Source organism: Coturnix japonica, chromosome 1 (genome assembly GCF_054131305.1).
Source record: "Coturnix japonica strain WE chromosome 1, WE-NBRP24, whole genome shotgun sequence".
NCBI classification, from domain to species: Eukaryota; Metazoa; Chordata; class Aves; order Galliformes; family Phasianidae; genus Coturnix; species Coturnix japonica.
This window is the reverse complement of record NC_140663.1, coordinates 80,952,962-81,212,105: the sequence shown is the minus strand read 5'-3', so window position 1 is coordinate 81,212,105 and position 259,144 is coordinate 80,952,962. Positions and strand designations below refer to the sequence as shown.

The window sequence follows — 259,144 nt, the reverse complement described above, 5'->3', positions numbered from 1 at the left end:
GCAGAAAAATTTTCTAGATACCGGGGTGCACTTGTTGTTTTCTATGGCTAGTTGTGCCCTTCCACTGTTTGCACTGAACAGATTGACAAGTTCCACTGTATAGGAAAGGAAAGAGGAAAATGCATTTTTGTCTGGCAGAAACATAGCTCCCATTCCTGTGGGAACACGGATTTTTCCGTCGATGGGAGGCCTGTACACTGTTGCTTACGTGACAAAAATAATTGCTTAACAATCCATGTTGACTTTTAAGCACCAAGCTTGGCAATGAGTTTTATCCGGCCCAAATCCAACATATAGTTTCTTACACAGATTCATACTGCACAGCACAGTCTGGAGACTCTTGAGATCACAAACTTCAGAAGGAACAGAGCAGCTAAGGCCAGTGGTTCTCCCCCCACTTAGCACTCACTTCCTTTCTTTGAAAGCTTTACGTGGAAGAGGTCAGATTTTGCTACCTTGGCTTTGTGCTAAACTGAGTTTTTGGGTGAGAACACACAGGAATCACCTCACCTTCCACAAAACTACAGTGAGCTACAGCCACTTGTAGGCAAAACCCATCCTGCTGGGATGCTCAGGGCAGCCATCAAAGTATGCCAAGTTTCTCTCACATCAAGGCATTTCTCATTGCTTTATCTTCTGAGATGTCTGAGAAAATACTCTGCAATGTGTCCATCAAAGCTTGGCACATTTTCCTGGCATATGCCTGCAGGGCATAAAGAGCACTGGCACCCTGTTGGTGAGTGCAGCAAGGAAACAAACCATACAAAGAGGATTTTGTACTTACTTTTTAATCTTCTATGCTGCCAGTAAAGGAAGGCAGAACTGTGCCAGTATGTCACCCTAAATAAAAATCAGTTAGCAGAAATCCCCAGCTGCTTGTTATTAATCAAGCTTAACATCAGTGCAATAGCTAAGAGTGCGTGCTTCCCTTTTCCTCCCCAGTGGAGCACAGGTCACAGTGCTCCATCAGGCCCACAGTTGCACATCTTCTTTTCTGTGAGTCCTGAAAGGATGCTCAAGCAGCCCAGGGTGGGGACAGTCACCTCCACTTCCACCCAGCCTGCCTGCAACCTGCCTGGCAGATGTTTCACACAATAAGAAGTGACCCGCGCTGCTTAACTCCCCTTGTAAGTCAGCAGTGGAAAATACCCATTTCCTTTTCTTAATCAGACTACCACACTGAAATACATTGTCTTCCAGAAATGATTTACTAAACTGCAATTAGCAAGGAAATCCAGCTCCTCCATTTCCTTAAGGAAACCCTGATTAGCAGTTTGGGCTGCATGACCAGGGGATCATGCTTCTTTCTCGTAGGTAGAGTTGCTGGGTGCTAAGAGACACCACAGCAACGGATACTACTCTAGAGACCTTCCAAATGTGCTGGAAAACAAGCAAAGTGAGTTTCTTCCAACACACCAGAGTATCATTACATGTTTGCCTATACAGAAAGAGCTGCAAAAGACTGTTTTTCAGCTGAACTGCATGAGATTGGAGCCTTGGAAATAGTAATTTGTCTCACTCAGAATAAAAAATGGCACAAGGTCCTTAAGAGGAGACAGCCATAGCTTGCCTGTCCATGTGCAAAAAGTGAACACTGCTCTCTACACATGATGTTAGAAATTCACATTCACATTCTTTCAGCTCAACAGCCCTTTTGAGCATTAAACACTGCTCAGTATTCACATTCTTTCCCAGTGCCAATTTTCCTACTAACTTCAGCCTATCATAAGAAAAAGAAATCCAGACACACACAAACACACACAAAAAAAAACCCCAACCATACATCCTCTTAGCTTCTATAATTATCCTGCACTTCCTCCTGTTCAGCATAACATCTTGTTACCCTTGTAGAAGGACAGCTACTAGCACACTTGCAAAGCAAGGGACATTTAAATTAATCGGCACATGGGACGACAGTACAGGGAGGAAGATGCAAGGAAGCATTTAGAACGTGTGTTTTTCAGACTTGGAAAATGGAACTATGTTAGGCAGAAGTAAAATTCACGCATCAGCGAAAGATGACGTTAGGGTACAGGCAAAATACACGTGTACAGTCACTCCTTCAGAGGCAGCCAGAGCAGCTGGCGTGACATAAAGCTGGTGGCCAGTGCAGTACAAAATGAAGAATAAAAGCCCAGTACTGTCAATAGAAGTGAGACTTTCTTTTCACAAACTCTTTTCCCAGAAGCCAAGCTCTGCCCGCTAAGGTTTTACTGTTTCCATCACAGCAATAACACACGGACATTATCTTTAGAACAGCCTGCTCCTTCCTGTCCCTTCAGTTAGCACAATTGAAGACTTAGAATAGTAGCATCGTTAAGCATTCCAGGGACAAAAACAGACAAAGAAAGGACACAGCTGTAGGAATGAAATTCATTGTGGCTTCAGAATAAAAACAAATGTCTCCACAGGTTGTGAGAAACAGGCTAACAGCCATCAAAACCAACTTCACACACAACCTTGGGGTTTACCTCGTGAATGCTGCTGTTCTGCATGTGTTAACTTTTGTGAAGGGTGGCCAGTCTAGTTTCTTTAAGGTCATTTAACCCTGCAACCCCAGTTGCTTAGTTCCTACTCCACACTATGAGCAAAGCTCAGACCAACTGGTGAGTCAAGCAACACCTGAGCAGATCCGGCAGCAGCTCCCAGTCTGTAGTGTGCAGCCTTTCTGCTGTTCCGCATGGAAACTCCGCTCCTTCCAGGAAACAGGCTGTGACCTGTCTGGCCTCAGGGACATATTACCACCCAGAAGGAGAAACTACCAACTGTCTTCACTGCATGTGAGGTATTGCAGCAGTGAAAATAGTAGCTCTGGACAGATAGCTCTTCTGAAGCCACTAGGAGCAGAAGAACAACAGAAGTGGGAATTCATATTGCATTTCCAAATCTCTGGAGATCAGTGCCTTCTTCCACTCCACCAACTGGCAGAGCTCAGACAGGTAATAAATTGCTGCCCCTCACTTCTACAGCAAAACCTGGGATTAGCCTCACAACTCTGAGTTTTTTTAGGGAGACAGGAACAAAGATTTTTCCCTACCACATCTTTAAGAGAAGAAAAAACATAACATTATGCCATGCCAGTAAAAAACTTGGCTTCACAATTCCACAACCCAAAGGTCATAGGTCTTTCACAACGGAACAAGCCACTACTGCCTTTTCCAAAGGAATTATTCACATAGTTAAAGTTCACTCATGGTGCTTCTCTCACCCTGAGCACTACTCTGGCTCTATTTACAAAGGCCCATATACACTGTAGGTACTACTTACAAATAAGAACCACGTGGCCTTACTTTCAAAATTTCTTTATTCCACTTCTCTTTGGTAAAGACAAATAAACAAAGCAGGACATCAGAAAAGAAAGCAACTTTGCATAGATAATAATTAAGCAATACACATGAGACACATAACACCACTAAAAATATGTATAGAAAAGAAAATCAGTTGATAGTCCAAAGCTATCAGCCACGGGTTGGCAATCAGAGGGAAAAAGAAAAAAAACAACTGGAGAGGCTCCAGTTCCACCTGCCATCAAAATCATGGCAAAGTAGAAAATTCAGCTTCTGTAAAACTCTCCATTGATCCCATTAAATCCATAGTGCTGTAACGTGGTTAGCTTGGGGTGTAACATCTCACGTGACAAAGTCTACGCATGGAATAATTGCATTTGGCCAACAGAGCCATTTGTCTTTGCTCAAATACAAGCAACAAGAATAGATGGAGACAAGGGATGGAGCAGTGTATCAGGTGACCACGAGGATGATCAAGAAGGCAAGACCATGCCTTTTGGCAACTAAGCAAGGAAAAGGCTGGGGTACTAACAGCACTGCATCAGAAGGCAGAGAGAGACCAACAGCAAAGCAGACAGAAAGGAGGGTATGACAGTAGTTCCACTACTGAGCTTTGTTTCAATATTCTTCTCATTTACATATTAAATAATCAAATAACTAACAAACAAACCAAAACAGGATTTGAAAGAAAGCCATATAAAATAAATTACTGAAAAGACTTCTTTCCCAATTATGGCTGCTATTACCGCTAATCTGTCACCTGACTCCTACTGACCTTTTACCAATAATTTCAGCAGATTTGGTGTGGTTTGAGACCACCAGCAGCAGATCTCTCTCTATAGGTAGCTCAGAAATACAGCTGTTGATGCTTTCAAGCAAGGAGAAGGAGCTGCATTAGCTGAATAAGAAAGAAGAAAAGGAGATGACAGAAAGAAAATGAGTCACTGAGTTGCAAAACATAACACTGCAGAAAGCTATTAGTAAGATAATCCCCCCAGCTCTTTACTGAGAGCAGTTACACACTGGAAGAGAACCCCCAGATTGCTCACAGCTTCCATGGGAAGAAGGCAAATACATTTGCAGACCAGCAGTACCAAGAATGGCATGAGCAGAGCAGATATTGTCTGGCAGCAGAAGAGAGGACTGAGCATTCCCTCTGGTCCTCTTCCTTGTGATGTAGTGTTTACATCAGAAATCAAATACTGTGCTAGTCTTTCAGCAATGAAGACGCTGTCTAGAGAGCTCAGCACTTTAGTCTTGACGTATTTTCCTTTTACTGCTGCTACTTTCCAGTTGTGCAAGTCTCTGCTTTAGTGTTGACTTCGGGATGCTAGGCTGTAATGATCCAGGAGATGAATGGAAATCTTCTGCAATCCTAGAAAACAAAGGAAAAGCTGAAAAAGGATGAACCAGAGAGGTTCAGAATAAGTATGGCTTGAGATTTATTTGCTTGCACTACCCTGAAAGTAAATGGAGAACTGCCACACCCCTTTTTGGATGGACTACCTGAATGCAAGGCTTTATTGCATGTTTAAATAGAAGACCATAAATAAGAAGGCAACTTCAAGCAAGACACGGGGAGTATAGCATGACAGATTTCCAGGACTAGTATTAATCTATTTGCATATTATAGGAACAACTTACTGGAAGAAGGAAAAAAAAAAGAATTTTCTACTTCCTATAAATATCATAGAATCACAAGGTTGGAAAGGACCTACAAGATCATCTAGTCCAACTGCCCTCCTATCACTGTTGCTACCACATGCCACTAACCCAGATCTCGTAGCTCCTCATCCAGATGCTTCTTGAACACTGCCGGGGATGGTGACTCCAGCACCTCCCTGGGCAGTCATTCAGGTGCCTGACCACTCCGAGAGAAAAAGTTCTTTCTTATATCTAATCTAAACCTCCTCTGGCACAACTTGTGGCCATTTCCTTGGGTCCTGTTTGATGCCTAGGAGAAGAGGCCAAGCCCCTCCTCATCACAGAATCCCTTCAGGAAGTTGTAGAGTGCGATGAGGTCTCCCTTGAGCCTCCTCTTCTCCAGGCTAAACAATCCCAGCTCCTTGAGCTGTTTCTTGTAAGACTTGTGCTCCAGATCCCAGTTTTGTTTCTCTTCTTTGGATATGTTCCAGGGCCTCAATGTCTTTCTTGTAGTGAGGAGACCAAAACTGAACACAGTACTTGAGATGTGGCCTCGCCAGTGTTGAGTACAGAGGGATCATTACCTCTCTGCTCCTGCTTGCCACACTATTTCTTATACAGGCCAGGACGCCGTTGGCCTTCTTGGCCACCTGAGCACACTATCGGCTCACTTTCAACTGAGCATCAACCAACACCCCAGGTTCATTTCCTCTTCACAGTCATCCAGCCACTCAACCCCAATATAATTCTCAATATAATTTTAAAGGAACAGGTTGGTTGTTAACGCATTGGGTTTACGGCTGGCCTACCATTTGCTCTCATTTCAGTGACAAATAATTTAGCCAAGTGGTAAGACAACATAGCAACCTATGTAAAAAATGACAGCTAATAAATAAATTTGGTTGAGATGTGAAATATAAAACCCCTGCCATCCTTGCTTTTTGTGTTTTTGTTTCCACCTCCTTGTCCAATAACACAGCCCACAGCTGAAGTATTTTTTTTAAAGGAAAAAACATTTAAGAATTTACAGTTCATTCCGCAAGAAGTTGAAGCAGCCAGATGACATTTCACAGAAATGCTATTTATCAGTCTTTTCAAATGCTAGCCATTCTCTGGTTACGCTCAATACACAATTGTTTGCATGAAAAGAGAAGGACGAACTGGGACATTATTTCATGGGGAAATAAAAGCAGATACTGTGCATGGAATAGACACTCTGATAGTCACACCTAGCAAAGGCCTCTGCAGAGGGAGGGCCATTTTTAGCAGCACATGCCTAAAGCACCTCTCCTCCAGTAAGGCAGGATGATTTTGAAGGATCTCCTTGCTCACTGCTGTCCATGATGGAAGGCAGCAAAAGGAACACATTGTAGGAAAGCATGATAGGAAAAGAGAGAAAGCATCAGTTCTCCTGCCCATAGTGATGAAAGCTAGGGGTATTAAAAGATGGGATGCTCTAAAAGAGCAGCTGTACTCTGCTCTCTGTATGGAGCAGACTGGAAGGTACTGCTGGTTGCGCTTTTGTAAACAGAACAATTTTAAAATGACTTTTTATAGAACAAGAGCTATGTCATGAAACCCTTTGCATCCTTTGCAAGAAGGCATCCTTTGCTTCTGCTGTAAAATATTTGTGTGTGTGGGAAACCTCCTGGGCAGCTCCAAATTACCATTCTCCTGATGAGTGTTTGTATAGGCACTTTCTGTTTTTCTCTTAACGCTATTTAAGTCTTCTTGATTACGATGTATTTTGGTTGTAATTTTTAAGCTGTGGTTTTGTGGGTTTATTTTTGTTTTATTTGTACTTTTTATTTACTGTTAAGAAGTGAAAAGGAAAGAGGCTGCAAATAGAATCCTTTACTTACAGTGAAGCCACAAGAGAGGGAACCAAGGTGACTCTGGAGTAACCTCCCACATAGAACGCCACAATAGCCAGAGACCATTCCCCTGGGCATTGCTGGCTACGCACCCTCTGAAAGGCTAATATTCAGCTTTCACTTCAGGAAAACTATTCAGAGAAGCCTCCTAAGACCAACCTGTTCCTACGTTGTTTGTAACTATCAGGTTTGCCACTCTTAAAAAAAGAAAAATATAGAGCTGTGAATCAAAGCACACGGAACAAACAAGAAGTCATACCAATCAGATGAGAAACTACGTAGCCTTAAGCCAAAAACACAGCCTTCCCAAAAATGAATAAGTACTCGAGAATACTCCAAAAATAATTCTCCTTGTTGTAAACAGAAACACGGCAAAAAAAAAATAAAATAAAATAAAATAAATAGCACATTTGTACAAGTGCTTGTGGCTGTAAAGTTTCCTGAATTACTGGAATCTACCATACAAGCACTTCCATATTTCCCAGACTTCTGGGACACCTTCAGCCCCCTAAAATTTGATTTTTTTATTGACTATGTATTATAGCTGACCAGTAAAGATATTACTTGAAGCATAACAGGGCTAAATCTGTATCATTTTCAGCAGCTCCAGAAATTAAAAAATAATCAAGGTACCTTTAGTTCCTATTCAGGGTAGCAAGTAATTTCTAGTTGGTGCTTCAGAGATATTTTCACTGTGGGTTTTCTTTTTTTTTTTTTTTTTTTTTTTAAATAGTACTCATGTAACATTCCAAGCATATCAAGCCTAAGCATCTCTTTAAAGTCTGTTAGCTGTACTCTGACAAATGTTTGTCACAGAATCATAGAATCAATTACCAAGGTTGGTACCAACCACGAACCCACTGTGCCCCCTAACCATGTCCCTCTGTGCTGCATCCACAGGTTCTGAATATCTCCAGAGACGGCAACACCACCAGCAACCTGGGCAGCCTGTGCGTATGTCTCACCACCCTTCCTGAAATGTTTCCTATTATATAGCTTGAATTTCCCCTGGCACAACTTAAGGCCATTAACTCTTGTCCTGTCACTGTTACCTGAGAGAAGAGGTCAAATCCCACCTCACCACAACCTCCTTTCAGGTAGCTGTAGTAGCCAGTGAGGTCTCCCCTGAGCATCCTCTTCTCCAGACCGAGCAATCCCAGCTCCCCCATTAGACTTGTGCTCCAGATCCCTCTTCAGCTTTACTGCACTTGTCTGGACACACTCCAGGACCTCAATGCCTGTCTTGTAGTGAGGGGACCAGTACTACTTTTAAAATCAGAACTTAATACTCAATAAAGTAGATAGCTGTATGAAATATAAGTTACATAAAATTTTCACAGAAAGGAAAACTTCAATGTTTCAATTTCTAAACCAGAGAAACTCATTGCCATGCAAAAGTTTCCTACAGAACAGGTTTTTAAATTAGATCTAGTCTCTTCTTTTATGACCATTCATGTTTTATTCTTCCAGGTCCTCTTAATCTGCTCACATCATACATTTCAATAACAAACTCCAAGAATTCTTGTCCTGTTATTATGGCTTTTTAAACACAAATACACTGCTTGACCATTCCTAAAACTCCGTACGTGGCAAAACATGCATTTGTCACCCAATGGAGCTTAAATTTTCCAACATGGATACCAGTACTAAAAGAAAAAAACAACAATTCTGGTATCCATGTGCATATGTGAAACAGACTTTCCCTCAGAAAGCCACAAATCTCCAGAGAACCCTTTGTATGGAATTTAATACACCCAGAGACTGCTGGCTCCTGAGAACTGACTGTAAAGCCTCAGCTGGCCGGACTGAAACATGAGCATCCTGCAGGTCTTGGAAAAACAAGTGGATGCTGAGGAAAGCATACAGGTCGACACATGTATGAGGTAGGTGAGCCGCAGGAATTTACTGCATCTAAGAGCCTTTATTTTGCTTCAGTCCAGTGAGCTGGTTTGTTAACTGCACTGCTTTACAGTTAACTCTACAGTGAGGTAAGTCAATTAGGAAAAGGTGCAGGTTTTTTTTTTTTGGGTTTTTTTTTTTTTTTAAACAGAGGTGTAGTAATGACAAACCATTAGTGTGAGCAAAATTCCATCTGCAGAAAGATGACTGACCGCATCCTGCTCTTTGCCCTCCATGGAGTAACAGCACATCTAGTTTGCCTCTGTGCTTAGCCAACCAATGGTGAAGATGCAAGCTTTCCAATGCTCTGGCATTGATTCTTACCACAAAGCCCCTCACTGTCTGTCAAAAAGTCATTAACTTGGAAACACAAAGGCTTTGTGAAGAGGTTTCATTTGGGTCTTTCTGCAGAGAACCAAAACACATATGCACTTTGTAAGTGGTATCTAAGGCAAGTGTCTGAGGGATGGGACAGCAGAAAGAGAAAGGAGAAACTTCGACAGAGTCCCCAGCCACACAGATAAAAAGTCAGTGTTCTAGTGAAAAGAAAAAAAAACATCTTGATAAAACTGTTTTTTAGCTAGTGCAGAATGAAAAGAAGCATTGAAGCCCCACAGAACAGTCTCAGATGCTGGCATCCTCCAGACAGGGCTACTTTAGCTCTCTGCAAGGCTATTACTAGAAGCATGTTCAGAAGTTCCTCATTCCAACACAATCTCAGGATAATAGAGGATAGAAGTTACTACCTGTAAGATGCTACTCTCTTTCACACACATCTTTGTGCTTTAAAGAACATGCACAGACCTCATAGCCCACCAGAGGAAAAAAAAAAAAAAATAAGCCTGTGCAAAAACAGACCAGGGTCTGAAGTGAGAGCCAAGGTAAGGATACCAAAGGTATTCCCTCATTACAACCTGGTAGCTGTGAGTGGTTACACTCTAAACAAAGCACAGTACATTAAAAGAACAGAAGGTATGATTTCCAACTGCACTGTCACATCCTGGCACTAGAGTTAACCAAACCCATCATAAATGAGAAGGAACACCATCAGATGTAGATCTCAAATCTTGCTGCAGCTGATAAACCCTAATACCAGCTCAGATCCATTGCTAAATGCTGCTGAAGTTTCCCCTCTGATGCACAACAGATGGTATAGGGCATTGGGAACCTATGGTGAAGTTAACCATACTGCTTACTGTAAAGGTCCCCTTATACGTCACCTCTGGAACCACAAAGGGAACTACTAATATCCAGGGGCCAAAATCCCACTAGGAGGTAAGTTAGCAACTTCAGCTTCATCAAAACACAACCAACCTGGTCCAACTAAGATATGTTTCACTGATACACTCCTGCTTCAGCCACCTGCTGTAGCCACAGCATAAGGGTGCATGTATGTAACAAGGTGGCCTTAGACGGCACACTGGTCCCTGTGCCCCATCCCTCCCTGAACCACTCCAGAGGGTGACCACAGATCTCTGTCAAGTCACCCTGACTCAGGGTGTCTCCTCCTAGGTCTGCTTGATACAAGCTCATTGGTGCTTGGAAGGGGTATTTTAGAACAGAGAAACATCTTTCCCACAACCATCCCATTTTCTCTTTTCTGATGCCTTGAAAGCAGAACCAAAATATAGAACCAACTCTTTGTCCTTTCATTTCCAGGCTGGTCAGAAAATTTTCTCTTTGTAATTGTTTATAGGAGTGACGTAGATCTCAAGCACCATGTATAACTAGGAAGTCATACCAGGGGTCTACAAAGCATTCATTTCTCTTTTTTCCTCAAAGTAGTTTTGTGTCCCTGGTAGTAGGGGATCTACTACGTCACCCCCTCCTCACTATGAGCACCATAGGTTCAGGTTCACAATACACAGGTCTGATATTCCTGGAAACACCTCTTTAACTCATATCACATTATCATCATGAAGCACATGTCTAAATGTTCCAGAATGAGCTGAGTTAATGTCTGCTGGCTTCTGAAAGCATTTCTAAGCATACTCATAGAATCTAAAGCCAAGCACAGCATTCTGATCCAGTGATGCAAAAGCGAAATTAGCAATGACCATCAAGTTCATGAGATTTTTCAAGTCTTTTCTCCCCTTTCGGTTACTTCTCCCTTGCTATCCTATTACTAGTAGTAATGCCTAGAGTTGTTTCATTGTCAGGTAATCACACCTACAGGCACAGCTGTATCTTCTTTGTTCAGCATTAGGAATCAGATTCACACACCAAGTTTGAGCATCATTCCACATTGTGTCTTAAAATGTGTCAGGGTGCTGTGACTAGAAGATGGCCATGCCTTGAGAGTACAAAACTCTTCATGAGCTGGTTTCTCATCAGTGTCCTGCCAAAAATTCTCTCAGCAGACAAGACTCAATTCTTTGTTGTCCCTCTAAAACAACGAAGAAAACTGAAACGCGTTTGAAAAGACTTCCATTAGAAAGTGAAACACAGACAGTGCATCTCACTTTGCCCATATCCTCCCCTCCTAACTTATAGTCCTGTATTGTTCCTCAGTGGCAACAGTGCCAAACAGCTCTTGAAATTACAAGCAACTGAGGCAAATTCAATTAAACAGTAAACACATCATAAAGTCTGGCAATATGACCACCCATTCTCCATAACAATAGCTCAGCAAAGTTTCAGTCTTCCCTGCTGACAGCAAGACCTTATTATGGCTTTGTGAAAAACACTGGTTTCCACACCAATAACTCACCATTTCAGCTCCTCTTACATATCTTCTTCCTCCAACACAGTGCAGTGAGAACCAGGACCAAGATGACAAGTGATAGAGTCGCTGCAATAGCCAGCCCCAAGAACCTGAATCCCTCTTCTGCAAAGAACAACAAAATAAAATAAATAAAAATTAAAAAAAAAATGCAGAAAACAAACAAGAAACAAAGCTAATTTACCCAAGAAAATGAGAAGAAAAAGGCAAGAGAAATACCTATTTCATGACAACAGTTCTCAATTAAGATTTTGCAAAGGCTGTGGCTAAACTATACTCAAGTAGCAATTGCTCAGAAGAGAGTATGTTTATCTTCAAAGAAGAATATGCTTGCCCATTGCTTTCCAGAAAACGTCAATATGATAGTTGGGATACATATACAAGTAGAATTTCATGCCCTAACACTTCCTAAAGAGTTCTTTTGCTCATCCAGAATCTGAGGCTTAGTTAGTAAAAGAAATGATATTTCTTTCACTACTGAACATAAAACACTGCTGCAAAGAATAAACTTACATTCAGACAAGAAGGCGGATGTGTTTTAATACCTGCGAGAAGTTCTAAACAACATTCTAGTGTAAACGCCCCTCTATGGTTAGGTGTCAGCCACATGATCTGATTGTCATTAATCAAAGTAATAACACACAGCCCAAATTCAGTGCTCAGTGATAACAGCGAGAAAACTTACTGAAGTTATTCCAATCAAGTGAAAAACATCAAATCTTTTAAAACAGCTAGGCTGAGCTATTCTTTTGAATATCTCCTTCTCTAAGCTGTGAAAGATTGCTAAATCAACACCCTATTGCTGGGCTTTTCACTCTCCCAGTGAGGAATAACAGCAAGATCTGTTTCCTGCTTCCAGAGGTACACATTTTTAAAAGGCCAAAACAAAATAACTGCACTCAAGACACAATGCAGAATTTATTACTGTTTTGCAATTAGCGTCACTCAGAATTAAGGACTGATGTCCTTTTGTAATTTCAGAGAGAAAGTTTTAGAAGTTATTTGTATGCTACCCCTCACTATTTTCCATATAACACTCTTATCTCAAGCATGTAATACGGGAACTAACCCACAGTCCTAGTCTGCCCTTCCTGTTTTTCTAATTTCCAAAGCAGAAAAGTGATCTTCCCTTTGAGGCTCTGGATTTAGGCATACGTGGACTTTAAAACACTTATATTCGCACTCCTCTGTGAAATGAGGCTGGCACTTAAGCTTTTCGTGTTCCTACTTGCCACCCATAGAGCTGGAGCTGAAATCTTTCCAGTAGAATGCAATGTTGGAAGAAAAGTAAACCAGTGCTACCAAGTATTCAGAAGTTGCATTGCTTCATTTAGTATTTCCCTGTAACATCACTATAAACATCTTCAACTGACCTCCTTCCAGTCTGCCTGGGAGTATCATTCCTCCTCGATCATTACTGCAATACACACATCTCTTAGCAAAAGTGTCAGAGAAGCTAAAACATAATGCACAGGTTACCCAGGTGCAGTATCAACAAAATCTGTAATAAGTTTAACTGAAACATCTGATTAATCATTGCTGATAGTGAATTTGTTATTAATTTCAGAACTTCAATGTTTATTAAGCCACCCACAGTGCAGAGTAGGGCTCCCTCCTCCTCTGGCACACAGTCATTTCACTCTCTTTCCCAGCAGACTCCTATCCAACCACACAAAACGCAGAGGCCAAGGGAATGCTAACAAAGGCCTTATCTCAGTCACCTACTTTTTTTCATACTTATGGGCAATTCCATTTCTTCATTCTCGTTGCTCACTCTGCAGGTCAAGTCCTCTTTGCTGCTGTTCTGAAAGTCATAGACCTTCACTTGACTGGTGATGGACACGACCCCATTATCATATTTGAACTTCTCCTGTGTAGGAGTATAATTGAATGCACTGTTCCAGCTGATGGTGGGTTCTGGGAGGCCGACAGCACTACAGGTGGCTATCAGATGACCTTCAGAAACATTGTAGTGGATAGATGCATTGAGACCTTCCGAGACACAAACAAGACAAACCATCACCACAAAAAGCACCTGACCAGCAGCAGTAATAGCAGATGAATCATTATCAATCAGAGCAAGGCTTGCAGGGTTCTCACACTGCCCCACGACACCGTAACACTATTGGGCCATCACCCCCAGTACTCAATGCTCCCTCTCTTACACTGAAGTGATATACCCCAATGGTTTCATCTTACCTGAAAATCCAGATTTGGAAATGATTTGTTAAGAAAAATAATTTTGCCTTTTCTGTTCTCTTGTCTGCTAATGCCCTGGGGCAGCTTGCAGTGCTGGGGATGTAACCAACACACAAAGGAAGTTGCAGTAGTATTGGCCTACTCACATCCCGGACGGGACTGCTTAGGGCTTACAAAGATTCCACTCCTCATTTTTTAAGCTGTTGCTCACAGAATAGCAAGCAAAGACAGCCTAGCATCAAAGCCACCATGACAGGCCTGAATACAACACCAGAAAGCCTTCTCACAGCAACAAAGCTTTACTTCTAAACTATTCCCCACCAAGGGATACTCCTACCACTGAGGTTTCTATGTCCTCTCAAGGAAATTCTGTGGATGAGAAAACCCCACTCCTCCTACTGGAGACATATCCTTGCAGAGAATCTCACCATAGACTCCAAGACAAGAACGTCCTGAAAAGGAGCCTAAAGGGAAGGTGTTGAACAAGCACAAGTAGCACCCTGTGTCATTTACTCTTGTGCTCCAGAAGGTGATGCTTGTGTTGTTGAGCATCAGGCTAGTGAAATTTATCCGGTCTTGATAGGGTTTCTGAATCTTTAATCCTGCTGTCTTGCTGTATGTAGCTATGTTATCTTGTGATTTTACATTGTCTTTCTGCCATGTAACTTGCACGACATCCTTGGGCTCTGTCAGGGCACAACTGAGAGTCACGCTGTCGCCCACCTTCACCACTCTTCGCTCGGTCTGCGTAACCACTGAAACAACATGAAATAGTGAAATGAGCAAACAGTTCAAGCATGCAGAAGCATGACACTATTCTAAGCCCAGGATTACCCACAGACTTAACAATGCCATCAGCTAAAGCATTATTCTCATGTGGGCTTTCTCTGCCCAGAATTCCTCCTCCTGCATCATCCCAGAGATCCAGTTATGCTGATTTACACCAGATGAAGATCAGGCTCCATCCAAACTAAATAGAAGACGTATCTATTTTTGTACCCATCCCTGTACACTCTCACCTCAGTTTTATTACACCAACTTATGCCTTCCCAGTCTCAGTGGAGTCATGAACAATTTCTACTTCCTAAAATCCAGGGGAAGATTAAATGGATAAAGGAAGTACATGCAAATCCATTCTCAAAGAACCGAAGGGCAAATCTAGCTAAAGGCAATTTCTAGACTACATATCTTCAGAGATTGTGGTGTATGTGAGAGAGACTGAAAGAAACAGATTCAAAGTTTGTTCCAGGGGAGAGGATGCAGTACGGGAAACTCTGAACTCTAGTGAACAAAGGTTCCCAACAAGTGCCATAGATATGGGACACTGCACATCCCAGTCTCCAAATGCTAATCCAGAAGACCTTGTGTTACACTTGCCAGATCCAAGCCCTTGCCTCAGCTGTCTGATGTTTGTCAAATGGCATCAGTGATCTATATTTTATGTCTTTTTGCTCTTGACTCTGACCAGTGAAGTCTTAGGAGTCAGAAACCAACTCTCCAAACATCTATAGGCAGATTTAAGGAAATTCAACTTACCTTTTGCCTTTCCAAGCACAACACAAGCCAGACTCAAAACCAGGGCTTGGAAAGTCATTTTGGAAGAAAGCATCTTCTTCGCCTGAAGAAAGATAATGAGAGATGTATGACTTAATAATAGATCAGCTTCTGGTGTGAACAGTAACCGTTGCTTTGTCATTTAAGGAAAATAAACTTACTAGGGTGGATGACAAGTTTTCCACGTCCTGTCACACAGCAGAGATAGAGCTGAAGTCAAGGTGGAAAAAAAATGCTGTGTGAAACCTATAGAGGTGTTAATTTTCTGGACTGTTCCTCAAAGGTCCACATTTACAGACAGAAATGAAAAGAGCAGTTTATTCTCTCATTTAGCATTTGCTCTCAGATGAACTGGCACATGTAAAACAAAACATTAAAAACGGATGTGCTTCTGAAAGGCTGGTGCTTGCAGCCCAGGGACTGACATGAGCAGCTAAAAGATCCACTGCATCTAATTGTGTAGAAAGGTCCGTCCCCCCCCAAAAAATATATATATATAAAAAAAATAATAATAAAAAAAATCAGTCATGGCAGAAAGTTACCAGAAGGAGAAAGTTGGCATCTCCCTTCAGACCTTCACAGGCAATGATTTTGCTGCACAAGTATGCTCACAGCTATGTTCTATCCATTAACATGTTATCTATCCAAGCATGTTGTAGCACTGTGCTGAGAGCGGAGCTTGTGAAGCATGCCCAGCAGTATGACTAAGAGCGTGACATGTCAGCTGTCCCGGACAGCTCACGAGATCAAGGCATACATTAACACCTCCAATTACATGAACCTGGGAACCCACGTGGCATATAGTACCTCCTATGCACAAACATATTTCCAAGGAGGAAGAGAGGCAAGCTTTCCTTAGCAGACAGCTTTTGACTTGCTCCTACTACCTTCCATCAGGTAATAATGCCACAATACAACTGAACTGTGGATCTGCCTGGAACTGCAGCTGGTGTCATGTAAACATAATTTCACATAAATAAATCTCTCTGCAACATGTATCATGTACACTTGCTAATGTCTGCAAAACTAGCTGATATTTCTTGGAAGTGCCTTTTATCAAGAACACAAGTTGCAACTTCTGTCAGATTTTCATAACATGCAAGAGAAACAGAAAATGCTTTACAGTTTCTATGTTATCACAGAAGTACTTGCTCTGTGTAAGCATACTTTGCATTTTAAACGCACTCTGTTAAAAAACCCAGTTTTGGTCTATAAGAATGTTTGTATGGTAATACCAAGTTGTGAAAAATCAAAAAACCAGAAACAAGACACCTACATCATCAGCAAGCTCAATGAATAATGCATCTGCCATGTGATAGAGCACTGTGATATACTTGAGCATGTCCCGAAGATGTTCAAATATACATAAAAACATGCAAAAACCATCAAAACAGAGAAAAATTATAGAATCACAGAATATCCTGAGTTAGAAGAGATCCATAACAACCAACTTATTACAGGGCAGTTGGACTAGGTGGCTTTTAGAAGTCCCTTCCAACTCTAAGGATTCTATGATCAATGAATCCAACTCGTGGTTCACACGGAAGTCACCCAAAATCAGATCAAAGATCTAAGAGTGGTATCCAAATACTCCTTGAACCCCATCAGCTTAGTGCTGTGCCTACTGCCCTGGACAGTCTGTTCCATGCCCACTGCCCTCTGGTGCAGACCCTGTCCCTAAACCCCAGATGCCCTCCCCCCCCCGACTCCATGCCTTCCCCTTAGGTCCTGTCGATGCAAGTTACAGAAGCCTTTATAAGCCCAAAAAGAAGTGCTGTGCCCACAGGAAAGCACCTCTTCAGTAACAGTCACCTGTCTCTTTGCTTTGATACCTGATAAAGTCACTAACATGTCATTGCTCCTATCCAGCATAACCACGGGATGCACAATGAGGAAGCAGCACAGTTCTTGTGGGTCACAAGAAGTCCCTTTCTGTCACATGCCCACTTGTGGGTCACAAGAAATCCCTTTCTGTCACATGCCCATCCTATCATGGAAGCTTGTGAGACAGAGCGAGCAGAGAGCAAATCTTTCTTTAAGCTGTACTCACCCCACCTGCACCTCTTTCCCCACAGCCACGTTACTAACAGCCACTCTGTCAGAGCTGTACTGCTGTCGGTCGCAACTTCCCAACCAACTTTAACAGCTATGCATCTTTCAGCCCACGAACTGCAAAAATGACGCATCACTATTCCCATGCTCTTGGCAACACCCGGAGCGCCATACCGGTCCTTAGAAGAGCAAGCGGGAGCACTCACATCTCTCAGCTCCACGTCCACTCACCGTCCATACCACCCGCACCGCACCACGCTGCGGAGCCCCCGGCATCCCCAGCCACCCCTGTTCCTCGCACACAGCCGCAGGAGATCGGCGGGTACTCACCACGAAAGCCCGAGGGCAGGGAGCGAGCTGGCCCCGCTGCACGGCACAGCGAGCGGTGGGAAGCAGCCAGCAGGGCGGTAATTCCCACCCCCGGCTGTGCTGTGTCCGGCTACGCTGCAGAACCTCTTCCTTCTCCGGATTGTAAGGATCGTATGCCAGTGCAAATCGCTTCTTGCTCAAAGCCTGCTCCCTACGGATTTCAAGTGTGATTTCAAGTCGATTTTGACACACAGGCTCTTCAGGGCTTCTTCCTTGTTGGCGATTATGAGCTCACATCGGGATGTGTCTCTGCATCATTGGAAATGGGCTTTTATCATTGCCGTTACAGCCCTGTTGGTTAATAGAAGTCGCACAAACGTAACAATCAAAATGATCAACACAATGGAATAGGTGTAACGACAAAGGGAGTCATGTAATGAAAAGATGTTACAAAGAGAAAGAAAAAGCATTCATCCACCTCTGAAGATCTAGGCTTACAGGGAAAACTATAAAGAAGGGAAGAAGGGATTCCTAACCAGAGATCCTTCCCCGGTGGCAGTCAGGTGCAGCCAGGCTCCACCCCTTCTGGTCACACAGCTGAATTGCCTTCACCTGTGCTCCCAGGGCTGTCCACTCTTTTCCCCAGCTGTTCAATCAGCGGTTCAGGCCATGACCTAACAGATCCCATACACACTACGCTCATGCTGCTGGCCTCCTGCTGTTAGAATAGAGCATTTTCCCCCAGCAAAGCTCTGCCCCAGCCTTGTCCAAAATAACTGATTTCTCAATTTAGTCAGTTAGAAACAGCACCACTTGTCACCACCTGTGTCTGCTGTTTGCCATTTCTTCTGTTGCTTTCACGCCTCACCAAGCTCACACCTCTTTTGACAGGTCATTCATACCAATTTATATATTTCTGTTAGAAGAATCTAGAAGGCTTCCTGTTTTAAAACATCATTGTTCATGGGAAAACACTGATCATTACACATTCTCACCCCTCTGCCAAAACACCTTTGCGAAGCTGCCATCAGGAGACTATCAGAGTGGTTGTGAGCCCATCTAAAACTGAACCCCTTCATTTCTTAAGACAGAGACAAACATGGTCAGACAGTGGCTCCTCCAGCAGGATGCAACTATTGAAATAGCTCCACCACAATGCTGGATTTACTGGAGTCCATGCTTTTCCATTAACAGACCATAACCCAGGCTCTACCACCAGCTTTCTTCAACATTTTTTCCGTCTCCAATGGGAAAAGCTTGAATTGCTCAGATTTCCTTCCATCATAGAATCACCAAGGTAGGGGAAGACCTCTGAGATCACGTAATCCAACCATCCACCCACCACCACTATTTTCCCCACTAACACATGTCCCTTAGTACCACATCCACACGGTTCTTGAACACCTCCAGAAACGGTGACTCCACCACCTCCCTGTGCAGCCTGTGCCGTCCTGACCACTCTTTTGGAGAAAAAAGTTTGTCCTGACATCCAACCTGAACCTCCTGTAGCACGACTTGAGATCATCCCATCAGTCACAGTTTTGGGCTCCAGCAACTAACCTGCTGCCTGTTGCTTGAATCTGATGTCCCTGTACTCTTCAGACTGATTTTTCTCATGAGAAAAACATGTTTGCCGGTCTTCTGTACCTATTACCTTCACAACTGAGGGGATTTCAGAAGGGACTCCAGAGAACTGTGGACTGTACAGCTTAAAACAAGTTTATCCAGAAGTTCCATGTGTCAACAAAGCAACAGAAGTAGGGAAGTCCCAAGGACATCCTTCTGCCTTTCATGAAGATAAAGGGGACACTCAGGGGACTTGAATATTTTTAATTAGATCATCCATTAGATCATCCATCAACTCATATCTTCTGTAGTGGAACAATTTTCTGTTTGTCTATATTTTCCTGTTCCCTCAGTGGTCTGATGGAACAAAGGGAAGAAAGAAGAAAAGATGAAAGAATATGGAAAGTAGGAGAGCTGCTTCTCTGAAAGAGAGGGCAAAGCCCAGAGCTGAGCAAGGAGAGGGTAGTTCTGAAGTAGTATGTAAAAAGCAGAGGTAACCTGAGGGCATACAGAGGCAAATAGAAATGACTCTACGCGGTCCAGCAGGTTCAGAAAATAGAAACTTTTCATATTCATAATGGAACTAAAAGACACGAAAGTCTCTTTCTGCCCTGTTCTGTGCTGTCATTTCAGCTGTTTCTTTTTGCATGCTCCCAGCTCAGTTTAGCAGTCTCCATTGCCTTTCCCAAAGCAGGTGGTAGCTGAGCCGACACCAATGCTTCAATGTGATAAAGCCTTAGAAGTTAACAAGAACAAAAGTGGTGAAGCTTCCTGTCATAAAATCTGGCAAGTTATTTGTACTGCTTATTTTTTTTTCACCTATGTTGCTACCTATGTGCTGGTGAAAGTGATCTGAAATCTCTCCTGTCGCGAATGAGTTCTAGTCTGTAGTCTTTCCTTTGCCTGCTCATTGGATGCTCTCTATTCTGAATGCCTTTCTAGGTTCTTCCCTTTATTTTTAGGCTAATGACCTCCTTTAAGAGGAACCATTTGTGCCAGTAAACAGTGAAATTTGTACAGGTTTGAGGAAGAAAAATGTGAGACAGCTGATTTATGCTGTTGTCATTCAATAGGAAGAGAAAATAAAGGGTTAGACTGAGGCTAGTGGGAGTGACAGAGATTTCAGTTATGAGAAAAGCACTGAATTGTGTAGGCTATATCAGCTGCTGGAGGTCACATCAAGACTACTGGGCTGCTGATTTGCTCTGGCTCTGCTTATGTAAATTCACATATCCCTCTTCAACATCAAATTTGGTAGTAACACTACCAAAACTCACTAATACTTGGATACCTTTGTATGTTTCAGAGCACCTGTTGCCTGTTATCATAGAATCATAAAGGTTGGAAAAGACCAGTAACATCATCAAGTCCAACCACCAAACCATTGCCACTGTGCTCACTAACCATGTCCCTAAGCATCACATTTCTTGAACACCACCAGGAATGGTGACTCCACCACCGTGGGCAGCCTGTGCCACTGCCTCACCACTCTTTTGGAGAAGTATTTTGTAATATCCAGCCTGAACCTCCCCTGGTGCAACTTAAGGCCATTACTTCTTGTCCTGTTGTTATTACCTGGGAGATGAAGCTGGCACACACCTCGCCACAACCTCCTTTCAGGTTAATTGTAGAAAGTGATGTCTCACCTGAGCCTCTTCTTCTCCAGACTGAACAGTCTTCCTGTAAAAGTTGTGCTCCAGACCCTTCACCAGCTTATTTGCCTTTCTTTGGACACACTCCAGGTTTTCAATGTCCTTCTCATAGCGTAAAATGGAAGACATGTTTAATCTTCGCTGTAAAAGGATGTTTTGTGTTAGACTTCATAGAAATGGGAGCCGTTGCACACCATTCATCTTTGATATATCTAACATAAAAGCATGTAATCACATATTCTCTTCCCTTCTCTAATTTCCCAGTGAAACACACTGATCTTTCTGCTTCAATGACTTCTCACGCTTCTCTTGCAATCTCCATATAGGAGCTTTTTCTCTAACTGGCAGCCACAGGCTGTGGACATGACTTGCTACACAGACTTGTTCAGAAGCACACTGCACATTACAGAGAAAAACAAATGTTCCTGCACCCAGACGGTGTGAATTCCAGCTTCCTAGGGACAGGTAAATGGGAGAAGATCATGGTAGTCATTGGGGAGAAAGATGTCTCAAAAGAAAGGTGAGACCACCACTGTACATTTCTAAGATAAGGTTACACTAAAAGTAAAGACAACTTGAACATTTTACCTGGGTCTCATTAGTGGGGCTGGCTTTGGTCGCAGCTACTTGGCAATGTTTTTCCTCCTGAAGGTTCTTCCCTTTGCAATTACAAAGACCAAAAGGAACAATTAATGATATTTCAGCAAAAAAAATCAAAAGGATACTTTTAAACTTCTACCTGATCGCTAGTGGGAAAACAAAACAAAACAAAACAAAAAAAAACAAACAAAAGAAACACCAAAAACAACAACAACAAAAAAAACACCCAACATGTCTATCTGTTTTGCAGACATCCAGAACCAAAGTGTTTTAAAAAAACCTGTATGTGAGACTTCCTGGAAAGGCTGAGACTACTTCTGTCCACCAGTTTTCTGAATCCTTGTTGTGCACTTCATCACATTTTCTGTTTTCCTTCTTATTCACAAGAGCTGACATTTTACTCTTAGGAAAATAACACTTCTGCACTGAGGATAAAGCCTGTACTACCTTCCAGCAGTGTATAGGGATAACCTTACAAGTCCAGCAGGCTCTGAACCAACCTGACACCATGTCAATGGTTTATGGGCCAGTTGGTTATACCAATCAGAGCTACAACTACAGAACACATATGTCCAAGATTACCACATTAATTTATCTGCTTGGTCAGAGTGCTGGGTGGATAGATAAATAAATAAATAAATAAACTTTCCATCAGGAAAAGCCAAGCTGAGGCCTCCACCTGTAATTCACGTGACTACCAATTTCAAGGCAAACAGGAGCATCCATGGCCAACAACCTACATAACAGAACTTGTCAGGTTTTTGGCACCCTAGATGCTTTCCCAGGTCCCACCAGACATCCAGAAATGATATTTCCCCTTGTGATTCCACAGCTGCCTTAGCAAACCTTCCATTCATCACAATCTCAGAACAGACTTGGGAGCATGTCCCCATTGCTTCCTGGGTACACACTTACCTTGCAAGATTTCCAGGGCTTCATGGCAGGACTGAAACCAAGTTCCCTGTTGGTTACTTTGCCTTTCAGTGACCACAGTCAGAGTTCTCTGCTGGACAGTCTCTGTTCATTCCACTGTGTGATGCTGTAGCTGCACTTCCATACTTTTCTACCTTCCACGACCCTGAGGAAGGTCATCTACTGCTGGAGAGAGAACGGCAGATGTCTAACCAGCCAGTCCTGCTGTTTACATGAGCGTAGCAGGCTGCTGTGGGAAGTCCTTTTCTGATCCCAGAAGAAGCACAAGGCCAAACACGTGAATGTGGGCCCAAAGAAGGAACCTGGAAGGCAGCAGTGCAGCACATAGGTTTTTGTCTGTGGGCCTGGATACCACTTACCTGGGAAAGGATTAACTATCTTCTTTGTATTTTGGATGTTCAAGATATCCAAGCTTTCACTTTCAGGTTGTGTAATAGGATACAGTTCTTTACCGAAAGGGCAATAAGCCCTGGAACACATTCCTCAGGGCAGTGGTCATGGCACCTATCTTGACAAACTTCAAGAAATGTTTGCACAAGACTCCCATACACCAATTCCTGATCTCTTCCACTAGAGGGTACTCTGCTACTGAAAAAAATGCACTCTGCCCTGAAGCTGCACAATCTGTCAAAAGTCTTCCCAGAGACGCTGGTAATGTTTCCTGTAATAAAATAAAGAACAGAGGAAGCTTTCCATCATAAGCTCTTAAACTTGTAACTCTTTCCCAAATATCCGTCTTAGTACACTCCCACGGGCCTTGGTGCATCTGCAGCACAGATCCTTCTGCCTGATTATTTGTGGAGCACCAAAGGAGAACCTGCAGTAACTTGTTGGCCAATATGGTAAATTCACAGCCTCCCACAACCATGACCTCTCCTCTCACAGCCTTGCTAGAAACTGGAAAAAGAATGAAGAGTTCAAATAGAGAGGAAATAGCCATAGTGCCAGAAATGGCATCACAGGGTATCTCAGTCTAAAGGAAATCTGGGATGTCACCTTGTACAGGACCATGCACAAAGCAGGAGTAGGAAGATCAGGTTGCTTCGGGCCCTGTCCAGGAGAATTTTGTCTGTGTCTGAGGTTGGGGCCTCCTCAGCGTTGCTGGGCTCTTGTTCCAATGTCTGTCCTACTTGTCAGTAAGAAAAAAACATTTATCACACTGAGTGGGAACTTCTTGTTCCCATTTCTCCTACCCTGACTGCCAGGTGCCTCTGACAGGAATACAGTGCCACTGCCTCCACAGCTGTAGGATTCAGCTAGTCCACCCTTGACTGCCAAGCCACATGTCTTCTGTTTACAAGCTGGTCCACCTCTATGCTTGCTGGCTCTTGTACCTGCACACCCACTCTCGCACAAGACGCCACATGCAGATTCGGACCCTTGCCAATCTGGTGGGTGGTTTGGTTTATGTGGGTGTTTCTAGTCCCCAGCACCATGGTCTCAGTCCAGCTCCTGGCACTAGACCCCCAGGCACACAAACACATCAAATATAGAGTTAAGGTACTAAGAAATAGAAAGTCATTTAATAAGAAAACATACACTGTCTTCCACTGCATCCCATCCCACTTCCCATACCCTCATAAAACAACATTTTATAACATTTAAAAGATGCTCCAGTAGTGGCTTATCTTGACAGTATACACTTGACTTCTGGGACTGAAGGACTGCTAAGACAGCACCAGGAGGTTCTCTATAGGCTGTCTCTTCCTCTGAGCCCTTAGCTTGAATTCCCTACCCGTGTGATGTCCTTAGTGCTCCTCTGGACTTCTAGCAACAGGGCTTTGGTGGCCTGGTTTCTCTCCTGTACTGGGCCAAGGAGTAGCCAGGGCAGGGCATAATTCAGACTCCTCACATTCCTCTGTGTCACTGTTGTTCTTCAGGAGTGCGCAGAGCGAATCATCATTGCTCAAATCAGTGAGCTCTACAAGGGGTAAGTTGTGGCTGGTACTGTCTTGGCTGCCAGCTTCCTCTGAAAACACGAGCCTCTTGTTTCTCTTCCAGGTTTCTCTTCCTTTGTTCTCTTCCAGATATCTCATTGGAGTTGGTAGCCTTTTACGAAGTGAAGATCCTGGATTCTGCCTCTGTAAAAGAGTCAGCACAATAATTAAAAATGACCATTACCATGAAGACAAAAAAACAAAAGGGCTCCTATTCACAGTGCTGGTGTGGTGTTGCACACCTAAGCCACTCTGTGATCTCTTCATAAGCCACTGGCACAGTTTTGCTTTTGCTCAAGCATAGTGTGTTGATATGCTCAGGCACTCCCTGAACATACCTGGAACGGCTGCTCCTTCAACTGTGGCCTGATCTGAGAGGTACCAAACTGTGCAACCTGGGAGCACTGGAACTGCACAACAGGGAGAAGATTCCAGGATTGCCTCATCTGCACTGTGGCCAGAATGGAATGTTTCCTGACTAAAGGCAGTTATCTCAAGGTCCTGCTGTTAAGGGTTTCCTAAGCAACACCTTGAGTTCTTGAGGAACCTCAGCTTGCTGTGATCATACCCACCAGAGTTGGAACAGATTACTTTTGAGATTCAACACTGAAGAACTAGAGTCCCTTTTGGGACAGATCTCATTATTCACAGTGAGAGGATGAATGGGATGCTAAGTAATTAAACCTCCCTGCAGAATAATCCGCATGAAAATTTCAGATGAACCTTGTCATTCTCAAACCCTTAACTAACATTGTCCACAACAAAAGAGGAGCAGTCGGCAGGATGATGAAAGTGATTATCCCCCTCCATCCTCATGAAACCCTAGCAGGACTATAGTATCCAGGTTTGGGGCCCCCCAACGCAAATAAGAGTTGAGCTTTTGGAAAGGATGAAGATTTACAGAGGGCTGCAGCACCTCTATGAAAATAGGCTGAAGAATCTGGGCTTGTTCAGTCCAGAGAAAAGAAGGCTCCAGCAATACCTCACTGAGGCCTTCCAATTTAAAGGGAGATTATAAACAAGAGGGAAATAAACTTGGTACATGTATAGATATTGACAGGACAAGAAGGAATGGTTTTAAACTAAAAGTGAATTAAATTAGATTTTAGGGGTAAATTTTTCATTGTGAAGGTGGACAGACGCTGGAACAGGTTACCCAGAGAAGCTGTGCATGTCCCATCCCTGGAATCATTCAAGGCATGGTTGGATGAGATGCTGGGCAGATTGGTCTAGTGGGTCTCCACCCATGACAGGGTGGTGTAACTGGGTGGTCATCAAGAACACTTTCAACCCAAGCCATTCTATGATTCTATTTCAGCAGATAGTTTTGCCATGTTCCTTGCAATAGTTGTCCAAGACTTCTGAAAGATTTGGAGAATTGCTGGAAGTGCTGGGCATTGGCATTACCTCATTTTGATAAGAACTGCCTTGGACATTTGGCGTTGTCAGGCTAATGGATTGCTCACATACATCCTCCTGTAAGCATTTCTCCTTTTCTGGTGTGCTATGTGCTCTAGGATTCTGCAGTCTGGAAGAAAAACAAACAAAGAAAAAAAAACAACCGCACAAATTCATCAAATAATACTTAGAAATCTGACATTTAGAGTGAATCTTGTTGCCTTAAAACTAGTGCTTCCACCTGGGTGAGTTTCCATTGCAAGTATATGAAAACACCAACAGGAAAGAGAAAGGCAAATTGCAATATGAACACAGGTAAGCCATGTTATTCACAAGATAATGAAAATCACTCTTACCTTCTCTTCCTTCTTTTGATTAGCCACGTGACGAGAAGTATGAAGGTTGCTAAGACAGCAACTATGAAGACCACCTTAAAACCTATTATCTTCTGAATACCTACAAAGAGACACAAAGCATGAAGGAGTGTCAGTATATTTCTCCTGTCCTCTTCCGGAGGTTGTGACTAAACTGAAACATTAACCATTTTAATTTTGAATACATACCAGAAATACCTCTTGTACTGGGGGAACCCACATCTAACATTTTGACTTCTGTTCTGTTTGCATTTCCACTTTCTGTAAAAGGAAGTTTTATAATTAGGGAAGTTTTTCATTATTCCTGAGAGATGTCCTATGAGACCCTCTATGAGAAAGACTGCTCCCCAGTATTCAACAGCCAGGGACTACTCGGCTAGTACACTCCAGCTGGGGATGCTGCTGGAGAACATCACCCCTAAATAAGAGATTATGTATAAATTGAAACATACAGAGAGACATGTTCACCTGTGCAACCTGATTTAGGGAGCCTCCTTAGGCATCTGGATTGATGATCACTGCATGTCTATTCCATTTATAGAATGGAAAATATTTGTCTGCCAAATAGACTGCATGTCTATTCCATTCCCTACAATTCTGTGATCCTGTCATTCCTACGTAACTAATATACACATACACAAACACACACACATAATACAGACACAGAAGTGCTATAGGAAAAAGCCTTCTGTATGTTTTCAAATCAAGAAATCTTCATCCCACATAAGGTCTGCACTTTCAGAAAAGATCTCTAACTAGATCAGACTCTTTAAGACAGGTTGCACTACTGTAACTGCACACACCACTGCTGATCTGGATAGCACACACAACATGGTGATATTTTTGTTACCTGGAAGCTGGATAGCAGGGTCACTACTGATACTGATTTCTAAAGCACTCCCTGCTTCAAGTTGCACTTCGCCATGCAAACTCAGCCTTGACTTTTGATTGTGAGCTGAAATGACTTCATTTTCCATCACAAGCCAAGGCATAGAGGTAGCTAGCACAGAAGGGGCATCTGTTTGCCACTGTCATTGTTCAATTTGGATTTCTTATGTGGTGTAACTTGGGGGGCCCGACCAGGCCTTCATCAACCAACTAGGTGATACTGAGGGAGGCTTTCCTGTTGATGAGTAGACAGCAGAGAGGAAAACTTTGGTAGCCAAACTGTAATTAAATTCCTCTGCTACCTCAGAAACCTCTCATCAGAAATCATCTCATCGTCAGAACTGATGAGAGAAGACATTTATTACACTCAGAGGTGAGTTAGTGATCAGAGCCTGACATGTCAGCCTTCTGTACTAGGGTACTTATCCAAATGCAGCCACAGGCTCAAGTATCTTCACTACCACTATGGACAGGTGAGGTCATTCTGGAGAAAATCCACCGAGCAGATGCTGCTGTGTGGCAAATTGACATAGATGGAGGGGATAACATTTCACTTGCCCGCTGACTCCATCAGACCTGTGCTGCATGCCAGAAAGTGAGAAGCTGCTAGTGGGAAACTTACTCTGGATTTTGAGGCATAGATCTGGGCTGCTGAAAGAGCCATGAGGGAACACACTGAAGATGCATCTGTAACAGGATGCATCCTCAGATGTGAGATTATGCAGAGTGATGGCTGAGGTGTTCCAGGCTGCTACAGTGAAATGTGCTCTCCACTGAAATGATTCTAGCAGTCGCAGCCCATGGGTTTGGCTGTAAGTGGCTATGTTCCAGACAGAAGATCCGTTTATCTTCTGCCAAGTTACTTGAAAGACATTCATTGGGAGCAAGAAGTCACAAGAGAAATATGCCTGTTGACCAAGAGTTGCTTCAGTAATGCTTTCACACTTCACTGCTTCCTCCAAACCTAGAAACAAACAAGAACACAGTATCAGAGAGAAAGAAAAAACATGGCATACCTGGTAAAAGCTGTAGTCACTTGAAGCATCGTGTCTTGTAGAGTGCTGAAACTCCATTGAGAGTCCAAGGAGGCTACTTGGAGATGCTCAAACACCTTTGTTTACAGGTGGCCATCACTCAACCTGTGTTGTGCATTTCCTAGCCATGAAGCAGTGCTTTGGCAAGGAGAAAGAGATAAGGGATCAACTAAAGGGAACTTCAGCATGGGTCCTGCCTTGCTGAAAGACATTTGGGGTACAGCAGCAAATTCACAAGAGTGAACAGTATGCTCTGGCAGCCAGGAAGGCCAAGTGTACCCTGGAGTGCCTCAGGCTCAGCACTGCCAGACAGGCAGGGGAAAGAACTGTCCATCTCTACACAGTACTGTGTAGCCTCACCTAGAGTACTGCACACAACTATGAATGCCACAATGTAGGAAGGACATAGAACTATTAGACAGTGTCCAAAGGAAGGCTAAAATAGAGTGAAGGGTCAGGAGGGCGAGACATATGAGGAGTGAGAGAGGTGCCCTGGTTGGTTCAGCCCAGAAGGCTGCAGGAAGACCTCATGGTGGCTGCAGCCACTCGAGAGGGGAGTGGTGGGCAGCGCTGAGCTCTGCCCTCTCTGACAGGGACAGAGCCCAAGGGAACAGCATGGAGCTGAGCCAGGGGAGGGACAGCTGCAGGTCAGGGACAGGTGCTGCAGTAGAGGGCATGGGAATGGAACAGCTGCTAAGGGCGGTGGGCACAGCCTCAAGATGGAGTTCATGAAGCATCTGGATACCACTCCCAGACATAGGGTTTGGACATGGGGAGGTCCTGTGTGGAGACAAATGTTGGACTCGCTGATCCTTATGGGCCCCTTACAACTCAGGGTATTCTATGATTCTATGCATTTGAGCTTACCCATTCATGCAGTTTGGGTAAGAAGTATTAGAATAAAACAGCCAAGAAGTTGAGACTTGGATCATCTACCCACTCCCTGTGTGTGGTCCCTATATGCAGCCCAGACACATAGGGCCACCACCCACCCCGAAGCTGAGCATGAAACAGAGGCACTATCCATCCTGCCTCAGCCACCTCCCTGCCCACATCCCACTGCTGCCAAAATACTGCCCCAAACAGCTCTGGGTTGTCCGGTAAAGCCCCACTAATGTGGCTCTTTTTCCAGAGAACATTCCTGCACCCCCTTCGTTGGCATCTATGAAGGTGCAGGGTGCCACAGCCAGTTCCAACAGAAACACACATTGCTCAGAGATGTGAACTGGAAATGCAAAGCTGTGGTGCTAAGGAGCTCAGCTTAGCCCATGAGCTGCTCAGTGTGCCCAGGAAGGCTGCATGCATTCCAGAAAGCCTCTATGGGTAAAGAACGTTCCCACTTACCCCTGGCAGCCTCCAGCCAGAAGCTTTGGCAGAGCAGCAGCAGGCAGAGCCCAGCCCAGCAGTCCTGCAGCAGCATTGTGTGGCCGAGCGTGTACCCCAAAACGTGGCACTTCTGCCACCTCCCTTGGATGGAGGCTGGCACACAGGTTTCGCGCCTTTTCCAGACGTGCCCCAAAAGACCAATCAGCATGCACTTCCTTGCACTTCTTCCCGCCTAGGCAATCATTAATCCCACCTGGGAATCATTACTTCCACCAATGCTGTTCACATTACTGGCGTAGCTATGCAGATTTGTTCCCCAGACAGCAAGGACTCTCAGGCTTAGAAATAACCAACAAACTCTAAAAAGAAAGCAGAAATGCTTGGGGTTCCTCACAGGTCTGTCAGTGCCATCCTAGAAAGCACAGCCATCACAAGAGCTCGTGCCTTGCAAGGTGTAACTGTTCTGAGTAATGCAGGTGGCTGGTGGCCAGAGAGAGAAGAAAAGAGAGTAGAGCAACACCCAGTTTTTCTCTGCTTTGGGAAGAAGTGAAGAGAGGCACTACGCAAGAGTTAATACCCAGCAGCTCACTATGCACCATGCTGAGCACCAGCCCTGCGGTCCCCAGAGAGATCCAGCAGCAAGGATTCACCAGAAAGTAGAGGAGCCGGATGCTTCTTGTACAATGACAATAACATAAAGAAAGTAGCAAATATCCAAAAGGTTATTGACAGGAAAAACTCACTCATATGGAAGGCTTCAGTCTGCTGGGAAATGCTGAGGCAATCTCAACCAAGGAACAATCTCTAAAAGATGCTGCCTTAGTGGTGGTCAGCCCTTAACAGAGGTCAAGAGGAGGTGGAGTCGATCTCCACCCCTCCCAGGAGCACAGCTCAATTACCCTCACCTGTGCTGCCACAGCTGACCCAACACTCACCTCAGCTGATTATTCACAGGTTCAGACTGCCATTACTAGTTTCCCTCCACCACGGAGACAGCCAGAAAGTCCACTGCTTTGCTCCAACCTGCAAAACAAAGCCAAGAGCACAAGCTGCATTATAAAAGGAGTCTGTAGAGGGCAGGTTTGGCTGAAGATTCCCCTCCCCGAGTCTGTCTGTGTCCAATGCAATTCCACAGACCTAAAGCCAGCAGAGTGATGTGGACTTGTGCTCAGGGATGTGCCCAAGGATTTCACTGTTCAGCCGCACAGCTCTTAGCCACAAAGTAACCCAGCAGGGAGACTATGCACCCTGCTAGTTTCTGGATGTATTTGGAGAATAGTGATCTCCGTGCTTGATGAATTTGTTCTGGACTCGTCTTTATGAAAGGGAAAAGCCTATCTCAAATGCATATCTTTCTGCAAAGCAGTTTCTATACAACATCTGTCTGTGTTCATCTCTGCTATTTAGGAATTCAATGCTTCCCACAGACAGCTGAGCACTTGCATGGGGTTTGCTTAATTCATACTTTTATGGAGAGTCTCCCAGAATCTGTTGGCAGCAGTAGATGCCAGTTGTTTATACCAATACATATGCCCAAGAATACCACATTAATTTATCTGCTTGGTCAGAGTGCTGGCTTGGATAAATTAATAATAATAATAATAATAATAATAATAATAATAAAAAGCATTAAACTCTCCAACTCACCATCACGAAAAACCAAGCTGAAGCCTCCACTTGTAACCCATGCGACTACCAAATTCAAGGCCAACAGGAGCAGCATGTGGCTTCCAAAAGGCAGGAAATAGCTGCCCTTTAATTGCAAAATTGTATGTTGCTGAAACATGACTTGAATTTTAGCTAAAGCTCCCTGAATTGAAAAACTCAGCTGCAGAAAATCCAGCTCCCTCACAAGATTATCCATGGCCGACATCACCTATAACAGAACTTGTCAGGTGTTTGGCTCCCTAGATGCTTTCCCAGGTCCATCAGACATCCAGAAATGATACTTCTCCTTGTGATTCCACATTTGCCTTAGCAAACCTTTCATTAATCAGTGTTAATTAATCAATCAGTTTTATTAATCATAAGTCAGTGTTCTCTGCTGGACCCAGCCTCTGTTCATTCCACTGTGTGATGCTGTGGCTGGACTTCCTTACTTTACTAACTTCCATGACCCTGAGGGAGATCATCCGCTGCGGGAGAGAGAACTGCAGATGTCTAACCAGCCAGTCCTGCTGTTTACATATGAGTAGCAGGCTGCTGTGGGAAGTCCTTTTGTGATCCCAGAAGGAGCGCAAGGCCAAACACGTGAACATGGGCCCAAAGCAGGAACCTGGAAGGCAGCAGTGCAGCACGTAGGTTTTTGTCTGTGGCCCCGGATATCACTTGCCTGGGGGATGATTAAATATCTTCTTTGTATTTTGGATGTTCAAGATAGCCAAACTTTCACATTCAGGTTGCATAACAGGAAAAAGTTCTTCACAAAAGGGCAATAAGCCCTGGAACACATTCTTCAGGGCAGTGGTCATGGCACCTATGTTGACAAACTTCAAGAAATATTTGGACAAAGCTCTCAGACACGTAGTCTGATTTTTGGGTGGCCCTCTGTGGAGTCAGGAGTTGGAATCAATAATCCTTATGGGTCTCTAATGACATGGGAGTTTCTATTTGCTTGACCAAGACAGATCAGAAAATAAAAACAAGCACCTTGAGTTACGAAGGCACTCCCTGGAGGCCTTTCCACCTGCGATCCATTCCACCTCCAATTCCTGATCTCTTCCACTCGAGGGTACTGTGCCATTGGAGAAAAATGCACTCTGCCCTGAAGCTGCACAAGCTTTCAAAAGTCTTCCCAGAGATGCAGGTAAAGAGTCCTGTAATAAAATAGAGAACAGAGGAAGCTTTCCATCATAAGCTCTTAAACTTGTAACTCTTTCCCAAATATCCATCTTGGTACACTCCCACGGGCCTTGGTGCATCTGCAGCACAGATCCTTCTGCCTGATTATTTGTGGAGCACCAAAGGAGAACCTGCAGTAACGTGTTGGTCAATATGGTAAATTCACAGACTTCTACAACCACGACCTCTCCTCTCACAGCCTTGCTAGAAAGTGGAAAAAGAATGAAGAGTTCAAATAGAGAGGAAATACCCATAGTGCCAGAAATGGCATCACAGGGTATCTCAGTCTAAAGGAAATCTGGGATGTCACCTTGTACAGGACCATGCACAAAGCAGGAGTAGGGAGATCAGGTAGCTCCAGGCCCTGTCCAGGAGAATTTTGTCTGTGTCTGAGGTTGGGGCCTCCTCAGCCTTGCTGGGCTCTTGTTCCAATGTCTGTCCTACATCTCAGTAAGGAAAAAAAACCAAAACATTTATCACACTGAGTGGGAACTTCTTGTTCCCATTGCTCCTACCCTGACTGCCAGGTGCCTCTGACAGGAAGACAGTGCCATCTTCTCCACAGCGGTAGGACTCAGTTAGTCCACCCATGACTACCAGGCCAAACATCTTCTACTTACAAGCTGGTCCACCTCTATGCTTGTTGGCTCTCATACCTGCACACCCACACTCACCCAAGACACCACACACAGATTCTGACCCTGGCCAGTCTGGTGGGTGGTTTGGTTTATGTGGGTGTTTCTAGTCCCCAGCACCATGGTCTCAGTCCAGCTTCTGGCACTAGACCCCCAGGCACACAAACACATCAAAATGGTACTAAGAAATAGAAAGTCATTTAATAAGAAAACATACACTGTCTCCCACTGCATCCCATCCCACTTCCCATACCCTCATAAAACAACATTTTATAACATTTAAAAGATCCTCCAGTAGTGGTTTATCTTGACAGTATACACTTGAATTCTGGGACTGAAGGACTGCTAAGACAGCACCAGGTGGGCCTCTATATGCTGGGTCTTTCTCTGAGCCCTTAGCTTGAATTCCCCACCCATGTGATGTCCTCAGTGCTCCTCTGGACTTCTAGCAAGAGGGCTTTGGTGGGCTGATTTCTCTCCTGTACTGGGCAAAGGAGTAGCCAGGGCAGGGCATAATTCAGACTCCTCACATTCCTCTGTGTCACTGTTGTTCTTCAGGAGCGTGCAGAGCAGCTCATCATTGCTCAGCTCAGTGAGTTCCCTCTGGGGTATGTTGTGGCTGGTACTGTTTTGGCTACCAGCTTCCTCTGAAAACACAAGCCTCTTGTTTCTCCTCCAGGTTTCTCTTTCTTTCTTCTCTTCCAGATATCTCATTGGAGTTGGTTGCCTTTTGCGAAGTATAGATCCTGGTGTCTGCCTCTGTAAAAGAATCAGCACAATAATTAACCATGACCATTATCATGAAAACAAGAAAACAAAAGGGCTCCTGTTCACAACGCTGGTGTGGTGTTGCACACCTAAGCCACTCTGTGATCTCCGCATAAGCCACTGGCAAAATTTTGTTTTTGCTCAAGCATAGTGTGTTGAAATGCTCAGGCACTCCCTGAACATACCTGGAACGGCTGCTCCTTCAACTGTGGCCTGATCTGAGAGGTACCAAACTGTACAACCTGGGAGCACTGGAACTGCACAACTGGGAGAAGATTGCAGGATTGCCTCATCTTCATTGTGGCCAGAATGGAAAGTTTTCTGACTAAAGGCAGTTATCTCAAGGTCCTGCTGTTAAGGGTTTCCTAAGCAACACCTTGAGTTCTTGAGGAACCTCAGCTTGCTGTGATCATACCCACCAGAGTTGGAACAGATAACTTTTGCGATTCAACACAGAAGTAGAGTCCCTTTTGGGACAGATCTCATTATTCACTGAGAGATGATGAATGGGATGCTAAGTAATTCAACCTCCCCTCAGAATAATCTGCATGAAAATTTCAGATGAACCTTGTCATTCTCAAACCCTTAACTAACATGGTCCACATAAAAAGAGGGGCAGTCAGCAGGAAGATGAAAGTGATTATACCCCTCTGCCCTCTTGAAGCCCAACCAGGAGTATAGTATCCAGGCTTGGGGCCCCCAGCGCAGGGAAGAGTTGAACTTTTGGAAAGGATGAAGATTTACAGAGGGCTGCAGCACTTTATGAAAATAGGCTGAAGAATCTGGGCTTGTTCAGTCTGGAGAAATGACAGCTCCAGCAACACCTCACTGAGGCGTTTCAATTTAAAGGGAGATTATAAACAAGAGGGAAATAAACTTTTTACATGTATAGATATTGACAGGACAAGAAGGAATGGTTTTAAACTAAAAGAGAGATTTAGATTAGATTTTAGGGGTAATTTTTTCATTGTGAAGGTGGACAGACACTGGAACAGGGTACCCAGAGAAGCTGTGCATGTCCCATCCCTGGAATCATTCAAGGCATGGTTAATGAGATGCTGGGCAGCTTGGTCTAGTGTGTCTCCACCCATGACAGGGTGGTGTAACTGAGTGGTCTTCAAGAACACTTTCAACCGAAGCCATTCTATGATTCTATCTCAACAGAAGATTTTTGTCATGTTCCTCCCAATAATTGTCCAAAACTTCTGAAAGATTTGGAGAATTGCTGGAAGTGCTGGGAACTGGCATTACCTCATTTTGATAAGCACTGCCTTGAACCTTCGGTGTTTCCAGGCTTACAGATTGCTCACTTACATCCTCCTGTAAGCCTTCCTCCTTTTCAGGTGTGCGATGCGCTCTGTGTTTCTGCAGTCTGAAAGAAAAACAAACAAACAACACAAATTCATCAAATAATACTTAGAAATCTCACATTTAGAGTGAATCTTGTTGCTTTAAAACTAGTGTTTCCACCTGGGTGAGTTTCCAGTGCAAGTATATAAAAACACCAACAGGAAAGAGAAAGGCAAATTGCAATGTGAACACAGGCAAGCCATGTTATTCACAAGATAATGAAAATCACTCTTACCTTCTCTTCCTTCTTTTGATTAGCCCCATGATGAGAAGTATCAAGGTTGCTAAGACAGCACCTATGAAGACCACCACAAAACCTATTATCTTCTGAATACCTACAAAGAAACACAAAGCATGAAGGAGTGTCAGTATATTCTTCCTGTCCTCTTCCAGAGGTCGTGACTAAACTGAAACATTAATCATTTTACTTTAAAATAAATACAGAAATACCTCTCATACTTGGGGAACCCATAACCAGCATTTTGACTTCTGGGTTGTTCGCGTTTCCACTGTCTGTAAAAGGAAGTATGATAATTAGGGAAGCATTTCATCATTCCTGAGATAAGTCCTATAAGACCCTCTATGAGAAAAACTGCTCCCCAGTATTCAACAGCAAGGGCCTACTCTACAAGCACACTCCAGCTGGGGATGCTGCTGGAGAACATCATCCCTAAATAAGTGATCACATATAAAAAGAAACACACAGAGATGCATGTTCACCTTTGCAACCTGATTTAGGGAGCCTCCTTAGACACCTGGATTGGACTTGATGATCACTGGAGGTCTATTCCAACCCCTACAATTCTGTGATCCTGTCATTCCTACGTAACTAATATACACATACACACACCATACAGCCAAGGAAGTAGTATAGGAAGGAGCCTTCTGTATGTTTTCAAATCAAGAAATATTCATCCCACATAAGCTCTGTACTCTCAGAAAAGATCTCTAATGAGACCAGACTCTTTACGACAAGTTGCACTACTATAATTGTACACACCACTGCTGATCTAGACAGCAGCCAAACAATGGGGAATCACAAACAACACGGTTATATTTTTGTTTCCTTGGACCAGGATAGCAGGATCACTACAGATACTGATTTCAAAAGTACTCCCTGCTTCAAGCTGCACTTCTCCATGCAAACTCAGCCTTGACTTTTTATTGTGAGCTGAAATGACTTCATTTTTCTTCACTGTTGGTGCTCAAGTAAACAAGCCAAGGTGTAGAGGTAGCTAGCAGAGAAGGTGCATCTGTTTGCTACTGTCGATGTTCCATTTGGATTTTGTTTATGGTGCTATCCTGGGGGGCTTGCCCACACCTTCATCAGCCAAGTAGGTGATATCAAGGGAGGCTTTCCTGCTGCTGAGCAGACAGCAGTGAGGAAACCTTAGGTAGCCAAACGGTAATCAAATTCCTCTTATAGCTCCAAAATCAATGAGAGAAGATGTTTATTACACTCAGTGGTGAGTAAGTGGTCAAAGCTGGACAGGTCAGCCTTCTGTACCAGGGTTCTTATCCAAATGCATCCCCAGGCTTATTTACCTTCACTACCACTATGTACAGGAGTGGTGATTTTGGAGAACATCCACCAAGCACATGCTGCTTTGTGTTGCAAATTGACATGGATGGAGGAGGATAATATTTCACCTGCCCTCTGACTCCATCAGACCTGTGCTGCATGCCAGAAAGTGAGAAGCTGCTAGTGGGAAACTTACTCTGGATTTTGAGGCATAGATCTGGGCTGCTGAAAGAGCCATAAGGGAACACATTGAAGATGCATCTGTAACAGGATGTATCCTCAGAAGTGAGATTTTGCAGAGTGATGGCTGAGGTGTTCAGGGCTGCTACAGTGAAACGTGTCTTCCTCTGAAATGATTCTTGCAGTCGCAGTCCATAGGTTCGGCTGTAAGTGGCTATGTTCCTGATGGAAGATCCATTTATCTTTTGCCAAGTTACTTGCAAGACATCCATATGGAGCAAGAAGTCACAAGAGAAATTTGCCTCTTTACCAAGGGTTGCTTCAGTAATGCTTTCACACTTCACTGCTTCCTCCAAACCTAGAAGCAAACCAGAACACAGAATCAGAGGGAGAGAAAAACGTGACTAACGTGGGAAAAGCTGTAGTCCCTTGGAGCACTGTGTCTTGCAGTGTGCTGAAACACTATTGAGAGTCCACAGAGGCAGCTTGGAGACGCTCAGACACCTTTGTTTACAGGTGGCCATCACTCAATTATTCTGTGCTGTGCATTTCCTAGCCATGAAGTAGTGCTTTGGTGAGGAGAAAGACATAGGGGATCAACTGATGGGAAGACGCACCAACAACGGACTTCAGCATGGGTTTCATCAGCAAATTCTCAAGAGTGATCAGTATGCCCTGGCAGGTAGGAAGGCCAACTGTACCCTGGAGTGCATCAGGCTCAGCACTGCCAGCTGGGCAGGGGAAAAGGACTGTCCATCTCTACACAGTACTGTGTAGCCTCACCTACAGCACTGCACGCAACTATGAATGCCACAATGTAGGACGGACATAGAACTATTAGACAGTGTCCAAAGGTAGGCTAAAATATAGTGAAGGGTCAGGAGGGCGAGACATGAGGAGTGAGAGAGGTCCCCTGGTTGGTTCAGCCCAGAAGGCTGCAAGGAGACCTCATGGTGGCTGCAGCCGCTCGAGAGAGCAGAGGAGGGCAGCGCTGAGCTCTGCTCTCTGTGACAGGGACAGAGCCCAAGGGAACAGCATGGAGCCAGAGGGGGGTTAGGGACAGGTGCTGCACTAGAGGACACGGGAATGGAACAGATGCTAAAGGCAGTGGGCACAGCCTCAAGATGGAATTCATGAAGGATCTGGATACCACTCCCAGACATAGGGTTTGGACTTGGGGTGGTCCTGTGTGGAAACAAATGTTGGACTCACTGATCTTTATGCAGTTTGGGTAAGGGCTATTGGAATAAAACAGCCAAGAAGTTGAGACTTGGATCTTCTACCCACTCCCTGTGTGTCATTCCTATACATGGCCCCAGACACTTAGGAACACCACCCACCCGAAGCTGGGCATGAGACAGAGGCACTATCCCTCCTGCCTCAGCCACCTCCCTGCCCACATCACACTGCTGCCAAAAGTTTGCCCCAAACAGCTCTGGGTTGTCCTGTAAGGCCGCACTAAAGTGGCTCTTTTTCCAGAGAACATCCCTGTTTCCCCCACATTTGCATCTCTAAAGGTGCAGTGTGCCACAGTCTGTTCAACAGAAACACACATTGCTCAGAGATGAGAACTAGAAATGCAACGCTGTGGTGCTAAGGAGCTCAGCTTAGCCCATGAGCTGCTCAGTGTGCCCAGGAAGGCTGCATGCATTCCAGAAAGCCTCTATGGGGAAAGAACATTCCTACTTACCCCTGGCAGCCTCCAGCCAGCAGCTTTGGCAGAGCAGCAGCAGGCAGAGCACAGCCCAGCAGTCCTGCAGCAGCATTGTGTGGCTAAGCGTGTACCTGAAAACATGGCACTTCTGCCACCTCCCTTGGATGGAGGCTGGCACACAGGTTTCGCGCCTTTTCCAGAAGTGTCCCAATCAGCAAGCACTTCCTTGCACTTCATCCCGCCTAGTCAATCATTAATCCCACCTATGAACCATTACTTCCATCCGTGATGCTCACATTACTGGCAAGGCTATGCAGATTTGTTCCCCAGACAGGAAGTGCTCTCAGGCTTAGAAATAACCAACAACCCCTAAAAAGAAAGCAGGAATGCTTGGGGTTCCTCACAGGTCTGTCAGAGCCACCCTAAGAAGTTCAGCCATCACAAGAGCTCGTGCCTTGCAAGGTGTAACCGTTCTGAGTAATGCAAGTGGCTGGTGGCCAGAGGGAGAAGAGAGTACAGCAGCTCCCAGTTTTTCTCTGCTCTGGAAAGAAGTAAATAGAGGCAAATACACAATGGTTACAACCCAGCTGCTCACCTGGCACTATGATGGGCACCAACCCTGCGGTCCCCAGAGTGATCCAGCAGCAAGGACATACCAGCAAGAAGAGGAGTTGGATGCTTGTTGTACAATGACAATAACATAACAATAGTAGTAAATAACCAAAAGATTATTTACAGGAAAAACTCACCCATATGGAAGCCTTCAGTCAGCTGGGAAATGCTGAGGCAATCTCCACCAAGGAGCAATCTCCAAGAGATGCTGCCTTAGTGGTGGTCAGCCCTTAAATGAAGTCTAGAGGAGGTGGAGTCAAGCTCCACCCCTCCCAGGAGCACAGCTCAATTACTCTCACCTGTGCTTCCACAGCTGACCCAACACTCGCCTCAGCTGATTAATTAGAGTTTCAGGCTGTGATTACCAGTTTCCCATACACTCCTCCACCACGGAGACAGCATAGAGACAGCCAGAAAGTCCATTGCTTCGCTCCAACTTGCAAACCAAAGCCAAGAACACAAGCTGCATTAAGAAAGGAGTCTGTAGAGGGCAGGTTTAACTGGAGATTCCCCTTCCCAAGTCTGTCTGTGTCCAGTGCAATTTCACAGACCTAAAGCCAGCAGAGTGATGTGGACTTGTGCTCAGGGATGGAAACAAGGATTTCACGGTTCAGCCACGCAGCTCTTTGCCACACAGTAACCCAGCAAGGAGACCATGCACCCCGCTAGTTTCTGGTTATATTTGGAGAATAGTGACCTCTGTGCTTGATGAATTTGTTCTGGACTTGTCTTTATGAAAGGGAAAAGCCTATCTCACATGCATATCTTTCTGCAAAGCGATTTCTATAAAACTTCTGTGTTCATCTCTGCTATTTAGGAATTCGGTGCTTCCAATAGACAGTTGAGCACTTGCATGGGATTTGCTTAAATTATACTTTTATGGTGAGTCTCCCAGAAGCATTTGGCAGCAGTAGATGCCATTTGGTTATACCAATCAGAGCTACAACTACAAATCACATATGTCCAAGATTACCACATTAATTTATCTGCTTGGTCACAGTGATGGTTTGGATAAATAAATAAATAAAAGCATTAAACTCTCCATCAGAAAAAGCCAAGCTGAAGCCTCCACTTGTAACCCACATGACAACCAAATTCAAGGCCAACAGGAGCAGCATGTGTCTTCCAGAAGGCAGGAAATAGCTGCCCTTTAAATGCAAAGTGGTATGTGGTTGAAACATGACTTGAAATTTTGCTAAAGCTCCCTGAATTGAAAAAAACAGCTGCAGAAAATCCAGCTCCCTCACAAGATCATCCATGGCCCTCAACAACCATAACAGAACTTGTCAGGTTTTTGGCACCCTAGATGCTTTCCCAGGTTCCAGCAGACATCCAGAAATGATACTTCTCCTTGTGATTCCACACTTGCCTTAGCAAACCTTCCATTCATCACAATCTCAGAACAGATTTAGGAGCGTGTCCTCATTGCTTCCTGGGTATACATTCTCACCTTGCAAGATTCTTTGCCAGTTTACCAGGGCTTCAAGGCAGGACTGAAACCAAGTTCCCTGTTGATTACTTTGCCTTTCAGTGACCACAGTCAGAGTCCTCTGCTGCACAGTCTCTGTTCATTACACTGTGTGATGCTGTGGCTGCACTTCCTTACTTGACTATCTTCCATGACCCTGAGGGAGGTCATCCGCTGCTGGAGAGAGAACTGCAGATGTCTAACCAGCCAGTCCTGCTGTTTACATGAGTGTAGCAGGCTGCTGTGGGAAGTCCTTTACCGATCCCAGAAGCACAAGGCCTAACACGTGAACACTGGCCCAAAGCAGGAACCTGGAAGGCAGCAGTGTAGCACGTAGGTTTTTGTCTGTGGCCCTGGATATCACTTACCTGGGGGAGGATTAACTGTCTTCTTTGTACTTTGGATGTTCAAGATAGCCAAGCTTTCACTTTCAGGTTGGATAACAGGAAAAAGTTTTTTACCAAAAGGGCAATAAGCCCTGGAACAAATTCCTCAGGGCAATGGTCATGGCACCTAACTTAACAAACTTCAAGAAATGTTTACACAAGACTCTCAGACACATGGTCTGATTTTTGGGAGGCCCTCTGTGGAGCCAGGAGTTGGAATCGATGATCCTTATGGGTCTCTAATGACATGGGAGATTCTATGATTCTTTATGCCTGACCAAGACAGATCAGAAAATAAAAACAAGCACCTCGAGTTACGAAGGCACTCTTTGGAGGCCTTTTCCACCTGCGATCCATTCCACCAACAAATTCTGATCTCCTCCACTAGAGGGTACTGAGCCACTGGAGAAAAATACACTCTGCTCTGAAGCTGCACATGCTGGCAGAAGTCTTCCTTGAGAGTAAAGTTTCCTGTAATAAAATAGAGAACAGAGGAAGCTTCCCATCCTAAGCTCTTAAACTTGTAACACTTTCCCAAATACCTGTCTTGGTACAATCCCATGGGCCTTGGAGCATCTGCAGCACAGATCCTTCTGCCTGATTATTTGTGGAGCAGCAAAGGAAAACCTGCAGTAATGTGTTGGTCAATATGGTAAATTCACAGCCTTCCACAACCACGACTTTTCCTCTCACAGCCTTGCTATAAAGGGAAAACAGAATGAAGAGTCCAAATAGAGAGGAAATACCCATAGTGCCAGAAATGGCATCACAGGGTATCTCAGTCTAAAGGAAATCTGGGATGCCACCTTGTACAGGACCATGCACAAAGCAGGAGTAGGGAGATCAGGTTGCTCCAGGCCCTGTCCAGGAGAATTTTGGCTGTGTCTGAGGATGGGGCCTCCTCAGCCTTGCTGGGCTCTTGTTCCAATGTCTGACCTACTTGTCAGTAAGAAAAAAACAGTTATCACACAGAGTGGGAACTTCTTGTTCCCATTTCTCCTACCCTGACTGCCAGGTGCCTCTGACAGGAAGACAGTGCCATCTTCTCCACAGCGGTAGGACTCAGTTAGTCCACCCATGACTACCAGGCCAAACGTCATCTACTTACAAGCTGGTCCACCTCTATGCTTGCTGGCTCTCGTACCTGCACACCCACACTCACCCAAGACACCACACACAGATTCTGACCCTGGCCAGTCTGGTGGGTGGTTTGCTTTATGTGGGTGTTTCTAGTCCCCAGCACCATGGTCTCAGCTCAGCTGCTGTCACTAGACCTCATACACAAAAGCACATCAAATATAGAGTTAAGCTACTAGGAAATAGAAAGTCATTTAATAAGAAAACATATATTGTCTCCCGCTGCATCCCATCTCATTTCCCATACCCACATAAAACAATGACCCATGCATTTAAAAGATGCTTTAGTAGATGTTTATCTTGACAGTATACACACTTGACTTCTGGGACAGAAGGACTGCTGAGACAGCTCCAGGAGGTCCTCTATAGGCTGTCTCTTCCTCTGAGCCCGTAGCTTGGATTCCTCACATGCATGAAGTCCTTGGTGATCCTCTGGACTTCTAGCAAGAGGGCTTTGGTGGGCTGATTTCTCTCCTGTACTGGGCCAAGTAGCCAGGGCAGGGCACAATTCAGACTCCTCACATTCCTCTGTGTCACTGTTGTTCTTCAGGAGAGTGCAGAGCAGCTCATCATTGCTCAACTTATATCACTCATTTTGGGGTATGTTGTGGCTGGTACTGTTGAGGCTGCCAGCTTCCTCTGAAAACACGAGCCTCTTGTTTCTCTTCCAGGTTTTTCTTTTTTTGTTCTCTTCCAGATTTCTCCTCCGATTTCGTAGCCTTTTGCGATGTGAAGATCCTGGATTCTGCCTCTGTAAGAGAGTCAGCACAATAATTAAAAATGACCATTATCATGAAGACAAGAAAACAAAAGGGCTCCTGTTCACAGCGCTGGTGTGGTGTTGCACCCCTAAGCCACTCTGTGATCTCTGCATAAGCCACTGGTAAAATTTTGCTTTTACTCAAGCATACTGTGTTGATGCTCAGGCACTCCCTGAACATACCTGGAACGGCTGCTCCTTCAACTGTGGCCTGATCTAAGAGGTACCAAACTGTGCAACCTGGGAGCACAGGAACTGGACAACTGGGAGAAGATTCCAGGATTGCCTCATCTGCATTGTGGCCAGAATGGAAAGTTTTCTGACTAAAGGCAGTTATCTCAAGGTCCTGCTGTTAAGTGCTTCCTAAGCAACACCTTGAGCTCTTGAGGAACCTCTGCTTGCTGTGATCTTTGATCTCCACCAGAGTTGGGACAGGCTACTTTAGAGATTCAACACTGAAGAAGTAGAGTCCCTTTTGGGATAGATCTCATTATTCACTGAGAGATAATGAATGGGATGCCCAGTAATTCAACCACACCTCAGAATACTCTGCATGAAAATTTCAGATGAACCTTGTCATTCTCAAACCCTTAACTAAGATGGTCCGCATCAAAAGAGGGTCAGTCAGCAGGAAGATGAAAGTGATTATCCCCCTCCATCCTCACGAAGCCCTAGCAAGAGTATAGTATCCAGGCTTGGGGCCCCCAACGCAGGTAAGAGTTGAGCTTTTGGAAAGGATGAAGATTTACAGAGGGCTGCAGCACTTTATGAAAATAGGCTGAAGAATCTGGGCTTGTTCAGTCTGGAGAAATGACAGCTCCAGCAACACCTCACTGAGGCCTTCCAATTTAAAGGAAGATTATAAACAAGATGGAAATAAACTTGGTATATGTATAGATATTGACAGGAAAAAAAGGAATGGTTTTAAACTAAAAGAGAGATTCAGATTAGATTTTAAGGGGAAAATTTTTCATTGTGAAGGTGGACAGACACTGCAACAGGTTACCCAGAGAAGCTGTGCATGTCCCATCCCTGGAATCATTCAAGGCATGGTTGGATGAGATGCTGGGCAGCTTGGTCTAGTGGGTCTCCACCCATGATAGAGTGGTGTAACTGGGTGGTCTTCAAGAACACTTTCAACACAAGACATTCTATGATTCTATCTCAACAGATAGTTTTGCCATGTTCCTCGCAATAACTATCCAAGACTTCTGAAAGATTTGGAGAATTGCTGGAAGTGCTGGCATTGGCATTACCTCATTTTGATAAGCACGGTCTTGGATATTTGGCATTGTCAGGCTAATGGACTGCTCACACACATCCTCCTGTAAGCCTTTCTCCTTTTCAGGTGTGCGATGTGCTCTGTGTTCCTGCAGTCTGAAAGAAAAACAAACAAACAACACAAATTCATCAAATAATACTTAGAAATCTCACATTTAGAGTGATTCTTGTTTCCTTAAATCTAGTGTTTCCACCTGGGTGAGTTTCCAGTGCAAGTATATAAAAACAACAACAGAAAGAGAAAGGCAAAATGCAACGAGAACACAGATAAGCCATGTTATTCACAAGACAATGAAAATCACTCTTACTTTCTCCAGTTTGTTATGATTAGCCACATAATGAGAAGTATCAAGGTTGCTAAGACAGCACCTATGAAGAACACCACAAGGTCTATTCTCTTCTGAATACCTACAAAGAGACACAAAGCATGAAGGAGTGTCAGTATATTCCTCCTGTCCTCTTCCACAGGTTGTGACTAAACTGAAACATTAATCATTTTACTTTTAAATAAATACCAGAAATACCACTTGTATTGGGGGAACCCACATCCATCTTTTTGACCTCTGGGTTGCTCGTGTTTCTGCTTTCTGTAAAAGGAAGTTTTATAATTAGGGAAGATTTTCATCATTCCTGAGTGATGTCCTATGAGACCCTCTATGAGAAAGACTGCTCCCCAGTATTCAACAGCAAGGGACTACACTGCTAGTACACTCCAGCTGGGGATGCTGCTTGATCATCATCCCTAAATAAGAGATTATGTATAAATAGAAACATACAGAGAGGTTCCCTGTGCAACCTGATTTAGGGAGCCTCCTTAGACAGGTGGATTGGACTTGATGATTTATGGAGGTCTCTTCCAACCCCTACAATTCTGTGATCCTGTCATTCCTACATAACTAATATACACATATACACACACATCATACAGCCACAGAAGTACTATAGGTAAGGAACCTTCTGTATGGTTTCAAATCAAGAAATATTCATCCCACATAATGTCATCACTCACAGAAAAGATCTCTAATGAGACCAGACTTTACGACAAGTTGCACTACTATAATTGCACACGCCACTGCTGATCTAGACAGCAACCAAACAATGGGGAAATCACACACAACATGTTGATATTTTTGTTTCCTGGGAGCTGGGTAGCAGGGTCACTACTGATACTGATTTCTAAAGCACTCCCTGCTTCAAGCTGTACTTCTCCATGCAAACTCAGCCTTGACTTTTGATTGTGAGCTGAAATTACTTCATTTTACTTCACAAGCCAAGGCATAGAAGAAGCTAGCAGAGAAGGTGCATCTGTTTGCCACTGACACTGTTCCATTTGGGTTTCATATGTGGTGTATTTTCGGGGGCTTGACCAGGACTTCATCATCCAAATGGGTGATATCAAGGGAGGCTTTCCTGTTGCTGAGCAGACAGCAGTGAGAAAATCTTTAATAGCCAAACGGTACTCAGGTTCCTCTGTTAGCACCAAAATCAATGAGAGAAGACGTTTATTACACTCAGTGGTGAGTAAGTGGTCAAAGCTGGACAGGTCAGCCTTCTGTACTAGGGTTCTTAACCAAAAGCATCCCCTGGCTTAATTACCTTCACTACAACTATGGACTGGGGAGGTCATTCTGGAGAACAGGCACCAAGCACATGCTGCTGTGTTGCAAATTTGACACGGATGGAGGAGGATAATATTTCACCTGCCCTCTGACTCCATCAGACCTGTGCTGCGTGCCAGAAAGCGAGAAGCTGCTAGTGGAAAACTTACTCTGGATTTTGAGGCATAGATATTGGCTGCTGAAAGAGCCATGAGGGAACACACTGAAGATGCATCTGTAACAGGATGCATCCTCAAAAGTGAGATTTTGCAGAGTGATGGCTGAGGTGTTCAGGGCTGCTACAGTGAGACGTGCCTTCCTCTGAAATGATTCTTGCAGTCGCAGCCCATGGGTTTGATTGTAAGTTGCTATGTTCCAGACAGAAGATCCGTTTATCTTCTGCCAAGTTACTTGAAAGACATCCAAAGGGAGCAAGAAGTCACAAGAGAAATTTGCCTCTTGACCGATGGTTGCTTCAGTAATGCTTTCACACTTCACTGCTTCCTCCAAACCTAGAAACAAACCAGAACACAGAATCAGAGGGAGAGAAGAAATGTGACTTACGTGGGAAAAGCTGTTGTCCCTTGAAGCATTGTGTCTTGTAAAGTGCTGAAACACCATTGAAAATCCACAGAGGCTGCTTGGAGACGCTAAGACACCTTTGTTTACAGGTGGCCATCACTCAATTAGTCTGTGTTGTGCATTTCCTAGCCATGAAGTAGTGCTTTGGCGAGGAGAAAGAGATAAGGGATCAACTGATGGGAATGTCAGCATGGGTCCTGCCTTGCTGAAAGACATTTGGGGTACAGCAGCAAATTCACAAGAGTGATCAGTATGCTCTGGCAGCCAGGAAGGCCAAGTGTACTCTGGAGTGCATCAGACTCAGCACAGGAAGCTGGGCAGGGGAAGGAACTGTCCTGCTCAACTCTGTGCTGTGCAGCCTCACCTAGAGCACTGCACGCAATGAATGCCACAATGTAGGAAGGACATAGAACTATTAGACAGTGTCCAAAGGTAGGCTAAAATATAGTGAAGGGTCAGGAGGGCGAGACATATGAGGAGTGAGAGAGGTCCCCTGGTTGGTTCAGCCCAGAAGGCTGAAGGGAAAGCTTCATGGCAGCTGCATCCCCTCATGAGGGAAATGGAGGGCAGCGCTGAGCTCTGCTCTCTGTGACAGGGACAGAGTCCAAGGGAAAGGCACAGAGCTGTGCCAGGGGAGGGGCAGATGGGGGTCAGGGACAGGTGCTGCAACAGAGAGCAGTGGGCACAGCCTCAAGCTGCCAGAGTTCAAGAAGCTCTCAGACATAGGGTTTGGACTTGGGGTGATCCTGTGTGGAGACAAATGTTGGAATCACTGATCATTATGAGTACTTTCCAAGTCAGGGTATTCTATGATTCTGTGCATTTATGCTTCCCCATTCACGCAGTTGGGGCAAGGTGTATTAGGGAAAAAAAAAAAAAAAAAACACACCAAGAAGTTGAGACTTGGATCATCTACCAACTCCCTGTGTGTGGTCCCTATATGTGGCCCCAGACACTTAGGGCCATCACCCACCCTGAAGCTGGGTGTGAAACAGGGACACTATCCATCCTGCCTCAGCCACCTCACTGCCCACATCCCACTGATGCCAAAATATTGCCCCAAACAGCTCTGGGTTGTCCTGTAAAGTCCCACTAAAATGGCTCTTTTTCCAGAGAACAACCCTGTGCCCCGCACGACGGCATCCATAAAGGTTCAGGGTGCCACAGCCTGTTCAAAAAGAAACACGCATTGCCCAGAGATGTGAACTGAAAACACAAAGCTGTGGTGCTAAGGAGCTCGGCTTAGCCTCTGAAATCCTCCACGCGCCCAGGAAGGCTGCTCACGCTCCAGAAAGCCTCTGTGGGGGAAAGAGCGTTCCTACTTACCCCTGGCAGTTTCCAGCCAGCAGCTTTGGCAGAGCAGCAGCAGCAGACAGAGCACAGCCCAGCAGTCCTGCAGCAGCATTGAGGGGCCAAGTGTGTACCCCAAAACGTGCCACTTCTGCCACCATCCGTTGGATGGAGGCTGGCCCACAGGTTTTGTGGCTTTTTCAAATGACTCCTATCCCAGGAGACCAGTCATCAAGCACTTCCTTGCACTTCATTCTGCTTGGTCAATCATTAATCCCACCTGTGAATCATTGCTCCCACCTGTGCTGCTCACATTACTGGCGTAGCTATGCAGATTTGTTCCCCAGACAGCAATGACTCTCAGGCATAGAAATAACCAACAACCCCTAAAAAGAAGCAGGAATGCTTGGGGTTCCTCACAGGCCTGTCAGAGACACACTAGAAAGCTCAGCCGTCACAAGAGCTCGTGCCTTGCAAGGTGTAACTGTTCTGAGTAATGCAGGTGGCTGGTGGCCAGAGAGAGTACAGCAGCTCCCAGTTTTTCACTGCTTTGGGAAGAAGTGAAGAAAGGCACTACACAAAGGTTACTGCCCAGATGCTCACTGAGCACCATGCTGGGCACCAACCCTGCAGTCCCCAGAGAGATCCAGCAGCAAGGACTTACAGGAAGAAGAGGAGTTGGATACTCCCTGCACATTGACAACAACATAAAGAAGGTAATAAACATCCAAAAGATTATTGACAAGAAAAACTCACTCATATGGAAACCTGAAGTCTGTTAGGAAACACTGAGACAATCACTACCAAAGAGCCCTCTCTAAAAGATGCTGCCTTAGTGGTGGTCAGCCCTTACATGAGGTCTAGAGGAGGTGGAGTCAAGCTCCACCCCTCCCAGGAGCACAGCTCAATTACTCTCACCTGTGCTCCCACAGCTCACACAACACTTGCCTCAGCTGATTAATCAGAGGTTCAGGCTGTGATTACCAACTTTCCATACACTCCTCCACCACGGAGGCAGCATAGAGGCAGCCAGAAAGTCCACTGCTTTGCTCCAACCTGTAAACCAAAGCCAAGAACACAAGCTGCATTATGAAAGAAGTCTGTAGAGGGCAGGTTTGGCTGAAGATTCCCCTCCCCGAGTCTGTCTGTGTCCAATGCAATTCCACAGACCTAAAGCCAGCAGTGATGTAGGCTTGTGCTCAGGGATGGAAACAAGGATTTCGCCGTTCAGCCACACAGCTCTTAGCCACACAGTAACCCAGCAGGGAGACCATGCACCCGGATGGTTTCTGGTTGTATTTGCAGGATAGTGACCTCTGTGCTTGATGAATTTGTTCTGGACTTGTCTTTATGAAAGGGAAAAGCCTATCTCACATGCATATCTTTCTGCAAAGCGATTTCTATAAAACTTCTGTGTTCATCTCTGCTATTTAGGAATTCGGTGCTTCCAATAGACAGTTGAGCACTTGCATGGGATTTGCTTAAATTATACTTTTATGGTGAGTCTCCCAGAAGCATTTGGCAGCATTAGATGCCATTTGGTTATACCAATCAGAGCTACAACTACAAATCACATATGTCCAAGATTACCACATTAATTTATCTGCTTGGTCACAGTGATGGTTTGGATAAATAAATAAATAAAAGCATTAAACTCTTCATCAGGAAAAGCCAAGCTGAAGCCTCCACTTGTAACCCACGTGACAACCAAATTCAAGGCCAACAGGAGCAGCATGTGTCTTCCAGAAGGCAGGAAATAGCTGCCCTTTAAATGCAAAGTGGTATGTGGTTGAAACATGACTTGAAATTTTGCTAAAGCTCCCTGAATTGAAAAAAACAGCTGCAGAAAATCCAGATCCCTCACAAGATCATCCATGGCCCTCAACAACCATAACAGAACTTGTCAGGTTTTTGGCACCCTAGATGCTTTCCCAGGTTCCAGCAGACATCCAGAAATGATACTTCTCCTTGTGATTCCACACTTGCCTTAGCAAACCTTCCATTCATCACAATCTCAGAACAGACTTAGGAGCATGTCCTCATTGCTTCCTGGGTATACACTCTCACCTTGCAAGATTCTTTGCAAGTTTTCCAGGGCTTCAAGGCAGGACTGAAACCAAGTTCCCTGTTGATTACTTTGCCTTTCAGTGACCAGTCAGAGTCCTCTGCTGCACAGTCTCTGTTCATTCCACTCTGTGATGCTGTGGCTGCACTTCCTTACTTGACTATCTTCCATGACCCTGAGGGAGGTCATCCGCTGCTGGAGAGAGAACTGCAGATGTCTAACCAGCCAGTCCTGCTGTTTACATGAGCGTATCAGGCTGCTGTGGGAAGTCCATTTCTGATCCCAGAAGAAGCACAAGGCCTAACACGTGAACACTGGCCCAAAGCAGGAACCTGGAAGGCAGCAGTGTAGCACGTAGGTTTTTGTCTGTGGCCCTGGATACCACTTACCTGGAAAAGGATTAACTATCTTCTTTGTACTTTGGATGTTCAAGATAGCCAAGCTTTCAGGTTGGATAACAGGAAAAAGTTTTTTACCGAAAGGGCAATAAGCCCTGGAACACATTCCTCAAGGCAATGGTCATGGCACCTAACTTGACATACTTCAAGAAATGTTTACACAAGACTCTCAGACACATGGTCTGATTTTTGGGAGGCCCTCTGTGGAGCCAGGAGTTGGAATCGATGATCCTTATGGGTCTCTTATAACATGGGAGATTCTATGATTCTATACGCCTGACCAAGTCAAATCAGAAAATAAAAACAAGCACCTCGAGTTACGAAGGCACTCCTTGGAGGCCTTTTCCACCTGCGATCCATTCCACCAACAAATTCTGATCTCCTCCACTAGAGGGTACTGAGCCACTGGAGAAAAATACACTCTGCTCTGAAGCTGCACAAGCTGGCAGAAGTCTTCCTTGAGAGTAAAGTTTCCTGTAATAAAATAGAGAACAGAGGAAGCTTCCCATCCTAAGCTCTTAAACAGGTAACACTTTCCCAAATATCTGTCTTGGTACACTCCCACGGGCCTTGGTGCATCTGCAGCACAGATCCTTCTGCCTGATTATTTGTGGAGCACCAAAGGAGAACCTGCAGTAATGTGTTGGTCAATATGGTAAATTCACAGCCTTCCACAACCATGACCTCTCCTCTCACAGCCTTGCTAGAAAGGGAAAACAGAGTGAAGAGTCCAAATAGAGAGGAAATACCCATAGTGCCAGAAATGGCATCACAGGGTATCTCAGTCTAAAGGAAATCTGGGATGTCACCTTGTACAGGACCATGCACAAAGCAGGAGTAGGGAGATCAGGTTGCTCCAGGCCCTGTCCAGGAGAATTTTGTCTGTGTCTGAGGTTGGGGCCTCCTCAGCCTTGCTGAGCTCTTGTTCCAATGTCTGTCCTACATCTCAGTAAGGAAAAAACATTTATCACACTGAGTGGGAACTTCTTGTTCCCATTGCTCCTACCCTGACTGCCAGGTGCCTCTGACAGGAAGACAGTGCCATCTTCTCCACAGTGGTAGGACTCAGCTAGTCCACCCATGCTTACCAGGCCAAACGTCTTCTACTTACTTACAAGCTGGTCCACCTCTATGCTTGCTGGCTCTCGTACCTGCACAGCCACACTCACCCAAGACACCACACACAGATGCTGACCCTGGACAGTCTGGTGGGTGGTTTGCTTTATGTGGGTGTTTCTAGTCCCCAGCACCATGTTCTCAATCCAGCTTCTGGCACTAGACCCCAAACGCACAAATATATCAAATATAGATTTAAGCTACTAAGAAATAGAAAGTTATTTAATAAGAAAATATACATTGTCTTCCACTGCATCCCATCCCACTTCCCACAACCTCATAAAACAAAGGCCCCTACATTTAAAAGATGCTCCAGTAGTGGTTTATCTTGACAGTATACACACTTGACTTCTGGGACTGAAGGATTGCTGAGACAGCACCAGGAGGGCCTCTGTAGGCTGTCTCTTCCTCTGAGCCCTTAGCTTGAATTCCCCACCCGCGTGATGTCCTTAGTCCAGAGGAGCACTTAAAGCAACAGGGCTTTGGTGGGCTGATTTCTCTCCTGTACTGGGACAAGGAGTAGCCAGGGCAGGGCATAATTCAGACTCCTCATATTCCTCTGTGTCACTGTTATTCTTCATGAGTTTGCAGCCCAGCATATCATTGCTAAAATCAGTGAGCTCTTCATGGGATATGTTCTGTATGGTACTGTCTTGGCTGCCAGCTTCCACTGAAATCGGAAGCCTCTTTTTTCTCTTCCAGGTTTCTCTTTCTTTGTTCCCTTCCAGATTTCTCCACAGATTTAGTAGCCTTTTGCGAGGTGTAGATCCTGGTGTCTGCCTCTGTAAAAGAGTCAGCACAATAATTAACCATGACCATTATCATGAAGACTAGAAAACAAAAGGGCTCCTGTTCACAGTGCTGGTGTGGCAGTGCCACCCCTAAGCCACTCTGTGATCTCTGCATAAGCCACGGGCACAATTTTGCTTTTGCTCAAGCATAGTGTGTTGAGATGCTCAGGCACTCCCTGAACATACCTGGAACGGCTGCTCCTTCAACTGTGGCCTGATCTGAGAGGTACCAAACTGTACAACCTGGGAGCACTGGAACTGCATGACTGGGAGAAAATTCCAGGATTGCCTCATCTGCATTGTGGCCAGAATGGAAGTTTCCTGACTAAAGGCAGTTATCTCAAGGTCCAGCTGTTAAGGGTTTCCTAAGCAACCCCTTGAGTCCTTGAGGAAACTCAGCTTGCTGTGATCTTTGATCTCCCCCGGAGTTGGGGGAGAAGATGCTAAGAAATTCAACCTCACCTCAGACTACTCTACAAGTAAATTTCAGATGAACCTTATTATTCTCAAACTCTTAACTAAGCCATTGTATTTTACAGTAGTAAGCACAATTGAATTGTTGTTAAAACAGGCTATGATTAAGAGAAGCTAACCCTAAATTATTGCTAAAACCAGAGCTATATCATAATCAGTCTGTGACAACGGGACTAGCAAGAGCTTGAAAGAGGAAACCCACAGGATGTCAAAGGGAATTGACTAATGGGACCAAAAAGCATCCACAGTCACACACCAGTTGTGTCTGTGGATGCCACCAGCCCTCCAGTAGACCTTGATACCTATGCGGACCAGCAGGGCAGGGCAAACATGTCTGGGAAAATATCTGTGTAAGACTGCCAGTCAGAGAGCCTGAGCTCTGCAGTGTTGCATCACCTTTGCACAGAAGGGACATCCCACCCACATGGAAAGGCATTTCCAGGACCTCATCTGCTTTCCCACTTAACTGCGGGCCAGCTTTCCTCCTTCAAGCTCCAGGCACTCACCAGCATTGCTAGAGCATAGCTGGGGAACATATCCTGCCATCTACCCTGCAGCTATCTGGAGCAGTGGAGATTTGACAGTGAGGGCTCATTCTGGTTTAACACCCAAATAGCGTGATAGCTCCTCAAACAGCCCTGCAGAAATGGACCCCAGCAGAGCAAGTCCAAGACCACCTCATGAGACTGAACATGTACATGTTTATGATGCCACATGACATGCATCCCAGGGTCCTAAGGGAGATGACTGATGTTGTTGCCAAGCCACTCTCCATCATATTAGAAAAGTCGCAGCTGTCAGTTGAAGTTCTCGGTGACTGGAAAAAGAGAAACATCACTCCCATATTCAAGAAATGTAAAAATGAAGGCTCAGCAACTACAGGCTGATGAGCCTCATGTCTTTGAAGCAGATCCTCCTGGAAATGATGTTAAGGTGCATGTGAGACATTGAGGTGATCTGAGACATCACAGCTTCACCAAGGGCAGATGATGCCTGACTAATCAGGTGGCTTTCTATGATGGAGTGACAGCATACCCAGGTTTGGGGCCCCCAATGCAGGTAAGAGTTGAGCTTTTGGAAAGGATGAAGATTTATAGAGGGCTGCATCACCTCTATGAAAATAGGCTGAAAAATCTGGGCTTGTTCAGTCTGAAGACAGCTCCAGCGATACCTCACTGAGGCCTTCCAATTTAAAGGGAGATTATAAACAAGAGGGAAATAAACTTGGTACATGTATAGATATTGACAGGACAAGAAGGGATGATTTTAAACTAAAAGAGAGATTTAGATTAAATTCTAAGAGTAAATTTTTCATTGTGAAGGTGTACAGACACTGGAACAGGTTACACAGAGAAGCTGTGGATGTCTCATCCCTGGAATCATTCAAGACATGGTTGGATGAGATGCTGGGCAGCTTGGTCTAGATGGTCTCCACCCAAGATAGAGTGATGTAACTGGGTGGTCTTCAGGAACAATTTCAACCCAAGCCATTCTACAATTCTATCTCGACAGAAGAGTTTTGTCATGTTCCTTGCAATAATTGTACAAGACTTCTGAAAGACTTGCAGAAATACTGGAAGTGCTGGTCAATGGTATTACCTCATTTTGATAAGTGCTGCCTTGGACCTTTGACATTGTCAGGCTTCCGGATTGCTCACATACATCTTCCTGCTGTAAGCCTTTCTCCTTTTCAGGTGTGCTATATGGTCTGTGCGTCTGAAGTCTGAAAGAAAAACAAACAACAAAAATTCATCAAATAATACTTAGAAATCTAGCATTTTGAGTGAATCTTGTTGCTTTAAAACTAGTGTTTCCACCTGGGTGAGTTTCCAGTGCAAGTATATAAAAACACCAACAGGAAAGAGAAAGGCAAATTGCAATTTTGCAAAAAAATAACACAGGTAAGCCATGTTATTCACAAGATAATGAAAATCACTCTTACTTTCTCCTCCTTCTTTTGATTAGCCATGTAATGAGAAGTATCAAGGTTGCTAAGACAGCACCTATGAAGAACACCACGAGGCCTATTCTCTTCTGAATACCTACAAAGAGACACAAAGCATGAAGGAGTGTCAGTATATTCCTCCTGTCCTCTTCCAGAGGTTATGACTAAACTGAAACATTAATCATTTTACTTTTCAATAAATACCAGAAATACCTCTTGTATTGGAGAAACCCATATCCAGTATTTTGTCTTCTGTTTTGTTGTTTGCATTTCCACTTTCTGTAAAGGGAAGTTTCATAATTAGGGAAGTTACTCATCATTCCTGAGAGATGTCCTTTGAGACCCTCTATGAGAAAGACTGCTCCCCAGTATTCAACAGCCAGGGACTACTCTGCTAATACACTCCAGCTGGGGATGCTGCTGGGGAACATCATCCCTAAATAAGAGATTACGTACAAATAGAAACATACAGAGATGCATGTTCACCTTTGCAACCTGATTTAGGGAGCCTCCTTAGGCAGAGGGATTGGACTTGATGATCTCTGGAGGTCTATTCCAACCCTTACAATTCTGTGATCCTGTCATTCCTACGTAACTAATATACACACACATCATACAGCCACAAAAGTACTATAGGAAGGAGCCTTCAATAGGAAGGAGCCTTCTGCATGGTTTCAAATCAAGAAATATTCATCACACATAAGGTCAGCACTCTCAGGAAAGATCTCTAACGAGACCAAACTCTTTACGACAAGTTGCACTACTATAACTGCTCACACCACTGCTGATCAGAACAGCAGCCAAACAATGGGGAAATCACACACAGCATGGTGATATTTTTGTTTCCTGTGAGCTGGATAGCAGGGTCACTACTGATACTGATTTCAAAACCACTCCCTGCTTCAAGCTGCACTTCTCCATGTAAACTCAGCCATGACTTATTATTGTGGGCTGAAATGACTTCATTTTCCTTCACAAGCCAAGGTATTGAGGTAACTAGCAGAGAAGGTACATCTGTTTGCCACTGTCACTGTTCCATTTGGGTTTTGTATGTGGTATATTTTCGGGGGGGTTTGCCCACGCCTTCATCAGCCAACTAGGTGATAACAAGGGAGGCTTTCCTGTTGCTGAGCAGACAGCAGTGAGGAAATCTATGGTAGCCAAATGGTACTCAGGGTCCTCCGTTAGCTCAGGAATCGATGAGAGAATGTGTTTACTACACTCAGTGGTGAGTAAGTGGTCAAAGCTGGACAGGTCAGCCTTCTGTACTAGGGTTCTTAACCAAATGCAACCCCAGGCTTATTTACCTTCACTACCACTACGGGGCTCGTGTGGTGATTCTGGAGAATATCCACTGAACAGATGCTGCTGTGAGGCAAATTGACATGGATGGAGCGAATAACATTTCACCTGCCCTGTGACTCCATCAGACTTGTGCTGCATGCCAGAAAGTGAGAAGCTGCTAGTGGGAAACTTACTCTGGATTTTGAGGCATAGCTCTGGGCTGCTGAAAGAGCCACGAAGTAACACATTGAAGATGCATCTGTAACAGGATGCATCTTCAGAGGTGAGATTTAGTAGAGTGATGGCTGAGGTGTTCAGGGCTGCTACAGTGAAACGTGTCTTCCTCTGAAATGATTCTTGCAGTCGCAGCCCATGGGCTTGGTTGTAAGTTGCTATGTTCCAGAAGAACGATCCATTTATCTTCTGCCAAGTCACTTGCAAGACATCCAAAGGGAGCAAGAAGTTGCAAGAGAAATTTGCCTCTTGACCGATGGTTGCTTCAGTAATGCTTTCACACTTCACTGCTTCCTCCAAACCTAGAAACAAACCAGGACACCGAATCAGAGGGAGAGAAAAAAACATGACTTATGTGGGAAAAGCTGTTGTCCCTTGAAGCATTGTGTGTTGCAGAGTGCTGAAACACCATGGAGAGTCCACAGAGGCTGCTTGGAGATGCTCAGACACCTTTGTTTACAGGTGGCCATCACTCAATTAGTCTGTGTTGTGCATTTCCTAGCCATGAAGCAGTGCTTAGGTGAGGGGAAAGAGATAAGGGATCAACTGATGGGAACTTCAGCATGAGTCTTGCCTTGTTGAAAGACATTTGGGGTTTCAGCAGCAAATTAACAAGAGTGAATAGTATGCTCCGGCAGCCCGGAAGGCCAGCTGTACCCTTGAGTGCATCAGGCTCAGCACAGCCAGACAGGCAGGGGAAGAGACTGTCTTTCTCTACTCTGCTGTGTAGCAGTTGCACTGCAGGCAACTGTGAACGCCACAATGTATGAAGAACATAGATAGTACTGCTAGACAGTGTCCAAAGGAAGGCTAAAAATATGGTGAAGGGTCGCAAGGGCAAGACGTATGAGGAGTGACTGAGGTCCCCTGGTAGGTTCATCCCAGAAGGATGCAGGGAGGCCTCATGTTGGCTGCAGCCCCTTGTGAGGGCAGTGGAGGGCAGCATTGAGCTCTGCTCTCTGTGACAGGGACAGAGTCCGATGGAACAGGGAACAACATGGAGCTGTGCCAGGGGTGGGGCAGCTGAACGTTAGGGACAGGTGCTGCACCAGAAAGCCAAGGGCATGGAATGGCTGCCCAGGGCAGTGGGCACAGCCTTAGGCTGCCGGAGTTCATGAAACTTCTGTTCACCACTCACAGACACAGGGTTTAGAGTTGGGGTGGTCCTGTGTGAAGACAAATGTTGGACTCACTGATCCTTATGGTTCCCTTCCAACTCAGGGTATTCTATGATTCTATGCATTTGAGCTTCCCCATTCATGCAGTTTGGGCAAGGTGTATTAGAAAAAAATAACCAAGAAGTTGAGACTTGGATTGTAAAAAGTTTGTAAACGTTTGTTCATTTTGTTGGATGTAAAAATTTTCTAAATGTTTGGGGGGGATGTTGCTAAGGGGGTGGGCGGGGGGCAGGGGGGGGGGGCTGGGCGGGAGCAGGGTCGAGTGAGGTTCTAGGTTTCAGCCCCCAGTAACAAAGAAGCAGCGGCACCCAGCCACAAGAAAGAATAAAGCCTAACACAGTGGTAACACAGAAGGTGCAGTCACAGAAGCACAAGACCCCAGCCACTCAGAAGAAATAAGAGACTATGAAAGCAAGTGGCCAGCCGGTGGGTGGGGTGCACGCCGCGAGAGGAGCTGTTGATTCCCCGAGTTGCCCAGTGCTGTGGTGCTGCTTGTGATTGCTTACTCAAATTAAATAAATTATTTATGATTTGGAAACAGATTTGGTCTAATTCATTACAGGATCACATACCCACTCCCTATGTGTGGTCTCTATATGTGGCCCCAGACACTTAGGGACGCCACCCACCCTGAAGCTGGGCATGACACAGAGGCGCTATCCCTCCTACCTCAGCCACCTCCCCACCCACATCCCACTGCTGCCAAAATTTGGCCCCAAACAGCTCCAGGTTGTCCTGTAAAGCCCCACTAAAATGGCTCTTTTCCCAGAGAACATCCCTGTGCCCCCAACACTGGCATCTATGAAGGTGCAGGGTACCACAGCCTGTTCAAAATAAAACATGCATTGCTCAGAGATGTGAACTAGAAACGCAAAGCTGTGGAGCTGAGGAGCTCAGCTTAGCCCCTGAGCTGCTCAGTGTGCCCAGGAAGGCTGCGTGCATTCCAGAAAGCCTGTATGGGGAAAGAACATTCCTACTTACCCCTGACAGCCTCCAGCCAGCAGCTTTGGCAGAGCAGCAGCAGGCAGAGCCCAGCCCAGCAGGACAGCAGCAGCATTGTGGGGCTAAGAGCGTACCCCAAACCCTGCCACTTCGCCTACCTCCGTAGGATGAATGATGGCCCACAGCTTTCAAGCCTTATCCAGCAGTCTCCAAGAAGACCAATCACCAAAGAATTTCTTGCACTGCGCCTCCTCCCTGGTCAATCATTAATCCCACCTGTGAATCATTGCTCCCACCCATGATGCTCACAGTACTGGCATGGCAATGCAGTTTTGTTCCCCAGACAGCAAGGGCTCTCAGGCTTAGAAATAGCCAGAAACCCCTAAAAATAGAGCAGGAATGCTTAAGGCTCCTCACAGGTTTGTCAGAGCCACCCTTGAAAGCTCAGCCATCACAAGAGCTCGTGCCTTGGTCTAGCCTTGCTAGAAAGTGGAAACAGAGTGAAGAGTTGAATTACAGAAGAAATACCCATAGTGACAGAAATGGCATCACAGCGTATCTCAGTCTAAAGGAAATCTGGGATGTCACCTTGTACAGGACTTGTACCTGCACACCCATACTCACCCCAGACACCGCATACAGATGCTGACACTGGCCAGTCTGCTGGATGGTATGTTTTATGTGGGTGTTTCTAGTCCCCAGCACCATGGTCTCAGTCCAGCTGCAGGCACAAGACCCTCATACACACAAACGCATCAAATACAGAGTTATGCTACTAGGAATTGGATAGTCATTTAATAAGAAAACATACATTGTCTCCCACTGTCTCACTCCAATTTGTAGGAGGGAGGCAAGATTCTTTGATATGCGTATATACTCGGTGTGAGATTAAGAAGCAACGGTTCAAATGTTGGTCCAACCAGTTTATTAAAGTCCTAGCCGTTTTTAGGGAGATGGGGAAGGGAAGGTAGGCGATAGGGAAAGTAGGAAATATAAGCAAGGAGTCTCTGCAGAGAGCAAAAGAGATATAGTCACCACCGTGGGTCCAGCGAGGTACACAGTAGGTCCGGTGATCTCAGGAACTCGTCTGATCACCGCGGGGGATGAGAGACAGCCAGGGAGCTCCGCAGCAAGCTGGTCCTGGGGGTTCTTCGACGAGGTTTTCCCCTCAGGGAATTCTCCGTCAAAGGTGTCTTTGGGAGTTTGTCTCCAAAGTCCCCAGTTTAGCGAGGGCCTTTTATCCCCCATTTCGGTGGGGGTTTTCCTTCTTCTTTGAAGTTTGACTCAGCATTTTTGGGAACATATCTCGAGCAAACACTGAAATTCCAAACAAGCAGGTAAACACACTTTGTAATAGGGATTTAAACCAGCTTTTGTGACATTCCTGGCCCACAGTAGCCATTTGAGAAGTGTAGATCCTGGTGTCTGCCTCTGTAAAAGAATCAGCACAATAATTTAAAATGACCATTATCATGAAGAGAAGAAAACAAAACGGCTCCTTTTCACAGCGCTGGTGTAGTGGTGCCACCCCTAAGCCACGCTGTGATCTCTGCATAAGCCACGGGCACAATTTTGCTTCTGCTCAAGCACAGTGTGTTGAGATCCTCAGGCACTCCCTGAACATACCTGGAACGGCTGCTCCTTCAACTGTGGCCTGATCTGAGAGGTACCAAACTGTACAGCATGGGAGCACTGGAACTGCATGACTGGGAGAAAATTCCAGGATTGCCTCATCTGCATTGTGGCCAGAATGGAAGTTTCCTGACTAAAGGCAGTTATCTCAAGGTCCTGCTGTTAAGGGTTTCCAAGCAACCCCTTGAGTCCTTGAGGAACCACAGCTTGCTGTGATCTTTGATCTCCCCCAGAGTTGGTACAGACTACTTTTGAGATTCAACACTGAAGAAGTAGAGTCCCTTTTGGGACAGATCTCATTATTCACTGAGAGATGATGAAAGGAATGCTAAGAAATTAAACCTCCCCTCAGAATACTCTGCAAGTAAATTTCAGATTAACCTTATTATTCTCAAACCCTTAACTAAGCCATTGTATTTGACAGTAGTAAGCACAATTGAATTGTTGTTAAAACGGCCTATGATTAAGAGAAGCTAACCCTAAATTATTACTAAAACCAGAGCTATATCATAATCAGCCTGTGACAATGGGACTAGCAAGAGCTTGAAAGAAGAAACCCGTCGGAGGTCAAAGAGAAGTGACTAATGGGACCAAAGAGCATCCACAGTCACTTATCAGTTGTGACTGTGGATGTCACCAGCCCTCCAGTAGACCTTGATACCTATGCGGACCAGCAAGGCAGGGCAAACATGTCTGGGAAAATATCTGTGTAAGACTGCCAGTCAGAGAGCCTGAGCTCTGCAGTGTTGCATCACCTTTGCACAGAAGGGACATCCCACCCACATGGAAAGGCATTTCCAGGACCTCATCTGCTTTCCCATTTAACTGCGGGCCAGCTTTCCTCCTTCAAGCTCCAGGCACTCACCAGCTTTGCTAGAGCATAGCTGGGGCATGTATCCTGCCATCTACCCTGCAGCTGACTGGAGCAGTGGAGATTTGACAGTGAGGGAACATCCTGGTTTCACACCCAAATAGCATGACAGCTCCACAAACAGCCCTGCAGAAGTGGACCCCAGCAGAGCAAGTCCAAGACCACCTCATGAGACTGAACACGTACATGTTTATGATGCCACATGACGTGCATCCCAGGGTCCTAAGGGAGATGACCAATGTGTTGCCAAGCCATTCTCCATCATATTTGATAAGTCGTAGCTGTCAGGTGAAGTTCTCGGTGACTGGAAAAAGAGAAACATCACTCCTGTATTCAAGAAACGTAAAAATGAAGGCTCAGCAACTACAGGCTGATGTCTGTGAAGCAGATCCTCCTGGAAATGATGTTAAGGTGCATGTGAGACATTGAGGTGATCTGAGACATCACAGCTTCACCAAGGGCAGATCATGCCTGACCAATCAGGTGGTTTTCTATGATGGAGTGACAGTATTGATGGACAACGGATGTCAACTGCCTGGTCTTATGCAAGGCCTTTTATATGGTTCTGCAGCACAGCCTTATCTCTAAATTGGAAAGATACGAATTTGAAAGGTGAATTAGGGGTCCTGGTAAATTAAAGACTTAACATGAGCCAACAGTGTGCACTCACATCCCTGAAGTCCAAGAATATGCTGGTCTGCATCAAAAGAGGGGTAGTCAGCAGGATGATGAAAGTGATTATCCCCCTCTACTCTGTCCTCATGAAGCCCTAGCTGGAGTGTTGTACCCAGGTTTGGGGCCCCCAACGCAGGTAAGAATTGAGCTTTTGGAAAGGATGAAGATTTACCAAGGGCTGCAGCACCTCTATGAAAATAGGCTGAAGAATATGGGCTTGTTCAGTCTGAAGAAGACAGCTCCTGCGATACCTCACTGAGGCCTTCCAATTTAAAGTGAGATTATAAAAAAGAGGGAAATAAACTTTTTATATGTATAGATATTGATAGGACAAGAAGGAAAAGTTTTAAACTAAAAGAGAGTTAGATTAAATTCTAAGAGTAAATTTTTCATTGTGAAGGTGGACAGACACTGGAACAGGTTACCCAGAGAAGCTGTGGATGTCTCATCAATCAAAATATTGCCCAAAACAGCTCCAGGCTGTCCTGTAAAGTCCCACTAAAATGGCTCTTTTTCCAGAGAACATCCCTGTACACACCTATATGGAAGCCTTCAGTCTTCTAGGGAACACTGCAGCAATTACTACCAAAGAGCACTCTCTAAGAGATGCTGCCTTAGTTGTGGTCAGCCTTACATGAGGTCTATAGGAGGTAGAAACAAACTCCACCCCTCCCAGGAGCACAGCTCAATTACTCTCACTTGTGCTCCCACAGCTGACACAAGACTTGCCTCAGCTGATTAATCAGAGGCTCAGGCTGTGATTACCAACTTTCCATACACTCCACCACCACGGAGGCAGCATAGAGATAGCCAGAAAGTCCACTGCTTCGCTCCAACCTGCAAACCAAAGCCAAGAACACAAACTGCATTATAAAAGGAGTCTGTAGAGGGCAGGTTTGGCTGAAGAGTCCCCTCCCGGAATCTGTCTGTGTCCAATGCAATTCCACAGACCTAAAGCCAGCAGAGTGATGTGGACTTGTGCTCAGGGATGTGCCCAAGGATTTCACTGTTCAGCCGCACAGCTCTTAGCCACACAGTAACCCAGCAGAGAGACCATGCACCCTGCTAGTTTCTGGCTGAATTTGCAGGATAGTGACCTCTGTGCTTGATTAATTTGTTCTGGACTTGTCTTTATGAAAGGGAAAAGCCTATCTCACATGCATATCTTTCTGCAAAGCAGTTTCTATACAACTTCTGTCTGTGTTCATCTCTGCTATTTAGGATTTCAATGCCTCCCACAGACAGCTGAGCACTTGCATGGGGTTTGCTTAATTCATACTTTTATGGAGAGTCTCCCAGAATCTGTTGGTAGTAGTAGGTGCCAGTTGGTTATACCAATCAGAGCTACAACTAGAGATCACATCTGTTCAAGATTACCACATTAACTTATCTGCTAGGTCAGAGTGCTGGTTTGGATAAATAAATAAATAAATAAATAAACTCTCCATCAGGAAAAGCCAAGCTGAAGCTGACTTGTAACTCATGTGACGACCAATTTCAAGGCAAACAGAAGCAGCACGTGGCTTTTAGAAGGCAGGAAATAGCTGCCCTTTAAATGCAAAGTTTTTTTCTGGTTGAAACGTGACTTGAAATTTTGCTAAAGCTCCCTGAATTGAAAAAAACAGCTGCAGAAAATCCAGATCCCTCACAAGATCATCCATGGCCCTCAACAACCATAACAGAACTTGTCAGGTTTTTGGCACCCTAGATGCATTCACAGGTCCCATCAGACATCCAGAAATGATACTTCTTGTGATTCCACACTTGCCTTAGCAAGCCTTCCATTCATTGCAATCTCAGAACAGACATGGGAGCATGTCCCCATTGCTTCCTGGGTATACGCTCACCTTGCAAGATTCTTTGCAAGTTTTCCAGGGCTTCAAGGCAGGACTGAAACCAAGTTCCCTGTTGGTTACTTTGGCCTTCAGTGACCACAGTCAGTGTTCTCTGCTGGACAGTCTCTGTTCATTCCACTGTGTGATGCTGTGACTGTACTTCCTTACTTGACTATCTTCCATGACTCTGAGTTATGTCATCTGCTGCTGGACAGAGAACAGCAGATGTCTAACCAGCCAGTCCTGCTGTTTACATGAGCGTAGCAGGCTGCTGTGGGAAGTCCTTTACTGATCCCAGAAGAAGCACAAGGCCAAACACGTGAATGCGGGCCCAAAGCAGGAACCTGGAAGGCAGCAGTGCAGCACATAGGTTTTTGTCTGTGGCCCTGGATATCACTTGCCTGGGAAAGGATTAACTATCTTTTTTGTATTTTGGATGTCCAAGATAGCCAAGCTTTTACTTTCAGGTTGCATAATAGGATACAGTTTTTTACTGAAAGGGCAATAAGCCCTGGAACACATTCCTCAGGGCAGTGGTCATGGCACCTATCTTGACAAACTTCAAGAAATGTTAGGACAAGACTCCCATACACCTGCGATCCATTCCACCTCCAATTCCTGATCTCTTCCACTAGAGGGTACACTGCCACTGAAAAAAAAAATGCACTCTGCCCTGAAGCTGCACAATCTGTCAAAAGTCTTCCCAGAGATGCTGGTAATGTTTCCTGTAATAAAATAAATAACAGAGAAAGCTTCCCATCCTAAGCTCTTAAACTTGTAACACTTTCCCAAATATCTGTCTTAGTACACTCCCACGGGCCTTGGTGCATCTGCAGCACAGATCCTTCTGCCTGATTATTTGTGGAGCACCAAAGGAGAACCTGCAGTAATGTGTTGGTCAATATGGTAAATTCACAGCCTTCCACAACCATGACCTCTCCTCTCACAGCCTTGCTAGAAAGTGGAAAAAGAATGAAGAGTCCAAATAGAGAGGAAATACCCATAGTGCCAGAAATGGCATCACAGGGTATCTCAGTCTAAAGGAAATCTGGGATGTCACCTTGAAAAGGACCATACACAAAGCAGGAGTAGGAAGATCAGGTTGCACCAGGCCCTGTCCAGAAGGCTTTTGGCTGTGTCTGAGGATGGGGCCTCCACAGCCTTGCTCGGCTCTTGTTCCAATGTTCGTCCTACCTCTCAGTAAGGAAAAAAAAAAATAAAATTATCACACTGAATGGGAACTTCTTGTTCCCATTGCTCCCACCCTGACCTCCAGGTGCCTCTGAGTTGAAGACGGTGCCATCTTCCCCACAGCAGTAGGATTCAGCTAGTCCACCCATGACTCCCAAGCCACAAGTCTTCTGCTTAAAAGCTGGTTCACCTCTATGCTTCTTGGCTCTCGTACCTGCACACCCACTCTCGCATAAGACACCACATGCAGATGCTGACCCTTGTCAATCTGGTGGGTGGTTTGGTTTATGTGGGTGTTTCTAGTCCCCAGCAACATGGTCACAGTCCAGCTCCTGGCACTAGACCCCATACGCACAAACATATCAAATATAGATTTAAGCGACTAAGAAATAGAAAGTCATTTAATAAGAAAACATACATTGTCTCCCACTGCTTCCCATCCCACTTCCCACACCATCATAAAACAAAGACCCCTTCATTTTAAAGATGCTCCAGTAGTGGTTTATCTTGACAGTATACACACTTGACTTCTGGGACTGAAGGATTGCTGAGACAGCACCAGGAGGGCCTCTGTAGGCTGTCTCTTCCTCTGAGCCCTTAGCTTGAATTCCCCATCCATTTGATGTCCTTAGTGATCCACTGGACTTCTAGCAACAGGGCTTTGGTGGTCTGATTTCTCTCCTGTACTGGGACAAGGAATAGCCAGGGCAGAGCATAATTCAGACTCCTCACATTCCTCTGGGTCACTGTTCTTCTTCATGAGTTTGCAGCCCAGCATATCATAGCTCAAATCAGTGAGCTCTACATGGGATACGTTCTGTATGGTACTGCCTTGGCTGCCAGCTTCCTCTGAAGTTGGAAGCCTCCTTTTTCTATTCCAGGATTCTCTTTCTTTGTTCTCTTCCCGATTTCTCCTTGGATTTAGTAGCCTTTTGCGAAGTGAAGATCCTGGTGTCTGCCTCTGTAAAAGAGTCAGCACAATAATTAACCATGACCATTATCATGAAGACAAGAAAACAAAAGGGCTCCTGTTAACAGCACTGGTGTGGTGGTGCCACACCTAGGCCACTCTGTTATCTCAGCATAAGCCACTGGCACAATTTTAATTGAGAGCTGGCACAATTTTTTCAGGAGAGAAGAAAACTCCAAGAATACTTCACTGAGGCCCCCCAATTTAAAGGGAGATTATAAACAAGAGGGAAATAAACTTTGTACATGTATAGATATTGATAGGACAAGAAGGAATGGTTTTAAACTAAAAGAGAGATTTAGATTTTAGGGGTATATTTTCAATTGTGAAGGTGGACAGACATTGGAACAGGTTACACAGAGAAGCTGTAGATGTCCCCTCCCTGGAATCATTCAAGGCATAGCTGGATGAAATCCTGGGTAGCTTTGTCTAGTGGGTGGTGAACTTGCCCATGATAGAGTGGTGTAACTGGGTGGTCTTCGAGAACACTTTCAACCCAAGCCATTGTATGATTCTATCTCAACAGAAGAGTTTTGTCATGTTCCTTGCAATACCTGTCCAAAGCTTCTGAAAGATTTGGAGAATTGCTGAAGTGCTGGGCATTGACATTACCTCATTCAGATGAGCACTGCCTTGGACCTTCGGCGTTTTCTGGCTACTGGATAGCTCACTTACATCCTGCTTCCCGGTTTCTCTTTCTGTGTTCCCTTCCAGATTTCTCCTTGGATTTAGTAGCCTTTTGTGATGTGAAGATCCTGGTGTCTGCCTCTGTAAAAGAGTCAGCACAAAAATTAACCATGACCACTATCATGAATACAAGAAAACAAAAGGGCTCCTGTTCACAGTGCTGGTGTAGTGGTGCCACCCCTAAGCCACTCTGTGATCTCACCATAAGCCACTGGCACAATTTTGCTTTTGTTCAAGTATAGTGTTTTGAAATGCTCAGGCACTCCCTGAACATACATGGAACGGCTGCTCCTTCAACTGTGGCCTGATCTGAGAGGTACCAAACTGTACAACCTGGGAGCACTGGAACTGCATAACTGGGAGAAAATTCCAGGATTGCCTCATCTGCATTGTGGCCAGAATGGAAAGTTTTCTGACTAAAGGCAGTTATCTCAAGGTCCTGCTGTTAAGGGTTTCCTAAGCAACCCCTTGCATTCTTGAGGAACCTCAGCTTGCTGTGATCTTTGATCTCCCCCAGAGTTGGTACAGACTACTTTTGAGATTCAACACTGAAGAAGTAGAGTCCCTTTTGGGACAGATCTCATTATTCACTGAGAGATGATGAAAGGAATGCTAAGAAATTAAACCTCCCCTCAGAATACTCTGCAAGTAAATTTTAAATTAACCTTATTATTCTCAAACACTTAACTAAGCCATTGTATTTGACAGTAGTAAGCACAATTGAATTGTTGTTAAAACGGCCTATGATTAAGAGAAGCTAACCCTAAATTATTGCTAAAATCAGAGCTATATCATAATCAGTCTGTGACAATGGGACTAGCAAGAGCTTGAAAGAAGAAACCCATCGGAGGTCAAAGAGATGTGACTAATGGGACCAAAGAGCATCCATAGTCACATACAAGTTGTGTCTGTGGATTGCCACCAGCTCTCCAGTAGACCTTGATACCTATGCAGACCAGTAGGGCAGGGCAAACATATCTGGGAAAATATCTGTGTAAGACTGCCAGTCAGAGAGCCTGAGCTCTGCAGTGTTGCATCACCTTTGCACAGAAGGGACATCCCACCCACATGGAAAGGTATTTCCAGGACCTCATCTGCTTTTCCATTTAACTGCGGGCCAGCTTTCCTCCTTCAAGCTCCAGGCACTCACCAGCTTTGCTAGAGCATAGCTGAGGCATGTATCCTGCCATCTACCCGGCAGCTGACTGGAGCAGTGGAGATTTGACAGTGAGGGAACATCCTGGTTTCACACCCAAACAGCATGACAGCTCCACAAACAGCCCTGCAGAAGTGGACCCAAGCAGAGCAAGTCCAAGACCACCTCATGAGACTGAATGTGTACATGTTTTTGATGCCACATGACATGCACCCCAGGGACCTAAGGGAGATGACCGATGTTGTTGCCAAACTACTCTCCATCATATTTGATAAGTTGCAGCTGTCAGGTGAAGTTCTCGGTGACTGGAAAAAGAGAAACATCACTCCCATATTCAAGAAACGTAAAAATGAAGGCTCAGCAACTACAGGCTGATGTCTGTGAAGCAGATCCTCCTGGAAATGATGTTAAGATGCATGTGAGACATGGAGGTGATCTGAGACATCACAGCTTCACCAAGGGCAGATGATGCCTGACCAATCAGGTGGCTTTCTATGATGGAGTGACAGCATTGATGGACAACGGATGTCATCTGCCTAGACTTATGCAAGGCCTTTTATATGGTTCTGCAGCACAGCCTTATCGCTAAATTGGAAAGATATGAATTTGAAGGGTGAACTAGGGGTCCTGGTAAATTAAGGACTTAACATGAGCCAACAGTGTGCACTCACATCCCTGAAGTCCAACGATATGCTGGTCTGCATCAAAAGAGATGTAGTCAGCAGGAAGATGAAAGTGATTATCCCCCTCTACTCTGTCCTCATGAAGCCCCAGCTGGAGTATCATACCTAGGTTTGGGGCCCCCAACACAAGCAAGAGTTGAGCTTTTGGAAAGGATGAAGATTTAGAGAGGGCTGCAGCAACTCTATGAAAATAGGCTGAAGAATCTGGGCTTGTTCAGTCTGAAGAAGACAGCTCCAACGATACCTCACTGAGGCCTTCCAATTTAAAGGGAGATTATAAACAAGAGGGAAATAAACTTTTTATGTGTATAGATATTGATAGGACAAGAAGGAATGGTTTTAAACTAAAAGAGAGATTCAGATTAGATTTTAGGGGTAAATTTTTCATTGTGAAGGTGGACAGACACTGGAACAGGTTACCCAGAGAAGCTGTGGATGTCTCATCCCTGGAATCATTCAAGGCATGGTTGGATGAGATGCTGGGCAGCTTGGTCTAGTTGGTCTCCACCCAAGATAGAGTGATGTAACTGAGTGGTCTTCAAGAACAATTTCAACCCAAGCCATTCTATGATTCTATCTCGACAGAAGAGTTTTGTCATGTTCCTCGCAATAATTGTACAAGATTTCTGAAAGACTTGCAGAAATACTGGAAGTGCTGGGCAATGGTATTACCTCATTTCGATAAGCGCTGCCTTGGACCTTTGGCGTTTTCAGGCTTACGGATTGCTCACATACATCCTCCTGTAAGCCCTTCTCCTTTTCAGGTGTGCTAAGTGGTCTGGGCATCTGAAGTCTGAAAGAAAAACAAACAACAAAAATTTAACAAATAATACTTAGAAATCTAGCATTTGGAGTGAATCTTGTTGCTTTAAAACTAGTGTTTCCACCTGGGTGAGTTTCCAGTGCAAGTATATAAAAACACCAACAGGAAAGAGAAAGGCAAATTGCAATGTGAACACAGGTAAGCCATGTTATTCACAAGATAATGAAAATCACTCTTACTTTCTCCTCCTTCTTTTGATTAGCCACGTGATGAGAAGTATCAAGGTTCCTAAGACAGCACCTATGAAGAACACCACAAGGTCCATTCTCTTCTGAATACCTACAAAGAGACACAAAGCATGAAGGAGTGTCAGTATATTCCTCCTGTCCTCTTCCACAGGTTGTGACTAAACTGAAACATTAATCATTTTACTTTTAAATACATACCAGAAATACCTCTTGTACTGGGGGAACTTATAACCAGCATATTGACTTCTGTTCTGTTTGCATTTCCACTTTCTGTAAAAGGAAGTTTTATAATTAGGGAAGTATTTCATTATTCCTGAGAGATGTCCTATGAGACCCTCTATGAGAAAGACTGCTCCCCAGTATTCAACAGCCAGGGACTACTCTGCTAGTACACTCCAGCTGGGGATGCTGCTGGGGAACATCATCCCTAAATAAGAGATTACGTATAAATAGAAACATACAGAGATGCATGTTCAACTTTACAACCTGATTTAGGGAGCCTCCTTTGGCCGGGGGATTGGACTTGATGATTTATGGAGGTCTCTTCCAACCCCTATAATTCTATGATCCTGTCATTCCTACGTAACTAATATACACATGCACACATCATACAGCCACGGAAGTGCTATAGGAAGGAGCCTACTATAGGAAGGAGCCTTCTGCATGGTTTCAAATCAAGAAATATTCATCGCACAAATGGTCAGCACTCTCAGAAAAGATCTCTAATGAGACCAGACTTTACGACAAGTTGCACTACTATAACTGCACACACCACTGCTGATCTGGACAGCAGCTAAACAATGGGGAAATCATACACATCATGGTGATATTTTTGTTTCCTGGGAGCTGGGTAGCAGGGTCACTACTGATACTGATTTCTAAAGTACTCCCTGTGTCAAGCTGCGCTTCTCCATGCAAACTCAGCCTTGACTTTTGATTGTGAGCTGAAATTACTTCATTTTCCTTCAAAAGCCAAGGCGTAGAAGAAGCTAGCAGAGAAGGTGCATCTGTTTGCCACTGACACTGTTCCATTTGGGCTTCGTATATGGTGCATCTTGGGGGGCCTGTCAAGGCCTTCATCAGCCAACTAGGTGATAACAAGGGAGGCTTTCCTGTTGCTGAGCAGACAGCAGTGAGGAAATCTACGGTAGCCAAATGGAACTCAGGGTCCTCTGTTAGCTCAGGAATCGATGAGAGAAGTCATTTATTACACTCAGTGGTGAGTTAGTGGTCAAAGCTGGACAGGTCAGCCTTCTGTACTAGGGTTCTTAACCAAAAGCATCCCCTGGCTTATTTACCTTCACTACCACTAAGGACAGTGAAGGTCATTCTGGAGAACATCCACCAAGCAGATGCTGCTGTGTTGCAAATTGACATGGGATAATGCTTCACCTGCCCTCTGACTCCATCAGACCTGTGCTGCATGCCAGAAAGTGAGAAGCTGCTAGAGGGAAACTTACTCTGGATTTTGAGGCATAGATCTGGGCTGCTGAAAGAGCCATGAGGGAACACATTGAAGATGCATCTGTAACAGGATGTATCCTCAGAAGTGAGATTTTGCAGAGTGATGGCTGAGGTGTTCAGGGCTGCTACAGTGAGTCGTGCCTTCCTCTGAAATGATTCTTGCAGTCGCAGTCCATGGGTTTGGCTGTAAGTGGCTATGTTCCTGATGGAAGATCCATTTATCTTCTGCCAAGTTACTTGAAAGACATTCATACGAAGCAAGAAGTCGCAAGAGAAATTTGCCTCTTGACCGATGGTTGCTTCAGTAATGCTTTCACACTTCACTGCTTCCTCCAAACCTAGAAACAAACCAGGACACTGAATCAGAGGGAGAGAAAAAGCATGATTTACCTGGTAAAAGCTGTAGTCCCTTGAAGCATCGTGTCTTGTAGAGTGCTGAAACTCCATTGAGAGTCCACAGAGGCTGGTTGGAGATGCTCAGACACCTTTGTTTACAGGTGGCCATCACTCAATTAGCCTGTGCTGTGCATTTCCTAGCCATGAAGTTGTGCTTTGGTGAGGAGAAAGAGATAAGGGATCAACTGAATGGAAGACGCACCAATGAAGGACTTCAGCATGGGTCCTGTCTTGCCAAAATACATTAGGGTTTCAGCAGCAAATTCACAAGAGTGAATAGTATGCTCTGGCAGCCGGGAAGGCCAACTGTACCCTGGAGTGCAGCAGGCTCAGCACAGCCAGCTGGGCAGGGGAAGGCACTGTCCATCTCTACCCTGTGCTGTGTAGCCTCACCTAGAACACTGCAACTATGAATACCACAATGTAGGAAGGACACAGAACTATTAGACAGTGTCCAAAGGAAGGCTAAAATATAATGAAGGGTCAGGACGGCGAGACATATGAGGAGAGTGAGGTCCCCTGCTTGGCTGAGCCCAGAAGGCTGAAGGGAGGCCTCAAGGCAGCTACAGCCCCTTGTGAGGGAAGAGGAGGGCAGCTCTGAGCTCTGCTCTCTGTGACAGGGACAGAGCCCAAGGGAACAGCATGGAGTCGTGCCAGGGGAGGGTCAGCTGGGGGATAGGGACAGGTGCTGCACCAGAGGGCCAAGGGCATGGAATGGCTGCCCAGGGCAGTGGGCACAGCCACAGACTGCCAGAGTTCATGAAGCATCTGGACACCACTCTCAGACATAGGGTTTGGACTTGGGGGGATCCTGTGTCAGACAAATGTTGGAATCACTGATCATTATGAGTACTTTCCAAGTCAGGGTATTCTATGACTCTATGCATTTGAGCTTCCCCAATCACGCAGTTTGGGCAAAGCGTATTAGAAAAAAATAACCAAGAAGTTGAGACTTGGATCATCCACCCACTCCCTGTGTGTGGTCCCTATATGCAGCCCAGACAGGGGCACCACCCACCCCGAAGCTGGGCATGAGACAGAGGCACTATCCCTCCTGCCTCAGCCACCTCCCTGCCCACATCACACTGCTGCCAAAAGTTTGCCACAAATAGCTCTCAGTTGTCCTGTAAAGTCCCACTAAACTGGATCTTTTTCCAGAGAACATCCCTGTTCCCCCCACGTTGGCATCTATGAAGGTGCAGGGTGCCACAACCAGTTCAAAAAAAAGAACCAACATGCGCTGCCCAGAGATGTGAACTGGAAATGCAAAGCTGTGGCGCTAAGGAGCTTAGCTTAGCCCCCAAGATGCTCCATGTACCCAGGAAGGCTGCTTGCACTCCAGAATGACTCTGTGGGGGAAAGAAAATACCTACTTACCCCTGGCAGCCTCCAGCCAGCAGCTTTGGCAGAGCAGCAGCAGGCAGAGCCCAGCCCAGCAGTCCTGCAGCAGCATTGAGGGGCCAAGTATGTACCCCAAAACCTGCCACTTCTGCCACCTCCCTTGGATGGAGACTAGCCCACACGTTTTGCGCCTTATTCAAATATCTCAAAAGACCAATCATCAAGCACTTCCTTGCACTTCATCCAGCCTGGTCAATCATTAATCCTACCTGTGAATGATTACTTCCCCCCCATGCAGTTCACATTACTGGCGTAGCTATGCAGATTTGTTCCCCAGACAGCAAGGACTCTCAGGCGTAGAAATAACCAACAACCCCTAAAAAGAAAGCAGGAATGCTTGGGGTTCCTCACAGGTCTGTCAGAGACACCCTAGAAAGTTCAGCCATCACAAGAGCTCGTGCCTTGCAAGGTGTAACTGTTCTGAGTAATGCAGGTGGCTGGTGGCCAGAAGGAGAGGAAAATAGAGTACAGCAGCTCCCAGTTTTTCTCTGCTCTGGAAAGAAGCGAAGAGAGGCACTACACAAAGGTTACTGCCCAGCTGCTCACTGAGAACCATGCTGGGCACCAACCCTGCAGTCCCCAGAGAGAACCAGCAGCAAGGACTTGCCAGCAAGAAGAGGAGTTGGATACTCCTTGTACCGTGACAATAATATAATGATGGTAGTAAACATCCAAAAGATTATTGACAGGAAAAACTCACCTGTAAGGAATCCTTAAGTCTGCTGGGAAACACTGAGACAATCACTACCAAGGAGCAATCACCAAGAGATGCTGCCTTAGTGGTGGTCAGCGCTTAAATGAGGTCTATAGGAGGTGGAGTCAAGCTCCACCCCTCCCAGGAGCACAGCTCAATTACTCTCACCTGTGTTCCCACAGCTGACCCAACACTCGCCTCAGCTGATTAATCAGAGGTTCAGGCTGTGATTAACAGCTTTCCAAACACTCCTCCACCACGGAGGCAGCATAGAGACAGCCTGAAAGTCCACTGCTTCAATCCAACCTGCAAACCAAAGCCAAGAACACAAGCTGCATTATGAAAGGAGTCTGTAGAGGGCAGGTTTGGCTGAAAATTCCCCTCCCCGAGTCTGTCTGTGTCCAATGCAATTCCACAGAACTAAAGCCAGCAGAGTGATGTGGACTTGTGCGCAGGGATGTGCCCAGGATTTCGCTGTTCAGCCACACAGCTCTTAGCCACACAGTAACCCAGCAGAGAGACCATGCACCCTGCAAGTTTCTGGTTATATTTGGAGAATAGTGACCTCTGCACTTGATGAATTTGTTCTGGACTCGTCTTTATGAAAGGGAAAAGCCTATCTCACATGCATATCTTGCTGTAAAGCAGTTTCTATACAACTTCTGTCTGTGTTCATCTCTGCTATTTAGGAATTCAGTGTTTCCCACTGACAGCTGAGCACTTGCATGGGGCTTTGCTTACCTCATACTTTCATGGTGAGTCTCCCAGAACCTGTTGTCAGCAGTAGGTGGTGACATATGCAGGGTCTGGGGGAGGTACATCTCCATTTTATTTCCTATGTGACAGGGGCACTTAGCACAATTCTCTTCAATCCTGCCCCCATTTCTCTACTTCTATCTCTTGTTCCCGGGAACAGAGTGGAAATTTTATTTTAGCAACAATTTCCCTGAACATCACTGTTGCACTGTTGTTTTTCCCCTGACATTGTTTTTGAGATCCCCTCCTCTCCAACTTTTATTTTACATTCTGTTCCTGAACTATGTACATACAAAGAAAGAGTCAATCTTTCCCTACCCAAGCATCGGTGGTGCTTTAAAGCAACCACCATGGAGGACTACTTCTAGGCAGACCTTGCAGCTTTCAACTTTTAGCTAAAGATAAAAAGACCCTGTCCTTAATTAATTCTTCTTAAAATAATAATAATAATAATAATAATAATAACAACAACAACAATAATAATTTGAAAGAAAGAAAAAAAGAAAAGAAAAGAAAAGAAAAGAAAAGAAAAGAAAAGAAAAGAAAAGAAAAGAAAGGAAAAGGAAAGAAAAGAAAAGAAAGGAAAAGGAAAGAAAAAAGAAAAGGAAAGGAAAGGAAAGAAAAGGAAAGGAAAGGAAAGGAAAGGAAAGGAAAGGAAAGGAAAGGAAAGGAAAGGAAAGGAAAGGAAAGGAAAGGAAAGAAAAGAAAAGAAAAGAAAAGAAAAGAAAAGAAAAGAAAAGAAAAGAAAAGAAAAGAAAAGAAAGGAAAAGAGGAAGAAAAGAAAAGAAAAGAGGAAGAAGAGAGGAAGAAAAGAGGAAGAAAGTCTGAAGAACTGCCTTGGAATTAAATTGAAAGGAACACTTGCTGGGCGTCAGTCTCATTTTCAGGCTTTAGTCTTTCTCTTTCCATTTATGCCACAAAGGAGAATTACTAGCACAGAGAAAGGCAGATGATCAGTAGGTGGCTCCTTGTATCCTGGGGTGTTGTCACAGGAACACAACATTAGAGCTTTTCCCAGCTTTGCCAACTCCTGGTAAGGTATAGAAAAAGGGGTCCCTAGGAAAAAATAGGTTCTGGAGACAAGAAAGCAGCATCTTTGAAGGTCAGATGAGTGGGGTAGCATCAGGGAGAGGGGAATCAGCCATGAACAGACTTGGGAAGACCAGCTAGAAGTTAGAGGATCCCCAGACCTTCTCACTCACCATTCAGAAGAACAGTCACTAGTGTTGACTGATGTTTTTTCCCGGTGAATTTTGGTTTTAGTTTTTTCCCCTAAGGTGGCCCCCAGATCCATCTCTGTCAGATCCGCAGCTGGGTGATACAGTCATGAACCTAAGACTGAAGAGTTACCACTACAGAATCAGCAGAAGTAACTTTTGCTGGGCCAAATCCCACCAGAGAACATAGCTTCACCCCTCCTTCAGGCTGGGACATTGTTACCTATGATCCAGGCTCAGTCCCCCTCATTCTGCATCTTACTCAGAAGGCTTCTACCCTAGAGAAGCCTGCAGAGAGCTCAGTGCTTTCTGCTGATGCTACAGTCAGGTCTTGGCTTACCCCTGCAGCCCGAGTGAAAACCTGAGAATTCCTTTCCAATGGTCTTGACATGGCCAGAAATCTTTACAGTTAAGACATCTGTTTTTTAGGAAGAACTGCTGAAGATACATGAACCACTGAGTTGAGAATGGCCACATTGCTTCCATTGACAAATTCTTTCTAGAAAGGACACAACCCATGCTTTATATCCTCAAAACGAAGTAGTTCTGAATTTGATATGCAAAGTTCTTAAAACATTATTGGATTTTCCCTTTTCTCATCTTTGTGTATGGGTTACGATATTTAAAAATAAACTTGTGGCAAACAAATGTCTTAATTTTCCTTTGTCCAATTGAAAGGTGAAAAAAACTCATTTATGAAAATAGCTGCATTTCTGTAGAACCGTAGCTTTATTTCTGTAAATTGCTCCTTGACACCTCTGAGGCAAATGTTAGTTTCTTTCAACTTAAAATATAACACTGGGTATTTACAGGATTTTTAGCATCCTGTCATAATCTGTTTAAAGGATAATACCAAATACAATATTCAAATTAAAAGAACTTTTTTTTTTTTTTAACTTTTAGTGTAAAAGTCATTTGTTTGTTGTTGGTTTTTTTTCCCCCACTAGTTTTTCCTCACCTCTTAATCTTTTGTATGCGATCTCTGGTGCACTTTTACTAGAAAAGCCACTTTTTCTTCCCCTTTCTTTGGGATGATTCATCCTAAAGATTGCAGTTCAGGAAATCATAATGATGGTTGCACTGTAGATGAGTCTTAGACTGATGATTCTCTCAGGCTTCCCAGAAATTTCACATGGATCTTTTACCCAAAGCTGAACAGACCACAGCAAAGTCTGTCTGCTTGGATAAGAGCTGAGCGCCTCTTTCACACACAGCTTTATGTAAGCAAAGATGAAAGCTGTGAAGACATGAGAAAGTCTTTTGTACGGCTTCCAAAGTTCGAGTGATTTCTGGTATCCTAAGAGTGAAAACAAAAGTATGTCTGACTTTTATCTGTCTGGTTTGATAGCCTCTTTATGAAAGAGAAAACACACTCAATTAAGGCAATTCTCTCATTTCAGCTGGTTTACTGCTGCCCAGTGCTGAAAAAGGAGTGAACTATAATAGGCTATATTTTTTTCCAAGTATGAATTCATAAGAAAATTCCCTGATGTGGTATTTAGTTGATGAATAATTCTTCTGGGCCACAGAACAATGAAATGATGAATGGTGCTTTCAGACTTCAGTCGCCAAAACAAAGTTCTCTTTCACTGCATGGATTTAGTTCATGTCTCTGCCAGTAGTGGATCTGATAGGATAATATTCTTCCTGCTTCAGCCATGACTTGCCAAATGTGTGAGGGCAGCACGTCATCTACATTTCAAAGTCACATCCTCAGTCCTTTTGTGTCACTGCCCTGGTGGAGTCAGGAACCAGCACCCAGAGAGAAGAAACACCAGCGCAGGCAGATCCTTGCAGCAATCTGCCATGTCAGTGCATGAACATGGACAAGCCACACAACCTGAGAATTCTTTTCTATATACTCATACAAATAAGTTCAAAAAGCATTTCTTGGCATCTTATTCAAGGACTGTATCTAGACATAAGTGTATAAAATGCTATGGTGATATGCAGAGTAGAACATGCGCTCTCATTTATAACGCTTTGCACTGTGTCAGCAAACTCTTGTCAGGGCTCTTGTAGTTTAAAAGTTGAACAATAACTGTTTTCCATTTATCCCCACCCCAGATATGATGAGGCATTAGCATAGGCTTCCCAGGGAGGTAGGGGGTCACTGCCCCTAGAAGTGTTCAAGAACTGCGTAGATGTGGCACTGAGAGACATGGTTACTGGGCATATGGTGGTGATGGGCCAATGGTTGCACTAGGTGATCGTAGTGGTCTTTTCCAACCTTAATAATTCTATTATTTTTATATTCCAATGAACGACCAGTACACCAATATGCCATAGGCTTTTCTCTAGTTTGACTTGACTACATTTTCCAGGTGAATAAAAAATCATATTGCACCCTTCCACAAAAATCAAAGTCCCAGAGAAAATGTCAACCCTATTCATATGGCCCAATTCACAAAAAGCAAAGGAAAACAAAACCAAATAGAAACACGCACACAAAAAACCTCCAAACCTTTGTGGGAGACATAATGCAAGATTAAGTTCTACAGGGAATACGTGCTTCAGGCTCAGTTACAGCCTATGCTGTCATCAAAGCTATGTTATAATTGTCCTTATCTTCATTTCCCCCATCTCCTCTGTAACCAAACCCATCATGAGGTCCTGCAGCAAGGGGGAATTTTGGTCAATGTATGGATGTAGGCTGTAACCATACTATTACCTAGGCTTTGGGGGATTTTGGTGGTGGTAAAACTAACCTGGGACATTCCTGTACACTATGTTTCCACTTACTTACAGAGCCAAGCTACTCCACATTGCTTGCATGGAGCAGAAGTATAGAGCAGTTCATTCTGCTTGAAGAGCTTTATTTTTGTTTCTCTGGACCTACTGAAATTTGCAGCATTTCAAACTCTACATTCTGTTTGTTAAAACAAATACTAAGCATATGAATAAACCCTTCTGAAGCACCGGAGTTTTACTACCAAATTGTTCACAGAGATAACTAACAAGATAAGGACCAGATGATCGTAAAGAAACCTCAGAACAACGGTTAGAATATTATTCACCCACAGTAAAACCCTCATCCCCTCAGTCACATGCTTGCTTGTTCTCTCAAGGGTGGTTTCTATTTTATACTCCTTTCCACATCTGACAGCTGGTTAATTGTACGTAGCCTGGATGCTTGCATTCAGTCCTTTGCCACATGAAGCCAAATACAATAGCAGCAGCATATGGTATTTTATGGTGCTGTATTTCTGCTGATGGATTTATATATTATGAAGGCAAATATGCATACTGGTTTTAAACGCTCTACCTTTGGACATCAATTTGCTGTCATTCTAATGTTGTAAAAGATAAGCAGATGAATAACATGCTTCTTATTGCACAGTATCGTTTGAATGTCCTCCCTTTTCCTTCAGCCTCTAGTTCTGTTGCACCAGTAAGCAGTAACATAAAAAAACACTTCACAGTTCAACATTCAGCTAAAGAGCAGAAGTCAGAAACACACATAAACAGGCATTTTCTTTACTTCAAACTGTTTTTCCCCACTCCAGATCAACTTGTAAAAAATAAAAACATATTTCTGCAATATCCATAGGCTTAATAAGGGTTTTGGTTTTTTTTGTTATCTTTGTGCCTTTTCATCATCCTTCTGAAAATTCTTTTCATTCCCATGTCTAAACTCCCCATTTCTGCAACAGACCTTTCTATACTTTCCTTCATTTAAAAAGAAAAAAAAAAAAAAAAAAAGAAGAAAAAATAAAAAAGCTCATTAATCAAAATATTTGTAGTACCCTCTATTAAAAACAACCTTAACAAGTTTTAGAAAAAATTAACTAATACCTGAAGGCCAAGTGCAGACCCTATCAAGCAGAGAGATCTGACACAGCACAGTCCAGGAACCCTAGAGCAGTGCTCCTTTGCTTGCATCCTATTGGATACAAAATGCTCCTGGGAAAGGCCCGGTTCCCTCCCATACAGGTGTGGAGGAAACCTCAATTGCAGTTGTGGGCAAGTTGGGAAAAAGTCAGGTTTCTTCCTTTGACAGTTACGGGGCTCAAGAGAAAAATTCCCAATTGCGAGAGCTGCTGGTCTGTAGCTGGTTCCCCTTTCCTTGCAATCATTAGATCAGCTATTACTAAGCATTAGGGATTCTATAAAAGCTTTTTGTGACAAGAAGTGGGTTTATTCATTCTCAGCTCACCCACTCTTTCATTTCACTTGACTCAGCTTTTCAGCCTCCAAATAGCCTGCTTCATCCGGGAAGTACACATGAAGTAGATATGCAAGGGAAAATCAGATAGCATACACTTGCTGCATGGAGCCAGGAGGACAGGAGTAGAGAGGAAGTTGCTCTACCTGACACCCTTCCAAACACTCCTTAAATTCCCCTGCTTCTTCCCACAGGCAGGTGTGATATGTGGAAACAGGAGGCAGCTGTATTAGATTAGGGAAATGAAAAATTGGCTGTGGAAACCGCAGAAGGAGAAGGAAACTTCCCTTTGCCTGTAAATAACTTTCTAGGAAAGGGTGGTAACTTCCTGGTGTCTGATGGCCTGGAGCCTGCCGCCAGGGTTACAAGTCTGATCCAGCTGCAGACACGCTCCATCTCCCATGCCCGCTGGTGAGAAGGTTCCTGGCAGCTCTCAGTAATGCCAGCAGAGTCCCACACTCCTTCTGCTTCCCTCCACCTGGAGCAGTACCTTTAAATCACTGTCCCACAAAATACCACACTGCCTCAGTCAGCCCTCACTCTGCTTGGAGCCTGGGATGTTGAAATGTGGGAAGAGAATAAGTGCAGCATAGAAGTTGCATTACAGACACACACAGCCAACAGTCTTAGAGTCTCAAATAAATAATTCACAGCTTTTCTTCTACAAAACGGAATGCAGTTGTCTAGGAAAATAAATAAGCATTATAAAACACTCTTTTTTTTGCCCCTCTGTAATTCCTTTGGTGTGATGTCACAGCAGGTCTACATGACAGTCCAAGATGTCCGTGTGCAGGGCATGCAGGAGATCACGTGTTGGGCACTGCAGTGGTAACCCGCTTGCCAGTAAGCATGGACCATCCACATGTTCTCTCTTTGGCACACACAGCAAGGACCTAGCAGAAGAGATGGTTTTTTTTCACTTTTTGAAAAATATATGGATGTTTTAAGAGCAGGGGTTCAGACTTGGGCTGCCTGCATTACCAAATCAGGCTTTGTGTCTGTCAGTGCTCAAGCATGGTAGGCAGAGCCTTTCCTCTCACAACCCCCTTAGCAGACCTCAGCTTGGACTTAGAAAAATAGCATCAGCGGAAGAAATGCATTGTACTTCCTGCCACTGCCTTATTTTTTCTCTGCAACATTAATTAGAGGCAAAGGTGCATGTCTCAGGAACATTCTGCAGAAAGGCTGGGATGCCTTCAACACAAAACAGGACTTAGTCATGTGGCAGCATCCGGCTGCATCTGCTCCAGTTTTGATCTTGCATCCTTCACAGAACCCAGAAGGGTCACATTTGGCTGCGTTTCCCATCCTAAGCAACGCACTGTGGCATGCTCCTCTTCAAGATCCCCCCTCCTGTTCAAGACACATCCTTGAAGGCATGGCCTAGCCATGCAGAAGAGTGATATAAGGGTATGGTTCCCATTTGAACTTTGCTGTTCCTCGGTGAGGGAACACAGACCTATCCAGCAAGGCCAGGCTGGGTTCCTCTCTGGGTCACGAAGGTGTCTCAGGCAGAAGCAAAGGAGCAATGTGAGGAGGAACATCAGAGGGACAAGCACCCCCACAACAATGGCTAGGGTTGGTGCCATGATACCGTTCTGACCTGTGGGAAAAGTAGCAAGTATTCAGGCAGGCTTGTGTATGAAGAAAAAAACACCCAAACCCATTTTGGACATCTCTTGGCTGATCTCCTGGGTCAGAGGAGCTAAAGAGGCACATGTAAGCATACATACGAGCAGTACAAGTAACAGACCTGTGTTTGGGGTCTGATCACCCAGTGACACATCACAGCATCCCAAATGGATGACAAATGTCTGCATCATTACGCAGGATGTCTGGCTGTTCCCTAGAACCTCCTTCTGTCCCTCCCCATCCCAACTGCTCTTCATGGTGTCTTTCCCACCTGCCCTCCAGCCCTTAGAGGCTAATATAGCCCAGGAGATATTTCTATGTCTTCTATTCCAGGGAAGAAGTAGGGTTGCATACTGACCTTGTGTCAGATTGTCCATGGGCAAGGACAGGGTCACATTTAGAGATGGGTGCTGGATCACACAGGCAATGGGGTACTCCTTGAGGATTTTGGAGTGGGCATGGGTGAAGTTGCTGATGACAGTGATGGTCTGGTTGCTGAGCTTGATGTGGTACTCCTTTGGTTTCTGCAGCAGGGTGCTGGGAAGGTGCCAGGTAATTTTTGGAGCTGGCTTCCCTGTTGCTGAGCAGCTCATCCCCACCACTTCCTCAGAGACTTCAGCTTTGTCAGGATGGGGTATAAGCTTGGCTTCCACTTTGGGGTCTGAGATGGCTGTAAAACACAAAGTAAAAAAATGTGTTACTTACTGCTTACATCTGAGCTAAGAACACTTGTATTTATTGTTATCTTAGAATCACAGAATACCCCAAGCTGGAAGGGGCTTGCAACTCCACGCTGCTTCCTTGGGCCCTGCTGCTGTCACACAGAGCAGAGCTCAGCGCTGCTCCTCTGCTTCCCTGGTGAGGGGCTGCAGCTGCCATCAGGCCTCCCCTCAGCTCCTCTGCTCTGGACTGAACAAACCCAGGGACCTCAGCCACTCCTCATATACAGTGCCCTCTAGACTCTTCACCATCTTTACAGCTCTCCTAAGGATCCTCTTTAATAGTTTTACATCATTTTTTATTGTGGTGCCCCAAACTGCACACAGTTCTTTATGAAAATGAAGAACTTGGCAAAAAACAAAAGGCAAGAGGGTAGAAATGCACATCTTTCAAATTCACTACTAAAAGCAGCCCTGCAGCATTTCAGAGTGGTAATGATGGACAAGTAAAAACAACAGAACTGTGCAGTATTTTCAGGAAATAAAGAAGGAGGAGAAGTGCAAGAAGCTTTCTTCAACCTGGATAGAACTCCAGGGAAGATCTAAACACCTGAGACATCTCTGGACAAGATAAGCTGTTTTCAAGAAAGCAGAAGAAAACACAGAGATGATGAGCTCTTCTCCACTGTATGGAGTAGGAAAGCCAAGGCTTTTGGTCCTGGAGGGAAATCTTTCGGAGTTTGACACTTGAAACTCATTAGCAGGCAACGGGATGATTGTCAGAGTACCCAAACCTTGCATTGTTTGGAACAACCAAATATGAGAACTGAATATCTGCTATTCACTGCTACCATCATGGATACGCTTTGTACCTGTGAAAATCAATCAGATCATAAAATCATACTATAATCTGGGTTTCAAAGGACCTCTGAAAGTCACCTCATCCAAGCTCCTCCTCAAACCAGTCTATTTAACTCGGACTATCATGCCAAGACATATAAAGGCATATAACTCCATTTGGGAGTGAGATCTCCCAATACACAAGTTTCCAGGTAACAATTCATCAGCCTGGACTCAATGTCATTGCACATGCTGGTAGTACAGGGGTCTAAATCATATTCTACTTCTGGGTGTCTGCTTCTGATAACGTTGCCTTTTAAAATCATTTAAGTGCAATGGCATTTCTGGTTTTATTCAAGATGGAGTTAATATGAATGCCTTCTCATTTAAAAAGCATCTATTAATAGATGAGAAATAGTACTATTTAATAGTACTATTTGTATATACTAGAATTTTACATAGCAAAAAAAAAAAAGTCAGAACAATATTTATGCTGAAATTGATTTTTGCCAAAATGTTAGCAAACAAATTACTATTTTTTAGTAATCCTGGGTTTAAACAGAAATATTTGTTTAGTCTTCCTGAGAAAAATGACTTCATGTTTCATTTTGGGCAGTAAAAGAAGGATTCTGTATGAACAACACATAGAGAACACCAAGTGGTCATGTTAAAGGGGGAGAAACAGCACATGCCAACTGCATAGCAGCACCTACACCCCTGGTAAAATTCTGTCTGCACCTCATGAAACTGTCTGGATCTTTAAAGCCATAACAGCCACTGAGACATCTTACATCATCATTTTTGCTTTCCTATGGCTTTGCTTCAGTATTACTATGGTTATGCTGCCTAGAAGAATAAAGTAGGTATTTCTCAACGTTTGCATCACCCACGGATAGAAACTCAGACCCTAGAAACAGAGCTGATGAAACCCTATTTGTGTTGCTCTGCGAGCTTAAAAAAAAAAGAAAAAAATAAGGCTTAGGGGGATTTCAGTTGGAATTTCTCAAAATCTCCCATCTTTGAAATGACGAGAGTCATAAACACTTTATGTTTTGATTAATAAATGATTTCTGAACTTCTTCTTTCACTCACGGGATGTATAAAAATAGCACATCCACCCACAGTGCTAACTTCAAACATTAGGTAACAATGTCCTAAAGCAGTAAAGGAAAACTGCCACGGACTTTTTTTCCCTTGAGTGTTAACAGAGAGCCTGTTTTAAAAAGCACAGAAGACAGATTGGTACCATTGCTCCAGTCTGGCAATCTCAAATCTTAACCAATTACAAAAGATGAAGGTGAATCTTGGCTTATAAAGGTACACAGAGGAGGAGAGAAAAACTGCTCAGCATCACGTCTTGGCAAACAAACATGTGTGCCAAATCTATTCTCCCCACTAGACAGTCATCTGCTTTCCCACAGTGGAATCCAGGGAATTATTTGTAGGTAAGAAAAACAGTGGATAGTTGCTCTCCACCTTTCTATATGCCTGTAGTAGATACACAGTCAAAATATGTAATCACTTTCTCTTCCCCATGCTGCTTGTTAGCATGTGCACCAAGCTGGTGTTTGATTCACGTGTTTAGAATAACTGCTGATTTTCTATTTCATCAAAAGATTTATTTCTAGTGAAAAACTACTTACAAGACATGTTGTACCTGCCTTCATAGGCCCTTCAGAGCAGCAATGCAAACAGTCCCAGACTTGAGCTGTGAAGGTGTATTGGAAAAGGTGGCATTCTAGTGAAGTGTGTGCCAGCTCTGACTGCAATTGGGCTTCTGTTATTCAAGGGCAACTTCTAGATCATGATCTGCTTTTTATGTTTCAAGGCTGAACTTTGGTCTCAGATTAACTGCTGTACATTTTTAGGAATGAGTGTGTCTCATGTGCCTTTCCAGCAGTGCGGATGCTCATCAGCAACACAGCCTCAGCTTCCTGATCTAAGACAATGATGTTGTGGCATTTCTCCATGGTGCTGGAGACTTCCATGTGGATGGGGCCATCTACCTGCAGGCAGAAGGTGTCTATAGGTCTTTAACCCAGCCAAACCTTGCCTAGACTCAAGTGACACATGCCCCTCTCTGCATACTCCAAACTCTATCCCTTTCTGGGTTTCATTCTCATCTTCTTTTCAAACAAAGTTCAACAAAACATTTATAGTGGAAAACAGAGGTGAAAGAACAGGTGCTAAAGAAACCTACAAAGCTGGTTGAAAATACTGTGCCAAGAAATCATTTGTTATGGGGTAGAAGACTGCTGCTACTGCTTCACGTTGTTATTTTTCACCTGAACAGGCCTAAGATTTCTGTCTCCCATGCCTATTTCATTTTTCCCAGCATCATATCTTGTTCTTATCAAGTTTTCACTTCCCCACACTACGCAGCACTGTGTCCATTCTGGAAGAGCCTCTTCTGATTAAGGCTGTTGCAACTGGGCAATAACCAGCCTGTAAACTCCCTGGCTGTTCCTGTCAGATGGCAGACACATGCCAGCAGCTCATTTGCTGCATGTGCTGCCATTAGTCAGCTTGCTTGCCTTGCCTGGCATTCCCTCACCCCTGATCCTTTCTGCCATCTTTTCCCTTCCAGCCTGCTGAAAAGCTTGGCTGGGAAATCAAGGAAATTAAGACCATCTCAAATGTGTTATTGCAGCTATGCTAAAATGAACCCTTTCTGCAAGCACTTAGTTGGGTATGTGCTCACTCTTGCACTGGGGCAGCCAGCTGCCTGCTGCCAGGGAAGTGAAACCCCCAGCTGATGTGCCTTTGAGAGGAGCAGGTAGAGCAGATGATAGGAGTACATCTAGCAGGAAAAAAAAAAACAACAAAAAACCAAAAACCTAATTAAAAAAAAACCAGCTTTTGTTGCTTTTTGTTTTCATGCCTTGAGCTCTGCTAAGAGGTGGATCATAGCCACAAAGCTGGTAATTTTGTGAAACATTTGCCACACTTGGATAAAAAAAACAGACAGAATAAATCAAAGCCAATTTAACTCCACATTTAGATTCACATAGTAAGCAAGAATGAAATCTCTCTGCTAAGCTCTGCCATATATTCCTGTAATTCCTCAGCATTTACCCTCTGCATGACTCAGCATCAAGTGATCTGCTCTAGGAGCTTTATCAGAAGAGAGAAAAAAAAAGACCTCTGCTTCAGATCTGTTTTTCCCCCCATGTTTCCCCTTTTCTTTCCACTGTTGCTTATGTCATCATTCCTCATAAACCAAGGTTGTTTCTTCCCCCAGCACAGGGCTCATTGTGTGTGAGGATACTTGTGGATGCGTGCTTTGGCTCTCTCTGTGAAACAAGCTGATGCTGACCTGTACAAGCTACAGGACAGCAAGTCAGGGGGACATGTGGGGACAGCTGCCAACCCAGTGTTGGGCCAGAGGAACTCTAGGGCACCCGTCAGCTGCTGTTGACTTAAAAGGGAAGAAAACTAGAGAAGTGTTCAACAGTGCCTTCCCATCTGAAGTAAAAACGGCAAGGAAGGCAAGGCCAGGGAGGAAACAGAGACACCTTTCTCACAGATTTAGTAATGAGCACTGACCAGGGAAGGTATTTCCCCAGAGGGAATGGCTTGATCCTCAGAAAGATGTCATACCCTTTCTGCAATTACAGTGTCTTACCGTAAACCTTAAGGCACATCCTGCCAGTGACAGCTCCCGAAGGAAAGGTGTTGAAGATGCACTTGTAGCATCCTTCATCTTGCAGGGTGACTCGGTGAAGGGAGATGGCTGAGGCCTGCAGCTCACTGTGGGCAAAGCTCACGTGGCCATCGTAGCCCTTTGCTATCTTTTGTCCATTCATTGTGCTGTAAGTTGCAATGTTGTCTTCAGCCCCATCCATCTCCTTCTGCCAGGTCACTTGTATTATGTCTTCTTTTGTGACTGACTGGCATGAGAAAGTAATATTTCCACCTGCCTGGACCGACTGCACCTTTCTGTGCATCACCTGCACAGAGCCTGGTGAAGAAGCAGGAACCACATTTAGCATCTTCCACTATCCCACTGCAGCCCACCCCAGCACATGCTTTGCACCCCAGACAGGGGAAAACTAAAAGCACAGCTTAAATGATTTTCCACTGAAGTTTGGCTGAAGGTGGCACCTCTCACATCACTTCCTGTGAAACACTTCAGCAGCTCAGTACCTGTGCTGTGATTAGGGATCTTCGGGGTGAAGGGAAAAAATAATCAGTCCTCTTCCAATTCAGTACCACATAGGGAAAAAATACAAAGAGACAGGCAAGTGGCTGAATGCTCCCAGGTTTAACACTCCAGCCCCAAAGTTCTTTGGTTCATTGGATAATAGCTCTTAAATTTTATCTGCACACATCTCTCTGTGGTGCATGGGAAGGGAGATAACATCAGAAATGGTTACAGCACTGAAAACTTATTCAGTTTTCAGGAACCTGATGTATTGTTTTTAAAGAGGAGTGAGGCTGTCTGCAGTGTCTTGAGGCTTACTCATCCACCTTGAGCATAACTAACTCCCCTGGCATGGCTTTTCTAGGCAGAGATGTGCAGAACACCCAGTAGCCAGCTATGAAGCCAGCAAGCATTTTGCAGTTCAGACCTCAGCAGAGCAGAATAGGGCAGAATACACACCATGGCCATGGAAGCTGTTTGGGGACAAATTCAGGCTTTGATAAGTATGAAAACAAAACTAACATGCCCACAGTTCTAATGATCTGAACTTGTAATTGTCTAAAAGTATCATGTCCATCCTTACAGATAATTCTGTCCCAGCTAAAGAAAATCAGTGCTACACCTAAAGAAAATCAGTGCTACACCCTGGCTCAAGTCTTTTCTGAATCAGGAGCTGAAATCCAGTTTTAGTCATGTGGGTCACTGGTTTATGATGCGGAAACTGTAAATAAAGCCATACATTTGCCTGCAGCTTCCAAACACACAGACAACAATTCAAGGAGCAGATGCTGCCTTTGTCCCCTGAAGCCTCCTGCACAGTGACAGAGAAAAGAGAATGGGAGATTACCTGAGGTGAGGGCCCAGAGGCCAGAGAGGAGCAGGCAAGTGGTCATCATCCCAGCTTCGTACCCAAGACCAACAAGCAAGCGACTGATCTATCGCACCACGGCTTCCCCTTTTTTATATGCCTTGCTCTCTCTCTGGGGACATTCCATTCTGTGTATACGGTAAGAAGTGTCTCGTAAACTCTTTCTGCCTGACGTGCATTCAGCTGAATAACAAAAATTCTGACAAGCATCAGAGCTGGAAACCTAGGTTTCCCAGTCAGGCCACCAGAGAGACAGGGTTTACAAGGCTGGGTTTTTCAGAAGCACCTTTCTTGTGAGGTTTTGTCAAGGAATTAAACTAAAATCCACATCTCTACCCTGACTATGTCTCTGGGTGACAGCTGGGTGGTCCTGGAGCCAGAACCAAGTTCAGAGTAGGAGGAATGGCCATTTAAGAGGAATGGCTACCACAGCTCAGAGTCTGCAAATGCACTGTAGCACCAGGAGCTGCTGCTGCCTCAAGGCCTCAGCCAGAACAGGAGCCCAGGGAGAGATGGACACAGGTTGAGGTGGCTCACTGGGCTGCTCTGAGTCACTGTGTTTGTGTCGTTTTTGCTTTGTCATGTCTACCTCTGTGCTTCTCTTTTTCTGACAGCTGGGATCACGTTGCTGAAACCAATACAAATCTTGTCCCGTGGGTCACATCTTCACCCTTCATCAAGTCAGTCAGTGAGACCTCATTTGATAATCAAAATGTTACTGGCACACTCGGTCTTATGTTTCTGTTTTCTGATTAGGTGGGTTATGTTTTTGCAAATGATGATGGCACTGTCAACTGTGATCATGTTAGAAAAGTTTTTGTTTATCATTTACTGAATTGCCACACAGGCTAACCTTTGAGCATGTGAGTGGCTTGGGGAAAACCAACAGGCCCAAGCCACAATAAAACGAAAACTTCTTAGGTGTGTTCACACTCATAGTTCCTCCTTTCAGCCTTCAAGTGGTCATCAATTATCTTAAAAAAATAGAAATAAAATAAATTGATGGAGTTTTGATATTCCTATTACCCTTTAGAAACATTCTGATCACACTTTTGAGTAGGCACAGTGATTCACTCTTCAAACTGGGACTGCCTCACACTATAATCTTCCCCCTTTGAGGTATTTCATTGTGTTTTCCTTTCCTAGTGTTATTTCCATTGTCTTATTCTCCCTTAGTATTTCTGGAAGGGCATTCTGATCTATCAAAAGAAGCAAGAACATGAAATCTGTGAAATATGCTTCCTGTGAGGCTTTCCAAACCATTCTACAGCTATTGCATAGGAAATAGCTCCAGTAAGATATGAAGCAAGACCTTGGACGATGTCAGAGGGGTCTGACAGCTTTAAAATGGACACCTCTGATTGACAAGCAAATACTTATTTCTGATCTTCACCCTCAGAACCTTCAAAACTGAAAAACATTGAAGATTTACTGGAACTATATCCTTTTGCATCAAAGCCTCCTGGCAGGGTGAGAGTGGTCTCTATAGGGATGTGGAGATGCTCTCCAGACTTTGCTGGTGTGTGTGTGTGTGTGTTAGCTCTATCATGATTTTGAAACAAAACATCGACAGAAGAACTTCAAGAAACTTGCAGATCTTTACAATGAAATCTTCATGGTTGAACCTCACCCCTTAGTTATCACCAAAGGAACTGCACTTTGCATGAAAGAACAGCATGCCCAATTTACGTAACCTTCATAGGGATAGAACCACATTCCTTTTTATTTCTTGTCAAAAACATTCTACTCCTCCCTAAGTCTTTCCAAACCATACTGAAGACTTGCGTGCTGCTAAACACCTTTCAACAAAGAGCAAGCCTACACTCTTACCAGTATCCTGAGAGAAGACAGATGGCCATAACAGGTGGAAAAATGGGTGGACTTGAAATTATTCACAGCACCATCCCCCCAGTGACAAAGAGCTGCATGCTCCTTCCAGCCTCTCCCTGGGCTCCTGGTCACAAGGACCCCATTCCAGCTCACACAATGCATACCTGACTGCTACAGCATCAAAGGCTGACTGCTTTCCTGCAGGGACCAGCAAACATCAATGTTTGATCCGTGATTTGAAATATAGGGCAGGAAGAAACATGAAAAACTCTAACTTCACCACTTAGATCAGTTTATATCTTCAGGTGCACTTATTTTGACATTTCACAGACTCACAAAGTCATAGGGGTTGAAGGGACCTCTGGAGATCATCCAGTTCAACCTCCCACAAAAGTAGTTCCCTGCAGCAGGTCGCACAGGAAAGTGTCCAGATGAGTTTTTAATATTTCCATGGAAGAGACTCTACAACCTCTCTGGGCAGCCTGTGCCAGGGCTCTGTCACCCTAACGGTCTTTCTCGTGTTCTGATGGAACTCCTTGTGCTCCAGTTTGTGGCTGTTACCCCTTGCCCTGCCTTTGGGCACCACTGGAAGAGCCAGGCACCATCCATTTGACTCCCACACTTTGGTTATTCATAAGCCTTCATAAGACCCCATCTCAGTCTTCTCCAGGCTGAACAGTCCCAGGTCTATCAGCCTTTCCTCCTACAAGAGATGCTCCAGACCCCCAATAATCTTTGTGTCCCTCCTCCAGATTCCCAATCTATTCTTTGTACAAACTTTGTGCAGATCACCCATCCCCTCCTTTCTCTCCTACTTATCTGCTTTCCAGTCAAATCCCACACTTTCCCACTTCAGCTGCACAGCAGCTTCATTTCTCAGAGCAGCATGTGACACCTGGACTTAAGGCATTTGCCAAAACGCAGTGAAAATTTGGAAGTGATTAGGCAGATGATGTTTCTGCAGCCCTCGTCATTAGATAGCTTCAAGTCTGTCAGAAACAATTTGTGTAACAACACTTTGTCACCTTCTGGAAAAACTAATTACATGTCCCTTTTATATCTACTTGCCTTGTCCTTCCAGTAGCTATTAGGACACATCACAGCATTTCCAGTCAGTGTGAGGACACTAAAGCTGCCTTCCTGGAATTCCATCAGAATAAAAATGAAGTTATTCTTAACATGTGACACATCATTCAGCATGGCTTGTTACAGACACTCTGGGAAAGGAAAATAATGCATACATTGTCACCTGGGACTGTATTGAGCAATATGGAACTACTTTAGATCTCTATGCTTTTTATGAGAAACCACAGCTAATCCCATTCTCAGGTACCAACACTGAAAGAGTGTGACTAATGTGAAAATCATACACAAAACCTGTGAATTGGCTTGTGCAGAAAACAACAATGTTCACAAGCCACTGCCATGGGCAGTGGAAGCTCTTCTGTTCTGCTGTGTCTGAAGGTTGGCTGCACCACACCAGAGGTCCTATCTCTTCTGCCAGAAAGCATGGGCTTGGTCCTCAGCTCTAATCCTGGCAAAGGCAGTGTTTGTGCCTAGCAGTGTGGCAGAGCAAAGCATGCTCTCCAGGAATGTCAGGGTGATCTTTCTGGGAATCATTGCTCTGCCCCAGCAAGCAGGCAGCAGCACCCAGCAATGCTCTTTAGCCAGTGATTAGTTAAGAATCCAGTGGTAGAGCTGATGTCCCAAATGGGTGTTCAGCCTAACAAGCAACAGTATAACAGCCATTAAATTATAGGACCAGAAATAGAAAAGAGGCAGAGAGGCCCAAGTTCCTTGCACTGTTAATAAGAAACTAGGTAATAGCTAGGTTTGCACATGCCAAAGTTCTTAATTAGCAAACAAAACACAAGAATCATGGATTTATCCTGTAGCAAGTAGTATAATGCATTTATTAGCATTTTGTTCACATTCCTGTTCCAGTATTCCCTACAGGACTTCCTCTTTCCTAAGGCTCCTTGGGGTCCCTTCCAACCCAAACCATCCTATACTTTATGTTTTATTTATAAACAGGAAAGCTCAGGTTAACAAATAAACCACCTACCTGGTGCTGCCTGTGAGAGGAAAAAAACAGAGGAAAACAGCTCCACCCCCTGCTGAATTTCAATGGTTTTGAAAGTCAGAACACCAGTACACTGTCAACCTCACCTGCTGCTACTATCAGGAAGCAGCTTCCCAAAGGCAATCACACAGATCTAATCCTTCATAGCCCACCTGTGAATAAAGCATACATAAAGCAAACCCTTCTAGGTCCCAGCAGCATGCTGGGGTGGAGGTAACAACCAATGACTGATTTACAATCAAGGCAGTGCTGCTGCAAGGACCAACAGTCAGCAGCTGAGGGATGTAGCAGGACCAGGTGCTGGCCATTTGGTTAGGCATACAGTCAATGGGTCACCATTGGGCACAAATGTGAGATCAGATGGCACAAGGATGGTTTGAATGCAGCTGTGTTTGAGTTGGATATATTTGGGCTGTGGTATCTTCTTAAAGCAGTCTCAGTCCTGCCACTACTGGAGTGCCAAAAGGTGCATCACAGTCCATTACAGCCAGCGATGCTGAGACCTGGTGTGACTGGTCTGGGATGACCTGGGAGTGAAGCACCAGAGAGATTGCTTGGCTGAGTTCTGATGCATGTGAAGCGTGCTGGTCTACACAACTATATGTTACTGAGGGACAGCAGACATTGTGAAACTGTCTGGTTAACCACTCCCCTCTATGTACGTCTGCACTTCAGACACCTCATATTTTAGAGGCTTTTTCTTCACATAGTATGCTACAACAGTGAATGAATGATAAGATTATTAAATTATTAGCCTGGCAAATTGTACTTCTGTCTTTTTTCTTCTTTTGTATCTCAGGAAGAAAAAAGGATAAAAAAAAAAAAAAGATTAAGTTATGGGTTGTTCTTCTTTTGAGGGGAGTTTTTTACCTTTTGGTTTGTCACATCATTTCTCAGAAGAGCAAGATGACCAGGCACTTGGGTTTCCTCTTGAGTGCCCTCCCTGTTGCTATTTCAGATGAGGGATACTAGAGGGAGTCCATACTGCAGCTCATCAGCCTCCTTGGGGAGGTCGCCAGTGCAGCACACTCCAGCCTTGGTGCGTCAGGAAGCCACGTCACTCATTCATTCTCCCCTCCTACTTTCCCCACCTCCACACATTAAGTAGCTGTGGTTGAGTGTTTTATTTGGTGTACAGTATGTGAGTGGAAGATGTAAGGAGCCTCTCTGATCAGTGAGATTCATTTGGTAACATATACAGTACAACAAATTTGGAAAGCAGGGAAATCACACTGAAAATTGGCTTCCCAAGGGTTCAGAGATCCAGTGGAAGGATGGGAAACCTCCAACCAAAAATAAGGTAGGTTCAGTATCATTTTATGCTTCATTAGAATAATCTCAAAGAGTGATTTCACTAAAATTTGAGAAAGCGATACCTTCGATGAATCAACTTTAAAGGACTAGGTAGTGCACAACAAGGGGTTTCTTGAATAAACAAGGATAATCTGGCAAGCAAACTAAGATGGACAATGTGGTTTTTGAGTATTGCCTTTGACTGTTCTTTGTGGAGGTGACACCCCTAGGTTTACAGCGCTCAGAGCCTACTGAGACAGGGAAGGATGTTACAAGCAAGAAACGCAAGGAGTAGAGCATCCTTGTCAGCTGCCCTGGCCTTACAGACAGGAAAACTGCATTTACAAGTTGACCTTGACTTCTCTTATTATCTGTTGAATCACATCTAATAAGGGTGACCTTCTACATATACTGTGTATAGATAGATGATATATATATACTGTTTTTACATGCAGCAGTAGCTTTCACTAACACAAACATTTATTCTGGAAAAGTGGTGGTACCACTCAGAAGACTCTCTGGCCCAATCACCCAGCCCATCCGCCATTACTTTGGCAAGTATTTGTGTGTCAGCCTTGCTGCTGTTAAATACTCCCCTCATTCTTAGTCTCTGCCTTTGCACTTCCAAAGGATGGTCATCAGAGTTCACTGATAACACCATTCTCTGTAAACACAACTGGAAAACCACTATACTCTGACAGCTTGCTTGGCCTTAAGGAACTCGGATGAGGCTTGCTGTTGCCAAAACTAAATGTTCTGCTCATTTCCAAAGAGAGAGCATCCCACACCTCCATGTTGACAGAGGTACAGGGAGCAACTATTTTAGGCGATCTTTAGGGGAAACGGCTGAGGTTCCCAAAACTTGAAGTCCTGCTTTTTCTAGCAGTTTCAGTCTAGGCCAAGAAAGTCAGTGTGAAGATGGTGGTCCTAACCTGTGCCTGTAGGGTGCTGACTCCCAAACCTACCGAATTCCCATGATTTTAAGTGCCTGCAACACTTGCACACAGAGGACTCCAACTGCTTTTTAACATTCCTGACTCCTTTCCAGAAACAAGTTGCTACCAGGAGAGGTAGGTGGTACAACACTAATACTAATGGGCTGTTCTCTTGGGACAGGAAACATCAGCATCCCACATCCCACATTGTGTTTAATTGGGTCGGTCAGCAGCATCATCCCACCCTCAACGTTATAAGGCATGTCACTCCTTGATCACAGTAGCCTGATTGCTGATAAATCCATGTCTTTCTGAGAAATAACAGACCTTGTAGAAATCAGAGGGATGAAAAAAACCTCCTGATTTTCTTGTGCAAGGTTTTAGGCATGTAACTTGACATCAAAAATCCTCCTCAAAGATTTTAGTTCCTTGTTTATAGCTTATGTGTTATCGGCTCAAGTTCTTAAGGAACGAAGTTTGTGCACCCACATCACACAGCTGTCTGCATCTCCACTGAGCAGCTTCAACCAGGTCTGGAAAAGAAATAAACCGGATGAGTGCAAGTGGTTGATATTTATTTTTCTGGGGGTCTGGCAGTTTTATGCCAGAGGTGGTTAATTTAAGGAACCAGGCAGGAGCAAAACTATTTCCAGATCATAACCTCTTGTTGAAGTAGGGCATGGAGCTCCCCAGTGAAGTTCTCTCTCTTGAAGCCTCATGCAGTAATGCTCCATGACATCAGAGGACCAGAGAAGCATCATATTTGTGGAAGAACATGAGACTGGCTGTCCTTCCTTACAAATATGTATGTAACCTTGCTGGCAGCATACATATTACCAAGTTCACCAGTTCATCCCATTTATTTGGAGAGCTCAGTTTTTAGTGTCACTCCTATTTTTGTCCTGACCACTTCCCCCATGTGACAGCCCTGAAGCCTGTAGAAAAGCTCAAACAAGCTTTTCTGCACAGTGCAAAGCAAAACTACAAAGCTGAAGGCAACCAGTTTTGGTTTTGTTTCTATTTAAATCACATCCCTTCTGGTTTGAAACTGCTAGCCAGACCTATTTCCCAGAATTTTTGTTGCTAAACCTATACATATAATTATCTAAAGAAACAAGCTAACTAAAAATCCCAACAAGCAACACCCCTCCCCAAACCCCTCCAAACACAGACACGTCCAGCTCCAGTTCTCCAACTGGACACCTCTGGTGTGGAGCCTGCATGTCTGTTCTGTGAGCACAGATGTTGAGAAACATTCTAAATCCTCAGATCACAGCATAATTTCCCAGAGGAGTCCACGTTATTGACTAAAGAAGACGACTTTATCTAGGGGTTGTGCAGCAGTACAAAGGTTTAGTTTGCTACAGAAATATAGTATTTTTCTTTCAACCATCCAAGAAAAGAGCTAACCAAGCCTTGTCCAAACCTAATCCAAGGAAAAGAGCTATCCTGGGGAAAAGCTGAGCAAGCCAAAATGCCATGTAGAGGGACAGGTCTCAAAGCAGGAGGGAGCTGCCCAGGTAATCTCAGGCCCCTGCGTGTTGGCAGTGAAGTATGAGGTCTAACCAGCACCCAAGCTGACCCTCTGCCATTGTCCCTGTGCTCCAGGTGGAAGATGAGCATTCCTGTATGGAGGAAGAGATACTCTGACAAGGGAAGTAAGTAAAAGTGCTCCTCCAACACTCCGGGGGGAGGGGGGCATGGGGTGCCCTCAACCACCCTGAAGCACCACAGCCCCAGCCATGGGGTGCTCCAGTGTAACTGTGCTGCCCACCTTAGGATTTTTTCCTTGAAACACAGGCACAAATACACCCTCCCCAGGGAAGCAGTTGTGGCACTGAGCTTGCCAGAGCTCAGGAAATGCCTGAACAATACTCTCAGATGTAGAGTTTAGATTTTGGCTGGTGCTGTGTGGAGCCAGGAGGTGGACTCGGTGATCCTTATGGATCTTAAACATGTATCTAGCAAAGCACCTTCATGTGCTTTAGTATTTAATGTCTGAAAGATTAAAAATGTAGAGCAACCTGTGGACTCTGTCAGGTGTTCTGCAAATAAAATAGTTTGAGCATATTAAATATGTAAATAGGGAAGACTCATGTAGCTGAAATCACATGCATTCACATAAACCACAAGAACTTGGTTTCAGTTCAGACTGCTATGTCTTCTGTCAGTGGGTAAAGCAGTTCATGCAGTGATGGTATAATATGTAGCACTGCTTTCAGGAGTTGAAACTCAAGAGGAGCAGCTTCTTGTTTATGTATATTTGTGTATGTTGGCAACCTCATGGCAGCCCTGAGGCAGCATTGGAGTATTGGAAATCTCTGCCAAGTCTCTGGATGGCAACTGTAATGCAATTCTGAGGGGATGATGCCTTCCCTTCAGTCAGGTTGCAAAGCAGGCATGCTTCAAGCTCTGCTATCTTAGGCAGAAGTGAAAGTTCAGCTCTGAAATGTTATAGGAGCAACCAACAGCTCAACCAACTTCTTAGCAAGAACCCAGTAGGCAGCTAAAAATAAAGCTGAGCTGTGAGAAAGGATGAGGCAAAGAGCAAAGAGCTTCATCCTTTCATTTTTACCATCATTTAGATGGTCATGGGACAGAGAGAGAAACTGCTTGATAAGTCCAGGCTTCTGAACCATTGAGGTTATTTGTCTGGGTTTCATCGTGGTCAATGAGTAACGTGACAAGGTATAAGTGTGTGCGAAACCAAAGAAAAAATTAATCTTTACCATCCACCAGATTTCCCCCAGAGGGAATCCCGGGGGTTGTCCCTTCCCACAGCCCATGTCCCAGTGGTTCATGGTTGCACCTTATGGCTGTACAAGAACTGGCAGTCACTTCTTTGCTTCCTCTCTTCCCAGCGCAGACCGAGAGTCACCCGCCGAGCCCTGCCCAGGTAATGATTCAACCACGTGCTTTCGCTGCTCACCCAAGGCATCCTCTTGTCTGAAAGAAAAGAGATGTTCATCACCTTCCCTTGTTAGCTTCTAAGGAGTATTGCCCTCTCCTCCCCACTGTAGCCTGTTCCCCTCGTCTGCCTGCTAGCCAGGAACCTGTTCCCCTCCTGCCTGCAGCTTCATTGAAATTGGTGTGCTTTCTGCAAAAAAAGTTTCAGTTTCAGCATGGCATCTTTTAATAAAAACACACTTATCTGGATTGTTGCCTACTCGCTTGAGCAATAGAGGAAGTCTCCAGTTGAAGGAATAAAAGAGATTTAATGCTTGGGAAGTTAAAAAGTTTTGGTTAATCTTCCTAGTGTAAAAAAACATATTGATGAATGGCTAAATCTCTTCTGGAACAGAATAAGGTTTCTGATGCCAATTCCTTCCTGCCTCTAGAAGGAGGAAAAAAAGCCTCAAAGCATGTGCTGTCAAGTTAAACTTTTGGATTCTTAAAAAACACAAGAGGTCAAATGTTTGTGCTGCATGACAGGGCATGCAGGAGGATGGTGTGATGTCAGGTTGCCCAGTCCATCTTTCTTCCTTGTTCTGTGGTCAGATCCAGGAGCCTTGGTAAGGCACCCTGAGGTAGCTGAAGAGCTAACCCCCCCATTGGTGTGTGCCTGCTTATCTGCCCACAGTCATCTCCCCAAAGGGAAGGGGAGGGAGAGTGGACCCTTTCTGCTCGAGGCATCCAACTGGTGCATCGTATTCATTCTCTGAGATTATTTTTTGTGAGGCAGGGAGCAGGTTACCCAGAGAGGTGGTGGATGTCCGGTTACTGGAGACATTCAAGGTCAGGCTGGATGAGACTCCAAGAAACTGGATAGAGCTGTAGGTGTCCCTGTTCATTTCAGGGCAGTTGGACTAGATGTCCCTTAATGTCCCTTCCAACTCAAAGGATTCTGTGATATGATCAGAAAACAGCAGCTGAGTACCTATGGTCTGCTACCTCTGCTTTGTAAAGTTAGTCTAACAGAGGGTAATGAAAGCTGTCTTTTAAATCACCAAGCATAAATAATCACCAGAAACCCTGTGGAGAGCAGAAAAATGTGCTGCCATTTAGCAGCCTGCTCTATTTTTTTTTTTTTATTTTATTTTTTTAAGACAGCAGCAAAGTCTGTAGATTGCCTGTTGCCTGTAGATATGTGGGTGTTTAACAGAAAGTTTTAAGAAGGTGGGCAAGATGACAGAAAAGGGTGTGATTAAATGAGCTCATTGTTTGTGTGAGCGTGGGGTGAGATGAGGGGGAAGAAATGAGGAGAGGGTGGAACTCTAATGGGGAACCGGCCAAGTAGCTGTCTGGTTTTGAGACCTTTTTGTCCCAAGTATGATCCATAGAGCAAGGTTTGAAGAGTCTTGGGAGAGTTTTTACTGCAATACAAGGATCGTTCTTTTCAAGTATTAAATTCAGTCTGTGACTAACAAAAGACTCAACCAAAGGTCTGGGATTCTTCATACACACTCCTCCTGTGCTGTGAATGTGTGGGACAAATCACCCCACCTCCACACTTCATTCTCCTCACTGATAGGAGAAAGTCAATGACAACAGCTTTGCAAAACTTGTAGGTTGCAAGTACTCTGGAATGTGCAGCTACAATTAAGTTTTGGGTGGATCTTTGTGTTGGAAGGAACAAGAACCATTCCAGACTTCACTTGGTGGATTTAGTGCCAGTTAGTTATGAAAATAAACTGCCTAACTGTTCTTGTTTTAAGGTAAATTAAGAGAAATGCTGCTGCCCTTCTAGTTCTTTATGACAATGGCTAGGGAAAGGGATAGCCTGGCCTTTGCAGAAAGATAAGGGATTCCTTTTCTTAGGCATGTTCTCCCTGATGGCTCCGCTCTTTAAAACTTCTGTAATCTCTAAGTCTCAAAAAATTGTGCAAAGCCTCAATTCCAAACTCAGGAATTATTTTCATAGTGCTGTTTCCCTCACATTATGAGATCTTCCACACCAAGCAGAACCCAATTAGACAAGATGATTGGTTCCACTGAGAATATATGACAGATTCCTCAGGAATTATGTTCTATTATGCCCTACAAGGAGTGACTGAGGGAACTGAGGCTGTTCAGTCTGGAGAAGAGGAGACTGAGGAGAGACCTTAATGCTTTCTTCTAGTATCTGAAAGGTGCTTACAGTGAGAGTGGGGCTGGTCTCTTCTCAATGGTGACAGGATGAGGGGAAATGGCCTCAAGTTGTGCCAGTGTAAGTTTAGGTTGGGTACCAGAAGGAATTTCTTTACAGAAAGGGTTGTTAAGCACTTGAATAGGCTGCACAGGGAGGCAGTTGAGTCACCATCCCTGGATGCGTTTAAAAACCATTTGGATGTGGTGCTCAACTCAGGGACATGATTTAGCAGAGGGTTGTTAGAGTTAGGGCACTATGGTTAAGTTGTGGTTGGACTCGAAGGTCTTTAAGGTCTTTTCCAACCTGAGCAATTCTATGTTTCTATGATTCCAATGACAATTTCTCACGCCCAGATTTGAAAAACAAAGGATTACCCCTTGGGTTTTATAAGTCATGCAACAGAGACCTTTGTTACACTTACGGAACACAAAAGGTAGCTCTGCTACAAATGTCAGCATGATCTCAGCAAAATCCACTTAAACATATAGCTTCTGCACCGCACAGTACCACAAGTAGAGAAAATCTCTATTTACTCACTAGCTTTATTACTCTGTGAATTCAAATGAAGCATCAGGGCAAGTAAATTTTTAACTTCTGGCTCCAGTTCACAGCATCCTTTTAGATTTAATGAGTCACCCTTCTGCCTACCTAGATGAGCAGTCACCCAAAACACATTAGCAGACGTACTCAGAAGGCAATGGATGGGCAAGTTTCAACAGGTTTGGGAAGGCAACTACTCATGCAATCTTGCCTTCTCATTCATTAATGAATGGTTCATTCTTCTCTCTCTGGTTCCAAGGAACATGCTAGATGAGAGCCCCCAGGCAGAGAGCAGCTGTCCTTGCATCCCATGCAACACCTGGGCCCTTACCAGGAGCTACACACCCACGTTTAATTTAGGTGCTGTCCCTGGGCCTGGCTCATGCTGGTGGCTGGCATTTGGTCTCTCCACGTGCTGGCAGCCAAGCACACTGGCCAGCTAATCAATAGCCCCAGTCCCTGGGTACAGCCAGGTCAGAGGACGATTTGAACTTCCCTATACATGCTGCTGTGTTCCCATGTGCGTGGTGTGATGAATGTTTTGCTATGTAAACCACCAGCAGGCAGTATCAACGTCAGAACATTCAGGCCATCACCATCCAGCCGCAAAGCAGTTACGTGTTGCTGGGTGCTCCTGGTGTGCAGCTGCAGCCCATACAAAACGGAAATGGCTGAAGGCTTGCAAACCCTTCTCAGTACTACATATGTAGGTTAAAACCACTGCAGGAGCACTACAAGGTTCTTCATCAGGAGGGTATTATCATGTTGAAGCTGATTCATCTCTCTTTCTCTCTCCCTCTCCCTGCTCTCAGGAACGCTGTGACAAAAAAGGCTCTATGAATAGCAGTGGAATGTGGTATTCAACTGTCAGCCACACTGTCAGACCTGAATCCCATGCAAATAACATCGAAAGTCAGACAGAATACGCAATTGTTAATGTGCCCAAGAGCAAGCAATGTACCACCTACTCTGAAGACCAGAATACATACGATTATGTCCTGATCCATTAGAAAGGGAGCCCTTCTGCTCTGATGGCATTCCTGGGAGCTACTTGAATAGTTAAGCCAGCAGCAGGCAGCCTTCCGAATCATCCCATCTGCTGTGCTGACTCTTCAGACAAGCTGGAGGGCATCTCTCTTATGTTATAAAAGCTTATATCTGCCAGTCAGTCCCAATGAGATAAATCTGAAAAAGCGATCACAGAATGAAGCATAGAGAGGATACAGGACTTAATAGTTAAAACAAGAAGAATCAGCAGTAGCTACCATTGCAAACCAATGTTTCTCTATGGAAAACTGAGTGGTTTTTGCTAGAAGCAATTGAGTCTTCATGATTTTGCCAAGTTTTCAGGATTTTTACAGTGCTTTTCTTTTCTTTTCTTTTTTTTTTCTTTCTTTCTTTTTCTTTTTTTTTTCTTTTTTTTTTTTTTTAAGGAAAAAATAGAATTAATGATAGAAATCTCAAAAATTCAATAATAATAATATTTACCTCCTTTTAAAATATACATACAAAGACACAACCTGGATAAAGGCATCATTTCTCCTCCTCGCCACCCCTTGATGCAATGCTACTTGCCACAGAGTGAAGTCCTAAAGAAACTGAATAGAATGAAGAACGCAGCAAACTGTGCAAAGTAAATAAACAAATAAATACAGACACTTCAAGCCATTGCCATCTAGAAGACCATGAAATCGCTGAAGATCCTAAAATTGCACAGGCAGAAGCTACGCAACTCTCAGCGGGGGATTCCCAGGTGTTGCCTTTGGCACATAACACCCTTTCAGCTCTCTCCTGGACTCTTAGGTTTGGCTCCCTGAAGTGGCAGAGCACAACCTCTCCACAGCCCATCACCCTGCTGCAAGAAACATTTCTGATCACACGTGTCCAGACTGAAACTGGTTATTCATCTGTTCACCAGAGCTCATAAAGTGATTACGTATGTGCTAATGTTCTTGCTTATGCATGCGGTTTTGGTTTTTTTTCCTGTTTTTGTATTAAAACATTTTGGAAAAAAATGTTGTGCAGTTTTCCTGATATAAAATCTTTCTTTGTACCCAAATTACCAAATTTGATGAAATGTTTTCACACTATCCTGATCCTAATGGATAAGGTATTCATTATATCATCTGATTATTTTCTTTCGAATTATCAATTTACCTTGAAGAGGTAAATCAGATATGATTAGCTGTCTTTTTTCTTTTTTTTTTTTTTTTTTGGCATTTCCTTCAGTTAGAGTTCAAAGAAGGTCTGGAGACATGCTGTAAAGTTGGATACCTTCTGTGGAATCATAGAATCATTGAATTGCCTGGGTTGAAAAGGACCACAATGCTTATCTACTTTCAGCCTCCCTGCTATGTGCAGGGTCGCCAACCACCAGACCAGGCTGCCCAGAGCCACATCCAGCCTGGTCTTGGAATGCCTCCAAGGATGGGGCATCCACAACCTCCTTGGGCAACCTGTTCCAGTGAATCACCACCTTCTGTGTGAAAAACTTCCTCTTAATATCTAACCTCCTTTGTCTTAGTTTAAAACCATTTCCCCTTGTCCTTATCCCTGTTTAGCCTCATAAACAGCTGTTTCCCCTCCTGTTTATAGGCTCCCTTCAAGTATTGGAAGGCCACAATGAGATCTCCCTGGAGCTTTCTCTTCTCCAAGCTAAATGAGCCCAGTTCCCTCAAGCTTTTTCATAGGAGAGGTGCTCCAGCCCTTTGATCATCTTAGTAGCCCTACATCTTGCTACAACTTCGCTGCTTTTTTCCCTTTGAATTGCGTAGGTAAAAGTACTGGAGCAGAGGGAAAAAAATTGAATGCTTTCCAGTTTCTTGTTTCTCCTCATTAATTCTTAATGTGCATGGAGGTGTCTTCATAAATAAGTGATTATTATTTTTTGTTGTTCTTTGAAAGAGAATCAAGATAAAGAAATGTTGGCACGTTCAGTCACCTGAAGCAGTAAGAGCGATAAAATCAAGCAGCATCTCAAAGGCAAACTATTTCCTTGCTGCTGCTGTTATTTCCATAGGCTGTTGCTTTTGGGGTAAACTATGCAAACTATGAATTTTATCCTTTGGAATAAACTATGCAAACGATGAATTAAAAGAGATAAGAGTATCTCTTTTAATTGTATGCTGAATAGGATATTAATGGGCAACATTTGTATATCTGTAGATCTGTTTTTGTTGTTGCTGTTGTTTTTTAGATACATGTATAGACATAATAGCCCTAAATACACAATCATACCATTTCATCAAATGAGGCAAGAAGAGAAAAATTACAGTACTTATAGCCACTGCTACATTTTGCAAGTCAAGATGGAGTCAGAATTAATCACAGATGTGAGCTTAGTGACATCCTAATTTGCTCTAGACCATCCCCCATCCCCAAGCTCAGATAAAATTAGAACAATCATTCGAGTGCATGGCTGTGTCAAACAGACTCTTCATACTTCTCTCAGCTTTCAGAATTCCCATTGCTATTTCTCAACTCAAAATGCTGAAAGAATGCCAAAGAATGAAAATGATCACTTTTAGAGTAAAAATAAATAATTTAATGCATAGTATAATTCTCAGTTTGCTCTTTAAATAAACTAGTAACAATAGAAAAACAGAAAGAATATTTTCCATAAAGTATTCTTCACAATACAAAATGTTCCTTAAAATAAATCTATGTATGCAACAGTACTAATATTTATACTGGCTACAAACATTTGTAAGTGACAAAAAGTTATACTTCACTAACATGGTAGTGGATCTATCACATTCTTCATGAAGTTAAGCTTTAACTTTCAGCTTTCGTGTTATAGCCAGTTACTGGCTGTAACTCTCACACTGCACTGGCCTACATCATCTGCCTCAGCATCTTCCTCTTGACAGTTGTCTCTCCCATATGATCTCATGTTATCAAGGACAACTGTCAGTACCTTGTTAAGGTAAGTATTTTGCATTTGTTTACTTGTACTCGTGGTTTTTGTGGTTTTTCGTTGCAGTTTTTTTCCCCCATCACTGCTGCAGCAGGAGGTATAAGTAGAGCAGAGACTAATTTTCTGTTGAATTCAGGGATGTGAATCCAGTGGATGTCTTTTCACAAGAACCAGTAACTAATTACTAAAGCACACAGCAAATTTGACCCTTGAAAGATTGCTGCAGCATTCAGTTGCATTAGGGTTGTCTTCCCAATGCTTCTTCCTTCTTCATTTTTATTTCACACTACAGAAGAGAAAAGCAGAGCAGACCCTTCCTTGGGAAGACTATAGGATGAACAAGGGGATGATGTGAGTACTAACTCACCTAAGAAGAAAGTTTTGCATGTAATTAAAGAAAATAGAAAGCATATTTAAGTTTTAGATTGCTTTAGGAGGAAGGAGCACTGGGGAGATATGGCAGGTGAAGCTGGCAGAGAAGAAAAGGAAAAGAGATGAGCATGGGTGAATACGAGCATCAAGGATGAGGTTGCGCAGATAATTTTGAATAATCCAGGAGCAGAAGAAAGGAGCCATTTGCCTTAGGAGATCATTCGAGGAATCCATAATCATTTAAAACAACATTTTAAAAAAAAAAAAAAAAAAAAGAAAAGAAAGAAAGAAAAGAAAAGAAAAAGAAAAAAAATTAGAGATTTAGAAGCCAACAGAGCCCTGTTCAAGCAAAATATGTTACTTTCACACAATTGAAGCTTTACCATTAATTCCACACAAAAATAAAGGAGGTAGCAATGTTCTAGGAGTAAAACACTCTCATACCAATAACGACATTTTCATTTAAAGAATAACATCTTTAGAAGTGTTTCCACCTGTCGAATGACTCTTTAACCTGAGATCACTACTAGACAGTAGAAGACCACCTCTTCTAGGAGGTAAGGATGATGAGGAGTCTGTCCATTATTTTCCTGAAAGTAAAAATAACACATCATTAACACTAAATTGTAGTTAGATATTTCAAAGTATTCGTTCCTGCCCCTTTTTGTATTGTTACAGTGGATTTTTGGTATGCTATGTGCATTAAATGCTAGAGGGGATCAGAAGAATTTGGTTGGATTCTGTAGCCAAGCATCCTCATCACTACCCAATTTCTCATTACAGGACCAAATAAAGAATTCCAGTTTATAAGCTAAGCATAACAAGACTTTCTTGTAAAGGGAGTATTTTACAAAGTTATGCAAAACATTAACTAATAAATCTCACCATCTTTCCAGAAAGATGTCCCTCCTTTCAAGTAAATAATTGTGCTCTTTGTAAACACTTCCTCTAAAGTACAGTACTTACATGTTGATGTGAGAGAAGCTGGGTCAAGCTTTAACCTGGTACATTCAGATGGCCCGGGATTAGAAGTATCTTCTTCATCATAAATATTTTGAAGTAGAACATTCCTTATAAAGTCTGGGTTCATTACATTCTCCATAAACCCCTCTGTTGATGGTGGTACAAGGAACTCCAGTTGGTAAAATACAGTGGAGCTTTCATTACTGAAAAACAGAAAGCCAAGAATGAATGCCTGTGAGTCACCAATGAATCCTTTCTTCCTCGAGGAGGCTGACATCTCACAAAGTTGGCACAGATTTCTTCTTTAAACTTTTTTTTTCTAAAGAAAAGTATTAAAAAACAAACAAACAAAAAAAAAACAAAAAACCACACAAAACCAAAAAGAAATAAAACCTGCCACCAAATCATCCTGTCTCTTTTTCCCCCTCTCTTCTCCAAGCAGTTCTTGACATTAATGGAAACTGGGCACATACGTGAGGCAGGTTTTCCAATGCACAAAGGGCAATTAGACATGTGAGGATGAGGCTTTCAGCATTTGTGCCTAACAAATACATAACGATAAGGGGAGGGTTGCTGCAACATCTGGCACACAACTTATCTAAAGACCTGCAGAAAAAGTTTTTTCCTTATCCACTTTACATTGCTGCATTTTCAGAAGTCCTCTGGATTCAATTGCACTTGCTACACTGCTACTCCATCAGAGGATCACACTACAGCTGAGCTTTCCAGCCCCATTTATCCTGCAACTTCTTAGTTTCACTCCTGTGGAACATTAATAGCTTAAAACATGAGTGTCTAAAACACAATGAACTCCTCAGCCTTCCTTCAGTGTGAGCTTCTGCTGAAGGTAAGATCTCCTCTCTATTCCAGCTTGAAGCTTTCCTTTGCCTTGCAAGGCAAGCCTGTGTTCTTTTCCCCTGCTTCCCACCACTACTATTCCTCCGGGCCCATGACTCTCCAGTGGCTGAGCTTCTCTGTCATGTATAACCGATGACCACAGACACTAACCCAGTTTCTGTCATGCTGCCTGCCCTGCCTCTTGCTCCTGCTCCTCCAGACTCCAATGTGCTGCTGCTGGTCTGAATTTGCTCCCAGCACTCAAAGTAAACTGGGGAAAAAATGGTCCCATCAAAACATCAATGGGCTACTGCTGCTTTGGCTTTCACTGATTGTATGTTCCTGCTGCATTTAGTGTTGTTTTTTTTTGTTTTGTTTTGTTTTTTTGACAACAAAGAAGAACTAAGAATGCTTCCCATTGAGCTTGTATTTATTTAAGGCTATTTAATCAATTTGCTCTCAGGTGGTTTCTCATTTTCTTCTTAAAAAGAAAAAGCTTGTTATGGACTGCACTTGGGATCAAAGATAGCAAAGAAGATACTAATCACTAACAAAATACTACTGTCATTATGTATTACTAGTAGGACTGTACACCAGAGGATCCTTTATCAGTTTTTCACTACCTATATTTATCACTCTCACCAAAACGTTCTGTTTTTCACAGATTCAGATGTTATGCATATTTACATATGTAAACATCTCATCAAAAGTTTGTAAGTTTCTGATAATTTTGGTAATAGAAATTGCTTACCTGGAATAATCTACTTTAGCAGACCTAAAGTAGCGTCCTAGAGCTGGAGATGAGCTGTAGACATCTGTTATCTTAAAGTGAAAAAAGAAAAGAATTAAATTTAAAAAGGTATTTCTTCCCCTCAATTTCTCTCTTCCCCATAAAAGACGGTACAATGAATCATTCTTATAAAGGCGTTTTAAGGGGCATAAACACAGGTGCTGAAGGTCAAATATCTACAAATATCTGCCATGGAATTTGTACACATTCCATTTAAGCTTGACAGACAAGTTAATCTGTGCGTTTGAGTGATTATTGTATTACCTTAGCACAAAGGAAGGCATTCAGGGTGAACTAAAAGTATGTGCTCATGATGCCAGGAGCAATTTATGTTGTTTGGCTTGGGTTCTTATTAGTGGCAAAAAGCCCTTCTATTCTAACTTGGCAGAGGGAAAGGTGTCCCAACTGAGACTCCCATTCCACAGTACTTCTAAACCGGTATTGCCATGCCTCTCTTCAGCCACAACTCAGTCAGTAAAGGCTCAGTGTAAATGGCAAATATAAACTCAGAATGGCATTATGCACTCACAGGAGAATGCAATGCAAATCTGGCACTGAGCTATAAGACCTCTACAGGCCTCTCCTTATCTGAAGTATTCAATTGTTCAATGAAAAACAGTGAAGATTATATCTCAATTATTACTCAAATATGAAGTAAGAATAGATTTGTAAAAAACAGGCTTTCTTTTTTGTGGTGTTTTTTTTTTTGTTTTTTTTTTTTTCCCTCATGCCCTGGCAAATGCAACAAATGCTTAAGTGATCACAGAATCACAGGGGTTGGAAGGGACCTCCAGAGATCATGGAGTCCAACCCCCTGCCAAAGCAGGCTCCCTACACCACGTCACACAGGTAGGCGTCCAGGCGGGTCTTGAATATCTCCAGAGAAGGAGACTCCACAACCCCCCTGGGCAGCCTGTTCCAGTGCTCCATCACCCTCACCATAAAGAAGTTCTTGAGCACATTCATGTGGAACTTCCTATGCTCCAGTTTCTGTCTGTTTCCCCTTGTCCTGTCTCCACACACTGCTGAAAAAAGCAGCCAGTTTTTCTTTACAAAAATGTAATTCCAGATTTAACAAATTATGTGGACTTATAAATGGCTGAGTTGCTACACAGAGAAACAGAAAGCTCTTAAAAGGAAAAACGCTGAGCCTATGTAAGGAAAATTTGCTTTGCCAAGAAGCACATCAACACGTACCCTCTTAGTAATGTCTTCAGAAAAAAGATGTGGAAGACCACACAGTAAGTTGAACTTTCCAGAAAAATTGTGATAATTCTGTAGCAGTGTATCTGAATACCAATAATCATCTTCATCTGTGTAAACATCTAATATCCAAAAGGAGATAGAAAGGGTAAGAAAAGTTCCAGTTAGCTGAATTATTGGGGAAAAAACAACAACCTTCTGGCTTTCTCCAAGGTGGCTTTCACACAAACTTGCTAGGTAATGACTAGGTTGGAGTGACAGAAAGAAAGCGTGAGCCACCTGAAGGAAAGTGACAACACCCAGAGGACAGTGACCCACCCCATCAATGACAGCTATCTGCTCTGGGAGCCTGACAGAATCACACGAGGAGAGGTGAATGATCCATTGCCCTTGCTGCAGTGTTACCTGCATCATTTCTACCCTAGCTTTCACTCTGCTCTAGTAATGCTATCTCACTTAGCTACAAGAGCAGACATACCAACAGGTTGCAAGTTGCCTGCTCAATTAAAAGCCTTCACTTGTTCTACTCAAAACACCACCTTCTGCAATCGGCACCCACATCTCCAGTGCAGTTTTCAGTAGGAGTTGAAAAGATGCTGCCGTTCAATTAATATTTTTATTAGATTGTACATAGTGCTCATTTTTATTAGAGAACAAGCCAAGAGTAAGGTACTTACTAGAATATAGAGCTAGACTGATGAGAATGACCAGGAACAAGCCAACAAAAATTGTAGTTAAAACCATCCATAGTTTACACCTCCAGAAAATGGTCTTCCTGCATGATTTCCACTGATCCCTCTCCTAATTACAAAAGGAAAGGGAATTTTCATTAATGAAATAAGGTGGGAAGAACATGTAAGCATGTCTCTTCAGTCACATATAGAAACACACACACATATGAAAAAAAAAATAAAAAATCAAGAATATAAATAAGAGTCTTGTTGTAAGTAATTCACTATATCAAGTACTTATTATATTAAGTACTGGTGCAAGAGGGAAGACAGACCTGCAGGCTACTTCCTGAGAGACATAGTATTCCCCATTTGTTCAGTTTCCAATTCTTGAAATGCTCGGAAAGCTGAGATGCTACAAAGGTTCTTTAACTGCTTCAAATTTTTGTCAGCTACATCATTTTGATGTGTGCGCCCCCCAGGCTGTCCTTTTAAAGTGTGCCATGTCTCCCAGCTAAAAACGTGTCTGGAGGAACTTCCAAAATAATTCGCCTCTGTGATGTTGATGTTATTAGCCTGCATAGCTCTTGGATGCCAGCACTCAAAGCAAGTGAGATGCTATTCATTAGATATTATTGCATTAAAAACCACTAGAGTAATTAAGACTTTAAAAGCTAATTCCCTTTCATTTAAAAGATTAAATACTGGGAAGCAATTGAGTAGACTTAAAGATTATTACAAATCTCACTTGTTCTGGATGACAAGGAAATTACTTTCATACAAATTGCATTTGCATGCATGTTCATGTAGGAATGAAAGGACAATACCTACATTTCATTTAAATTCACTAAGATTTAAGAGAAGGTTATTAGCTAACCCAGCTGTACTAACATTAAAAAACAAGCTTAGCTGACATAATAAAACAAATAAATGCCAACTAATTTGTTCCACAGACAGAAATTTGAATGAAGAGCATGAATGTGTAAGAAAACCATGCTTTCCTTTTTGTTTATCTTTCTCCTCCTTTATTGTAAACCTATGAACTCCATGTCTTTTCGTCTTTGGCACCAAATGTGGCAAAGCATGTGTTATGGGTTGTCTGAGATACACATAGGTAGATTGGCAGGAAGTAGCTGCTCACTGGTGGCATTAATCTAGTTTCCTTTCCTTCACCTTTTGAACTTTCTAAGAACCTAGCATGACAGAGTACTTTTTAATGAAATGAATTGTTATTCACTAGCTGGCTTAAAACTTCACTGGAACAGCAGTTGCACCGGGGGAGAGAGGAAAGATCCCCAGAAAGAGCTTACCTGAGCTCCCCAGGAGCTGGGGTAGACAAACAGAAAGTGTCCTCTACAGACACCTCCCATGGGGAACTTCACTTTTGTGGGGAATGAAGAGTAACTGGCTTAATGTAGTTTCTCTTAAAGCACACAGTCAAGTGGTCATGTATAAACACGGGGCTTTTTTTTCATTTTTTAAAAAATGCATTAGAAGAGCCAACCTTCAGTTTAATACCTGACACTAGTATATAATTTTATCTGAAAAAAACAAACAAATTGGTAACTATTGTCTAGTGCTACACTGATGAAATCAGCTTCATATCATCAGTCAAGACAGTTACCAAACTCCCACCTAGAACAAAACCATATATTCAGGCCACCCCAAAAGATTAAGTGATAATCAAGCACCGTAAACTGGGTTGATGTCAAATGGACATTCAGCTCTGTGACGGTGTCTCAACAGCAGGGCCAGCACCCACTTGGACATTGCCCATAAACGTCACAGGAAGAAGCAACAGGAAAAAATTTCTCCCAGACGGGCAGGGCCATTGTGATTAATCTGCTGCTTGAGCAGGAAGCAGTGTGTAATAATTTTACAGTATTTCCCATGGGTTAGGAAATCAAATCCCAGAATCAGCAGAAAGAGCCCAGATGAAAACACATTTCTGGGGAGGGGAAGGCTGAACAGAAACTCAAGGCAGTTTCTCAAGGCAGCTGAGCCTCCCTCCTCCACCTTTCTCCTATTCCTCTTTAAACCTTCACAGAAGTTGCCTGATCCTGTAGCAGGCTGGTTCAGCTCACCCAAACAGAAAAGAATGAACTGGCCCCCTATATGGTATAAGAAACTGGGCTGTTTGTTTAATGGCACAGATCGGCACTGAAATGATGAGTGGGGCTCAAAAAAGGAAAGCTAGCCAGGAGCAGGAAGGGAGAGACTGTGACTAATGCTGCCGAGATCTCAGGTGGGCTCATCTGTTCCAGAAGATCTGCCCACACAGAAATGTGGAATCTCTGCCACACATTTTCCCTCTGTGCTTAAATAAGTAATGAGAATTTTGTCCCACAGCCACTCATAAGTAAACACCGCTCATCTGCCGGCATTAGACTGTCCCATAGCTTGAAGCTAAATTCTGGGCACCAGCTCCCCCAGGACTCAAGCACTACTCTTAATTGAGACGTTGGGGCATTCTTATATAAATTACCAAATGTCAGCAACCACAAATTGCTCAAAGATCAAAGAGGGAGAATCCAGCACGGTTTACAAACTTTACTGCGGGGCATCTTACTCTCGCTTTGACAGCACCGTTTTCAGATCAATTTGTTCCTTCAGAACGCCTGTTTCAGCATTTCTCCCTTCTAGTTTCAAGCCCAATCCCACTGGCAACACGTGAAAACAGAAAGCAAAACTTAGAATACCAAGTACAATTTTTGTTTCCTAAGACAAAGCTCACAGGCTAACAGCACCAAAACATGATAATATCTGACTCCTACACTAGCATGTTTCATTGAGCAAAATGAAATAAATACATTTTACACACTTTCAGCCTTTGTTTTCAAGCGAGAACCCTTTCTCCAAACAAATTAAACAGCCCCTACATGATGTTTCTATGAAATGCCACTTCTCTTATTGTGTGGTATTTCCCCAGCAGCTCCACAAGCATCAGATGAGCAACTGAATTTCCTACCTTGCTCGTTGTAGGTACTTGAGAATTTAGAGGCTTCTTATGATCAGCTGTACTTTCCTCCCCATTAACTCCTTGTAATTCAATAACCTCATGCTCCCCATCAGAGCTTTGCCTTTTCATAGCTTCTGTTCCTGTGTGAGGACCTCTGTCCTTGTAGCAAGCACGGAGCCAGCTCATTTCCTTCTGGTTTCAGCTGCAATTATGTCAGTAGTAGTTCTGGTATGAAGCTGGAGACTGTAACAGTGAGAGAGCTGGGATAGTTCTTACAGGAGCGATCTCAAAACGTCAGTAAGTAAGGGGAAATCCTTGGAAAGACAAATAACATCATCTGCACAAGCCAAGTAAGAAAGGGAGGGAGAGGAAGTATCGATTCGCCTCGTCTCCACAACTCCACTGTGCAAGACTAGGCTTTCCAGTTTGTCTGCCTTACCGTACCAGCCCTTGACAAGCACGAGCAGGTGACTAACCCTCGGCAGTGCTGTCATTTGCTGAAGTGATTTTGAAAGCAACTGGATTGCTTTCCTTGCTGCTTTCAGCTGAAACAGTAAAATACAGACAAGCAGATGTGGTTCTCGACAGCACAAACCAAGGAAAATATCACATCACTTGTGGTTCTGCTGAACTACGAAGAGAGATTACATCTTCCATTAATGCTTCCAATTTTAGTCTCCCAGTACAGTCTATTTGGAACTGAACACTTCTTAGCTTTGTGCTGGTAATTGTCCTCTCTAGCTGTTCTGAAGCTTGAAATCATGTCAGGCGCCAAAGAAGAGTTTATGTCTATTCGCATACTGTGGAGTGTAAACTCGAGAAGTTGAGAATTCAATTCCATGTAAAAAGAAGAACAAATCTGAAGAAAAGAAGGGGGGTGGCCTTCTATTTTATCTTGTGCCCTTCAGGGTTTTACAAAGCAAATCATTGTGTGAACTGAGATTTGTTCTACACTAGATTGCCACGAGAAATAAAACAATTACTGTAGCCAGGGGCTTATTTCCCCCTCTCCCTCCCTCCCACCCATTCAGTATTCTTCATCCTACCTCCTCTTATTTCTCTTGTTTTAATTCCTTCCTTGGGTTTCTTCTTCCTTGCCACAGAGCACTCCTCTTACTTTGATCAAAAGGATGCTCACACTCCAGCCTCAGAAGAGAGGACAGCTCATTAAAAAGGGAGCAAAGTCTCTTTCTGCTGGAATATCCACTCACAGCACCACTCCTTCTTCTCCCTGCCAAACTCTGAGGATAGGTTTTTCTCCCTCAGATTTTCTCATTGTGCAACTCTTCTGGCTGCTATGCTTAGTGTATTCCCAAGGAGGTTTGGATTGCTGAAGTCATGGGGCAGTCATCCAGGCAAAGGCATTCTGTGGAGCTGAGCATAAGGCTTGGTTTAAATCAGCAAACAAAAACAAACACAAGTTCCATGGAGAATATTTAAAAGACTGGAGTACTGAGGATGAAGCTGAACAGCCATCAAGATCAAAACAGGTATCTGAATCCATAGGAATTCACCTGGGATCTTCACTAGAAAGTTATTTACCTGCTGGTTCTCAGTATTCCTGCTGAAAACTGGGTTCGCATACTTGATTTCCACTCACGTATTAAGACCTCTCTGGCAACTTTTTTTTCCTATGTCAAGTGAGTTAATGATTACAGATCTCAGTCTGTAAATGCCAAAGTCCATTTATTCCACCCTTCTGAAGGAACTCTGTATGAACTCCTTTATTTCTGTTGTCTGGGTGATCTAACTTTCACACTTAGTGTCTTTTTTTTCCTCTTTCCAGCGAAGCAACTGACCCTTCTGACACATGGAACTGCCAATTCTTAAGTAAAACGGGAAGTTAAGAACTGATCTGAACCTTCTGGCCTAGGCTCTTATCTCAGACTGAACAGCAGGAAAGCTATTTCATTCTGAAGTGAAGACAACTGCTGTTTCTAAATAAGGAAAAGAAACAAATGCCCTTAAATGCATGCTTTTGTAATGCAGGCAGGTTTGGCTTAGCTTTACCGAAAATGTAAACTCCAAAGTACAAATGCACTTGTGACCGTATCCGAGTTTTAGAATTTCAAAGGCACAACCAAATGAAGGAAACATATACACTTACGTTTTTATCATGTGTTTATTGAAAAAGAAGAAGTGAATGACTTATGTTTTATAGTTACCTAAAACCCCTACAGAATATAGGTTTGAGTATAGTTTACGTAAGAAGCTTGACACAAGAATTGCTGCAGGGGTAGCAGCAAGGGGAATACCCAAAACCACAGCAAGAAAGGATGGAGAAGCAGCATCCCTGTTAGACACAAGAAGCACACTGTGTGAAAATTGCAGTACTAACTCATTCTCACATTTTCCCAAAGACCAGTGGCTAAACAAGAAACACATATTTATGTACTTCAGAAAAAAAGCATGCTGTGACCTGAAAGGACTGACATTCAAGCAGACAGCTTCATCTTTTTCACCTGTTTTAAAAGCTAAACACTTCCAAATATGCAGCATGATTATAGTACCCTCTAGAAAATGCAAACAGATCCTTTATTAAACTGAATGCCAGAATTATGAAATATCATAAGCAGCATTAGAATCTTCAGATCAGTGAGATTTGGCTTATAGTCTCATCAACAGATTATCGTTTTTGAAGCTAGATACTACTAAGATTGAAAGAGTGATCTTATGATAGAAGTGTAGGTGTCATTTCCTCTACTTTCACTGAGACCAAGAACCTCTTAATATTTTTTCATCATACGGGCACAACTCTTTCTTCTGGCCATGGAAAAGAGACAAAACAGAGAACATTACCTTGAAACTCATTTCACTGCAGACCGAGGACATCAAAGAAAGCAGCACAAACCCACCAGAAGCATGCCAGAATACACAGAGCATGCTGGAGCCAGAGATGAGAAAAATCTACTTGTTACACATTGCAGACATTAGACACTACAAGTATTTTCTCTGTGCAAAGAGAAGGTAAGAAAGCAATAAAGACTGAGGAAACTGTCCAGGTTCATCAGGAGAGTCTCAGAGTGCAAGATTTTGCTTGTTTTTACTAGAAGACTGGATTCAACAAGAAAGACTTCCTGGTAAAGCAATAGTCTTGAAACAGAGTCCTTGCAAGATGCCCCCAGAAAAATGCCACTGTGCATTTCGGTCTGTTTTGCTCATGTGATACCTTCTCTCCTCAGGCAGCTCTAGCTTTTCATTTTAGGCAGGTGGATATGCAGTCTCTGGCACCCACTGAAGCATTGGCCTTCTATGACCCAGGGACCAATGTCACCGTTCCACTACAGTTGCCACCTACCGCTTCCCACACGGCTGCTAATTAAGCCCTCAGCTGCTTGGAGGTGGAGAAAAAGAAGAAGAAAATATAGTCAAATCTTGAATACAAACCGACTTACACACCATTGTGTGCTACAGTTGAGAGCTGATTGCCAGTTCTTTTATGAAAGAAATAATTCTGGTTTTCATGATTTCAACGCAGCCTAATAGCAAAGAAGGGAATTAATAAATAGCCTTGGTATTAACAGTCATTAAATAAGACAAATATACAGTTTTATCTTAATCAGTTACATGCACAAGTACGTACTTACAGCCTTTAGTGATAGGAATGGGACAGTATTCTAAATTCCTGACATTTTGCTGATGAACCGATAGCTTATTAGGTCTTTATTAAGAACTTAAAAAAAAAGAAGCATAATTCACAATGCGTTTTTACATGCAGTTTTCTTTAGTTTAATTAATTAAAATACAGGGGTTTTTTTTGTTTTGTTTTTTTTAAAATCATAACATTTGTGACAGCCCAGAAGTTACAGTTCAGGAAAGAGCAGCCACGAAGTGGCAGCAAAACTGAAGCACAAATTCATCTCAAACCTGTATGACATACTGATCAAATTATTTGTAGACTGAAACACACACACACAAAAAAAAAAAAAAACAACCCAACAACAACAACAACAAAAAAACAACCACCAAAACCAAAACAAACAAAAACAACAACAGAGGAATTGCTCACATTTAGAATCCTGTAATATCAGTAAGGGAATATATGTCAGTATATATGGGATGCGAGCATGAATATCCTTGTATGCCTGCGCAAAGGTACATAGCAACTCTGTTTCTGCTGGTAGGGAATAGGACATATGAATCCATAAGGACCCTGAAATTATTTGAAGCTGGTCAGAATCCAAACAGTTGCCATTAAGTGAATGACAAATGATCATTTCTGTATTAAGACAGTGCTTTCTTTCATAGTGAAACAGCCAGCAGCATTCTCATGTACATGAAAACGTAGGAAGAGGCTTTTGTAACGGGGATGACCTGCATTTTCTCTTTGGCACATCAGTTTGTATTCTGACGAATCCAGTCATAAAGTGCTGTCACCTTAGTGTATACACCAGGACGATTGCGTCGGGCACATCCTTCACCCCAGCTCACAATGCCAGCAAGGTACCATCTATTTCCCTTTCCTGTGCAGGCCAAGGGACCTCCAGAATCTCCCTGAAACAAGGGGAGTTTACCCATTAGCATATGCATACAGAGCACAGTAAAATGTTGAATTTATTCAGTTTGTTTTAACTTATAGAATTAGCACACTAAGCAACACAACACAAAGGCAAGAATAAAGTGAAAAATTACTCCCTGCTGGTGTCTTGTTACAGGATTCATAAAGCAACTCATCATAAGCTGAATGGGGGAGAAGGAAAGACAAGGATGGAAAGAGGTAACTCTACTACTGTTGACCGTAATCTGTTTCAGATTGAAAGCAAAAGTCTTTATGGTGTTAAAGAGGAACAGAAGAATACCAAGGAAATGTGTGTTTAGGTATTAGCAGCTTCATTTTCAAGTCTGCAGCCACATTCATAGAGTGAAGGAAAGGAACAAAGACTCCACAGAACATGCAAATAAGAGCTGGCTTCTCAAAGGGAACATTCTGGTCTGTACAGTATAGAAAATTAAAGATTCCAGTTTAGTTTAGCGCACAAAAACAAAACATGTTTGGACTAAAAAATGCTTTGTGACCTTCACTGCATGCCTACATTGAACAGATAGTTCACAGAATTCTGAACAGTTTATAAATACAGCTTATATCTTCAGATTCTTGTGATGTATTCAAGGCAGTTAGCATCCTCCAAATTGAGCCTGGGGTTTTTCTGCTGCCTCCAGTTGGAGCTAAAACACGCAAGAGGCCAGAAGAAAGCCACATACCAGAAAGGAACAATGATAGACAGGCAACTAACCAAAATTATCTACTGATAAAGAAGTCAGAACAGTTAATCCTCTCTCTCAGGGTGCTGTCATACTGGCAATTTGGATTATCAAAGAGGCTGATCTAGAGGCAGTTTTTGAGAAAGAAGTCTATATATTCTGGCCAGTTAGTTATTCAGCTGCTTGTGAGAGACAGAAGGAGCTGTGTGAAGGTAGAAAGAGGAAGGATCCTGGAAAGAGGAACCATGTAAAACCAGAGAACACCCAAGAGTGATAAGATAACTAAGCTAGAAAGAATATACACTATTTCTCACTGTAACTATCACATCAGCTAAAGACAAAAGTTGTTTGGAAAATTCACACAAGCTGCGAATGTACTACACAGGTTATGTGACCATGAAGAAATAAAATAAATCAGGATGCTGACGAGGCTTGAATTGTAATACAAGGATATTCAGGGTGCTTGTGGGAATTGCCTGAAGTTCAACGTCATTCATCTCAAGCACTGCACAGGAAATATGCTGGAGACAGAAGAAAAATAATAAATCTGCTACAAACAAAAATGTTAGAGACCCAGAGAGCCAGCATTCTGGGACACAACATAGCATACTGTATTGGAAACTGGATTAAAAAGTATGGTCTATAACAAATTCAGTTAAAACGTCCATCCAAAAATCTAAGGGCATGTTTTACGCAACACATGTTTTGGAGGAACTTAAAGCCTTAGGGTATTACAACATATTTAAACAAAACAATTATAAGGTTCAAAATCATATGTAAATGGAACATTAAGTTAACAAAATAATACTTCACTAAGAACCTAGAAACTACAAGAGGATCCTACAAAGAGTACTTTGTGCATGAAGAAGTTCGACCCATTAAGAGCTATATACTGTAAAAGTAATCACCTATCACATTAAAACAGAAAACTATATATTACACAAAAGTTATATCAAATTACCGCTGTCTAAATTCAGTAACATGTTTTTCTCCCTTTCCACAGTCTCTGGAAAAATGACTGTGTTTGTACTTCATAAAGTGAATATTCATCTTAGTAAAGATAAATAAATAGCACAAGTAGTAAAACAACTAGGAGGAAAAAGAAGATAGAGTTAAGGCAGTTGAAGTATGTCCAAAGGACAGTTTCTGATTGTGTGCACAAGTAAACTAGATCATATAACTCGTGATACCATGATGTAATCAAAACTCATTATATGCATGAATAAACATATGAAACAAAGAGGCAGCACTTCAATTGCATTTACCAGATTTACTTTCTGCATTACATATTTGTTTGCAACTGTAACAGTACATTTCTCATCAGACTGCTGCAATCCCAACACCCAGATATCAAAAAAGGGGGAAAAAAAACATCATAAATAGCAAAAAGTGCAGGTACTCTTAGCTTCATTCTCTTTATCCTTATGCCACTGCTACTATATTTCTACGATTCTATAGAAGAAAATTAATTGTTGGAGATGTAAAAATTGTTTTCAACCCATTTTACTCCTTGTCTTGTGAAGTAGAATTTCTCAAGGTCTCAGATATTATTTATGCTAGTTTCCCTTTCTTATTTTGAAGACCTTTAATTGCTGTGTTAAATTAATCATGCATTCAGGACACCTCACTCTCCTACTAAGGACGGGAGAAGAGCAACAAAAATACTACCCTAAACTCTGACGTTTTCCAATGAAAGTAAACATTTATTTTCAGTTTCTTAACAAGCCCCAGATTACCTGGCATGCATCAGTGCCACCATTAAGGTTCCCAGCACAGAGCATGCGAGATGTGATGAGATCATCGTACAGCTTGCTGCATATGCTTTGATTAATTATTCTCACTCTAGCTTCCTGCAGTGTTCTGGCAAGATGACCTAGAAAAAAAACAAATGTTGCAAACATGTCAGTAGTACAGATGTCTACAGTGGAAACCACACGCCAAAACAAAGGAGTAACGCTCCAAACTCAAACTCCACCCAACTGATAGATGGAAATTCCTCTCTCTTTTAACTGTGGCCTGCCCTCAGCTTTTGAACACTGCTGCCTACACAGACGTCTTTAGACAAAGAGGTCTGTATGTACCACCAATATTCTCTTACTGCTTCAGTCTTTATTCTTATGAACTTATTCTGCCAGAAAGTAGTGAAAAGTCATAAAATTATAAAAAAATAATACAACATAACACTGAATGTAACTAGTTTTCAATGCCTTTTCAAATTGTGCCCAAAGTTTTTTGTTGTTATTTATACTATGGTTCTCTCTAAATGTTGTGTATGGCCTAGCCAAGGAAATTCCTGCATTGTTTCCCATCCTTTAACTTATGGATAAGGAGATAAGGAATTAAACTGGAAGCAAAGGGAGACTGAAACTCAAGTATGTAAGTCACAAATCATACTAGGAGCTTGATTCTATACCAAAGCACTGGCATAAGGTGTTGCTGTGAACTACTATCCTCAGTCATGTTTTGGTCCAATAGTGAGTCACTATGTGAAAAGTGAACTTTTTCAATATCTGGATGAATGGAAGTTTGTTTACTCTTTAGGCTCTTTCAGTGAGTTGGGAATGAAATAGGCAAGACAGAAAAATATGTTGTTGTTTTTTTTTTCCACATACCTTTAGATTGATTTTAAATATTACCTAAATTATTTTGATAAAAGATATTATAAGAAGGTATCATGTAAAAATACATATACATAAATATACATTATATATATACACACACACACACACACATATATATATATATATAATATGCAACTTATCAGGCTATTAAGTGGTTATCTTAGATTTATTTATTATTTTTTTCATATTAGGAAAGCCAACACTACCACAGCAGATGGCTTCTGATTAGATGTGAAGAGTTTGATCTCAGCACAACAGTGGAGACTAATGCAATGCTGAGGAGCTCTCTACACTCAAGTCTCAAAGTTGGCTCCTGTGTGATGGGGCCAAGATCCTGCAGGCTCCTCTGTGGCTCTCTATAATTCTGCTTGCTTTTTTTCCTGCCTCCTCCCTGCAGCTTGCTGCTCTGATCTGCAGTCAGCACTCCTCCTGAGATAAACATGAATTTACTCTTTGTTAAGAGAAAGACAAAACCCAAACCCACCCAAACCCATGCAGTTATTTCAGGGGCTCCATATTTTTAACCACAGCCTTAGAGACAAAGTCTTTCTACTCTGTAGTTCCAAGTTCCTGTTTCCTTGACTTGAAGATAGATTATGACCTATTCACCGGCTAAATGGAACTATGAAGATAGAAAGGGGCTTGTTTTTTGTAAACATAGCATATTTGTTTTTCAGTGATCTGTGATATCATCTCTGGCCCCCATACAGATTATGTGTATTGATACTTACTGCCCACTACAAGTATATTCAGAATTTATGGCCTTGCAATTCGGACATTTTCAAATTTTTAATAGAACTATTATGTAAACCAGAAAAAAATTCTCTTAAGACTATAAATATTTCACTGTTAACATTTAAAATTAAGTCAAACTTGCAAGAAGCATATCCAGGAAATGAACATACTATTTTCTTTTATGGCTCCCCAACCAGTTACATAGCAGACAGTTCCATAAAGAAATACTCTAGAGCTGCTCGGTAAACAAATGGGCTGTACCAGCTCGCTGAAGAATACGGGTGTCTCCATTTCTAACAGGGCTATGTCATAATCTGAGACAGATTGGTCATACTGTGGGTGGACAATAATCCTTTTGATCGATCTCATAGCTACATGATTGCTCTTTTCATTAACAGTGCGTAAGCCCATGTAAGCTCTCCACCTTGATGGAGCAGAGTATCTGTAAAGAGAATGTTTTTAGAACAACCCATTACAAAGCAATGCAGTGCCTGTTCACTCCATTTTAGGAACAGTATGGTACTTGATGAGATTCATCAAATAAAATGAATGGAGTAGAATACCACTTATGAAGACAGATGTTCTACTATGCCTCCTAAGGCATTAAGAAATGGTTTAAATTACCTTTTTGACAGTAATAACATCCAGAGCTATAAGATCAATTCCTGGAAAAGCACTTTTTTTCAGCCATCTTTTCAGTAAGCAAAGCACCCTGCAGAGCAATGCTTTCAAATCTGACTTTTATTCAGGTATGGTGAAAACAGAATGGCATATGCTATGCCATGGTAAACCATGCAGTTTTGCTCAGTAATGCAGTTGGCTGTAGTGTTTTCTTTTGGTGCAGAGATCAACTTCAACCAACTCACCAGAAATCTGTTGCATAAATAGCCTTAGAACAAATCTCAGGTAATAAAAATGGGGTACAGACGGTCAGGTAGATTGTCAGTCCTGGTGCAATGACCAAATCAGAACCAGACTGAGCTATTAGCGCTGGGTTTCTCAGAGCTCTGTTATCAGCACATTTATACTTTCAACAACGCTTGTCTTGGGTAAAAGTCTGTATTGCTTTTGACATTCCTGGGCCAGGAAACAGGCCAAAGTCAACTGTTCTGACATGCAAGCCTCAAAAACATATTCTCACACTAGCAATAGTTCTTCGGGGTCTTGGTCAAAATTCTGTTAAATAACACATCTGTTTTAATTATAAAATTACTTTGTTCAGATTGGATAATTAAATTTGAAAGTGGCTATTTAGCTACAGCAATAACTTATTACTGCATGTCACCAGTTTTCAAAACTGTCCAAAGCTCATGCATCAAAAGTCTAATCAACACACAAACGGACAGCTATTCTGAGAATTCTATGACTGTAATTACATCATTTGATAATGGAATAAAACCATTAGGCCTCAGATACTAGAATTCAGGACAAATCAAGATGCACCAGAGCATACAGAACTGGAAAAATCCTCATACACATTCATGTTTCTGTGTATGAAAAGAGAGGTCATCTACTTAATTAAGGATAACCGAGATATGTATACAGCTCAGGGCAATTCTCTGAACAAACTTCTCCATGCTGAATAAAAGCTAGATTACATCTCAGATACAAGCAGTGCACTGCTGTATCTGTCTCTGAAGTATTTACAGCCTTTATTCAGTATAGTCTCTTTCCTGAGGGCATTAACACATTTTCCAAAATTGTATGCAACACTGTAGGAATTAGTGGGTTAGTAAAAACGCTTAGCATGAAGGCAATTGTTTTGCGTTGAATGTAGAGCACAGGAATACAAAACATTTGTCACCAACACAAAAACTAATATGCAGTCATACTACTGGAACTAATGTACACCTTGCGTCAAGACAACTGCAATGTACTTGACAAGTAAAATATTATCTCTGTCTTGTCTGAACATGTGCTATGTGTTGCACAAGTACCAGATAATCTTACAAAAAAGCTATGAAATTTTTACTGTAAATTACGTCTAGTATATTGTCATGCAGACAATCTCAGTCTCAGCGACTGAATACTTTCAATCGCTGAAAATAAAATGTATGACTTTCTGTTTTTCAAACTGTAACCATGGAGCTCTGGAAGTCATGAAGTGTGTTACTAATCTCTCCTGGTTGTCACACATTGGAAGCATGTCTTTTCAGTTTACACTATCTAAACTGAACACTTGTGAGCATTTACCAAAAATAAAGCAGTGTGTTTTACTATGCAGGATCCACTAGAGATAGAGGCAGAAAAATTACTTCAGCTATTTGGGACTTCCAGAGAATGCACCAAGAGTTTGTGTACTTATAACATCACAGTTATACCTTATTCAATTTATCAGAACACGGAATACCTACTACAGACATTTGAAATCAGTACTGCAAAATTATCAATTCAAATTGCAGAACTCTATGACAGCATATTTTTTCCATACCTTATGGAATCAGAATCCAGAAAGCAATGGGCAGCAGATACAAGCCAGCTCTTGGAAATAACAGATGCACCACAGACATGGCCATGTGCTGCAATTTGTAAACTTGCTTGCCAAGGCCACTTTCCAGACTGTGCATCTTCACCTCCAACAATCCTGCTTTTCTTAAACTGGTTTCTTCCACAAGCTAATAGAAGTAAAAGGAAAAAGTAGAAAAGGAAAAGACAAAGTCATTTTATTTCGTTACACTGCATACATAAATTAACATTTACTTACAGAACAGAAGGCCACTGAGGAGGAAAAAAAAAAAAAAATATTTTCTTACAGTTGGAAAAATGCCGAAGGAATAAACCACACATTGCCTATCCTCCATTACAGATTCCCTAAGAGGTTAATAACCCCCCAAAAAACCATTTAAATGCAATCCTAAATTGGGCTGTTTTCAACGATTTCCTGGATTAAGATCTTTCCTTTCCCTACTTATATACACTGCTCCAGGAGTCTTTGCATTTTATTCAGATCAAACAAGCAACAAGATCTACCAGTTTAACAACCTGGAAACACTCACTGCTTGAAATAAATAGATAGAAATGAATAGATCAGTAAGCTTAAAGTGAGAAGGCACAAAATATAAATGTCCATTTTCATGCAAATGTTACCAGAAATATTTTTAAAACCTACATCTGATGTTATCAACTTTTAATACAGTAATACTTGACAATAGATCCAATTCCTAACTCCATTTGTGATGTCTTTAACTAATTTTCAAATAACTGTTACCACACCACAGTTCATTTCATCAGATCCATCTGTGCAGTCTCTTTTCCCATCACACTCAGGATTTGGTTTCAGCAAGCATTTTCCATTAAGACATTTGTAAGCATAAGGGAAGCAACTTTTGTAGGCTGAAATTAGAGAGAAAACAGTGTCACATGTTAAAAGCCAGAGCTTCAAATGATTAACCTACTCTTCCAAGAGTTGTTCAAAGCCACACATTCCAATCTGCCTGAAGTCATAGCCTGTGCTAATGTAAACAGTTCCCTCTGTGGAAAAGGATTAATAATCAATCACACTAATTTAAATCTCAGTCATCCCTGAAGAAAGACAGCACAGCCTTCAGTTGCATTCGTTTTGACTTTAAAGTGAGTAAACTAGGCTTGTCAGATCTATTGATACTAGCACTATTCTCATTACAAATCACACATTTACAAAGCAGAGATTATTCAGAAGTTTGCTTTTGTTTATAAGAGAAAGTTAAGCAATCTCCAATAAATTTTTTGTTAATAATTATCATAGTTTGCTATATAGGAATTCTGACCTATCCACTGACATTGTGCCCTGCCTACGGCAAGGGGGTTGGAGTTTGATGATAATTCAGGTCCATTTCAACCCAAGCCATTCTATGGTTCTATGAATCTTATTATCAGTTGTTTACAGCAACCTCGAAATAGCAGTAGGGATTTTTTTCCAGCAAACAAGGACATTCTGCTGGCTACATCAAGGACCTAAGATTCAAAACAAGGTAAACATTATAGTGGCAAAATTCAAGGAGACATTCTTAGTACCAGCAATGCCCATAATGGTGTTGTAAAGATGTGTATGTGGTAAAATGACTAAAGTCCCAAATCTATAATGTCTCTATCCCTTACGTTATTTGGTACTGATCAGGCAGCAGTGGGTGAGAATTTGCTGCTCTAACAGAAATGCACAGCAAGCAAGTTAGATCTTCCAAATAAAATCACTGTTATCCTGGATTTTGCTTCATTATTTTCTGCTCTAGACTCTCCCATAAACTAGTTACACTATGCTTGTTATGTTTTTACTACTACAAAACTTGTACCTGGTGCTGAGAAAGAGTACGTAGAAATACTAAATTCAGAAAATAATTCAGAAGCATTTCCATTCACCTTATACGAATAGGTGATGAGAAGCACGATGGCTACCAAAAATAGGTCCACATCACAAGGGAATTGAATTTAAAGTTCTTTTGCAAATTAGATTGTATTAAGCAGATTTCTCATGTAACAGTACTGTTATTACTTTTAGTCATCGAGATTATAGGCCAGAGGACATCTCTTAAGATGCATTTATAATCCCAGTAAATACTTGTGGTTGAGCCTTATGTTGTTGTACTTGCACAGGAATCAGTAGGAGAAGAAAGGTTAAAATACAACAGGTCCTCATTGGTAGACTGATCATGTCATTTATCTTAAACAGTCACAACCAGTTGTGAAAGCAGCATGAATCATTCCTGCTGCAAAACAGCAGGGAATACTTAGCAGCTAAGCTATGGCAGAAAATAGCTAAAGATGCATTTATTTGTTAAGTTCAGAAAGTAGCATCTAGATTTTGTGTACTTAATTGAATTACTAAGAAGCATTTGGAGATAACATTGACCTTCTTTGCTCTTCACCAACCTTCTATTTATGCATAGGCAAATCTAAATACTTAATGTAGAAGTACACTGTATGCTTAGTCAGTCAAATTGAACTCACAGAAAAAATGGTGGAAAAAGGAACCCTCTAAGAAGTCTGAGTTTGATTTTGTGTGAGGAGGGAGATGGTGCGTGCCTACCATTACAAATAGAAATGGCTGCTTAAAGTCATTTTCAGGAAGTTAATGGACACTGACTACAAAAGTACTTCTTGAAGAGGAAAAAAGAAAGCCTTGGTTTGGATTCTTACATGTAGAAAAATTCAACTGTATTTCTAATCTGAATGTCTACTGAGAGATTCACAGACTGAATGAGAAAGTTTTCCATTAAAAATAAAACTGAACACATCTCTCCTGCCTTCCACCATCTCTTGGAAAACAGCAAAAAATACATACTTACAACAGTTGTTTTCATTGCTGTCTTCCCTGCAGCTATCACCACCTTCACAGGTCTTATGTTGATGCTTACATTTTCCATCACCACAGTTTAACTGCTCAGGAGTACAACCTGAAGAAGGTAGGTCTGTAAATGCTTTATAATTCAAACATATAGTTAGTGAACATGTGTTATCTTAATTTTTCCTCTGATCAGGTCAATTTTTGTTCCTCCAGCACTGGAGGCAAATTAACAGCTAAACAAGGCTGAATTTGTCCCACATTTATTTAGTCAGTTCCAATTTGGAGTCATTTTCTTCTCTTTACTGCCTTGGAAGGAAGAAAAAACACTACTCAGCCAGTACTAGTAGCTCAAAACAGGAATTCCTCTATAAGAGTCTGAGAGGCAAGAAAATTAAGATACATAAATACTTCTAAGTCACCAATTTAAAGAACTATGCTCATGCTCAGTCAAGCAAGCTGAGGATTTGAGGTTTCACAGTGCGATCTTTTTAAGTCATGGAGAGCTTCCACTCCCTAGAATTTCATTAGCAAAAGGAAGTCAGTCTGTTTAGAAACAAAAATAATATTTTTGAAAATAAGTAAATAAGTGTTTCTGGAAGTAAGCAGAAATCAAGTACTTAGAATATACAGCAGACACATTGTTTTGTCTAAGAAAAGTCAGAAACAAACATATCCATGTTCGAAAAAACTCCTGTTTCGTCCTCTGAATGTCTCAAAAATATCCCTAATACTGATTCTGAAGCACGGAGACTGAGGAGTCAAGGAAGGGCTGTAAGAAACCCAACCATCTTCATGGAACATGCCAGCAAGAGGTTTTCATTGACTTTCAGTCATAACTCACATTCTGAAGCTGAAAGTTGATTCAGAGCATGCAAATTTGTGAATTTAAATGTCATGGTTAACTCCTGTTGGCAAAACAATTGCACTTTTCGCAACTCTGTCATGCAGTTTGCTTGTTGCATCTTGGCTACTGTAAGGCATTGGCAAAAAGGCAAATAAGTAGTTCATTTGTTCAGTAAAATGCACAATAACATTTTAAATATTCCTCTCAAAAACAAGCAAAAAGGCAAGTTGTTTCATATGTACGTTGTCTATCAAAAATGGTTTCTGTTAGCTCCTTTTAAAGTGCACTTACGGTCTGTGTGACTGAAGGCTCTGTATTCAATATAAAATCCTCTATGGGTGACTAGTTCATCAGAATGGAAGTTGATAGCAACAGAATAGCCATATTCTCTGTTTCTGCCACTTTCTGAAATATCTTTACAGTATCTGGCAAGGCAAAATTAAAAGGAGTTGATATCTGACCAAACTGACCATTACCACCTAGTTGCCTTTCCTATCATTGAGGGGTACAAATGCCAAAAAGCTTTAAAGCAATGCAAAAAAGATATAAGCTATTCTTTGTTGTCATTGTTGTTTGTGTGTGTGATAAGTATTCCGGCCGAACAGAAGTATTAGAAAGTATATTAACAAATACCTTCCATTCCACCCCGCCATACTTTTCTGAGAGAGCAAGATAGTCATTGTCAGAGTCTACTTTAAAAACACCAACCACTTTCTCAGCATGCTTAACTTCAGATTTGCCATTTGATTCTGCAAACTCAAGAGGCTGCATATCTAGCAAGGAAATCATAAAACCCAAACCAACAGCTATTACCATATCAATGCAATTCTTCCAAGAGACAAATCACCCTGAATACTTCTTTTTTCCCTGAATAAACATTTTTATTTGCATTATTTGCTGAAAACAGTTACAACCATTAAAGAGTAACTGGCATAGGAAGTGAAAATTGTAATTATGCAAGCTCTTCACCCATGTTGATATCATAGCCAGGAATACTCAGATCCACTGCAGCTGCATACAGTCCTGCAGTTTTCATTGTTGCTTTCAAGAGAAATCAGTATTTATCACTGTAGAAAAAGTTGTATGCTTAAGTTATCATAATGACAAATGTTTAGTACTAGAGAAGGAGTAAGCATTATTCTGCTGAAATTCAGTGGAAGCAAACCTGGTGAGACCTTTTTCCTTAGTATGATGAGTTGAACAACAAAGTGCAAAATGACATGTCAGAAGATAGTATGTTGACTTACCTAACTCCATCAATTTCTAACCAGTCTTTATCACATTTACTGGACCCCGGAGACTTCTCTTGAATTTGCATTGCAAGGATTTTTAGCGAGAGCTTGTAGGCAGGGGAGGGTGCCTAAAAATCAAAGGATAAGTGAAGTATCAACACAACCACAAAACAAAAAAGCCTGCTGCTGAGATAGTAAGTAAATCATGTTTTACAATGGATTGAAAATATGATATTTTTTATGATTCACAGCAGGACCTTTGAATAAACAATTTTTTTCTACTTTGAAGATCTATAGAAGCATTTTTAGCCCACCTTTGGCCAGACTGTGATAGATAAGAAATGTAAGCCTTTCTGCAGCAAGCAGAAAACACTATATCTGATGTTCAAAATATGTTTACACTACCACATGTTCTTAGAAGGTCAATTAAGAAATTTAAGAAGGTTCTGCTGCATAGCTCAAGGAAATAGTGTACCGTGTACTGTTTGAGACATGGATTTACATAAACTTTTTTTTTTTTTTTCTCTTTCTGATATGGAAATAAAGCCCAGAATATGAGTAGTTTTCTCCAGCTGTTAGGAATTGTCATCTTGTCCACCGTTTTATTTCAGTCATGTGCAACACTCAATCTTTTGGAAGCTGGAAATCCTTCTCTTCCACAGCCAGTACTTGTGCATAAGAGGACAATGAGGTGCCTGAGAAATCAGGTGGAGTGGTCTTATTACGTTTTTCCTTCATTTCACCAACATCAAAAGTCATTTCTCCCAGTCTTATGTCTGTGTAATATAAAGCAAAGTCACCACAACTCAGAATACTTCCCACAACTTACTCGGATGATCCAGCTGCAGTCAATGTTTGGTGGGTAGTAACTTGGGTAGTAAGGAGAACTCAGACTTCCATTCCAGGAAATGTAATGACCACCACACACTGGAGGAGAATTATAACAGTAAAGAGCACAGTTATCTCAGTTGAGTTAAAGTGGAGAGCCTACTTCTCCCGCTAGGATCGTTCTCTATGCACAGAGTTAGAATAATGGGTTCTTTTTTTTTTTTTTTTTAAATCACATTGCAATTGGGACTAAATACAAAATACCTCTGATCATAGGGGTTTTTTTGTGTTTGTTTTTCCAAAAGGTCTTTGACATTAAATGGAAGAAACAATGAAATGTAGACAGTAGTGAATACTCCTACTACTACTTATAATTTACCTCTGGACTTCCTGTGAGCATTTTCATAAGTTAAAAAGCATTCAGTCCTCTGAAATGATACCTGTGACTAATTCCATGTAAACCAAAAAGTTTGAACATATTGGTTCTGAGGCTGAAAGTGTACATCACCTTTGAACTGTACCTTTGAGGTTTTAGTTTCTCTCCTAGATGCCCATTCCCTATAGTTACTGGCTTTCTTTTAGGTAAACAGATGGGGGTCAGTGTCTGCACCAGAGGGCAGTGGGACCCTGGAACAGGCTGCCCAGGGCAGTGGACATGTCCTCAAGGTGATGGAGTTCGAAGAGTGTTTGGATACCATTTAGGTGGTGCTGTGTGTAGCCAGGAGTTGAACTCCATGATCTTTGTGGTCCCTTCCAACTCAGGATATTCTATGATTTTATTCTTTGTTCAGTTCTCAGATTTGTTTTAAATGGATCAGAAGGACAATTCACTGACTTATGTGTCAACGTTCCCTCCCCCCCAAATACATTCAAGAAGTATCACTGTTTTTAGAGGTAACAAGCGGTAAATGTGCTTGCATTACATGTTTGTTTATGTTAGTCACTAACCAATTTTAGGGATTGCTTGAAAGTGAGCTTTTAGCATATTCCTTTCTTCTCTGTGGTCCAGTGAGAAGGTAAGTAACATGACATTACTTGATGAAGTTAAACGTATAACTGGAGGAGTCCAGGCTCCAGAGCCACACCACCTGAAATAATAAAAAGATTGCATAGAAAAAGCTTGCCACAGTCCAGTCACCTTTTTTGAGTAACTGGTCAGAAATGACACTGATCCAATCACCTGTTTCAGGAGTATTTCCCTGGCTACCATTTTCCCTTAATTGTTCCACCTCACTGATACTACACAAGATACTAATTTCCTTGCATCATTGCTAAGCAACTTAGAATAAGCATCACAGATATTCTTGTATAACAGGTGTGCTGGACCTCTGAGACCTGTAGAAATATCAGAAAGGCAATACCAGATTAGGTTATTTCAGTAGCAGTTGTAATAATGAGAAGCAATGGGTACTGATGAAAAAGCCTGGAAGTGCTCAGATCAGCAGTGTAGTGCAGCACCCTTGCAACAGGTAATGAGCCCAAGGTATCTTCAGCCTTTTAGCATTCAATGTGATTTCACATCCCAAGAGCTTTTACAAGACTTAGAGCTCCATCTGTGGCAATTATTTCCTTTTATTATTCTTTAATTTAAATAATTGAATTCAATTATATCCTGAAGCCTGAGTACTTGCTGTTCCTTGTAACATGAAATGATTTTAATGGATCTCTAACTATTTATTGTATTTTTAAATCTACAGTGTATTTAGTATTTTATTTCATTAATTTACAATTCTACATGTGTGAAAAATTTCAAGTAGAAAGCTAATAGGAGTAAGTAAAAAGGAACATTTGCAAGTTTGGTAATAGAAGTAATCAAGAAAATTGTTTTGTTTGTAAATATCCTAAGAGCATTCAACACCACTTCAGTCACATTCTTTTCTCTGCTGCTCAAATCAAATTCTTTGATAAACATCAGCACATGTACATATTCTTGATATTTTATTTATAACTTACTGCATCAGTATTTTCTAAAAATGTTGCATCCTATATTTGTGGGTTTTGCTAGCTTCATGGTGCTTTCATGCATATGGTTGACTATCGATTTCTGGATCGTAATAGGATGAGCCACCACACAATAGAGAAACCATTCAGGAAATAACCCATAGTCAGCAGTAGAGTGTATGCAGCCCAGCATCAGGCATGGGATTCTCCATGCTGTGCTAGCTATGTACTGTGCTGTTGATTTGGAGACAATAAGAGTTTGATTAATTACAGAAGGAATCAGACTACATAAACCTGGCCTTCTGACAATCCACCAACAGTTATGAGGTCTATTGTCTCGTTGCTTAAGAACAGAGACAAAATTCTGTTAAAAAAGCTGAAGAGAAAAATCTCCTCATTCCAAGAAATTGAAAGCACAACAGATTAAATATGTTCCAGACACTACTAACTGAATCTGCATGTGCATCTAACATCTACATCTCTACCTAATAGGTCTGTCGTTTTTGGTTTTTTTTGTCCTTGAGACTATTCTAAAATTATTTGTTAGACTATTTTGTTCACATTCACACATCCACACATAAAATTTGACTCAGAAAAATTAGGATTAGTGTGGCTGCTGAAAATTACAATAATGTTTGATCTCATTTATGCAAGTGGACTTCAAAGTAACTTTGGAGATGAAGCCTTCCATGGATGTAAGCCTGTTATGAACAGAGGTTTGACTGTGAATGAACTACTATAAAATAGGCATTTTCTACAACTAATAAAATACAATACTGTAAAAAAATGAAGTCTGTATCTTTGTGTCAGCAATTTTAGGAACTCCCACATAGTGAAAAAATGATTCATAATGTAAAATTAAACCCACTGAAATTTATAAATGATTATAGGGTGGATAATATGAAAGATCTTTTTATCATACATTTTATACAAGAATTTTAATTAAGTTCTATTTGGAATCTCTTACATTTTGGAAGCCCAATCAAGATCAATTTCATACACAGCAGTTTCAGACAGCTTCTCTACATCTCATGAACGTCTTTTGCCCCATACTGGCATACCTTGTAATAATCTTGTTCTGCAGAGGAAGAAGGAAATCGTATGCAGACAAGCGGTGTGATGCACAGCTCTCCGAAGCAACAACATGCAACGAGATAACTACCAGTTTCACCACACAGTTAGAAGGAACTCGCAACCTCCATTGATAAAAAGACTTCTTGGGATTCATCAGAGTTAGAGTTCTGTTGTTACCTGGCTTTGCATAGAGGTCAAAGGATACCCCTGTATAAAAGCATCTATATTAGTAGCTGAAAAACTGAAGTTGAAAAAGAAATAATTGGTGAAAATTTCATAAGTGGTGACAATAAACACCTACCTGCATTTCTTGATCATTTTAATCTCCTCTTGACTTATTTTTACAAATCTACCCCTTTCCTTTCCAGGCTGCATCACCTCCTTCCGCTCTGAACAACAAAGCACACTGTTTCACCATCACCACTGGCTCACTGAACACTCAAAAAGCAGGAGGGGACTCGTCTGCAGCAACTATAATCTCTGCCAGAAACCTGCCTCTTCCTTTGCACACTAAGTACAGGAAACCAATCTTGAGACATACATGGTATTAAAACACTGGAAAGAGCCAACTGGAGTTCTACAGTATTTCAATGATCACTAACTAAGAATAAATCAGTCACAAGGAAAACAAAACTCTGTTTAACTATATGTAGTAGCTTTTTTTTTTTTTTTTTTTTTTTTTTTTTTTTTAAGGTGCCAAGGACACATGGCTCAATTCAGTTTAGTGCAGAGTATTCAATTTCAGCTATGCTACTCAGAAGATCATAATAAAACTAGTAAGCTGCTTTCAAGCCAGGGAAGATCTCTAGTTTGGTTTGATTAATAAGCCCCACAGATACAAGGATAACAGAATCTGCCATTTTCCTAGCACAGTTTTTTTATTTTGCTGTTGCTGCTTCTTTTTTTCCCCAAAGTAATATGAGTAATATGGGACTGAAGAATAATTACCTGATTTTAGCATCACATTGTATTCTGTAGAATCTGAAACTGAAATTTAGTAACTATCAATTACACAATCCAAAGACAAAAATGAAAGAAAGAAAAACTGACAGAATAGATATTAAATGACAGGTACATTGTTACCAAAAAGCTCCATTGTAACAAGATCAAAATCTCCTTCCCCAGAAGTACTGAACAGGTGAGGCATTTGTTTACTACTCATTTCTTTTTGTTCCAAAGGGATTAACTTTTTAAGAGAATCAGTAATATCCTGTGGTGCCCAGAATGTATTCCAGTAGTAAGCTCGAAGTCCATACTCTCCTTCACTGTGTAAAGGAAAAAGCATCAGTGTCATAAGTACGCTCTAGATAGCATTTTGATTGTGATTTCCTTTGTATTTCTGTTTTGCATTAGTTTGATAGTCAGTTGAACTGCCAAAGAATTACAGATGAACATGATGGCAAAAAGCGCTCTCATTCAGCAACTGATGTATAGACACGCACACGCTCAATAGAAAAACAGAAAAAGCAGTTTGAACATTAATACTCAAACAAAAATCTACTCCTTGCAGAAAATCTTCCAAATAATTCTATGGAATCAGATGCTTTCATACCTGCTGTAAATGCTATACACTTTAAAGCCTGTATTCCAGTTCTAGATACATTTGCCTTAATATTTTTTAACTGAGGCTTCTTACCACACAACAATACAATTGTATGCCTATGATTGGATACATTTCACACATTTCTTGTAAATATAAATGATACGTAGAGATACACATACAAAGTATTTTTCAGTGATTCAAAGAGACAGTCCGTCACAACTATCCTTTCAAAACTGCTGATGGACCAACCTTCCAGCTCTCAGAAAACTGGGGCAGTAGCAGCCATCTGCTCAAAGCATTCACATTTGTCAGGAGGAGCTTAAATAGTGCTTTTAATTTTTTTTTTAAAGGCTAGAAAGGAGCTTCATTTGAATAGAGAAAACCTTAATAAGCAACGCATGAAAAAAACATGCTAGACTACGATGCTATTAAGCAGAAGTAGATGAACAGATTCACAGAACAAAGGCACCATTAGTCAGGTTTCATTTCTCTATCTAATCTGAGATCACACTATTATCTTAGAGCTTAGTTCACGTTTTTATCTTGTCTTCCATTTCCTGCCATGAAGCATATTATCCCAGTATCATAGCACCTTATCCCAAAGTAAAAAATGTAAAATCTGCCAAAAGGATGAGACTAACACAATTAAAGATCTCATATTTAAACCACATGCTGGAAAAGTACCCACCTGAAAGCAGCCACTATGGACTTCAAATAATACTTTCCCAAGGTGGAACACTTGTAGGATTCTGTGAGCTGACAAGTAAAGATAAATTGTGAAAGTAACTCTGAAATGTTATATTTTAGTGTCAATAACATGTCTTACATTGGGAAGTATTTACCCTATTTTTTTCCCTTCCAAAACCCCCTACACATGATAGACACAAACAATTTCAACAAATGTCTCAAACAGTGATCATAAAGATGAACACATTCACATTCAAAGTGAACACGTTTGTAAGAACGTCAAGAAAGCTCTTGGTATTTAACAATGAAAAATAAGCTTTTATCAAGCCAGCTCATATTTCACTATAAGGCTTCACATATTTAGTTACCTAGAAGTTGTGGCAAGTTTGTGTCATGTAATCTAGATGTAAGCAAAGTGCATTGGCTATGCACGAAGCAGCTCAGAGACACTCAATTAGCCCCTTGAGGCAAATACGGGCTAACAGAGAGCTACTTTGTGCTTGAATCTTCTGTTTGCAAGCAGAGAAGAAACTACTGATCTCAAAAACATGAACCCACATCAGCAGCACAAGAAAGCAGGCAGTGTTTAGGGAAGAACAGAAGAGCAAACCAAAACAGCTATGCATTAAATGCGAGCTAGAATTAAAAACAAACAAAAGCAGCTCAAAGAGAAAATGTGTAGCAAGGAAGAATTTTCAAGTACATAAATGCAAATCAAAAGAACAAACTCCTTCCAGCATAATAATTTATCCATAATCATAAAAACCTCAGAAATGCTGTCTTTATGGTAAGAGAGAAAGACTCAGAAAGACACAGCTGTGCAGCTGTATTCTTAAAGCTGTACAGCTCCACGAGACATGTTTTAAATTCATTATTTGGAAAAAGAAAAAAAAGCAACACAAAATTGTGACTCAAACTGGAGTCTCCTCCTCAATCTTAATTTGATTCTGCAATAAATATGATTAAATTATTGCTGTACATATGTGGGGACTTACATAATTTTGGATTGCCTCTGCTTGCAGGAGAAATTTCTGGGAGCTGGGATCATTGAGATCACTTGTGTAAGTCAGATTAGGAATTTCTACACTTCCACCAATATATATTAAAGAGAAAGCTGGAGCTGAGGATAAAAAATAAAAAAATTAAAAAATTAAAAAATTTAAAAAATCAGCACATCTAATGTGCTACATCTAACACTATGGAAAAGGTTACAGAACAAGACATTTGCAGAAGCATATATTTGTCTTTGGCATCAGCAAGCATTAGTTCTGAAAAGTATACTAACAGCCAGAGATCTGAGTCCCATTGCTAGAGGTACAGGTTCAGATAAGCATTTCTACTAGTAATGCTGTAGCTGTCAAACTTCCTTCTTTTTGCAGGGGTCTCCTCCTGAAGAGAGACTATTTTCATGGCTATGAGTTGAGGTCTGTGAAGTACACAAAAACTAGGAACTCGTTCTGTTTTGAGAAAGTAACTGGAAGGCAGACTGCTAATTCATCAAGGTTATTGGAAAGATAGCAGTTAAATAATGACGGTATTCATAAGCAGAGACAAAAATTAGGAATAAAATACATGCCTTCTTGCGCAACTATCAACATCACTGATTTTTGTGCGTTTTGTTGTTTAGCAAAGATGTTAAGGAGAAATGAAATTCAGTGGTTGCACACACATTAACTGCTTAGCGCAGAGCTTTTGAAACTAACCATTCACACAGTTCAAAACCACCATCCCATCCAGACAGTGCTGGGGAAATAACACTTACAGAGCAAACAGTGCAGGATTAGCACAATTACTGTAACTGATAAAGAAACTAGAGATAATATTCCTAGAAGCCATCTTCTCCAGAAACACAGTCTCATCCATTTGAAGAAATAGTACTTCTGACACAAGCTCTTTTGGTAAGATGTGCAGTAGTGAATATACAGATTTTCCTAAAGAAAGACAGGGTGGCATCAGTTTGTGAGGCAACAGAAAGAGACCCATTGTATCATCTTTCAGTATATTTGCTCTTTTAGTTTTTATCAGATACAAATTAATAGATTAAGACAATGTGTTTCATATTATGTCACACACAAAACCCATGCATTTCACTCTTTTGTATTTCAAATGATAAGATATCAGGGTAAGAGAGAGGAAAGAACTGCTGTCACTTTAGTTAGAAGCAATTGCACATAAAGAGCAGAGATCAATACACATCAGCAGAGGTCTATACTAATCAGAAGATGTCAGAGAGATTGTTTACTGTGCCCCTGATGTAAACCACAACTGCTGTCTCTTACCTGCCCATCAGCCTGCTCAGGGTGGTATGGAGCTGATATGCTGTACACAGAAACCCGTCTGGATGGGAAAGCCCGTGTCATGATACCTTGACAAATGCTTTCTGAGATACGTAATAACAAAATCCTAGATGAACCTCATTCCTTAAACATAAACCAGCAATAGCGTACTGCTCACCAGCACGCACAACAGGCTTCTCTCATTTCACCTTTACCATACTGCTGAAAGCTGGAGCCAGCTGATCTGCAAAGAAGGTGGGGAGGAAAAGTTGCCATCACTGTAACTCTTTGTTTTCCTAACTGTTAAAGTAAGACATGAATCCCATTACTTGAAAACAGAATACCTTCCCTCTTCTTTCAGAAGTACAAGGGTAAGATAATTTATGCCACAGTGCAAAGGATACACAAGCAATTTACAGTGAAAAAAATCCCAGATCTAGAATAAATGGTGTAATTTCTAAAGAACACCTGATGGATTCCACAGAAATATTTAAAGAGAGAAAGCACACAATGCCAAAGACCACCTGAATTTTCCAGTTTTAAATGTGATAGACTTAAACCTGCACAGCAGAACAAACGCGACTGCAAAGCAATTAGTGTATTTCCTGTTCAGACTTAAAAAATGGTATCAAGTCAACAAGCCAACAACTTCAGAGAGTTCTGCACATAGAAGAAATGAATGAAGAAAACTGAGGATTCTTGCGGGGAAATTACTTACTACATATGATAACTTCATGTGTATATGGCAAAAACCAAAGCTGGTTAGAGGGAACAAAATAAAAGCAATAACACATAAGAGGTCCAAGGAAACTCTACTCCAGAAAACAAAAATGGAACAACCAAAGTCAAACACAGGTCACGTGGTGACTACAGGAGGGATTAACTGGAAAGCAATACTTACAGGTCAGGAATGCAAAATACAACTGTAGACAGACTGCTTTGTTCACATCCTCCTTTTCCTGCAAGTCTACTTCCACTATGTGCACAAACTGCTGACTGACTGACACCTTGCCCTCTCCTTCAGGGAAAAAAAAAACCCTAGGAAGAGCTCAGAGTGAATAAAATCTCTTTTTCATCATCTCCAAAAATGAAGTATCTCTTATTTTATTCAGAATATATACATTCAGAGAACCCCACGCTGTGGTGATTCAAGACACCTCTCAGAGGGTAGAAGCATCAGTTTCACGTGGACAAGGGCAATACCACTGCAGTAACAAACATCACATTTACTCATCTTGTCAAGGTAGCCTGAAGATAAAGAATTCAAATTTTCAGGTGGATAATATACAAAAAAATCTTGATTAGGGGGAAAATAAGGCAGGAAACAAAAGAGCTAGTAGTTTCAAAGTATGCAGAAAATTAAAACAGAAGCTGGAAAAAGGTATATTGCTAATGCTTTGTTCCATGCTTATCTGCAGAACTTCTGACCCCCAAAAATGAGTGTCCCGCAATTTGAGAGGATTAAACTCACTTGCTACAATCCCTTCTCTCTCTCTCCATTGGAGAAGACAGGAAAAGTAAGTGCTAGTGCCTGACTGCCATGTCACTCTGAACTACTGTACACACAGCTGAGAGGAAAAACGAGTGAGACTTAAGCTGCCACCAGACAGTCAGCTGTATCTTCAGTTTCCTGATAGATTATTGTACATACACATAACTTATGCCATGTAAAAAGAGCAAAAAGGTCCAGGTGCTCATTTCAACATCTCCTCCTGCATCCTCCGTATAGAACAATCCCAAGATCAACCTCTTTCTCCTATTCTCTTTTCCCCAAGGTTTGAACAAAAGGTGCTTGTTACTGCCATATGCGTACTCCAAAATCAAATATTGTGACAGCGGGGAGACATGCAAAGAAATTCCCACACTTAACAGCTTTTAGACAAACATGCTTTTTAATGAAGATATCCAGCACAGGTTTTATTCCAGCTAAATAGTTTTCAAGTTACATGACTGAAGGCACATGTTTGTAAATCCATGGTGCAAGATTTGACACTCTTGTGTAGACACCGGGAAAATTCGGTCTTCCACATCCATAACCCCAGCTAACAATGCCAGTCAAAAACCATTTTCCATCTTCATTGCTTTGACATGACAGTGGTCCACCAGAATCACCCTGGGAAAAAAACATTCAGGTTGGAAGGCATATCAGTAAAGCCACCTGCTACCCAAAGCACGATCATCTTGAATTGTCTCACAAAATTATTGTATATTTAACTCTGAAGATCCATCTTTTATCCTTAACATTTTGAGCTTAGAGAGACAAACATTAAAGCTTCTCTTTAATTATTGGGACAACAAGAAACTGGAGCAGCAGTAATTTTCATGAAACACAAACCCTACAATTCTATCAGCTCTAAAAACTGCCCAACACATTGAGGCATCATTTTTCCTTGTAGAAATATAGCCCCAGGACTTCTGAATTATGCCTTTCACCGATTCTGTCTTGAGTGGACAGAAAAGTGAAGAAACAAGTTCTCCAGTTAATGAAATGAGGTATGATGTCAGCGGTCTCACAACCTGCTAGCAAACAGCAGGTACATGATATTCTACAAAAAATCCTCAGACACTGCTTGCCATGAGAGCCACTGTGGTCATTCATACTTCTATATAGTGAAATCTAGAACATCTTGAAGATACCAAATCACCATTGTAAAACCCAGCAATTTTACCAAGTAAAACAAATGAAAATTCAGAACTCCACATATTTTACAGCACTTCCAGAAATATCACACATTTGAAAGTTTGTATCTAGATGTCTGCATCTCATCTGACAACCCTGTAGTCATACACCAGAGGAAAGGGTCCTGAAAAGAAAAGTGAAGGTAGGTTTTCAGTTTCTTTTACAGCTGAGAGACCTTCTTATGAGAAATACTCTACCTTCACCACACTACTGTGTGCAAATTCTCTGGATCTAGGCTTGCAACTGAAAAGTCACGATCCTATTCATGTCCCCAAAGCAGCAAATCTCTGAGAATACCCAAACTGCAGACTGTTTGATAGCTCTTTTACATAGCTGTGTTTCAGAAAAACAAGGCAACTTGCCAGTCTGTTCTTATGCCTCACCATGCAACAATGGGACAAAATAAACTGTGTGAGTTGTGTTGAAGTACATACTTTGCACCCATCTCTTCTTCCAGACATTAATCCTGCACAAAACATTCTAGCTGTGATAATTCCATACGTGGAATGACACAATGTTTGGTCAATAATTTCTACCTCTGCTTTCTGAAGAACTGCAGCACCTTCATCATCTGGAAAACAAATTGAAAGGAAGATGATTCAACAGAGCTTAACATATTAATCACCTATTGAAAGCAAAGCCAGGAAGTCCAGAAAACAACCACACATATGTTTGAACTCCAGGCTATTCCAGATTCAAATAGCCAACTATCAAAGTAAGAAAAGCTGCTTCTAAGTATCAACGTGATCTTGGCCTTTTAACAACACCAAATACTATGACCTAATCATTAAGGTTGACCCAAAAGCCTTTGATAATATCTTTTGTAAAATACCCCAAGATTTTCTGCTTTGTTCCTTCTTTTACTTTGGAAAGAAAATAGGACTTCATAGAGGTATTTGGACTACGATAAGATAGATTTGCAATCAAAGTTGTCACCACCATGGAGCTTAATCAATGGTACATGCAGCCAGTGTACCATCCCCAAATTCTTTCCCTTGGCTTTTTTCTCTGATACCGGATGGCCACAAAGAGGGACAAAGGATACCAGCATTTTTGCCAAGGTAGAAGCAGCCTGAGACAAGGTGGTGAGAGGACCAGGCCTTCCCCTGACAAGGAGCAGCTCACTGTTATGTAGGGCATCCACTTTGTCAGTGGTGCATCCATTTTGTCACACCACACCCTGAGGATGAGCTGTTGCCTCACAGGTAGGTCAACACCTCAGGACTGTTCAGTCTGCAGAGGCTGAAGGCAGTAAGCTTTAGTTTAATTCCCCTGCAGCAGGCAGCGAAAAATCAATTTAAGCACCTTAAATTGATGCACCTCCCTCCAAGAGTAACAAAGCAGAAAAAATGATGCTGTATGACTCAGAGAAAGCACAACTTCCTTTAAGTTTTAGCTAGCAGGAGCACACAGGTCTTCCAGATCCACAGGAGTGGTAGCCAATTTTCCTGAGCAAATGAAGGTATGTACATACCAGAACCTACTTCCAGAGGGGAGCAAATTGAAAACAGTAGAATTCTGTGCATGCCTCAGAAGCAGAAGCACACAAACCTGCAGCTGAGGATATTAAACTCACCTACTTCCTGCTTTTGGCCCCAACCTGTTATCCAGCACTTGTCACCACTGCGGACTTTGTGCGAGAAAGGAGGCACACAGATTGGCTGAATGACATGACTCATTGTATCGGGCCATGGCTTGCTCAGCTGCAGCAACGCAATGTCGTAGTCATAGTTTCTGCTGTTGTAGTACTCATGGATGATGATCCGTCTCACTGCAGATACAAACTTTGCACGTCCTTGTATTCGCATCCCCAGGTGAGCACGCCACGCTCTGGGGTCAGCCAGCCTGGTTGGAAACAATAACACATGCCAAATCTTCAATAACACGCTCCAAAATGCACAACCTACCCCAGCAGTGGGACAGGAGAAGGAGGGCACACTATCCTTCAGTCCAGTTTAAACTGGAAGAAAAAGGTGTTTCAGGACACTAGCAATATCTGGGACAGAGTTAGGAAGAAAGACTGCTTACTTGCTCCCTTGAAAGCAGTGAGCTGCAGATACAAGCCATTCTTTCGATATCACTGATGCCCCACAGTACGCAGCTCCCACAAAATGGAGGCTGACCTGCCAGGGCCATTCACCTTCCTTAGTGTTTGTACCGCCCACAATCCGAGAGATGAGACTGCCACTCTTGCTGCTGCCACAACCTGCAAGGGGTGTTTCAGGTTATTGTCTGCATCCCATGTGCATTCCTTTAATGAGAGTGCTTCCTACATAGGGTATGAATTAATCACAGAACTGCAAGGGTTGGAAGACACTTCAGGAGACCATCAACTCCAACTCCTCTGCTAAAGCAGGTACTTTACAAAACATTTAAAGTAACATTTGAAGTTCATTTCCTTATCCTGCTTTAATCAGAGAACTCCTTTATTCAATACTTTGCTACCAAAATGAGAGGTGGCACCATGAAAAAGGTACTTGTGTGGGTAAGTTGTTTTTTTTATAGCTCTGCCACAGAAGTTGGCTCCAGTCTATCTTGCATTAGGAATATCAGAGGATCCACTGATTCAACAAGCAGCACAATTAATATCCTGAAACAGACACCCCTTCATCTATTTCTCCTACTATTAATCCTGACCTAAAAGAAGTACTTCTGGTGGTAATTAAGTTCAGTAGCACCTATACACTTACTGCCAGCAAAAACAGTGGAAATGATGTGTTCACATTAATAGCTACGTATGTGTAGTTTGGTCATCTAATACCTCAGAAACCAAGTGGTCCAACAACGTGCACTGCACCCATGTCATTCTTGCAATCTCAGTACACTCCAACTCCAACAGGAACACTTGACTCTGCTGCAGCAGTAATAACACCATTAACCAGCTGGCCAAGTTCATCCCACCTTCTCTGCTCCTTAACCTAGCTGTAATAAGCATTACAGCTGAAACTTTCAATAGCTGTAAACTGCACCTCCCAAAAACACTGCAATCAGTCACCAAGTAGATATAATAAAAACCTCACTGCATGCTGCATGAGTAATACGTACTCTAAAAGAGGAAGAAATAAAGGGCTTTGAATGTTCAAAGTACAAAACAACAGGAAGGACTTACTACAACTGCTTTCATCACTTCCATCAGTACAATCCACAGTCCCATCACATTTTGCATTTTGTTTCTTAATGCATATGTTATTCCTGCACTTAAATGCATGGTTGGTGCAAGGAATACCTGAAATAGTTGTGTGGGAAAAGAAAGATGAATACTGGAATGGCTTTACACATAAACACACATCTGCACAGACAAAATTAATGTATGTAGAGACATGCAGACAGGAGAGAACACAGCAAAAAGCACTTTGGCTAGGATAGCTTAATACAATCTTTAAATAGAAGTTATTCAAGTAAAGCTGTATCTGCACTAGTGCCTGTACTAAGCTGGAGGTGCCTTTGTACACAGATTCCTACTCACCTGTTCCCAGAGGACTGGTGAATATAATTATACTTGCAAAAATATGCCAATAGAGTAAACGCTAGGCAAAGAACAGAAGGCTATCCAGTACTCTGGAGTGGAACCTCCTCTATATCTCAGTATTACATTTAAACAAACAAACGCTGCAGTGGATGCAATCTACTAATTGTATCCAATAATACTGCATTCCCCATTTTTTTCTCGATGCCTTACAATAAGGGATGCTACTCCAAGGAATCTATTTTTCTTCTCAATAGACAGAAATATACTCTGACCATTTACATGGAATGTCAAAGTTCAGCAGCTCATAAACTTTACATCTCTTTTAAAATGTTACTTGCAGCTCTTGCTAGCGGGGCTCCCTTTCACACGCCAATTTATCCATTTATTCTGAGAAGTTAAAGAAATAGAAGACTTTCATTTGCCAGACACACAGCTTCCATAGCATTTGAAAAGCATCGGCCTTATAACTCTGAAAACAGTTCCAAAGAAACAATCCTTATTTCTTGATATTTTACTTATGGTAAAACAAACTCCAGGAAATAATTTGCCAAAGATTTTACTTTAAGGAAATAAAATCTGGGAATTCAATCCCTAGATGAATGTCCCACACCCACTGTAGTTAATGCTCATGTCTCATTTCACTGAAACAGATGTTCATGAGTTCACAATAATTCCACAACAATTTAGATCAATAGCTACTTGTTTACAAGCATAACAGAAAAATGAAAAGAATTATAAAGCCTGTGTTATATTTGCCTTTTAACTCTACAGATACTGCATCTAGTATTCAAATCAGGATGGAGTGAATAATAGAAGAGTATTAAACAAACAACCAAGAGAGAAGCCTTACTGTCAGTGCAGTTCTGCTCATCTTCTCCATTCTCACAATCACTTACTCCATTGCAGACAAGCAAGTTATCCCGTATCACAAAGCTGGAGTTACAGTTCCACTCAGGGACAACTTTAAAACACAAATCAAGTCAGTTACAGAAGCATCATCACGGTACTAACACTATGCTCCTGACCATGTCCAGGTATCACTGCCATAGCTTCACTGCACTCTACCAGGATGAATTTAAGTGCCACATTACATATGGAGAAAACAACAAGCAGAAGACATCAGTAAGCAGCACTAGTTCACATAGTGCCCCAAGTGGAATGGCTTGTGCTCTTTCAACCACAGACATTTATTATCACTCTCATCTACTGTGTCCAACACAATTTGCCATTCCCACATGAAAATAAAATAACTGCTCTTGAAATAGAACAGAACTTCACATTTACCAGCATTTATCAATGAAGAAAAAACCTAAAATACAATCTCTTACAACCATTTTTCCATATTAATTTTTTCCCTCTTGCTTGTCAATAACATACCTTCTTCATTCCTAGGTTTTTTATTTCATAAAATTCTCAAGAGACCAAATGATGGCCTGAACCTGGACAAATAAAGTTGGAAACATCCTTCTTTCTTTCATTCTCCTAAAAGAAGTTTCAGCTTTTTTTTTTTTTTTTTTTTTTTTTTTTTTTTTTTTTTTTTTTTAATCTGCCTCATAAGACCAGAGGATACATTCAGTGGGTTTTCTAGTCCAGATCTCTGGTAAGTGAATACAAACCACAGAAGAGTTCATCACTTTCGTCGAAGCAGTTGTTTACCCCATCACAGCGCTGCATCTGCTGGATGCATAAGCCAGTAGAACACTTGAAATATCCGGGTGGACATGCTGGAGGTTTAAAAAAAAAAAAAAAAGAAACAAAACAAAAAAGAAAAAACTGCAAAAATTTCTACTTGCACACTAATTAGAACAAGCAGTTGGTTATTCAGCAAACTGCGTTCATTACCTAGCATTCTTTGTGGTAACAGGAAGATTGCAAACAGAACTTTGGCGATGAAAACAAGGAAAGCAGACTTCAACTGACTGACATTCATCATAAAATGAATCAAAGTGGATGATCTCACATTACGCCAAGTTTTACTTAATATAAAGGAAATAGCAAGCAGAGCTACTGGTGCGGGTAGAATGAAACGTGAGGCTTCAGGAGTTTGCCAGGATTACTTCATGTGCATGCTCTGGCCACGCAGAAAGCTTTATGGACTATATAGGAGAGAATACACTGTATGTACACAGGAAACCAAAGCATGCTGCACACGCTCACAAACCTTAGCCACATAGCCTTGACAAGCTAGAAAAGACTCTTGGTTTGCTGGTTACTTAGCTTAGTAAGATTAGCAGTGAGAAGTTAATATCAACACAGTTACCAGCGTAAACATAATTAAGTCTGACCAAACATGATAAGTTCTACTTTATAGGGCTAAAATGCAAAGATGGGTTGGAAGAGGTGAAAATTGGCCTTACGCTGGCTGATGTTATAGCTGCCATACTCCACCAGAAGGGGCTTCTCTGACACCTTTGAACTGCACTGAAGCTCAATGTTAACAGAAGAGCTTGCAACGTGGAAGACTGTTTGGTGATCAACATAGAAACCACAGTACCTAAAAGGGATCAATAGATTTCTAGAGCCACCTTCACAACAAAACTGCCTTAAAAACAATTTAAACATCACTGAAATTCAACAATACATATTTTTAAAAGGAAGATGTTTGTATAGTTGTAATTACAATGTGAATGGATAACCAGAGGATATGTAAGGAAAAGATTCGCCAGTGCTGAAGCTTTCAGTCAAGATGGGTGCTCACCAATGTTGAGGCTTACCACAAGAACTCCACAAAGGAACAATCTCCAGAAAGAGATGCTACCTTAGTGGTGGTCAGCCCTTAAATGGGATCTAGGAGAGGTGGAATCAAGCTCCACCCCTTTCAGAAGCACAGCTGAATTACCTTCACCTGTGCTCCCGCAGCTGACGCATCATTTACCTCAGATGGTTAATCAGAGGTTCAGGCTGTGATTAATAGTTTCCCATACAATGTTGCTGGATGAAAATTTGAAAACTGGATACAATTTTACATGTGGTAAAACTGACAATTAACTACTTAGGCTGCGCTACAAGTAGAGATAAACTCCTTTTCCTCTGTCTGAACAACAACAAAACACACCAAATACAACACTTACAAGAAAACCATGTGGCTTTAGATCTCCTGTCAAGAAAAGTACTTATTAGTCTAAATAGATAGAAAAACAAAAGCATCTGTAATAATTCTTAGCACATTTAGCATATACATTTTCTTGACAGCAGTGAAAAGTCACATACTACATTTAAAATGAACTTGAACACAAAATGAGTTATTTTGTTTTTAAATAGACTGATACAGTATTATCCAGAGGTGATTTTTTTCTACTGTTTATGTTTGCAACACCAAAGGGATAGCTGAGAATGGAGGGAAACTATTGCATTTCTTCATAGCAGCACTTCATGCCAATGAATGCAGGGCAATCTCTCTGTCAATAAGAATTTCAGCTAAAGCACTTTGTTAGCTGCAACTTCTGGAACTAGGCAAAGCAATGTATTTTGTATACCCTCTGGAAGAACGACAAGGACTGAGTGCAGCTATGTAGTTCTTGTCTCTGGTTACATGAAGCTGGCTCTAGAGGTAAGAAGAAACTTCATCTGCACCATTGAAGACCAGGCTGGAGGTGGCTCTGGGCAGCCCAGTCTAGTGGTTGGTGACTTTGCCTGTGGCAGGGGCGTTAAAACTGGATGATCATTATGGTCCTTTTCAACCCAGCCCATTATATGATTCTATTATCTTCATAATTCCATTCTTTATTTATATTTATGTTTTAAGCTACCATTTCAGGGAGCTGAAGAATTGGTGTTGGGCATGCACTGTTTTGTAGTTCTTCAAAACTAACCCCTGAATACATTTCTGAGAGTCATACTGTGACATTTGATTCTGTGGAATGTTTAATGAATAGGCTTACTTGAAAGTGGGTCTTTCATGGAGAAAATTCTTGTAATATGAACTCATCATCAGATTTTGCCTTTATTTAATCCACCTCTCAGCAATCTAAAATTTCAGTTTCTTCCACTTATGTCATAAAGAAGACCAAGAAAAACCTACTACAAATACACCCCGTGTTGTCTGCCTTCACCAGCTTTTTTCATGCCTGTGTCATTGGACTGCCAATTCCCATTAAGATACAGTGTCAGTAGCTTCAGGCAAACTGAATCGTTTCTATAGAAGTACAATGTGGTATCAAAGAATAAGGAAATGTTTCTTCCTCTACTTGTAGTTTTACTAATTAGTTCAGAAATTCACCATCAAGTCTGATCTTACTGATGTTTCCATTTGAACATATATATATATGTATGTATATATATATATACACACACACACACACATATATATTTTTAATTAGAATTCAGCCTTGCCTTCTCATTCATTGACCTAAATGTGATTTTAAAAATCGTAGAAGAAATAGGTGCAAAACAGCAATATTTATGTAAATAAAAAGCATTTTAAAATGGCATACCCAGGCAGACACCTCTGCAGTTTCTCTTTCAAAAGCCAGTGACTGGAACAAGGAAGGAGTTTGTTTCCAATAAGCTCATTGTAGTGCCTTTCACCGATAAGCCAACTAAGTTTGGCATCCTCGTGAGCAATCATGGAGTTTAGTTACACTTAAAAAGCTTTCTACACACTTTATTCAGTCACCCTAGACTTACATCAGGGTTTACTGGACACCTATCTTCAGCTGCACTTCTCATTTCTTTCTCTCCAGTGAAAACCAAGGGCTTTTATTTTCAGCTTTCTGGAGCTTTTCATTCAATTATTCTTTAATTTTTTTAAACACACTAGTTATGAAGGTTCAGTTACATCATCAACCATAGCGATAAAGAATCGTAAGAAACACAAGCAAAGTGTTGCTGTCTTTGTGTTAACTCTCAAAGTGAACCACAGTAGTGATTAACAACGTTTCTTTTGGTAGTGTTTAATAATGCATGCAGAAGTACTTACATGTGCTCATTAATTTTCCACCATCCTCGCTCACAGCCTTTAATATTTTTCTCACTGATGGTATAGTTATGAAACTTCAGAGCTATACCGAGGTTCTTCTGTGGAGTCTGTTGTGAGTAAGAAGGTCAGTGCAAGCCAGCTTCCTTTTCCTTTTGTGAACGTAGTTCATGATAGCCTTTAGACCGATCTCAGCAATTATGGTGCCAAGCACTGTGAGCTGTGCTGACTTTCCTGACTCAACAGCCAGCACCTGAGACACCTGATGGCTATTAGTCCCCAGTCAAAGCAAAGGCTGGCAAAGGGCCACCACAGCTGCAGGCTTTCTTCCCCTCTAGCCAACAGCCCTTTCATCTTCAAAAAGCCACTGTCCATAGATAGAAGGCAGCTTTTGTGTCACGATCAAAGCATTCAAATGCATCCAGATTTACTTGTGCAGGGACAGACAGCCACAATGGATTGTTAGCAAAGACACTGCACCTGTGCCACCTTTGAAATGCTAGTAATTTCGACAATAACATGGTAGACTTTTCTAGCAGCTGTTCAGCCAAGGACTTGCTAATATTACAAAAAATATTTTAAGCCTATAAGTATCAGAAGAGCTAATTGTAACTTCCTTTGTTAAAAGAAAAAGAACTTTTTAAGAAACACTGCTGCCTCTTGCAAAAGCAAGGGCTGAGCCACAACAAGAATCAAGAAATGAGGACTTTTTTTCTCCTTTCTTATAGAAAATGCATAATGTGGAAAATTTCAACATTGAACTACAGGGAAAATAAACTGTTTTGAGAAAAAAATACAGACAACTCCCAAGACTTATGTTGGCAAACTTCAGAAGTCCAGGCTGAAGTTTAGCAAAAAGGTCATCATCCAAATTTTCTAGAGGAGGAAAAAGCAGCAGATCTTAGCTAGCTGGACATCATTCAAACTGGTAAAATTCCACATGGGTAACTAGCAGCTGAAGTAGGAAGATGGGCGGAGTAGAACACTTTTTATCCATTGTCCTGTTCTTTACAGAAGGAAAACCTGTGATTCCAAACAAGTACCAGAAAATTTCCCCAAAATATCAATTTTGCAGTCTGTTTTATTTTCACAATTTGGACATCTAATCCTTCTACAAGAGAGGATGTACTAATACATTTTATCCATGACTTGAAAAACACCACCCCTTTACTGAGAAGGAGGGCAATGTTTTAAAGAAAGAACAAGCCATCAAAGCCATCCAGAAATGCAAAAAGAGCTAAGCCAGAACATAAGTTTATGCTTTTGAAGGTCAACAAAGAAGACTGATTAAAATAAACTGTGATTTTTGGAAGTTGAACTACCAAAAATAACTAATGTTTGCCATAGTCAATCTCAGAGTTATTGTAATACATTAACATGACTTGACTGTGAAGGGCGTGTTACCTGGAAGTTCCAAGCACAAAGGCATTTTGGAGGGTAATAGCTTGGGTAATAAGGACTTGTGATTCTCCCTTCATAGCCAATTTTCTCTTTTGTCACTATGGCTTTTCCACACCCTAGAGAAAAAAGAAAAATTAGAGGAGGCAAAAGATGGCAAACTGTCTATTTCCCACAAAGCTATTTAGTCAGCTACTCATTCAAGTCTTATAAATATTTCACCGTAAAACTGGACAGCTTAGGAATTCTCTCTACCTGGTTTCAGGTTGTCATAAATTACCCTTTCCAGTGTTGCATACAGGTAAGGGTTGCAAACTGTATAAATTCTTGCTGAGCTTCTGCTTGATGAGAGGCACATGCCACAGAGGAAGCTCATACTGCCCTGCTGGATACTCTAAGGTTGTCAGAAATGACTGCAAGCTTTAGCTCAGAGGTTTGGGAATGACAAAGTGTTTTTTCATTCTTTAAAGAGAGCCCTTTACTGGGATGTTGACTTGTATCTTAGCTCAGTGGACCAGGAGAAAACACTGTGAAGCATTATCAGCCTCCTGGAAGCCAAAACGTATTTTTAATAATATATCAATGCATTTAGACAGTTTAAAAGCAAACAAAACCAAACAAGTAACAACATACCCTGAACATAAAGTTACTTATGATGCAAAATTAATCATGTGCTTCTATGATGGTATTTCAGTGATTAATCACTCTCACCACTGAAAGTAAACAGCGCCTTTTTGAGCAGCTTAATTGCAGCTTCATTTCCTCTTTTGGACTGCGTTATACTTTTGTCTTTGTGCTACGAGGGTGAGGTTCCTTATACTGATTGTGATTATGGCCGATTTTTTCAAATTTAAATCAATAAAAGGCAGAAAAGAGTCGCAATGAACAAACACAACCAGCTCCCTTGTGTTATTGAGGAAGCTGAGACCAACAATCAAATGCAGTCAGAGCTACTGAAGCTTTTCTTTCTCAAATTCTCAGCGCTGAGGTCCTAACACCTTTAACATTATCACTGAGTCCCAAACCAGGAGAAAGGCCTGAACACTGCCACATCTGGAATAACAACTCCACCTACTGGTACACTGCAGCTCTGACCTACTAAATTCAGTCAGTGCTGGTTCAGCTTTCTACACTCTTATTTTGCGTAGACTGCTAATGTGAGCAGCTGATAGCCACTTATGGTTTTTAGGTAGAAAGAATACAATAAATACATTTCCAGACACATAACAAACTCACTTTCTTGCGTAATGACCTCAAAATAGCCGTGGAATCCCTTCTGTTCCTTTTTGTGTGCTGCCTTAAACATTACCAGCATGAGATTATTTGTGGACACAAGTGACACCAAGGAATCAGCTGGTTCGCAAGCTCTAAGGGGGGGAAGAAAGGAGTGATTTGTATCAATAACACGTTGTTCCCACTATGTGTTTTTCTCCGCTGCAGCACTTATGTACTTTGAAACTTAGTTAAATAATAATAATAAACCCATGTATTTAAATACAGAAGTGCCTCTAATTAGAGCAGTGCAATGTGTCCTTGAATGCCTTCAGGTATGGAGCATCCACAAACTCTCTGGGCAGGCTGTGCCAGTGCCTTATCACCCTTAAAGTTTCTTCCTAACATCTAACATAAATACTCTTTTAGTTTAAAGCCTCTTGTCCTATCGCTATCACACTGTGTAAAAACCTGGTCCTGCTCCTGCTTATAAGCTCCCTTCAAATACTGCAAGGCCCCAGTGAGGTCTCTCTGGAGCCTTCTCCAAGCTAAACAAGCACAACTTATGTGGAAGACAAGTTCTCTTACAGGAGGAAACTATGACATTTTCTTCCAGTTTTCATCTGTTTCCCACTGATAAAAAGAAAATTCCACCCATTAATGCATGAACTTTTCATATTTCATTATGCACGTGCACTCTATTTAAAAACATAAAGAAGAATCTGAAGAATATGTAACAGTTTCTTTAACTTTTCTACTTCTTTACAGGGATTTGAAAAAATAAAAAATAAAGTATTTTTGCTATTGTGTGCATAGAGATCAGAGTATTTTAAACAAAGCAAATAATAATAATAATAATAATATGACAAATCTTCAGAAAAGCTTTTTGATGAATTCTCAGCGAGAACATATACTCACCGATACAGTATCTTATGTTTGATTGGCATCAAAGAGTCATAAATAGTCAGTGAGTCAGTGATGCAGTTATCTGCTTCAATCTGAAGGGATACTACTGACAGACGAATAAGATGACCCACTAATGCTATCAGTTTAAGATAGCAGATTGTTCCCCCAGAGGCAGCACGGATATCCAGAGGAAAATGCTCATGTAGACGATCAGCATGCAGATCATACATACAGTTTGTTCCTGCGGAAACATCACATTTTCAACACTGGAAACCTGCTCAAAACCAACACTTAAATCCATGCAGAGTACAAAAACTTGAACTAAAGCAATATAAGAATGTTTGCATACCAAACAGGAAAACAAAATCTATGCCACTCACTGTTCTTATTCAATTTAAAAGTCTGTGATCAAGGGGAAGTCTATTCATAAAGCTAAAGAGCATAGCAAACATATAGATGTAAATAATGTAAATAAATGTAAATAAATAGCTGTAAGGGTACTGGTACAAAAGCTCTGACATTTTGTGCAGCACATGTTCGCAGTTAACAAAGATCTGTGGACCTCCAAAGGATAAATAACAAGCAATTATTCCCTAGGAAATGTTCAGATTCACCTATTAATACAGGTTGGAAGTGATTCTAGAAATTCTCTTGTTTAGCCTCCTGTGCAAAGTAGAGCCAAAATGAATTCAGACTAGCATTTTGTAATGTCAAGTTCTGAAAACATTTGCAGTATTGGAAGTCACTGTTAAAAAATAAGTGCTGTAAAAAATCGCCAACACAACTTTGCCAACACAATCTATTTTTATTAAAATTAAAATTTAACAAATTACCAAAAAGTTATCCTACTTGCATACAGTTTTCAAATGAAGCTGAACAAAGCTTCAAATCAAATATACTGAGTTCTTTGTTTCCATTAAATACAGAAGTTCCCATTCAGCAAAATGTTTAGGGATTTTTTTGTTTGGTCATAGCTAGAACTCTTAATGTAGCACTTTGAAAGGTGAGAAGGAGCAAACAAGCAAATTAGGGAAAATAAAACTCAGTCGATATTTGCATGAATCTCTACCTTCTAAGGAGACAAGTATCTGAAATAGTTACAGTAGTAGAACTAGTAGCACTGTGGAAAATTAGCCCTAACTCATCAACTCAGATGGAATGCTGGTACCTCAATCACTAGTTGTTCAAGGCAGGAAGAGACAGGCCTTGCCCAGCTTTCACTTCTAAACCATAATCTTGAAACTAATGCAATAAATGCTCAGTCACATGCCATTTGCATTCAATTACAGTTATAGCTATTTTAAGCTCTGGTTGAACTATCGTCTTTCCTTCTTTTATCTCTTTCCAGTAATTGTTGTGGGTTTGGGGTTTTTTTTGGTTGTTTTTTGTTGTTTTTTTTTTTAATAGTAGCTCTTTCTGCATATTTTCTCACCCCTAACACAGCCAGTTTTAAATCAACAGAAATTCCTTACAATTCTATTACTATCGTTATTGCTACGAAGTGAATTACAATGTAACTAGCTCACTGCTGGTAAAGAGCATGATGCATAGAACTCAGAGCATGCCCTGGAGCTAGAAGTAATCATAGAGTCATTAAACCATAGAATGGCTTGAAATGGAAGGAACCTTAAAGACCATTCACTTCCACCACCCTGCCATGGGTAAGGCTTCCAGGCAATGGATCTGGTTGCCCAGGGCCACAACCTACATGGCTTTGAATGCTTCCAAGGATGGGGTAACCACAGCTTCTCTGTGCAGCCTGTGCCTCACTACCCTCTATATGAAAAATATCCACTTAACATTTAAACTAGATCTCCCATTTTTAGTTTAAAAGCATTCTTCCTTGTCCTACCACTGCCTTCCCATGTAAAAAGTTGATATTCCTCCTAAGCTCCCTTCAAGCACTGGAAGGCCCCAGAGAGGTCTCCCTACACTTTCTCTACTCCAGACTGAACAATCCCAGCTACCTGAACATTCCTTCATAGGAGAGATTCTCTTGCTCTTTGATCATCTTTGTGGCCTCCTTTGGACCTGCTCCAACTGCTTCATGCCTTTCTTGTGCTGAAAGCCCCAGACCTGGACGCAGTATTCCAACTAGGGCCTCAGAAGCATAATATTGAGGGAAAAAAATCTCCTTCTTCCTGCTGGCCACCCCTCTTTTGATGCAGCCCAGGACACAGACAGCCTTTCAGGCTGCAGGCACACACTGTTGGCTTTTCCTCAAGCTTCTCATCCACCAGGATGCCCAAGTCCTTCTCCACAGGGCTGCTTCAGTAAGTTCTTCTCCCTGACTGTACACATACTTGCTATTGCCTTGGCCAAGCACAACACCTTGCACTTGGCCTTGTTGAACCCCATTAGGTTCATATAGGTCTACTTCTCAAGGTCCCTCTGGATGGCATCCCTCCCTTCTGTTGTATCAACAGCACCACTCAGGCTGAGAATGCACTTAATCCCACTTCCATCTCTTCACCATATTCTACAGACCTAAACAGACATAAACAAGGGAACCCAGCAAATGAAACTGCACCAATATGTGATTTTCTGAACTGTCATAGCAATTCATGTTCTGCAACTTCACTGATATGAGCACTACTCACAGATTACAGTCATCATCTGTGACCGACAGCACAGTAAATCTTTGAAAGATGTTTAGAACATGGCGGGTCACCCCTATCTCATTCTATGAAAGACAACAGGTTAAACCTAAAATAAATAGATAAATGACATTTTCAAAACTATTCCTCTACCCTGGAACACTGAACTGGAAAATGAAATTGCTTTGCAAGTGAGCACCAAGATATTTGTTATGTAATTAAAAATGCCCATAAAGAGACGTGCCAAGGAAATATTACAATATATTGTGAGATTTTGAATTTGAACTACTAAAAAAGGATTTATTTTTGTCACAGTTAGTTGCAGGACTGACTGTAATGCACTAACATGACTCGACTGTGAAAAGCAAAACAAACAAGAGACCATCAGATGCTACATTTTTCATAGCAGAAAATCTACTATGAGATTTTTTTATGGGATAACTGGGAAGACTAATATCATCAGACAAGGTGCAATGAAACTATCTTAAACAAATGCAAATTTCCAGCTATTTGTGTTCAGGAAAGTATCTGGAAGTATTAAGAAAAAGGATACTAAGAAAAAATAGTCTGTGGGATTGTGTTGTTTGGAGAGACCATCTTAGAAGGCAACAATACAATTTAAGTAGGTTGCTCTGAAAGTAACATTACCTATTTATCTCCCTGGAAACTACAACAGATACAAAGAGTGCAATAACACTATCTGGTAGAGAAAATTCTCAGCTACAAAACACTGTTTTTCAACATAGTCACCACCATTACCTGTGCATTTTTACCAGTGATGAATAAGAGCCTGCATGATGAACGTGTACACATCTGCAGAGGTGACCCACTGTCACCAGATGTATCACCTATTTCTTCACTGTGCTCACACCCACTGTTTGCTCTCCAGTAACATCAGGTAGCATTGATGAATGTCAGTGGGTGCCATTTTTTTCAAATGGAGGAATTCAACGACTGTACGGTGACAGTAACGTAAAGATAGTAGGAAGTACCCAAAAGGTTATTTACAGGAAAAACTCAACCGTATGGAAGCCTTCAGTCTGCTGGGAAACACTGAGGCAATCTCTACCAAGGAGCAATCTCAAAGAGATGGAAGGAGGGGGGGGGGGGGGGTTGGAGCTTGATGATCCTTGAGATCCCTTCCAACCCAAGCCATTCTATGATTCTATGATTCCATGACTGATTCCATTTTGTCAGACTGCCCCTCTGCTGCCATCTGTTACATGGCAACAAAATGTAAGAGAACACTGACAGGAAGGTTCAACATCTATTGCCATGCCACCAACATCTTCCTCTGACATCGTGGGCCAGTAAAACAAAATAGGAAGCATTACTTTCAGAGCAGGCCTTATACAAGTTAATCTCTCTCAAAACAAAAACAAACAAACAAACAAACAAACAACAACAACAACAAAACATAGATATGGAGGGGAATAAAGACATTGGAAGAGTGTGATTTGACAACAAAAAGAATAAGCCTGTGTCAAGATGCCAGAGATATCAGCAAGCCCCTGTCTGACTGACAGCGCTTAAACCAAAGACTTAGCAGGTAGCTCAAAGTTGGTTAGTATATTAATGCTTAGCCTAGCAGCATTTTTTTCTAAGTATCTACTCCATGTGCTAATGAACAGAGCTGTGATGTACTTTTGAATTGTGCTTGTCTGCTTGTAAAGTCTCTGCATACCAGGAAAGAATCTCACAGTTTAAAACACTAAATCAGACAGGAATATAAACAGTGTCTCCCATTACCCTGGCTAAATAGAACTGCTTGGACTAACTTCTGCTGGGGAATTCATCTAAAAGAAAAACGCATCATTAAGCTTGGAGAAAAGGGAATAAGAAGGATAAAAGATAGACAAAAACTCTGTTATTATTCAGGGTAAAAGCCAATAAGCAGATTTAAATTCAGTACTGCCCAGATTAGAACGGGTTTATATTCTTTTCAGCATAGAGTAAATGGAAAACAACTAAGTTTATTCCCCACCATGACACTGATATAAAGTTTAACAGTCAAAATCAAGGCAGAATCAAATGCAAATCTCTTAGGAATGCCAAGGCTGAATATGACCCTTTTAAATTAATACGGAGCAGTAACTTTGAGTTTTAAGACATGAATTAGAACTCATTCTCTACCTCTGCCAGAAAGCTGCCAAAATGGTGAATTACCTGTTCCCGTTGTCGACCAGTAATCTGACCGAAGACCTGCTGCACAGAAGAAAGGTCATGTGAGTCTTCTCATTTGCACAAAACCCAGAATTTCTAATCCTAGCACTAAGCACATAGAATGAAACAGCTGTCTCAACAAGGGAAACTGCCCTAGCCCACCCCATCTCTGTAAATCCTGCAAGTTGATTTGGAAGCATCAGTCATGTCTGCAGACAGAACCTCAGTGCCTGAGGAATGAAGGGACCGCATCTCAATTAAGCAGTCCAATTCAGTTGAAGGTTTGAGGCATAGGTACCTAGGAAGTGATTTCCTCACCCTTGGTCTCAAAGTATTTTTCAGCTTTCAACTGGGGAGGTTTATTCACATAAAGCTTGATCTGTCCTTTGTTCACAGAGACAAAAACCTTAACCTATTTTGTAAGTAATTACATTAAACAGGGTCTTGAAGCCTTCCCTGCCAATTTTTTTTCCTAAACAGGAATGGCATAACATATAGAAGTTGTTTAATGAATAGGTAGCTTTATAATATATATGTATACTGTTTATTTATTTAACTCTAATCAAGATGTGATAAGAATCTCTTTTCAGTGGAGTAGGTTGAAGTTTGATCCTTGCATGAAAAGAGACCCATAATCTTTTGATACTTTCTAAGTCACAGCCTAAGCCAAATCTAAGTTGGCTGCAAAGTGTCAGGCTTAGCTCCAGAATAAAAACATAAGCACTCCAAGTACAGGAAGGGTTGCTTCAGAGACCAAGCTATTTCGCACCTTAATTTGACTTCCAATCTTTTCTTTTCTACACCATCAGCCCCATCCTCTTCCCCCCCCCCCCATAAGAAGCATAGGATAGAGATGTTGGTATGTTTATAGAATCTGCAACTCCAAGGGGAAAAACTTATTTATTAAAAAAGTATTTCCTTCAAGGACAGGGTCATGTGCTGATACTAACCACTTAGTACGATGGAGTCCATGTCAACTGCAAGGCCCTGAAGAGTTCCCACTGAGGTCCTGTTAACAATGCTTGTCTGAATAGAATCCTTTAAAATGGCAGCCACACAGTCCTCACACAGTGCTTGGCCTTTCGCCTGCGGTACCACAAACACGATCCAGAAGTGAATAAGAAGGCCTCCATTATTGTTGTTACTGAAATAAGAAGGTCCTACAGATTACTATCACCTTGAACGTTCTCTGAAGACTAGACTCTTAACACAAGCTTCTTTTGAACAACATGGTTCATTTACAAATTGTCATGTTGGTTTGAATCAATAAATGTATTTTCTTTCCTGAAGAAAGGAGCCCCAAAATGCATGCCTTATGCCTAGCTGAGGATCTTCACTAGGATGATTTCCTGGCTTTCATAATTTGCCAAGAACGTCTTAACTACTTGAGTTAGAGCCAGGTTACCCCCTAAAAATCATAACAGAAATGGTACAATTGCCATCTCCAGGAATGCAGAACTCTGCATCTCAGTGCATGTCTCCCTGTACTGAGTACCGTAGTGCGCAAGGACCAATTTCTAGACTACTTAGGTAATACTTCAGATGCTGAATATGGTCACATCAATCTTTGCTCATCAGATGAGATGATGATTCCTTAAATCAAACATAAGGCAGAAACTCCTATTCCAAGACTGTGCTTAGTTCATGAGGATTGAGATGCTTAATCCTTTCACATCAATTGCACATTTAATACTGAAGTAAACATACTCGATTGCAGCACAGAGGTTTTTCCTTTTTCCCATGCAAAGACATCTGTCAGTACAAAATAATTTAATATCAATAACATCTACAAAATACATCAAATTTTGTAAATAATATAGCACTTTGTAACAGCATGTTAGATGATGTTAGCACTGGCTAAACATCATGGTATCAATGACCTATTAGATGAAGTATCACCATAATTCTTCAGGGATGTTATTTCAGTGTAACTTAAATTAATCTTAAACTTCCATTTACCCTGCAGAAAACAAAGAGTTGAAATGACTTTAGTTTGCCCTTGCTTGCGTGAAAGGAATTGGTGCAGGTTACACATGTATTTTGCTATCAGTACAAATGATAACCAGAATGATTAATTCACAGCAACCAAAACCAGGCTTCTCTTGTAGGCTCATTATATTACATATTATCCAGCAGTAATATGAATGCTTTAACCACAGTCTTACCTGACTTCTGTAACAGTAGACTGCTTATAAAATTTGGAGAAAGAAGAGGTAGTGTAAACCAAGTTCATCTGAAAGAGAAAGTATTAAGTTGATAAAGATATAGCATTTCAACAAAATCAGACATACCTAGAGATGTTCTAGGCCTAGATTTTCCCAGGAACATCCTCTTTTTCACCAAGAATAAAAAAATCAGCACATGTATCCAGACATACAGCAACAGACATGGACAGATATTGGCCCTGCAATGCACTGATAATGAGTCCCGTGTTAACAAGAACATCATATCTTCTGTACAAGGCCAGCTGATGTGTACAGTAAACACTTTTCCCTAATAAATGAGTTTTGAAAAGGGTGCACTTTCTTTGCTCTGAAAATTCCAAACACAAAGTCCTCCTCTCTCCAAGGGGCCTCTGAAAATAATCTAGTCCAACCCACCTACTCAAAACAGCATCAACAACAGCTCAGGGGCACAGCTAGTTGATGTTATATCCCCAAGAATGGAGACTCTGGACCACCTGAACACCTTCACCAGAAAACCCTGTTTATTGTTTGGTTGTTCTGTTCCTCATCCCAATATTAATGGGGAATTTCTTGCATTCTCATTCAGTTTGTGCCTGTATTTTCTTTATTAGCAGCTTAGCATTAACATATTTCTTTCCAATATACAGTACAATATACATGGAGAAGGAAAAACTGCCACTTCATCCTGTGGGACTGCCACTGGGGAAAGTAAACTCCCAAATCTACCAGTTCTTTAGCTAAGAGTGTGTTATGCCATGTTACTTCAGTCCTCTCATTGAAGGAGTCACACTGCTAACACCAGCAGGTGGCATGTACCTCAAGCTGTTCAGAGCCTGTATTGTAGTTTAATCGTTAACATTAATACCCAAGGGACTGGAATATTGATTCTTTTGATGTAAAGCCTGTGAACTCACATTAATGTTATTTCCTAACTTTTGGTGTTTGACACAAGAAAACTGAATAATTCTTTTACAGTCCTAAATAAAATACGTGGAGCTCAGACTTTCTCCAAATTAGGCTATAAGGGATTTTATTCACTACTGTTACTATCAAAGGGGAAACAATTCTATCTTGAGGAGTCCTTTAGCTGCTGTTCTGGGGATCTCATATCCATGAATCATAAACAAAGGAGTTTCAATAACTAAAAGCAAACACAAACCTCACAAACTCAAATCCTCTGCCTCCTTACCAGTCAGGTAACAAGGTGCACTGTATCAGCAGTGCAAAATTCTATCAGTGATTTCAAGCAAAGTTTAGAGACAAGAAATGATTTCCAAGTTACATTCAAGTAGAAGGTGGTGACGCTGCCAGTTCACCCTCTTATCTGCCACCTCCCTCTGATAATCCAGGACAAGAGCAAGACATAGGGCCCAGTGTAGGTTGGATCTGCTCCCTTGTGAGTGGGGAAGGCAATACCTGCATGGCCCCATCTTTGGAGCACTTCAGGAGGCACAGACATGCAGGACAAGAAAACTAGCTTCCTTTCAAGTCTTTCGTGAGAGCTTTCAGGGGGAAAAATGTCATCATTCTTATCAAAGATAGAGCACTGCCCACACTACAATTCTTCATAGGCAAATTTGCTTGTAATTGAGATGCACACTTCTCCTTTCCAGCAGTAAAGCTGTCCTAACTATATGCCTACAACACTGAGACTCCTTCTGCTGTGACTGACGTAAGGCTTTTGGGAAGAATATTGGTCTTTAGAATACCTGGTATCAGAAGGAAATGTAAATGTAAATGTGTACTAGAGTTCGAGTGTAATTGTAGATGCTCTAAGGCAGAAGACTGGCAGCAGATACCAATTTGAATGCAAAAGACCTCATCAATGTCTTGAAAGTGGCAATTAAGTTTTGAAGGGTTTGTGTAGAGTTCTGTTCATAGACTCAGATTTGTGGGGGACAATATGTAAAACTTTTAGTAAATGTAAATGTCAAACAGACCTCTCCAAAGTTTAGTTTGACAATAACAAGCTAAAAGCAGCCAGTTCCTTCCTGCGTTCAGACAGCCACCTTTGCAGTCTTCTGAGGGAGGGAAAAAAAAGAAGAAAAAAAAATAAAACAGAGAGAAAGAGAGAGAGGAGAGAAAGAGAGAGAGGAGAGAAAGAGAGAGAGGAGAGAGAGAGGAGAGAAAGAGAGAGAGGAGAGAAAGAGAGAGAGGAGAGAAAGAGAGAGAGGAGAGAAAGAGAGAGAGGAGAGAAAGAGAGAGAGGAGAGAAAGAGAGAGAGGAGAGAAAGAGAGAGAGGAGAGAAAGAGAGAGAGGAGAGAAAGAGAGAGAGGAGAGAAAGAGAGAGAGGAGAGAAAGAGAGAGAGGAGAGAGAGAGAGAGAGAGAGAGAGAGAGAGAGAGAGAGAGAGAGAGAGAGGAGAGAGAGAGAGAGAGAGAGAGAGAGAGAGAGAGAGAGAGAGAGAGAGAGAGAGAGAGAGAGAGAGAGAGAGAGAGAGAGAGAGAGAGAGAGAGAGAGAGAGAGAGAGAGAGAGAGAGAGAGAGAGAGAGAGGAGAGAGAGAGAGGAGAGAGAGAGAGAAACAGAATACCACAGAAGACTCAATGGCACCTGAAATTCGCACCTCCTGTTTACAGCTCTAGTTCTTGCTACTTGTTGCTAGCCAAGCAGCCCACTCATCTTACCACATGCTGGATGTTCTGTGCCATGGAGAGAAATTCTTTTGACTCCTTCTGCCTATATTCAGGGAGAAACTCTATGTTGGCAACACGGAACAACCCAACGAAGTACAATGCATCTTTGTTTTCTGCCTGAACTGCAAGAAACAAAGAAAAAAACCTCTTGTTATTTTTAAAGTAACACATAAATGCTAAACCAAGTTCATCCATTCAGCCTTACAGTGGAGAGAACTACCAAATCAACTCTAAATTATCATGGCCAGGTGATTTAGATGAGTACTATGATATGAAGGTTAATTAAGAACCTGTTTAGTGCGTACAAGATACAATGGTATGAATGAACAAGCATAATGAAGGCAATGTCAACATCCACATCCTGGGGTGTACTTAAGGAACCTTAGGCAATATTAGTGCCAAGGCTTTCACTGTCCACATTAAGCAAAAAGGCAAAACACCACAGGAACTATAATTTCTTTCCTTGACCTGTCTAGTGTTTTTACAGATCATGAAAAAAAGTAGTTACTTTCTATATTTTCCTCCTTCATTAAGTCTGTTCTGCATAAGGAAAAGATTTACCTAGCCTCCAGCAGGCCAAGAAAGACAGTGGAAGTCACAATTTATGAGGAATCAAGTTATCAGAACTATATGCCCAATTAGCTAGCACACATAACAATTAGCTAGCATATAAGAAATGCTTCATGTAATCCTTGATAAAACACAAAGCACAATATATAAACCAATAGCTGTGAATTTACAAAAATAACAGCAGGCAACCATATGAAGTTCTAACAAAGATATTCAAAATTCTTCCATGTCCCATTTAAATAAGATTCATGAGGGTTTGTTTGTTTGTTCAGTTCTTTAAGGAAAAGCCTTCAAGACAAGGGAGATCCTACAAACAACTGAAGATGTTATTAGCAACATTTGAAAGAGGCCCGAGCTTTCAGCAACTCACCAATGAAGAGCCACAGTAAAGTCCAGGTTACAACTCCTAAAACAAATAAAATGAGGGTAAAAAGAATTATTTGGTTTTGAAAATTCCACAGCATCTTTTCTTTTTTCCTCAGCTTCCCATGTTTTTTCCTCGCCAGAATCCTCTTTACCAACTTGTCTTCTGTAGACACCATTTGGACTGAGATGTTGGCTACCTAAAATAAGGTGAGAGACAACAAGCAAACGTAAAAGCATTTGACTAATAAAAAGCTAGAACAGAAACCCACACTCAATCATCTGTTACTGCACATACAAAACAATTATTAATGCAGCAGCACTTTAAACTGTAGCCAGAAAGCAAGGTACTTTTTTTCCAGCCAATTGCAGAAGGCATGTAAAAACACAATGGGCACCAGGATAACAGCTTACTATGTGGTAGGAATCCAAAATTAACCATCTGAACAAATGTTTGTATCTTGTGCATCTCCTATTAGTGTAAATTAACCCTCTTTTTTCTAAAGAGCTGGCAAACAGGCACATGTTTAGTCATTTGTTCCTCCCTTTGCATGAAATAGAATGGAAGTGTTAGTGAGGCGTTCAGATAGTCTGTCCTTTTCCCGGTACTATGCTCCTCATTTCCCTGCTAAGGAACCAGGAGACAGGTGCATGCATGCACACTATCCTTGCTTCCTCCCAAGCCTATGATCAAAGCATCACTGCTCTTCCAAAAATAAAGCACACTTTCTTCTCAGACCATGGCTACTCCTATAGTAATGTACTCAGCTTCCTTTCAGGATGAAGAATCATGGGTTTGGGCAGTCTCTTCCTGTGTATCCAGCTCCCGTTAAAAAATTCTCCCCAGTGGACAGGAAGAAACAATCAAATTCTTGTTGGGATAGAACCTAGACAAGGTTAGTACCTGGATTTGCAGCCCCTTAAAAGATTATTTTGAACTACATTCCCAGTTGTCCTAAACTATTCAGAATATCTCCTGACTGTCTTAACTCAGTTTGAAAGACTAGTATGTTACCATATCTTCATTTACAGGAGCAGTTTCTATTCCCTACGTTATTTATTCATCATTTTGTCTGTTCTTCAGATGAAAATGCTTGAGGGAGTACCTGGTACAAACAGATTCTCCATGCAAAAAAATCGATGCATGTAAGCATACAAATACCGTCTATCAGTTGGTACATGCACAGCAAGAGCTGTCAGGGATCCATGGGATTTCATAAAATTCCTGTATGGAGAGCTCCTGTGATAGTCAAATATTTCCTAGCAGCATCAGGTGAAGGTTCAGCTATCTTTCCATGTTGACTCATTGTCTCATCCGCACAGAGATTAGTTGGCAAGTTCCTGGGCCATTCAAAGCTTTAATAACTGAGTGCATTGGGTGTGAAGATAGACAAGGCCATGATGCCTAGCTAAATCTAAAATTATAACTACAGAAAAACATTTGCTTTTCATATCACAACTATAAGTTACATAATATTGCCACATAATAGGGAAGATTCAAGAAACATCTCACAAATATGTTGGTGCTTGCTTGTGAGAGGGAGGCAGTCATGAGGATGCCTTGGAAAGCTGTGGGATCTCCTTGAGCAAGGTGCTAACATACTCCTGTCAAAAGTCAGTAGAAAGAGCTTTTTGTGGGAAGACTTGTATAAAGTACATAAAAGATTTTGGGTCAAAAAGACCTGCTTCAAGATTTCATGAATACAAGGATGAACTTCACCACTTAAAAATTTAAGGAAAAAGCTCATTTTAGATTCAGTCTTTTGGAACATCTTAATTTTCATGACCGTTTCAAAGTGCATTTCCCTCACTCTTCAGACAATTTTATGCTACATGTGGGCTGGGACATACTCAGAATCATCTCCCAGCTATTCAAAAGAGGAACCTCTTGTCACAACCCATTGTCAAGCATCACACTGTTTGCTCAGGTGCATGTAGGCTACCTCTACTGAGGTACAGACTACTCAAGTACATAGGAGAGCTCACAGCCACAACAGAACAGATACACATATCTCAGCACAAGCCTTGTCTGATGGAAACTGAGCTGTTCCCTGTGCTGAATAGGCCTCCATATCTCTGCAGGGCTATCAGGAGTAGATAGGGAGGAGACAGACTGCAACAAGCTTCCAGACTACTTGCCATCATTTAATTCTTAGAGGACTCTTGAAAGATAGAATATGTGGTGTATTGTGGAATAAAAAAAATGTAGACACAAGGCTCATTCTTCAACATTACCAATTGTACTTGAGGAATTACCTATCCAAGAACTGCCCACCAAATTATCAACATCGGTTGCTATGTTAATTCATTGCTTACAGAGATGCTGATAAGCTGGAACGACAACAGAGAATTGCCACTAATAGGTGAGAGCTACAGCTTGTATTGTATTGGGAAAATCTGAGAGCTGCAAGAAAAATCAGTGTGAGCTATGCTAGTCATATATTTCCCTGTCTAAAGTGGGTTACAGAGAACATACAGCCACACTTCTTTCTATGAAGCACAATGAAGAGACAGCTGCAACAGTCACCTACGGAAGCAAGGGAAATTCCATTTGAACACATGAAAAATACAGGATTTTGCCCTAAAGGCTGCACACCTGAGCCATCCCTAGAGTTCTTCAAAACTCAGAGGGACTAGGCCCCAGAAATCTGTTCTGCTTTGCTCTGTTTGAAAATAGCACTTGGTAGATCACCTTCAGAAGTATTCACCCTCCTGTATTTGTCTGATTCTCTGGCATTATGCCCTAGCAATACTTTAGATGAGAGAGCTCTGTATATCCAAACAGACAGAAGCAAAGACCCATCATGACAAATATCCTGCCAGGCCCACAGTTAAACACAACAGCTAGCCACCTTTGATTGCAGAGTTGAGAATGTACGAAAGAGAGTTAAAGACATTAATAAATTTAATACTGGAATAATTAGACTCAGTAGTACACTTCACAAGTTGTTCATACAAAATGTGAAAAAACTTAACTGAAAGAGTCCTGACCTATATCTTCGGTCTAGGATAATACCAGTACTTATTTTCTATGTTCTCTAAAAGAACAAAATTTGCCTGTTGTATTTGTAAGGCCTTATTGAGCACAATTTAACATAAGGATCAAGAACAATTTGCTTGGTTGTTTGTTTTGAGCTTTGTTCTTTCCTGTAAACTTCACTTATACTCTCAGGGTAACTTAAGACAGCTCAACAATGTTTAGGATCTGAAATTTGAGTCATTTTATAGATCAACTGGTACACTTGCTGCTTTAATCATTTCCTCCAATAAAAATTTATATCCAAATCTTGACATTTCATTCTTGTTCATATCTGTAGACCTAACCAGGCAGATTTATTTCTTAGGAGAAAAAAACAAACAAACAAACAAAGAGAGATCTCTGTCAAGGATCAATAGAAATTACATGGGGCTGATGTCACTGGAATATGAGTACACACTGGGAACAGTGTATTATGTCTTCATTGCATCTACTGCAATGGTAATCTTATTTTTTAAAAAGTTGTACTTCACGTGTCAAGGCTGTTTCTGTTTCAAAATTCAGAGCAGTATTGAATGCTGTGCTCTACATTTTAAATATTTCCCTAAGTTAAATTAGTTTATCACAAACAGTTTGTAGCAAGGAAGACAGAAGCAAAGTTCAGCTGTTGCCTTCCCTGAATAGGGATCACAATTATTAATTTATTTCTTTGTTGCTGCAGTTTACTTTCTGTATTCTACAAGTGTTTTCTGGCTAAAATTGCAATTTGACTATCACTAAATTATTTATCCGCTTCTTTGTTGTGTGTTAATGTTCATGCAGTAATCCTATTCTGTATCACTTCAGGGGAAAAAAAAACAACCAAAAACAAAACCCACAAACACTTCACCTACTCCAGTGTTGACTTTCTTGTCTAGAAATAGATTTCATTCTGGAAAAACATGCTGCCATGTTACTAATATAAGCTTTTCACATTGTTACTTGAACAATCTCATTATTTCAGTTGTCTGAAAATACATGTAATTAACAATTGGAAGGCAAACAAATATACATGGACTTTTACAGATCAAGCTATAAAATGTAAAGATATAAGAAATCTTGGAATGTGAAGGTTAGTACTTGAGAATTAGATCATAACAGATCTAATAGTGTCAAGAAGTATATGAAACAAAGAATGTTTAATTCAACCTACTTACACTTAGGTCATCTTCAGGCTTCGCTACTGGGTGATCAATTCTTTCATCCATTCCAGCAAAATTAATTTTATTGCTTGTCTCAGCTAAGAAAGCCTTGCACTTTTTCCCCAAGCGCTGCTCCTCCTTCTGAAGCTGAAGACAGCTAACAGCAATGACCAGAACCAAAAGAGGCATCAATTTACTTTGATGAGTTTCCAGTTGTAATCTCATCTGCCCTGTTGCTCATTTGTGAATATTAGAAGGATGCTATCAAGTAACTTTAGACATCAAAGTCAGTCTGAATATAACAGGCTTTTCATAGTCTTTTTTCTTAAAGCTGAAATAGATTCCAGCTTGTTAACACATCAAATCAGAGTGCTGAAATCGATGCATCATAAAATCTATTGAAATCAGTTGCCATGAACAAGAAAAAAAAAAGATACCAAATAAAATGTAAATGAAAGAAAAATTAAGCAAGTACAAAGAAGGAAAAAAAAATGTAAGCACCTCAAGTAAAGAGCGCTTCAAGTAGCAAATGACCATTGTGAACAAAAATAGAATTCAACACATTGAATTTCATAAAGTACCTTTTGAAGGTTCAAATTTAATTACTTTATAGTAGCCTAGAAATAAGCATATTTTATATTGTTAAAACGGATGAAGTTTCAAACCGAGACTCCTTTTTTTAATGAAAGGCAGGAAGTCACTGGTACCATAATGGTAGCATCCTATTTTCTCTGCTAATTAAATATTTATAGAGGATGTAAAACAGTACTTTCTTCAATGGATACTAACTATAGAGCTGTCTGCACTTTTAAGTGATTAGCAGTTTTAATGCCTTCCCTGGGTCAAGTTTGGAAATGGCATTGGAGAAAGGGCAACTTAATTTTTAAAAAGTACATATTCTCTGAATTTATCATTGAATATATCAAGCCTACACTAAAGATCATAAAAACATCAGCAACATAATCATGGAGAGATACAGGATAGAAAGAAAAGACGCAGCCAGATCTCATAACACAAGCTCCATAGCTGCAACGAGCAATAGAAATCTTCAAATATGGGTCTATGGGTCAAGAAATCCTACAGTTACATGAAGTGCTTGTAAATTAAGATATTTTGTCTATAGGTTATTCATGGCCTATGCCTGGAAGCACAGTGTGTCTTCAATATCTATTTTTTTGTTATTTCAGCTAGAACTGCAATGCATTTTATCCTTATAATGTCACACCACAAGCTCCAGGCCTTATTAACACTTTAGTAACATATATATACACACACACACACATATGTATGTACATACACATACATATACACATTACATTTATTCATATTACTGTGTATAATTGCTTGCATCCATCTCCCACTGTTTCTTTTTTTTTTTCTAATTATTTAAATTACACTTAATTTTGACAGAACTAGAGTGGAATATGTAGCTACCTCAGATGGAAAGGACAGGCCCTAGAATTAAAGTTTGGGGAACACTGCTAGTAAGTGGCCTTCAGCAGTTTAACTTCAAATATTTTTTTCCTTGAGAAGACAAAAATAACCATGGTTTGTTAGTAAGACAATAATAAAAGTCAATCAGAAGCTGTAGTGCTAGATGTATGCTTTAAACCTGGGAAGAAAATTGATGCCATATTCTCCAGATTACTAAGGCTAGCTGAGACAGAAGTTATTTCTGTTCCCTTCAGTGAGGTAAATAACATTATAATGCCTCTTTCTCATACCTAGGCTGTATCATCTGAGCCACTCGCATGAAATAAATGAAGCAGAAAATAGAATTTACCCCAAACAGCCTCTAATTGAGTGTTTGTATTGGCTGTAAGAGGCAAAGCATTGGCAGCAGGGCGATGCAGCTGTGTGAAAAGAGGCAAGTGTTTGCTCTGTGCTGAATATAGCCAGTGCCAGTCATCTCCAGTATGCCCATAGCAGGGCACAGCTGAACACATCAGCCAGCCTGGTGACACTGCTGGGAAAATGTATTTCAGGAAGAGAAAAAATGCCTGATGGAGAGAAGAAAATTAACAAGAAGCAGATGGAAAACCAAGGGCAGAGGAGGAGAAAAAGGAGCTCCTGCTGTAGGAGCAGATATCCATGACACAGACCACAGAGGAGACCATACCAGAACACACAGGTTTTCCTTAAGAGCTGCATCCTGCGGAGAAGGCAGGAGTGGCAGAGAGAAGCTCTGACCATAAGTCAGAAGTATGCTGACCATAGCTGACCATAGCTCTCACCATACTGCTTGGTTACTTCCCCACAAGTAACCAAGCAGACAAGACAGGAGCAAAAGATGAACTTGGGAAAGCAGAGGAGGAAAGGTGTTATTTCAGTGTTGGCCTTTTTGTTTCCCACCACCCAAACTAGCAGCTGCGTTTTTGTTTTAGTTGGCAACAAATTAATTCAGTTTTCTCCAATTAGAGTCAGTTTACCAATTACTGTTGCAGGCAAAACAACCTTTATCTCAGCTCACAAGCCTTTTCCTCTTCCCTGTTCTTCCTGTTCTCTCCACATGTCCAGCTTTGGAGAGGAGTGAGCAGGCAGGAATCTGACTTCTAGCCAAGACCTAAAACCTGTTATTTCCTTTTCCCACCTCTACTTTTAAATAGAGAAATTACAGTTTGGTGGTTTCTTTCCCTGTTTCCAAGTAACACGGGTTAGCAAACTGAAATAAGACAGAAAACAGGTAAGAAATGAAATCACGTTATTAAACTGAATATTGCCGTTTCCTTTCTGTAGCCATTAGTTACATGTTTCCTATATAAGAAAGCATGGAGGTTAAAAAAAGAATACCATCTCCTCACAATGATAGGCTTACTTTTAGATTCCCCAATGGATGCTGCTGATTCCAGGCCAGCATGAAAGGTTAATATGAGCCAATTACTCAATTTCTGAGAAATGTGCTTTCACATACATCCTCCAGAAATGGTTGTTGGCTTTGAGCCATTACTTTGCTCACATGAACTGGTAATTAAGCAGTTTCATTTCAGCTTCTGTAATTAATGCATATCAGAGTATGCCTGTTATCCCTTTCTGACCTGAGTCAACATGATACTCACATCAATTAGTTTCAGAAGCCTCCCATTTCCTTGCTTTTGCCACGGCTTCCAGGCCTGTTCCGCCTCCCTATTCTTCCCCACTACTACAGAAACCACTGTTACAAATCACAGACTTCTTGGTTTATTCATGCTCTGACCGTGACACTTGGTTTTACCCACATCATTCTCTGTTAGGGCTGTGACTTCCTGTTGCATATTTTTTGACAACCTAACTTGGTTTCCCGTCTCTCCAAGACTCTGACTTAACCAGGGGCAGCTTGCTATAACCTGTGACATCCCTTCCTACCCCTCCACCTCAGCCCACTGAGTCCTCAATTAAGGGAAAGGCTGCAGAGAGTCCATGCAACAGCCTTGAGCCACAGCTGAGATGCCTGACTCTACTGCACAGATTTCACAGGGAAAACTGGTATATCAGCAATTCAACTCCCTAGAAGAAAGATCTCATCTTGCACTATACCAACCTACTGCTAGGAGAGGAGGGAGACAGGGATCAGCTTACCTACCACAGTCTGCCTGGAATTTGTGTGTATAAATCCAGTTTTGTTTTCTAGACAGACTGTAGTCAGTTGTCAAAGAGACACATTCAAGACAGAAGATGAATCACACTTTTGCCACTGAATACAAATAGCAAAGACACAATTATCTCAGACTTGAACAACCTTATGATCTACAAAGCCCTATCTTGCATGCACCAGCCCACTAAATTATCAGGGTGCTCTAGAGAGCTACAAGACTCAGCTACAAGACACATTTTTATTTCTTTTTTTTTTTTCCTTTCCTAACTGGACTTCAAAACCAAGTTTGCTCATTTTTCAGGGTCTCCCTTTGCTAAGTAGCAATGACATGCATACTGCAAAAAAACAAGGAAGGAAAAAATGTTCGTGAATAAAGCCAAGTTAGTTCAACTAAAACCTGAACTCTCTTGCATATTGCTTGTAGCTATTTTTCCTTAATCAAAACAGAGGTCTTAATATGCCTGTGAAGACTGAGCAAGGGTTTAAATGATGATTTCTGATAACACTTGAGAAGGCATTCAGGAAGCTTCTTGAGTCTAATATTGTAGGGCACAATTTAATACCGTACAACAGCACATTGTGCCCTTTGCATAATTTCTTCAAATTACAGCCAACATTACCTCCAGAGGAAGAAAACATTTTGGCTGTCCTTTTCAGTACGTGAAGATGAATGATGAATTCAGCTAGGTTTGAACCTGGAAAGGTCAAATATCTACATTCTCAAAAAAAACCTTGTACAGATAATAACCAGTCTACAAAGATCTGCACACATACATTTATATTTTGGATACACGTCTTCCCTCACAGGAGAGTGAGCACGCACAGAATTGATGCGTCTTTGATTTGTTTTTGGAAGTTTTTATTGCAAGTTGAAATGAGACCTTACCAAAGTATGAAAGTGGGTGACAATTGATGACTAAACATTAAGTGATTAATAGTTGACTTTGAATGTATGTTTTAGTATCAATTTTAACCTCCCCCACTGAATGAATACCATGCTGCTTACTTGTTAGATTTCTCACATCTAGAAAAGCAGCTTGAAATCATAGCATTCATACTTGCTTTTCTTCTCCTTAAACTCTTCCTTAATTTCCCATTCTTGACAGCATTGATGTGTGCCTACTTCAGGCCTCTGATGCAACAAACAGTTACCAACAGATGAAATGATTTCGGAAGTCACAGGTCTCTTCAGAGCTTCAGACACAGCCTGTAACTGCCATTGACAGAGCGTATCATCTGAAGCATCCCTGAGCACTAATTCAACTATTTTGCCTCGCCTATGCAGACTGAGTATAGCTTAATTATTTGCGTCTTCATTTATTTTAATTAAAGAAAAAAGGCTATATGAGCACATCTTTCAGCCACCGCTCACATTTATCAGTCTGTGGCATTATAAGGACAGACAAGCCCTAGCTATTCAATCAGTTATTGGCCAAGCACCACTCGCCTCTTACTGGGGCCACTAGCTAATGTTACTCTCAATTTCTCCCTTGTTTACTAGACAGCTATGTACAGCAGTGAGAAAGACAAGGATTATTAAAAAACAGAAAACAAAGATCATTCTACTAGATTAAATATGGCTTGTTAGGAGAAACACAGCACTAGGATATCTGCTGTACTTCTAAAAAAATGAACATTTTTTACAATACTGAGGCTGACCTGGTTCACTTGGTGCTAAAGCCAGTGATATCACCCTTTACAGAAGTCAAGTTGAGGCCGCGTTGCAGCCAAGTGAAGGCTGTGTTTGTAGCCTTTCAGGTGATGGAAAATCCTTTTGTTCAAGCTCCCATCCATCAGAGTGCTCAGTCATCTGTTTTTGAGGTAGGCCAGGCATGAGTAGAATTTACCATGCAAAGACAAAGTACTTGCTCACCAGTGAAGGCGTCTGTGCTCTCCCTCACAAATTACACTTTAGTTTGTGCCCTACCGAAAGAGAACAAAAATGGATATTTCTAAGTTCCTTACAGCTTCAGTTCCTAAGCAGAGCTTTCCAAACGCATCAGTCCTTGAGACTAAGATCCCCAGAAGCAGTTATGATTCGCAGGTACCTCGTTCTTTATCATCAAACCCCCAGTGTCACATGGAAGGTAAATATCACTCTTCCCACACTTCCATTGCAGGCATTGCTGTAATGCATGGCCAACTGACAAGAGAACAGTGTCTAATGTTAGTGAACCAAAGATGCAGCCCTTGTGTAGGAGTACAGCCTCTCTCCCAGTGAACACTATATCCAGCACGCCCACAATCCTCCTGCCAGCCTATCTCTCCATAAGCCACAAATAAAGCTTCCTATAAAACAGTAACATAATGCACTGTCATGCCTTTCCACAGCTGTGTTTTCCTTGCAGTTACAACTTTAAGCTGTAGGAGCAAAAGGAGCAGAACAAAATTATTATTTCCTTCATTTGTTTTTAAAGCAATGATGTGAATTAATGTACTATTAAGCAGATTATTTCACCTCCACTTTCAAACAAGATGTTTCGCTCAGTCTGGTGAATGTGAGGATTCAATTCCTTCATTCATGAATTATGGGGCAGCTCAACATACCCAAGACATAACACAGGGCCATTGACGCTGCTGTTGTCCTCTCACCCACCAGAGGTTTTGATTAGTAACAGAGCTCTCAAATGCTCAGCAGAAGCTAAGTATGTTCTTCAGTCCTTCAACTAACAGGGAGACACACCAAGGAGTTAAGACCACCAATTTGACTAGGAAAGTTTAAACCAGCTTGAACGTCTGCTGGTGCCCTTGGGTTCAGTGCTGTGTGAGAACAGGCAGAAGAAAGCCTGGACTGATGGAAACAAAAAACAAAAACAAAAAAAAACCAAAATAAAACAAAAAAAACCCCAAAAACAAACAAACAACAAAAAAAGCAAGTTTGCATATCGAACTCATTAACTATGATCCACATAAACCATATTTGATTCTCCTTTCTACTGTTCTGCATTGCAGTGATTGCTGTTTGTGTGTTGCTTACACTGGCAGGGCTTCAAAAGACCAGGACCGGTCATGATCGACACACACAGTGTATTTATGCACTCACTGGTGCATGACAAAATTGCAAGAACTAAAGAACTGTTAAATGGAGAGAGCTAGAACCCTATTGGCTGTATATGACTTGTCTCACATGTTTCTGACTAAAAATTGTTACCATAGCTTAACTACAGCTCTGGGCTTTTTTGTTTTGTTCTTGCTTCTTGTGCCTGCTATGTGGAACTTCAGAAGACAGAAGCATCCTTCCATCCCTTGGGTCTTCATTCAGCCTAAACTCAGGGTAGCTGTGGGCCTTCTTCCAGTACTGCTATGTTATACGTCTCCATCAGTCAACATCTCTAAGCAACACCACTTGAGCCAGCTCTTTGGACGAAATGACTACCTGAAAATTAAACCCTTCATTTTTCATTTTCAGAAGCAGCCCTTCTTCATGTTTTTTTCAGATAAACAGTCCGCTCATATGAGTTTCAGCCCAATCAGTGCTAGAGCTGATGCATCATGAAATGTAAAATGGAGCTACTCAAGACCATTCGGGAAATCAATCCAATCAGCAGCTTGCCCAACTCAGGAAGACACCTGAGATTTGTTGAAGGATCAAAAGGTGGTCACAGGAAAGAACAGCTAATCAATACGTCTATCAGTATGATGTCTAGTAAAGAAAGCTACATTTGCCTACTGCAGCAAAACTTCAATGTCTTGTTATCTGGAAAACATAGACTAAGAGCCCCATGCTGAATCCTTTGTGTACAATAATGCCAGAACCCACCAAGACTGATCTCCTTGCCTTGCAATAGAACAGAGCCAATCTTCCATGCCTTGAATTCCAGATGCAGGGAGCTCCCTAACTCCACTTCCACACTGACAAGTCACCTTCCTACTTCATGCCTGTAGAAGTGCGTAGTGGATTTATTTTAACAGGTGAGTTGGGTTCCTCTTGGTGTTTTACTAAGTTACAAGAAGAGCTGAGCCAATTTTGGATCAGCCAAGACACTGACAGAACCATCCTCCCAAGAGCTTTTACTACCATGACCACTTAATAATCCAAACAAGACAAAAAAGCACCTGTGTTTTTACATGGCCAGCCTAGACCCATCCCTTCTTAGGTCAGGATCTTCCACAGCCTAATAGGATCTTGGTTCTCCATCTCACCAGTAACATGTAGGGCTGTCTCCAAAACCACTACCAGGAGGCAGCTGTAAGAGCCTCACTATACTCACATGCTTATGCTGAGCTGATCACCTTGTTGGCTTCCTGTTCAAGAGACCAAATTACTGAACTTGTCTGAGGCTGATCATTTTTCAAACATTTCTCCATAGCCACAAAAGCTGGAAGCATTTCATTAAGAACAGAATATTTAGGCTCCAATTTACATATGTTTCCTGGGGGAGGTCATTAGGAATATATATAACAATTCCTACAGTTTAACATGTTAGAGATATTGACTTTTTTCAAGAATTATCCATAATACATTTCATTTTCTCTTCCTAAGGATTTTAAAGGACTCCAAGGCAGCGCAATGTCTCAGAAGTGCTTTGCATTCTTAATGAGTCCCAAGGGAGGAAACGTGATTCATTCTGCAGAATACCAAGAAAATAGCAGTAGCCACAACCTTTATCTCAAAGGACAAAATGTAGTTACCAGCACCCAGCCCATAAGTAATGTTCTCTGAAGAGTTATTTTTGGAGTTAATTTTCCTCACTCCGAGGAGCAAAACAGTTTCAGAAGAAAAAGAGTAATAATAATCCTGTTCTTCTAGAGATCCTGGTTTCGTTTTGATTGATAGACATTTGTTAATGGATAAATCTCAGAACAAAAAGACCTCAGAGAGAACAGTGCCCTCCTTTTTTCACATCAGTAGCTCCCACCAGACATGGGACAGCTCTCCCAGTGAAGCAGCTTTGCCTGCACAGAGGTGAGCTGCTGGAAAAAAAAGCACTTTCATCCTGCTGTTTTTCAGTCTTATTTTTAGACAGCCAAGTAAACAAACAAGTGCCAGTTCTCTTCAAGCAAGGTACATTAGCAGTCTCCACTATGAACTGCTTCCCACTAATGCACATAAAGGTCCACCCTCCCTTGTTCCCGGCTAAGATGGCAGAGTTTTCACCTTCACTTGTTAATCGTAGGTTTAAACCATCAATATTATCTGAAAATATACGAACAGTGACCAAAGGGACAACTAAAATTCAAGACCTTTGGTGACCTGTGATGGCAGCAGGAGTGATGCTGATGACATTAAGTCTGACTGATTCATGTTTCTGTCTGAAGAGGTCATTCATACCCTCCTCACAAAGATAAGGGATGCTCCTTTTTGTAATGCAGCTGCTGATTCCCCCCTTCTTCGTCTCTGGCCCTATTTCCCTTGAAACATCTTTTCCTCTGCCCATCTTCCCCTGTATTTCATAAGCTATTTCAAGCCTTCTCACTGGGGAGAAAACTTCAAATCCATCTGTTCTTCTAATTCATTTACTTTCTAATTTGCATTTATTTTTTTTTTCCTAATGATCCACTGCACCCATAAAACAGGCATTTCAGTAATGGGTATAAAGCATTTGCTTTTAGTTTTTTGTTTCCTATTAAACCTGGAACACGCAGTCCAGATATCAAAAATACCTTGGGTTTCTTTGTTTGTTTTAGGCCACTGCATACATTTATGAGAATCGCAATCCCTGCAGTTCTATCCAGGCTTTCCTATCCACACAGTGTGTAGTTTGGAGCGCACCACTCACCTCAGCACTGCAAGCAAGCAAAAGAAATCCATCTGCCCCCATCCTCCATTTTCAGATTCTGATACTCTAAAAATAGCACTGCAAGAAAAGGTGTTGAAGGTTGAGGCATGCTCACTACTCTCAGCTGGCCTTAATCATGCATTTTACATCCCGGGGACAGATTAAATGAGCAATACCATTTTGAGAGGATTGTCTGAAAACACAAAGTTAAATTGCTCCTTTAATTTCCAAATTGCTGTGAAGTGGTTAACATTTGCTGAAAGCAATTTTCTTAAAAACTACAGAGTCATTCTAGATGAACCCTGAGGTTTATGATTCATTCCATTAGAGGTAGAACACAGCATCTTAAAGAAAGCAGACAGCGTTCAGAACTGAAACTTTCTTCCATACCTCTCACTTTTATAGGAGACAGTATTTGTGCTCAGCTGAAGGACATGAATATCATTCCTCCTCCAGTTAAGTGCTCCCTGGGCCCATTTATCTCCATCTCATAATCCAATTTGCTTGGATGTATTTGACTCTGGTGGGAGCACAGTTCACAGACCAACTGCAAGGGTTAGTTCTTCAGGGACTCATAAGATTACACAGAGGCAGAGATTTTAAATATAGAACGTATTCTGCCAAAGTGAAGTTCACATACACAGCTTGCTCCAGTGACACTGCAGTTGTGTGGCTCGCTTTTATCTTACAATCCTGCTTCAGAAAAGCAAACAACTCAAAAGCACTTTAATTATTCATGGTGTCATTTTATAAAACAGATTCACGTGAATCTTGTGGTAGACATTCATTTTGGCTTTGGTGCTCATCCTGCACCAAGTGTATGAGATGAAAATGACAGAGAGAAGTAATTTTAAAAGGAAAATAATCAATTACTACAAACGTACTACATTATTTTCTCTACTTACTTTGAGCAAAATGTTAACAGGAGTTTCATCCCTATGATATGAAAGATAGAGAATGCACAGAGAGGCAGAGAATGCATAGAGGCCTGAAAATATTCTCTGGGATTTAAGAGACTCAAATCCACCCCTAAGGCTTCCTTCCATGGCCTTGGTGGAGGCAGGCAACACAGGTAGGTCATAAGCCTTCCCCAGTGCCCAGCTGTCCCCAGCAGCTCCTGCATGGACTCACCATGTTCAGGGGGCAGATGCCTTCACACAGCTTCACTCCCACATGCTCTATTTTCATAAAGAGCCATGCTGCTCCTGGCTAACATCTATTCCATCACCATCCAGCAATAAGATGCACTTACTAGTGAGCAGCCAAGGAGGATTAATAGCTGCTTATCTGCAGCTTCTGCCCATGCTGAGCTGTTGAAGGGATGCTGCCTCAGAGCAAAGGCAGTAGAGTGTTCCCCAGGTGATGTGCACCACCCTGAATTTTACTAATCTTTCCTAAGGCAATAACTAAACCTTTCACTGCAGCTCCTTCATGTAATCTTGCAACCAAATACACCTGGCTACAGCTCAGGCTCTGCCTTTTCACCAGCAAAGCTTTCTTCAGCTGGTTGCTTGTGCACCCAGCCACAACCCCTCTTACCAAACACTCATCTGAAGAAGGGGGATTCAAGAAAAGCATATTTGCTTTAATAATCCCACCACAGTGGTGCCATACCATTTGATTTATCTGAGCTTCTGTGGCAGATGAGGGCAAAATGTCCCTTCAGAGGTTATATAGAGAGGACAATCACTCCCAGCACAAATTCCTTTGATACCCCACATAAGCCTTCCAAACCTCTTCCTGAAGTATTGATTTTTCTCCTTGCATCAAAAGCTTTCCTGTTCAGCTAGAAAAAAAAACAACATTGCTGTGACATTCAAGCACTTCACAGCCAGTAAAGCCAGTGCTTGTCATGGCCCTTTTCACAGAATGACAGAACGGCTCAGGTTGGAAGGGACCTCAAGGATCATGAATCTTCAAACCCTCCCCCTCCCCCCACCACAGGCAGGGCCACCAACTTCTACATTTAATACTAGGCCAGGCTGCTCAGGGCCCTGTTCAACCTGGCCTTGAACACCTCCAGGAACAGGGCATCCACAACCTCTCTGGGCAGCTCGTTCCAACACCTTGCCACTCTCATAGTAAAGAACTTCCCCCTGACATCCAACCTAAATCTTCCCTCCTTCAACTTAAAACTATTGCTCCTTGTCCTGCTATTATTGGCCCTTTCAAAGAGCTGACTCCCCCTCCTGTTTATAGGCTCCCTTTAGGTATTGAAAGTACCTGCATGCTGGGGAAGTACTATTGCCCTCATCTACCAATGGCCAAACCTGCAAAGATCCGTCAGGTGCCCAGCAGTCTTGTGGTGTTAGGATATGTCTGTGGCTGAGGCATTCGAATATCTTTAATAGCTGGGTTGAAACAACATCAGAAGGAACTGGAAGCGGCAGAGTTACCCTTTACCTACACTATGCTATGCGTGGGAGCTGATCCAAAGACACTGAGCATGCAGTGTTGACTCATCACAACGCTGCTGTAAAATCAACCCCTGAAAACAGTCTCAGCATGTTATTTCCTTCTCTCTTTGCCTTAATAATAAAAAAATAAGATAAACAAGATATTTAACTGATGGTGCACACACAAAAGCTCTCATCTGTCTTCCGTCTTTATTGACGAGTCAACAGAGTGCTCCCTTTCTTACAATGGGGTTTGGAGATGCCCAGCAGCCTGTATCTGATGGCCTGCAGCCAGTCATGCCCTTCTCTCTTTGGATGCCACTGTGGGAGACAGCCCTACGAACCAGGGCAGAGCAGGGAATGCTTTGTGATGCTGAGCAGCACTCCTCAACCTGGCGTGAGGCTTTACCCTGCCTTTCAGGCTGCAGGGCAGTGCAGGACTTACTCACCAAGTAACATTTCTACTATAGTGAGCCATTTAACAGAAATTTCATTAGGGAGAAAGGTCACCACAGTAATTTCTTTAATAAATCCAATAAGATGACAGATGTGTTTGTTTCTGTATTTGAGGAACAGCGCTATATCTTCACTTGAATGTCACAGCATCACACACTTTGCTGTCACATGAACACGGCAGGATGAAAACTGCCTTCCATCAAAGGCTGTGATTTTCCCCCACTGTAACAGTTAATATCTTTATTTTCTTCTGTTTTGCCTCATGAATTTCTATAGCTTAGGCTTAGTCACTGAATGGTGGTGTTTTTATTTGGGAATTCAGGTGGGTGGAACAACCTCTTCAAGCAATCAAATTGCTTAAATAGCAGGAGATGTGGCTGCTGTGCACACTTCTCCACTAGTAGCTTATGCTTTCCCTGGTCCATGACCTCTCCAGCAGCACACCCCCAACAGGCACAACACAGGATCCCTGTTAAAAGCACACTAAGGCCAACTGAGTGACCTGCTTATGTCTATCCTTATTGTTAGCCTTGCTGTCACATAAGACAAACACAGGCAACAACTTCAGACAACACAGGCAGAACCAAATACGACCTATTACAAAAACAAAACCCTGGTACACTGAGCCATTATCCTTCCTTCCTCATAGCTTTGTCTTAGCCTCAGCAGCCAGGGAAACAGATCATCTTCAGCAGAGGCATGCTGCAAAGCTATGCCACAGGCAGATTTACTGAAGAGTGAGGTCTGCTAAGGATGTGCACCCTCATTCCTTTTAATTTAAATTGCATCAAGTTATGTTAGCCTAACAGTCCTCAAACTTTGGCTTAACTGAGTTGACTGAACCTAATACTGACTTTATTTACTTTCTTCCTGGTCTCACTATAAATGGGGATGGATGCAGACTCCAAGCTCATGTATGTGGATGCCTATAGAACCTCCCTTCATAAGGGCATAAGATATCACCTTACCATTAGAGCGGAATGATTAAATAGTTGTCTGTAATGAGCTCATGGTCATAATGCCTTCACGAAGGCAAATACATTCCATTCATATTTCTACAGCTGCAGCAAACTGGAGCACAGGGTGGCAATGCTAACAGTGTTTTCAGCCTAGCCTGCTGTTGGGCATTGATATATAAGCACTTGCTTACAGACATATTTTGTGTTGCTTTTAAGCTAGGATCATTGTTCAAGCAATGGCTGTGCTTCAAGAAGGGCCATTAGCAATGTGGGAGAGGGCTTCCCTTAGCTCATACTTGCCATTAAACTGAGCCCACACATGAAGCAAGATGCAGTTCAGCCCCATAGCTGAAGATAAACACAGACTCACGTGGAGGGCACACCATCACACCACAGTGTATCTGCTCAAGGTTCACGCACTTCCTCCCTTCCTGAAACAAACTTCACATATTGCTCACATTTCAGCCCCCCTGCCCTATTCCATGCCACCTCAGAATTTTCCATTTTCTTTCACTCATGAATCACTGAACACAAGCATAATTATATCCAGTGCACATGCAGTGTTTGACATTTGTTGAGTACATCTCTACCACTGACAACACAAACACATTTCTAATATATATTCAGCCTTTTAGCAGGAACAATACATAAGGTTGTCACGGAGATTAATGAGGTTTGTGGGAGACCCACCTAGATGCTCTTAACGCAACAGAAGCAAACTTACAGTAGTTTATTGTTGGCATAAGAAAAGCTATATTTCCCTCCTATCATCTTTGTTATTCAACCAGTCTTGTACTGTACTAATTGACTTCTTACATTAAGATGTTTGTAAACTTGTTGAGAAGCACGTTTTAATAGAAGGATGTAAATAAGTCAACACATGTTAATATTTAATAATAATAATGCTTGCAGTTCAGCATCATCATACAGGAATACAAAAGGATAAAGTTCACCTTTGGAGCACCTCCTGCCAGATATTAACAGATTAGTTAGTTTGATGGTTTTAGAACCATAGGATCATTAACAGTGGAGAAGACCTCAAAGATCATCTAGTCCAAGCGTCAACCCATCCCCACCATGCCCACTAACCCATGCTGCTCAATGCCACATCAACCCTTTTCTCAAACACCTCCAGAGGTGGTGACCCCCTAAGCAGTCTGTTCCAATGCCTCATCACTCCTTCCAAGAAGAAATTTTTCCTAATCTCCAAACTAAATCTCCCCTGGTGCAACTTAAGAGGAATTCTTTAGGGCCATTCAGGTGATGAATGAGGGTTCCGTGAGCCTGAGAAGGCCTTCCAAAGATGACATTCCAGCTATGGCTTTTCCAGTGCTGTTGCCATATTATGTGTACACCACAGGACACAAATTTTCTTTCCTGGAGCACAAGCTGTTGCTTCCTATACAAGGCATGTTAAACATACCATGTTTCTGTTGCACAAGCATACAGTGTTTTCTGCAACCTCAGTGAGGCCATTAGAATGCCAAACCTAATGAAAGTGCATTTAATGAGGGAACAAAGGTTTGGGGAAAGAACATTTCACAGAAGCGGGGTCTTTCCTACATTGAGACTTACCTTACTGCAACAACTGCTGATGCAAGTGGAGAATAGAGCACAGGGATCAGAGAAATCATCCAGATTCCTGTGCCTGGAGAGACCCAGGTCACCAGCTCAGGGCTGTCTTCTGCAGGCTGTTTGCCTTCAGGGATGGTGTAGGGCAGGCTAAGAACCTCTCTTGCCTGCATGGCAGGTTCTTCCAGCTCCTCTCACCTGTCTTATACCAATGCATGCTGTTTTTTCCACAATAACTGTAACTTCTTAGTCTTTTAGGGGAATGTGGCTGCCTTTCATAGTTCTGTTCTCCAAGATGAGGTTGCCTTATCAGAAGGAGGTAAAGGATTTACTTATTTGCTATTCTATTTGTAATATGTCCAGTGTGATGCATATAACCAAGTTAGATTATATGACATGTCAGGTGGAACAAAACAAAGATGGTAACAGATATTCAAAATGTTACTTATAAGGAAAAACTCACCAATATGGCCACCTTCACTGGGAAATGCTGAGGCAACCTCCACCAAGAAACAGTCTCCAAGAAATGCTGCCTTAGTGGTAGTCAGCCCTTAAATGAGGTCTGGAGGAGGTGGAGTCAAGCTCCACCCCTTCCGGGAGCACAGCTCAATTACTCTCATCTGTGCTCCCACAGCTGACCCAACACTTGCCTCAGCTAATTAATCAGAGGTTCAGGCTGTGATTACCATTTTCCCATACAATGTTGTAAATTGCACCAAGCTAAACTTCTACAATGGCTACAGGTTAAGCACTTGCCCCAAGTACACCATTTCAGACAGACGCCTACTCTGAGCTGTTTCACCTCAGTAATAGGAAGACAACACTAAGCAGGTTGCAAACACCAAAGTGCTTGACAAGATCGTAGTGGAAGAACCAGGATGCCCTGGTATGTTGAAGAGGAGCTACAAATGTGAGCGGGACCTTTTTAGCAGCAGTTGCCATAGATTAGCTCAGCTTTAAGCTCAGGTGGTGACCTTTACATCATTTCTTGTTATGCTTCACACTTGATCAAGCTTCACCGAAGTGTGAATTAAGTGAGTAGGTACTATTCCCACGCTCCTGACAGGTAGGCTGGAGCTTAATCTGGGATGGGAGAATCACCCTCCTGGTTTGATTATCCCATTTCCCTTCCTACTTGCTTAGAGGAAAGAAATGATTGGCTCCACCTGCTCTGGCTGGGATGGAGTTAGAGGCAATGAAGGCCGAGCCATCAAAACATGTCACTCCTCAGCATTGTACCATGCTGTAAGAGGTCCATATTGCTTTTAATTCCTTCAAAAAATGAGGCTAAGATGTGTTTTAACGTCTTTATTCTTAGATCAAACAATGTCATCACTGAATCGAAGAACGAGGTTACTGGTTGAGATACAAGAGAAGTGTGAGACAAATATGGAAGAGAACACTTGGCAAATAAATTAATACAGAATAATTGTCTTTGCATAGTTCAGAAGTGAAAAGTAGGAGGCAGCGGTGCGCACGTGCTGTGAACTGACACACAACACCACGAAAACCCAAGTTCCTAGATGAACTCTTGTAGCTGCAAATAAAACAAACCAAACCAAAAATACCCCACACCTCAGAGCACTAACTATTAAAACCAGGCAGAAAGAGAACTAATGAGCTTGTTTTTTTTTTCTTTATTCCTTTTGTTGCTGTTGAACAGACCATGCTGCAGGAGTGCTTTCTCTACAGACAGAGGTGCTTTTAGATAATTTGCCTTGGCATCCCATAGCCCGTCATACCCGACTGTGAAGCTCCTTTGTTGCTGCCCATCTGAAGGCCTATTACGTTCTGTCCCTGACGAAGCTGCTCTTCTGAAAATCCTCGTCGATTCTGCTGTGCTTTCCTGTACAGATGCATAAAAATAACAAACCAGCATAGATACACAGTCATTCTGCATATGTCCAGGTGATTGGGAAAAGCAATCAGAAATTGGCTCATGTTAACAGCTCCTCCCTTGTACTGCAGTATTTCATTTGCACCATCCCACTGGTGGACAATACTGGTTGGGCTAATTGCTTTCCTGCTGTTAGAAGAAGTGCTCTCTTCAAACCCACACCACTTCAGTCTTTTGCTGTACTGCCTACTCAAAACCTTCAGGATCATAGCTTCCCCAGCAACTATGATAGGTAAAATATTTATGTAGTGCTGTGTGAACCACTTGTGATAGAGTTAGTATTTTGTCCTATAGCTCTTAGAAGCTGTGGTCTATGGGATCTGATCACTGAGATACTTATCCGTGCTGTAGTACAAACTGATATCTGTCTAGAGCAATGGTATACATTCAACTCACTGGGGTAAATGTGAATGCAATGTACCCAGAGAAACAAAGGGACAGCAAAGTGGCTTGCTCATTTTCAATAGTGTGGATGATGGTTGCCTGCAGGACAGAACAATTGCCCTGTTGCCATTTCCAGCTCTCTTTCCTTTAAAGCAATAGACTTTGGCCTTTGCACCTGTGTCTTAACTGTATGACAGTCCTTTATCTTCTGCCAAAACATGTTGACTGCTTTTGCTTGGCATTAGCAGTCTCAAAAGCCATCTAGATCTGGACTCTTTTCCATGAAAATAGCACTGGGGGGAAAAATGAAGCACAAAAGTTTGTAAATGATTAATCTTTCATTTACACAAGGTGAGGAAAACAAGTCACTTAAAAAGGGAAGGATCAGTCTGTTGCTGCCAAATAATTGGCAAGAACCTGCAGTCTTAAAGGAAGGGAGGCTTTCAGCCAGATCCCATCCAGGTACAATCTCAGTCTACCTTTTTTGCCCCCTGGACTTTTCAGCTGTGCTGTGGAGCAAATCCAGAGACAGTTGATATGTAAGTATGACTGGGGAAAAAAAGAAAAAAGACTGCAAAGAAAATTAAAGAAGAGACCAAGGATATGCTAGTAAAAGTTGATTGCTTATATAGTTTGGATCACATGGTGTTATTTTTACAGTTTTAAATGCTGCCCTTAGTATATGATAGTCTTACAGGTAAATGCAGGTACTTGTGATTTGTTTTTAGGCTGGTGGAAATGGGCTTAACCAAGGCTGTAGAAAAGGAGGTGAGAGCATCTCACACTGCTGCAAGTTGTGTTTAACCTGTTTGCCATCAGCCAGCAGCACTTTCTCTTCTACCTGTGCAGACAAAGCCAGCATGCAGACGTGTTAACTTTTCATGCCAACTTTGCACCAGAGCCAGAGGCTGCCAACTCACAGGTAACAAACAGCAGTGGATCCATGAGCCTCACCAGAGCACACCGGGAAATAGCAGCCAGGCCCAATATAAGTGGGCATGCAAGACACAGGCAATGGAAAGTTAAACAGCTTTGCCCAAATGTGGGGGTGTATTGATCACCGCTGATTCCTGCATGGGTACTCTCATTCCATTTAATCTTGAAATGTTTCAGTTTAACTTAAGGTGATTAAGAATTGGACTGAGTGCCCTGACTCATGACTAATGCTGGGTGGTGGGGAGGGGGCTCGATCTGCCTGAAGGGATGGTTAAGCTACTCGGAAAGCAGCTCCCAATCTGCCATATGTTATTTCCTTATAGAAATAACAACAGTTTTCCCGAAGGCAGCAGCTATAAAACAGTGTTTCAGGGACTGCAGTAGATGCAGGTTGGCTGACAGTGTAGCCCAGACAGTCAGGGAAGGAGGGAGATGATCTTCAATTATGCCAATGAAAACTATCCCATCCACAATTAAGAGCAGAGATGAAAATTAATGTTTCCTTGCAGGACTTTGTTATAGTTACATAAAACAAATAAGCTTGTCTGGGTCACGGTGAATTCACATCTGGTTTAAATTAAAGCATGTAACTGGATTTGAGTTTTAAAGCCGGTAATATTCAATAAATAAAAAATCTCTTTGTGGACTGTATAAAGTCAATTTAAATGAATGTCATGTGAAGGAGGTATAGGAGCTGACACTTGCTCACCTGAACTTTAAGTCTCCTTTAGCCTCTGTTAAACCAGCTCAAACAAACAAATTTAGCTTTGTTTTTGCTGATCCTCAACTAATCATCAGAAAATTCAGGGAAACAAATGACCAGCATGCCTCGGCTGTTTCAGCATATGAAATACCCTTGGATAGGGGAGTCTCATTTCAACACTATGTCTGTGAGGCAAGAGGGGTAACTGTAGGATCCTTTTCTTTCTGCTCTTCTTCTCAGCCTCCTTAAAAGAAGTGGGGCTTTATAACAAATAAACACCTTTTTGAAGACAGAGAATTCTTTGCAGATAAGTGGTACTCCACATGAGAAAGAATGGCTAAGAAAGAAATCCAGTAGTATCCCCACATTCATGTACAGATGTCCACACCAAGACAGCTCAGTATAAAGGGGTGCCTGCCAGGTGGAACTCAGAGCTGCAGCCATGGGTAAGGTACACTTAGTACTGGTACCAATAGTGCTTTCCCAGCTCCAGGGCAGGAGAGACATGAGGTGAGCTGAAGAGGACTACTTGAGAAAAGACATCAGCATGGAAGCACTGCATCCGCCCCACAGGGCTCCTCACAGCAGCCTCAGTTTAACTTCAGGCTGATGTAGTTAAGCAGAGGCCAAATGATGCTGGTGAGCTAGGAACTAGTGAAGGGCAGAAAGTGCTGCTGCCTGATTGGGTATTTGATCCCTTTGTCTAGACTCTGAAGAGGAAATCTCTCCACTACAAGGAGATTTTGTAAAGATTCTTCCTTTCCTTCCCCAGTAAATTTCTTCAAAGGCCAAGAACAGACAGTAATACCAGCTTCCCATGAATGACAGCTCTTGGAAACTGCTTTGGGTGTTACCTGTGAAACCAGGATGGATCCCCTTTGTAGCATCCATCATCCTTGGTGACTGCCAAACTGCCTAGAGCCATTAAGGTTCTCTGCACCGCTGCCATGTCCTTCCCTGGAAAGGCAAACAGCAAAACCAATTTAAGAAATCCTTGCATAACAAATAGCTTGGCACACTGAACAACACTTTCATCCAATGCATTAACTGCTTCCCTTGGCTACTCCGAAAAAGTACATTAGAAGCACAATAAATGCTATTTTAGAGTTGTTCAAATTGAAATGCTGCCATGCAAAAAATTATTAAAAAGATTATCAAAGGAATGGTGTTAAAGCAAAATTTAACTGTTTGGGAATTTTCAAGTTTCAAAGCTATTTTAATGCCTTCCCTCCTGCTATTTTAAGCCCTTCTAGATAATCCACCCCATTTTGTGCTAAGAGAACACTTTGGCATAAAAAGAATGATACTGTGCTCTGTAAAACATGGCTGAAGGAGAACAATGTGACAACTGTGCTGTACCTCTGCTGCTTCACCTGCAAACTGATCCCATCATGTAACCACCGGCAGTTGCAGACAGTCCTCATGCTGACAGAGATTCATAGCAGTCCTGGAAAGGACCCGTGCAGATAACCTGCACCAGCCTTTCCCAGATTACCCATCAAATCACTTTTCAAATCCTTCCTACTGGTTTCCCTTTACTGGCTGTCAAAAGTCAATGCTCTTCAGTTGCTGTCATCCAGTCCTGACTTACATTATTCTTCCACAGCCTCTCTCCTTACCTTATCACACCTGATTCCTCATTTCAGAATGCCAGTGCTCATCTCCCCTTTAGCCAAGTAAAATTTCCGTGCCTGGTCTTCACTTGTTAACATTCTTCCATAAACAATACAGAGAGAAAAAGCTTCTCAGGGGATAATTTCCTACCTATATTGAGAGGTTATGGTCTCGTCTATTACTTGCATAGCTGCATGCTTTCCACCTGCTTGAGAATTCACCAAGTTTCCAAGACGGCACCTTGAATTGTAAGTCTCATTTCCAAAAGATGTTGCTATTCCTGCTGTCAGTATTTGGTTTTATTTAAAAAAATAGTACCTGCTCCTCTGGTCTCTCCTTCCAAAATGAAGGTAACAAGTAAATCTTCCTTTTGTATCAACATCTTTCATTTATTTCTCCACTTAATTAAAAACAAAGCAACTCAAACACAAGGACATTTAAAAAACTCTCTAGCAAGAACTCAGCTTCACTAGGAGCTGCCATATGCCTTTCCAATGGTGTTAGGTGATTAAGTTTTCGGACATTTTGTTTCATATACCTTTTTTTTTCCTTCTGAAATGAAAATGGAAATAGGTGTTCAAGGCAAGGCTGGATAGGGCTCTGGGTGATCTGATCTAGCCATTGACACCCTTGCCCACAGCGGGGGGCCATCCTATGATATGGAAATCTTTCCTTCTGTTCCAGTTCTTCATTTTTCCTGAAATCACCTTTCTAGTTAAAGGGACTAATTTTGAGTGTGAGTTCTTCATATGGGGAAATAAGTTACTCTCAGAGTCATGTGATGCTCAAGACATGACTAAGATAGCAGACTCCAGAAATGCCTCCCGTGGAACAGTGTTAATGAGAAACACTGTAGACCAGCAGGAGTGCACAGGAAAGGAAGTATCGCCCTGCTTACATGCAGATGAAGCTCGAGGCTCTGGTTCACACCAGAGTACAAAAAAGACATGGAGATTTTGGAAAGGGTCCAGAGGAGGGCCACGAAGATGATCAGGGGGCTGGAGCACCTCCCCTATGAGGACAGGCTGAGGGAGTTGGGTTTGTTCAGCCTGGAGAAGAGAAGGTTGTGGGGTGACCTCATTGCAGCCTTTCAGTACCTGAAGGGAACTTACTCCCAAGAGGGGAGTAAACTCTTCGAAAGGGCTGATAATAGCAGGACTAGGGGAAATGGTTTTAAGTTGAAGGAGGGAAGATTCAGGTTGGATGTTAGGGGAAAGTTCTTTACTAGAAGGGTGGTTAGGTCCTGGAACAGGCTGCCCAGTGAGGTTGTGGATGCCCCGTCCTTGGAGGTGTTCAAGACCAGGTTGGACGGGGCCCTGGGCAACCTGATCTAGTAAATGTGTACGTTTGGTGGCCCTGCCAGGCAGGGGGGTTGGAACTACATGATCCTTGAGGTCCCTTCCAACCCGGCTCATTCTGTGATTCTGTGATTCTGTGATTTAAAAGTGAATGAGCTGAATAACGACAGCAAGAGCATACACAGATAGAAAAAGAAAAGAAAAAAGAAAAAAGAAAAAAAAGAAAGAAACAAACAAAAGACACAAAAAAGAGCAAAAGGGTAGCAAAATATCCCACTGGGCCCAGGGCAACCATCTGGCAGCCTCCCCCACACTCTGTGCTCAGCTCGGCTTCCCTTCTCAGTGGTGAGGGAAGAGGCTGCAGGGCAACTGTGAGTGAGGCCCAGAGCTCCTGCATACACACTGGCCACCGTGAGTCAGGGAATACCCCTGATCTGCTTCATCTTGTGGCATCTTGTCCTGTGCAGTAGGACCTGTAGAGAGTCTTGGCATGGCCCATTAGAGGAGGGGGGCCTTAGTCACCTCTCTCCCTTTCTCTCTGGGGATGTGCAGCCTTCTTCTCCAGGGCCAGAGGGAAAGGGCTCAGACCCACAGAGGGAGAACTGCTCTCAACTATATTCCTGAGACACTTTGTACAGGCTGGGCTATAACCAGAGTTACATCTGCCTCTTATCTCTCTGGAAACATAGCAGGGAGCTATCTGTGAAACAGCAAACATGCTGTCTTGGGCATGGACTAAGACAAGTTGCTCAGCCTCTCCCTTCCTTTAAGAAGGACCAAAGGAGAGGTGATGCTGTTGAGAAATGCACCAGATGGACTGAGTGAGTTTGAAACAGCCAACTGCAGATTGCATACTAAAACATTTTCATTAATCATTACTAAGAATCTCAAAGCAAAGAAAAAGCTCTTGGAAAATAATCAGTGAAAGAGAAACTGTTTTATCAACCACACGTTAATTTCCTTTCCATGTAAGCATACCTTGATGCTTGCTGTCTGTCTAAACACATTGTGGCCTGGAAGTATTTTCTGAAGTGTAGGAGTTATGTAATTATGAAACAGAGGGAAAGATACTGTCCTTTCTTTCTAGCCAATGCATCAAAGTTCTGACGGTTTGGGCTCAAAACAATACTGATGCTGGAGGTCAGAGCTATGGTTAGGCACAAGAAGCTCTCATGTAATTGCTCCTGTACGTGCTGTTTCACCTCAGCACTCTAATGAGCAGTATGAGGGATGGAAAGAGAATGTGGAAGTGAGGAGACAAAGATCAGTTTTGGGAAGTCCTAAAACAACAGCAGAGAAAAGTCCTGTACATGTCTCCCCTGCGCTGCAAGTTGTGTTTCGACTTTCTGTCATCTGGAAGTTACCAGCTTTTCCCCTTATGTCTGCTGAGGAATGGAGATGAGCGAAAGAAAGAAAGAAAATGTAGAGATTGACACCAAGGAAAGGAAAGTGCTCTTCCTTTAAAAGCAAGGCCTTTTCATCATAAAGATTGACATACTGTTCTTTCATTTGCATTATGCAAAACTATTACAAAACGCAGAAGCCTCCAATCAGAAGCACCTGAAATGAGCTAATATCATCCCTTCTAGTACAGATGGAGCTTATGACCTGGAAGAAACAACACAGCTCTTGCATCCAAAGGTGAGATATGCCCAGTAAACCCAGTACCTGAGAGAGAGCCTAGTAATACAGTCTGTCAACACATCCTCCTATTCTAACCTATCTGCAAAGAGCTCCTCATGTTTTAAGCCTCAGGCTGTCCTTGAGAGAAGTGATCTCTTCCACGTATCCCAACAGCCTGTGAAAACAGATGTGTTTTCACTCCACCTGTATTCCTACACAAAAGATACTGATTGGCTTTCTCAATAGATTGCTCTCCTTCCACCTTTTCATTCTCACAACAGATTTTTGACCCTTCCAGTTCTCTGCATACCTGCCTTTCGCTACCCTGGCACTGTCTTTGCTTTGAGTCCCTGCATTTTGTCCTGAGAGATGCAGGATACACACTGCATTTCACAAGAGCACCATGAAGGGTGCATCACCACAGAGGTGGCAAGAACAGCCATGCAAACTCAAATGACTCAGCTCTTTGGCAGCTGCAACACACAGTGTCCACTTCATGCCTGGGATGGAGAGTATTCACCTCCAGTTGAATATACAGGGCACTCAGATTTTTGCTGTTGCCATAGTGACTTTTCTTGGCAAGACTGTATTGTTGCAGAGAGATGCTCAGCTAACACATTAGCAGTGAGCTCTGCTCTCTCTAGTCATAAAGGAGCCCTCATCTGCTCTATAGAGGCATGTATGCTCCTGGGAATGCGCTTTATGGCTCTAATTTAAGCTTTGCTTATAATTTGAAAACTGTAATAAAAGCTCGTCATCACAAAATAAGGGTTTCCCCTATTTGCTCATAGAAGCTATTTACTTGCAAATAATTAGCATAGAGAGCAGTTGTTTTATTATGTCTGTGGATTTCTGTCAAAATGATGGGCTTTTGGATAACACGCGAGCTTGGAAAAGCTCCATTATGCCCTCAGGGTAATATAAATCCCTCAGAGGAGATAATGCACCACCAGAAGAACATGGTAATGAGATAAGGCAAACAGAAACAAAAGATAATTACATTAGAGAATATGCCTTGAACAAAATGCACTATTACAACACATCAAAGTAGAGTAAAATGAAGACTGCAAGCTGACTTCCAGTTTATTATTTTTACCTTCCCATAAATCCACTGTCTGGAAAATATCTGTTGTTCTTACTCCGTAGATTTCAGCAGCTTTTAAGAACTGAGAAATTTGTTCCATCTGCTTGAAAGCCATTTTTGATTCAGAGATCTTTGCAATGGGTTCATTTCCCTTTGGATGTAAACTGTTTATTAACTTGCATAACAGCTGGGAGAGAAACACAGAAACAAAATGAGAAAGCAGTCACCAAACTAAAAGGCAATTTCTTCACATGAAACGATGCTGTAAAATATTTTCAATACAGACAGTTTCTGTCAGGGACATAATTCCTTCTATCAGGAACAAATAAGAGATTGATAATAGTCAAAGCACGTTAGAAAGGTATTAGAGCTTTCATTAACCAATGGCAATAGCCTGACTGAATAAATCCTCATCTGCTAGAAGCAACAAAGCAATCGCTGGTAGGTTATGTAACAACCGACAGAGAAGAAACCACATGCTCGAGCCAAAAAAATAAGCAACGTCAATTGAAATATTGTTGAAGTCACTTTGGCAGAGAGTCAATGATTAGCGTATTCCTACAGCCCTCTGCAAACAGCAGCATCTGCCTGTTGTTCAATAAAAAGGGTACAACGTTATAGCCACAGAAAGATTCGCAAGAAGAAAACAGCTATTCAGCACCTCTCCTCCTTTTTTCTTTTCCTGTAAACACTGATTATTTCTTAGAGAGAAAATTATACATCTAATTTTAAAAGCAGATCTCATTTAACTGCATGAGGAAAGGCACCGAAGGAATGAGTCATACCCATATATATATAATGTGCATGACTCATAAGAATCATAAGCACAGTACTAATTCCAGTGCTCCAGCAGAATAATTATTTTCTGAGATTAGGATTCACAGGCAAAAGGAAATCAGTCAGATGCTAGGTCACCTCTTTCTGCACTGCCCATGAGCTCTGACCAGTCTTGCCGGATGGAGACAGAAAACAAGTATATGTACTAATAAATACTAAGTCACTGCATGCATAAAGATACCCAAGTATAGAGTTAAACACATAGCTCACCGTTCCATCCATCAGCCAAGTCTGGAAATGCTGCCTTCCAGGAGGAGGGGGTTCAATCTGTTCCTCACACTGCACGATAATCCAGTTCGCCAGCCTAGATTCTAATTCCGGGTCATATTTCTGTTCAATCTTTTCCTGAACTTCTCGGCTTAAGCCATAGCTTGGTCCTCTGTTAGCCATCTCTGGAACCAAAGCACAACCTGGTTAGTAGGGAAGGTCTTGGTGCGCAGCTGTCAGGTAGACACCGGAAAATTAGAGAATAAAGGAGAGAGCAGCTTGCTCTATACATTAGGCAGCTGAGCAGATGTTCATCAACACTGAAAGTCACTGTATGGCACTGCTTATAGCTGTTCTGCAGAGCAGGGGAGGGATCAGCGAGGGAATATCATTTTCCAAAAGCATACATCAGCCACAACATTTCTTGCTTTTAAAAGAAAAAGAAGAAGGAAAACCAGAAATACTCTCCCCTAGCCCAATGACAAAAACAGAAGGTGAAAATGAAGATTTAAAACAGAATAGGTTTCAGAGAGCGGCTTCTGCTGTGATTACAGAGAATATAATAGAGTTCTCAGGTCAATGTTACAAGCTGCCTGCAAATCCAGAAGCGCTTTAAAATTGCCTACCTAATGCTTGCCAGGAAGAAGAAGGTTATACATGGGAGAGCTCCGGGAATCCTTTTGAGACGCAGTCAGGTTCTTCTTCAGCAGAGATGCAGGGATGGATATCCAGATCAGCAAGCAGAAAAGCGTCAATGGATTTAAGAGACAGAGGCTGCCACAATGCCCTGCTGCCGCTGCAGCATCGTGGTTTGAAGAACAGTGTATTGATTTGATTTTCCTCACATGTGAGGAGGGTCAGAGCAGGGGCGTTGCTAAGAGCCATTAAAGAGGCCTGCCTCCTCCGTTTCAGCAGGGGGATCTGTTTATCTCACTCATCTGCAGGCTGCTCTCAGGCATGTTTTCTCAGCCCTGTGCTGTTCATCCCACAGATTCAGCTTTACTCCACCTAGTCTGCATCACCCCAAACTACAGCAAGCATCCCAGCTCCCGATAGTTAGCAATGCAAACAGAGGGGTTGTTTCATCATATGCCCCGTTCCACAAAGGTAACACAAATTACCACACATCTCATTTATTTTTAACTGTGAAGCAAAAGAAAACCCTTTTTTCTCCCTGTTCTGAGGCATGATGCTAGCAGGCTTACAGCATGAAAAAGAATTTCTCCTTCAGCCTGCCCAAGTGGTCAAAAAAGTTTCAGTTTGGGGAAAATAAGATAGAGAGCCAAGGAAGAGAAAGCAGGCAGCATAGTGTTACCATCACCCTATCGGTGCAATATGTTAGGCTACCAGATATCATCCCAAGAAAATAACTTGAGCCACTAAAAACAAGGGGGAATCACTGGATATTAACTATACTGTAAAGCACGGAGACTGTGCTTTCTGTGGGTGTGAGTCAGCATACCTCCAGCAATAGCAAAGGAGTCACGGCCATGTACGGAGGTTTAATGTTGATTGTACCACTGCAGTGGTGGGAGGAAATGGGAAGACAGGAAAGAGAAGAGACTCTTCATCAGATGTCATTTGCACAGGTCTATTCTTTGTTAAACAATGTCATTTCACTCCAGTCTGAGTTGCATCAGCCCTGCTACAAAACAGCTCCCATTTGGCAAATGAATTGCGATCAGCTGGATCTGAAAGGAGGCTCATAAACCCAAGATGGACTCACAGTCAGCATTACCAGCAAAACTCTTTCTTCTACAGCCTTGAAAAGGAAAGGGGTACAGCTGCTTGTATATCTGTCTCATCATGGTCTCCTCCTCCATTATTTCCTTATTTTAAGACCACAAATTCTCAGATTTATATTGCTCAGTGGTGCTCCTGGGCATGAAAGAACTCAAGAGATGAAAAATTTAATAGATGACCTGATTTACCGTTGTCTTCCACGGGCATTTCATTTAGTGCTTTCTCTTCTGTGCACTGGTAGTTTTAAAACCCCAGGAAATATTGGATTACATAACTCAGAGCCTGCTACGTGACAAGGCCATTACTTGAACACTTTCCATTCCAGAGAACACGCTGTTGGATGCAAAGCAAATGTGCAAGACCAAGAGTGCAAACCAAGCCTAAAGACTGGAGTAGGAGCAAAATGCAGCTGCAACAGTAAAATGCAGCACAAGGCAGTTAAGGACCTTACACTCAGTCCCACAAAAAATAAGAGACTACGTTTTGTATTATCAGATCTTTTTGTATTCTTCTGTTTAAAATAGAGCTCCCAAGACTGCTTATCTGTTTCTGGTCACATCAGGGTGCTGCATGCTTAGTAGCAATGGGATTTCACTAAAGCCATGCTTCTTTGCACAAGCCTCTGACCTTCTTTCTGACTAGGGGGCAGCAGCAGGTAATTGAACCCTCCTGAGCTGCAGAGCAAAGGTCTCTCCCTTCACAGATGCTGGCTCTGCAACATGTTCTCGAGGGATCATTCCATGCCAAGGAAGATGAAAAGCCATCCTGTCCTTACAGATCAATTTTTAATAAGGCTCTGAAACCCAGGAAAGCTGCAGAATATTGGAAAAACACCAGACTCATACCAATGTTTTCAAAGCACAAGTAATCGAATTGTAAGCCTGCTATTGTGTCACCGAGCCACAGAAAAACAGCGGAATGAGTTTGGCTTGAAAAGAGATAGTGACGATACAACTTACTAAGAGCTCTGCAATTCAGCATCAGTGACTGCACACTATTGATCAGGGAGCTAAACTGATTCTGAAGCAACACGACACGGTAAAGAAATGAAAGCTAACTGTAATGACTGTAATTGAGAAATTAATTATCAGGTGTATTTATATCGAGTTGTACATAGGGAGTAAGAAGGATTACCTGTTTAGCTCACCAAAACCAGAGGAAAAGAGCAGGCACATGTGGTTTCAAAGCAAAGGAGAACTCAGGTTTCTTCTCTTGGACAAATGCATACAACAGACTGATGGTCAGAATCACGACATGGAAGAAAGCATCAGACTTTCAGCAGCAAAGGCATTACCATTAGAACATAACACTTACAGTTTCAAATAGATTTTGTCTCATTTATTTTTCCTTGGTAACCCAAGATTGAAACTTACAACTAAAACAGGATTCTATTTAATGAATGGAGATGGAGCTTGAAGACTTGTAATGCTTGTAAACCCCGCGGTTCATCTTATGCTTCAAATAATACAGAAAATCACAATATTACAAGTTTCAAATCTTCGTAAATCTGTGAATGGCTGCCAGCAATGGTAAAGCCAACACTACTTTCCTCACTGCCCATGTTTAGACTCATAGCTTTCAATGCCTTCTAACTGGAACACAAAGAGAAAAGCACACCTTGCTCTCCCACAAAGCAACCCTCGACCTTTGTTAGATTTGCTCTTTGTCAATTCATTCCATAGAAAGAGTCTGGTTGTTTCAGCCATCCCCAGCTGCTGTCTGTTGAAAGTACGATGGATCAGCTCCCATCAGATAAAGCAATTAGAATTAAATTTTAAAAAAATCCCTCAAGTACACATTCTCTTCTTACTATTAGTGATTTCACTTTGCTGTTAGGGACTTAAAGAATTAGCATCTAAGGAGGAGAACACCCTGGAATGTGTTCTGCCCTGCAACCTGTGCTCAGGACAGAAGCAATGCAAAGGATCCTCCTAAGGCCCAACCCGCCCCAAGACAGCCCATGTCCCCCAAGGACTGTTTTCCCAGGCAGAAGGCCTGGGTGGCCCTTTAACATCCCCTTTAGCCCTCAGGCGTGCTGCTCCCAGCATACCTTTGCCAACAGGCAGCACTGACCTTCTCACATTGCCACGTGGGAGGCAAGCAGACTGCTTGGTGCAGGCCAGAAAGCCCAAGAAGAATACAACCTCTGAAGTGTCAGTCTAAAACCAATTTAAATCTGTATTTTTGTTTCAGATATAAACGCAGAGCCAGCCAGAGCTCCTTGCCAAACAAAAAGCAAGGCACTGCAGCAGGCTGGGAACATGCCTTTTCCTCGCGAGCAGATCACAAGTCAGTTACCAACCATACAGAGGATAACCACTTCTCTTTAATAAGGGAGAAGCACTGGACCGTGTAACACAGAAATACAAGGCTTGAAAGAGAAATACAAGGACAAGTCTACAACAAGGCTGCAATAGGTCCTGTAATTTAGATTTATGTCTAGCATGTCCAAGGCTCTAACATTTTTTTTATGTTCTGAAGGACAGTTAGCTGAATATGAGCCAGTGTGCCCAGGTGGCCAAGAAGGCCAATGGCATCCTGGCTTGTATCAGGAATGGTGTGGTGAGCAGGACTAGGGAAGTCATCCTGCCCCTGTACATGGCATTGGTGAGGCCTCACCTCGAGTACTGTGTTCAGTTTCGGGCACCTCAGTACAGGAAGGACACTGAGGTGCTGGAGCAGGTCCAGAGAAAGGCAACAAGGCTTGTGAAGGGCTTGGAGAATGTGTCCTACGAGAAGCTGAGGGAACAGGGGCTGTTCAGTCTAAGGAAGAGGAGGCTGAGGGGAGACCTTACGGTTCTCTTCCAATATCTGACAGGTACTTACAGAGAGAATGGGGTTGGTCTCTTCTCACTGGTGACAGATGACAGGATGAGTGGAAATGGCCTCAAGTTGTGCCAGGGTAAGTTCAGGTTGGATATCAGGAAAAACTTCTTTACAGAAAGGGCTGTTAAGCACTGCAATAGGCTCCCCAGGAAGGTGGTTGAGTCACCACCTCTGAATGTGTTTAAAATCTATTTGGATGCAGTGCTCAGGGACATGATTTAGCAGAGGGTTGTTAGAGTTAGGGTAGTACAGTTAGGTTGTGGTTGGACTTGGTGATCTCTAAGGTCTTTTCCAACCCTGGGCAATTCTGTGATTCTATAAATACATACCAAAGAGAGATGAGATGCTGCAGCAACAAAGTCAACTGGATGAACTGACCTACAAAGCCATAAAGCTTTAACATAATTGTTTACTTTCTTTTGTTTTAATAAATCTTTAGTGGAAGGCAGAGCTCTTTCTAACAGCACAACTGAGTAACATTTAACAATCAGCTTCACATCTTAGTATTCCCCAAGGCAGTTTTCCTTCCGCTCTTGCACTCGTTCAGAAAATGCTTTAGCCATCTATGGCAGTACAACCAGAGCACTAAAAACATGAGAGCAGCTGTGAACATCACTAGTTGAAAGTTCCTCTATAGCATATTTTTACTTGATATGAAAAGCAGCGTACCATAAATCTCTTTGTTCCATCCGAGAATGTCCAAAGGAAAGCATGTAGTCAAAATTAACATAAGAAAGAAACAGCAGGAGGCAGTTCCTCTCAGGACTGTCCATCTAGGATGTTTTTGTACTCAGTGTTTGTGCAAGAGAAAATAAACTGTCTACACTGGACCTATATGGTACACTTCATACCATGGAACTCAAGCAAGAAGGAAAAAAAAGGCTGCTGCATGTACTACAAAGTCAAACAACAGAAGGCACAGAACAAGTGGAATACAAGACAAGATAAGAAGTTACATTAGCACAGCTCAATAAACAGAGGCTAAGAGCACTTGCCTGATAGGAAACGAGTTTAATACGCTTTATAGACTTTTTCAGTACATAATGGTCTATTAGAGAGCTTAATCACACACTCACGCAAACGAATCCACCACTTCCCTCCCTTCAGAAAACAGAATAATCTGTGTTTTAGTAGCTCCACAGATTTTCCTGCAGCAAACTGGAAACAAAAGCATCTTTAAGGAGCAGGGACAACTGAAGTCAGGTGGTTAGTGCTTCTGTTTCTTTTGGTGACATCTATCACTTGCTTCTTTGGTATTATACAGTAATCAAGCTTCTGTGACTTGCTATAAAGGCTTTTTGTTACTTACTCATGAAACTTGATTCCTTGGTGGGAGTTAATGATCTTTATGTTAAGCTTTACATAGAAGAAAAACACTCCATGTGCTTATTCAACGAGTACTGCTTGATCAAAATCAACAAGAGAAGATGCTGTTTGTGTCCAGAGCTTCCACGTACTGTGGCAGCTGCATCACTCCCAACGTCTGTACAACACACAGTGATGGAAGAGCCCAGAGCCACTTTCAGACTTGCCGAAAGTAAAGGATAAGCTAACAGCTTAGCCTACAGGTACTAGCAAAAATAATTATTTTTTACTTATTATACTTACTTTTAAACATGACTAACATTGAAAACAATTCACTACCCAGACATCTACTAGCAAAGATGAAGGAGATGCCACATGCAGTAATTCTGGGGACAAATACAGGATAGAAAATAAAATGACAACACTCTAACATACAAATATTGCATTACTTAAGATTGTCAAGACTTCCTGAGAGGTCAAGAGCTGGCCATGTGTAGGATGTAAATCTCTGGTTTCAGGAGTGCTACAGCATTTGGAAAGCAATGCCATAATGTTGTTTTCCTTCAGACTTTCTGTTATTGCAATTAGCAGCAGAGCTTTGACAACATCAGCATGGCAACAGAGAACGCGTTGGAGCTTATTGGTTATCATCTATCCCTTCTTCCTGGCATCTGAACATATGCTGGCAGTGATCAAAATGCTGGCAGTTTCCAGCATGAACACAAGGATAAATGCTGTGCCTGCAATGAGAACAGAACTACGGTGGTAAATTTAGAGGAAAAAACATCTGTCTACAAAAAGTCTGCCTCTTTATATGCACAGGAATACATACCAAATTAATAAAGTGGTAAGGGAGCACAGAGAGAGGCACTAGTGTTCACTGATTCTCAACACACTGTCTGGAATACTACCTCTATTAAGGAAGTACAACCCGTCTTTGCATTTACACTGTACATAATAAGTTGGGGCTGTAACTGTAAAGTAAATGCTATCACTAACCGCCATTTAGCAAGGAGAAAAGTAAAGAAAACAGGCAAATCAACCAAACAACTAGCACAAAAATATCCCTATCATTACCCTTTGGTAATGCTGACATTAAGGCAACTGATGCTGCAGTTTTGTATCCTCAACATTTATGCTCACCCACCTTCTCTCACCGAAAGGCTGTTATAAGAGAACAGTGGATAGACAAAAACACACAAAGCACTCACAAAACAGCCCCTTTAACACCTGTTTTCCACTGTCTTGCTCAAAGGCACCACAACAACTACTACAGCTGAACTGAATGTTTATAGGCATAAGCCTCAATTCAAAACCAACCAACCAACCAACAAAACCCTAAAACACACCCATCATAATTGCTAATTTTAGGCCTTAATTGACATTAACTATTCCTGAATTCCTGCACTGCACCTTAAGAACACTGCAATCAGTTATGAGGAAGCTGTTTACTTCATATTGTTCACTACTTCTAACATAAGTAACTTCAGTTGTACTGTACAAGGTCAGCAATAACAAAACTGAATGAGCATTTCAGTACAAAAGGGTAGGAGGCTCATGGGGAAAAAAAAGAAGATATTTAAGAGGTAAAGCATCCAGCAGCAGCACTTCCTTACATTTTGGTCTATCTGTACAAACGCAGCATTAAAAAAATACCTTTATTTACGAAACAGAGGTAAGGAAACAGCAGACTGAGCTTTGTTCCTACTGTGATAGTCACACTGCTAGAATAATCTCATTAAGAACAGGATTTCTGCTACTGATGGAAAAGAGTCAGGTATAGGCTTCATCTATTTATGCTGCTCTGCAGATTACGTTAGCGTTGCCAACTTGTCAATTAAATCATCGACAGTGTTCACAAGAAGCTTTGTGTCTTCCTTCTCACTCATTCGATGTTGGCCAGCTTTGCGGAGAATAACATCCACATCTTTGCTCAGAACACGATCAGCGACTTGCATAGAGATCTGCCAAGGGACATCACCATCCTTCATGCCATGGATAAGACGGATGGGACACGTTATAGGGATAGGGCTATTTAGCAGACAGTGATTTTCTGCTTCTCTAATGAAGTCATAGGTCACGGAGTAATATCCTTCCTCGTTATGCTTCATTGGAAACTTCCATTCGCCTTTATCTTCTATTTCTTTTTGCGCCTATAAAAAGTGCAAAGTATACAAGACAGAAGTTACAGTGGGTTTTTTTTAGAATGTTTCAATTTATTCCTGCTCTAAATACACTCAATCTTTGCCCCTATTCAACTTATATACAGTAAGCTGAATAGGATTCAACCCAATTTTAATGCAAATATAAGATATTTTAACACTGAAATCTAACAGACTGTTGAACTACAGGGATCTGACTTCACAGCCTATCTGCCACAGTAATATAAACACACTGTAGGTTCACACTAGCATCACAGTAGAAGCACAGTATTTTGCAGATACCTTAATAATCATAATTTTCTGCTTACCTCCACCACAAACACAGAAAGAAATATCGGAAATCTTGAAGGGAAAGTACAGCTTGAACAAAAGAACTTTTTTCAAGCGTTTACCTTGCCAAATGTTTTGCTTGCACAACAGACAACCATCAGCTTTACCTCAATGGAAAGCCTCCTAAAGGCTGTTACGAGATGGTCTGCTGCTACAGCTACTCCAACTAGAGCAGCTACTTTATCTGGGCGTGCTATCGCAGCATGGAGCATCAGCCATCCTCCCAAGCTGGAGCCCACCAGAATCTTAAAAGAGAAGAAAACAGATGTTACTTTATAGGAAACAGCTTTTATTTTCTATTTACAAAGCGTCGGCTTTCATCTCATTTAAGTACTTAAACCTTGGACATAATCCTGCTGTCCTTACCCAGGCAGAACTGTTGTCACCTCCAGTGGAAATTTTGCCTGAGTAAGCACTGCAGAATCTGGAATGTTATTACTCTTTTTGTTTGACACGGCTGGCTATTGCTCTCTGAGACTGAAACACTTTAAACAAAATGAGAGTTGAAACAATTCAGTATTGCTTCCATACTTTTCTTAAAGGTCCATCAAAAGGCTCTGTGCAGTGACAGGTCAACAAAAGCAACTGAGAATATAAAAGGTTTTTCAAATACAATACTAGGCTTTTCCGGGATGCAGACTGACTTTCTCACAGTCATTTCAAAAGTAAATGAAGAAGCCAAATAGTGTTTCGGCTCGCTTTTTTAAAGCTATTTTATTATATAGAGCATCTCAACTTCCAATGTTCCTGCAAATCCTTCAATTAATGCATCAGCAGTGGGACAAAGCCTCACTCTTCCATGAGGAGAACTGCAAAGCACTGAACAGCTCCTTGTCATCATCATCATCATAGAATAATCATAGAATCACAAGGTTGGAAAGGACCTATAAGATCATCTAGTCCAACTGTCCTCCCTTTACCATACCTACAGCAAACCCCTAAACCATATCTCCTCGCTCCCTATCCAGACACTTCTTGAACACTGCCAGGGATGGTGACTCCACCACCTCCCTGGGCAGGCTTGTCCCTTACTAGGTGGAACCTCCTCCACAAGCCTTTCCCAAACCTCTTTGGACCGGGTCAGGGCTCATGTAACTCAGTGCCAGTGACAGCTCTGCTCTACTGAACCATCTCCTGCCAACCCACACCTTCACAAAGTTGTGATAAACCTGTTTGCAAAAGAAGCCCTACAAATAATGTCATTTCAAACAGGCCTGCTTGACAGCTAGAAGGTGCAAGCTGTTAAACAGAAGCTATTCTAGACAGGATCTACTGCAGTGTATTTTTGATTACACAATATTCCACCTTCAGGAAAAAAAACATGTTTTATATTTAAGGATGAAATACAACCTGTGGTCCATCTGTAAGTTCATCCAGTACAGAAAGAACATCTTTCCTCCACTTCCCAATCGTACACTCCTCAAAGTTCCCCTGTGAACTTCCACATCCTGTATAATCAAATCTGAAAAACCAATCATCAAAAGTTGTGGTACTACCTACAACAACACAGAAAATAAAACTCAGCAGTATTGCTGAACACAAATTAAACAGAGCTTGTGTACAGAACAGCATGCACTTCAAATCAAACACCCAACTCTACATATGATACCTATTTCATATTCTCAAGAACAATGTACCTGACGAAGGCATGACCTTGACAGCTGCAGAAATCTTCAAGGGCAAGTGCTTTCTGACCATTCATATTTGACTGGAAGCCTGGAAGGAAAATAACCCCTGGATTCCTGCCTTTCAGCTTACGGTAGGCTAGATTTGGTCGATCGGGTCGAGTAAGAAAGCTGACTGACGACTTCCACCTGCAAACTAATAAAGAGAAGTATGAAGTACCACCACTAAGACAGCTCTGGCAGAAATAATAGCATTTTATAAAATGAGAATTCAGGAAATATATGTATGTTATGTGAAATTACAGTACTTAGGCTCAGGAGAAAAGAAAAACAGAAGTGTCTTCTACATTCTTCAATACTGTAATGTAATGATTTGAAGGTGCTTAGCAGTAACATCAGTCACGTACTGACTACTGTCAGTAACACTGAAAATTAGGGTGATAAGCTCTGAGTCAAGATCCTCAGCACTGTTTCATCTTAACAGCACTTAGACACAAAACACAGGAGGTTAAAAAATCAAGCTGTGTTTTCTGTAAATACAAAAAAAAAAAAAAAAAAAAAAAGTATTAAATACAAATCATATGGAGAAAGAGTTGACTCTTGTGGAAATATACATTTCTCATGCATTTCCTAAAGAGGCAAAGATCTGCTGAACTCAGCAGCCAGCTGTACCTCTACTGTGGATGAAGATAAGTGGTTTGTAGAGAGGCGTTACAAGGAATTAATCCACTCTATTATCCCTCTCAATAAGATAACGTGTTAAACTGAAAGCTTGGACAAGACTTCTGATAAGACTCTAACCCTCTTAATCTTTAAGATTAGAGGATTGTACGTCGCACACTCCGCTCTCAGGTAACACCCCCCGCCCCTTTTACCCCTGGCAGCTTTCCAGCCGCTCTACCCCAGCGGCTGCAATGCCCAAAGAGTGAGACCCCGCACCAACACACCCGCCCCCTCCTCCTCGCGTTTCCTCAGGCAGCGGAGCGGCTCCATTCCCACCCGGGGCCCCTCCTTACCCGGGAGCCCCAGGGCCGCGCTGAGCAGCGGCAACCCCAAAAGCGGGACTGAGGTGCAGCCACTGCACCGCCGCAGCCCCAAAGACGCCGCCATGTCCGCCTCCACACGCATGCGTCTCCGCATGCGCTCCATGGGCTGCTGTGGTGAGCGGGTGCTGTACGTACCTCAGGGCTGCCCCATCGAGACCTCTCATCTGTGAAGGAGCAAACAGCTCCTGTCTGTTTAGTTTTGCCCTCAAACTCAGCGTACGCCCCAGTCCTGCATCCAGACACCATCTCTACATCAAACCTTTCCCTTACAGATAAAGCGCTTAATGCTGTAGAAAGGGGTGTGACACAAACGGCTTCAGGAGCATCACTGGTTCTGTTGGATTCCAGAATATCAAACGAAAGCATGGGAACCAAACTAAAGAAAAGCGTGGTTGCACACCAACAGGTTCCCAGTCTGTGCAGGAGACTCTGCAGGCAGCAGGGACAGCAGCACCCGGCTACAGGTTCATCAGTTGGTAGTTGATAGACTGATAGCTCTGGAAATAAGATGTTTGAATAATAAACCTTCTCATTTGTCACATCCTTTTAGTCCTTCACACATACATTCATTTATTTAATTAAAATCACAGACTGAATTTGAATTTTATCTCTCAGAAGGGAATTGGAACAGCGCTTCTAACATCAAGGTAATGGTTTTCTGTTTCAGTCGGGCTCTAGATAATTACCCATAGAGAGTGAAAGACTGGATGATGTTTTAGGAATGTGAAAGTGTGCCTATACATCATAAAGCAAGGTGGCAAGATGGCAAATATACATCAAAAAGCAAGATGGCAGTTAGTTGGGATGTATGGGAAGCTGTGGGACCACACAGCATTGCTTGCACAAGCATATAAAATAATGAGAAGACAAGCAGAAACACATCAAGAATCAAGCGAGCATTTAAAACAAGTGTGTTTTTAAAAACATTTATTGAAATGCCTTCATTGCATCATGCAGGATACAAAAATCATGATTAGAAAACCTTTATAACTATGCTAAGAAGTAAAATCAAGATACGTCAGGGAAAAATAATAATTACAGATACCAAAGGAATTTATTCTGATAGTGTTTTTAAATGGTTGGATTATAAGCTGTGATCTGCACAGATGATAACAGTTACCTTGTGATAACTGTCCCTTCTTTCATTGATTCCAGTCAAAACTGACCGATGTCATGCTAGTAGAGCAACCATATCACCTGTGTGTATCACACAAGGAAGAATGCATCCCCTTCTTAACAGAAATGGGAGTACAACAAAGATATTTTGCCAGCAAACTTGTTTTGCTTTCAGTTTTTCATCTGCTTCATCAAAAGCCATTAGCTTTTCATCTTGGAAAAGGTCTAATGTGCTTTCTCTTATTACACAAATTACATAGCACAAGTATTGACTACTGAAATAGAACCTCATTAAAGTCAAAGAATAAGAGACTTTCTTGAAGTTCAATTCACTTAAGTTTCGCAATATTTCTCAAGGATTTGGAAATTTTAAGTGATTTTTAAATAGGAGACCACTGGATCCTCCTTATTTTCATTGTTTTAGGAATCTCAATCCCCAGTGCTTAAAATTTTCATGCTTTTTCATCCATACGCTGCTCAGCGTAAACCCTCAGAGCCTGCCTTTCTATTTTAATTCTGATAGCATTATTCTGAGTAGATACACTTCTCCTTGGCTAAAAACAAAGAATTTGGACAGGTAGATACTTCAGTCTTTGCTTCATGGAGACCAACAATTGAGGTTTCAGCAAAGTGTTTGTTTGGCACAGAGAAAGTTCAGAACCACATCAGGTGGGACTTGACTACATAAAATCGCTGCAGGGTCCAGAATCAGCTCAGTCCATTCAGCACGGAAGATGACAAGAGTCCTCCTAATGACAAAGTTAATCTCTGTTTCCATTTCGTATCCTTGTGGATAAATCCATCTGTATAACACTGTCCTTTTCTTGTTGAGCTTCATAGATACAGACTTTAAACTTAACAGTCGGTATCACCGGGTGGTTTAACATAGTTGTGTAAAAATGTAATTGCTTTACAAGTCACGAAGAGTTTTGGCACTGTCCCCTTATAGGAAGTTAAATACAGCTAACAATCTGAAATATTACAATAAGGGAGTCATATAACTCTTTGGCTCTGTTGTAATACTTAACTACTAAGGCAAGAACTGTGTGTACCTTAGGGCAGCTGTTTAATTCATACTTTCATAAAATACTTGACTAAAAGTTTTTTAAAAGTCACCTACTCACCTATAAACATCAATTGCTGCATATTAAAATATATGCTATTACACCTTTTTGTTCCGTTACTAGAATTTCTGCATACTGATGAGAGCACACGCATTTGTCAACTGTTGATGAAGACATTCTCTGCTTAAGAGAACTGGTACAAAATCAGCGTTGAATCCAGATGTTGTCATATTAAGTGGCCGGTTTATTTGTTTTGGAGCACTTTGACTTTCTCAACAGCTTTAGCTCTTTTGTCTCTACAAAGATCAACTAAAATAAGTAGCAAGTCCCCCTTTTCAATGCATTTAGAAAACCCTTCCGTTCCGAGGCTTTGGCTGCACATCATAAGGAGGATATTCCAGAATGTTCACTGGTATTTTATGTGGCTTTTCAGATTTTACTACATATGGCTAACTTCATACGTTAACGTTATTGCAGTATGCCCTATTGCCCCATTTTGTTATAACATGAAGTGGGTGTAGCCTTCCGCGCCCGTAACAATAACATCCATCCATATCCTCATGGCTTCCGGCGTAGGAGCGACCATGTAGTATATTCGGTCATGTGTCTTAACACTGAAAGTGAGTAGTGGGTTGGGACTCTAAAAAGAAGAAAGAAGCAGAAAGGAGGATGTCAAAACAAAGAAAAATCAAATTGGCAACAGAAATAAGATTACTTACACGGAGATTTAGGGCAGGGTTAGGGGAGAGAAAGGAATTGCATCCTACACTTCAGCACTGGGAACAAAGATGTGTTCATAGCATATGCACCCAGTATAAATGCTTTAATATTTCCATTAGACTATCACACAGCAATACAGGCATCCAAACTGCTGCTTCATGCCCAAACAAGTCCCCTTGAGCAGGGATTATGTCCAGTGATCAAAACCGCTTTGGCTTTCACAAATCCACATATTAAAGATAATCAGATTGTTCATATTCAGACTGACATCTCAATTACAGATGTGACCAGCAGGGAGCAGGTACCTCCCTCCCTGTGACAGTCACATGCAGCCACCCCTTACTTTGCCAGAGCTACTGATTTTAGTGGTCTTGGCAGCAGATGATGGAACTCCTCACAGCAGATGCCAATGTGGGTCCATCATATGGCAGGAAGGCTGTCTCTTATCTCTGCTTCACCAGTTATAAACAAACAATGCTTGTCACTGCTCTGGCCTCATCTTCCTTTGCCTCCACTTTGTTTTCTGTTTGTTGTTTTTATAACGTCAACTCCCTTTGATTTTACTGCAGTTACCATACTCAGAGTACTGCCATATGATTGATACTCGGTCAAAATAACAAAGCTTACCTTATATGCATTCTTTAGATGATCGTAATAGACCTCTTCAATAGCTTGAAAATAAATTACACCTTTTAATTTAGTTTCGTGTTTGTCTGAAATGGAAAAGAGAGAACAGCTCTTGAAAACTGAAATGAATGGTACTTCAAGAGGCAAAATGTTATTCTGCATTTTCACACGCGTTCGGCAGGTAAGTAACTGGATTAACACTTCTGCTTGTGAAATACCCCAAAATCTTTGTTCTCAAGAGATGCATTTCCTGCTTGCTCTTCTTTTCTGGCTGCTTTCTGAGGAAATAAGGCTTTTGCAATTCAACTGTTTTCAAGGCAGACCCTCACTGAAGCACTTAAACCTTTCAGCCAGTAATAGCCAATAGATGGAGAAATGTTCCTGGGATGCATCCAATCTTCCACTTCCAAGAAAACCAGACAGGCTTCAGATACTACTGAAGTCTTACAACACAGCTAGCAGACTAAGGTCTATGGTTTTCCTTCAGAGGAACGCTATGAAAAGCAAATTTGAAATACAGTTTCACAGCAAAAGCCTTACATTCAGTTAGCATTTACTCTTACAATTTAAAATGCTTCTTCCTGTTATAATTCTCCCTATCTTCTGTATCTTCTGTTTTACTGCAATGTTAAGTATTCCCAGAGAGTGTCCTGGAGCAGCAGAACTGCATTCAATACTGAAGGGAAGACTTCCTCCCATGCTCACTATTCTTGTACACGGGGACTGTAATGCCTTGTGATGCCATGTTAGTATCACCTTAGCACTGACCAAACAGAACATCTTAATCAGTCACATGAGAGATTCTGCTGTCACTTTGAATGCTTGTGGCCTCAGCTTAAATCCTATCAGTAGCTGCCATCAGTTTCCAAAGCTTTAGATGATTAATAGCAAAAAGAAATCCCAGAAACCAAATGATGCTGTGCTGGGAATTCCCCTGACAGCCCCCAAGAGAGGACAGTGGAAGTACTGAGCTATAAGACCATGACAGTATAGCATATGCTATGAAAAGCTAAATACAAGACTATACAGCAAAATATATTATTTATGCAGCACAGGCAACTGCACTAGGTTTTCAGATTTTAGGGCAAGTGCTTGGTTTAGTAGACTCATAGAACTAAAACAACCTACCAGTACTTAGAATTCAACTACACTGAATTTACAGCACCAAAATTTATATTGGAAGTCTACTGTATAACTAAGGTCTGGGCAGGTCGTCACTCATAGAAGCAGCTGCATTTTTGCTTAGCTGGTACAGAATTCTTATCAAAGTGTTTGTTGGGTCCTCGAGACTTAGGAGGAGGTTTCTTTGGTAGCTGAAGTTGCATTATCCTTTAACATTGATCCTACAACCTACCTGCATAATACGTAAAAGTTCTCTTGTTTCTGTCAAAAACAAACCATCGTTTTTTCCAGGTTTTAATTTTCCCTCCCATCTTAATCAGAAAGCCTCGGCAGGTCTTCTCTGTGAGGGAGACGTGGTAACAGGTCTCTATGTTGTGACCAGCTGTTTCAATATGACTTCGTAGATCAAAGTCTTCCTTTCTAATGGGCAAATAGCGAGTCAGTGGACGAGCCTGAAACGAAGAAAAGAAAATCTTATTATTTTAATGGAAGCCTTCACTTCTCTTTCACTCTTTCTGCTACAAGGAGATAAGTGTCAACTGGCCGTACATTCTCACAATGAAAATATCAGAAAGAACCTTTTAAAATGACTATTAAGAAGTATATGCAACTTAATAGAAGTGGATTTAGAGCATGGAAATTTCTTGAAATCATCAATTAATAAGCTGGCAAATCAGAATGGTTGGTTTAGAACTAAAACATGAATTAAATGTGAAAGGAGCGTTACTCCTTTAGATGGAGTGTGAGAACTTCATTGGCATGAGGTTGAGCAAACCCATCATCTCCCTAGGCTAAATGTATCTGCATTTAAGTGTGATGGTATCTTCATGTAAAATATAAATAGTAAGAACATACTATTACAGGAAAATTAGGAAGAAAGAGTGAACTGTAACTTAAATACTGCTGTAAACAAAACAGAATTGCTTATGAACTAGTTAAACGTGGTATCTGGTTTGCAGTCAGCAATACAGTATGGGTAACTGAAGTGTATCCCTCTGCAAGAGACAGCAGAGCAGCACAGGAAATAGTGCCGCAATCTTGGTCACAGCGCAGGACGATGTTTGCATTAAGACAGATAGGATAAACTGGGAAAACAAATTGGAGCGAGTTGGGACCTCTGCCCACTAAAGAGAGCATGCCTGTTTTCTGTACCTAGAGGGTCTAGGCACAGCAACTCATTTTAAATGCAGAAGACCACTTGTCTCCCAAGGCTTGCACTGCAGTCAGGGCAGACAGACTACAAGATCACAGAATCACAGAATGACCCGGGTTGGAAGGGACCTCAAGGATCATGTAGTTTCAACCCCCCTGCCTGGCAGGGCCACCAAACATACACCTTTACTAGATCAGGTTGCCCAGAGCCCTGTCCAACCTGGTCTTGAACACCTCCAAGGACGGGGCATCCACAACCTCCCTGGGCAGCCTGTTCCAGGACCTAAGCACTCTCCTAGTAAAGAACTTCCCCCTAACATCCAACCTAAATCTTCCTTCTTTTAACTTAAAACCATTTCCCCGTGTCCTGCTATTATCAGCCTTTTCGAAGAGTTTACTCCCCTCCTGGGAGTAAGTTCCTTTCAGGTATTGAAAGGCTGCAATGAGGTCAAGATAGGGCTATTCAGAACAGAAGCTTAGGTTAGTGCCCTGAATGACCCATGGAAGCAGTTTCTCACTCGACAGTGACTTCACAGAACATAATCTGCCCCTGCTCCATGCCTAAAGTTAGCATTTTAAATACCACCGTGAGTCACAAATCTAAGGGACTTTCTCTCACTGCATTCTCAAGAAATCTCTCTGAGCAATGGGAGATGTGTTGCTTGCGAGAACTCTTAACACCCTTCTAAAATTATGCAGTCCTGTATGATACAAGCTGGAACTTGCTTTGGCAAGCGTGAAGATGGAATTCCTTCCCCTAGTTGACATTTCTAAGCATCAGGAAGTACAGGAGGGAAAAATTCTGGAAATTGGGTCTCACTGTATAAAAGAAATAAGAAAATGATCACTGCTTCTGACAGGCAGGATTTGCCTTCCTGCCAATCCAGTGTTCAGTCTTGCTGCTAAGTCTCCCAATTAGCAGCACCCTATAAAGCATTTTATTACAACACATGGCACACTCCAACTTCAGATATAGCTATAAGCATGAGGTTGTTATGTTATTCTTGAGTTATCATTAAACTCCTAAAGATATAAAGAAGAAATTTTACATACCATTTAATATTCTTCTGTTACATTTTATTATGAAAACAAGGGAATAAGCTGTTTCAGGTTAAGAATCATTAAAGTTCTTTTGGGGTTGCTCTGGTGTTATCAATTAAATTTAGATTAAAAAAAACCAACAACATATAGTAATTCGTTAAACAATGATTTAGCAAAAGCAGCACCAATGAAAGCAGAAATATATGCAAATACAACATGAAATCTTCTGTACTCATCTAATTAAGATGGAGACACTGCCTTGCTATACTAACAATAAAATGTCTGCCTAGTCTATTTGCTGTACCATGAAGATCCCTTAGTTGTAGCAGAATAAAGAAACAGATAAGAAAGAAAGCTCAAACATGTCTAAATCCTAACTTGAAACAACGAAGATGACAGAGATAATATTGATGTTATAAGATGTACTTTGTACAGTCCCAAGAACATTAAAGAAAACAGTTTCTTCTCTAGAGAAGACAAGGAGCTGAAAAAGTGTCTTTATCTCTTCTTTCTTTTTTTTTTTTTCCAGTTAAATATTTGGGAAGTAACAATTCTTTAGACATAAGATACTGAATAGATCTAAGCTAATATTTAGATTTAAATAAAGTCAGACATCTAAGACTCCAATAGCTCAAACATAGCTCGAGTGACACAGGTAAACCTCAGAAATACAAAATCCATTTCTTTAAATGGAAGTAACCCTCTTTACCATTTCCAGAAGTACACTCAGTTCCTCTATAGTAGGAGTCCTGCACTTTGGTGTCAATGTATCTCACCTGTGCTCTTTGTTTCTCTCGTATCTTCACTTCCTTTTCAATTAGTTTTTGCCTCTGGCTAGTTTCTTCTTCCAGTCTTTTTTCCAGTTGCTCTCTGCGGCGTTTCTCTTCTTCCAGAGCTCGCTTTTTAGCTTCCATCTCCCGTTCCTAAGTAACACAGCACATGCAAGACGATTATATGTGAAACTATACCTCATTTGTCATTTCTAGCTAGGATTAAACTCCTTTTTGCCTCTTGGGTTGTCAGGAATACACATCCAGCAAAGCAGACTAAGATCTGGAATTAGAAATGCAAATACCACCATTCTAGAAATGACGGTTCTTCATAATGAAGTCCATTAGCAGGTATGGGAGCAATGCTGATTAGTTTATGATGGGATTTTGCCCTGAACTCACAGAATCACAGAACTGCAGGGGCTGTATGACTCATGTACTTTAGATATCTGTAAACATTGATCAGATCCCCTGTCAGTCTTTGCTTTTTTAGTCTGAACAGTCCCAGGTCTCTCAGATTTTCCTCATACAGGAGATGCTCTGGGCCCTTAATCATCTTTGTTACCCTCCACTGGACTCCATCGAGGAGTTCCCTGCCTTTTTTGATCCGAGGAGCCCAGAACTAGACACAGTATTCTAAATGTGACCTCACCAGGGCAGAGTGCAGGGGGAGAATCAAATCCCTTGACCTGCTGGCCGTGTTCTTTTTAATACATCCTAGGATACTGATGGCCTTCTTGGCCACAAGGATACACTACTGCTGGCTCATGGCCAACTTGTTGTCCACCGGGACCCCTAGGTCCTTCTCTGCATAGCTCCTCTCCAGCATGTCATCCTCTAACCTGCACTGATGCATGTAGTTATTTCTCCCTCAGGCTTGCTTTTGTAGAACCTCATCAGGTTCCTCTCTGCTCAACTGTGCAGGCTGTCCAGGTCTCATTGAATGGCAGCACAGCCTTCTGGTGTGTCAGTAAGTCCTCACAGCTTTTTGTCATTAGCAAACCTGGTGAAGGTGGACTCCATCCCTTAAGCCAAGTTGCTGATGAAGATATTGAACAAGACCAATCCCAGCACTAAGTTCTGGGGAACACAGCTAGTTACAGGCCTCCAACTAGACTCTATGCTACCGTTCATAACTCTCTGAGCTCAACCACTGAAATAGCAGTTAATGCACATGGGCTCAAAGATGTAGAACAAGAACAAAACCAGACAAAACTAAAGGAGGAGAGGAAATTCTTCTAAGACTAAGTTAGGGGGATAAGCTATTTAGGGTCCAATCTTTAGGAGGGTATTACCTAACTAAAATATCCATTCCTATTTTAACTCATAAAATTAAACTTTACCCTGGACTCAAGCAGCCTAGTCTTTTCAGCATGTGCTTGTTTCAGAAGTCTCTCCATCTCTTCTATTCTTGCAACATTTGATGTGCTAGCACTGTATGGGAAAAAAAAAAAAACAAACAACACATAACACAGCAGTTATTCAAAGGAGTACGTGATATTTAAAACCACACAAACCACTTATAAACTGATACTGTTCTTATCCAATTCAGTGCAGTAGCCACTAACAAAAATGACTTATAAAAGTGTATGATACACACTCTCCACACAGAGTTGTGAAAAACACTGCCTCAAGTACCTAAAATGGATCCTGACAATCCACCGTGATCCATCATCTTCTCTCAGATAACAGGATATGGATGTCCTAACAGAACACATTACTGATTGTCAGAGGTCAGATGAGTAGCCATCTAAAGATATGATTTAGAACTTTCTGGCTGTGGACTGTCCATTTTGTCTCACTAAGCTCATCATCAGAAAAATACTAGATACAGATAAGGTTCACTACTAAGTATCCCTAACAGCTATTCAGTGACAGAGCAGTGTCAGATAGTGTCTGGTAGTTAAAATAACTGGCAAGCCAAGGAAACAAAGGTGATCCCAAAGAGTGCTAGATCCTGGCCCACCACAATATAGCTATCACCTTTGCCATTTTGGCTCTATCTTGCAATAAAAGGGTGCTTGAATGACACTTTCAGCTTGCTGTCAAAGGTGGTGTCATTTCAGCATCCTGTATCCAAAAGCTCTGCAGTGATAAGTATCTCAAATCAGAGCAAAGGGATCCTAATGTGCAGATGACAAAGATATTTACAGTGCATCCTACAGTCGCTGCTGAATCACCACACAGGATCAGAACACAGACTCTCTACATTTCTGGCTTCATTTGATGGCAGTTTTCTCATTAAATCTCATTTTACCAATTTACGATACTCACTGCTGCAGAAAGTTCCAGCTTACTGCAATGACTAATTGTTCCATTAAACACAATTATAAATACCTTAAAATGTCATGGTGATGTGAAGAATATCTTTTATGCCCTTTGATTCACAGAGATGTTTTGCTTCTTGTATAGGCACCCTAGTCTTTCAGGATTTGACAACACTTTTGTAATTAACAATGCAGACAAGCCCATCAAAAAGGAGTGTTTTTCTATTTCATGCGATCTGTCAGAATTTTAATAGATTAAGTAAACTCCAGTGTGGCTCAGCAGATACTCATTTGATAATATAGAAGTTGTTTTGTACTCTTTGAGAAGTTGCTTCCATCTCACTCTTAGCTTTCACAACAAGATATGTATTTTAGAGTGGAAGTATTCGCTTCAGATACTCTGCTAACATTCTGAAAGCCTCTGCTAAAAAAATGTATTCTCTTCCTTGCAAAGGGCACTATCTCCTGCCTATAGGCAACTAATAAGCAATACTATGCATCTTTCTTCCAATACAAAGTGTGGCACTTCATCTCAACTTAAGAACTGTGGCATTTTTATGATATGCTCTCTATTTTATTTTTCATTTTATGCTGTTGAGGAAAAACAGTTTATGTTACACACTAGCTGTGTTGTCATTGCCAAAGTCAATAGACAATACAAGGAAACTGAATGGGTTCAAAATGTTTAGGGTACAGAGAAACTTGACCTGGGGTTATTCTGGAAATGCTAACTGATTACTCAAGCAGAAGTGGGTGCCAAGTGGTATGTTTATTTGTGCTGCTCAGTAGCACACAGACTAACTATGAAGGACTGAAGTAGAATGGGAGTAGTCCAAATACGTGCAGACCACAAAAGCAATAGGGCCATCAATAAGAACTCATTTTAATGAGCAACCTGGAACTTAATTAATTGAAGTAGGTTTTCCCACATAAAAATGGGAAAATACTTAAGCTTAGTTAAATTCTTCCATCTTTGATGCACTTATCACTGCAGAGATAATTCCCAGCCTGTGTGTAGCTATCAGAAACTATCCACATATCTATCTGACACAAAAATCCTCAAAACCTGAGTCCTAATGTGATTTTGCAAGCAAGCAAAATCTCAGCCATCAGAATCAATGCCACGGGTATTTTCTAAGCTCTAAACACTGCAGTGATAAAGACTACAAGAGGAAATCTGTGGGTTGATCCCCTGTTACAGGAAACAGATGCTGAATAAAACAACAAGGTAGCCCAAAAAGCCGTCCTTGTGTTTGCCAGAGATTCTAAATCCACTCTTGTTTAATTATAACCTTATGACCACCACACAACAACAGAAGTGAAGATTACTTACCTGGAAATGTTATCTGGTGAGCATGCTGATATGCTTGTCTCCATACTGTCAGAACTGTCTAAGCTTAATGTATCAAAGGCATGGTCCTTGTAGCTACGATCTGGGTAATGGAAGCTATTCAAATACACGTTGGATTCGGATGCTGTTCTGCTGTAGAATTCAGGAGATTTCTGCCTTTGGTTTTCACATATACGTTGATGGTTATACCCTATAGAGCACAGAGGAAACATCTATATTACACAGAAATTCTGTGACTTGAACATAGAATGTTAAAAGCACAAGCATTTTGAACACCAGCTCAGACTTAATTGTTATGTGATCAAGATACTATCATGACTGAAGTAAGACCCACAAATATATGCAGGTTAGTACAGCTGACTTTTCAAGATACATTACTGTGTGTGTATTACAAAAATGTAATACACATAAACTAGATGTAACCCTGAAAGGAAAGTGGCTGAATTCAGAGCTCTAAGACAATTATCACAAATTAAGTTCCTAAAAAAAGCCAACAAACTCTTGATACTCAAAGGCTTTACCAGTATTTGTTTGGCTGCCCTAATTGAATGTGCATTACTTGTTGTCTGCATGTGGAACTCTGGCTTCTAATAACTGCTTTGAACTTTTAGTTTCAGCTGAAATAACACAAGCTACCTGTCACTTCATCACAGTCACTAGTATGGGGGTTCTTCCCCGTTATTTTGAAACTGCAGTGCACTCAGTGGGATTAACACAGATCCCTAGGGCTCAATGACTCGAAATAAAAGCATAAATTAAGTTCTGCAATATATAAGTTCTTTGCTCTTTTACTTTGCTATGAAGTCATCCCTTCTAAAAACCCACCCTTCTTGACCACAGAGAATTTCTTTGCTGCACCCAAATGCAGCAGTAGTCACATACAAATTTTTACTGGACACCATTAAGATGCTGCTTATAGGCAAACACGCTTGAAGTGGAAATGCTCTCCTGCCTTATTCTCTACCTGAGTTTACACGGTAACTGCCTGCTATGGGACATATCAGCAGGGAGAACTTCATTTCAAGGGCCAAAGAAACACAGATCTACCTTAGAAAGGTTGTAATATTCTCCAAAGCGTCATAAAAGCATGACTAAAGCTGTATAATTAAAGTATATTATTAAGGAAATGAGGCCTACAAGCATTCCCAATGCAGATCAATTGTTTCCCCTTTCTTCCATTTCAGTTCCCTCCATACAATACAAAGACTTCTTGCAGACAATTTAGGCTGGTTTCCAATGATCTAATAGGATTGTACTTGCCATTTGAGAGAACAATAAATTTCAATAGAAGTTCAATTGCTCTGATTAGTAAAAAAAGATGAAAAGGATACAAATACACTTCAGCACTTATAGATAATAGCATCACACAACACAGATGTTACTGATTTAGGTGTGCAGTTTGCTTTCCTCCCATTATTATGGTAAATGCTGCTGTTACTGCAGATACACAATTACCTTTCACACTTGAACCTTTGGAATGACTAATAGCTCCTGTGAAATGGTTTTCAATTATTCATGATGGAAAAAGAGAAAAAATAAATTACTGAAAGAAACTGCATTCAAATGAATGTTTTTCTATCAAGCCTTTTGCAAATGTTAGTTTCATAGTTAATATTACACACTGAAAAACAGGCCCATCTTAAAGGTACAGAGCAACATACCGGTTTTACGCTTTCCCTAAAGGAAAGTCAACTTTCTAGGAAGATAAAGAACCCATTTGTAAGTAAAACGTTAGTCAGTTAAATTTATGCAATCATGCAAATGTAATTAAACACTGCAAGGCACGTCTCTATCTAGCCCAGGGGTTTGACTGCAAAATGGCATGCGTCTCCAGAAACGATGCAGAATGCAATGCTCTCATTTGCTCCTCATGCCCTAGGGAACGGGCAGCTCACAGCTTGGGATGAGCTGTGCACTGACCCCCAAGATGCCTCTCAGTCTCATTTCCAGCCTCATTCACGCATCGCACGTGCAAAATCAATTTGCTAGAGGATTAACTGCCCAAGAGTCTATTCACGGAACATGCAATTAAAAAACTCCCTTTAGAAGCCACTAAAAGTTACCTACATGCCAACATTGCAAGTCTAAGCTAATACAGGAACTAAAAAAATGTTTCCTGCTGCATAAGTCTGCATTCCCTATAGTAAAACAGTAAGCTTAAAATTGTTATCAGCCATGCCGTTCAGCAAAATATGGCAAGTATCCATAAAGCTATAGCATCAAAAAAAATCCTTAGTATTTGTCATGTAATTCTAAAAATAACCCAATTATATCGCTATAGAGAAATCACGGAGAGGTCAGAACTACAGGCAAAAGCTGTTATTAACAACAGCACTGTCAAGTATGTTAAAAAACAGCACTTCATAAAATAAAGATCTGGGCATAACATTTTATTTCCATTCTGTCATCTTTTTTTTAAAGCACAGACATTAACATGTCAAAATATATACATATTTTTTGTATGGAAGCATTCCCAAAGTAGGAAACTCAAATCTTCCTCCCCATTGTCACCTACAGATCTGCAAAGAATCCCAGATTTTCTGCTCTACTTGTTTAGCCGTGAGCAAAGAAGCAAAAAATTAGGCCTGCACCAAGCTGCAGCTCTGCAGATAATAGTATTACTCAGAAGTTTTGTTGTGACAGTCTGCGTGACATTAAAAAAGAAAGAATCTTTGAAGAACAGTCACTATTTAACAATTAATACAAGAATTTCCAAGATGTCAGAAACTACTTGACAGTGCGGATGCGATCAGTACTTTTGCCAAATGACAACAGTTGCAGCCAGGGAAAGGGATGCTTTCATACCTTTTCTAGCTTTTCCTGAGAAAAGAGTAAAAAGAAGAAGAAAACTACTTTGAATAGCTCATCGTTTGTCTTTAAATGTAGACATTGCCCTCCGTCTACTCTTCTTTGGTAGAGTCTAAGAAGTATTTGAATAACCATTTCTCTGGTACCCAACATGTCTCAGCTGTTACTCCCAGCACAGTTACAACCAAAACTGTGTGCAGTTTTGTTTCAGCTCGCCACTTGCCATCCTCCTTACCCCTGGGACTGAGCTGTCCAATGGGCCCCCACTCCTGCTGTCCTTGCACAGGCTCCTGGGGACCAAAACCCATGAGACCCTTTTGGGCCCCCATCTCTACCTGTGCAGTGACTTGTCTCCAGATTGTGCCAAATAACTTGGCTGTTAAGAAACAGATTCACATGAATGACTTATGTCAAAGATAAGATATATATCTATCTTCAATATAAGTTGTTCGTAACTCTAGGAATTATTACTGAAAGTCATTTTTGGTTGTTGGTGCGGGTCCAGAGGAGGACCACAAAGATGATCAGGTTACAGCACCTCCCCTATGAGAACAGGCTGAGAGAGCTGGGGCTCTTCAGTCTGCAGAAGCGAAGGCTCCAAGGAGACCTGCCAGAAGCCCTCCAGTACCTGAAGGAGGCTTACAGGAAAGCTGAAGGATAGATCAAGACTAGAAATTAGGAAGCAATTCATTACTGTGAGGGCAGTGAGACACTGGAACAGGTTGCCCAAGGAGACTGTGGATGCCCCCTCCTTGGAGGCATTCAAGGCCAGGCTGGATGGGGCTTTGAGCAACCTGGTCTGGTGGGAGGTGTCCCTGTCTATTGCAGGGGAGTTGGAACTAGATGATCTTAAAGGTCCCTTCCAACCCAAACAATTCCATGATTCTATTTATTAAAATATTTTTAAATATTATTTATTAAAATTGCAGTTTCCATGGGTTCTGGTCTTCAGCTTACTCATAGACATTACTTGCTCCTGCACAGAGAAAACCATGTTCAAACTTGAGTTGCCATTCTTTATTTCCTGACTTCATTTTTAACTTCGAATTATTAGTCACAAACTTTTATATTAACTTCTTAGACAGAAGTAAGAAAAACTGGAGAAAGGCAGTCAGAGAGAATTCATACCATTCTTCATTTGGTAACTCTCCCATAACACCCACGACTAGCTGAGCTACCTACTTCCTCTGGGAAATGCTGAATATTCTTTCTCCAAATTTTTTTTTTTTTTACAAACTCACTGAAAATGCCCATCCTTGAAGCTGACTCAATGCTTTTAAGACCTGAGAAATGCGATGAGTTGCTACCAGCACTTGGGGAGTGCGTTAGCCTCTTTACACAGTGGTTCTCAACACTGCTGAAAAGGCACTGAATGATTAGTGGACTAGGTAACAAGTGACAGGACATGAGCAATTGGTCTCAGGTCACTTCAGAGGAGGTTGAGGAGGCTTAGTATTTGAAAGAATTTCTTCAGGGAGAGGGAATGGGCTGCCCAGGGAAGTGCTGGGGCCCTCTTATCTGGAGGTATTTAAGATATGTATTTGTAGCAGTGAGGGACATGGATTAGTGATATCATAGAATGACTCTGATTGGAAGGAACCTCAAGGATCATGAAGTTCCAGCCCCCCTGCCCGGCAGGGCCACCAAACTTCCACAATTACTAGATCAGGTTGCCCAAGGCGCCATCCAACCTGGCCTTGAACACCTCCAAGGACGGGGCATATTGGACTCAGGGGGTAAGGTGGATGATTAAACTTGGTGATCTTGAAGGTATCTCCATTCTAGATGATTCTATGGCTGCACTACAGCCCATGGACCAGGCTATGACCAGTACCTGGCTGGGTTCTGCACTATAACAACAGGATACCTAGGAACCTGGAGAAAGAGCAGGGCAGAAACTTCTGTAATATGCAGCTAAGACAAAGCAGCTTTCTGCAATCAAGAATCACTGTGCTTTAAGGACCAGAGAATGCAATTACACTCTTCAAGTTCCTCTGACTCAAGTAAATCGAGGGAGTTCTGTTGTTGAGTGCAAACATAGTAGAATGGCTTGGGTTGGAAGGGACCCTAAGAATCAAGTTCCAACCCCCCTGGCACAGGCATGATTGTCAGCCTTACTGTGCAAATCTGAAAGTTCAAATAAAGCTCTTGACAGCAACATCATTTCCCTCTCACAAAGCCCATGTGTCAGAACCATCCTCTTTCCCAGTATGAATCAATCACCAAAGGCTCTCTTTATAATTTGATATTTCTATTCAAACTGTTGAATCATTTAAAGATTAATGATCATCTTCCAGTATGGAGGACAGTGCAGCACACATACTGTTCCTGGCATATGACGAGTATTGTGGCAAGTGCCTTAACCAGTACATCTCACTCTATCCTGCTTCACATTTTTGTCAATCCAGAATTCAGTTTTGGTTTGGGGAGTTTCTTTCTTTTTCACTCTTAAGATAAAAAAAACCTGCCTGTGCTCTTAGGCCAATTTTTAACTGCCTGTTGACAAAAATGGAACAGAAAAATATAATAACCATTTAGGTTTTGTCATAGTGTTTTAGGCCACACATCATCTTTTGCAGTCATTTACTAGAAATAGTTCCAATATAACACATGATCTTTTGCCATCAGAATTTAGTCAAGCAGCCCCTTACTTATTTTCAAAATGAAATAAAGCTTTTTTGGAACAAGAGCACAACGATGAATCTCAATGTAGTTTCAGGCTATTCCACCCAGGCAAATGCATTGTATCACAAAAGCTTTCCAAGCTGGGTATGAAGCTCCTTTTGTATTGCATCTGAAACATATCAAGCTACAGTAGCCACCACAGTGCAACAGGGCCTGTTGCACAAATAAAGATCAAAAAGAAAAAATCCCAACTAGAGCAGATCTATGAAGCAAATGTATTGTCATGATCTCTTCTCAGCAAGTTTGTTCCTTGTAAGCACTTAGAACCCCCCAGTGAGTATCGCTGACTTCAGTTGTGCTTTTTTCACTTCTAACACCCGCTAGCTCTGACAGCGCCTATAAAGACAGGATGGATGCTGCCTCAGCTCAATCTTAGTCAGCACTAGGTAAGGCTTTCTTACACTGATTTTGTAATGATGCAGAAACCACAAAGAAAAGAAACTAAAAGATGGAACTGAGGAGCAATTCCTTTTGAAGATGGGATAATTACCAAACATGCATTTTGTTATAACAAAAAATTAAGTGTATCAATTCAAGTAGACAAACAGCAGACACAGAATTCTACAGTTTAAGAGACCATGTCTCAAAGATTAAGTACTTTTTGCACCAGAACTGTCATGTTCCTGTTACAAATAAGCAACCATCTATGCAAGGTAAACATCTTTCCCACATTGTAGCCCCAATATTTAAAGGAAGTTACAATACTGCAGCTACACATGCTCCAAGTCACGATGTTGAATGACTGTCTGGGGAATTACTTTAGCCAGGAAAAAATACATGCCAGTGAAAAAATCTTTTTCTGAAACTGTAAAATGAAAAGACTTAAAATAAATAAGACAATACGTAATATTGGGGGGTTGGAACTACATGATCCTTGAGGTCCCTTCCAACCCTGGTCATTCTGTGATTCTGTAATATTTTTAATAAATCATCCTCAAATGAGTCAAGTTACCCAGTTAACTCAATGTGTATTCTTTCATTTTCTGCTGAGTATGCTTAATGATCGTATCCTTCAAATCTGTATACATGACTGTGCCACAACCTTAACATCTTATCTTATTTTGTCTAAATCTGTAAACGACTTTGAGAGCTTTTGTTTTTCAACACGGAGCAATTTTTGATTTTAAAGCCCCATTGATTATAGTAATACCAATTTCACGTTTATTTTCTGAAAACAGAAACTAATGGAAGTCTTACCTTTATGCATCCTTCTTGATTCTGACTCTTTGGTCATGGTTGCCAGGCAGTGAGGAAGTACGCTGCCACAGCTGTTGCTCTGTCCTAATGGTAAATGTCCCTGCAGGAAATAATATGTGCTTAAAACTTGTGTTGAATTAGCAACTAATGTTAAAATAAGTTGCTTTGTCCTTAATAACATTGTCATCTCAGAGGAGTCAGCTATTAATATTTTAGTTTTGAACAGTCTCTAATTAAACAAAAATGTTTGCCTATTATTATCTCCCTCTTGCTTTTGTTTTCTTTTTCTTTTTTAATCATGTCACAAATAAGGAGTATTCTCACTTTGCACATACTCTCCAGATTACTGGCTGGAGGTTGAAAGGAAAGCAGCCTGCTGAGTCTCTACAATCAATTTAAACTAACCTGCAAGTAAGGTTCTTGGAATATATTGATTGTAAATATGTGATGACTATTCTATCACCACATTCCCAGATGTGAATATAAAGGCTGGAAGCACGGAAGGTTTCATGCCTCTTCCCACATTAACCCAAATTTCTTTCACAGCCAACGTCAGACATGAATTTGAGGGATTACACGATACTACAGTGCTGTTCAACCTTTCCTCTAACATAGTATGTTTTTTATATAAAATTGGAAGGCTATTAATAGCATGCAACTACGTACTTTAGATGTAATGCTTCGTCCAAGAGTAGAACTATTGAAGTGTGGTGACACAGTTGGAGCTGTTTTCTTGCGAGGCAAAGTATCGCTCATGTACATGCATTCCTTGTGCTGTTTCTTTCGCTCTTCCAGATTTCTGAAATGCTTCAAATGTAATTTGTTGAACAGTTTTGACATAAGGAATTGACCTACTTGCTCAGTTATGCACTATATGGAATATAGTGAAGGCAATAGTTCACTGGAAAGAATGAAATACCTCCCACTTCACAGAGTTACATAGGATTTATACAACTGTCATAATAGAAGCATGCTGATTAAGAAAACATACTAAATTCATGTGCACTTTTTGCATACATGTCCCTGTATCTAAATTATTATTTTTAGATTTTTTTTTTTTTAAACTCAAGTCCAGTGTAAAGCAGAATGCAAATAAAAGAGGAAAACCATTTCTTTGCAAGTTATTCTAATGAAGCGGCAGCTTAAAAGCAATACAGCTTTTGAAAGGCATTGTTTAAATGTATAACAAAGATTAACTTTAGGATTTCAAATGAAGCCAGTGGTATATTATTGTTGAGAGTCTTCTGACAATTATAATGGCTCCTAAGCATTAATATTTCTCTCTGGATGATTCATATAAAGGAGAAATTTTAATCATTACCATTCTATAACCCACTGTATTTATTTTTACATAAACAGTGTTTTAACATTCAGAAAGCATCACAAACTTACGATCTACCATGTCATTTAAAAAAAACTTTCCATGTAGATCAACTTCATGGCCACCATAACAATAACAAAAAAATCCCAAGTTATCAGCTTTGAGTCTTTTACCTGTTGTTGCCTGCGGTGTTTCTTAGCTGGCAGAGGAGGAGGTGTATCAGATAAAGGAATAGGATCTACATGAGTAGCCATGACCTCAGGCCAATGGACTGATGGAAGTTGAGCAATAGAGCGAGGAGAAAGAGAGTGAGGAAACACAAATCCAGAACAGAGAGGTGATCTTAGCTTTATAGAAAAAAGAGAAATTACACACAGAGTTTTCTTTTTGGAATTGCTCAAAAGATACGGCACATACAAGCTGCAGTTTTAGCACTGTGTTTGTGGATCATTTAGCAGGAAAGATTTGTTGCATTGGAAATCTTAAGGCACAGCTATCTTTCAGAAGCAGCACAGAAACACCAGGTTTTTAAACCAGCTGCTGCCTCCTCGCCACACAAAGGTAGGAGTGTTTACATGTCATAAGACAAATTCATTCTATAAAATGTGGATTTATTAAAAATGCTGTAATCACTACAAAGGTAAAAAGAGCACAAAGAAAAAGGAAGAGTAAACTACAGACACAGACTGTGGAATAGCTAACATAAGTAGAAGTTACCCATCTCTCCCAAATATCCAAGATATACTTTCCTCTGTTACAGGGAGAAAAACATACGAAAGGAACACCTAAGCACCAGTGAATGTGTTCACAGACCATATATCCACAGGTGCATTACGTTACAGTGTTTGACAGGCAAAGATTGTCACTTATTGCTGCTTGGGTCATAAGTGTTTAGGTTTTTTGGCCTTTGAAGTACCACCTACAACATCAACTGGACCATTCCTCCAGCTTTACTATAAAGCCATTATCTGATTTGATAACTGGCAGATGAGAATTTGCCTCAGGGTCAGTTTATTACATATTAAATTAAAAACAAAAACAAAACAAAATTAAAAAAAAAAAAAAAACAAGAAGGAAAAAAAAAAAAGGCAGCAATGAAAGAACAATGCAAACAAAGGGAAATGTCTCTCAAACAAACCTCTTTATTTTGTGGCTGGCTCGTCAGCACAGCCGTGGAAGGCTCATTGGTACCTGCGTCAGCATCTGTGGGGGGCTGAGTGGAAGGGGATATATTCGTGGAATTGCCATACAGCTCACTAATTTCACTTACACTGATATAGCCCTAAAAGGAGGAATTCAGAAGTTAAAAGGAGCAAAAGCAAAAAGACGTGCAAGAGTATTAATGTATCCAGTACGATGAAAGTTAGTTTAAAGCGATACAGCCAAATATTTGTTACCATTGAAATATATCATCATAAATAAAACAAAATCATCATCGGGCTTCTCAAATGTTGAATGCTTGGATTCTGAAAACTGTTGTCCATTTAATTCCAAATACATTTATGCGATCAAAAGGCAAATATACATTAAGTGAACAGAAGCCTTCAGTATAATGTAAACACCCTTCATGTAGCTCTCTCTTGGGATAAGAAATGCAGAGTTTGTTTGGTTTGTTTCTTAACTACTTGGCTAGTTTATGTGAACCAAATGACTAACAGAACTGGGAAGAACTTGCATAAAGATATGCCATTGTTGCTCCACACATTACTCTGACAAAACACCTTCCTTTGCACTGTCTGGAAGTCACTTCGAACTTACAGATGTTACCAGGAAACTGATACTGTAGGTGTTGTCACTACACAGTCTTTTCAAATTACCTCTCAAACAGCAATCACACAGGAGGTGGCAGAAGTTTTCCTCTCAAAACATGTGGCCATATTACAATAAAAGAAAATCCAGTATGAATAAATATAAATCCTGCTTAACCATCTTGTAGCAGCAGTATATTAATCACCAAAACCTGGCAAGTCTATGAATGTAATATTAGGTTCATTTTTATAGACAATAAAAGAATTTCCATTGTTATATGATTTTAAAAAATATTCATTTCACACTCATAACACCCATGGAGATTCTCCATGGGGCTAAGTGAATGAAAAAAAGAAGCCAACAAATGACTTCATGATGTGTTGCTCAGGCCTCATCACATTAGGTTACAGAAATGGCTTCAAGTCAGACTAGAGATCCAACTCACTTTGCCAATACTGTACTTTCAAACAGCACTGATTTTTTTTTTCCCCACTCAAGTACTGGAATAAGTGCTCTGCCTTATATATGCAGCAGTGTTACTCTCCACTGCTACATACTCAGGGAGGAAACTTAAGGACGGATGGGAGAGAGTTACAAATGCATGCTTTGTTGAGGAAAGCATGGGAAATGTGAGACCACAGACTTAAGTTCTCATATGATGTATGAGCAACTGCACGGTGAAATTAACTCCTGGGTACAGAAAACCTGTTTAAGCCTGCGTCCCATTTGGTGTTTTATTTTTAAAGGGTCCGGAACAGTCAGAAAAACATCGAGTTGAAGTGAGACGAAATATCATGTCTGGGAAGGAAAGACATTTCTTAGAGAAGAGAAAGCCTGTGGGGACACTGAGCATAGCCTGTGGGGACACTGAGCATAAAACAGATCATTTGCACTGTTCTTTTTCTCATTTACCTTACAGTAAGTCCTAATTGATTTCACTGCAGGGAACAGAATCACACTGCTTAATTATCCATTTCAACAAAAGGTGCATCAGGTTCACTTAATGTAGTTGCATTTTGAAACATCTGTGATTAAATAAACCATTACACTGATATGAAGATAAAATCAGAGACAGCACCCACTTTCTAATGATAAATGAATGGAACAATCACAAAAGAACAAAAAGGATGCCTGGAGTTGCCAGATGTCCTGGTGAGATATGAGATGTCCAGACCAGAGTGCTACCTAGGACACTAAGTCCGAGCAACACTGCAACACTGTTTGCATTGAGGAAGAATGCTTAACCCCACTGGCATGTTCTGCAGCCCATCCTGGTTCACCAGGAGCTCTGAGGCCAATTAAGCAAAATTTCATGTTTCCCAAACTTCAAGAGTCCAACTTCCCACAGTGACACCTACATCATTAGATGAGCAGACTGTGCTCAGGAGTCATCCAGCAAATCCAGTCAGACCTCTTAATCAGAAGTCAGTGAAGCAGCCGTAGATACCTGTCAGCGTATTTTAAATGCTATTCCTTCTGCTTTCTCATTTATAACTGTGCATTTTTCAGATCCATTAAGTCAAGCCAAGAGGATAAACACAGGCGCTTGAAGATGATACTGTACACCATGACCAAATTTGTGTATTGGGATGTGGCTTACCTTACACTGACCTTACAGTTCTCAGGAAGGTTAATGTGGTATCCTCAAACATACAAAGTATTGACAGCTGCAGATGAGCTCTGAGACTCACCCAAACTAACTCAAATTTTCAGCAAAAGTATTTGACACCTTTAACTATTCACCATGTTTAAATCAATAGCTTAATAAGCACATTAGGACCACAACAGCTTGAAGTCTTCAATTCACTGTGTTTTTTTTTTAAAGATCAAAATGTGCACTTACCAGGCATTTTTGAACAGCCTTAAAGCAGAAGTGAGTGTGGTGGGAAAACCTCTGATAAAACTGACAGTGCAAAAATAAAGACTATAATATATTGGTACTTGAACAGTTATCCCCAGACCTCATTTTTCTTCATTTCAATGAGGTTTAATTGTCCATTTTGAGAAAATTAGGCCCTTCACACAGACACAGAAACATCCGTTTTTCCAGGATAAAAGTTTAAAGTGAGACCAGACAAAACTGGGACTTCACTAAATGCTTTTTCAGAAAGAGCTATTAAAAGTTACTCATGGTAAAGTAATAGACAGTGAAACTATTTACCTCTTTTAGACTATTGGGACTGACAGGAAATCCTTTTCCTCCCGAGAGTGTGGAATACTTCTTTTCCAGATTACAGAGATTCTCTTTTTCCTGTTAATAATAGAAACAAAGTTGTATTAAATACCAATAACAATGTCTTCTTTCAGCATTCTGAAAATGCTGATTCTTTTTAAAGAGCTAAATACAATTTCCCTTGTGGTCAAAACTAAACCAAATGAGACATGAAGGGCTGACATTCGCTTCACATTAATTTCCAAAGGAGGCCTACAAAGATGGCAAAGGGCAGACCCTTTGCCTTCCAGAGAGTGCAAGGAACATCAGGAGCAGCTGAGGTCCCCTGGTTGGTTCAGTGCAGAGCAGGGGAGCTGGGGGGAGGCCTGATGGCAGCTGCAGCCTCTCACAGGGAGTGGAGTGGCAGTGCTCAGTTCTACTCTGTGTGACAGCAACAGGGTCCAAGGGAATGGCATGGAGCTGTCAGGGGAGGGGCAGGAGGGGTTTTCTCGTATTCTGTGTTGTTTTATTATATGAAATGCCTTTTCACAGTGCATTAAGAATATCTGAAAGACAATACTTACCCTCTGCAGCATCATTATTAGGTTATTTTTCTCTTTTACAAAATGATCTTGTTCTCTTTGTGCTTGTTGGACAATATGATTAGCTTGTTTTTTGAGAGCAGAAATCTTTTCCTAACAGGAAAAAAATATATATATATATATAAATATATGTGTGTGTGTGTGTATGTATATATCACCTTTTATATGTTTCCTTTTCAAAGCACAATACAGCCAACTGCAAAGATAACATTATTAATACCTCATTCATAAGAGCTAAGTAGTAGGAAAAGAAGTTACAGCACAGCTCATTTCTTCTCTGAAGAAGAATCAAACAAGATTTAGACAGCAAATAGAAATTTCTTCAAGAGACAAAACAGAAGAACAGTGTATGCCCTTAGATAACATGGTGACTAAGGTCTCTATACTGAAAGTAAATGGCTTGGAAACGCAACTTCTGATCTATGAAAAGTTTATATTTAACCAGTTCAAACAGGATCTTTACAATTGATTTTAAGAATTACAATTTATTCTTAATTTGGTGTCCTGTAATTATTAAATAATTTTAAATCCTACTATATCATTTAATATCAATCATCAACCAAAAATAACTGCAGTTTTGTCCATAAAAAATGAACCACCTTGCTTTATAATGTGAGAACAGTACTTTAGTGCCTTTTGTGAAAAATGTAAGGGTTTTGTTTTCATATTTTCATGCAAATATGCAAAGAAGGCATTGAACGTTACCCATTTATTTCCTTTCAGAGAAGCACCTGATTCAGTACACATTACATCAGTGGGACGTCAGTTTTGCTCTGCTTCATTTTCTCAGAGAGAAACATTTTGTATCATTTCTCATAACTACAACTTAACCATCTGTATTTCAACTCCTTTATGTGCAGCAACAAAGAACAAACGGATTGAGTGTTAGTGCTCTTACCTTTCTACTGACAATGCTGCGCTGATATTCAGCTACCTCACGCAGGAGTTGTTGCGTTAGATTTTCTTTCTCTTCATCTAACCTGCTTTCATGTTCGAGCTGCTGAAATTCCAAGTCTTCAAAGTGTTTGCTTTCTATGTCCAATAGATCAGCATCCTTAAGCCAAAAAAAGAAGAAAAAAAGTGACATTTCACTCATTGATAACAGAATAAACAGACTTACAAATAGGAAAAATATCACGGAATTACTGCTTTAGACTGTATCTCATGCAACAGGCTCAGAAACTCAATGCTTTCAATTATCTACTGTCAGAAGAGAACAAACAGGGCTGATTGCTATTTTAATGAAGCTTTCTCCATTACTCCTAGCGTTCTCCCATTGACAAATGACAGCTGTACTGTAAAGGAGTTCTCTTTCAATGTTTAGAGCAGAACTGAGCCTCTGCAGCACTCCATCCTAGCTGCTATGCCACTGAAGTGCAAATCAACTCATTGAGGTTGCCACATGCCAAACTGATCACAGCATCTGCTCATCAACCAAAAAAAAAAAACCAAATAACCCAGGAAGTATCATCCCAGTTGATGAACTTGAGAACTGCATGCTGAACTACCTAATCGTGGCAATACACATTCATATGAAGGAGCCTGGACAGCACTTAGAATTTTCTCAAATCCAGCCCAAGCCTCACTAATGTTTTATAGTAGCAGACATACAAATAAAAGAAAAGACAAAATGTAGCTGTTTCCTATGTACACTGCCATCCCACCAGCAGTATTGTCCAGCTATGCTGTTTGTGCAGCCAGTGGCTGCAGGGGGACCTCTGAACTGGGGCTGACAATCTCTCCCTATACAGCCACACAAATAAGAGCTGTCCTCATACACACAGCCACTAGTCAGTAGGTATATTGCTTCACAAACAGCAAGCCAATTGTATGTGTTCTACTGGATGAATGCCAGATTTCTTCAAGAGGCTGAAAGCTGCAAAAGAGACCCAAGAAATAAAACCAAATCTGCCTTCCACTTACAAAGGATAAGACAAAACTTTCAGTGCTTTTCAGCACAAGAACTGAGTAAAAACCTTTCTCAAGAAATATCCATGTATTCATAACATAAATCCCTACTTCCAGATTTCTGAAGGAAAAAGAATTTTTAATAATCACCGTATTGTTAATTATTAAAGCTAAAATAAACAAATTGTACATTATTTGATACAGGTTTTTGTACATAACCTGTAACAATTTTTACTGTGGAGAACTGCAAACTTAGTCCTTTTCTCATTTCAACCTAAGGCAAATAGTGAGTGACTGATGATGTCCACAGAAGTCTCCATAAAGGCTTTTAAAAAACTGCTTTCAGTGTATCAGGGAAGTTGCAAAAGTTCATGAATTCAAAAAACTATATAAAATATAGACATATTATTTTCCAAAGATATGCTTTTGACTTGAAGTAGATAGCAAAGAGATCCAAAGTAAAGACATGGGCTACAGATGACAAGAAAGCTGTTACCTCCAGTACGGAATCACCTCATTCACACTTGCTGACCACCTTCAGTATTTGAAACAAATGGAAGGGCCTTGAGGAGGCAGGAAAATCAGGAAGTTCAGGCTACTTGGTATCAAATAAATTGTTACTTGGGCAGAAGATGAGACAGATTCCAGAGAAGGCAACTGACAGTTGCATAGGATTTGTAAAACAATTATATTCACTGTAGGTAATGACTTCCTGAGCAAAGAGCATCTCCACTCCTGCCCCTACTACTAAAACAAATAAACATTAAAATACTATAACTTAAAAAACTCTTAAGAAACCACAGACATGATGTCTCTATAGTGAACTCTGACATCACAGGCTTCTCCAGCATTACTATTACTTGTCATGGCACTGGACAAAAGTCAATGGCAGTGTACCAAGTCCTTCCATTCAGAGTCCTGCAAAATCTGCAAAAATTAGTTTTGTTCTCTGAATAATTAAGTATTTCTTAGCAACTGACACTGTCTTTTCAGAGTTTTGCAGGACTCTAGGTATGTAGTCTCATCCTCTATTCATGTATAATAAAATACATACAAATGCATAAACGCATTATGGAAATAAGCTTTACACGAGGCATCAGAAAAATTACTGCTCTCCCTGCGTGCCTTCTAGAAGCTCTCAGGTTTCGTCAGGCCTTAGTGAAGTGCTCTCCCTGTCCAGCAGGAAAGGTGCTTGTCTATGATGGGCACTGGGAAACAACCCACCAGTCAATAGTTTGCACAGACAGTGCCAATTGCGTGCTTCCCATCTCAACCCAAACTCCAGGCCCACATCACAGTCAGATGCTATAGAGAAATATGCTGCTCTCACCCTGGGCACAAATAATGAAGTTACTCGAGTCCACGAGTTGGAACAAAAATTCACCACCTACACATCAACTACTCTGACAATAAAGTACCACAACATAAGGTCTCTCACATTTAAGTATTTAATTCTACACTCCCTATGCTTAGGGAAGAAGAGATTTTTTTTCTATTTTGGATAGAATGCTTACAAAAAAGCCATAACTTTTCTCACCCTTGACATCACAATACTGTATATAATTTTAGTGAAAACAACTACTACTCCAAGCACAGCAGCTTCAGCTAACTCCCATGACAACTGGCATAGAATAATATGCAACAGAAGCAAATCTACATCAAGCTGAACCCCACATTTCAAGTTTTGTCCCACTTTCAAATCCAAAATTGATATTAAGCCAGCCTAAATGAAAAAATATATATTTCATTGGCCCAAACAGATGGAAGTCAGAAGGCAGTAAATTTGGACTACATGGTGGGTGTGGTAGGACAGTGCAGCCGAGACTGGCAATACGCTCCAGTCTTCCAGTTGAGGCCTGATGTTATCATGTTGCAAGATAAAGGCTGTCTTCACTGGCCTGAGTCTGCAAGTTTAAGCCTTCAGCTTAGTCAGCACTGCAACGTAGCTGTCAAAGTTGATGGTTTGCCCAGGTTCCAGGAAATCCAGAAGGATCTAGAAGACTGAAAAGCTATGTAGAGTAAAAGTATCTGGGGGTATTAGTGAACAGATGGCAGAACATTAGTGTGTCCAGGTGGCCAAGCAGGCCAATGGCATCTTGGCTTGTATCAGATGTAGCGTTGCCAGCAGGAGCAGGAAGGCGATTGTCTCTCAGTACTTGGTACTGGTAAGGCCACCTCGAGTACTGAGCTCAGTTTTGGCCCCTCACTACAAGACACTGAGGCCCTGGAGCATGTCCAGAGAAAGGCAACAAAGCTGGTGAAGGGTCTGGAGCGCAAGTCTTATAGGGAGTAACTGAGGGAACCGGGATTGTTTGGTCTGGAGAAGAGGAAGCTCAGGAGAAAGAGACTTCATTGCTCTATAAAACTCCCTCATAGGAGGTTGTGGTGAAGCAGAGGCCGATCTCCCACACAACAGCAATAGGACAAGACAGAATGGCTTTGAGTTGTGCCATTGGAGGGTTAGGCTGGATATCAGGAAAAAACTCATCTCAGAATGGTGAGGGATTGGGACAGGCTGCCCAGGGAGTCACTGTCCTTCAAGGTTTTCAAGAAAAGGGTAGATTAGGCACATAGGGACATGGTTTAGAGGGCACGGTGGTGACTAGATGATCTTAGTGATCTTCTCTAATCTTAATGATTCCCATCCTAACAACACGTAAGAGAGTATTTATGGGAAGGTTCAACCTCTGCTATACCACCACCATCCATCTCTGACATCATGGGACAACATAATAAAGAGGAAGCATTACTTTCTGAGCAGCCCTCAGAAATGACTGCACAGGAAAGGATTTCTTTTAAAACTTATGAGTTACTGTTTAAGGTTTCTTTTTCATTTGCTTGTTTTTGTTGTTTTTTGTGTGTTTTTTTTGTTTGTAATGTAACTTACAAAAAAAACCCTTGTATTTCTCAAAGGCATCAAACAAACATCTTAGTTACTACAGAAGAATTTAAACTTGTGTTTTCTGAAGTTGGACTTCTTCAGGCTCTTGAAAAACAAAATAGAATTCTACAAATAAAACAATTATTATACATTTTTTTAAAAAGCATTGAGAATATTTTCTATAAAACAAAAGACTTTTTAATGGTCACTGCTATTAAAAAATCTTTTTACTGATATAAAAATGATCAACTCAGGAAAACTCAAGTTTCACTTTCAGATGTTATTTTGAACTCACAATATTGAAGCTTTCACACGTGACCTCCCCCGTTATAGCCAACTACGTATGCTGCACAACCTATATAATATTGACACTAAAATCTTCCACAGAAAATAAATGTACCTTAACTGACAATACTGTAGCTTTTTCTGTTATGAATTATACATAATAAAATCAAGTTGCAAGTAGACTTCATGCGAAGTTTAAACAAAAGAACAAAAATACAACTAATGTGAAGCTGACAAAAATGTGGGAAAAATAAAACCATTAAAAGAAGTGATATAATCTTCACAATGGAAAATTCAAAGCACAGTTTGGCTTAACATTTGAGTTATGTACAGAAGAAAGGATGTTATTCACGGTGTGAGACAGCAATTTAGAGCAATGCAAAGGGAAAGCACATAAAACAAAATCATATTGCTAGTAAAGTGTTAAAATGGTTCATTTCACTGGCCAAAGTTCAATATTATCTGTGTGAGAAGAATAAAAGAGCAGTGCTCTACTATTCATCTGAACATCACCATTCCAAGACTCTCCATGCAATCCAGCAGGCCTTAGGTGCTAATTACAGGTAAGCAGCCCAAAGCTTTAGAAACTGTTCAACACAAAATGCTTTCTAATCCACCCATTTGCACTCTACTTGGTTGCCACTATGCAAAATATTTATTGCAAGCACTCTATGAAAAGGAAACTCTCATGCAAATATCTTCAAGCACCTCATAATATACCTGAAGCAGAATATGTTAGACTTAACTCTAAAATCAACAACAGAAAAGTCAATCTTGAAACTCGCTACTGACCCTCTTCAGCTGCTGCTGTAATTGTTCCCTCATGGACTCAGGGCAATTATCAAGCTGCGTCTTCTGCTCGGAGTAAAGCTCCTGAAGCCTCTCTAGTTTTTCCCTCTCAGCATCAAGTTTTAATTTTTCCTGAAGCATGAACCAGAAAATAAACAGAATTACCTTCAAACTGAAGCAGTTGTTAGTGATTATGACAGCGTGTGGCAAAAACTTAACCGACAGTTGAAGCGTGTAGGTGAATGATAGATATTGCTTGTTAGCTGAAATACAATCACGGGATGCAAATGATAGAAACAAAACATTAATAATTTTAGTAGGGCAATTAATTCTCTCCCTCATCACTGCACTTTGTTCCCACATCTGGATGATGCCTCTACTGCCCGCTGTTCAAATGCTTGTCTCACCTAATGAAAAAAAAAAAATGGAAATGATATCCATATTAGTCAGGTAACATATGAAGGAGAGAGAGAACAGCAGCTTTTAGAAAGCAAAATGGATGGAAAATGACTGTACTTCAGCAGTGAGCAGAAAATGGATTTTCCCAAGAAAACGAATCACATGTTTACGTGCTTCTGGACAGATAAGTACCTTTAGGAAGCAGTGAAAACATAGAATGAGACAGAGCTTTATAAAGAAATAACTATGGGACAGGAAATCCTGTTGCAACAGAAACACCGAATGATTTAACAAATAAATTCATTTGCTTCAGGATACAGGAACTGTAACCACTCCCTGGAATCAAAGGCAATGCTCTGCCTTCCTGGTCGTAGTAACTAGCACAGCTTTCTTCTTGTTCCACTAGAGCAGCAGTACTCAACACACTGCTTATTACCATCAGAAGCCTCTACCCTTTTCAACCTTCAATCAAAGGCTACTTGTTTTGTGTGAAGTACTACTCTCAAGACTGGCTGCAAATCACTTCAAGTCATCTTGTAGATTATTTGTCTTTGGACTCAGATTCAAGAACCAATAGATTTATTGGAATAATTTCAGAGAATTCTTTCAGTGCCTTTTACTTGCAAGTACCCTGTCCAGCACAGCAGATATAGTTTCTTCAAGAGTGTAATTAATAGCTTGAAAAAACAAATTGTCTGATATGCCATAAGAACTAAAGGTATCAGTAAGTCTCTGGAGACCACTCTCTACTTCCTCCTAGAGTCACACTGGTACAGCTCCTTTTGCCTACTTTCTGTTCTGTACCTATGCATCTCTTCTCAAATGATTTTTCTAACTCTCCAATAATCTACAGCTCAGTATCAGCCCAAACATTCCAGCTGCTTCCTCTGAATGCTCCAAGAACAGTTCAAGAACAGCATCCACTGACTTGTTTCTTTCAGTCCCAACCATTATTAAAGTCAAACACATAGCTCAGCAGGTGCAACATACTCAGCTTTGCAGCACCCCTACAATACACACCACAGAAAATTACTTTCATATGTAGAACTTGCCGCTCTAAACTCTGAAATGGGCCTTCTCCAAAATCTTCTCTTTGTTGACAAAGTTGTCAAACTCTCCCACACAGTGGAGGCACAACAATAAATCCACAATAACTCCATGCTTTCTTTGCAGTCATATCTCTGAGTGGGATCATTGGCTGGGATTACTTTTCCCTAGTATTTAAAAATAACAGGAGGAAATATTCTTGTTCAGTCTCATTGTGAATCAAATTGCCAGCTCTGCTGTTTCCATTTACACGTGCAGTTTCCCAGCACATATAATTAGATGAACAAAGTGCTGAACACAACAGTTGGTTGGTATTTGTTCTTAAGCTTGTAAAAGTGAGCAACTGGGCCAGCATATTCAATTACCTGCACTTCCTTTACTGAAGCAGCACAAACAGGCCCAGAAACACAGAGGATGAAACATGCAAGGGGCGAAATGAGGGAAAATCATGCAGCTCTTGAGATGTCACCTCCAGATCTCGGTCCCTAAGGAACTCCCATTTGCTATATCATCTGTACTTCAGTGCAGAAGGAATCTTGAATAAACCAGGAGTCCCCCTCCTCACAAACCTTGCTGTTCAACCTATAGTCTGCCACACTGCCAGGCAAGAAGGAAGAGGAAGATAAAAGAAAATCTAAAGCTTCAAGGACTTCTGTGACCTTACATACAGCACTGTTCCTCTGAAGCTATAAATAGGTCCCTACATGTCTATGTGCTGTGACAAGCACACTCACTTGTTAACAACCAAATCAAACTTTGTGTATGAAGAGACATCATCAGCAAGAATAAAACTCACAGAGAATCATGCCAGAGATACTATTACTTCCTCGAGAAATTAGGAATGTATTCCTTTGAGATTGAAAGTGATCCTCATTTGTCCTATATATAGCATAGGAAGTGCTCACATCCCACCAAACTGTCTCCCTCCAAATTGTGCAGTCTTACAGGAAATATCGCTTTCAGCAGTGAGAAGCTCTACATGTTTTGCAGCTGTGGAATTCAGTTCATCAACATCTCTAATTTTGCATTGGTAAAGATACCTTAATTCACAAAAGTAGTCAAATAAATAAATGAACAATCAGATTTATTTATTGTTTTCATCCAGAATCATTTATAAATGAATCAAGGTAAACTCCTTCAGGGGGAAAAAGATCAAGGACTGTAAGCTGTGTCCCTGTAAGTAGAACACAGCTAAGGCAGACCACTGTGTGCTCAAGACCAGCCAGGACACAGCTGTGAATAGAGCCCACATACTCAAGCTGCTCATCCTCGCCTTAGCCACAGAGACTTGTGCTCATTAAACATTTTCCTGCAGACAACTGCCTCTCATCTCCAGTGCCCATCTTAGAGCCATGCTATCCACAGTCTGAACTGTTCCAGTCTCTTTCTACAGAGAAATAGAGCTCAGTAAAACACAGCATTTAGTCTTAGCTGGCAAACCAGCCTGTGCCATGTGCTGCCTCCCATTACATGTTACGTGAACATGGGATCAGCCAAGACAGACAATAGGACTGACTGGTGTTTTGATGATCCTGGGGCACAGCTTGCATCAGTTTTTAAGGGTATCAGACAGCAGCAAAAAGAAGTGGGTTGTAATGTTGTCATTCCCTAAAAGCAAGACAGGATGGCAGCAAAGCACCCATACGATGAAGATGAGATTACAAAGGTCACAAAAGGAATTCTGATATGGTAGAACTGATTTTATGGGCAAAATAGAGAAAACAAAGAACATCTATTCAGCACACATAAAACTTTTCACAGATAGCCACAGAATCACAGAACCATTAAGGCTGGAAAAGATCACTAAGTTCATCTAGTCCAACTGTCAACACGTCACCACCATGCCCACTAACCCATGGTCCTCAGTGCCAGATCTACACAGTTCCTGTACACCCCCAGTGATGGTGACTCCACCACCTCCCTGGGCAGCCTGTTCCAGTAATATCCAACCTGAACTTCCCTCGGTGCAACTGAATGTTGCACCTGTAGTTACCTGGGAAAAGAGGCAATTAGATTAAAGATAATCATAGCCTCTATAATAATGGGAAGAAAAGAAGGAAAGGAGGGATTAATTGCTTATGTGTTATCTCCTGAAGTTAAGGATGCCCTGTGTCTGATCAACACTGCTAGAAGCTCACCACAAAATGGACAGTATGGCTGGGTGAATAGAGTCATTCTCCAACCTGAAAGAAAGAGAAACTGCAAAGACAACCTCTTCCATTCAGCAGGCTCTCCTTGTCAAAATTCTCCCACTAGCGCACTCCAGGACCATCCTCATCCCAACTCACCTGCAGCTCATCATGTTATAAAGTAGCAAGGTCTTATTACCCAAATCAATCCTCACATGCATGCTCTGTCTCTTAGTATGGAACAGGCTAGTCTCACAGCTCTCACAGGTTTCTCAGAGTAAGGAGAAACATACGCAGCTGTCTGTTCCGAACAGCATCTCCATTTCATCTCCATGTTCTCACCCCTAGTCAAATTTCCTTCTTTTACACTCCAAAAGAACATTCCACCCTACTTCCCCCAAGACTACAGAAAACAGAAGGACTGCATATGCTACAAGTGGAGGAGGAAAGCAGACTACAGAAATAATTCCTTTGCGATTGGATGTAGTGTCAGATTACAAAGTTTTTCGATTGAGTAAAACATTTTTTAGTAAGAAGCAAGAAAATTTAACATTATCTACTCACTGATAAAACTGGTCTAAACTCTGCTGTGAATTAAGAAAGCAGTCTACTCCCTAACAAGAAGCAGGCTAGGAAACATTATATGTGGATGAATGAAGCAAATGTTGCAGGAAGTATTAAATCTGTACCCCCGCAAACTGAAAGCATTTCCAGCATAATGGCTGGATTAAAAAAAGATAAATAAATCAGAGCACACATCTCTCGTTAATAAAAAAAATACTGTTGAAATTAAGCAGATTCTCCTGTAAATGTGCACATCCTCCTCTTTATTTTCAGACAACTCTTTACCGCACTCTTTAGCCTCTTTCAGGAGAGAAAGAAAAAGCTTGATATGATTTGGTCTCTAAATCTCTACGCATTTCATGAAAGAAACCATTAAAGGACCAAACAAACAACAAAAGTATGCCAGGCCTATGAAAATGAGCATAATGTGATGGACGAAGGTATTTCACAGTAGTTATTTTTACTGTACAAGTAGTAACTAGTGCAAGAGGGATGTGGAGCTCATGGATTGTGTCCAGAGGGCGACTAAGATGATCTCCTGTGAGGAAAGGCTGAGGGAACTGGGCTTGTTTAGCTTGGAGAAGGCTCCGGGGAGACCTCAGTGTGGCCATCCAGTACTTGACAGGAGTGTATAAGCAGAAGGAAAAATGACTGTTTATGAAGGGTAGATAGTGATAGAACAAGGGGGAGTGGCTTTAAACTGAGACAGGGGAGAATTAGGTTAGATACTAGGAGGAAACTTTTCACACAGAGGGTGGTAACACACTGGAACAGGTTGCCCAAGGAGGGTGCAGATGCCCCATTCCTGGAGGCATTGAAGGCCAGGCTGGATGTGGCTCTGGGCAGCCTGGTCTGGTGGTTGGTGACCCTGCACATAGCAGGGGGTTGAAACCAGATGAGCATTGTGGTCCTTTTCAACCCAGGCGATTCTATGTTTCTATGACTTTATGGTATGATCATGGCAGACAGCAATGGAGTCTGTATGAGATCTCAATGGTTTTATTTCACAGGCAAACATAAAGGTAATGTTTAAAAGCATTTTGCATCAGAGTAAGCCATAACAATGCTGTAAGTAACCACAATAGTCACACACATTAATTTGATCCGAAGATAACTGAAAACTTTTCTGAACTTCTACACTCATCCTCCAAGCATTGCAACGTGTTGTCTTATTGAAGGGATGAAGAGGCAAAAGAAAACCCCCCTTACTAATGCACCGCTCGTTCATGAGCATAGATGAGGAGAAAACAATCATCCAAATGAGAAGGGGGAAAAAAAAAAAAAATCAAGTGAGAAAACTGAAATTCTGCAACACATAGTTGACAACGAGAGAATCCAGGCAGCCCAGTCTATTGATTGGTGACCCTGCACATAATAAGGGGGATTAAAACTAGATGATCATTACGGTCCTTTTTAACCCAGGCCATTTATGATTTTATGACTCTCTCATGACTGTTGTTAAAGAGAACACGGGAGTTCAGAGTTTTCTCCTTGATTCTTGTAGTCATCTTTTTCCTTACTAGTGTCTTCTCTACAGGGTATCTTTATTTTGATATCCAGAGGATGCAAGTATTCCTCAGAATACTTAATTGAGTACCTTGTCTTAAGGAGGTTAATCATCATATAATTATAAAGAATCACAGAATAGCCTGAGTTAAAAAGGACCATAATGATCATCTAGTTTTAACCAATGTTGTAGAGAAGATAAGTCAACTGTTTAAAAACATCACTTACATCTAGCTGAACAAAAACCTGAACAGGAAGGATCTAAAGGATCTAAAATGCTACACTATGGTGTCCACATTTGTTAGAGTCATAATGATAAAAACAATAGGAAGAATTTTGAATCCAGAAGAGAAAGGAATCATAAGAGACAACTAGTATCTCTGACTGCTGTAGTCTCCTTCCACGTGAATTATTAGAGAGATGTTATTTCCCTGGTTCCATTCATCTTTACAGCACTAGTTCAGCAAAGAGGCTGAGCTTCAAAAGCTTTGATATATCTGGGATATTCTGCTAATCACTAAAAAACATTTCCACAAAGGCATGCAGACAAAAATCTCACATACTCCAGAAGAAGATGAGTTACCCATTGCCAGCTACTCCTGATTACTGCTCTTGAAAAGGAAAATTAAACCCTGCCTGATAAAGGAGTTCCAGGGTATGTACTTCCACCATGACATAAGGCAAAGGTCCTCTGGAAGCAACAGAATAAGCTCCCTCATGTAAAATGCAGTCTAAACCTAGATAATTGTTTTGAAACTCGCTGCCAAAAGTTCCATTTAACTATGATTACCTCCCACATCACTTCTGCTGGATTCATTAATCATTTTCACTTATCCCTGTTTATTCATTAATCCATTTGTTCTTCCGACAGCTACGTTGTTATTTTCATGCTCTTACTTCGAGATAAAAGGCATGGCAAATCATTAAGTAATCTTCTCCACATATGCTAGACTGCATGTTCAAAATGTAATTTGGACTAAGGAAGCACCGTATGGGGAAAAACAAAAGTACTCTGCAATCTGGATAACATCGTATTGAGCAAATAAAATTTTCTCCTACTTCCTTGTAAACAAATATGAATTCTGAAGAAAGTCTAATGAGCCAAAGAGACAGCACTAGGAAGCCATGACTGGGAAAAGCACCACAGTTACACCCTGCTATTGAACTGGGAAGAACATCGTTACTGTACACATACAGTACAGCAATATGACATTACAAAGGGCTGGGATTTAATGGAAGGGACAAAAGGAGACTGGCTGACAGGCCTATCTGTTTCTGATGACAGTCCATTTCCGTTCTCTCCAAAGCAGGCAGGGCTCAAAAACACTGTCAATATCTGTAGCAAAGCTCTTTCCCAGAGAGCTTCAAGCTGTGCGTGTCAAACTGTGTTAGTAGTGACTTATCAGGATTGTTCCTGTGTAACTGCAGCTTGTAACTAACAGCCTAGATGCTACTATTCAAATACGTAGTTGGTCATTGTCTTCAGTGGAATAAAGAAGACAAGTATGCTCAGAATTATGACCACAGAGGTAAAGCTAAATCTCCATCCATACGCTACCAGAATTTCTAGCACAGCTGAGAGCCCAGACAGCAGAAAGCACAGACCATGCCCAATCCCCAGCAGTGAAAGTAGCCATCCCTGCCAGGAGAAGTGAGTACTCTCAGCGCTTGCATCATGCACAGTCACACCACCACCAGAGCTATGCTAATTCCTGTAGCGGCATTGAAAGGCTCTGTCATTTTCTTTGCAAAATGGAATTGCTCGCTGCCCTTCTTTCTAAAACCTAACTAAATTGACACGAATTGCTTTGTACCTTGCAACACGTGTAGCAGCAGAATCACAAGAGCAAGAGCAATGCTTTGAACTAACCACAGAACATTCACTACATCATCTTCCTCACTGACTCGTTCATTCTTTTTCACTGTTAGTCCTGGCATGTGTTCAGGTAGAACTGAACACATGGCCTTCAATAAGATGAAAATGCAACATAACATGGTAACATAAACACAATTGCAAATACGCAGGGATACAAAGACACTGTATCACAGCAAACAGCTCACGGGCACTGCCAGGAACTGAACTCACAAGTCTCTTTGCCTTCTGTCTTTAATTTCTCTATCCATCTGATGCAACTGCAGAGCAAACACCTCCCTGTTTTCTCAGGGGCTAGAAATTTCCTTTTAACTATGGCTTTAAGACTGTGCAAAAGTTGGTAAAACTGTGCTCTCATCTATGTGAACTATCCAAAAACCATGGAAACAGTCACAGACTCAGGTAGAAAGTAATACAAGTAATATAGCTATACTCTATTTCAAGAGCATAACACGGCCCAATAATCAGGCTGTAGATCATGATCTCTCTTTTTAGGAATTTCACAAGATTTTCAAACAGGTGCATCAGTAAGGATGAAATGCAATCAGACAGGGGTTTCCTGTCAAACAGGTGCTGAGATCAGTGACAAATTCCAGGAGATACTCAAGTCATTCCAGAAACAAGTGCCATCATGCCCAGTGCTAATGCCCCAGCATCGTTTCAAAAAGGCACCCCACAGCAAATTCAGGTGTCAGTCCCCTGCCCTAATAAAAATGTAACCACTGTCTGAATGAATGGACCCAACAGCTTCTTGCTAGGATACACCAAGACAAGATCTATGCAACCTTACACATCAATCAAGCTTTAAAAAATACTGTTCTCTAAAGCCAGCCAGAGCATCATTAATTGACATGGTGAATGCTGGCTGGTTCGCTGGTTGACGCTAATTTTTCCAGAGCACTTCCAGGTATTTTACTTACTATTTTTTTCTTTTACGCTTTCACTTCTATTTCTTCAAAAGTACTCCCAGTATTAACCGAGCCATGGCTCTAAATCTACTTCAACCATGCACATCTGCCGGGATTTGTTTGTATTTTTTAAACAGCACATGAGAAAAGGTTACTAAAATAAAGTAACTAACTTCACCAGTACACTGAGAAAAAAAAAAAATACACGTACTTGTATTGACTTTGCCTTCTCTAGGCTGCTTTCCATGTCTCAGTTTGACTGAAATTTTAAGTTAGATGTAGCACCGTAATTTTCTGCTTCTAAGAAGCTAATGCAAAGATGTTATCTGTTACATATTTGATTGCATGGAAATGTAAACAACATACAGGATATAAAATAATTTCCATGAATTTTGTTGAACTTTGAGTCTACCAGAGAACAAATACAAAAGGCAAAAGATCTGCTGAACTTCTGTTATTTGTTACCAATGAAACCAGACTCAGTCTGCAAAAGGACACTGCTGTACCTGCTTGCATCACCCCTCCTGCTTTTACCAACATTAAATTCCTCTTCATAGTGAAAAAAAAAAAACCAAAAAACCAACAACTACGAAACATGTTCCACAGACAGCTTAAAACGTGACCAGAGACACAGCTGAAAGCTGAAGAATCACTGAGGACTATTTGGGAACAAGGCAGGAAAGCTCATGAAAATTTAAGCTTGAATTGGACATGTGCTGTCACTTTACAGACTAAAGAGGTGGGAGCACCATTCTTAAACATAGGTTTACTGAAAGCAGATGCAAAATAATGTTCAGGCTCATGACAGCGTCGACAGATGCTGAAGACAACAAACTCAAAATAAAACAATGCATGCTGTGAGGCTTAAATTAAATGGGAAGTGCAAGAAAGCTAAAAAGGCATGGCTTGTCTAAACAAGAGCAAATAACGAAGAAGACTTTCAGATATTTCTAGAAAGCTGAAAGGAGGGGAGAGAGTAGCTGGAGTACTTTCACAGTGACAGGCTTAAATTATGAGGCAGAGGATGAAATTTAAAAAGGAACCATTACTGGCTGAAAGCCCTGGAAAAACTTCCTGACCTTGAGATATTATTGGCTGTGGCACATCCCCTGTGGAGAAAGGAACTGCTGGCCTGGGTTGCCAGCAGAGAGCGTGCTGGAGGAGATGAACTCCCTCTGGTTGGGAGGGGCAGGTCCATCTCAAGAGTTTTTTTCCCTTCTGTACTTAAATCATAGTGCTAATAGTAATGTATTTGACAGCAATAAGAATCTGACTCTACAGGAGAACCGAGTAATTTCCTTGACTTAATCTCAGGTAGAATTATTCCACAGTACTAAAACTGTTAGTCAACAAACAAAATGGACCAATATAATTACTTTAAAACTATGTATTTTACAGATGTTTTCATGAATCAAAGCTATATACTACTATATAAATATATCTATCTATATCTATCTATACATATATCTATATATAGATATATAGATATATGTATGTATAGATAGATATATGAAGTATGTATATCTAATGATATATATCTATGTATAGATATATATGAAGTTTCAGAAAATGGTTTTATAGATAGATATAGATATACATCTCTCTATGTATAGATATATATATAGATATCTATATCTATCTATCTATAAAACCATTTTCTGAAACTTCAACCTCTTTTCATAGCACTCCTTCATTGAGAAAGGCTTAATCTAAAAAAAAAAACAAACAAAAAAAACCCCACAACAACTCAATACATACAACAGAAGGTTGAAGAACAGTTCAATTAATACTGTTCTTTTAAACACCAGGCAACTCAAGGCCAAGTCTCCTATGGATTCTCTATTAATCAAAAATATCTTCAGAGTAGGTGAGGTCTCCTTACTTAGGCATACTTTGTTCTGCCTGTCAAGTATATTTCAGGAAACAAGACTGTTAGAAGGAGATATTGATCACAATTATTTTTTTTCTTCCACATTTATCAAATAGATTTACTTAGTGCAACTACTTCAGAAAATAGCTTCTACCAGTATGTTAATCATGTAAATGCAATTTAAAGATTAATAGGAACAGAGCACACAGACAGCCAAGATAACTTGATTACCTTTGCCTTTTCACCAATAACATTCCTCTCCAGCTCAGCTATTTTTCTGTTTAGATGATCCAGTATTTCCTTCTCTTTGAGCAGCTCTGCTGTTTCAGATTTCTGTTCCCCATCCAAAAGGGCACATTCCATATCCAGCTAGGAACACAAAACATTTTTCAGAAGCAATCCAAATTAAGAAGAAATCTTGATACACATTATTTTCTGGGGGAAGGGGAGTGAGTTGTTGATAATTCACAACAGAGAAACATTTTTAAAAGGAAAAAAAAAAAAAAGTCAATGTTACATCCACAAAGTTAAAAAGAGATCACAAAATTGAGAAAAAGTAAAACTGAAACATAAAATACTGCAAAATAAAGTCCAAACCAACTTCAGTATGAAGATTTATTTTTTTTTCTTTTCTAACTCTTCTCCGTGCTTCCTCCTGTTGTGACACTACACCAAGTATCTGTGCCCAGGCTCAGTAGGAAACCCATTTGGAACAGCTGTTTCTTTCCTGTTGCTGATAACTGGAGCGAGCACAGCCCAAATGCCTGATCAGCTAAGTCCGCAACTGTGAGATTCCAGAAGCCGAGAGATGGCCATATAACTTTGCCACCATAAAGACAAGGATGTTGAATAGGAAGTTACCTAACTTCCTTTCTCTTTCAAGGGTCACATGAGACATGCTATAAAACACTCAAGTGACACAAGGTATTTAGATCAATCCGAGTGACCATTCAGCAAGAGGATTGTTCTAATTCCACTTATGAGTATAATGGTTACATCTGAGCATCACAACCATCCCTCTGTTTGGAAATTAATAACCTTCATGGTAGGAGACTACCAGGTTCATGATTCTGTACCTGATTGTAGTGAAAAAGCACAGAATACATGCATGAGCTCCCTGCGTACTTGCTGAACCTATCTATGCTATGTAGAAATAGGAAACAAGCAAGACATTTAAAACCACAACGTATGTCATACCTCTCTTGAGGATTCATCCATCTGGTCATTTAAATCTTTGATCTTCTGTTCAAGCTCTTCTAAGTTATTTAATATTACTATGCGCTCCTCTTCCAGTCGGGTGAGCTCCTGTCCTCTTTGATCATCACTTGTGCATTCGGGCATCTGCGGTTGCACATTACAATAGGTTCATCAGAAAGAGGTTAAATACTGTGCTTCCTTACCCCTTTAATATTGTGATCATTTTAAATAAATACTACATGCTTGTTTTGAACTTGGTACATATTTCATCCCTACTATATTACTACCTCTATATTTAGAAAGTATAGAAGAGAAACAAACATGATACTTTACTTCCAAGCACCAGAATTAAATACTATACTGAACAGTAAATACTATTCATAACATACAATTATTAAAATCTGACCCTTGAGAATACTTTACCCGCTGTGCTATTTAGCCTGTAAAAATCCAATTTTTCCTTGAAAATTAATAAAGCAAATAGATGATGATGGTTTTTATGCAAAGATCAACTGTTCATGTAATAAAATCCAGGATGTATAATAGCACATTTCTGCAAGCAGCCAGTAAGATGGATAGCTCCTGTAAAATGGGACAAAGCTCAGCCCTGCCTCCTTGGGTGGCCATCAGGAGGCATTACCTTTAACACGGCTTTTCCTGTTGCCATTTAATTACCAGACAACTATGTCAAGAATTAAAAAGCATTATTAAAAAAATACTTGTGATCTCATTAGAGCAGCAAAGGTTAGATCAAAGAGTGTAGAGTTTCAAACATATTCTTCACGTTCACCTGATCCCATGGGCTCGTGATCAAATTACTTTTGTAAGGCTGTGCACTCATTGTCTCCAACCCAAGTGAGAAGTGGGCTGCGCACAGAGCTTTGCATTAACCACTGGACTACACAGTCATGCACCAGAGAGGCTCAGGTCAGCTCCTGAATGGCTGTTCCGAGAGTAGGCATGGACAAATCATCATGGACAGATCTGATCCTGATATTTTGAAACAATGAGCTATGTTTCATTAATGCAGTTGCTCATTTATTGCTTTTCTCAGGGCTTAGCAGAGCACCCTTTACAATGAATGAAAGGTATTCCTTGATTAGCATTAGTAATCCTAGCAGGAAAGCCTCTTTTGTCCGGCATCCCACTTGGGTAATGCTGACGTAATGTCTTCAATTTCAACTTCCTAAAAAGGATTTTAATTAGGATTTCTGACCTGCAGGAAGAAATAAATGGGGAAGAAAGGCAAGACCAGAGTAACTTGTAAATTAAACATCTCACTACCGTTTGTACATGGAAAAGCCTAGTAAGACCAAGTCAAACCTTAATGTCAAGTCTGTTTAACATTTAACATTAAGGTCTTCACTCTAATTACTGGAAATACCTATTTAGAATATTATCGCACCATCTCTCCCCAGAACCATCTGCACTGACTGCTCATCTGGCACAGCAGAGCCCAGGCACAGCTCCAAAAGGAGGAGAGGCCATTCTCCACCCCAGACCAGGCTGCCTTGTAGCTGAAGGAAATTATTAGGAACACTGTTAGCTCATTTCTCAAAGGACAACTCCCCTTCAGTAACAGAACGGCAGGATGAAGCAGACGAGAAAAAAGCTCCATCTCAGCAAGCGTAGGAGATGCATTTGAGTGCCAGGAGGCAGGATGCCACCACACGCCTCATGAGAGGCAGCAGCTGATGTGACAAGTGGCTCAGGTCCAGCCCAGGGACAGCCGACAGGCCAGCAATCACAGCCCACGCAATTCCTCCTCACCTCCTCTGCAACTGGTTTACCAATGAGAAAATATCCTCCTCTTTCAGGAAATGAGAGCCTCACTCTAGGAGAGCTTGGTAGCACTTCCCTTCTCTCTCCTCCATCTCAGCACAGCTCTAAGTAAGATTTCTGAAACCCTGCTTATTTAAGTAGCTTTAACTTGTTCAGACAAGTCATTCTCCCCTAGAAACTCCTTACAGTCTTCCCAAACCCTTCATCCTCCAGAAAAAAAAAAACTTCCAGCACCAACATTTCTCACAGAAAATGAAATGATCTGCTGCTGGGTGCTAAGTTATACGAGCTCTGAGATAAATTATTGTATCTAAACCATCCCAGTTGGGACCTCTGCTGTGAAATCCAGCTTCCACAGGAGGACATCATGCCATCGAGCAGGCTGTTCCGTGTCCTCCTACATGGCATTACCTTTGGTGTGATGCTTAGATACGAAGACTCTGTGGAATCCTTCAGGAAGCCAGGGGTAGCTAAAGGTGGAGACTTCATGTTTTCGGTGAAGTGCTCATCAGCTCTCAGCCCCCGGGAGGAAAGGAAAGAAGCAGTGCTGCGACTGTGGTTACTTGGCTCTGAGAAATCCGAATCACTCGCAGACGATTTCAAATGGTTTCTAAACCTCGTTTCTAGATTCATCTGTGAGTCTTCAAACACCGAGTCCTCGTCTGAGAGCTGAAGTTTTTCAAGTTCTTTGTTAATTTTCTGAACATCAGCAACTGTTGTAGTTGCAGCAGGGTCACTGTCAGACTTGGAGTATTCTGCACACAGATTGAGGATCGTCTCCAGCCGCTGTCGTTCCTAGTTTAGGAAAAGATAGCAGCACTGAGTTTCACATGTGAACCAAAGCAAAGACGAAGTCAGAAAAATACGCTGCTTGTTTTTAGAGCAACTGATTTCAAGTCATCCAATTTCAAGTATGCCTTTAAATCTCTGAGACAGTGAACAGATCTACATAAATAAATCACTGTGTAAGAACATAGAATCAAAGGTAATAGAGGGGAAAACCAAATCAAACCCAACATGGAATAAAACTCTTAAATATATTTCACAGAAATTAATACTTACTTAACTTAGGGCATCCTTACACCAGCTTCTCATTCCAATGAAGAAAATTAATATTGCTAATTCACATTGCTGTAACCACACCCAATTTGTACATATAAGTGTCAAGCAAGCTCACTGCATAAAGCACTAATTATTCTGTTTTTCACTTACGCTACATGCCTACCAAGCTGCAAAACATGCACAGATTTTCCATGAACTCATTAATTCCCGACTTTTTTGGATTTTCTGTTTACTTTGATTCTTTTTTTTTTTTTTGAGGGACAATTAGTCCATATTTCAAAGCACACAGTTCAGGGAGCATCACATCTAAAACAGAACATACATGAAACATACAGAGATGGGGTGGATTTGTATTCACCAGTTAAATCAAACTCCATACAGGTTCATATTAACTAGTTTGACCTGACATGCTTCAAGATGCTTAAGATATTTAATTCTTGGAAGTCCTCTAGATATCTATAATACTTTATAGAAGCATCAGGAAGTTGCATTATTTTACTATATACATAGTTTCCAGTAACTTTTATTTCAGATGAAAGTGTTTGACCTTCTCATTTTTAAGAGGTGATGCTTTCATGTTATTTCAAATTCCCACTGCTAGAAGAAAATAACGTAAACAAAAAAATGCTTACCATAGATCTATTGAAAATTCTGCTGGGAAAAAAAAGAAATGATCAAACAAATAAAAAACACCACTGTGAAAGCTTCACGTTTGGCATTAATACCTGCCCTAATGATCCTATTCCTTCTAGGAAATCCTTTTTCCTTTTTTAATCCTATTTAGAAAGAAAGCCAAAACACCAAACCCCTCAACCTTTATCCCCAAAAAGCACTGCAAATATACTCAGTTTCCAAACTTCATCAGGCAACACATTTGCAAAGCAGCTACTCCTTGTGGTCGTAACGTTCTACATGCAGTAACAAATGAGAGAATGTGAGCTAAGCAGAGCACTGAGGGCTCTGCACTGTTTCCACTCTCTCTGAAACAAGGCACTGACAATTTAATTAAATTATGACAATTTAATTCTGGTTTACAAGCACCCCGCTTTTCATAGTCACCATGTTATGCAGTTACAGTCACTACGTGCTCATATCCCCCCACCACACACTGTTCATGTTAACTGCAGAGCTACATTTCCATCCTTCATAAAGAGCCCAAGCCCATTCAAAGCCCTACCCAACCCGGAGCCTTTGGGCAGCCTGCTCCCAGGCCTCCTCAGCAGGTTTCTTGCAGTGAGGCAGCAGATCTGAGCTTTCTAACAAGCCAAGCCCTGGGCAGCGACCACCAGCTCAGATTTTCCACCAAATGGGTTCAGTAGCTTCTGCAGTTGTCCTTCAAGCCCAAACATCCAACATAATTATGACTCCACTAAGCCCCGCTCCCTTCACATGACTACTGCCAGCCCCCCCGTCCACTCCCTCACCCCACCAAAGCCATTACCCTCCCTCTCAGCAAGACTTGGCCACACAACCCAATTCCTAAAGCGCTGTGCAAGTGCTGGCAGGGATCGTTGGTCTCGATGATCCTTACGGGTCCCTTCCAATGAGGGATATTCTGTGATTCTATGATGCTGCTCTCACTGGTGTGACAGCACAGGGCCTGGCCCCTACAATCACCCTGATGGTTATAGAAGGGAAACGCAGCACTAGGACACAAAGTCCCATCCTTCCCTGCTACGAAAGGATATATATATATCATGTTACCCCAGGCCAGCCTCACACCAATCATAGCAAACAGCACGCTTCCAAGTACAGCTGCTGCTCATCCCAACCCAGGCACAAAGGTAAGGAGCTCCTAATGCAAACCTGTCCTTTTGTCAGCAGGTCAGTGGAGGGATTCTTTCTTCCACAAGTCTCACATGGCCAGGAAAAGTCAAAAAAAAAAACAACACAGGAAAACCTGTGCCAGGCTTCAGAAACGTTTGGACACGGTACAGAAATGCCGCTATCTCTCACTTCTATTTTGACATGCACCGACAGGCTTACAGACAGGAAGCCGAGCGGTTATTTTATACACTCTATTCTCATCACTTTATTTCGGCCAGCTTGCTCCAGCTCCAGCACACCTGCACTCAGCTGTTCCAGAACATGCTTCCAAGTCAAGCAGCTAACTAGCAAAGCACCCCTGCAATGAAAACACAGGAGCAGGAACCCGTGAAAGTCCAAGCAATGATTTTGCAAGAAATACTCAACAACTTAATTGTGACACTGAATGCAGCAGATAAAAAAGGTATGTCAGTGTTAATTTGGCTTAAAACTGGGAGGTAGGGATGATTAATCAGGCCTGATGAATCTTCTTTCAGCCTGTTTCTTCAAAAAAAAGCTCTTTCTAACAAACTAAAAACATCCTTGTATATTTTCAGTGGATCTTTTCAGGCTTGGGGCAGAGTAGCTGGAAAGCTAAATGGAAGAAAAGGATCTGGGAGTGTTAGTTGACAGCCAGCTGAACATGAGCCAGCAGAGTGCCCAAGTGGCCAAGAAGGCCAGTGGCATGCTGGCTTGTATCAGAAACGGTGCAGCCAGCAGGAGCAGAGAGGTGATGGTTCCCCTGTACTCAGCTCTGGCGAGGCTGCATCTCAAGTACTGCATTCAGTTTTAGGTCCCTCGCTACAGGAAAGACATCAGTACCCTGGAGCATGTCCAGAGAAGGGCAACAAAGCTACGAAGGGTCTGGAGTACAAATCTTAAGGAGAGCAGCTGAGGGAACTGGGATTGTTCAGTCTGGAGAAGAGGAGACTCAGGGAAGACATCATCACTCTACAACTGCCTGAAAAGAGCCTGTGGTGAGGTGGGGGTCAGCCTCTTCTCCCAGGTGGCAGAGATAGCATGAGAGGGAATGACCTTAACCTGAATCTTCCATGCTTCAACTTGAAGATTAGGAAAACTTTCTTCTCAGAAGTGGTGAGGCAGTGGCACAGGCTGCCCAGGGAGGTGGTGGAGTCACCATCCCTGGAGGTGTTTAAGAGCCATACAGATATGGCACTGAGAGAGATGTTTTAGTGGGCATGGGCTGATGGTTGGACTAGATGATTTTAGAATCATTAAAGTTGGAAAAAGACCTCTATGATTCTATCACCTTCCCTGCTGTGATAAGGGATATACAGGCCTTGTGCTTTTGCTGCTTTAGCAGTTTCACCAGTACCAGCTTTGATAAATCAATATACACATCTGAGTGGCTGGAAATTTAGGTGCTAAAGGAGGATAAGACAAAGGGACAACAACCCTGTTCTGTTACTGCAGAGCAATGACATTAGGAGACAACCCTAGCATCTTGTTAAGTGTGAAATAACAGAAACAAGTAACTCCCCAAAGCAAACATGTCAGCAACCCCTGGATTTGGTCATCTTCTGCACAACACCTATACGGATTTGACAAATGCATAGAGGCTGGGTGGTATCTAGGTATCATGGCAGGACTTGGTTAATCAGCTGTGACAAGCAGGAAGCTTTTAAGATAAGTGCCATTAGCAACTGTACAACCCAAGATTTCATTAAAAATACATGTGCAGTCTGTCCTCTGTGACTGAAAATAACGAGATTTGCAGCTAATCAGTTCAGCCACAGCTCCCTTTGTCTGCAGAGGAAGCTGCTGCTTTTTCCTGCTTCCATTGCTCTTTAAAACCCCCATGGGCAGGGAAAACCACAGCTCTGCAGCAAAAGGGCTGAGCAGCAGCAAGTCAAAAAGGAAGAGGAAAAAGAGGCAAAGGGAACATGGAAGAGAACAGTCAAGAAGAAGTACTCTGAAGATTTTTTGTTTGTTTTTATTATACAGTACTTTTTAATTTCCTAAACCAAACTGTTGTTAAACAGCTACTCTGTAACACCACCAGGACTGCCCAATGCTAGGGGTAGAAAAAGTCATCCTCATCCAGCCTTTATCTGCTTGCCTGGGGATCCTGTAAGAGGTAAGTTGCTAGCATTTTTAAATAGAGCTTGGCCACTTCATTTTTAAAGGATGTGAAAAAAGACACAGTGCCAAAATAAATTAATAAAACACATCCAGGAGATTTTTCCAATCTACATGGATGTTTATATAAGCTCCATAACTGCAATTTTGAAGCGGTACCACCTTGGTGGTTCCAGAATATTTCCATTTAGTATCCCCTCGCATTAACTCATCTTGCTAAACTGTAATGAATCAATGCAAAGTGCTTGACAGACTCCGAGTAATTCCATATTAATTCCTACTTGCCAAATACATGTAATGAAATACAGCACACCTCTGTCTACGTGGGCTGTGGAATAAGCTCTCCTAATTCTATTGCTGCTTGTTAGGTCACTGACCACATAAGCTGAAATCTCTCCCAGCATGACTCTCAAATTCAGTAAAACTTAATTTACAGCCATATGCTTTAGATCCAGACCGACAGCTGGCCTATGGCCGGATAGGGCCGACACTTCACCACTCATTTTTGGGTATCTACCACCACCTAGAGGAAGAGCACTGCACTACCCCAAAACAGCAGCACAAAGCCGAGGCTGCCGCTATTCAAATGAAGAGTGTCAAACACAACAGATGGCCTTACTATCTCTAACCCTGTTGCCCGTGCCAGTGCACCGCCAGCTCCTCACAGACCGAGGATAATGACAGCCTTTCAGTTCCAGCAGCCGCTACAATTTGCCTTTTATCTCAGACAGGGGAAAAAAAAAAAAAAGAAAGAGATTTCCTCTTAAAAATCAATAGCTGCATCTCACTGACTATTCTTAGATCCCATTGCTAAGTTTTTCCCTTGTTTATAAAGTGGATCAACCATCTCCAGCAACAGCTTACTCTGCCATGTACTCATGCAAAGCTTGTATGCAAAACTCAGGTGACAAGATGGGCCTGGCTGTATCTGGATAAGAGGAGGCTCAGGGGAAGGCCTCTCAGCCTTTCCTTGTACTGGAGGTACTCCAGGCTTTGTCATCATCTTTGTGGCCCCCCATCAGACTCTTTCCAGCAGTTCCCCTGTCCTTCTTGAACCAGGAGCCAAAAACTGGAAAAACAGGATAAAGAGCCAGAGGGTATCTAAAAAACTCACCAGTGCTTAGGCTTCCAGTTGAGATGGATGCTCAACCATGTTGAGGCTCACCACAAAAACTAAACACAGAAGCAACCTCCGGAAAGAGATGCTACCATAGTGGTGGTCAGCCCTTAAATGGGATCTAGGAGAGGTGGAGTCGAGCTCCACCCCTTCTGAGAGCACAGCTGAATTACCTTCACCTGTGCTCCTGCAGCTGACTTGTCGCTTGCCTCAGATGGTTAATCAGAGGTTCAGGCTGTGATCAAGTTTCCCTTACAAAAGAGTACTCCAGAAGCAGCCTCACCAGGCAGAGAAGAAGGGAAGGACCACCTCCCTGAACCTGCTGGCCATGCTGTTTTGAACACACCTCAAAGAACACGAGCTGGCAAGAGCAACACTCACATCAGCTCCATGCCAGCAGGACAGCTACAGAGTGCCAGCCAGGATGCTTGCCACTTCCTATCTGCATTGTAGCATGGTCTGATCCTCTGCAAGGAGGCTGGTGTTTCTGAAGAAGTCTCCAACCAGTCCTTCAAACTTTGTTTCGAAGGCACAGTACATAAGAGTTGAATAGTAATGCTTAAAAAGACTGGGCTTCCCATGCTGTTTTCCTACCAGATACTCAGTCAGGACATTCACCCACCTCTGAGAATTCAAAACATACAGATCTTCTACCCAAAGGCACTTATCTGGTGGTTGTGTTGTGTCCTACTATTATTCCCTTGCTTCCTCCCCAAAATAGGCTTGAGCAGACCTGGATTTCCAATCTTCATCCATGCCACCTTCCACAAAATTAGATTAAGCTGCGCTCTTGAAGTCCAGACTAGATACTTGAGGACTCTGTTTGGACAGACTCGTGTTTCCATCCTCCCAGAAGGACAAAAATAAAACAGTGGAGTTTGTGGATAAGCACTATGTGACTGGATTTAAAAAAATAAATAAATAGAATAATAAAATACATTCCTTCCTTTCAGAGCTCTGAAAAATTATCCGGAGGCTACTCAAGCCAGGAAGGAGGTGCTTTCCTGACATGCAGCTCTTCAACCGGCTAACTCAGAAAAAAAGGGGGGGAAAAATATCGAGCAGAAATCTGAGCAGAAGATAAACTCAAGCAGAGGGAATTTCTTTTATGTTCAAATTATACAATATGCACAAAATACAACTGCTTTTTCATGATCTTTGACATGCTTGGAAAAGCGTGAGGCAAATTCTCTTTAAAAAGAGTCAGAACTTGAAGGGGCTGTTTTCCTGTGAGTAAAGAAACAGTGGAAGGAATATTAAGCAGCCACCACATCCAGACATAAAACCATAATAATTTTTAGCAGAAACAACCCTGTATCTTCAGTTCCTCACCACAAAAAAAGACCCCAAACTCTTCTCTTTGAAATACAAATACACCGCACTGTAGTGCCTTTCAGGACTGATTACCACTAGAGTTTTATATCAGCACCGTCTGGAACACTCTCTGATAACAAGTCAACACTACTTTGCACACGTCAAGCACCACGACTGGGAACAGAGGGAAGATTTCTAAAAGGAGTGGAATGACAGCAGGGAGAGGGAGAAAGACAGTCCCCAGGCAGTTCTCCTGTGTGCAGAAACCTTTGTCTCAGGGCCTCATCTGGCAGCTGGGCCTCCGCACCTTTCACAGCATGTCTCAAGACACCAGAATGAAGCTAGCAGTGAGCAGCACTTGTCCCAGGAAGGAGAGAACCATGCTGACCACTTGGCTGTGTCTAAGCACATGAAGCCGAGCATCTTCACAATGCCTTACAAAGGAGCGCATAGACAACAGCTCTGTAGGCCAACTAGACAGACATCTCACAGCCACTTTGCTCAAACCTACCAACACTGGAATTAAAGCACACGTATGAAGTTAATGTCTCAAATTTAAAACTCAATAACACAAACTGGCTCACGTAATGATCTCAGTTTCCCTGTGGATGGTAAAATCAGCACACTATGAGTGTGTGCAAATAGGGCCAGACGGTCTCTGTAGTCACAGCAAGAACTTTCAAGAATTACTAAGCGTTCTCTTAAGGAAGTTCAACATGACATCTTCCTTGACTATTCTGAAGACTGTTACTCATTTATTTTTAAACTAAAAGTAGTTTCAAATAACACACAGAAGTCACACCTCACTACCATTGTACTTCAGGGCTGAGGCCATACGTGGTTTCAGTTGACCACGGATCTCTGCAGAGAGAGAAGCTCTGTCCCATTTTGCTCCTATCTGCTCAGAGCAAGAGGAAAGCAAGAACAGCTGCATTTTAATACAGATACTCAGATGGTAAAACCACAGGCACGGTAAGCTGATGACAGACGTTGAGCCAACACCAACGTATACGTGACTTCATAGCACAGCACACAGGACTCTGAGCTGCTTCATCCTACCCACTCGCCACAAAGCTGTGCCATCAACTAAAACCAAAGTGCTGGATCCCTACACAGTAACTTGTGGGTTTTACCAAAGCCCACAGGATAAGTGAGCACAATTTATGCATATTCCAACTTTTTTTTTTTTTTTTTTCTTTAAGATGGTTGAACAGTATCATCTATCTGAGCTAACATAGCAGTATGCCATTTAATCATTAGCTTCATGGACCACAATCATTAAAAAAAAAATGCATCTGACATCAACAAAATTTACATTTCAAAAGACAACTGCTTATGCTTTGCTATACTCTCACAATGGATAGAGCTGGAAATACCAACTGCCATGACAAAAATGAAAGGAAAAGAAGAAATTACCAAGCGTTCCATCTCCTGCTCCCGAAGCCGCTCTTCCCTCTGCCTTCTGTGATAGTCCATGAGGTCTTCTCTCCCTGAAATGGAGCTGATGCTGTTCTTACGCTCTCTCATAGAAGTCTGCAGTGAGTTTGGTGTCTGTCTGTAACTTTCCAAGTCTGTATCATCAAATTCCATGGAACTGGTGGAGAGGTTTCTCCTGACAGAGAACGATCTGTCAAAGTCCACAGGGGAAAACGAACTACTGGGACTCGTTCCTGAGAGTCCAAGTCTATCAAAATCATCAGGAATATACGAGGAAGAAGATGCTAAAAGCATTTTTTTAGCAATTCGAGGGCTTGCAGGAACGCTAAGAGTTGAACTAACATAGGGATTATTCCCAGAGAACGAATTTGCATGTGGTAAAACCCCTGAGCTGCATGAAGAAAAATTCAGGTAATTATCAGCGTCTAAAACATTCTGAGGTAGATCCTTTTCTCCAAGTTTTTTCCTTTTAGTGTTACCCAAAGAGTTTCTTGGGGGCAAACTTAATGGCATCAACTGGCTTTCTGTTGATTTATGAAGCCTGGGTAGGGAACGACTGTACATTCCCATATGACTTAGAGATCCACCGGAGTATTTCCTAGGGCGTGAGGCCAGAGTCTCCATCATCACATCTTTGTGTTTAATTGGCTTTGCATGAAGGACCAGACCATCTTCAATATTCATCCTCCGACCTTGCTTTGGACTAGAAGGCATGCTGGCTGCCCCTGAATTGCTAACAGGGGAAAGCATCAGTTCGCTCCCTGAGCTGCCATTCCACATCGTAAGAAGAGAGCCTGAGATCTTCTTTGCTTCCAGCATTCCTGGCAAGTAGACATTGTCATACGATTTGTTTTTCTGGCTATACTTAGAGTAGTAAAACTTATCTGCATGTCCAAGAGCTTTTTCATTTTCTCTGTTGGCATGAATGTCAAAGTCTGTCCTTCCTAAATTGTACCCACTGAGGGATGGAGATGTGCCCGACAGGGAACTCAGATGCTTTACAGAGAAGCTTTTGTCTGGAAGATAGGGACTTTCACAAGGGAAGAGCTTGCCTCCTTGAATTTTGGTAACAGAGTGTATATTTTTAACACTAGAGGAAGGACTGGGTTTAGCCATCATAGGTTGTGAAAGGGTTAAGTAAGAACCAGCACAGTCCCCATTTGCTTTAAATTTGAGACTTGATGAATATTTCTTCGTGTTGAGGTTTTCCATAATATCCTGGAGACCGTTTTCAAGGGAATTCACCACAGAACCCTTTCCCAAACTAGCATTTTGTAATTCCATCTGGTTTTGTGTATGGTTATACTCTGCCATAATCTTACTGGAATCTGTAAGGAAGAGAAAACAGGAAGAAAACGTTCTTGGCAAATAAGTAACCTCTTGTACATGTACGTCTGCATATTAACTTGAAAAGAATGCTTTTCCTAAACATTATCATGCTTGTAAGGAATGTCTCAGATCATTAGAGAAAGCAAGGTATAAGCAATCTTCTAATCACTACTTTAGCAAAAATTGAAGCTTAACAGAAAAAAAAGAGATAGAGTCATTACCGAAATCACATCACAGACCAGCAGTAGAGCTGGGAAGAGAACAGATTCTTTGTTGTCTTATCCATTACAGGACTTCCAGTCTTTGTAAGCCTGAGCCTCCTAAGATGTTACTTTTCTGAATTTTTACAGCTCAGGAACTGAGGTGCACAGAGAAGATACAAAGCTGGCAGCAAAGAAATGAAGTGACTGCAATTCTTTCAGAATACAGGTACTGTTCTGGGTGACTTTTTCTTTTAACTCGTGCAGCTAATGCATTTGAGAGCCCCCAGAAAAGCTCAGTTCAAAGCTCACAAAGCATTGGTAACGTTTCCGCTTACTCTGAGGTCTGCCATGCAAAGCCTCATGGAAAATCAACACCTGTTTTTAAAGGTGTTTCAGCTCAGCATTCTGATGTTCTTAAAATAAAAAGCCGTGTAACTACAACTGCAGAGAACATTTGAAAGGACTGTCCCAAGCAAGTATAACATTAGGATCCATGAACAATAACAATCATATGAACGTTTAAAAACAAACAAACAAGCAAACAAACATGGACAGGGTTTTCAACATGTAAGCCCACTACCTAAGCTCAGAACTGTAACTTACATGCTGGTGTTGGACACAGACAAGAAAAGGATTTTGTTGCACTGGATGTTATTGTTCAGTGACACATCAAGCTCCAGCCTACAGCTACAAGTCCCACTCTGCAGACAGCAGATAAAAGAATTCAGCTCCTGACAGCATCAGTCACTGCAGGAGATAAATGGGCCCTTGATGTAAAAATGGCACCATAAACATTTCCAGCAGCTCCCTGGATGTGCCAGGTTGTGCTTTGAGCTAATAAGGCAACCACTCTTCAGTGTCAGTTCCTTCAGTATCCCTGAGCACAGCTTCTGAAACTTGGGTCAGCTCTGGGATTTTCTCTTGGCTGTCACATGTCACCAGTGATATCAAACCATCTCAGGAGAAACCTAATCTCAGAATGTCTGAGACCCTACATCCTAACCTGTAAAGTGCTTTTAAAACCCTCTGAGGTGATCCTTTAATCCTCTTTCAAGTATCACTTCAAACAATTATACAAACCCAGACACAGAATTTGGATTTCTGCCCCCCACTGAAGCTGCAGAGCAGAACTGAGATGATCCAGTTTCACTGCGGTTCAACCTTCAGGTGGAAGGTGGCAATGCATTCTTTGAGTGAGTCTGTGTTTCTGGGACCTTGTTGCTAACAATCTCCTGGATTACTGTCCTGGACATCATTCAATATCTACCTGTTCAACAGGCTTTTGGAAATGTCTTCTCACTGTACACCACCTATGGTGGGTCTAAATGCATAACAAAACATTCTCCTCACTTCCTAAGGAACAAATCTGTACATTTAAGAACAAAGGTAACCATTACCAATAACATAATTCAATAGGCAGAAAAATAGTCAACATTATGGACACAAAGTCTTCTGTGCATGGCATGTCTGGCTAACCATGTGTTAACCACAAGTCCTTCTAGTGTCAGAAAATGTTATCTTGCAGCTTCAGGTCCAAACCTCAGATTTATCACTGCACAGAGTTTAGTATTTTTCTTACACTGACTGATTTTATTTGCTGTAGTTTTAACACATTCATTTTGATGATACAATTAAGTTGCCTTTGAACCAGTAAGTTCAAAGAACTCTGTCAGATCATCACTGCTGTGAGTCAGCTTTTTATAATGTGACATTTTACTTGGCATTTTTAACTACTTTCTTAAGTTCTGATGAACAGCAGCGATGAAGTGCCAATGAACAAAAGGAGGGATGTGACCGTGTGCAAGACAAAGCAAAGCAGCTGAAAAAGATCAAGCACTCATCGTATTAGTGGTGTTATATGGAAGAAGATATAAGAGCTGTTGGAGAGAACAAGGCACAATGTATATTACTTGTACGCTTAACCTTCCATTGTACAATATATCCTAACTTCCATCTTCCCTCTTTCCTCTTCTCTTTTTCAGATCTCTCTTAAAATTAACTGAGAGTTAATCTCACATCAAGAACATACTGTCCAAATTGTAACTTGAACACAGCTGAATTTCAACTGGCTTTGCATAAATTCCACTGACTCCTATATAAATAGCTTAGCAGACACATTAATGGGACATTATAATTGTTTATTACTCCCTTGCAACACCAGCGGGGCACATCTCATTCTGCGAAGACTGACTGCTTTTGCCAAAAAACAAGTTAGCTCATGGAAACTTTCAGGCTCGTTCACTACAGCAATGAAGGGTTCATTGTACTTTAAATACAAACACGTATAATAAAAAAAGGTCCCAATACCTTCATGTAGACACGTGGATTCAACTTTTCTCTACAGTACCTAATGCAAATTCTGTTTTCAGTTCCAATATAAGCGCCCTCAGTCTTAAGGTTAAATCCCAACTGGACTGCAGCACATGTTTAACTGAATCTTAACTTCTTCCCACAAGCCGGATCATGTTTTGTTTTGTTCATCTGTAAGGTAATGCCTGGGATGAGGCTTCATGAATAAGCCATGATTTGTTACATGTCCTATCTGATGCTGCCTTCATAGCAACCAGGGCAGGGAGCTCCAGCCCATGAACTGTGCAGGATTTGTCCTGCCCCAAGGTCAGCCCAAGCTCACACTTGGTAACCCTTCAATGCACAGTTCAAGGTTTCTCTGCTCAGCAAAGCACATGCAGCCAGGGGCGATACAGAAGGAAATTCTTTTTTTTTTTTCTTTTTTTTCTTTTTTTTCCCCTCTCTTCTTTTTCCCCTCATTCCTTTCCCTTTCTGTCATTCCAAAGTTCTTTAGCTGGGGGTCACTGATTTATATTCCAGCCAGACATTAAACGGATGGGGGAGGGCTGGCTGGCTGTAGTGTATCCAGCTGTGGCCCTGTTTTGGCTGGTGAAATGAGTCAGAGACAGAAGAATAGGGCACTGATCTTATCTATGTGTAAGTGGAAGGAGAGGACCAAAAGCAATAATAAATCCTGAAACACCTCAGTAAACTTACAAAAAAAAAAAAAAAAAAAGCAAAAAAAAGGCCTTCATTTCTATTAATTGATTACCTGACCCAACATTCTGAAAGGATGAGGCGTTACTTCTGTTTGGCATCATATTCGTCTTCTATGTGACAGTTAAAAGAAACTTAATTTTGACCTGCAAATAAAATAAAGAAGAAAAAAGCATTGCTTTAAGAAAGGTATTCTCAGAACATCTTTCAAGTGCACAGTACAGTCCAAAACTTTTCTTCACGTAACATTTCCACATGCAACTCAAAAAGAAACAAGTCAAAAGATGTTTAGGAAGTGTACAACGTGTTTAATGTGGAGGCTGTGGAAAAAAAACGACTGGGGTTGTTTTATCAGTTTAAGTCCATAAAATTTCATTTGATAATCTGCTGCTATCTGCAATCTCTGACTCCGTGCAGGCAGTTACTAGTCACAGCTCCCGAGCTCTGTTTGCATTCCTGTGGTTTCCTTAAGAAACTGTTAGGAAGGTTGGACTCTTCTGCAGAAGATTTTGTTTTTGAGAGCCCAAATTCAGCCCACACAGTGCCAGTATCCCACAATCATGATGAAACCTACATTGAAACAGGTATGCAACCCAAAAAACACAGAAAATATTTTGGCAAGACATGATTTCTGAGGCACCAAAGAAAGCAAAGAGGTTCTTTAAAGTTTATTAGAAATAAATAAATAAATAGATGAGACTGCAAGAGAAACTCGGCTTAGCAGGAATACCAAAACTGTATCCCAGCCACTAAAGACTAAAATTAAATTTAAATCCAAATAGAACGTCTCAAGAGAGTTACTCTGTTTATGAAAGGTTGAAAAATAGGCTTTAAAGGAATTGCGGCCAGTGACAAAATTAATGGTGACCGCCTGTAGGTCCTCTGTGTTTTAATTCTGGGTGAGCAAACAGAAACATGGCAGAAGAACAAGTGAGGGACAGAGACAGATGACCAATGCTGCCTACAGATGAGCCACCTATTTGTCCTCGGTGGTCACAGCCTCAGCATTACAGGTCTCCACTGCACAGAATATTCTTGACATGCTTTTTAACTGGAGAACAGCCTTAAAGCTGCCTGCTAAATCCCTCTAGAGAGAAGCTTCCTTGCAGTAACCTCTGGCTTTCCCCCCACCCTGCTGCTCCCCTCCCTTGCTGTGCCAGGCAGGCCCTGCCCCTCCCCTCTTACTTCATGAATCACATCTGGGCTGATCTCATTTCACAGCACTTTCTCTACAGAGGTCATTCCCCACTCCTTCTAAGGAAAGAGTTTCCACTCCGTCAGGCATCTCTCCTCACAGCGAGAGGCTGCCTTCGCCCTGACAGCCCTCTCCAGGAACAGGAGATGTGGGCACTGTAAATGCAGTTCTGCTCTCAGAAAGCCTCCACTTGGGCCTTTGGCACCACAGGCTTTGTGTGCTTCAGGGCAGACAGTGGGAAATAGCCTGGAAAGCAGACAGTTTTCCAGCAACAAGCGTCACGTTCTGTGGGCAATTTTGTTGACACTGAATGTCTGCCATCCCCGAGACCCAGACTTTGAACATCTATCATCCCCTAGACCCAGTAAGGTCTCCCACCCCATGGATCCCTTCCTGCACTCCTTGCCTCCTCTTATGAGTGGCTGGCAATCATGAACTCTCCCAGCCCAAAGCTCTGAAGCCTTAGAGGCTTCCCCACCAGGAAGGACCAGCTGGCACTCTGTCTTTTGCCTGCTGGCAAAATGTTAAGCAACAGGACGGAAATGCCATTAAAGCAGCTGTGACCTTCCCATCTTTGCACAGTATGTGCAAGCAAGGTGCTGTAAAAAGCCATTTTCAGACCATTGCTCCTCAGAAAGGAGGTGGACCTTAACCTTCACAGCACAGGTACAACTTCATATAGAAAACTAGTGACTTGCAACTTTCACACTGTTCTGTAACAGAGAGCGTAACTGTATCATTGATCAGAAATCTAAACTACAGACAACTCGGAATGGAAAGACAGAGGAAAGGGTTGCTTTGAAAGGAAGGATAAGAAATAGCTCTAATACCTTTCTGCACCTCTAGCATTACTGCTTTATGATTAAAATGACTGGTAGGATCACTAAAAAATAATTTAACAGCCCATCCCTTCTACCCTGTAAGATGATAGCTACCACTTGATCAATACACAGCTGAGAGGAAAGGATTTCTGTGTAATTGAAAATTCCACCTTCCATTTGGTGAACTCATTTTGCCAATAGTCAAAAGGAAGAATGTATTTTTTACGGTTAAATATTTATACAGCTTCAGTTCCAGTCTGAGAATTCAATACATAACTCCCTCCTCAGAGAATGAGAGATCAGAGAGGTGATCACTTAACAGCAATTGGATCTGGGGAGAGAAAAAGCAATATTTTTCTACTGTGAACATAAGCAACAAATGTCAAATGAACTTGGGAGTTAAACTAACAGCTCAAACTCAATAGTTCTGCTCACATGAAATCACATTCTTTCAGGTCAGGATTAAGCAGGGCCTCATCCAGCAACCAGCAAGGCTGATCCTCACAACAGAGCACACACTGCACTCAGCCTTGTCTGGAATGAACTAAAGTGACTTCATCTGGGATTTATGGTCATCTGAAGTGAATGTCGACAGCATTACCAATCACGTTTCATCCCTGCAGTGCCCAGGCCAAATTAAGTTTTGTTTTACTAACAACCAGGAGACACAGTGATTCATGGCTCAAACAGGCGGCGAGACAAACAAAGGATTCCACTTCTAAGGTATTATAACACAGGGTTTCTTTATACCAAACATCCATCCACTCAGCTGAGCAGAAGAGATCTACAGCTCCACATAACACAGGTACAGCTTTGCACAGTGTTTATTGCAAACATTTAGGGTGGTCTTTCCTCACTGCGTGTGCTCCGTCCCCTTCCTTCAGTCCAGCCTGAGCTGACAGTCTCAGGACAAGCTGCTGCAGCACACTGGTCACTTCT

The 259,144-nt window shown here is 41.7% G+C and overlaps 12 protein-coding genes, 2 long non-coding RNA genes and 1 pseudogene across 45 annotated transcripts in view; 2 read left to right on the top strand and 13 right to left on the bottom strand.

Annotated features, from left to right (window-relative positions):
- Nucleotides 1–3,286: 3,286 nt before the first annotated feature.
- On the bottom strand, nt 3,287–17,637 carry LOC107321499 (OX-2 membrane glycoprotein-like). Of its 8 annotated transcripts, none has more exons than XM_015878513.3 (6): nt 17,438–17,637; nt 15,162–15,243; nt 14,054–14,380; nt 13,152–13,418; nt 11,415–11,531; nt 3,287–4,662 (listed from the first exon to the last, which is right to left on the bottom strand). In XM_015878513.3, exons 2-5 carry the CDS (start codon nt 15,232–15,234, stop codon nt 11,419–11,421), a joined length of 780 nt encoding a protein of 259 aa, XP_015733999.2. In that variant the 5' UTR covers nt 15,235–15,243; nt 17,438–17,637; the 3' UTR covers nt 3,287–4,662; nt 11,415–11,418. The 8 variants fall into 8 exon arrangements, with proteins under 8 accessions (XP_015733999.2, XP_085402967.1, XP_015733971.2 ...); XM_085546841.1 differs by having other exon boundaries at nt 11,415–11,528; nt 13,148–13,418; nt 17,463–17,637; XM_015878485.3 differs by having other exon boundaries at nt 17,463–17,637.
- Nucleotides 17,638–23,795: 6,158 nt separating this feature from the next.
- LOC146762558 (uncharacterized) lies at nt 23,796–29,752 on the bottom strand. Its single transcript, XM_085546826.1, has 6 exons — nt 29,267–29,752; nt 27,511–27,852; nt 26,199–26,261; nt 25,983–26,082; nt 25,636–25,756; nt 23,796–24,372 (listed from the first exon to the last, which is right to left on the bottom strand). The coding sequence occupies exons 1-6, from the start codon at nt 29,454–29,456 to the stop codon at nt 24,040–24,042; spliced, it is 1,149 nt and encodes a 382-aa protein (XP_085402952.1). The 5' UTR covers nt 29,457–29,752; the 3' UTR covers nt 23,796–24,039.
- A 3,149-nt stretch (nt 29,753–32,901) lies between these two features.
- LOC107321484 (uncharacterized) lies at nt 32,902–38,905 on the bottom strand. The gene is made up of 6 exons (XM_032448073.2): nt 38,235–38,905; nt 36,561–36,902; nt 35,293–35,355; nt 35,078–35,177; nt 34,744–34,864; nt 32,902–33,483 (listed from the first exon to the last, which is right to left on the bottom strand). The coding sequence occupies exons 1-6, from the start codon at nt 38,308–38,310 to the stop codon at nt 33,151–33,153; spliced, it is 1,035 nt and encodes a 344-aa protein (XP_032303964.2). The 5' UTR covers nt 38,311–38,905; the 3' UTR covers nt 32,902–33,150.
- A 3,069-nt stretch (nt 38,906–41,974) lies between these two features.
- LOC107321458 (uncharacterized) lies at nt 41,975–48,369 on the bottom strand (annotated as a pseudogene). Its single transcript, XR_014945860.1, has 6 exons — nt 47,349–48,369; nt 45,611–45,952; nt 44,358–44,429; nt 44,151–44,250; nt 43,818–43,938; nt 41,975–42,552 (listed from the first exon to the last, which is right to left on the bottom strand). The product of XR_014945860.1 is annotated as an uncharacterized LOC107321458 (transcript).
- A 2,723-nt stretch (nt 48,370–51,092) lies between these two features.
- LOC107321478 (uncharacterized) lies at nt 51,093–57,926 on the bottom strand. Its single transcript, XM_015878424.3, is given in 8 exon segments — nt 51,093–51,227; nt 51,230–51,403; nt 51,406–51,673; nt 53,756–53,879; nt 54,099–54,198; nt 54,315–54,380; nt 55,580–55,921; nt 57,779–57,926. Coding segments are annotated over 8 exon segments (1,209 nt in total). The 5' UTR covers nt 57,855–57,926; the 3' UTR covers nt 51,093–51,168.
- A 721-nt stretch (nt 57,927–58,647) lies between these two features.
- Nucleotides 58,648–59,468, bottom strand: LOC146762557 (uncharacterized). The gene is made up of 2 exons (XR_014942325.1): nt 59,366–59,468; nt 58,648–59,170 (listed from the first exon to the last, which is right to left on the bottom strand). It is a non-coding gene; the product is annotated as an uncharacterized LOC146762557 (long non-coding RNA).
- A 4,848-nt stretch (nt 59,469–64,316) lies between these two features.
- LOC107321278 (uncharacterized) lies at nt 64,317–72,662 on the bottom strand. Of its 2 annotated transcripts, none has more exons than XM_085546811.1 (7): nt 72,412–72,662; nt 69,911–70,252; nt 68,649–68,720; nt 68,442–68,541; nt 68,112–68,232; nt 65,526–65,681; nt 64,317–64,904 (listed from the first exon to the last, which is right to left on the bottom strand). In XM_085546811.1, the coding sequence occupies exons 2-7, from the start codon at nt 70,164–70,166 to the stop codon at nt 64,572–64,574; spliced, it is 1,038 nt and encodes a 345-aa protein (XP_085402937.1). In that variant the 5' UTR covers nt 70,167–70,252; nt 72,412–72,662; the 3' UTR covers nt 64,317–64,571. The 2 variants fall into 2 exon arrangements, with proteins under 2 accessions (XP_085402937.1, XP_085402931.1); XM_085546805.1 differs by lacking the exon at nt 72,412–72,662 and adding an exon at nt 71,688–71,861.
- Nucleotides 72,663–76,706: 4,044 nt separating this feature from the next.
- C1H3orf52 (chromosome 1 C3orf52 homolog) lies at nt 76,707–111,324 on the bottom strand. 2 transcript variants are annotated; one of them, XM_085546777.1, is made up of 9 exons: nt 111,193–111,324; nt 110,156–110,389; nt 107,194–107,317; nt 106,511–106,638; nt 105,275–105,345; nt 103,690–103,889; nt 85,300–85,635; nt 80,534–80,845; nt 76,707–80,146 (listed from the first exon to the last, which is right to left on the bottom strand). In XM_085546777.1, the coding sequence occupies exons 2-9, from the start codon at nt 110,330–110,332 to the stop codon at nt 79,761–79,763; spliced, it is 1,734 nt and encodes a 577-aa protein (XP_085402903.1). In that variant the 5' UTR covers nt 110,333–110,389; nt 111,193–111,324; the 3' UTR covers nt 76,707–79,760. The 2 variants fall into 2 exon arrangements, with proteins under 2 accessions (XP_085402903.1, XP_015733845.3); XM_015878359.3 differs by lacking the exons at nt 103,690–103,889; nt 105,275–105,345; nt 106,511–106,638; ... (1 more) ...; nt 110,156–110,389; nt 111,193–111,324 and adding an exon at nt 86,666–88,610.
- On the top strand, nt 91,502–100,126 carry LOC146762556 (uncharacterized). The gene is made up of 4 exons (XM_085546784.1): nt 91,502–91,899; nt 94,436–94,485; nt 95,689–95,723; nt 99,248–100,126. Exons 1-4 carry the CDS (start codon nt 91,874–91,876, stop codon nt 99,443–99,445), a joined length of 309 nt encoding a protein of 102 aa, XP_085402910.1. The 5' UTR covers nt 91,502–91,873; the 3' UTR covers nt 99,446–100,126.
- A 172-nt stretch (nt 111,325–111,496) lies between the features above and the next one.
- Nucleotides 111,497–112,119, top strand: LOC146762555 (uncharacterized). Its single transcript, XR_014945858.1, has 2 exons — nt 111,497–111,636; nt 111,933–112,119. It is a non-coding gene; the product is annotated as an uncharacterized LOC146762555 (long non-coding RNA).
- Nucleotides 112,120–113,851: 1,732 nt separating this feature from the next.
- On the bottom strand, nt 113,852–134,633 carry LOC107321271 (suppressor of tumorigenicity 14 protein). Of its 6 annotated transcripts, none has more exons than XR_014945845.1 (17): nt 134,393–134,633; nt 133,876–134,044; nt 133,109–133,233; nt 132,115–132,182; nt 130,967–131,148; nt 130,832–130,870; nt 129,871–130,090; nt 127,817–127,956; nt 126,870–126,967; nt 126,056–126,168; nt 125,100–125,233; nt 123,966–124,073; nt 121,913–122,037; nt 121,136–121,319; nt 118,875–119,146; nt 117,085–117,221; nt 113,852–114,640 (listed from the first exon to the last, which is right to left on the bottom strand). XR_014945845.1 is itself a non-coding variant. In XM_032448060.2 (17 exons), the coding sequence occupies exons 1-17, from the start codon at nt 134,471–134,473 to the stop codon at nt 114,482–114,484; spliced, it is 2,349 nt and encodes a 782-aa protein (XP_032303951.2). In that variant the 5' UTR covers nt 134,474–134,633; the 3' UTR covers nt 113,852–114,481. The 6 variants fall into 6 exon arrangements, 2 of the variants coding, with proteins under 2 accessions (XP_032303951.2, XP_085402893.1); XR_014945843.1 differs by having other exon boundaries at nt 118,966–119,146; nt 121,918–122,037; XM_032448060.2 differs by having other exon boundaries at nt 121,918–122,037.
- A 1,629-nt stretch (nt 134,634–136,262) lies between these two features.
- TMPRSS7 (transmembrane serine protease 7) lies at nt 136,263–164,260 on the bottom strand. Its single transcript, XM_015878307.3, has 18 exons — nt 163,655–164,260; nt 159,489–159,681; nt 158,540–158,670; nt 155,895–155,962; nt 154,680–154,873; nt 153,733–153,771; nt 148,982–149,210; nt 148,088–148,218; nt 146,858–146,970; nt 145,457–145,563; nt 142,896–143,032; nt 142,155–142,262; nt 141,389–141,499; nt 140,179–140,295; nt 139,098–139,275; nt 138,646–138,914; nt 137,504–137,640; nt 136,263–136,502 (listed from the first exon to the last, which is right to left on the bottom strand). Exons 1-18 carry the CDS (start codon nt 163,862–163,864, stop codon nt 136,332–136,334), a joined length of 2,643 nt encoding a protein of 880 aa, XP_015733793.2. The 5' UTR covers nt 163,865–164,260; the 3' UTR covers nt 136,263–136,331.
- A 15,346-nt stretch (nt 164,261–179,606) lies between these two features.
- Nucleotides 179,607–189,716, bottom strand: TAGLN3 (transgelin 3). Its single transcript, XM_015878297.2, has 5 exons — nt 189,523–189,716; nt 188,900–189,081; nt 187,865–188,039; nt 183,088–183,190; nt 179,607–180,159 (listed from the first exon to the last, which is right to left on the bottom strand). The coding sequence occupies exons 2-5, from the start codon at nt 189,077–189,079 to the stop codon at nt 180,018–180,020; spliced, it is 600 nt and encodes a 199-aa protein (XP_015733783.1). The 5' UTR covers nt 189,080–189,081; nt 189,523–189,716; the 3' UTR covers nt 179,607–180,017.
- A 4,740-nt stretch (nt 189,717–194,456) lies between these two features.
- ABHD10 (abhydrolase domain containing 10, depalmitoylase) lies at nt 194,457–200,196 on the bottom strand. Of its 2 annotated transcripts, none has more exons than XM_085546734.1 (5): nt 200,069–200,196; nt 198,900–199,083; nt 198,613–198,724; nt 197,370–197,507; nt 194,457–196,923 (listed from the first exon to the last, which is right to left on the bottom strand). In XM_085546734.1, exons 2-5 carry the CDS (start codon nt 198,962–198,964, stop codon nt 196,582–196,584), a joined length of 657 nt encoding a protein of 218 aa, XP_085402860.1. In that variant the 5' UTR covers nt 198,965–199,083; nt 200,069–200,196; the 3' UTR covers nt 194,457–196,581. The 2 variants fall into 2 exon arrangements, with proteins under 2 accessions (XP_085402860.1, XP_015733772.2); XM_015878286.3 differs by lacking the exon at nt 200,069–200,196 and adding an exon at nt 199,904–200,001.
- A 647-nt stretch (nt 200,197–200,843) lies between these two features.
- PHLDB2 (pleckstrin homology like domain family B member 2) overlaps nt 200,844–259,144 on the bottom strand; it is a 106,720-nt gene continuing 48,419 nt past the window's right edge. For 3 of the 16 annotated variants that reach the window (XM_085546669.1, XM_015878225.3, XM_015878216.3), the window contains 19 exons: nt 256,245–256,335; nt 251,631–252,979; nt 243,227–243,610; nt 241,034–241,177; nt 240,068–240,205; nt 229,544–229,672; nt 224,576–224,731; nt 223,660–223,770; nt 223,085–223,174; nt 220,313–220,456; nt 219,348–219,521; nt 218,520–218,660; nt 217,854–217,953; nt 211,146–211,353; nt 208,889–208,979; nt 207,552–207,698; nt 204,815–205,034; nt 203,461–203,546; nt 200,844–202,753 (listed from right to left, as the gene is read on the bottom strand). In XM_085546669.1, coding sequence (XP_085402795.1) covers nt 202,613–202,753; nt 203,461–203,546; nt 204,815–205,034; nt 207,552–207,698; nt 208,889–208,979; nt 211,146–211,353; nt 217,854–217,953; nt 218,520–218,660; nt 219,348–219,521; nt 220,313–220,456; nt 223,085–223,174; nt 223,660–223,770; nt 224,576–224,731; nt 229,544–229,672; nt 240,068–240,205; nt 241,034–241,177; nt 243,227–243,610; nt 251,631–252,979; nt 256,245–256,293 — 4,002 coding nt within the window. In that variant the 5' untranslated portion in view covers nt 256,294–256,335 and the 3' untranslated portion in view covers nt 200,844–202,612. Of the gene's footprint in view, nt 202,754–203,460; nt 203,547–204,814; nt 205,035–207,551; nt 207,699–208,888; nt 208,980–211,145; nt 211,354–217,853; nt 217,954–218,519; nt 218,661–219,347; nt 219,522–220,312; nt 220,457–223,084; nt 223,175–223,659; nt 223,771–224,575; nt 224,732–229,543; nt 229,673–240,067; nt 240,206–241,033; nt 241,178–243,226; nt 243,611–251,630; nt 252,980–256,244; nt 256,336–259,144 lie in introns of those variants that run through there. The other 13 variants (XM_085546686.1, XM_085546688.1, XM_015878244.3 and 10 more) reach the window with 7 other exon arrangements.

Excerpts from the sequence above, each read along its gene's own strand:
- LOC107321499 (XM_015878485.3), bottom strand. The coding sequence starts at position 17,507 with ATGCCGGGGGCTCCGCAGCGTGGTGCGGTGCGGGTGGTATGGACG. Across the intron at positions 15,244-17,462 it reads CGGTGCGGGTGGTATGGACG|GCGAAGAAGATGCTTTCTTC; the intron begins GTGAGTGGACGT and ends ATCTTTCTTCAG. Across the intron at positions 11,532-13,151 it reads GCCCATAAGTATGAAAAAAA|AAGAGGGATTCAGGTTCTTG; the intron begins GTAGGTGACTGA and ends TGTTCTTTGCAG.
- LOC107321484 (XM_032448073.2), bottom strand. The coding sequence starts at position 38,310 with ATGCTGCTGCAGGACTGCTGGGCTGTGCTCTGCCTGCTGCTGCTCTGC. Across the intron at positions 35,356-36,560 it reads TCTATGCCTCAAAATCCAGA|ACAGTGGAAACGCGAACAAC; the intron begins GTAAGTTTCCCA and ends TTCCTTTTACAG. Across the intron at positions 35,178-35,292 it reads GGGTTCCCCAAGTATGAGAG|GTATTCAGAAGATAATAGGT; the intron begins GTATTTCTGTAT and ends GTTTCTTTGTAG.
- LOC146762558 (XM_085546826.1), bottom strand. The coding sequence starts at position 29,456 with ATGCTGATTGGTCTTTTGGGGCACGTCTGGAAAAGGCGCGAAACCTGT. Across the intron at positions 26,262-27,510 it reads TCTATGCCTCAAAATCCAGA|AAAGTGGAAATGCAAACAGA; the intron begins GTAAGTTTCCCA and ends TTCCTTTTACAG. Across the intron at positions 26,083-26,198 it reads GGGTTCCCCCAGTACAAGAG|GTATTCAGAAGATAATAGGT; the intron begins GTATTTCTGGTA and ends GTCTCTTTGTAG.
- C1H3orf52 (XM_085546777.1), bottom strand. The coding sequence starts at position 110,332 with ATGAGCTGGCTCCGTGCTTGCTACAAGGACAGAGGTCCTCACACAGGA. Across the intron at positions 103,890-105,274 it reads GCTAAAGTAGATTATTCCAG|TAATGAAAGCTCCACTGTAT; the intron begins GTAAGCAATTTC and ends TCTGTTTTTCAG. Across the intron at positions 80,147-80,533 it reads CATGGACAATCTGACACAAG|GTCAGAACGGTATCATGGCA; the intron begins GTCAGTATGCAA and ends CTTTTCCCACAG.
- ABHD10 (XM_015878286.3), bottom strand. The coding sequence starts at position 199,997 with ATGGCGGCGTCTTTGGGGCTGCGGCGGTGCAGTGGCTGCACCTCAGTC. Across the intron at positions 199,084-199,903 it reads CGCGGCCCTGGGGCTCCCGG|TTTGCAGGTGGAAGTCGTCA; the intron begins GTAAGGAGGGGC and ends TCTCTTTATTAG. Across the intron at positions 196,924-197,369 it reads TTAGGAGGCTTTCCATTGAG|GCGCAAAAAGAAATAGAAGA; the intron begins GTAAAGCTGATG and ends CACTTTTTATAG.
- LOC107321278 (XM_085546805.1), bottom strand. The coding sequence starts at position 71,763 with ATGCTGCTGCAGGACTGCTGGGCTGGGCTCTGCCTGCTGCTGCTCTGC. Across the intron at positions 70,253-71,687 it reads CTGGCTGGAGGCTGCCAGGG|GTTTGGAGGAAGCAGTGAAG; the intron begins GTAAGTAGGTAT and ends GTTTGTTTCTAG. Across the intron at positions 65,682-68,111 it reads GCAGCGCTTATCGAAATGAG|AGGCAGACACCAGGATCTTC; the intron begins GTAATACCATTG and ends ACTCTTTTACAG.
- LOC107321271 (XM_032448060.2), bottom strand. The coding sequence starts at position 134,473 with ATGACACGGGCTTTCCCATCCAGACGGGTTTCTGTGTACAGCATATCA. Across the intron at positions 130,871-130,966 it reads TGTTACAATGGAGCTTTTTG|TTTCAGATTCTACAGAATAC; the intron begins GTAACAATGTAC and ends ACTAAATTTCAG. Across the intron at positions 127,957-129,870 it reads CAGAACAAGATTATTACAAG|GTGGTGTGGCTCTGGAGCCT; the intron begins GTATGCCAGTAT and ends TTATTATTTCAG.
- LOC146762556 (XM_085546784.1), top strand. The coding sequence starts at position 91,874 with ATGGGAAACCTCCAACCAAAAATAAG. Across the intron at positions 91,900-94,435 it reads AACCTCCAACCAAAAATAAG|GTGGAAGATGAGCATTCCTG; the intron begins GTAGGTTCAGTA and ends CCTGTGCTCCAG. Across the intron at positions 94,486-95,688 it reads GAGATACTCTGACAAGGGAA|CGCAGACCGAGAGTCACCCG; the intron begins GTAAGTAAAAGT and ends CTCTCTTCCCAG.
- TAGLN3 (XM_015878297.2), bottom strand. The coding sequence starts at position 189,079 with ATGGCTAACAGAGGACCAAGCTATGGCTTAAGCCGAGAAGTTCAGGAA. Across the intron at positions 183,191-187,864 it reads GACAGTGGATTTATGGGAAG|GGAAGGACATGGCAGCGGTG; the intron begins GTAAAAATAATA and ends TTGCCTTTCCAG. Across the intron at positions 180,160-183,087 it reads GATCCATCCTGGTTTCACAG|GAAAGCACAGCAGAATCGAC; the intron begins GTAACACCCAAA and ends GCATCTGTACAG.
- TMPRSS7 (XM_015878307.3), bottom strand. The coding sequence starts at position 163,864 with ATGAGATTACAACTGGAAACTCATCAAAGTAAATTGATGCCTCTTTTG. Across the intron at positions 159,682-163,654 it reads AGCCTGAAGATGACCTAAGT|GTAGCCAACATCTCAGTCCA; the intron begins GTAAGTAGGTTG and ends ACCTTATTTTAG. Across the intron at positions 145,564-146,857 it reads TTTGTGCTTGGAACTTCCAG|ACTCCACAGAAGAACCTCGG; the intron begins GTAACACGCCCT and ends TACTCACAACAG.